Here is a 288,358-nt window from a genome sequence, read left to right as displayed (position 1 = left end):
AAAATTAGAATTCAGTGATGCTCTAGCATGTGAGGAAGCTCCAGTGCAAATATTAGATAGAAAAGAACAGAAGTTTCGCTGCAAAAAGATACCACTAGTAAAAGTCCTGTGGAGAAATCATGCAACAAAAGAAGCTTTTCGGGATCTTGAAGAGGAAATCAGACAGAAATACCCGCACCTGTTTAGTGGAGTACGATAGGAATATGTAAGTTTAAATAATGACAGTTTTAATTTGGTTAGTACGGTGTAATTGTAATTTAGAATATAGGATAGGTAGTGTTTTTAATTTTGGGAGAATTTTTTTTTATGGTATAATTGTAATCTCTCAGTACTGCTTATGTAACCACGGTATTCCTCTCCCACAAGTGAGGGTAAGTAATAAAATAAGTAGCCTATTTTCTTTAAGGGATCGTGAATCGCTCAAATAGTAAATTTTGAGGACGAAATTTTTATAACGAGGGGAGAATGTAAAGACCTGAATATTTATGGTATTTAAATAATAAAAGAGGGGGGAAAGGGAATTATAAGAGGGTCACAGCAGGTTCTTGTCGACGGGGACACGTGTCTCGTCGATGAGGAGTTACAGATAGGGCTACTTCAAGGCCTAAAATTCGTCGACGAAGATTGTGAGTTCATCGACAAACTCCTTTCTTGACCTTGTCGATGAAGTGACGTGTCTCGTCGATGAAGGAAAGTGTATAAGTATGCTAAAATCGAATTTCAGCTCAGGAAATTTATAGATGGCTCTTTCTCTCTATAGATTTTCATTCCCTTCACTTTCTCTCCTCGATTCCGGCCCCGTTCTTTGCTGGATTGACAATCTGAAGCTGCCACGTCACTCCTAGGAAGATTCTCTTCAAATCTGCTGGAGTAATCCATTGGTTATGCCAACTTGGGAGCCATCCCAAAACCAGGGTGAGGGGATTATTTGAGCATTTTTAGTATTACCCAGTTCATTTGAAGTCAGATTCTGCATTATATGCAAAAAATACTGGGGTTTTTTGAAGTAAAATTAAGATATTATATTTTCAAAAACAGGGTTTTTTGGGATCTCATGGACAAGGGTTGAGGACCCCAGTGGGTGGTATTTCAAGAACCCAGGTAAAATCATATATGGATTATAGTTTAGGATTTGTACATATGTGGATTTGGGGAGTATGAATATGATAATTATTTAGGTTAATTCAGTTGTTTGATTTGGGAAACGTACATGTGTTATCTCAGGATGTTGAAATTATGAATGTCGCACACGTGGGATTGCAAATAATAGTTATTACTCAGATAGTCAGGTAAGGGAAATATGCTATGCTATGAATTTTAGTATGATAGTCAGCAAAAATTATATGTTTTACTAAATTATTATTATTCAGATTATAATATATATATATATATATATATATATATATATATGTGTGTGTGTGTGTGTGTGTGTGTGTGTGTGTGTGTGTGTATAACAGAAAATACAAATTTTAGAACAAGTGAATTCATTTATTTAAATTGTGTGGCATGAGTTTATAGTAAACTAGTATAGTATTTATACAGTTTACAAATACCATGTCTTACAGTGTATTAGGCAGAAAATATCATGGAATAAATATATGTTTTATAAAATGATGATTTTTAGTGAACATACAAATAAAAATTTTATAGAATATTCAGAATAGCATGATTTATCAATTTTCCATGATACCATGATTTACAGTATATGTATATAAACATATATTTACAGCATATTCATAATACCATGATTTCAGTCAGATAATCAGAAATACGAACATTAAATGTTCAACCAGTTATTCAGATTAGCATATCAGTTTTACACTGTTTTAGTTATTATAAAATCATGATAAAACAGTAATATAGATATATCAGTTACATATGTATATAGTATCAGACCCTAATGGACCAGATTCAGTCAGTAGAGCACGGTACTGTAGCTATATTCAGTTCAGAGTGCAACCACATTACTCAAATAGTATCTGGTATTCAGCTGTTGATCGTGCCTACATTGTGGACAAGTTCCACTATAGATAAGGGTTGAGGAGGCCGACCTGACTTTCGGAGTTCAGTTGACTTACCCTAGTTGGTCAGCCAGGCTAGGTCCCATGTTCGGGCCGCACAACCCTGTCATGAGGGGTTAAATCATGACTTTCAGTTATCCATTCAGGAAAATTTTCTCAGTTATTATATATTTATTCAAATTTAAAGAAACCATAGATATACCTATGGATATTAGAAGTATTATTTTTAGAAAATTCATAAAATCAGTTTATGTTAAGCAACATAGGTTTGAGCTATATTGTAATATTTACACATGTTTTTTCAGACTCAATTATTTATGGTATTTCTACATCTGATTTTACAAATATGCAAACTCACCTGCCGCATAATAGTAATAGCATATTTCATCTTACTGAGCGTTGTCTCATCCCAGTGATTTAATATTTTTCAGATGATCTAACTAGGCGAGCAAATCAAGCTCGCAGGTAGAGGGGACTACAGTACTGCCCTGATTGTAGGGTGAGTATTTTTGGGTAGTTATTTTGAGTAGTCCCTAGGTCCAAATGAAGGTATTTTGAATACTGCGGTGTATGTATACTTTGGGAAATATTCTGACACTCTGGTATTATGTGGTTATGGTTGTATGTATTCCACTTCTCGTTGCTTAGGTTGTTTATGGTGTCTCAAATTCCACGAGTCCTATCTGGTCCATGAAGTTGGTTTGATTTATATTAAAAGGTATTAGAGCAATGAAATCTCACAGTATGTACAAATAATAATAATAATAATAATAATAATAATAATAATAATAATAATAATAATAAATATATAGCAAGAAAAAGCAATTCGTTACATACTTGACCATGCATACATGACAACTATGCAGTGGAAGCCACGATTTATTCAACCTTATATACCATACCATAGTTTTACCATAACCAAAATACACATATTGTGACGCCCCGAACCCGCCAAGTGGGGCCTAGGGTGTTATGAGACCAATCATACGTCTCTAATACCATTCACGCAGCAAAACTAATTAGATAACCTCAAATAACATACCAGAGTTCTATATATATATTTACAAACCCATCAAAAAAGTTTAACCAAATTCTTCATATTACATAACCAAAAAAGAAATTAAACATGGAGCTTTATATATATCCATTTCCTTAACCACTTACAAAACTAACCCCACCCCGGAACTTTCTAAGCTCGATCACCTGAAGGACTTGAAAAGAATAATAAATCGTCAGGATGAGACAGCTCTCAGTAAGGAAGAAAAGGCTATAACAGTGTGTGGTAGAAAGTTTAATACATTCAAGATATAATCAATTATTATTCATCATCAGTAGAAGCTAACAAAATGCATCATTAATAACATTACTAACATCTAATTTCATACACACTTACATAATTATTTTTACTGATAATTCCCAAGAATAGGGAAGACTACCCGCCTATACAAGTAGCTTCCCTCTGCTCTAGTACTAATATTAGGGCACTCACCTTACTCAGTAAGCCCTCGGGTGGAGAATTTTACTTTACCATAAATACTTACGTAATTAAAGTTACATGCATCCAGTCCTAATCATTTCAAGGAGATCCTCATGTATACGCAAATCACAACCAATCCACACAAGATACACACATTATTCATTCACACCCACACAGGGTTCATATCCTCACAAGAAATATAGTCCACACAGGACTCTCATCCACACAAGAATACCGTCAACACAGAATATAACGTCCACACAAGACTCTCTACCACACAAGAATACCATCCACACAGGACTATCAACCACACAGGTTACTACACAATCTTCTCAACCACACAAGTTACAAATTCACACACACAACCTCATTCATAGTAAATCAGTAAAACAAACTCCTCATTCTACTATCAATGTTTTACCCCCTTAATATAAACCCCCATATAACGACCTCCTCATACCAGTGCCAACGTTATATGGCAATTATACCAGGTACGATATAACAACCTCCTCATACCGCTGTCAATATTATATTGCAATTTACATGAACCATAGAACAATACACATCCATTGCATAACCAATCATCTAGACACATCAACACATTTCCCACAGTATTCTCATTCAAACAATACTCACAGTTGAACAGTATTCACAACCAAATAGAATTTACAGCCCAAACAGTAGCCACAAGCAAACAACAATCGTAATCAGACAGTACTCGCAACCATTTAATTATTGAAGTTATTTTCATACCACAAGGTTTTTCCCAATTACGATATATATATATATATATATATATAATTAAAATCATTTTTGATCCAAAAGTCTAACCATTCAGAAGATTATACCTAAATATATAAAATTTTATACTCGAATTTAATCAGTTTAAAATTAATTAAAAAAAACTGCTATAACATTTTCCCCTTACCTGCTCCTCGAGATTCTGCCTAAAATCAAACAGGAAACAAGACCCTGCATTCTAAAATTCCTAACTTAATTAGTTTATCCCCAGGATATTTAACATTTACCATCTCCTAGGCCCACACACTCCCAAAACTTAATTTAATAAATAAAATACCCTACTTACCCTGATTTTGGAGTGCTGCTCAAGTACCCCCAAACTGAAAATTTGCTCTGCCTATGTTGCAAAGAATCTTCCCAAGAACCTCGTAGTAGTTTCAGGTCATCGATTTGGGCTAAATCCAGGCCGGATTCGAAGAAAATAGGTAGGGAAAATGAAACCAAGAGAGAGAAAGGAGAGAGGATAGAGAATTCGTGGAAAAGAAGATCCAAGGCCTATTTACAACTAGGCCTTCGTCGACGGGGCACATGGGTTCGTCGATAAAGCCAAGAAGAACATTCGTCAACGAGGTCAAAATGTTCGTTGACGAAGCGTTTAAAAACCTAAATTTTCCCTGTTTTCGGTAATTCCTCGTCGACGAGACACATGTACTCATCAACAAAACCCAAAAGGATGTTCGTTGATGAGGAGAACAAATTAATCGACAAGTCCCTACTTGCTACCCTTTTTAAATTACTTTTCCCCTTTCTTTTATTTTTCCCCTTTTATTTTTTATTTATTTTATTTTATTTTTCTAAGTTTACACATATACATCCCAAAAAGGATCATAAATACCCTAGGGTCATACCCCTAAAAATCCATTCTGATTTCAACTCAACTACTTACCCTTCAGCCAAGGTAGCATAACCAGCCTCCTCTATCTCAAAGCTCGATCCGCTCATCTATCTGGGTTTCCTGAAATGTTTGTATTGCTAGGGTGAGACACCTCTCAATAAGGGAGATATACTAATATCAGTGTGTGGCAACATGAGTATTATTATGTTATAAACATATATTGTTCGTGATAAACTATATCTGATAAGTAAGGAAAATCTGTACACAATTTAACTACATTTGACAAGTCAGGTAAAACTGTTTTGTATAAATCTAAATAAATCGTAAATCAACATAACATACTATATCATACTAAATTTCTGTATACATACAAATAATCTGCTATATCTGTCTATTACTGAAATTATACCATGGATGGATAACTATATATCATGAATTAACCCTACATGACTCAAGTTGTGTGGCTTGTAGGTTGTACTTAACTCTAGCTGGCCTACCAAGCTAAGTCAAGCATGACATAACTATGCACGATTGCCCACCTAACCTAGTCCGCCCATCCTGCTCTCCGCAACACTTCTCGGGTCGGCACACGGTGGCTATTCTGCTTTTTGCAACACATCGGGGCTAATCGGCCACCAACCCAACATTTTCTGAATAGTGTCGTTGCACTTTCGGCTATCACCAACCTAGTTCGCCCATCTTGCTCTCCGCAACACTTCTCGAGTTGGCACACAGGGGTTATACTATCTGATCTAGTTATCTAGCTATGGTACTGTGCTCTGTAATCTGTTATGGTCCATTAGATATCTGATACTATATAATACTATGCCTGTATATTACTATTTTACCATGATTCTGTATAGACTGAAATATCATGATTCTATAATATCTGTATTAACACTGTTCCATGATTCTGTGTAAAATCTATCATAATAATAATATTTCTGAATATCTGATAAATATATCTAGTCACGGCATCTACGCCGGCTAAGTATCACCGCATCTGCGCCAGCTGAATATCACGGCATCTGCACCTGTTGAATATCAGGGCATCTACGTCGGCTGAATATCACGGCATCTGTGTCGACTGAATATCACAATATACTGAAAATATAATTTCTATATTGTTTATAGTTTTTCTAAAAATTGTCGTCAATTCATGCTTGTACTGTGAATTCATGAAATATTCTGACATACCATTATTTACAATAAGATTTATACTCATGCCACACACAAGTGAGTACTATTGTGTAATATATTATCTAGCCTAGGAAAACATATTTGGCTGACAAAATAATATTAACTTTGTTTTCAAAGTTTCCTCAATTCAACATCAGTATTCCCAAAAACTATACTAATTCATACATATACCTTTCTGAATCAATTACTTTATATTCACTGATAAATTTACTAAAAATACCTGACTTCATCTATCCCCTTACCTGTTTCCTGATAAGCCTGCTGAAATCCTTAAACCACGCCCACGACGTTCAGAACTCCAAACTCTAAAATCATATTATCCTCAATTTAATCAACTCAACACCAATATATTTATCATCCAATACATTTCTTGGGTCTACATATTCCAAATAATCATTTAAACCCTAAAATAACTCACTTTCTCTGATTTTGGGGTGGTGCCTAAGGACCCCAAATCAATAATCCGCTCTAATCAACTTGCAGAGAATCACCCCTAGATCATCGTGGTGGTTCCAGATCATCAACTCGGGCTATAATCAGAGTGAAATTGTAGAGAGAAAAGAGAGGGTGTCACGATGTTCAGAGAGAGAGAGATTTTGGTTTTGTTTAACAAAAATGGCTTGTGGGTTCTTATTTAATTTCAGCACTGTAGACAAAACCGTCGACGGTTTTCTGCACCCCTCACAAAACCGTTGACGGTTTGGGTCTTTAACTTGCCCTTTTTATCATTTTACGTGTAGCCGGCCTACAGTAAATACAAAATCGTCGACGGTTTTTCTGGTCTCCCACCAATCCGTCGATGGTTTGGTTTATACCAAACCCAAAAACCTTCTATTCTTTCTCTTTTTCCTTATTATTTTTATAAATTAAATTTTTCGGGTCTCTACATTCTCCCCTCCTTATAAAATTTTGTCCTTGAAATTTGTTATTTTTCTCATGTATCAATCTTTAAGGAAAAACCCACTGTAATTTTATTAATTACCCTCACTTATGGTGGAGGAATACCATGGTTACATTTACAGTCCTGGGAGATTACAATAACTAAACAAAACTCGCCCAAAACCATTAAAATTGAAAACTATTACATACAACTGATTAACCTGCACAAAAATCTCTTTACTTACATAATTTATTACCTGAACCCTTACCTTTCTCTGGCTGATGCAAGACCCCACTAAAACAAATGTGGGTACTTCTAGCACATTTCCTCCTCTAACTCCCACGATGCTTCCTCCACTACATGGTTTCTCCAGAGTACTTTCACCAGTAGAATTTTCTTGGTACGTAATTCTTGCTTTTTATAATCTAAGACCTGAACTGGTATTTTTTCATAAGATAAGGTCTCACAAATTTCCAATGTCTCAAAAATTATTATGTGAGATGGATCTAGGATGTATTTTTTCAACATGGACGCGTGAAATACATCGTGAATTTTGGATAGCGTTAGGGGTAACACTAACCTATAGGCAACTAGGCTGACTCTCTTTCCAATATCTCAAACGACCCAATATACCTAGGACTAATCTTTCCTTTCTTTCTGAATCTCATTACTTCTTTCATCGGCGCAATTTTAAAAAACACATTATCACCCACATCAAATTCTAGCACTCATCGCCAGATATCTGCATAGCTTTTCTGTCGGCTCTGAGCTGTTTTAATCCTTTCCTAAATAAGCTTGATTTTCTCATAAGCCCGTTGTACCATCTCTGGCCCCAATAGCTGCTTCTCTTTAATTTCATCCCAATATAATGGAGATCAACATCTCCAACCATACAATGCCTCATACGGGGCCATCCTGATACTGTCATAGTAGCTATAGTTGTAAACAGACTCCACCAATGGAAGGTATTGAATCTAGCTGCCTCCAAAATCTAGCACACAAGCACGCAGCATATCCTCCAATACCTGAATAGTCCTCTTAGTCTGTCCATCGATCTAAGGATGAAAAGTCGTACTAAAGGCCAACTGGGACCCCAAACCTCTCTGTAAACTTCTCCAAAATTGAGACGTAAAATGTGGATCCCGGTCAGAAATGATGGACACGGGCAATCTAAGCAGTTTGACTATTTTTTGTACATACAGCTCTGCCAATCTACTCATGGGATAGTTAACTCTTATGGGAAGAAAATGAACGGTCCTCGTCAGTCCATCAACGACTACCCAAATGGCATCCTGTTCATGCTATTACGGTGGTAACTCAAATACAAAGTCCATAGAAATATACTCCCACTTCCATTCAAGGATTTGAAGTGGTTGCAATGGCCCTGCCAGTCTCTGATGCTCAACATTCACCTACTAGCATGTTAAACACTGCTCTACATATTCAGCAATTTCTCTCTTCATATTGCTCCACCAGAAGGATGACCTCAAATCCATGTACGTTTTCGTACTCCCTGTATGTACTATATACAGGGAATGGTGCGCCTCTTCCATAATGGTTCCTTTAATCTCAGTATTTGCAGGAAAGCAAAGTTTGGTATGGAACCTCAAAGTTTTGTCATCTAAAATATTGAACTCCACCTCCTGACCACTCTGCACCTTATCAATAATCTTCATCAACTTTGCATCTTTCATGTGAACAACTTTAATTCTTTCCTATAATGTGGGTTGTACAACCAAATTAGCAATAAAGGCCTGATGATTACCCTATATAAGCTCCACCCCGAGTCTTTCCAAATCCATTTTGATCTGATGTGCAGTTATTATTACTGATACAAATGCGCTCCCTAATTTACGACTCAACACATCAGCTACCATATTTGCTTTTCCTGGGTGGTAACTGATGGTGCAATCATAGTCTTTAATCAGCTTAAGCCACCTCCTCTGTCTCATATTCAATTCCCTCTCCATGAAGAAATATTTCACTCTTGTGATCTGTAAATATATCACACATTCCACCACACAGATAATGCCTCTAGATCTTTAATGCGTACACCACTGCAGCCAAGAATATCATATCACCGATCGAGAACTCTAGCTCTTAACAGCAAGTATCTACATAACTCTTCTTCTGACTTTGCACTGCTTTAATCCTCTTCCTGATAAGCTTGACCTTTTCAGAGGTTTTCTGAACTAATTCTGGCCCAAAAATTTGCTGCTCGCCTACCTCATCCTTATACAAAGGAGATCGGCACCTGTGACCATATAGTGCCTCATATGGCACTATCTCGATAATGGCCTGATAACTATTATTATATGCGAACTCAACTAAAGAAAAATATCTAATCCAACTACCCCTAAAATCCAGTACACACGCCTGCAACATATCTTCTAAAATCAGAATGGTCCTCTTAGACTACCCATCTGTCTGCAGGTGAAACGCGGTACTGAAAGTGAGTTGAGATCCCAAGGCATCTTGCAAACTCTTCTAGAACAAAGAAGTGAACCATGGATCTCAATATGAAACAATGGAAACCGGGACACCATGAAGTCGTATAATTTCCTGCACATAAAGTTTCGCTAGCCTATTCATAGAATAGCTGACTCTGATTGGAATGAATTTCACAATCTTCGTCTACCAATCCACAATAACCCAGATAGCATTTTGCCCATGCACCGCCAAAGGCAACCCTGATACAAAGTCCATCAAGATATCCTCCCACTTCCACTTAGGAATGAGAAGTGGTTGCAATGGCCCCGCTGGCCTCTGGCACTTGGCCTTCACCTGTTGACACGTCAAGCACTACTCAACAAAACAGGCAATCTCTCTTTTCATGTTAGACCACCAGAAAGATTTTCGCAGATCCCTATACATCTTTGTGCTCCCTCGATGCACTATATATAGAGAGCGATGTGCCTTTTCCAGGATGGTTCGTTTAATCTCAGCATCATTTGGTACGCATATCCGGGCATGAAATCTCAACACCCCGTTGTCCGAGACATTGAAATCTGCATTTAACCCATCATGTATTTCACTCACAATCTTTGTCATCTTCGCATCTTTTATCTGACCTGCTTTGATCCTTTCCCCTAAGGTCAGTTGCACTTCTAAGCTGGCAATGAACACTTGGTGATTTCCTTCCACTAATTCCACACCCAACATTTCCAAGTTCATCCCAATATCATGGTGAACTCCAATTGCTAAAACTAACGCAGGCACTCACTTCCGACTCAAAGCATCAGCTACCACATTAGCTTTTCTTGGGTGGTAACTAATGGTACATTCGTAGTCCTTTATCAACTTAAGCCATCTCTGCTACCTCATGTTCAACTCCTTCTGAATGGAAAAGTACTTAAGACTCTTATGGTTAATAAAGATTTCGCACTTTTCACCATATAGGTAGTACTGCCAAGTCTTTAATGCAAACACCACTGTTGCCAGTTCCAAGTCATGCGTATGGTAGTTCTTCTCGTACTCCTTGAGCTGGTAAGAAGCGTACGCAATAACCTTTCCCTGTTGCATCAAGACACACCCGAGTCCTTTTAGAGATCAGTCACTATAAATCACAAAACCACCATCCCCTGATGGAATGGTCAATATTAGGGCTATGAGTAGTCGCTGCTTCAATTCTTGGAAGCTCTGCTCACACTCCCTAGTCCACACAAACTTACTATTCTTTCTTGTAAACTGTGTCAAAGGACCTCACAGCCTAGAGAAACCTTCGACGAACTGGCAATAGTACCCTGCCAAACCCAAGAAACTTCTAATCTCATGCATGTTCTTCAGTCTCACCCAATCAACTACCACCTCTACTTTGCTCAGGTCCACTGAGATTCCTTCCGTGGACACTACATGTCCCAGAAAAGTCACTTGTTCATGCCAGAACTAGCACTTTTTGAATTAAGCAAATAACTTCTTCTCTCTGAGTACCTGAAGTACCAGCCTCAAATGAGTTTCATGCTCTACCAAATTCCTTGAATAAAACAAGATGTCATCAATGAACACCACCACGAACCGATCTAAGTACTCATGGAACACCCTGTTCATCATATTCATGAATGATGCAGGTGCGTTTGTCAAACCGAACAGCATAAGAAAATTCGTAATGGCCATACTGGGTTCGGAATGCTATCTTTGATAATCTTCTGATTTCACTTCAACTGATGATACTTGGATAGCAGATCATTCTTAGAGAAAACGTGTGTGTCCTTTAGCTAGTCAAACAGATCGTCAATACGAGGTAACGCGTACTTATTTTTCACTATCACCTTATTAATCTCACTGTAGTCGATGCACATCCTCATCGACCGATCCATCTTCTTCGTGAACAACACTGGGGGTCCTCAGGGTGATACACTTGATTAGATAAACCCCTTGTCAATATGTTCTTATAACTACTCCTTTAGCTCCTTTAGTTCAGCCAGAGCCATTTGATATGGAGCCTTGGAAATTTGCACCATCCCTAGAGTTAACTCAATGGCGAATTACATCTCACAGTCCAGAGGCAATCCCGGTAAGTCTTCAGGAAACACGTCTGAGAACTTCCTTATCATTGGGATATCCTCCAGCTTCAGTCCTTCCTTTGGTGCTGTTGGAATTTGGTGTGATCCTAAGAGGGGGGGGGGGAGGTGAATTGGGTTTTAAAACATTTTTCGCTAATTTAAACCATTACGCCGATTAACCACAGTTCATATCCCATTCAATATTGCAAACGTGTACGTACAATGATTAAGTTATCAATGTGTTCATACATACACGTATGCTGCATATCTCATTTAAATTAGTTCTGTGTGCATGCAAGATGGTTATAACAAAACATGAACAAGCATACATATACTAAAATTTAAGTGCAAGAATTTAAATAAGATAGAGAAAGCGACACTAGATTTGTTATCAAGATTCGGCCAAACTAGCCTATGTCCCCGCCTTGGGCATACCCCCCCCCCCCCCAAAAGGATTCCACTATACTTGCTCACTTAACCAAGTGGAGCGGAAGCCTTTTTCATCCTCTCCTTACGAGGTGAGGAAAACCTCAGTTCAATTTCCAGGCTAAACCAAAATGATCTCATTTACGAGGCTGAGACTCCCCAGTTCAATTGACGAGCTGAACCCAACCAGTACATGGAAAAAACATTTTTGTACATGAAAATGCTTTTGAAAATACAAACTAAGATGTACATGTTTAAGCCCAAATAAATGCACTCTAATATGATATGAAATAATGCTCATTAGAGTAAGGGTGCTTATCAAAATAATATTTGCAAAAATGAAATGCATATGAAAAATAAGTATTATTGTTCTCCTATAAATATTTTTGCAAATAAATAATATTTGGAGCATATGGGAATTTAAGCTCAAAAGTATTTGTGCAATATATAATTTTTCTCCCAAAAATATTTACCAAAGAAATAACTGGGAGAAAACCTAAGCAATACTCTCAAAAATATTCAAAGATAAAAGCTACGTGAGAGTAAAAGCAATTAAAATGCCCTAAATAAATTACTCTACTCAAAAGAACGATTCTGAAATAAATGCATGAAAGAGAGTTGGAGAGACTTGTATAAAATATTTGGCCCCGAAAGAATGATTTAAACAATAAAAATCATTTTGAGGAACTTTGATTAACAATGGATTAGAGAAAAAAAATTGGGTTAATCAAAGTTGCTAATGTGGAGTTGTGAGGTATTTATAGATTTTCTGAAAATTTTGACCGTTAGGGATAGGCTCGATATTTTGGAAAAGATTAATTTAATTTTAATGATGTTTTAACGCTTTTAAAAAATTTCAACCCAAGAGCTTCAATCGACCACTTTTGTGGTTTGGTCGACCGTGAAGCCAAGTTTGTTCGACCAGGGAAAAATTGAACTGAAAGTATGGTCGACCATTTTGAGGGTTTCAAAGGCGATTTTCCAAATTTGCGCGGTTCCGTCGACTGTTTGGTCCTGCACACAAACTCATCAACCATTAAATACCAAAGTATTTGTCATAATCAAAATGGGATATGACCTATGAGGTCAACAATCTTTCCCTTTTTTAATGATGACAAATACTTGCCTACTTCTCCCCTTTTAGGCAACAACAAAAAAGATTTAAATAAACATTTAAGTATATAGGCAAATAATCATCTGAATATAGGAAATGTTTGAGAAAACGTTTTTAGAAAATTAGGCAACATGCCATTTGAAAAATAGAACATTTCCCAAAAATCTCTGTAAACTAGTGACTTGATTGAGTAATATATTTATAGGATATCCACAACTACTTACTCAACCAGTTTAGTATTCTTAAAACATAGATATAACTATCAATCATGCAAGAGATGTGATATTCATGCATTTTATAGCACAAACAAATTCATAGAGTATAAAGCAATGACAGGTTTAGCAATTAAGCACACAAACTATATAACTAGTTATTAAAATATTCAAATGACATGAAAAACGTAGTTAAACCAAAAATATCCTCAAACCATTGTGATTTAAGCATTTCATGAGATTCGTAGAAAATTCGAATTTAAAGACATGAGGTATATAAAGAATATGTTTAAACATAAACACAATCTAACTAGTTCGCATGCATTTTTATGTGTAGTTATTGAACTAGTTAGCGACTTTAAAACTATATATGTATATAATAATAATTATAAGGCAAGAGAGCAAAAATTTAGTTTTGAAATTAGTTTTGCCATAAAGTATTAAAATAAATACATATGTATATAAATATAAATATATATCCCCTAATGATGTTTTCAAGAGTGCTAGGGGGGTTGCTTGCCAAAGAATATTTTAATTTAAAGCAAGCAAGCAACAGTCATTTTGGTTTAGCATTTAAGCCCAATTTCATGATATAACCAGAATAGGAAAACCATATAGATCTTTAAAAAAAATTAACACTCACATGCAAGATCATATGGCAAATCAAATGACTGTGGCAAATCAACACGTTTCAAATTATGATTTTCAATAAAACATTTCATTCAATCACATGTCACACTTGATTCAATAACAGATCTAGCTAAAACTTTTGTGAGCATAACATGATAGACATTTTAATCTTAAATGCTCCTCCTATCAATTTGAATTCTAGCTTAGATGCAACAAACTACTTATATCAGATAAAAAATTATTTCATTATGCCTAGTAGTATAAGCCATCATTTTGAATCCTTTTTTTTTTTTTACCAACCATACTGATGATTTATTAACAGTATACTGATTAGTATGGTTATCCCTATATGCCACAGATGTATCTTAGAAAATATATTAAGGCATGAACTAATATTCATAACCTAGAACAATGCATGTCTATACATAGACCTTTAACCACTGGATATGATGTTCAGGATTCTTTGAAGAGCCTCAATATTCAAGAATGTGAATTGATACATATGAATCCTTTAAGTTCTTTCTGTAAGGATCGAGCTGGGCTCCTCTAATTATTTGATGATTATGTTATGATGAAATTTAATATTCAATTATTTTCACTCATCCTTTCAAAAATATTTTACTATTAATTTTATCATAATCATCTATGTACAAGGTTTTATTTTTGGAAAAATTCCTGTCGAAATTTTGGCAGCATGCCATTTGTAAATTAGACATTTTCCCATAAAACATGTACCTAATAGATTCACGCAAACAATATATAGTTCAATTTAAGCATGCAAGAACCTATAATCACTACCAGCATGCAATTCACATCACTGCATCCGCCATGCGGAGGCATTCAATACAGGCATACATTCAGTAGTTCAATCAATATATAAAAAAAAAAAAAAACAAAAACATAAACTATCCATACAAAGATATAATCATTAGGCAACTGAAGGACAATGGCATTCAGCTCAAAGCAGATCAAATTTTAAAAAAAATATTCTTAAATCAGAAAATATATCCATTTAGCTTAAATAGATATTTGCATTCAACTCAACAACAAATCATCCAAAAAGTATAAGCTCATTACAATCAAATGCATATTGGATGAATTTTCAGAAAAATTGCTGCTCCCCTCTCAATTATGTAGCCAAAGAGTTATATGTTCAATTAATATTATTTGGCATAACTGATGTTTTAATATGGGGATAGACTTATGAATTTCTTAAATTTATTTTATCATTTCAAAATAATTTATCATTTAAGCTCAGTAATGAGTTTAGGAAAATAAAATATATAGAATATTAATTTGCTAAACCCCCAAATCAGTGTGATGGACAAATCATGCTATATTCAAGATATTTATACATCAGCATATATATATATATAGCATTAAGAATCTTTTAACAATTAAAACCTTTTGTCCATTCGAAGAGGGTAGCCAATATCTTCACATGTTTACCAATCAAAATGTTATGTACATATAAAGCTAAGATTGGATATAATCACTAAAACTCAGTATTGGCTAGATTTCCTTAGGGTTCTCAGTATGATAATAGTGTTTACTAAGATTTAGAATATTAAGCACAAATACTATTTAAGCATTCAAAGCATAGTAACCCCTATTTACAACAATTTCTAAAAATCTTATGAGTATTAATAAAATTTTCTTCTTAAGAGCACCTCATAAGTTGGTATGCAATCATAAATAAATTTACATGATTCAAATAATATTTTACACAATATAAGCATCATGAATCATGGTGTGAAATGTACAATAAAGCAGAAGGACGATAAATATATACATTTCCAATTTACTCCTTAAACGTTTGAGTTTGGAGTGGTGACTTTTTCTCTCTCAATTTTTCAAGATCCTTATGATTTCCAAAATCCTTAGCACATAGAAAGATATGAACTCGCGAAAGCATTAGTGACAAAGGCACGGAAAAAGTATGCATGGCACATAGATGGTATTCATTAAAACAAATGTCATGCAATTTTAATTCATTTTCAAATTTTGGGAAATTATGCATTTTTAAAGTCATTTTTCAATGGGATATAAAAACATTCACAACTACTTTCCAAATTCTCCAATCAATTTATTTTATAAAATCATTTTCAAATTTCAAACCGTAAAATCTACATAGTAAAACTAGGAAAGGATTCACAAAGACTTGACCCTCAAAGCAGGGATACACCGAAATATGAGCTGTTGCAATCATTATGCAAATAAAGGTTAAGCTTATTGCAACAAGGCTCTAATACCAATTGTTGGAATTTGGTGTGATTCCAAGAGGGGATGAATTGGGTTTTAAAATATTTTTCGCTAATTTAAACCATTATGCCGATTCACCACAATTCATATCTCATTCAATATTGAAAACGTGTATGTATAATGATTAAATTATCAGTGTGTGGATGCATACACGTGTACTGTATATCTCATTTAAATTAGTTCTGTGTGCATGCAAGATGGTTATAACAAAACATGAACAAGCATACACATACGGAAATTTAAGTGCAGAAATTTAAATAAGATAGAGAGAGCGGCACCAGATTTGTTATCGAGATTCGGCCAAACCATCCTACGTCCCCACCTTGGGCATACCCCCCAAGGATTCCACTATACCTGCTCACTTAACCGAGTGGAGCAGAAGACTTTTACATCCTCTTCTTACGGGGCGAGGAAAACCCCAGTTCAATTTTTGGCCTGACCCGAATCAGTCTCACTTACGGGTCTAAGACTCCTCAGTTCAATTTTTGGCTGAATCGAATCGGTCTCATTTACGGGGCTGAAACTCCCCAATTCAATTGATGAGCTGAACCCAACCAGTACATGGAAAAAACCTTTTTGTACATGAAAATGCTTCTGAAAATACAAGCTAAGATGTACACGTTTAAACTCAAATAAAGGCACTCTAATATGATATGCAAAAATGCTCAGTAGAGAAAAGGTGTTTATCTAAATAATATTTGCACAAATGAAATGTATATGAAAAATGAGTATTATTGTTCTCCTGTAAATATTTTTGCAAATAAATAATATTTGGAGAATCTAGGAATTTAAGCTCAAAAGTATTTGTGCAATAAATAATTTTTCTCCTAAAAATATTTACCAAAGAAATAACCGAGAGAAAACCTAAGCAATACTCTTAAAAATATTTTTCAAAGATAGAAGCTATGTGACAGTAAAAGCAATTAAAATTCCCTAAATAAACTACTCTCCTCAAAAGAACGATTTTGAAATAAATGCATGAAAGAGAGTTGGAAAGACTTGTATAAAATATTTCACCCCAAAAGAATGATTTAAACAATGAAAAGCATTTTTGGGGAACTTTGATTAACAATGGATTAGCGAGAAAATTTAGGTTAATCAAAGTTGCTATTCTGGAGTTATGAGGGGGTATTTATAAATTTTCTGAAAATTTTGACCGTTGGGGACACGCTCGATATTTTGGAAAAGATTAATTTAATTTAAATGATGTTTTAATGCTTTTAAAAAATTTCAACACGAGAGCTTCGGTCGACCACTTTTGTGGTTCGATCGACCGTGGAGCCAAGTTTAGTCGACCAGGGAAAAATTGAACTGAAAGTATGGTCGACCATCTTGAGGGTTTCAAAGGCGATTTTCCAAATCAGCGCGGTTCGGTCGACCAGGTCATTTCGAACTACGAGGTTCAGTCAACCGGGCGGTTGGCATTTCCCACATGGGGGTTCGATCGACCAAGGCATTGCCTATATAATTCTAGTTAGTCGATCGATAGGTCAACTTGTTGGCCGAAGGAGGTTCAGTTGACCGAAGATCTCAGTGTAACTGAGTTCGATCGACCGAACATGCCAATTTCAGCATTTTTAGTCCTTTTCTCTTTGAAATGCTGCCCTTATTCATATGATGTTTATTTTCAAGATAGTGGGGGACATTTTTATGCAATATTCAGGGTCTTAAGGTCAGTATAAGGCCTTTGAGAAATAACCCTAAAAATTTGATGTCGGTTGAGTTTCCTGCGGTCATTTGGTTTCCCTATGGTCATTTGAGCTTATCTACCCTATGTAATGCATTAATTATTACATATCATTGAGCTTTAATTATTACAGACCCAAATAACAACTTAATTAAATTACAATGAATAAACATTCTGGGTGTTTGTCTTCTTTAAGCCCATGTGCGTGCACCATATGATACTTCCGATTGCTCTTGCACACAAATTCATCAACCATTAAATGCCATAGTATTTGTCATAATCAAAACGGGATATGACTTATGAGGTCAACAGGTGCATCTCTCACACATCCTAGGTACCCCCGGCAACCCTCGAGAAGTAACCTTCTTGCCTAAATCGCCGAAAGGATCTGTGGTGCAGAGCACACACACGACCTGACAAATTTAAACTCCTGCTCCCCTAAGGGTCTGAATACTACTTCCTTTCTATGGCAGTCAATGCTCGCATAGCTGGATGCTAGCCAATCCATCCCCAGAATAATGTTGAATCCATGCATATTAAAGATGATTAGACTAGCACGTAACCGTCTCCCCCGAATCTCTACTAGGTAGTCTCTAATCACCTTGTTACACACTACCACTGACCCTATCGGTGTGACTACTACTAACTCGACATCTAACGACTGTGTTTCTACCCTACACAGTTTAATAAATCCCTAAGACACAAAAAGAGTGTGTCGCACTTGAATCAAAAAGCACAATAGCTTTATTTGAAAGCACATAAATGTTACATGTAATTACATCTCTTGCGTCCTCGATGTCACCCGGAGTCATAGAATACATCTGCGCCAAGGCAGTGCGCCTATGGTGACCACCTCAGCATGCCTAGTTACCTCTCTGATACTGATGTTGTGGAGGTGCGTAATTCAATGTCGCGTGACAGTTCTGCGTCTGATGTCTTGCCCCACCGCACTAGTAACAGCCAGCTGATCCAACCCTACACTCGCCCCAATGCCTCTTATGGCACCTGGGACAAGTAGAATGTTGAAAATTCCCCTGAGGGGCTCTAGATCCCATCTCCTATTGCTGCCCCATAAAATTACCAGGCCGCCTCCATGAACTCTGGCTGGTGCTAGACTAAAAACCCTGAGGCAAGGGCCTCTTTTTCTGGTTTGCTGCTCTCTCCCCCTCCTGAATACTAGCCTCGACGACCATGGCTCTGTCCACCAGCTCAGAGAAACTCTGAGTAAATAACACCACCACCTGTGCACGTATACCCTACCTCAGACCTCTCTCAAACATCCGAGCCTTCTTTAGATCATTTAGAACCATGTATGGAGCGAAATGGGATAGCTCCACAAACCTGGCCGCATACTGCTGTACAGTCATGGGCCCATGGGTCAGATGCAGGAATCCCTGCTTTCAGGAATCCCTCCAGGTTTCCTTCCTATCCTGACGTGCTATACTACGCAACACTACCGAGGCATCAGCGTCATCTTCACTAAAGGTATCCACATGATTGTCTCCTCCAGCCATGTTCTCCTTTCCCCTAGAATCCATCATGAACATAGGATAGAAACTGACTTAGAAATTTCACATTTATCATAGTTGATGCAAGTATAGAATATCTAATAATAAAACATATGAGTTCAAAGAAATCATTTACACTATTTTGCTACAAAACCATCAAGGTACCGGCCTCTAACCATGACACTAACACTACGCACGTACTCGACCATCCTAGCATCCCAAACTACATTTTTGAGCACCAGTCTCTCATCCTATAAATGAAATTATCGATGGATTTACCATGGTTTTCTAGAAATCGTCATTCCAGAAAAACACAAAAGACCATCGAAGGATTCCACCTCTAAGCTTCCAAACCAAGACTCTCCTAATCTACCCATTCCTATCCTTAACCTATCTCAACCTATACTCTCATAATTATTAACTATCAAAGTCTGCAGAACCTAGCAAACCTAGGCTCTGATACCACCTATAACGCCCCAACCCGCCACGTGGGCCCAGGGTGCTACTTTAGTGACGTCTATATACCTAATACCATTATCGATCATATAAATGCAACAGGAATAAATAAAATATTCTCTACAAACCATTACCAGAGTTCTAAAGTACCTTTTACACTATAGTCTCCAATTATCCATATTACAGTCCATTAAAATAGTACAACAACAAAAACTTATTCCATACACCCATATTACATACTCAGGGCTTCAAACCCAACTTATATACAATAGAGTTCTTACTGAAACTCACAAAAACTAACTAGCTATCACCCCGCCTCGAAGTTTGCTAAACTCGACCTCGAGACGGTCCTGAAAAGATAATTTGTATATTGGGGTGAGACACTTATCAGTAAGAAAGACTAAGTTAATATCAGAGTGTGGTCAGCATGCATTTAGTGTTTATAGAAAACATCCATCCATCATTTAACCGAAAATAGCTATTATACATTGTACTCACTTTACACAGTTGAAAATATTCATCTCGTTTCCATGGTATACACAATTCAGTAAATAAATAACATCATTTACATAAATCTACAGATATGCATAAAAGACACTACCCGAGACTAAACACCATTTACTTCCCCTATGGTACGGGTTGTGCGGCCCGATGGCTGGACTTAGCCCTAGGGGATCAACCCAAACAAAGTCAAATCATTCATCTACCGCTAACTCCAACTGCAGGCATCCGCAGCCTGCTTGCGGGTCCGATTGCCTTACCACTTCCCGGTCTGGACTACTAGGGAAGGTACACCCTCTATTGAGGCTAATCGAAAAAAATCACCCTACACTTCTATCTAGAACAGTGTGGGCGCACATGGTCAAATACTGAATCTATAGCAATAGTGTAACGACCTGCTTATTAAATTGATTTTTTTTTTCATAATAGCAAATAACATACTCTGATACCATAGTATTAACCTAAGCAGCAGGAAGCAGAAATCATACAAACATAACCATAAACCATTATATACAATACCACATAATACCAGAGTACTACATGTTTCCAAAATATGTACATGTATTTGTTTCCCAAAAATACCCTCAGCTAGCTAGGGTTTAAAAAAATGTTCCCAAAAATGATACTCACTCTCTGAAAGGGCACTACAGACGCCCCTCTATTTGCTAGCCTGGTATGCTCGCCTACCTGGATCATCTGAAAATATTTCAACACTAGAATGAGCCAACGCTCAGTAAGAAGAAATATGCTATTACTAGTGTGTGGCAAATGAGCTACTATATATACATATCATGAAATCTGTTTCATATAAACATAAATAACTGAGTACAAAAGTACATTACAAATAATAAAGTACACCACCCCTTTTCCCTATTGCTTGACATATCAGTATTATGGTTATAATTCAAAATACTTCTAATGTATATAAGTAGGATCCCCTTTTCTGTAAATCAATACGTAAGTAATAGTAACTGAAACTGATCCTTGTGGCTATCTGTGTCATGACATGCCCCTCATGACGAGGTTGTGTGGCCCGTAGGCTGGATTTACCCTGGCTGGCCAACTAGGAATAAATCACTGAACTCTGTCAGTCGACCTGCCCACCTCAACCCATATCTGGTTAGGGAGCCTAATCTCTTCCAGGGCCTGGGTGGTCGACCGTATCACGTATTATCTGAATAGGTGGTTGCACTCATAAAGTAACATAGTATCTGTAGAACCGGTACCGTGCTCTGTAGCTACAAGTCCAACAGGGTCTGATATCATATAATACTTTTCTATACATACCTATCTGATTTACCAGGATTCTGAAGTAATCATATTAACCAAGATGCTGCATAACGTACTGAAATCTGAATAATCATAACATGGAACTGCATATTCGTAATACTGGAATTCGTATAATCATGGTACTGAAGTTCACATAATCATAGTACTTAAATCCGTAAAATCATGGTACTGAAATTCATAAAAATCATGAAACTACAATTCGTAAAACATATCCCCGTACTACATATATATTCACAAGCCACACCATACTTTAATACATAATTTTCGTAAATAAATACACTGTATAATATTTAGAAACTTCCTAGCATAGCATATTTCCCTTACCTTAACTTTGAAAAACCCGCACTGTACTCTAGCCCGATACCCACAGGGCCTCCTTTACAACACCTTGAAAACAATATTTTCCAGAACTAAACATCAGTATTTTTCTGCCTACATAATTTCCTATAACTACTAGGAAGTCAAAAACTGGATAAAAGTCCTTACCCTGAATTTGGGATGAAATCCAACTTCGCTTTCTTGACGATCCGCTTAGGCAGATTCGCAGAGAACTCCACCAGGAGTGTTGTGGTAGCTTTGAATCGTCGATCCGGAGACTGGTGGGGCCAGAACCGAAGAGAGAAGGGAGAGGGAGACATAGAGAGAGAGAGGGGAGAGAGCTCGGTGAAAAATGGTAAAAAATCCTAGGTTTCCATTATTTATAGGGCCAGGTTCGTCGATGAGACACGTCACCTCGTCGATGAGCTCTTCACAAAATTCGTCAACGAGACCCTGTGTTCGTCAACGAAATTCAGAGCAGCCCGAACCGTCTCTCGGTATTTTCTCGTCGACGAAGCCCTGTGTTCGTTGACGAAAGCATGAATTTATGATTATTTAATATTATCTCCAAAATGCAATGTGTTCGTTGATGAAGTCTACGGCCTCCTTCTGTTTCTGTATCTATTTTCTCTCCCTCTTATTATTAAAATGCTATTATTCTTCGGGTCATTACAAACAATACCGTGCTCATAACATAACTGGTTCTCAGGGTTCCTAAAGCATATTATGCAATTTAAGTAATAAAAATTGTATTTCAAAACCATTTCATATAAAAATCTGTCATATTATAAAACTTGGCCCTCACCTGTCATATACAACTCGGCTCACGGCAACTACATCAAATCCCGGACCTCAACTGCCATATAAAAACTCGGCTCCCAGCCGCTATATCAAATCCTAGCCCTTGGCCATCATATAAAACTCGGCTCACAAATGCTATATCAAATCCCAGCCCTCGGCCGTCATATAAAACTCGACTCACCGTCGCTATATCAAATCCTTGTATTTACACAAATAGTTCCAGTATTTCACAAACTTAGTTATACAATAACCCTCAAAATAATATTCATCTGCCACACGATTTCAGTATACAGTATATCCCATTTATGATGTTAAACCAAACTTTCCACCATTTATTTTTACTCAAAATACCATATCATATATCCTAGGTTTGAAAAGTTCATTTTGAACAGTTGGTTTTCGAAACAACAATTGAAAACATAAATATACATATATAGCATTTTATTCAATTCAAATTTAATAAAACTCCTAACTTAATTTAATCCCCTTACCTGTTTACTGAGAGAGAATTCCTACAACACTCCTATAGCCCACCCTACAGTGATACGAGCTCCAAAACCTTAAAAACACATTTTCCCAGAATATCAATCATTAACCATCCCTAGGCGCATACACCCCTTTTAATCACTTAAATGCTAAATAAATAACACATTTCTACCCTTACCTCAACTTTGGGGTGATGCTTGGAAAGACTCCGTTCAAGAATCCACTCCGCTAGACTTGCAGAGAATTTCCCCCAGATCCTCGTGGTGACTTCCGATCATCGATTCGGGTGACGAACGACGGAGAATCGTAGATAAAGAGTGAGGGGCACCGATTTAGAGGGGGAGAGAGAGAGAGAGAGAGAGAGAGAGAGAGAGAGAAATATGATTTCTTAATGAAAAAGAAATCAAAAATCCTATTAATAGATCGTTGACCCGGTCGCATTCGTCGACGAAATGGTGCCTTCGTTGACGAACTGCAGAATGATGGTCGTCAACAAAAGAAGGAGTTCGTCAATGAACCCTAAGCTTGAAATTCCTCTCGTAATTTCTTCGTCAACGATGCCTGAAATTCATCAATGAATTGCAGAAGGGACTTCGTCGATGAAAACTGGGAGTTTGTCATTGAATCCTGTTGTTTGCCCTAAAAAAAAAATTTCCTTACTTCTTTTCTTATTTATTTCTCTATTCTCTAGGTTCGGGTTTCTACAATTCCAACCAATCATTTCAACCAGTCAAATTATCTAGAGAATCCATTACTTAAATCTTGTAGCCTTTTTTCTTTATTTTAATCAGTTCATTTTCAAAAAAAAAATAGCTATTAACTCAACCCTAGGCTCAAAACCTCAATTTAAATGGTTGGCTTTCAAAACTTACATGATAATCATATACATACACATATAATTTCCATTTTAACCGGTAGAATTTACAAAGCAACTGGCTTAATCTATTCCCCTTATCTAGTTTCCTGAAGCTACACCTGCAGGGATCCCAAAACTGTGCCTACGGCTCTCATACGAACCCTAAATTCATAAATCCTAATGTAATCAACTCAACCCTAGGTAAAATAGTATTTTAATCTTTCCTAGGCCCACAAACTTCAAATAAATAATTAAACTACCAAAATCATCAAATTTGCTTAATTTCCTAAATCTTACCCTAGCCTTAGGGTGGTGCTTGGAAAGTCCAATTCAAAAATCCGCTCCGGTTAAATTTGCGAGGATCGATGCTAAGCCCTAGAAATGGCGTCTGATCATCAATTAGGCTAAAGATTTGAGAGAAATTGAGGAGAAAGAGTGGGTTTACCTTATCTCAGGAGTGGTGCCTACAACGCTCCTACGAAAAATCCACTCTAGTTAAATTGACAATGGCAAAGAAGGGAACCCAACAGTATTTTCCATTTTTTGATCAGCCGAGTATTTGCCGAGAAAAAAAAGGAGAGAGAGAGAGAGAGAGAGAGAGAGAGAGAGAGGGAAGATAGAGGAGAGAGATGGTAATGCGAGGAGAGAGAGATGAGAGACAATGTGTGAGATGGGAGCTTCTGTTTGCAATTGAAATTGGAATTGAATTTCCAATCCAATTTGGTTTCTTTTAGATTGCTTACAAAGGAAGCATCCAAATGCCCACTATCTATATAATATTATTATTATTATTATTATATACATACACACACACACACACACACACACACACACACACACACACACACATATATATATATACCCATCATATTATCTACTTAATTAATTCAATTAAATAACTTTTAATTAATTAATTAATTCGATTAAATAATGTTTAATTAATTAATTTTTTCCCAGGTTACTACATTATTCCCTTCTTAAAAGAATTTCGTCCTCGAAATTCGCTACCCGATCATTTTACATAACTCTGAAATTAACTAATCATCCTCATACCACTAATTTCAATATACTCTATAACTATAATTAACTACATTGATCAAAAACTAGAAATAACTATTGCTTATCTCATAACATAAACTTATTACCTACTTGTGCGCCATGGGCAATGTCTGCATCAGTCGGAATCATGGTGTACACACGTGCCGGACCGCCTCAGGGTACATGATTGTTTCCCAAGATCTAGTTAGGTGTAGGTGCATTAGCCAGCAGTTCTCAGCAATTTCTTGTAATGTGCCCTGGCTTACAACACCGATAGCAATTGGCACCCCTAATTCGGTAGTCACCCCTATGCCTCCTGTTACATCTGTAGCATACAAGGTAGGACGAATCATCCTGATAACCATGATATCTCGATCTCTTGTCTCCTTCCTCGGGCCCACATTGTTCCTTCCTCTCTTCCGTAAACCCTGACTAGCCTCAGCTTGAAAACTAGAAGGTGCAAGCCTCTTTCTCTACTTTGACTGCTCTGTACCATCCTGTAAGCTCTTCTCTAGTACTGAGACCTTATCCACCAAGTCTAAGAAGTTCTGGACCTGGAACCCCACCACTTGCTCAAAGATCCTCCGTCACAGGCCTTTCTCGAATGTTCTTGCCTTCCTCGCCTCATCAAGGATCATACACGATGCGAAGCGAGATAGCTCCACAAACTTCACTGAATACTCCCCGACAGTCACACTCCCCTAGGTTTGGTTAATAAATTCTTCTACCTTATCTTCTCAGGTAGAAGAATAAAAGTATCGATCAAAGAACAGCTCCTTAAATTTGGCCCATGTCAGTGGCACTGGTACTAGTCTCTATCCCTCAAGCAGCTTCACAGAAAGCCACCAGTGTTTCGCCTCCCCCATCATTTTAAACGAGGTGTAAAGAACCTTCAATTCATTAATGCAATAGAGTACTGTCATCATCTCCTTGATCTCCTGAACCCAATTCTCAGCAGCTATCGGGTTAGGTCCTCCCACAAATGTAGGAGGGTTCAGACGAGTAAATTTCTTAATACTTCAACCCTGATCTGCAGGTGGACGGTTCTGCTCTCTAGACTCCTGCCTCATCTCTCCCTTAACCTGGCGAGTTATACCTTGCAACACAGTAGAGGTATCAAGATCATCCTCGCTGGAAGCTCCCAGGTTGCTGCTTCCCCTTGCATCAACACCCTTATCTTTGGGATCCATACTAAAGATAAGACAGAAAAGACTTTTAGAATCTCATCGTCATAGCCTAATTGATACAAATATTAAATTGAAAAATCAATAAACGTCAAAAATCGGGGTCAATGCTCAGAAACATCATCGTTGATCGATTTACTGTGGTTTTCTGAAACTCACGACTGAATCAAAAAATCATAGAAGTCCGTCAAACAACTCAGAATTCCTAACAGTAACTTAATCTACCCATTCATATCCTCATCCTAAGTCGATCCTATACTCTGGTATTAATCCATCCTAGAGTCTACAGAACCTGAAAACCTAATGCTCTGATACCACTTTGTCACGTCCTGAACCCACCAAGTGGGGGCTGGGGTGTGATATGATCCAATCACCTGTATCTGATACCATAATCTCAATCACGCAATGGAAAAATGAAGAAACATCCTCAATAATATACCAGAATTCTATATAAACATCCCAAAAAGGAACTTCCCAACATCCAGTATCCATATATATACATCTCAGAAAAAAATAAAAATAAATAAATAAATAAATAAACATAAACCCAAAAATACATCCAAGATATGTACCCTCTCACAAAAATGCTATGCCAACAAACCCAGCCCCGAGTTCCCTAAGCTCGATCACACGGAAGTCCTGGAAAAGATGAATTGTATAATGGGTGAAACACATCTCAGTAAGATGAAATAGATTAATACCTGTGTATGGCTATCATGAGTTTGGTGTATGCAAAATATCATCAGTTGTTAATTAACCACACTTATAAAATCATTCTTAGCCCATAATCACACACACACACACACAATTATTTATAAGTGAATGTTCCCGAGGATAGGGAATATTACATGCCCATACATATACCTTCCCTCTACTCTAATACAATCACAACTACTAAGGCACTCACCTTACTCACTAAGCCCTTGGGGTTATCTTTATAAACAAAGTCTCTGAGAATAGGGAATATTACACACCCATACATGTAACTTCCCTCTGCTTTGGTACCAGACTGTAATTACCAGGGCACTCACCTCAGCAAGCCCTCGGGCGGAGAGTTTACTTCACCCCAAATACATATAATACCACTATATTTAATACATTTAATACGTTACTGCTTTATTCTGTATGTTGTTATCTCTGTAAAACCCAACTCTTCATAATCTCTGTCTTTCATATATTACCCGGCTCTTCATATGCTATGTTTTCATATACTCTACTCTGTTCTCTTATCACATACTCTATTTTCACATTTCACATCTTCTATCTTCATATATTCTGTATTCGAATACACTATTTCGTATTTACATGCACTGTTCTATTATACTCGGGTTAAATCTACAATTATGAATTTATAATTCAATGTCATATGGATAAAAAATGACATGCTTCCCCCCATGACGAGTTATGTGGCCCGTAGGCTGGACTTAACCCTAGTCGACCCATTAGAGTTAAACCAATTCCCAACTCTTCAATCTGCTAGTCCGATTGGCTTTCCCATGCTATTCTAGACTCCATGGGGAATGCTATTCAATACCAACACTCTCTCTAAGACGTGTGGTTGCACTAAGCTCTCCATAACTCTCACAATGGTATCGTGCATACTATAGTCCACCAGAGTTGTCAAACCATATATTACAATTTAACATTAATATTCTGCTCTATATAAACAATTCGAATTACAATATAATCCCAACACATTTCAGTATTTCCACATGTTATACATATTTCATAACTCAACACAGTATTTTCATTTTTCCTCATGCCACACAATTTGAATAATATATATATTTATATAACTACTGAAATAATAAGTCAATCTATGTTCATTATCAGTTTTACTGAAAATAAAGGTTAAATTATCTCCACAATTTATCTAATACTCAAAATAAGCGTTAATAAGAAAAACTGAGATAATTAACCCTACTCACTTTGACCAATTTTTAGAAAATGTAAAACAATTCCAACCAATCATTTCAACTAGTTAAATTATCCAGAGAATCCATTACTTAAATCCTGTAGCCTTTTTTTATTTTAATCGGTTCATTTTCAAAAATATAGCTATTAACTCAACCCTAGGCTCAAAAACCTTAGTTTAGATGGTTAGCTTTCAAAAATTACATGATAATCATATAATTACACATATAATTTCCATTTTAACAGGTAGTATTTACAAAACAACTGGCTTAATATATTCCCCTTACCTGGCTTCCTGAAGCTACGCCTACAGGGATCCCAAAATCGTGCCTCCGGCGATCACATGAACCATGAATTCATAAATCCTAATTTAATCAACTCAACCCTAGGTAAAATACTATTTTAATATTTCCTGGACCTACAAACTTCAAATAAATAATTAAACTACCAAAATCATCAAATTTGCTTAATTTCCTAAATCTTACCCTAACCTTGGGGTGGTGCCCGGAAAACCCAGTTCAAAAATCTGCTCCGGTTAAATGGCATCTGATCGTCAATTAGGCTGAAAATTTGAGAGAAATTGAGGAGAAAGAGTGGTTTTACCTTACCCTAGGAGTGGTGCCTACAACGCTCCTACAAAAATCCACTCTAGTTAAATTAACGATGACACAGAATAGAACCCATCAGTATTTTCCGTTTTCCGATCGGCCAAGTATTTTCCTTGCAAAAAAGGAAAGATAGAGGGAAGGCGGAGGGGAGAGAGAGAGAGTAACGTGAGGAGAGAGAGATGAGAGAGAGTGCGTGAGATGGGGGCTTCTGTTTGCAATTGAAATTGGAATTGAATTTCCAATCCAATTTGGTTTTTTTTTTTGGATTGCTTACAAAGGAAGCATCCAAATACCCATCATATTATCTACTTAATTAATTCAATTAAATAACGTTTAATTAATTAATTAATTCAATTAAATAATGTACCCATCATATTATTTACTTAATTAATTTCATTAAATAATGTTTAATTAATTTATTTATTTAATTAAATAATGTTTAATTAATTAATTAATTATTTTTCCATGTTACTACATGTACTGTATCATGTGTGGATATGAATGAAGTGTACTGTATCCTATGTGGATGTGAATGAAATATATCGTATGTTGTGTGGATGTGAATGAAGTGTTTTGTATTCTGTGCGGATGTACTATGGTGTATGTGTATGTAGATTTGGTAGAATGATTGATGTGAATGCAGGTGAATACATGTATGTGAACTTAATTGCATAAATAATCAGGGTGAAGTAAAACTCTCCGCTCGAGGGCTTATTGGGTAAGGTGAGTGCCCTGATAGGTATCAATTGTAGTCTTACCCAATTAAAAAGGGCAAGGATACAAATGGTATCAGAGCAAAGAGGCATTGCATGCATAGGCGTGTAATCTCCCCAATTCTCAAGAACTTTCGCTTATAAATGTTTATGCATATGTCTTCTCAGTTCGTGTTGATTAACTAACGACTATATTTTATATTTACTAAAACTCATCTGCCACACACTTCTATAATTTATTCCATCCTTACTGAGAAGTGTCTTACCCCAGGGAATTATTAATTTTTCAGGTCCTTCAGGTGATAGAACTTAGCAAGCTCCCGGGGCAAGGTTAGTTTTTGTAACTACGAGTAGTCGTAGGAACTGAGATATGTAAAGTTATGTTTAAATTTATGGTTATGTAATATAAAGTGGATGGATATACATTTCAAGTTGAATAGTATGGAACTCTGGTATTCTATTGGAGGATGTTTAATTATTTTCTACTGCATGAATGGTATTTATGGTATCTAAGATAGGTGATTGGAACACATAACACCCTGGGCCCCACCTGGCAAGTTTGGGGCATTACACTCCTGTTCTTTTTAAAGAACTTGCTGAAATTTCTGGTCAACAAGGCCATATCCTCTACGGAGTCCTGATCACTTTCCCCACTAAAGCTACTCGCTGAAGCTTTGAGAGCTGTAATTTTCTTTTCTTTACTCTGCTCATTTAACCTCTCATTGATTGCCATTTCATATGTGATGAGGGATCCAATGAGCTCGTCCAATGTCATTGATTTCAAATCTCTCCCTTCAGCTATGGCTGTTGCTTTTGGCTCCCAAATTAGAGGCAATCCTCGAAGTACCTTCCTAATCATTTCATAAGTGGGATATGTTTTTCCAAGAGTATGTAAAGAGTTAGTAATGTGTGTGAATCTAGTGTACATGGATTATATAGATTCATTGGCAGTGATTTTGAAAGCTTCATATTCACTAGTAAGCATATCTATATGACTGTCCTTCACATCCTTGGTTCCCTCATATGTTATTTCAAGTTTACCCCAAATCTCCATAGCAGTTTTACATGCCTTGATTCTATTAAATTCATTTGCATCTTATGCACAATATAAAACATTCATGGCACTAGCATTTACTTGTACTAATTTCATATCATTATTAATAAAATCATCCTCAGCCTTAGGAACACTTTTACCTTCAACAGTTGACACATGTATATAATCTCCCTTAGCAACAACCCTCCACACTTTTCAATCTAAGTTTTGAAAAAAAAAATTCATTCTTTGTTTCCAAAATGTGTAGTTAACACCACAAAAGATTAGAGGGCATGTGGACAATTGTCCCTCGCCAAAAGGGGATACAGCAAGATAAGCCATGTGACCTTTAACAAAAATGTTTAAGTCTTTTGCAACAAGGCTCTGATACCAATTGTGAGTTATTGTGTAATCCCAAGAGGGGGGAGGTGAATTGGATATTTTAAAAATTTAGGTCACTTTTTGCCCTATTTTTAAAACACAACCAAACTATTTCAGGCTTAGGATATCTCAAGAAATCAGTATTTTTCAATCAATCTCAAGTGCAATAAATATTTAAAGCATTCACAATATTCATAAGAAAACAAATGTAAACATACAAGTGCGGAAAATAAATAGTGTAGGGAAAGAGAGAGCAAACACGGCGATTTTTACGAGGTTTGGCTACCCCGCCTATGTCCTCACCTCAAGACAACCCGCTTAAGGATTCCACTATCCGCTCCTTCAAACAAGGCGAAGCTACCTTTACAATTTTCTTCTTCACAAGGCGAAGCTATCTTTACAATTCACTTCTTCACAAGGCCAAGCTATCTTTACAATCCGCTTCTTCACAAATCGAAGCTACATTTAAAATCTGCTTCTTCACACAAAGCGAAGTTGCCCCTCCAAGTGATGTACCCTCGCTTGGCATGGTTCACAACCCGAACTGTAAATACAAATGATATAAAAATATTTGTGTACAATGAAATGCTTCTTGAACAAGCTAATTTGTATAATGAAAAACTTGATACACTCTCACAAGATATGATTTAAGCTTAATAGAGTTTAAGACCACCAAATGATTTCTCCAAAAATGATTTTCAAAAATTGAGTGTAGGAGAAGTTAGGGTTTTGCTCTCAAAATAATTTTTGCAATGAAGAGATTAAATGAGTTCTTGAATCTTACACTAAAATGCTCAAAGATTCGCTAGCAACAAATGGTTTTTCCAAAAATGTTTTCAAAGAAAGGAGTAAGAGAAACTATAAATATGCTCTCCAAAAGATTTTTCCAATAAAGAGTATATGAGAGTAAAAATGCTTCAAAAATTTGAGAAGATGAGAGAATAAATGCCCAACAAATGTAAGAATATGATATGAGATTAGAAAAAAGTCATTTAAAGAGTTTTGGGCTTGGTATTTAAAGGCAAAAAGCCCAAGTAGCCGTTATATGACTATTTGGCTATTAAAATAATAGTTTATTTTGAAAACTAGTTGCTTTTCGGCTATTGGGGCACTTTCTCGAGAGGTTTGGTCAACTGGGGCGAAGATCTGGTCAACTGGATCGTCAAATCCGCAAGTTTCGATTGACTAACCAATGATCTGATCATCCGGGTCTGGGTTTTCTACGCGGATACCATTCAGGTTTCTAGACATAACCTTTTCTATACAACTCCAAATTGGACGTTTTTGGCATCAAGAGAAAGATAAGAGAAAATCCCACAACTTTTATATTGAATACCTCTTAAGATAAGAAGTGATTTATTAAGAAAATCGCTTATCATTGAGGCGGCAGAAACATGAAGCGAATTTTCTACTTTGGACACCTTTCAGTATTTTGGACATTACGTTTTCTAGAAAACTTTAAATGGAACTTTATTGGTATCAAAAGAAATCTAAGAGTAAATCCCAAAAATTTTATTTTGAAAATTTGTTAAGATGAGAGCGGATTTATTGAGAAAAGTGCTTATAAATGTGACGTAAGAAACATGAAGGGGTTTTTGAAAAACTTGTTTTGGAGTTTTTTATTCCAAAAATGATTTTTACACTTGAAATAATTTTTACACATTTGTAAAATGATTTTCTATAAAATATAGAGTGCCTAAGGTCATTCTAAGGTAGTTATTGAGCTTTTCATCATATCAAGTAAGACATGCATATACAATTTAAACTAAAATCATTGCAACTCAAATAATAAATGTCTTCATTCTTTTGCTCTTTAGTTTCCATGTAATGAACCAGATGATATGTGCTTCAAGAACCTCATGGCTTCCAAATTGCAACGACCATTTGTGTCTTCCGAATCATAAATATGTTTATAGACTAAACGCACAAATGATATTCTTATGATTTGTCATTATCAAAATAGAGATCAAACTCAAAAAGTCAACAAGAATGTTGGTTTGCAAGATAACCGTCGATGGTTTTTCTAGGTGTAGAATAAACAGTCGACTATTTTTGTAACGACCTGCCTATTTTACCTTATAATTTTTTAAACATTTAATATAATAATCCTGATAAAACATAATCAACGTGAACCCATGGGTACCAGGAATATACCTAATATACAACACTGATACCTAAGCAGCGGGAAATGTAAAATCATATACACATCAAATCATCCAACCAACACAATACCAGAGTTTTACCAAAACTGTTATATACATATACATATCCCAAAAAGACCAAAAATACAAGTCTAGGATCATAATTCAAAAACTATCTAACCCTAGCTCAGTAACTCACCCTCCCATCGAGGTGGTATAAACTGCCTCTATTGAGTATTTTCGCGTTATACATATAGCAGTACATAAATCATATCTAGATAAAACATAATTTATCATAACATGGTATAACATACTGAGTTTGTATACATGATATTCTCATATGTAATCGTACATGAAATAACACCCTGAATGGATAGCTAGCTGATGTCATGTCTTACCCCCACATGACTAGGTTGTGCGGCCCGAAGGTGGGACCTAGTAATGGCTGGCCGACCACGCTAGATCAACATAAGTCTATAAGTACGATGGGTCTACCCTCCTGTTCCAGACACCAAAAGGATGCCTGCACTACCATAAAACCGCATCGACTGCTGATCTCCCATTGCCCCTTACAACAAGTGGTAACACTAACATATACATGACCGTGATCATATAGCTACGGTATCGTACTTCGTAAAAGCCTAAATCAAGTCATCCGGGTTATGATAACATATAATATATTTCAAAATCATGATACATGACTATTTCATAATAATATTTGTCATGTTAACATTTTTATAAAACCTTGCATAACATATCACATAAAAATTCACAACCCTTACGTCAGCATAACATATCATATAAAACCTTCGGCCCTTACACCGGTATATCATATAAAACTTTGGCCCCTTAAGCCAACATATCATAACATACTAAATCATGAATATCTATACTATTTAACATAATATTTAGAATATAGTTCATGTACTGTTATAAAGTTTTTCCTGAAAACTGGTAATACATGAATATTCTGGGAGAACATAATATTTCATCATCATAACTTCCATAGTAATTGTTACTCATGGCTCACAAAAGGGGTAATATTCGGAACATAAAATCTGTTCTAAAATCATATTTCTAATATTATACATGAAAATCATATTTCTGATCAACAACATTATTTCCAACATAATTGTACAATATACATATTTACTAGAAATTAAATGTTGTAAAATAATAAATATATTTTCATAAGAAAGCTGACTTAGTTTATCCCCTTACTTAACTTATGGAAAAGCCCCAAATTGTTCCAAAATTACACCCGTGTGTTCCCCAACTCAACACCCTGAAATTTGCCTTTCCCCCAACAAAACTTCAGTATAAACCCATCTAATACCTTCCTCAACCCAGAAATACTAAATTCCTTAATAAATATTAAAATAACTAACTTACCCCAAGTTTTGGGATGGTTCCCAAGTTAGCCTAACCAACGAATCACTCCATCAAATTTGTAGAGAATCTTACCAGGAGTAATGTGGCCACTTCGGATCGTTGAACCAACGAAGAACAAGGCCAAATTTCTGGAGAGAAGGGGGAGAGAGTCGTAGGAGAGAGAGAGAGAGAGAGAGAGAGAGAGAGAGAGAGAGAGAGAGAGAGAGAGAGAGAGAGAGAGAAAGAGATTCTGTAAGTTTTTTGCAACAAAAATGGGTTTTTGAGCTTATATAGAAAGCTTGTCCACATGGCCTCGTCGACGAGTCGCATCTCCTTGCCGACGAGTCAATGAAGAGATATTGTCAACGAACACCTTCTCCTCATCGACGAGTTTCAGAATCCAGAAACAGTCCTTTCGGTATCTTCTCGTCGACGAGCCCAAGAACCCTGCTCGTCGATGAGCACTTCTTCACTTGTCGATAAGAACCTGCTGAAAATCCTTAAGAAAATTCCTTTTACTCTCCTTCTTTTATTATTTAATTGTTATAATTCTTCATATCTCTACAATTTTTGTCATGTTACATCAACTATTTGGTCTCAGCTTTAAATTGTCGACGGTATTACTAAAATCGTCAACGGTTTTGCTCGATTACTCAGCGTTGGTTTTCAAATTTTGAATTGGGAAATTGAATAGGTTGGGTTTCGGGGGGAAAAACCTCCAAGAGGGTTATATATACATGCTGTATGATGTAACTCTATGTCTTTGGATAGAAGATAGTTAAAATTCACTATTGTTTGCTCCCATGAATGTAGGCATTGCCAAACCATGTAATTTTTCATGTCATTGTTTTGTTGCTTTCATGTAATCTACGTGATTGTGTTTTCTATATATTTCACTATTGGTTGTTGTGTTGTAATATCGTTTGTTTCTACTGCACACTAATTTTCACAACATATATGAATTCAAGGTGATTTAGTTTTGACATATGGAGAAGGTAAATTTTATTGGTTTGCTTAAAATGTAAGGAATTTTTGGGATCGACAATTTATTTCGCATATTTATTTAAAATTCAACATTTGAAATTCATATTTAAAAATTAAATTTCACATCCAAATCCATGAACTTGACATATACTAATATTTATCCCAACAAAATGCCGACGACAATAAAGCTTATGTTCTCTAAGCTACAGTCCTTAAATATGAGTCACTTTTAAGATTATTCTTGTTAATTGAGATTTGATCTCTGTAAATTGAATTTTTCAAAATGGCTATTTAAACTAATAGTAAACAAGTAGAAATTTCTGCCATATGTTGTCCTTTTTTTATAAGTAAAATGCTTCATATCACTAATATTTTAGTCGCAATTTTTTCACCAAACTAATAAAACAACTACTTGATGTTAGTTCTTTATTTTAATGAAAACTTCGAGTGGTTGTAAGATAATATGTTTCAAAAAATCAAACTAGCTAGGTATGATGATTAATTTTCTCTTGCTAATTCACAAGATTGCTTGTGCCAATAATCTTTGTACATAAGAGCAACCTTCATTTTTTGGGAAGTCAAATATTGACCTCCAAAGAGAATGTTTAGTTGTGAAAAATATTTTCATTTTATTTTTAAAAAAATATTAAAATGTCACATTGTTTTTAAAATTTTCAGCATTTATATAAAAACTCAACAAATAAAAAAAATAAAATAGAACAAAAAACATTAACTTCCCTCAAGGTTTGACAAAAAGACAAGAACTTTTCCAGAGATTTCAAAAATTCCATTGACTTCCTCTAAGGTTTTAAAAATTACATAGACATCCCCAGAGGTTCGCCAAAAAGACACAAATCTCTCTTCAAAAAACTTGTCTTTTTGTAAATTACAAGAGAAAGTTTGTGTCTTTTTGGCAAACCTCAAGAGAGGTCACTAAAATTCTTGAAACCTCAGGGGAAGTCTGTGAGATTTTTGAAATCTTAGGGTAAGTCATTGTTGTAATATGTGGCTTATATATTGAGCGGAATGCATGTACAAAGAAAACATGTTGGAAAAATAGAGAAGCTAGTGTGCAGAAGAAACAATCGACGGTTTTAGAGAGTTGCATTGACAATTTTCTCTCTAGAATAAACCGCTGATAGTTTGGCTAAAACCGTTGACAGTTTTACTCGATGGTTTAAGGTTCTGAAGGAAATGGTCGACGGCTTTGTAGAAGTCAATTTGATAGTTTGGTCTCGGTGTTAAACCATCGACATTGTTTCTGAAATTGTCGACGATTTTGCTCAATTACTTAGCGCTAATTTTTGAATTTTGAATTAGGAAGCTGTATAGGTTGGGTTTCAGGTGGAAAACCTCCATGAGGGTTATATATACATGTCGTATGTTGTAATTCTATGTCTTTGGACACAAGATAGTGAAAATTCACAGTCGTTTGCTCCCGTGAATGTAGGCATTAACGAACAACTTTGTTGCTTTCATATAATCTATGTGATTGTGTTTTTCTGTATATTTCATCGTTGGTTGCTGAATTGTGTGATTTGGTTATCTGTTGCGCAATTCATTTGCATAACAAATTAGCGTCAGAGCTATTGGTTACAATGGCTTCTAGAATTTCCTCTGCGAAATTTGATGTTATCAAGTTTGATGGATTGGGAAACATCGGACTATGGCAGAGAAGGGTTAAGGATCTATTTGTGTAGCAGGGTATAGTCAAGGCATTATATGGAAGTATGGAAGTCAACTAGAAGGAATGGATGAAATAAGTTGGAAGGAGTTGGAAGCAAAGGTTGTGATGACTATCAGGCTTTGTCTAGCTAATGACGTGTTGTATCATGTCATGGATGAGGAATCTCCAGCAGTGGTTTAGCTGAAACGGGAGAGTCAGTACATGTCCAAGTCATTGACAAACAAGTTGTATCTTAAGCAAAAACTATATTGGCTTAAGATGGCAGAGGGTTCAGATTTAAACCAACATATCAATGTATTCAATTAGATTAATTATAAGTGATTTAATGCGTGTTGATGTGAAGTTCGAGGAGGAAGACAAGGCATTGATGCTATTGAATTCCCTACATGTGTCTCATACGTATGAAAACTGATTACAACTCTAACATGAGGAAAAGAAACCCTGAATTTTGAAGAGGTTACGAGTGCTCTACTAGGCTTTCATCAAACAGCTAACAATGAAATTTTACAAAGTGAAGGGCTTGTGGTGAAATATAACTAGGAACGTGGGAGAAGCAAGTTTCGGGGCGAATCGAGTAGTAATAAGTCTCAGTTGCAGTCCAAGAAGAAGACATACAATTTTTAAGTGCGGGAAAAAGAGGATCATAAAATCAGAGTGTTTGGAAAGGAAGAAAGAGAAAGCATAAAATCAAAGGGTTCTTCAAAATTGGCAAATGTAGTGGAAGAAGGAGACTCAAAGAGCAGTGATGGTGATATGTTTTCTGTTTCATCGGGTTTAGATCGCCTCACGAATTCTTGGGTCCTAGATTTGGCGTGCTGTTATCATATGACACCAAATAAGATTGGTTTAGTACCTACAGGTTAGTTAATTCTGGTTTTGTTCTTATGGGAAATGATGTTTCATGCAAAATTGTTGAAATAGGAAAAATCAAAATTTAAATGTTTGATGGTGTTGTGAGAGCATTATGTGATGTTAGGCACATACCAGATCTATGAAAGAATTTAATTTCATTAGACACTTTAGATTATAATGGGTTTAGTTACAAGTCTAAAAGCGGGGTAATGAAGGTGTGTAAAGGCGTTTTAACGGTGATGAAGGAACAAAAATTAGCAGCTAATATCTATGCACTACTGGGTCCTTGGTAGGTTCGCCAAGGCTTAGGTCCTTAACTATCAAAGATAAAATTTATAAACCTAACTACTTCCAAGTTCGGTAGAACAATGAGTAAGTCAGGTGTTGATCCTTAGGGACTACAATGCAACAATTTACCAAATTAATCTAATTTACTATGCTGGAACAAGAAGAAAGATTGAATTTGTGGTTTTCTATTTAAACTAAAAAAGCAATGAAAATTAAATTGAATTACTTATGGAAAAGTAATTCCCTGGTTATGAATCCACCCTAAGTCGTTAATTCGCAATAACTAGGTTCGGTCAATTATCCATACAAGGGTTTCAACGGTCAAGTAATCCGCTTGAGTAGCATAGCATAGCTGGGTTTGCACCAATCGTCTGAAGCACGATTGGGAGAACAGGGTATACCCTATCTAGCTAACATGTAATCCTTTCTAGCAACCATACCCTATTGTGCACAATTGATTGAATCCTAGCTATGCTAGTCTAGCCTAGGGTTTCATCACAACTAGAGAAACGAATGATTTAGCTACTCATCGTGCATGAAATCAAACATATAGACAAGGTAATAAAGAATGCAATTGAAAGCATAACTTTTATTGAAATTCAGATTGAAACAAAGTATGAATGAAAATACAATTGAACTTGCAATTTGAAATTAAACGAAGCAATATAAATCTATGGCTAAAACTATCTAACGAACCCAAAGGACTCAAGAGAACTCAAGGGAGCCATGAAGGAACCTCCCATCATCTTTTCGAAGTTTAATTTTATACCCCTTAGGGTTTACACGCACAGAAATTCAAATCAGGAAACAATCGCCAAAAATATTCCACAACATATTTCTGAAATCAATCGAGGTCAACCTGGTCACACTGCCAAAATCTCCTCATAGTGCCCTAGTTGACACATTCTAGAAAATCTTTAATTGCTTCTTTGTTCAATTGATGGCATCATCAACCAGGTCGCACGTCCAAAGTTTCCTGGTTGCACCCTAGTCAAGGAATTCTGAAAAATTTTCAATTAGCTATCACTTTAGAGTCTTCTAGCTAGACTTGGTCGCACCACATGGTCGATCAGGGTCATGTTGTTGTAGTTTAATCTAGGCCTTGGATACCTAGTCGAGCACTTGGTCGAGCCTTGTGCTTCCACATTGTTGCAATGACTCCTTGCACTGCTTAACTCCTTAATTTAAGCTCCGATTTCTTGAAACATGAAACATACCGCGTGTAACTCCGAACAATAATAAGAAGTAATAATTAAGGAGTAAATAAAGAATCACATAGGTAAATGGGGGCCTAAATAAGCATATTTTAGGAACAAATCACAACCCCCAACTCACACTTTTCTAGTCCTTGGGCAAAGAAAAATTAAGAAAAAACCTACAAGAAAGAAATAAATTCCTAACTACCTCCCCTTTCGCGGGAAACACGATTGTATTTATCATATGCAATAAGGCTTTGAACCCCTAGGTGGCCTTAGTGAACGAGTTATAGTCTCTTGAGGGTTTCCAGGGCGATCCCCACAAACACCCATCCCAACGAATAACAATCAAAAGCTCAAACAAGTAACACAGTCATACCACTTCACAAACAGACATATAACATCATTACAAACATGCTCCTCTACCAATAACTCCATTATAAATACAACTTCAAAGAAAATCACCCACACACACCTCAACAAGATATAGCCATTTAGATATCATAACCCTCAGAGAATCAATCAACAATTCATTTTCAGAGTTAATATCATCGTATAAATATTAGCATAAACGAGCATAATCACAAGGCACGTGTAAAGTGAATAACTCATTTCACTCGAATAATCCTAGTACACCTACAGAATGGTTGTCTTGACTTAGCCTCGCTAGTATACTCTCGAAAACACTCATGGAAATGGGGTCACTCCCATTTGTGAAGAAAAACATGCATGGTCAAACATCCCACATACATCGAAGAACAAACGTAGAAAATGGAGCGAACTAGTCTCAGAAGATGGGGATGCAGCCTAATATTGAAGTGTCAGGTCCTTCACCCTAGTACCTTATCACCTACTCGCCACATCCTATCAAGGTCACCCTAGGTCAATAATTCACAAACCACTCTTAGATCCACCTATAAGCATTGGAACACCTGAAGAGACTTGATACTTGCCATAGTGTTATGTCCATAGCTTAGCCATTCTCTTTTCATCAACTTTCTATTTTTCATTTTGTATTTGGAGCAAGTATCTATGTATTTTTCATCATTTTCTTCTTTTCTTTTTCTCTGCTCATCAGTTTTCTTTTCTTTTTCTTCTTTTCTTTTTCCATGGCCAGCAGAAACAAATACTACACTTGATATTGTCTTCTTGCTATCGATAGAGAAGTAAACCCGGAAAGAGAGTTCATGAATTATGTTCATCTCTAGGGTTGGCTTAATATTCACATCTTGAGTAAGCTAAAAGACCTAGGTATATATCTCCCCTCTGGACGTCACCTTTAAGCTAGTAAATGCAAATACAAAAACTAGCATGAAAAGAGTATCCTAAGTAGAATGTTTGAGTTTTGTGAACTCAAAGTTCATGTAAATAACTCTCACAAAAAAACGAAAGGCTCAACAAGATCCTCACAAGGTGTGATAGTCGCCACAATTATTCTCTTAGTGCTCACAAAGAAATCTAAGTGAAACGAATTACGTGTATGCATGACTAAGCTTTGTAATATACCATGTAAATACCAAAACTTATATAACAGTATTAAAACTAATGAACTTCACAATTAATACTCATCAAGTTTCCAAAAAGGAATACTGACTACACCTCATGAAAGTATGCATAAACAACTCACTTTGTTGTTCATGATCATAGTAAATCCATTGAACAAATACAGCATGGAATTGTAACAAAAATGTTATATAAAACTATGTAAAGGGCATAGTGTTGACCTTATTGGTCACGTCCAGTTTTGATTATGACAAATACTCATTGTATCTAATGAGTAGTTGAGTTTTTGTGCAGGAATCAAGAATGATAAGATCAAGATGTGCACAAAGCAAGAAAGGCTTGAAGACAATTTCATAAACTCTTAATTATAATATTTTCCAGTGAAATTGTCTGTGATAGTAATTAGGGTTTTTCGGTTTGTAATAAGCTCACACACATCACATAAATGATTTACTTTGTAAGCTCAAACCGAACCATAGAAAGACCTTAGGGTGTACCTTCAGTCGACCGACACCGGACTTTTTCGGTGTCTTCAAAATTGGACCCCAAGTGACCTTAGGACACTCACCTTTGCACTTGTATGTAATAGGCACTTGAATAGGGTTTGAATGTTGCAAGAAGGGACCGAAATGCACACTTGGTGCACTTTCGGTCGACCAGCCAACTCAGTTCAATTTGGCCCAGTCGACCGAAACCGGTCCGGGTCAACTGTTTGACCCAGGCCCGGTCGACCGAGCACTTATAGGTCATTTGACCTCGGTCGACCGAACCTCCTGGGGGTCAACAGTTTGACCTCCCGGTCGACCGACCATTTTTGTTCTCCAACAACTTAGTCGACCGAAGGGTCTCGGGAAAATTCCCAACGGTCTGGTCGACCGAGCCATGCAGTTCAAAAAGGGGCCGATCGACCGAACCTCGGTGTTTTTGAAAATCGCCTTTGTCCAGTCGACCGACCACTCAGTTCAAAATGCTCCCGGTCGACCGAGCTACTTGAGTCCTGGTCGACCGAACCACTTTTGGTCGACCGGACCTCTCGGGTTGTTCCCATTTTTACCGTGGTTAATATTTTTCTAAACAGGGTTAAAATGCATTAAACTCCATTAAACTTTTCAAATAATACCCTATAGGTCCCCAACGGTCATATTTTCTCCCTTGCCTATATATATGTCTTCATTTGCAAAGATTAGGGGGATTAGCCACTTTGATTAGGGAAAATTCTTTGAAAATCCAAAACCCTATAATACTCATTCTTAAGCCTCCTACACTCATACTTATCTTCTCATACAAATTAAACCCTTTGTAAGTTGATTGAGTGCTAGTCTAAGTAGGTTTGCTCTCCCATTCATATTTGATTGTTTTATTATCCTTGAGAGCTAAACCTTGAGTATTCTTAGGGGACTTTGTTAATAAGTCTATCCTAAGAATACTTTGATAGATCTTCTAAGATTTGCACCTCCATTGCAACATCTTAAGAAGATTGTAATTGTATTTTGGTTGCAAAACATTTTCAAATATCTACTGTGTTATTAATCTTGAAAATATTTGATGAGATATTTGCTAGTGTGATAAAATCTTTGTTGCAATACTCGTTAACTCATATATCTCTTGTTGAATACAAAGATTGAATATCCTTTTGCAAACCAAACTTATACGTTGCTAGAGCTTCATATACATATGTGTATTGAGAAAACTTGTTGATTGAAATATATGAAGTCTGGATGATATCTTTGTTTGAGCACTTAGATTGAATATCCTGTGATACAAAGATCATTTAGGTTTGCACTCTCACGTACGCATTACACTGATAGTAAATCTATTTGAGAGTTGACATCTTAGACTACACTGAGCTTACATATTATTTCATATTTGTAGTGTATATTATTGCGCGAATTTGGGTACATATCTGCTTTACTCGAAAGCACAATCACTGTACCATTTCAGTATAATACACATTGGTTGTATTTCCAGGCACTGGCCTGAAGAGGGAGACTAGCCCTGGAATAGTCCCGGATTGGCTTAGACCCGGTTAGGAAAGCTAGGTGCGTCGTCCTGTTAAGGCGTGTAGGTTGAGGTCAGCCCCGCTAATTGACCTGGTTAAGGTTGAGGTCAGCCCTGTGTTAATTTGACCTGGTTGTAAACGGTGCTGCTCCACCCTTAAGTGAGCTCTTAATGGAATCCTCTAGCTTGCGAGCTTGAGGTGGGGACGTAGGCACAGTTGGCCGAACCCCGATAACATATCTTGTGCTCATTCACATTTCCGTACTTTATATTTACCGCACATGTATATTATGGGTGAATGATGCGTATAACTTAATTTCCATATTATATTTATCTACGCACTTGGAAATTGCATAGATAGGGCCTAGGTTGTGCATATACTGTCGCTGAATATATTAACCTAGGAGAAAAAGTTTAAAATTCCAATTCACCCCCCCCCCCTCTTGGGAATACACCGATTCTAACACATAGGTTGTGTTAACATGAATTACCACATATAGTGTTCACTGGAATTTCAAAAATATGTCATATTTGTGCTCTAAATGCAACGTGTAGTGCCTTCCTAACCTGACAACCCCCAACTTAAGATTTCAGTGTCCCCACTAAAGTAAAGAAAGAAAACACCTGGAAAGTAGGGGAGGGAAGCACTGCACGGTGATGAGAGAAAAAAAATGTACCTGCACAAGAACGCACCTAGCATAAAACTAGAATACAGGAAAGAAATATCAATACACAAGGCACACAGACAAAAAGAAAGTCACTTCATTGCTTGCATAGCCAGCGGACAGTACATCATGATAATAAATACAATGAAAAGCAACAGTACAACCAAAATAGGAGTAATGGTGACTACAAACAAGCAGGGACTCTCAAATATCATAGTACAATACAAAAAGTATAAATACAATGAATGATAAAACCAAAGGAGGCCATGGTGCGGAAATGTAGTGTGGAGTAACTATGGTGGCAACAGTAGGCATGGGGATGGATACTACTGCCAGGTTGCTCGCCATCCACTCAACCATATGCTAAATGGAATAGGAAGGTGGTGCTATTATCCGTGCTATGGCAAGAGGTACAGGAGGACGCTCTGCGACATCGTTCAAAAAAATAAGAGCAATCGTCAAAGGCAATGGCGTGGGAGGATCTAGGATGACATGCTCCACCTTCGGAGGCACAATGGCATCAACTAGGGACAATAAAAGAGAAATCGGCTCCGTGGGTGGCACAATAGTGGGGCAGGGGGACTCTGCCTCACCCTCAGAAGTAGTTGCTGTAGTGGTAGCCTCCTCATAATGCACGGCCATATCGTTCACGCTGGATGTGTCGAGATCAACCAGAACGACAGAGCTCGCCAGAGGGATGGGCCGTGGAATAGGAGACGAAGGGGCTAGAAAAAATAAAGCCTCAGGAGTAGTGGCAGCAACGAGAGATGACGGGGCTGGAAATGAAGAGGGCCCAAGGGTAGTGGTAACAGTTGGGGTGGCCACGGGTGGAGATGGCTGTTCCTCAAAACCTGAAAAAATAAAAGTCTCGGCCATGTGAGGGAAGCAGACACAGAGGAAGTCGAAGATAACCCGAAATCCCTACCTCATCTCAGCCCAAGATGCTGAAAGCTCGCACTGCACCTCCAAAGTGAAGCTCTAGAAGGCTGGACGGAGCTAACCCAAGCTATCCCCTGCCTGAGGCACAATAGTGGGGGAAACTGGAAGAGGTGTTGCCGTCTCTAGCGAGGCAGCAGTAGATGTGGAGGGTGTCAACCGCCCTCTTCTTCTTCTTCGGGACATAGGTTAACAGAGGAACCAAAGGATGTAGTCTCTCCTCATGCCTAGGATAAAACTACAGTGCTTCAAACTCTGACCTTAGAGCACCAGTTCACCCTCAACAACGTTCTAACCACTAGACTAAGACTAGCTCCAAGTCTTCTCATTAGTGGTCTCACCAATCGATATGTACGCATCGGGGTCACCCACATTAATCTTATTTGACATCAAGATGGCCATGATAAAATGGGCGTAGGGGATGAGGGGCCTCTTGGGCTCCTGGGCTAGCTGGCCTCTCACAGATCACAGCTACGGCTTCTTCCTCCTGGGATGCTTTGCGTTCTTTTTGTAGAATGTGAGCATGTCCTCCAATATCATCTTTGATACATCGATGTCCATATCCTGATGCACCGCATACAGAACCTAGAGATGAATGCCCCGTCGCTTTGAATGTCGCCCAAAAGCGCAAATGTTGCTCTACAGAATGTGATCCAACAATAGTAGATAATTTGGGATGCGGTTCAGGACTGTGCATGTCCCTCTCTTATAACCGGCACCATTTGAATACGATCCATGAAACATTTGGCAGATAATATGGTGTACGTCAGTGGAGTCGATAGGTGGCCATGGGACATCGATCTTGCCATACGATTAAGCTCTATCGATCACCTCAACCGTCAGCTCAAAATCGATCCCCTACACCTCAATGGTCAAAATACTAGTGAAGGGATCATGTTGAATGTTCGTGTAGAACTCCAACACCAATTGTGGATGACAGAAGATATTCGACAGGTTATGTAGTGGTCAAATTTTCATTTCTCCAAGACATTGATGGGCTCAGGTCTCATCAAGCCTATATGTGTATATTGGCTTGAAATCTTAGTCCTCCAAGGTCATGTGTTGAACCCTCTTGCCCTTTCCCTTCTGTTCTTGCTCTCTCTGCACCGCACAATCCTTTTTCTTGGGCCAAACTGGAGGATTTCGATTAGAATCAGATCCGGATTCGTCAATTGGCCATTCCTCAATTCACTTTCTCTTGGTCATGGCACTAGAATATGGGGGCTGCTTAAAAGTAGCCCAGGCATCGGTGCGGCGTATCATGATGACAAAAGTCCCCCGCAGTAAGAGATGATACACAATGGTGGTGGAAGATGAAAGGACAAAGCTTCACTGAAAGGGCACTCGTCGCATAGGTCGAGAAGACTCAGAGCAAGGATGGAAGAAAGTGGCCGGAGGTGGTCACTAGAGGTGGGAGACATGCCAGCGAGGATCACCAAAGGTGGAATAGGTGAAGGGATGCTTGGGTGACCAGGTCTGTGGGTGGTATGACAAAGGGAGTGTGAAGAAAGTAATAGAGAAAGAGTTAGAGCTTCACGGGTGAAAAGGAATTTAAATTGTTTTTTACAGTCTCGACCAAGTCACAGCAGCTTGGGGCTGGTCGCGCCCTTGGTTGACTCCAAACTAAATGTGGAAAATAGGCTTTCAACCAAGTGACGCCAAATTGGATTGATGGTCACGCGATGGTTAACCTATTCTGGAAATTGATGGTCAATAGGAATACACATACTTGACCAGATCGCACCAGGTAAGAGTGATGGTCGTGCGATGGTCGACCTATTCTAGAAAAGTTTGGAATTTTGAGGCTTCAAGGGCCAGAAAGGTCACACTAGTCACACTTGGTATTCCTAATGGTTGTGCCTTGGTCGACCTATTCTATGAAGAGATCCACCTTTCCCTAATTAAGGGCCAAGAGAGGGGGACCTAGTTGCACCTAGGGAAGCCCTAGTCACACCTAGGTCTACTGAGACACTAAACTAAAACCTAAGTTAAGACCTAAACTAAGGACCCTAGACTCTAACACACCCTACAATGTATATCCTAAAGACACAAAGAACAAGAAAAATAAGAAAAATAAGTGGGTTGCCTCCCATAAGCGTTAATTTTACCATCTTCAGCCAGATGCAATGAATGCTCATGTCAGACTCACTCAGGTTCCTTAATAAGAATCTCCTCCACTAGTCCCTCACTAACCCTCGTCACATATGTCCAAGGCCTTCTCTCTAGGCTAGAGGTCGAATCACAAACAGAAAAAATATGATCATACGGGTACTCTAGACCTAATATAGAGGGGTGATCAAGCTGAAATATAGCCTCAAGGGAATCCATCAAAAGAATCAAGGGGGCAACTTGCTCAACGCACTCGCTGACACGTCCTCACATTAAATGTCATAGGATGGGTACAGGGAGGCATGAAACACATTCAGCCGGAGCTTCATATTGCTGAAGGATACATCTATGACCCCAGTCCTACATTGAATACAGGCATTAGCTGTTGCTAAGAATGGTCAACCTAGAAGGACAAGGATTAGATTTTTGGTCAAGTCGATATGTTCCATGTCTAAGACAATGAAGTCGACTGGGTAATAGAACTTATCGACTGTCACTAGGACATCCTCAACAACACCCCAAGGCACTTTCACAAATCGATCAGCGAAGCTCAAAGTGACTGGGGTAGGCTTAAGCTGTAGGAACCTGAACCGTGATATATGGGTTTATTATGTAAAAGAGGGGTAAAAATGAAAATTCTGCAGACTTCGTCGACGAAGCCATAATTTGTCGACGAAGATTGAAGGCTTTTCGTCAATGAAATTCAGTGGCTCGTCGATAAAGAAAAGCCGAGAGGTGGAAATTGGAAATATCAGGATTCGTCGACGAAATCTCCGATTCAGCAACGAAATCCCTAACATTTCATCGACGAAGACACCATTTCGTCGACGAAATCCCCTCGGGTCAAAGGCCTATAAAGGGATATTTTGGGGTTGCTTAACTCCTAAGTTTGGAAACTCTCTCTCTCTCTCTCTCTCTCTCTCTCTCTCTCTCTCTAAAACTCTCCCCACACTCTCTCTCTCTCTCTCTCTCTCTAGTTTTGTTTGCTGATTGTTGCCCAGTTCGTAAATCCGAAGTTACTACGACAATCAGTGAAGGATTCTCTATGTTTCTAGCGGATCGGAATCTCGTTTCGGAGGATTTCGGGTTTCGGGCTAAAATCGAGGTAAGGCTCAGTTTCATTTCTGATTCAGTATATGAGTAGTAGTATGAATTGTAAGCCTGTACTGTAGTGTGGTTTGTAGGTTTCGGAGTCTCGGTTCGTAGTTTTGACGATCATAGAGTTCGTAGTTGGATTTCGGGTTAAGGTAAGGGGATTCTGTTTATATCAGTTCATTTTTTAAATTGGGATCGGTAAGCCTATATGCTACGATCATATGTACATTTTGGCTACTTATTTGGGGAAATCTATCGGATAAAAACACAAGATTTTCGGGTTACAGTTTTTGGGAAAATTGGAGATTTCGGGTATCATCTCTACTTTATTTGGAAAACTGTTGGTTGTATTAAAACTATATTATTGAGGTGACCTTAATCCATATTTGCATAAACTGTATACTTGAATTTGTAAATGATATGATTTTCCGTAAACCAAATAAGTGTGGTATGTTTGTATGTATGTATTTTGTTCCAGATATTTGTAAAACAGTTATGTGGGCTAATTACCATATGCTGAAATGTATAGGAACGTGAGTTCAAAAATGATTCCAGGGATTTGTAAAACAGCCAGGTATCGGGTAGTTACCGCGACGAGAGTGGCCGGCTCTATATCCGGGGTGTGAAATATCACCAGTATGTTCCGGCTGGTCAACGATGGGTGTGATCTACACCATATGTAGCAATGGATTCACAGTGGGCCTAGGTCATCGCAGCGTAGTTGTACGTGTGGCAATGTAATCACTGTGAGACTAGGTGACCTTGTGTAGTTACGTATGAAGCAATGGATTCACTATTGGGCCTTGATCGTCGTAGCGTAGTTGCATATGTAGTAATGTAATCGCTGTGAGACTAGGTGACCTTGTGTAGTTGCGAACTAGTGTGACAACACTGACCGTATGTATGTATGTATGTATGTATGTTTTGGGTATCGTATGAACTGGAATGGTTTTTGTGAAAATACTGGAACTATATGGAACTATTTTGAAACTATACGAATTGTTTCAACTGTATTGTATGCATAGTGTTATGAAGTATGTAAAATGACACTGGTATGTCACACATTGATATAACATGTTTTCTCCCTCACTGAGAGGTGTCTCACCCCGAATATATACAAATGTTTTTCAGGTCCTTCGGATAGCCGAAACTAGCATCCTAACATCCGGAAGCGAGGGGTGTTGTTTAGCTACTACTAGTGCCTGATAGGTAAGAGTTTTTATAATCGGGTTGTCGTGATGGATTTTGTAGACGCCCGTAGTATGTATGGTATTCGTAGGGATGTAAATCCTTATATGGTATAGACTCTGGTATGGTACAGTTTATGTATAGAAAGACCATATTTCGCTGCGTATATTGATGAGTATGGACGATTATATGTGTGTATGTAGGGCATCCGTTCACCTTACGGGATCGGACCCTCTTTTTATGTTGTATCATGTATATTTTAATTGATACAGAGACAGGTTAGGTTACTAAACTCACCCTTGGGTCCCATTTCCGGGGTCGAGGCGTGACAGCTTGGTATCAGAGCTAACTAGGTTGTTAGGTCTTGTAGACTTGGTTAGGAGTATTGATGTGTACATACCAGAGTATAAGATGTAGGAAATGGGTAGTATTGGTCGAGGGTTGTGCTGTTGCTAGATCAGAATATGTTGGCGGTATTCCATGTTTTTCCTGGAATGACGATTCCAATAAAGGCAATGCAGACCATTGATGGATTCGTGTCGGTGTGACGGGACAGGCTTAAACCTGTGAGAGTAATAGTGGACATGATTAGGTCTATGATTGTCTAAACTACGTACAATATAGGAATTCTAATCGATTCCTATTCTATTTTCATAATGGAGCCCAAGGATAATAAGTCTCCTTCTGTGTCTCGTGGTTTGGCGAGATAGGTGATCCAAGAGATTGGGCGAAGTGTTAGGAGACGTGAGAGTTCTCCTACTAATGTAGGATGTACCATTGAGAGGTTCACACACATGCACCCTCCGGCATTTACGGGAGGGCCTGATCTGATAGTGGCGGAGGATTAGATTGAGAAGACCGAGAGGATTTTGGGAGTCCTCCACTGCACTAAGAAGCAGAAGGTCTTGTACGCTAGCTTCTAGTTGACTGGGGAGGCAGGGCGAGGGTAGACAGCGGTGAGTCTACTTGAGAGGCAAAGAGTTGGTCCATATGATATGACGTGGAGCCGCTTGAAGGAGGTATTCTTCGAGAGATACTTTCGGTCTCCACCCGGGATGCAAAAGCTGAGGAGTTTTCAGGCCTAACGCAGGGAAATTTGACGGTGTAGAGGTATGCTTCCAGATATATCGAGTTATCTCGATTTGCACCGTATTTGGTTCCGAATGAGCATGAGAAGGCGTAGAGGTTTGAGAAGGGTCTGAGGAAAGACATCCGCCGTCTTGTGGGGATGCTGCAGATCCGTGAGTTCTCTATTCTGGTGGATAAAGCCACCATAGTTGAGACCGACCTTCAGGGAGATGAGGTAGTGCAGGTTCAGGGAAAGAGGCCAGTGTCTTCTCATCCTCAGAGTGGCCCTCGACAGGGTCAGTGGAAGAAGGAGAAGAACTACAGCTCTGGTTATTGGCAGAACACCGAGCGGCTGAATGCTCAGGGGGATCCATCCTCCGCACCATAAGCTAAGTTCCATAAATGGCACGATGGCGAGTGTCGACCATTTAAGGGTGTATGCTACAACTGTGGCAAGTTGAGTCACATGGCAAAGAGCTGTTAGGAACAGAGTATGAATATATCTGCAAAGAACCAGAACTATGGGAGTAATCAGGTGCCTCGGGGGAATTACCAGGCAACCATGGCTCCAACGAGAGTATATTCACTTACTTCAGCAGATGCGGAAAACGCTGAGAACGTGGTGAAAAGTACCATGTTATTGCTTTCGAATAGAGCTGTTATTTTATTTGATTCGGGGGCAACCCATTCGTTCATATCTTCTAGTTTCGTGAAGTTGTGTGGGGTTAAGACCCAACTTTTGGATGAATGTTTGGCTGTGACTACGCCAACCAGGAGTGTAAAGATTTGTGGTAAGATGTTAGGAAACTGCCCAATTATGATTCAGCAGAGACTGCTACTAGCAAATCTTATAGTATACGACATGTCGGGTTTCGACGTCATACTGGGGATGGATTGGTTGTTCTCCAGCTATGCAGGGATTGATTGTCGTAAGAAGGTACTGTGTTAGAAAAGGTGTATTCCCAAGAGGGGAGTGAATTGGAATTTTAAACTTTCTTCCTAGGTTCAACTAATCCTACAATTAGTATTACACAAACCTAGGGTCTTTTTATGCAATTCCAAATGCGTAGATGAAAATGATGTGGAAATTAAATCAAACGCATCATTCACACTAAAAAACATACATGTGTGGTAAATATAAAGTGTTGAAATGTAAATAGGCATACGATATGTTATCAGGGTTCAACCAACTGTGCCTACGTCCTCGCCTCTAGCTCGCAAGCCCGAGGATTCCACTAATAGCTCACTTAAGGGTGGAGCAGCACCGTTTACAATTAGGTCAAATTAATACAAGGCTGACCTCAACCTTAACCAGGTCAATTAGCGGGGCTGACCTCAACCTACACGCCTTAACAGGACAACGCACCTAGCTTTCCTAACCGGGTCTAAGCCAATCCAGGACTATTCCAGGGCTAGTCTCCCTCTTCAGGCCCATGCCTGGAAATACAGCAAATGTGTATATAATCAGATGGTACAGTGATTGTGCTTTCGTGTAAAGCATATATGTACCCAGATGCGCGCAATAACATACACCACAATATGATTCAATATGTAAGCTCAATGTGGTCTAGATGGTTCAACTCTCAAAAGTATTTTCTATCAGTGTAATGCGTACGTGAGAGTGACAAACAAGCAATCTTTGTATCACAAGATATTCAGCAAATAAGTTCACACAAAGATGTCAAGTCTCAAGTATTTCAATCAGCAAGATATCTCAAGCATGTAAGTATTAAATGATATATATGCTTGGTTTGCAAAAGATGTGTAATCTTTGTATTCAAAAAAATATATGAGTGAAAGAAAATTGTAACAAAGATCACTATCATACAAACAAATATCTCTTCAAATATTTTACAAAATAAAAGCGCAATAGATATTTGGAAGTGTTTGAAAAGTTTTTGCAACCAAAAACAAATACAATCTTCTCAAGATCTTGCAATGAAGGTGCAAGCTTGGAAGATCAAATCAAAGTCTTCTTAGGAGAGACCTATTAACAAAGTCCCCTAAGAATACTAGGGTTTAGCTCTCATAAAAATAAAATCAATCTTACATAAAATGGGAGAGCAAACCTTTCTTAATTAAGCACTCAATCAACTTACAGAGAGTTTGAGCAATCAAAGAAGGTAAGTATGAGTGTTTGGGGCTTATATATGAGTATTATAAGATTTGGAAATTTCAGAGAATTTCTCCTAATCAAAGTGGTTAATCCTTTATCATTTTAACAAATGATCTCATATATATAGGCATGAGAGAAAATATGACCGTTGGGGACCTATTGGGTATTATTAGGAAAGTTTAATAACGTTTAAAGCATTTTAACCCCGTTTAAAAATTATTTAACTGCGGTAAAAATCAAGGCAACCCGAGAGGTCCAATCGACTAGAACAAGTTCGGTCGACCAAGTCTCATATGCTTCGGTCAACCAAGGGACTTTTGAACTGAAGGCTCGGTCGACCAGGAGAGGGCGATTTCTTAATTTTTCGAGGTTCGGTCGACCAAGTCTCATATGCTTCGGTCGACCAGGGGACTTTTGAACTGAAGGCTTGGTCGACCAGGAGAGGGCGATTTCTCAATTTTTTGAGGTTCGGTCGACCAGGCCATTTTGAACTGGTTGGTTCGGTCGATCAGACCACTGGGATTTCTCCCAAGGACCCTCTAATCGACTAGGTAGTTGGAGAACAAAAGTGCTCGGTTAACCAGATGGTCAAAATGTTAACCCAGAGAGGTTTCGATCGACCAGGGCTTTTTGAACTACCTAATTCGGTCGACCAGATGGTCAAACTTTTGACCCAGGGAGGTTTCGGTCAACCAAGCCAAAATGAACTGATTGTGCTGGTCGACCGAAAGTGCACCATGTGTGCATTTCGGTCCAATCTTAAAACATACAATCCCTAATGAAGTGCCTAACAAATATATGTGTAAATGTGTGTGTCCTAGGGTCACTTGAGTCCAAAATTAAGATACCAAAAAAATCCAGTGTCGGTCGACCAAACCCTAAGGTCTTTCTAAGGTCCTTTCTCATTCACGATTTGTTTGAGCTTACGTAATAAATCATACATGTGATGTGTGTGAGCTTATTACAAACCAAATACCTACTTACTATTACAGACCAATTAAATATATTACAATGCTGAATTATAAATTGGTCTTCAGGCTTTGCTTGCTTTGTGCACATTTTGATCTTAACAGTCTTAGTTCCTGCACAAAATCTCAAACACTCATTAAATACAATGAGTATTTGTCATAATCAAAACCAGGCGTGACCAATAAGGTCAACATAATGGTGTTTAGACCTCCTAGGGAGCAGGAGTATGAGTTTGCGGGATCGTGTGTGCGCTCAACGCCACAGATTCTATCGGCACTACAGGCGAGGAGACTACTCTTGGACGGATGTCAGGGGTACCTAGCTTGTGTGCAGGAACCGCCGCGGGATGAGTTGAGACTCGAGGACATTCGAGTAGTCAGCGAGTTCCCGGATGTGTTTCCATATGATTTACCCGATTTACCTCTGGATCGTAAGGTGGAGTTTGCGATTGAGTTATTGCCTGGCAAGGCACCGATCTCTAAAGCTTCGTACCGAATGGCTCTAGTAGAACTTCGAGAGTTGAAGGAGAAGTTGCAAGAACTACTGGACCAGGGTTTTATTCGACCGAGTGTTTCACCCTGGGGAGCTCCAGTATTATTTGTGAAGAAGAAGGATGGATCGATGCATATGTGTATTGACTACCGTGAGATCAACAAAGTGACGGTGAAGAATCGTTACCCTTTGCCTCGTATAGATGACCTCTTTAACCAGCTGTAGGGAACGCATGTCTTTTCAAAGATCGACCTACGGTCAAGGTATCATCAGGTGAGGGTTAAGTCTGAGGATATAGCGAAGACTGCTATCCGAACCAGATACGGCCACTACGAGTTCTTAGTTATGCCGTTCGGGTTGACGAATGCACCGGCGGTGTTCATGGATCTAAGGAACAGGGTTTTCCATGAGTACCTAGATCAATTCCTAGTGGTATTCATAGATGAAATTTTGGTATACTCAAGGAGTATGGAAGAGCATGTAGAACATTTGAGGTTAGTGTTACAGGTTCTGCGGGGAAAGAAGTTGTATGCTAAGCTGAAGAAGTGTGAGTTCTGGTTGAAACAAGTCGTGTTCTTAGGCCATGTGGTGTCTGAGGGCAGTATCTCTGTTGATCCTAGCAAAATCGAAGTTGTGGTGGACTGGGCTAAACCGAAGAGCGTTCAAGAGGTTCGGAGCTTTCTTGGACTGGCAGGCTACTATCGTCGGTTCGTGGAGGAATTCTCTAAATTTTCTGGACCTCTGACACGATTGACTAAGAAGAGAGTGAAGTTTGACTGGACTAGTGATTGCAAACAGTGTTTTCTTGAGTTGAAACACCGGCTAGTTACTGCTCCAGTGTTGACCATTCCTTCGAGGGATGGGAGTTTTGTGATCTATAGTGACGCGTCCCTGAAAGGTTTGGGTTGTGTGCTTATGCAACAAGGTAAGGTGGTAGCTTATGCTTCTCAACAACTTAAGGAGTATGAAAAGAATTACCCTACACATGACCTAGAATTAGCTGTTGTTGTTTATGCCTTGAAGATCTGGCGACACTATTTGTACGGTGTTCAGTGTGACATTTTCACTAACCACAAAAGCCTCAGGTACTTTTTCACGTAGAAGGAGCTGAATATGAGGCAGAGGCGGTGGCTAGAGTTGATTAAGGACTACAATTGCACGATCAGTTATCACCCGGGAAAGGCTAATGTGGTAGCAGATGCATTGAGTTGGAAGTCAGAACGTGCAACAGTATCTGCAATTGTAGCTCAGTATCATGTCAAGATGGATCTGGAAAGCCTTGGCGTGGAAATGGTATCTGGTGGTCATCAGGCTTTCATTGCTAGCTTGGTGATCCAACCGACCTTGTTTGAGCGTATTAAAGCTGCACAGGCTAGTGATGCGGAGTTAGCTGAGATTGTGGAGAAAGTGCAGCAGGGGTTGGCTGCGGATTTTAACATCTCGGATAGAGGTGTGTTGAGATTTGGGACCAGACTATGTGTTCCAAATGACGATGAGATCAGAAGGAGGCGCATGGTTCATTGTATATGTTACGTCCGGGTAGTACGAAGATGTATCGGGATTTACGCGAGTCCTTCTGGTGGAGTGGTATGAAGAGGGATATTGTCCGATTTGTGGAGCAGTGTCTGACGTGTCAGCAGGTGAAAGCTGAACATTAGAGGCTGGCAGGGCCGTTGCAGCCTTTTCCTATTCCGGTGTGGAAGTGGGAGCACATTTCCATGGACTTTGTTACCAGAGTACCGATAGCGCTTTGTAGGCAGAATGCTATTTGGGTAATTGTGGACAGGTTGACGAAATCTGCTCACTTTGTACTGATGAAGGTTAACTACCCTTTAAGTAGGCTAGCTTATATGTACGTGCATGAGATTGTGAGAATGCACAGGATACCGGTGTCCATTGTTTCAGATCGGGATCCGAGGTTTACTTCTCGATTTTGGAAGAGCTTGCAGGAAGCATTGGGGATGAAGCTTACTTTTAGTACAGCGTTCCACCCCCAGACTGATGGACTGTTGGAGAGCACAATACAGATCTCGAAGGATATGTTACAGGCTTGTGTATTGGACATCAATGGTAGTTGGATTCAGTTTCTACCACTAATGGATTTTGCCTATAACAATAGCTTCTAGGCCATTATAGGGATGGCACCATTCGAGGCTTTGTATGGTCGATCTCCTTTGTATTAGGATGAGGTCAGTGAATGTCAAGTTTTAGGACCTGAACTCGTGCAGCAGGCGTCTAAGAAGGTAGGTTTGATCTGGGAGAGGATTAGATCAGCTCAGAGTCGGCAAAAGAGTTACACGGATGTTCACCGCCGTGAGTTAGAGTTCGAGGTAGGCGGTAAGGTATTTATGCGTATCGCTCCGATGAAAGGGGTGATGAGATTTGGGAGGAAGGGCAAGTTGAGCCCGAGGTATATTAGACCATTCGAGGTACTTGAGCGAGTGGGTTCGGTAGCCTACAGACTTGCATTACCTCCAGCACTTCCGAGGGTCCATGATGTGTTTCACATATCCATGTTGAGGAGGTACATGTTGGATCCATCTCATGTTCTTAGTTATGATGAGTTGGAAGTCGGGGATACTTTAACGTGTGAGGAGATACCTGTTCAGGTTCTGGACCGTAAAGTTCAGAAGCTCCGTACCAAAGAAATACTGTTAGTGAAGGTATTGTGGCGAAACCACGAGGTTGAGGAAGCTTTTTGGGAACTGGAAACAGAAATATGCCGAAGGTATCTGCAGTTGTTTTGAGTAGTATTTGGGCAATAGGGTGGTATGAGTATGTATGTATGTATGTAATCCTCTGTTATCGTATTGTATCTGGTGGTTAGTCTCTGGGAGGGTCCTGTTGTATTGTGAACTCCGAGACTGTGTATGTATGTGACCACGGTATTCCTCCGCCATAAGGAGGGAATGTATGTATGTATGTATGTATGTATCATAACGGGGCTGCGTATAAATGGCCGTTATATTCTCTAGAGGATGTCTGTATGTATTGTAATGGGGCTGCGTATAAATAGCCACCGTATTCTCTAGAGTGTGTATGTATGTATCATAGAGGGACTGCGTATAGATAGTCACCATTTCACCTCAGAGTATGTGTGTATGTAGTAGTATGAATGTGATGGTAAAGAGAGATTGTAAATTTCGAGGACGAAATTTTTGTAAGGAGGGGAGGTTGTAAGAACCCGAACCGTGATATATGGGTTTATTATGTAAAAGAGGGGTAAAAATGGAAATTCTACAAACTTCGTCGACGAAACCATAATTCGTCGACGAAGATTGAAGGCTTTTGGTCGATAAAATTCAGTGGTTCATCGACGAAGAAAAGCCGAGAGGCAGAAATTGGAAATATCAAGATTCGTCAGCGAAATCTCCGATTCAGCGACGAAATCCCTGACATTTCATCGACGAAGGCACCATTCCGTCGATAAAATCCCCTCAGGTCAAAGGCCTATAAAGGGATATTTTGGGGTTGCTTAGCTCCTAAGTTTGGAAACTCTCTCTCTCTCTCTCTCTCTTTCTCTCTCTCTCTCTCTCTCTCTCTCTCTAAAACTCTCCCCACACTCTCTCTCTCTCTCTCTAGTTTTGTTTGCTGATCGTTGCCCGGTTCGTAAATCTGAAGTTACTGCAAGGATCAGTGAAGGATTCTCTACGTTTCTAGCCAATCGGAATCTCCTTCAGGTAGCTGAAACTAGCATCCTAACATCCGGAAGCGAGGGGTGTTGTTTAGCTACTACTAGTGCCTGATAGGTACGAGTTTTTGTAACCGGGTTGTCGTGATGGATTTTGTAGACGCCTGTAGTATGTATGGTATTCGTAGGGATGTATATCCTTGTATGGTATAGACTCTGGTATGGTACAATTTATATATAGAAAAACTGTATTCCACTGCGTATTTTGATGAGTATGGACGATTGTATGTATGTATGTAGGACATCTGTTCACCTTACGAGGTCGGACCCTCTTTTTATGTTGTATCATGTATGTTTTAATTGATACAGAGATAGGTTAGGTTACTAAACTCACCCCTAGGTCCTATTTCCGGGTTCGGGGCGTGACATAAGCTCTCCTAAACCAAATTATTTGTAGACTGAGTAGGGAAGTAGGTTTACACTCACTCCAAAATCTAAAAGGGCCCTATCAATGGTGTAATCGTCGATTACGCATGAGATGGTGGCAGTGTCGGGGTCCTTAAGCTTTGGGGGAATGTGACCAAACAAAATGGAGCTCACACTGTCGGTCAACTTGACTCTTTTGTTCATGTGCACTCAAGTTTTGTGCTTTAGGGTGCATAGGTCCTTGAGGAATTTTACATAAGCAGGCACTTGCTTAATTGCATCTAAGAGAGGAAGGTTGACCTTAACTTGCTTAAATGTGTCCATTATAGACTTTACATTAATTTCCTTCTTAGATTTGGAGTTTAAGTGAAGAGTTGCAGGATATGGTACTGCAGGGATATAATGGGGCATTGTGCCTTCATCGGAGGATGCAGGCATCACGGGATTACTCACCGGATCGGAAGAAGAGGGGGTACATAGTTCAATAATGGGATCTACCCTCATTTTCTCCTTACCCTTACCTAAGTCTAGCTTCTCTCTAACTTTATTATCTTCCTCCTTGCCACTTTGAAGAGTGGTCACGACTTGGGCTTGCTCATGGTAAGTCAAATGAGTGGAAGCTGGATCACTCTCTACCCCATATTAGCCTTTTGGGTTGATGAGAGGCTAACTCGAAAACTTACCCTCATCTCGCCTACTCAAGGATGTAGCTAGTTGGCCCATGGTGGCGTCTAGTTTTGCTATGGACTAAGAGTGGGGATGAAGTAATTGCCGATTGACTTGATGATTTTCCTAGATACCTGATGAGTCCCTAAAATGCACTATTTTATGCCCTCATTTACCTTTGTTTTGTCTTATTTTATCATGTATATACCCCTTGTTAACATAATTCGGAATTATGCAAGGTTTGTTTGTGTTTCAGGAACAACAGGCTAAAACTGAAGAGATAAGCATCATGAGAAGCCAAAGGAGTATTTGGGATAATTAAAACTCAAATCAGATGCTCAACCAAACCCCTAGAACCTCAACACATCAAAGGAGAAAAGACCATGTTTGACAATGTGATGCGACCAGCAAACACAGGGGTGACCAAGTCATAAGCTGCAGACTGTAAGGTTCAGAATGAAGAAGAAATGCTTCAAGGTTCGACCAAGTGACCCTCAGGGGTGACCAAGTCGAGATATTGAAGATTACTGAGTCAGAAATACCGAGAGTCTCAACCAAATGCTCGACCAAGGAGACCTTGAGGGGCGACCAAGTCAAGTTCCCGAAGCTGAACTAAAGTTGAGGTCCTACAACTCTCGACCAGCAGCTTGACCAGAAAGATCCATTGGCGCAACTAAGTCGAAGATGCTAAAGTTTGAATTCCTGATTTCCAGTGAGCCTCGACCAGGGTGCGACCAGGGGAAAGCATGGGTGCGACTTGGTCAATAGCAATGATTTTCTACACTTGATTTGCTACAAACATTCCTATTTTGAAATTCAGACCTTGTAAACTCTAATGGGTATATATAATAGCTTTGAATATGTTCTCAGGGTTCCTCTTTGGCCTCTTTTGGGTTAGTGACAGACTTAAAACGTTATTGAGAGCCACAGTAGATTAGATCTACATACTTTTGATTTAAATTCCTATTTTGGTTCTCAATTGTATTCTTGATTGTTAGTGATAAACTATTAAGTTTGCAATTAATGCCACTTTTACTTGCTTTCTTTTACATGCTTTTATTTAAATAGCTTGCACTTTACTTGCTTTGATTTCAATACCCTGCTTTTACTTTCATGCACCTTTAATGCTTGGATTATGATGAAGTCTTAGGGGATAGGATAGCACTAGTATCGATTCAGTCAGTTATACGTAGTAGGCTATAGACACTAAAGAGGTTCTTGTGATCGTTGGATAGGGTATACTCTGATTCCTGATCGTGCTCTAAACGATTGATGCACTCTTGCTACTCTATGCCCTTGAATGACTCCTTTCACCATCTAGCCTAATACGGATAGCTGACCGAACATAGTTTATGCACATGACAATTTAAGTCGAATTCATAAACTGAGCACTGCTTTGTAGGAGTAGAGTTAATATAGAATTTACATGCTTTCAGTAGATTGTTAGAAAACCGCCATCAAAATTTCTCATTTTTACTTTCTTTTAGACAAAGCTTTAGTAAACTATATTAGAAGTGGTGAATAACTGCACCCAAGTCATTATGGATTGATACCCTACTTACTCACTATTCTACTGAACTTGGGACTAGTTAGGTTATAAATATTATTTTTGGTAGCTGAGGACCGAAGCCTTGGCGAGCCTACCAATACCTTTAAGAGCTTTCAACACTGCCTCTTGAAAAGAACGATCATATTGAGGTTGGTGAGGAGGTGGTTGATGAAAAGCATAATGATGGGGAGCAGGCATGGGAGGATTTTGCTTATTTGAATTGGCCAAGGAGGTGGGGCATTTGGTGCTTGTTGAGGTCTTTGGGCTGGAAAACCCAGAGCTTGTAGCCTTCAGGAGAAGTTAGGATGTCGACTCCACCCAGGATTGTACTTATTGGAGTATGGGTCATTGGTCGGTGTATCGTACCAATTGTTGGTGGACTTAACTTCCTCCTACACAAACTCAGGTGTGGGAGGTGCATGGGGGCAAGTATAGTAGGTATGAGATGGATTGGATCATATGGCATATAACTCTGCACACGCCACTGGTTGAGGTGGTTGTCCTAAGAAAATGACCTGATCAATTTTCTTAATGATTGTGTGCAGAGTAGGTATGAGGTCATAGCTCATGGCTAACTTGTAAACTCCCTTAGAATAAGAAGAAGAAGGTTAGGAAGGTTTGCGAACGGCAATGATATGTTACTGAGAATTCTCGATGAGGGTCTCAAAGAGAGTCCAAGCCTCATTCTCATGCTTTGTGAGGAAAGTACCTCCATAGGATGCGTCGACCATAGACCGATCACACTCAGCTTACCCCTCATAGAATTTTTGAACTAATTGCCATGTAGTGACTTAATGATGTGGGCATTTATGCAGAAGGTCTTTAAAATGCTCCCAAATCTCAAAAAATTTCTCACCATCTATTTGGGAGAAACTAGTAATGGCCTTCTTAAGCTGATTAGTCTTCCCAATGGGGAAGTACTTTTTTAAAAATTCATGCTGCGTGGTGGCCCAGGTGGTCACGTAGTTCAGCTCTAAAAAATTCAGTCAATACTTGGTATTATCCTTAAAAGAGAACGAAAATAACCTAAGACAAAGGATATCATCACCAAAATTGGATATACGGATGGTGGAGCAAATTTTAAGGAACTCATTAAGATCCTTATAAGGATTTTCAGTTGAATTCCCATAGAAGTTGGGAAGCATCGAGATGATTGAGGTCTTGATTTCAAATTGTGCAGTCTTGACATCTGGGAACCGGATGCAAAACGGCGAAGTGTATGCATTGGGGGTGAAATAGTCCCTCAAAAGCCAAAGAGGTTGCTCCTCCACCGCAAGTCGATGGAGAGCAAGAGGGTCCAAGTTTTGATTTTGATTATGGTAAGCCAGAACTGGTTGGCGTTTGACCATGACTTTAGAATCAGGGGACTCAGCTGACTCTGGACTTAAAGTGGACTTCCTAACCAACCTACGGGATTTCTCAATCTCAGGGTCTATAGGCACTAATTCGGATTCCAAAGATCTCAAACCCTGCATGCAACAATTTAGCACAGAATATCAAGACTTTAAATAACAAACAAAAATAAAAATCAGAATCATTCAGTAAACTACACTAATTTCCACTTACTAGCGTAATTGAGTCCCCGGCAACAGTGCCAAAATTTAGTAGGTTCGCTAAGGCATGGGTCCTTAACTACCAAAGATAAAATTTATAAACCTAACTACTCCCAAGTTTAGTAGAACAGTGATTAAGTCAGGTGTTGATCCTCAAGGACTACAATGCAGCGGTTTACTAAATTAATCTAATTACTATGCTAGAACAAGAAGAAAAGAGAAGAAAAGATTAAATTTGGGGTTTTCTATTTAAACTACAAAATCAATGAAAATTAAATTGAAATACTTATCGAAAAGCAATTCCCTGGTTATGAATCGACCCTAAGTCATTAATTCGCAATAACTAGGTTCGGTCAATTATCAATACTAGGATTTCATTGGTCAAGTAATCCACTCAAGTAGCATAGCGTAGCTGAGTTTGCACCAGTTGTCCAAAGTACTATCGGTAGAATGGGGTATACCCTATCTAGCGAATATGGATTCCTTTCTAACAATTGTACCCTATTATGCACAACTGACTGAATCCAAGCTATGATGTTCTAGCCTATGGTTTCATCTCAACTAGATAATCGAATGAATTAGCTACTCATTGTGCATGAAATCAAACATAAAGACAAGGTAATGAAGAACGCAAGTGAAAGCATAACTTTTATTGAAATTCATAATTGAAACAAAGCAGGAATGAAATTACAATTGAACTTGAAATTCGAAATTATACAAAGCAATATAAATCTACGGCTAAAGCTATCTAGTAGAACCCAAAGGACTCGAGAGAACTCAAGGGAGCCAAGAGGGAACCCCTCCATCATCTCTTTGAAGTTTAATTTTATACCCTTTAGGGTGTACACACACAGAAATTCAAATCAGGAAACAATCGCCAAAAATATCGCGCAGTAGATTTCTGAACTCGATGATGTGAATGGTGTATTCGAAAAAGGGTGGGTGAATTGGAGATTTAAAACTTCTTCCTAAGTTATGTGTGTTCAATTTGAAACTGCAGTCAGTATTACACAACCTATGGTCTTTTCTACACAATCTCAAATCTCAAAAATATATAAAGCATGTATGTAAAATAATCAACACAACAAATAATCATACATGTGCATAAATTAAATAGCGTAGGGAAAGAGAAAAACACAATATTTGTTATCGAGGTTCGGTCAATACTGTCTACATCTCCGCCTCAAGCCACAGCTCAAGGATTCCACAATTTGCTCACTTAACTGGGTAAAGCGACGTCGTGTACACTCTCCTTATAGGAAGGAGACTCCCCAGCTCAATTACAAGGCTAAGCCACAAACAATACTCCTTATGAGGCGGAGTCACCTCATCTCAATTATAGGGCTGAGCCACAACCAATTCTATTTACGAGGCGGAGACACCTCGGTTCACTTTCCGAGCAGAACCAAGTTGTACACACTTTAAATGATGGTGCACCTCCTAGCTCACCTAAAAGGGTTCGAGCCAAAACGGGACTCCTTATAGGGCGAGTCTCCCTCTTCAGACCAAGCCTAAAATACAACAGATAATAAATAAATTTCATACAAAGAACTGCTTCTAAAACAAGTTAGGATGTACACAATGAAACTCTAGATGCACTTTCTAATTATATGATTTATGCTCAATAAAGTAAGGATATATTTTTAAAAAAATATTTTGCAATCTTTGAATAAAATATATATGATAAGAGCTTCAAAGATTTAACCCTACTAAATATTTCTCCAAAAATATTTTTCAATAAAAATGTAGGAGAACCTAGGGTTTTTCTATCAAGGCCTTTTTGCAAACAATGACAATAATAATCTTTGAAAAAAAAATATATATATGAATAAGTGCTCAAAGATTTAAATAAAATTAATGATTTCTCCCACAAAAATTTTTGCCATAAATTATGCAAGGAGAAATTTTATATTTTTGCTCACAAGAATGTTTGCAACAAGAAGAGATTTAACATCTAGCAATGGAAGTGCTCAAAGATTCAAAAGTCAAAAGGTTTCTCCAAAAATATTTATCAAGAAAAATATGTGGAGAAACCACAAGCTTTACATTCTAAAGAATGATTTTCAAAATAAAGATCTAAGTAAAAGTAAAAGCTATGGATGAAGAAATAAGTGCCTTAAAAATAAATGTTCTCTTTCCAAAAAGATATTTCAAAATAGTGAGTGGTAGAGAGTAGGAAAGAGTGTAAAAAATTTTCCTCAACAAAAGATTTTTGCAATAAAATGAGTTTGGGTGAACTGTGATTTAAAAAATAGCCCAAAATATTTGAGAAAAGTTTTTGGCTAATCAAAGTTGCTAAACAACCTTATGCAAAGGGTATATATAAAGTTCCCGAGAAAAATGAACGTTAGGGACACAGAGGGTATTTTTAAAATTGTTTAATTAAAATTAAACATGTTTTAGCACTGGAAAAATTAGGCAACCCGAGAAGGTCGGTCGACTGAGCTAGGACAAATTTTGAATTTTCCACAAGGTTCGATTGACTAAGCAAGAGGCCAGTCGACTGAACTATGGCGATTTCCCAACCCTTTGTGGTTTGGTCGACTATCCTATTAACCGGTCGACTAAGCCAATGTAAACTAGCCAAAAGACTATGGTCAGTCAACTAAGAGAATTACAACGTGTGTGGATTGGTCGACCGAGCTTTGAAATGCTTTTGAATTTAAGGCATGGTCGGTCAACTGAGCTAGTTGGAACTAGCAAAGGTCAGTTGACCGAGGTCTTTGAACACTTAAGATTTTGTTCTAATTTTTTACCTTAAAGTTATTCCCAAAGCCCTTGTTTGATTTTAACTTTTATGAAAAGGGTTTTTTATTAAAGTTTAGGTGCCCTAAGGTCTATCTATAGTCCTGTTTGATTCCCTACGATCAATCTACGGTCTTTCTAAGCAACCATCTACACCATGCGTGAATTGAATTATTATAGAAAGTCCTAAATGCAATTACAAATAAAAACAATTGTCTTCTTCTTTTTGCACTTCACTTCTTCATGGAATATGCCACGTGTATAAGCTTTAAGTTCCTCCATGGTTTCTATTTTCTTTCCCTTATGTGTGTGCTCAAATGTAAACCTGCTCATGCACTAAATACACACATAAGATACAAGTGTTTTGTCTGCATCAAAATAGGAATCGGACTCAAAAAGTCAACACTTGATCAAATTTGACCTAGTCGCACTGCCAAGATGTCCTCGTCGCACCCTGGTCGACACATTCTGGAAAATCTTCAATTACTTCTTTATTCAGTTGATGGAATCATCGAGCAGGCCGCATGTCCAAAGTCTCCTGGTCGCACCATAGTCGAGGCATTCTAGAAAATCTTCAATTAGCCATCACTTTAAAGTCTTCTAGCTAGACCTAGTCGTCCCTTGTGACTGCTTGGTCACACCACATGGTTAGTCAGGATTATGCTACTGTAGTAGAATCTAGGCCTTGGAGACTTAGTCAAGCACTTGGTCGAACCTTGTGCTTCCACATTGTTGCATTGACTCCTTGCACTACTTAACTCCTTGATTTAAGCTCTAATTTCCTAAAACATGAAACATACCACCTGCAACTCCAAACAATGATAAGAAGTGATAATTACAAAGTAAATAAAGATATCACATAGGTAAATGGGGGCCTAAATAAGCATATTTTAGGAACACGTCAGTACTATAGTTGTAGGTGGAGCTGTAGCTGCAAATTCTAAGTTAGATAATACTGTTTTGTGGCATATGCGGTCAGGGCATATAGGTGAGTGTGGAATGATGGAGCTTTATAAGAGGAATCTTTTGAAGGGTGTCAAAACATGCAGGCTAAATTTTTTTAAGTATTGTGTTCTTGGAAAATAGAACAGGGTGCAGTTCAAAATACTCACACACAAGATGGAGAGGATTCTTGACTACATTCATTTGGATGTTTGAGGGCCGATGAGGGTGGCATCACGGGGTCGACATATGTACTTCATGAGTTTTATCAATAATTTCTCCCAAAAGGTCTGGGTGTACTTCATGCGACACAAGTCAGAGACGTTTGTCGGGTTTAAATTTTGGAAAGTTGAGGTGAAAAACCATACTAGGAGGAAAATTAAATGCCACAGGTCAAACAATGGAACCAAGTACGCTGATTTGAGGTTCTTGGAGTTGTGCGAGCAACATGGCATAAGAAGAAATTTCACAGTACGCAAGACACCACAACAGATGGTGTGGTGGAAAGAATGAACTAAACTCTAATTGAAAGGGCTCAGTCTCTCAGATTGAATGCAGGTCTTGTAAAGAACTTCTGGGTAGAGGCAGTGAATATGGCATGTTTCTTGGTTAACAGATCACCAAAGGCATCACTAGATGGGAAAGTTTTAGAGGAGGTATGGACAGGTAGTACAGTAGACAACTTCGATTTGAGAGTGTTTGGATGTCCAACCTATGTGCACATTTCTAGTGAAGAGAGATCAAAGCTTGATGCTAAGTCTAGACGGTGCATTTTTCTAGGGTAGCAAAAAAGGTGTGAAAGGGTTCAAGTTGTGGGATCCAATGGCAAACAAGGTAATGATTAGTAAAGGTATGGTTTTTGATGAAAAAGTCATGGTGCAACGTACTTAGGAGAAAGAAGAAGAGAAATAGGTGCCAGAAAACTGCAGTAGAAATGAGCATGTAGAGCATGTGGAGTTAGAGACTCGGGATAGAGATAACATCGTTCAACATGTAGGGTGTTCTAGCTCGATAAACCAAGCCTTTAAGGATGTTTCTAGCTCACACACAAAGCTTGAGTATCAGAATCTATGAGCTTAAAAAAATCCTTTATCAAGGTCTCAACCTATTAGGCAAAATACAACTTTAGGAACCTTTCAATCAAAATTACAAACACAATATACATTAAACACAAAAGAGTGGCTACGTCATAATCCTTAAGATGGTGCAATTCGATCCATTTTGTTCATCCTAGTCGTCCTCATATTTATAGTTATCATCAAGTTCATCTTTATGCAACACCTTTAACTCAACAAGTAATGTCCAAAGGTTATAAAAGATCTATGCACATAGGATGAGCTTGATTTTCAACTAAGTTGGAAACTTCTTGGACATTGACAAATTTTCCTAGAACCTTAAATTCAAACTTTGAGCATTGGGATTGCTTGTTAAGGAGTACCAACATCTATTTAATATTTCAATCAACATAGATAATAAGGGAAATAATTTAAATCTCAACATTTTAATGACATGATCGTTGCACATCTTAGAATGGACATTATTTTGTAGAACATTAGTTAATGCATCTGTAAAGTCATTTGTAAATTCATTTGTAAATGCATCTCTAATCTCGTCTATTAATATATGCATAATCTCGTTTGTAAATGCATATGTAAACTCTTCTGCAAATGTAGCTGTAAATGTTTATATAAATTCATCTACATTGCCACTAGGTTAAAGTACAATACATATATTAAATGTATTTAATTAATCATGATTATCAACCAGTTTTGTCACTCATCAAAACTTAATTCCAACATTTACCTCGGCCATGACCTCTTCTATTTGATCCTCAACATGTAAATTCATTTGTATATATGTTTTCTCGTACTTTGGAAATTTACCAACTTAAACAAATGATTATAGTGCAAGGAGTCTTGTTTTATTTTTTCATGGCTGTTGTGAAATAAAAATGTCGAAGACCTCCTACGAGCCTTCCGATCTCTGATCGCCTGAAAAGGATGAAAACAAAGGTGGCTTGGAGGACCCAGGGTGTACTCTAGGGGATCACTCCAATGCCTAAGTAAGGGACTGCTTTAGAAAGATTATATGCAACAGTAAAGTGTGGTTATGAATAAGATACCTTGGTCTCTCCATTTGAGTCCCTATTTATAGCGACGGAATTTTACCAGAGGATGTAATGCCATTTATTAGCGACTTATGGCGTAGGCGTGAATCGCTCTGACCTTTATGGAGTTGACACCAGTTGTTTATGGCGCAGGCATAAGTCACTCTGGCCTTTATGGCGTTTAACCCATTTTGAGTAGCCGTCTTTGAGTGTTGATGGCCTTGATTGTTGTTGTGTCTCAATTCTCCCATATGGCATATTGACCCATTGACCTTGGTATATTTAGGGTATATTAGTTTGTAAATGCATCTGTAAACTCTTCTGCAAATGTAGCTGTAAATGTTTATATAAATTCATCTACATTGCCACCAAGTTAAAGTACAATACATATATTAAATGTATTTAATTAATCATGATTATCAACCAGTTTGGTCACTCATCAAAACTTAATTCCAACATTTACCTCGGCCATGACCTCTTCTATTTGATCCTCAACATGTAAATTCATTTGTATATATGTTTTCTCGTACTTTGGAAATTTACCAACTTAAATGATTATAGTGCAAGGAGTCTTGTTTTATTTTTTCATGGCTGTTGTGAAATAAAAATGTCGAAGACCTCCTACGAGCCTTCCGATCTCTGATCGCCTGAAAAGGATGAAAACAAAGGTGGCTTGGGGGACCCAGGGTGTACTCTAGGGGATCACTCCAATGCCTAAGTAAGGGACTGCTTTAGAAAGATTATATGCAACAGTAAAGTGTGGTTATGAATGAGATACCTTGGTCTCTCCATCTGAGTCCCTATTTATAGCGGCGGAATTTTACCAGAGGATGTAATGCCATTTATTAGCGAGTTATGGCGTAGGCGTGAATCGCTCTGACCTTTATCGAGTTGACACCAGTTATTTATGGCGCAAGCATAAGTCACTCTGGCCTTTATGGCGTTTAACCCATTTTGAGTAGCCGTCTTTGAGTGTTGATGGCCTTGATTGTTGTTGTGTCTCAATTCTCCCATATGGCATATTGACCCATTGACCTTGGTATATTTAGGGTATATTAGTTGCCCCCCCCCCCCCCCACCCCTCTTAGTTTCGAATTGTGGAGTGTTGGAATTGGTGTGATCCCAATATGGGGCTAAATTGGGTTTTAAAATATTTTTCGCTAATTTAAACAATTACGCTGATTCACCACAGTTCATATCCTATTCAATATTGAAAACGTGTACGTACAACGATTAAGTTATCAGTGTGTCTATACATACACGTGTGCTGCATATCTTATTTAAATTAGTTTTGTGTGCATGCAAGATGGTTATAACAAAACATGTACAGGAATACACATACTGAAATTTAAGTGCAGGAATTTAAATAAGAGAGAGAGAGAGAGAGAGAGAGAGAGAGAGAGAGAGAGAGAGAGAGAAGATTTGTTATCGAGGTTCGGCACAAACCAGCCTACGTCCCCGCCTTGATTTTTCAAATGATTCTTGCAAGATAAATATTTTCTATGAAAGCATGAATGCAAAAAGTAAATGCCCAAAGAAAATGTATGCTCTCTTTGAAAAGATTTTCTAAGAAATAATAAAGAGAGATTTAGAGAGTAAAATATTTGCCCCAATGAAAGAGTTTTTGCAATAAAAATGTTTTTGGGGGAACTTTGATTAGGATAAAATTAGAGAGAAAAGTTGGTTAATCAAAGTTGCTAATCTTAGCTTATGAAGGGGTATATATAGACTTAGGGAAATTTTTTACCGTTGGGGACACGCTGGGTATTATGAAAAAGATTAATTAAAAAATTAATGACGTTTAAGCCCTTAAAAATTTCCAACCCGAGAAGTTTTAGGTGGCTGAACTTTAGTTCGGTCGCCTGAATAGACTCAGCTAAAAAATTCATTTTAAAGAGTTCGGCCGCTCGAGTCTAGGTTCGGTAGGCCAAACAAAAGTCTGAAACATTTAACGCGCGGTTCGAGTGCCCGGCTCAAAGTTTGGTTAACTGAACTGACCAATTCGATCACCCGAGCCCATTTTGAACGTAATCATCTAGGTGCCTGGGTTGTTGAAAAGGAACTTAACACAAGTTTGAGTGCTCGAGGGAGATACGCTCAAAAGTGGTTCAGGTGCCCGAACAACAAGTCAACATGTTGACTTATTCGGTCGCCCGAGCCATTTTACACGGCTTGGGTTCAGTCGCCCAAATCCTCTCAACATTTTCAATTAAGTTCAATTTTTAGCCAATTTAATTCCCCGAATATAATAAGTGATGTTGGGGACTTTTTAGTGCATATGACTTAGGACCTAAGGTCTTTTCAAGTACGCCAAAAAACCTGGCATCGGTCGACCTGCGCTAAGGTCATTCGGTCCCTACGGTCAATCTATAGCATTTCTGAGCATTCAAAACATATCATGTAGATGCATGCATTATTACAGACAAAGATATAAAAATTAAATACAATATAAATTTAAAATCAAAATGTCTTCTTCTCTTGCTCTTCATTTTCACTGGAATTCGTCAGAAGTGTGTGAGTTTTATGTCCCTACTGGCTTCCATTTTGCAGTATCTTATGTTCGTGCTAAAATGACAACCTGTTCAAACACTAAACGCACACATAAGATACTAGTGGTTTGTCAGCATCAAAACAGAGATCATACTCAAAAAACCAACATGAAGCTTGCTTCTAAAATTCGGAAGTAGTTTTTTTTTTTTTTCATGGGCAATTCTTGCCGAGTTGTTCTTCTGAGTCGTTTATACCGAACTGTTTTTTCTAAGCTATTTTTGCCAAGTTGTTTTTGCCGAGCTATTCTTGTCGAACTGTTTTTTGCCGAGCTGCTCTTCGTGGGCAATTTCTATCAAGCTGCTTTTCGTGACAATTCCAGCCGAGCTATTCTTGTCGAACTATTTTTGCCGAGCTATTTTTGTCAAGTTGTTCTTGCTAAGCTATTTTTTCAAGATATTTTTTCCGATTTGTTCTTGCCAAGTTGCCCTTCGTGGGCGATTTTTGCCGAGTTGTTCTTGCCGAGCTGTTTTTGTCGAGCTGCCCTTCATGGGCAATTTCTGCTGAGCTGTTCGTGCCGAACTACTTTTTTCCAAGCTGCTCTTCATGGACTGTTCTTTCCAAGCTACTATTCGTGGGCAATTTCTACCGAGCTGCTCTTCGTGACAATTCTTGTCGAGCTGTTCTTGCCAAGCTGCTCGTCGTGGGCAATTTCTGTCAAACTGCTTTTCATGACAATTCATGCCGAGTTGTTCTTGTCGAGCTGTTACTATTTTTGCCGAGCTATTCTTGTCGAATTGTTCTTGCCAAGCTATTTTTGCCGAACTGCCCTTCGTGGGCAATTTTTGAAGAGCTGTTCTGGTCGAGCTGTTTTTGTCGAGTTACTCTTCATGGACTGTTCTTGCCAAACTGCTCTTCATGGGCAATTTATGCCGAGCTGCTATTCGTGACAATTCCTGCCGAATTGTTCTTGCTAAACTGTTTTTGCTAAACTATTTTTGCCGAGTTGTTCTTGCCAAGTTATTTTTTTTCGAGTTATTTTTGCTGAGTTGTTCTTACTGAGTTGTCCTTCGTGGGCACTTTTTTCCAAACTGTTCTTGTTGAGCTGTTTTTACGAATTTCCGTTCGTGGGCAATTTTTGCTAAACTGCTCTCTATGGAATGTTCTTGCCAAGCTACTCTCCGTGGGCAATTTCTGTCAAGCTACTCTTTGTGGCAATTCTTGCCGAGCGGTTCTTACCAAGCTGCTCTTCGTGACAATTTTTGCCGAATTGTTCTTGCCGAACTGTTTTTGCCGAACTATTCTTGCCAAGCTGCCCTTCGTGGGCAATTTTTGCCAACTTGTTTTTTGCCAATCTACTCTTCATGGATTGTTCTTGCCGAGCTACTCTTCGTGGGCTATTTCTGTCGAGCTGCTCTTCGTGACAACTCTGTCTGAGTTGTGCTGCTCTTTGTGGGCAATTTTTGTCGAGCTGCTCTTCGTGACAATTCTTGCCGAACTATTCTTGCCGAACTATTTTTGTCGACCTATTTTTGCCGAACTGTTTTTTCCGAGCTGCTCTTCATGGACTGTTCTTGCCAAGCTGCTCTTCGTGGGCAATTTCTACCAAACTGCTTTTCATGACAGTTTTTGCCAAGCTGCCCTTCCAAGGAATTTTTTGCTGTATAAAAATGTTGTAGGGGCTTTTTTTTTCTTCCTAATTTCTAAGTGAGAAAAATGTGTAATTCAAATATTCAATGTAATGGATAAGATAGAGTCTAAAGAAATAGGGAGGAGGAATAGGGTGGATGGATGAGGATTGAATGCAAAGGTTGATAGCTAAATTAAAGAGGTCAATTTCATTTTCATTTAGTCAATTGCCCATCAGACCCCATGATTTAGGATTGAAAAAGGGATAAGATCCACGTGGCCAGTAAATTGAAATTTGTTAAAATGATTATCAAAAGATCATAATGTTTAATATCTTCTTTCTTAACATGATAAATGATGCTTTAATACATATCTCAATCAATCACTTAAAAAAAATAAAATACATATAATCTCTCGAGGCATCTTGTGGTAGATCAAGTTAAGATTGGAATGCAACATTATGTTTGCTTTATTATTTTTCTTCTTGGTAACTTTTTTTTTTAATAAAGCAACACAAATTAAGAAAGATTTTAATGAATTTATACTGAAGCAAATATCTAATTATTGAAAATAGAATTAACGAGAACATCTAGTGGATCTCATGCATTTGGAGTTCGAGTGTATTTCCATTATGGTTTTGCTTAAATATCACAATTCTTCGTGGGCAAATATCTAATTTTCAAAGTTTTGTGACAATTCTAACATAAAATTTTTTGGGTTGTATGTTGGTTTGTGCTTTATTCTTCGTATGTTCGTGGTGTTCTTCGCATGTTCTTAATGTTCTTAATGATCTTATAGAAAATTAGTACTGTTGATCCAAATAATCAAGTAGTGAAAGTTGTTTGTTGTGTTTACCTTTGATCATCATGAGGTCGTCAGAGGCTTAGTCCAAGCCTCTAATTACCGTGAGGATTGCCCAATGTAACCTTTCCCCATTAGATTTACGCAATATACGTCGCTTATTCGTTGTTCCTGATAATATCAATATTAGGTTGCTGACCAGTTCCGAGTTTGCTCTAGAACCAAGGCGTAATGAGATCTATATATACTCCGATTTTCTTGACCTAGGTCTTAGGTTACCCTTTGGCCATTTCTTCGCCAACATGTTCCGTTTTTATAATATAGCCTCCTCACAGCTAGTGCCCAACTCTTACTTATCATTGGTGTCTTTTGTCGCCGTCCTCCTAAAACGTGGTCATCAGCCTACTGTACCTCTTTTTCGGAGTTGCTTTCAAATGAGAATGCACTCCGTAGGAAAGGAACTATATTACTTTTAACTCTCTTCCTAAATATAAATTGTTTACTCTTGGTAGCTCTTTCATTTACAATTGGAAGTTTTGATTTTTTTTTTTTGCTTTCGATGAGCTAAACTATCACGGCCCCCACGTCTGGTCTACTCCTCTTAATGGTGATGTTCCTTCCTCTCTCTTTTATTTTATTTTGTGCGTGTATGGATTATTAGTGTTTGCATATGTATTTTGCTTGTAACTCTACTCTCTTCTTCAGTGCGTCATCTGGCATCTAGGTTTTATCTACTCCTTCTTGTGTTGATATATACACCAGATTGTTTTAACGTAGCACAAACTATTCTCTTTACAACTCGATCGCATTGTGATGTTTAAAATTATTTTCTCAAACCTAATGTCATGATCCTTGCAACTACTAAATTTTCGGCATTCATAGTACAGACACTAATCTAAATTAAATCTAAAATATATGATCATTTAAAGGAATGAGATTTTTAAAACGTAAATAGATGTTGTTTACCTGCTAAACAATACAAGCAAGTCTTTAGGGGAATATTTGGCATGCTCTCATAAAGAGTTGCTTTTCGTGGAGGATGTTAGTTCACTTCATACTCCAAGCCACTTGTACTATAATTCGATGAAGGAATCTTCAACTACTTCACCTTTTCTTTTCATCATGGTCTTAAATACCAGATAAGTGATTGACCCTGGGAAACGGGTGATATCAACGCGATAAAAAAATATGTATATTGATACATTATTTAATATGTATAAATACTACACATAATAATATTGTTACAAAAATAATATACATTGATTCCATCTAAATTATACAGAATGTTTGATTAAAATCACATATATTCGCGAGTTAAATTTATGAAGTAAAAAAAAAAAAAAACACACGCGAAACTGCCACATGTCTAAAGATTAAACAATTTATGAAAAAAAAAAAAACATTGCTCTTATTTTTTGAGTTCAAATCCAAAACAGTGACACAGAGGGCTTCAAATTCCCAAAATTATAAAACTTCAAATGTCAAATAACAACTTCTCAAAGATCTTCATGTGATCCGTCTGCAGAGAAATGGCCAAGGACAAGCTCCCATCGTTCGTGGGGCTGGGCAGCACAAAGGCCAGCCCCTCGTACGCAATCCCGCCCGGACCCATAAATATGGGTCTGCCCCACCCGAAATCCGCATCGTGAATGGGCAGCCTGCTCCAGCTCGTTATCCCTATGTTCGGGCACCTGAAGGTGTGGGCCCCGCGCACCAGCGCCGACAGATCCGGCTGCAGCTCCAAGTAATCCAGGGCGGATCTCAAGTACTCGTTGTCCATCCGGACCAGAACCTCGTGGATCCGACCCGCGGCGAACCAGGGGGGTTTCGACAGCAGGTCGCCCGCCGCCGCCATCGGGGTGGCCGTGAAGATCACGTTGCCGAAGTATCCCGGCGGGAGCGGCGGCTGGATCCGGGCCCGGCCGTCGGTGGCGATGTACATCTTGGAGTCTTGGTCGTCTGCGAGGCCACGCGCACGGCACGTGCAGCGCCAGACGTGACCGGCGAGCATCTCGTAGGAGGTGTAGGTGACGGTGCTGCCGTCTTCCTTGGACTTGGCCTTGAGGAGGTTGAGCTGGTCGCGGGAGATTTTGAAGATGGATACGGCGGCGGGGGCGGGGGCGGGGGCGGGAGCTGAGGGGGAATTTGTGGATTGTGGAGGGGTTTTCATGGGAGGAGGGGGCTGGTATTCGACGTGGCGGAAGGCAGGGCTCGGTGGGTCGCGGGCGCGGAGGAGGGTGCGGTCGATGAAGGGTGGGAGGGAGAGGTCGAGGCCGCGAGCCATATCGGACCAGGTGTTGACGAAGTGGAGCCCAGAGGCACCGTCGGCCACGTGGTGCTGCATACCTACGCCGAGTGACACTCCACCGCACTTGAAGTAGGTGAGCTGTACAGTAGAGAAACCATCCAACGGTGATGACCCAGAAATGACGCTTGAGCGGAAATAAATAAAATCAAGGGGCGGTGGTTTTTGGGAATGAGTTTTATTTTTATAGTACTTATTTATTTTAAAATATTAGAAGAATTAATATTAAAGTTTTAATAGTAAAGTTTCAAATCTGAATTTATGGTTTTGAAAGTGAAATTAAATAAATGATTGAGGAATAAATGGCATCGACAAAATTGAATTGAATGAATATATTCCACATCCTATCCTTGACCTTTTCAATTGGGCCCTTATTTATTAATAGTGGTATTAATTTCTATTCTAAAAACACAGGAATCCGTGACATGACATTAGGATGCAAGGACTTGGTCCACATAAACCCGTGAAGAAAATTTTCAAAATAAATAAATAAACAGTAAATCTGAGAATATCATATAGGGTCAGGGTTAGCCCGCCATTTCCTTCAACAAGGGCCGCTCAACTTTTTAAAATAAATTTTCTTTCTAACAAAACTAAACATTAAATAATTAATTTTCATTTATAACTATGATAAATTATTTCGAGGTTAAAAAGACATTTGGTTCTCTGAATAAAAAATATATTTTTTTTATTAAAATTAAAAATTCATCATAAACATTTGGAAAAAGGATATAAATCTTCTATAAGAAAAAATTTCTTTTTTTTTTTATAAAAATAAGATTGTATTTTTGAGACATCCTAAAAGGATTACTGTATTTTTATCAATTCATCAAGATTAATTTATTTTTATTTTTATTTTTATTTTTATTTTTATTTTATAAATAATTTTAAAATTTTTAAATGTTCCAAAATTATCTATCTTAACACTCAGATATTTGCAGCTTAATTTTTTTTTGTCATAGACACGTACACTGGCAAATGAATTTTCTTTTTTTTCTTTTTTTAAGGAAAAGAAAAGGTGAAAAAAAAATTTCAAAAGAGAGTTGAGGGAAAAGGGAAAGTTGAGGGAAAAGGGAAAATAGGAAATACCTGCAAGATGAGGAGAGGGTAAGCGGAGAGGCCCTTGGAGTAATCGACGGCGGGAATGAGCTGCCGGAGCTCCAAGGTAGGGGCGAAGTCACCGAAATCGTCGACGGCGGAGTCCGTCTCCGCCTCCACGAACAGCACTCCTTCGCCGTTGCAGTCGATCTCGATCCGGCCGTCGTCGTCCCTCTTCAGCCGCCCAGCCATGGGGTAGAACGGCACCAGAGCCCTGCTCAGCGCCTCCTTCAGCACCCTCGCCTCGAAGAACCCCGCCGCCCCGTTCGGCCTGTAGAAGTACACGCTTGGCGTGTGCATGCTCGGGACCACCAAGTCCACGTTCGAGTTCCACAGGTTCCGCTTCGGCGTTTCCTTCGCCGGCCTCACCATCGTCGACTCCCTCACCCTTATTACCACCATTTTGCCCCCACTCTCTACTCGGCGCAGCCGCCGCTAAAGTGCGCCCGTCTAGATCGCTATCGTGCGCCGGGGGAGTGTTGCGCGCAACTCACAATGGGTTTTGTTCCGTTGGAATTAGATTCCGGGATGAAATATTTAAAGGGCGGGAATTAAGGGGTTGTTCCTGAGGCAATTAATTACGTTCCCTCTTTGCAACTGAAATGGAAATGGAAGCGAGCAGTGAAATTGAAAAGAGAAGGGAGAGATTTTAATGATTATCGGTGAATGTGAGAAGATCTGATGGAGGGGGGACGCGGAAGGCGTATGCTAGCAGAATCTCTGAGAAAGAGAGCGGCCGGGTGGTGGGGCTGCAGTAATTTTGGGAGGAAGAGAAGGTAGGTGGGGGGTTGGCAGCAGAGAGAGAGAGAGAGAGAGAGAGAGAGAGAGAGAGAGAGGTGGTGGTGGCCGATGGGTTACTGGAGTTCTGACTTCTGCGGTGGCGTGGGGATTTATATCCTTGGAGATGTTAAAAGCTGAAGTACAAGTTTCGTCATTCACCTACCCCGCCTACTGAAGTTGACCGGCAACCGAACCACCCAGTGCCTTCCCCTTTCCCCCGGCCTTTGTTATACTAGCTTCCAAATTGGTACCATCCGTGAAACAGGTTAGTTGTGTTCGAGTCTTCTGTCTTCGACCTGCGTATACAATGTGGACAGAGCTCCGCCTCTTTCTTCCCTTATCTTTATCTTTTTGCCATATTAAATACAAATTAATATGTTTTTCATTTTTGTTTCACTTTCTCAAGAGCTTGGGATTTCTTTTTGTTGCTCCCAAAAATTGACTGATTACAAATCTCTTAGTATAACCACATGCAAGAAATTAAACAAGAGAAGCTTAGAGGCCTCAGGTTGTGCTCCGAGTGATCGCTTTGATGTTTAAGTCAGAAACTGTAGGAGGATAAATATAATGCCTCGACTCGTCACGTGAGCCCGGGGTGCTACTTAAGTAACATCTGTATACCTGATATCTTATTTCTCATATATGAAACACATATACGTAGCAAAAATAAAATACAAAATTCTCAAATTATATTATCGGAGTTCTAATTATCTTTATACACAAATATCTCTATTTTCACATAATTACATCCCATAAAACTATACAAAAATAAAATCTCTGTTCATACATACCACCTACATAAATTTAAACTACTAGTCCGGCTCCTCTAGCCTGCTAGACCCGATTCCTAAGATTTCCTAAAAATATAGTTTGTAAAGTAGGGATGAGACACAGTTCAGTAAGGGAAATACTAAGTTAATATCAGTATGTGACCAGCATGTATTTAGTGTACAGAAAATAATCAGTTCACTAAGTAGATAAATACATTTGTAAAATCATTTTTATTTTACACTCACACACACAATTAGTCGAGGATAGGGAAAATTACTCGCTCATACAAGTAACTTCCCTCTGCTCTAATATCATTACTGCTATTAGGGCACTCACCTTTTTCAGCAAGCCTTCGAAATTATCTTATTAATTATTCGTATTCACATAAATTAAAAGATATGCATATAAGACACTCCTTATGACAAACAGTCATTAACTTCCCCTATGACATGAGTTGTGCGGCCCGAAGGCTGGACTAATGTCCTGGGGGATTCACCCAGACAATAGTCATTTGTACTCTCTACTAACATACTCCACAAGTATATGTAGTTCCAGCTGCTGGTCCGATTGCCCTTACCCAGGGGATACATTCACCTCACGTAGGCAAATCGGATAAGGTCACCCTATACCTCTCGGCACAAGTGTGGGCGCACACAGCCATATAACAAATCACTAGCAACGGTACCGTGCTCACAATATACTGGTCCCCAGGGTTCTTAAAGCATGTCATGCAATTTAGATAATAAAAATCACCATTTAAAACATTAATTCACATACATTTCCTGTTATTCCAAAAACTTGGCCCTCGGCCACAAAATATAATCCGATGTGTAGCCGTCAATTAAAACTCGACTCTCGGCCGTCAAATAATAATTATGACACTTGGTCAATCAAACAATACCTGGTCATTAGCCGTTATTTCAAACTCCTGCATTTCATAAACAGTTCTAGTATTTTCGCAAACATTTCCAGTATTTCTCAGACAATTCAATATTTTATAATTTCCAACCCATTCAGATCATCTGCTACACAATTTCACATTTAAACGCACTCATATATATATATATATATATATATTCAACTATCCACCATTCATTTTATACAAAATTACATATCATATATCCTAATTTTGTAAAATGAATAAATCCGAACAGGGTTTTCAAAACTAAACTCCAAATTCTCAAATCAAGTTATATATATAAACATAACAATTAAATTGATTCAAATTTTATAAAATTACTGATTTAACTTAATCCCCTTACTTGGTTTCCTGAAACTACGACAGTAAGGACCCCAAAACAATGTCTGTGACGCTCACCCGAACCCTGATTCAATAACCCTAATTCAATCAATTTAACCTCAAATAATATATTATTTTAACATTTCCTAGACCCATAAATTTCAGATAACAATTAAACCCCCGAAAACAACAAATTTCCTTAATTCCCTAAATCTCACTCTCGCTTTGGAGTGGTACCTAGGACCCCCAAATTAAAAATTTGCTCCTACCAAAATGACGACGGTCGAGACTAAGACCCCGTGGTGGTGCCCGATCGTCGATTTAGCTGAAGATTAAAGGAGAAGTTAAGGAAAGAAAGAGAGTTTACTTTTCTCAAGGAGTGGGGCCTACATCACTCCCACGATAAATCCGCTTCGATAAAAATGTCGGTGGCGAAGATAGGAACCTAACCGTTTCTTTGGTTTTCCGATCGACCGAATATTGGTCGAGAAAATGAGGAGAGTGAGAGAGAGAGAGAGAACGAAGGAAACGAGAAGTTGGGAGAGAGATGTGAGGTTGGTGTTCTCAGCTTCTAAAATTTCAATTTGAAATTTCCAGGAATCTACTATGTATATGTTATAATATTAAATTATTATTATTATTATTATTATTATTATATCATGATACTTTATTTATTTGATTAATCAATTAACTAATGAACCAATTAATTAATTAATTTATTTATTTATTTATTTATTTACTTTAATTTAATTTAATTAAATTAATTTTAATTTATGTTTTTTATTTTTATTTTTTTTTACATTTACTACATCCTCCTGTAATAATTATTTTTGGGGCGTTACAATAAGAATGCAATAGTAAAAAAGAGTGGATAAAATTGAGATGCTTACCTTCTCTCCAGATGTTCCTTTTATAGTTGGGTATGACATGTCCCTATTAAATTTGCCATTAATAAACTAGTTATTTTGATGGTGGGGGATTACATCTTGATTTAATGGTAATATTTGGAAGTTAACTGCAAAACCTTGATTTTCATCTTTCATTAATTTGTTTTTTCAATCTTATTTTTATGTCATATAGTTGTCTCCCACATTTACTCTTGAATTAAAAAAATTTAGTTTAAAAACTTGAAAGTCTACTTTGTGCCGATGGCTTTGGTTCAATATAATTGCTTGTGTGTGTTACCTAAGCAACTCTTTTATCTGTTGAGTAGTTTTCTTATCTGCTAAGTAATTCTTTTATTTTCTAAGCAGATTATATATGCTAAACAACTCTTTTATTTGCTGAACAGTACTTTGGAAGGTTGTGTTCATTTAACATAGTCCTAACCATTTCTTGTAAAGATATATTTTTTCTTTCAACTACTCCATTCTGTTAAAAAGTTCTAGGTACTGAGAAATTATATGATATGCCATGGATATCACAAAAGTTCTCCATTTCTCCATTCTTAAATTCTCCTCCTCTATCACTACTGATGTGTGTGATTGTGTAGCCTTTATCATTTTAGATTTTTCTACACAATCTGGCAAACCTATCGCATACTTCATCCTCAGATGCCAGAAATAGAACCCATATGAACCTAGAGTAGTCATCTACAAGGACAAAAACATAAGATTTTCCTCTTAGACTCTGTACTTGATTTGGACTGAATAAATCTAAGTGAAGCATTTGAAGTGGCCTACTAGTGGAGATGAATTTCTTCTTTTTAAACTTAGACTTGGTTTGTTTACCAAGTTGACAAGCATCACAAATTTTATCTTTTACAAATTCGATTTTTGGCAGGCCTTTAACTAATTCTCCTTTGACTAGTTTTGAAAGTAAGTCCATGCTAGCGTGACCTAGCAGTCTCCTATGTCATAACCAACTAGCCTCATTTATTGCTGAAAATCATTTTACATCTTGTGAGGCTAAATTGTCAAAGTTAATAGTGTATACATTTTCACAACGATTTGCAACAAAGAGTACTTCATGTTCAGATGATTTTTCAATAATGCACCTATCTTGTTTAAAGGTAACATCATATCCTTTATCGCATAATTGACTAATACTCAACAAGTTATGTTTTAAACCTTCAACAAGTAGAACATTATCAATGATAAGAGAAGGTTCCTTACCGACCTTCCCGATTCCGATAATTTTACCTTTGGCATTATCTCCAAAGGTGATGTATTCTCCATCTTTTGGCGTAATGGATGCAAATTTTGATTTGTATCCCATCATTTGCAGCATCCACTATCCATGTACCATTTATCCCTTGAGGAGGATGTCCTGAAGCATACCTACAAAATAAACTTAGGTAACTACTTTTGGTACCCAAATTTTCTTGGGTCCTTTAGGGTTAGCATTTGATTCTCCTTATACTTTCCATACCATCTTTGATTTTGCATCCTTATTTTTGAATGAGCAATCAAATTTGATGTGGCCTTTCTTCTTACACAAATAGCATGTAGTATACATATAAGAGACTTTTAAGCGAGTATATGATTTTGATTCTTTAACAAAAAAGCTCATATACGAATCTTTCTTTTTCTTGTTTTCTTTTCCATTAAAACCAATTCCTTCCTTTTCTAAAGATTTTCTTTGAGCACCCAACAATTTTTCGAAAGAAAATTTGTAAATGATTTTGGAATCATCTTCCAGTTTTCTTTCTAAACTTGCAATTTTTAAATCCTTTTCTTTTATCAAGGTGGAATGAGACTCCTTTAAGTTTTCTAAAACCTTAGATAATTCTTTATTTTTCTTTTTCAAAACAATGTTCTTTTTAGTTACTTTCACAAGAATTTCATAAGCGTGAAGTAATTCTTTTTGCAACTCTTTATAAGAAGGCATGCTATCATTTACAAAATCATCACTAGAACCATAATATGAGGTGAAGGAAGAAGAAAATTGTACCTCGTGATCGCTATGTGTCATTAGACATAGATTTGCAACTTCATTGTCGCTTGAGTCACTACAGTCAGAACTACTGGAACTTGGTTTGTCCAAGTGACGACTTTCCTTGCCTTCTTTTTCCTTTTGGAGTCCTTCTTGAGCAACGGACACTCAGGCTTGATGTGGCCAACCTTTTTGAAGTTGTAACAAATTGAAGGATCTGAATTTTGCTCTCTCTTTCTAGATTCTCCTCTTTCTGTTCTTGAGCCTTGAAATTTTCTAGCAAATCTCCTGTTCTTTTTAAAGAACTTACCGAACTTTTTGGTCAACAAGGCCATTTCCTCATTAATGTCCTCATCCACTTCGTCACTAGAGCTCTTTGCAAAAGCCTTGAGAGCAGTGCCCTTCTTTTTTTTAATTTGCTTGTTTATCCTCATGTTGATAGCCATTTCGTAGGTAATGAGAGACCCAATGAGCTCATCCAGGGTCATAGCCTTCAAGTCTCTTCCTTCTGCAATAGCCGTTGCTTTTGCCTCCCATATGGATGGTAATCCTCTAAGCACCTTCGTGATCATCTCATAAGTCTGGTAAGTTTTTCCAAGTGCATCAAAAGAATTAGTGGTGTGAGTGAATCTAGTGTACATTGATGATATGGATTCATTCTGAGTCATTCTAAAAGATTAATATTCATTAGTGAACATGTCAATATGACTATCCTTAACATCTTTAGTATCTTCATAAGTAATTTCTAATTTATCCCAAATCTCCTTAGTAGTTTTGCAAGCTATGATTCTATTAAACTCGTTTGTATCTAAAGCACGATATAAAGCATTCATAGTGCTAGAATTAATCTGCAAAAGTTTCATATCAGTATTATCATATTCATCTTCAGTTTTTGGAACTACCTTTCCATCAACATTTTTTGTAGCTACATAGTCTCCTTGGACAATCACTCTCCATGCTTTCTAATCCATGGTTTAAATGAAGATTCTCATTCTTTGTTTCCAAAATGTATAGTTAACACCACAGAAGATTGGAGGGCATGAAGATGATTTTCTCTCACCAAAAAGAGATACACCAAGTTGAGTCATGTGATATTTATACAAATACGTTTAAGCTTTTTGTAACAAGGCTCTAATACCAATTTTTAGTTTTGGTGAAAGCCCAAGAGGGAGGGTGAATCGGATATTTAAAAAATTAGGTCAACTATTTAACCTATTTATCAATCTAAATCAATCTCAAGTTTGGAGTTAATAAAACAATCACAAATGCTACAAATATATAAACATACAAGTGTGGAAATTTAAGGAGTGTAAGGATAGAGAAAACAACACCGCGATTTACAAGGTTCGACTATACCCACCTACGACTTGTCTTAAGACAACCACTTGAGGATTTCCACTATCGACTCCTTCAACCAAGGCAGAGTTACCTCTTACAACCTTCCTTCACTCAAGCGGAGATACCCATTACAACCCTCCTTATAGGAGGAGATACCTCTCTGAGCGATATACCCTCGCTTGGCACGATTCAAACTCGAACCACAAAAATAGAATGAGAAAAAGGGTTTGTGTACAACAAATGCTCCTTTAAGAGCTAATAAGTACAATGAAAAACCTTTCTAATGCACTTTCAAATGATATAAATGAAGCTCAATAGAGTTGGAAATGATTTTCTCAAATGGACTTTTGAAATAACAAGAGCAAAAGATCTTTGATGTGAAAAAAAATGAGTATTAAAGATGCTCAAGGATTCGAGAGAGTTTCAAGATAGTTCCAAAAGTTTTCTCCAAATGTGTTTTCAAAAACAAGAGTAGGAGAACTTGAAAATAATGTAAAAATGTGTTTCAATAATGCTCAAGAATCAAAAGATGTTCAATGATGCTCTTAAGATGATCAAAAGTATTTAATGATTGATCAAAAGTGTTCTCCAAGTGTTTAAGCTTGGTATTTATTGCCAAAAGTGAGATATGACCATTATGTGACCATTGGGACTTTAAAATAATATTTTATTTCAAAAAACATGGCTATTTTCTAGCCATTCTTGGCCTTACCCAAGAGTTCTGGTCGACCGAATGGAGGTTCGATCGATTGACCCAAAGGCGATTTCAATTTTTGCTATGTTCAGTTGACTAGCCAATGATCGAGTCAACCGGATCACAATAAGATGAACTTCAGTCAATCGAGCTATACATCCGATTGACTGAATCCCTTATAAACTTAAGTTTTTCAGTCGTTTTCAAGTTCAAACTCATTTCAAATCTTTTGAATTAGTTTATCATTTTTAATAAAAAGATTTTCCATGAAAACTTGAGTTCCTAAGGTCAATCTAAGGTCATGAGTGAGCTTCACATCAAATCAATTAAGACATGCAAATACAATTGAAACCTAAATATATGCATTATAACTAAAAAATACACGTCTTCAAGCTTTGCTCTTCAATTTACCATGGAATGTGCCAAGTGATGTGCTAATTTGAGTGTTTCATGGCTTCCATTTTGCATCAATCATTTGTGCTTTCTGAAACTTAATCATGTTCATATACTTAACATACAAATGAGATGCTATGATTTATCATTATTAAAATGGGATATGACTCAAAAAGTCGACACTGTGCTCACTCTTGAGTTGCCTCATTAGTTGTGCTCTTCAAGTGGGCATGTCTTTGGGCCTCATAAGTAGTGCTTATTAGATGGGTCATTCCTGGATGAGTTGTGCTCATTTCTGGGTTGCCTCATAAGTTGTGTTCATCAAGTGAGCATGTCTTCGAAAATTGGCAATGAAGTCTAAGACTTGCGCCTTGATTGTGGGGCTTTGGCTTGCAATGGATATCGAATCCCCCCTGACCACTTCATCATCCTTTTTAATAACTCCGAGCGTTGAAGAGTTTGTCTTTGAGGCATGTTTGTCAACATGGTAAATCTGTGCGCTTGGAAGTAGGATCTCAATTTCTAAGCTGTGGACAGGATCGCGAAGGCAACTTTCTCTATTGGTGAGTAATTGATCTCTACTCCCTATTAAATTATTTTTTTTTTATTTTTATAAGTAGAAGAATTAATATGACATCTTATAATTTGCAAGTTATGAAAAAAAAAAAAAAAAAAAAAAGAACCCATCCCTTATAATTATTACTGCTCTTGAGATAGTATTAGAAAATAATTTGTGTTAAAATTTTATTACGTAATAAATAAAAATATTTTATTTATTTAAAATAATTTCACATTGCTTTATTCATACAGCCATACAAATGTATCGTTATTATGCATCAAATATTCGAACATTAAATGAGAGTGGGAATGGAATCAAAATAAGATTGGAATCAACATCAAAATTCCATTACTGCATTTGAACACTCACCTAAACTGGAAATAAAAAGGGAATAAAAAATAAGATGTTTACCAAAAATATCATTTTAAGTTTAAAATAAAATTTTTGATTATGGTTTTGTTTCAAAATTTTTAACATAGGAATCTTCCTTTGACATGATTTTTTCTTAAATCAAGCACATTCAAGGACCCAAACTAGAATTCTGATTATGTTTGTCGATTTCAATTGCTTGAAATGCTGCCAATTTCACTTAACGACCATGGCTGTTGAATCTGATTAGCCATGATTTCCAACCATGGCTATTGATTGAAGGTTTAGAATAGAGGAAGGGGATGAGAGGCCAAATGGGTGAATGTATTTGGGAAACAATTTTTCTAGAGATGTGTTATTATTTTAGTTACTCATAAGAAAAAAAAAATGAAGGTAATCAAAGAAGAAGTTGGTTGTATAGCCTTTCCGACCACCATGATATCTGAACACCACGGTATCCAACCACAATCTGCAATACTAGATTCTATTTTGGTTACTCACTATTGTAGAGCTATTATTTTGATGTTAATGGTGAAGGATGGCTTACGATGGCAAGAGATTTCATGGTAGGCAATGGTTCATGACAGTGGTGAGGGCTCACTATAGTGTTGATGTTGAGTAAGAAAGATAAAGAGTGAAGGAGTAGTGTCACGCCTTGAACCTGGAAATGGGACCCAGGGGTGAAAGTGTAATCTAACATGTCCCTGTATCCAATAAAACATCCAAAGATATGGTACAAAGGATGAGGGTTCGACCCCATGGGGTTCCCAGGCACCCTAAACACATCCAAACCCAACAGAATATACGCAACGGAAAATGTCATTCTATATATATATGCAGTACCATACCAGAGTCTATACAAGAGTAGAAACAAGGCTCTATCAAAAACGTACAAACGGGTGCCCAAATACATCTCAAAATGGCAACTCACCAAAATACAGTCTTAGCACTTACCTAAGCGCTAACGGTAGTATACCGGCCACTACGCTCCCTACACCAGGACGTTAGTTCCGGTTACTCGAAGGACCTGTAAAAATATACGTACAGTAGGGGTGAGACACCTTTCAGTAAGGAAGAACATAGGTTATATCAGTGTGTGGCATTAGAATGTTATCATGATATAACATACACGCAGTTAAATGCAGTCTAGTACTAATTTTACACAGTGCATACACGCACACATACACTTGATCAGCAATCCCAATGTTGTCACACCCATCGGCTCAAAGCCAGCCCGCGACATACGGTGTTGGCCCGTAGCCAACCTGCGAACACGGCGCCACCAACACATGGCTAGTCTCGGACTCCCATGGCATCGTACCGATGCTAACTGGTGGATCCACACCCTTCAGCCTGATCTGCCAGATTATACTCACGCCCTCAGATATAGAGCCAGACACTCTGTCAATCTATGGCCTAGCGATTTCATACGCCTACGGATACAGAACCGGACACTCTCAGTACCTGGAACAAATTTGGAACCGCATTCCTACTAGCATTTAAACCAATCACACACACATGCATGCTCATATAACCAAACAAACCACACCCATTTGGTAATCTAAATCATGGTTTTCCAAACATATACATTTTAAAACAAGTCAAGGCATGACCATCCCTATAACACAGTATAAATCAACATATACTCTCCATTTTCAACAAAACAAGGGATGCAGCCCGTCGCTCCCTTTTCCCAAAACTATAATCATGAAAAACTCATAGTTTTCCCCATTAGATCCCCTAAAATGAATAGCCAAAACACACACAGGACCGTGGACCACAGTTCCACTGAGTCCGATTTCAAAAATAACCGATATAAACACAATTCCCTTTACCTTTCCCCCAAGAGAGATTCCCGAACTCTAAGGCCCCTAAACAGCGAACCAAGTTTCAAAACCTACAATCAACAGTATAGAATATACTCACAAGACTATTCCTTACAAAACTATCGGATCAGAATTGAAAACCGAGCCTTACCTCAATTTTTCGCCAAAACCCAAAAATCTTCGAAACGGAATTCCGATCCGTAGAACTTGTAGAGAATCCTTCCATGATCCTCGTGGTAACTTCAGATCTACAATCCTCGCGATGAACAGCGAAGAAATCTAGAGAGATACAGAGTAGTGAGTCCTAGAGAGGGAGAGAGAGATAGGATTGAGTTTTCTTAGTTGAGAAGTAAAGAAACTTCTATTTATAGCCCTTTGACCCGACCACATCTCGTCGACGAATTGGGTCCTCGTCGACGAGGCTCTATTGTCTTCTCGTCAACGAGACCAAGACCTCGTCGACGAGTCTGGGATCTTCCGTTTTTCTGAAACTCCTCGGCTTCTCCTCGTCAACAAGCCTTTGAACTTCATCGACGAGAGATACAAGGCCTTCGTCGACGAGGCTCTAGTGTCTTCTCGTCAACGAGACCAAGACCTCGCCGACGAGTTTGGGATCTCCAGTTTTTCCGAAACTCCTCGGCTGCTCCTCGTCAACGAGCCTTTGAACTTCGTCGAGGAGAGATATAAGGCCTTCGTCGATGAACTCTGGCTTCGTTGACGAAACCTGTTCAAATTCCAATTTTACCCCTCTCTTATTTATTTAAACCTATATATCACGGTTTGGGTTCTTACAAGGAGGAAAAGAAGAAGAAGAAGAAGAAAAGCCTAGTTAAAGCCTTGGTCAGCGTCACATCTTCAATCACTTATTAGTTGAAAATTGCTTAAAATTTAATAATTCTGTTGATTTTTTAAATCATAATTACACAATCCAAGCTAATTATTTTTCTTTATGTAGAAAATATATTTCCCTTGTCATGTGCCAAAAAGTAAAAGTAATGAAATATTATTATTATCTTACACCCGTACAATCTACTTTTCTTAAAATATTTTTAGGTGATAAATTTCAAGAAGAATGGTTTTTGGCCTAAGATTTAGAATCAACTCTTCGTATAAGATATTATTTTAATATTTGGAGCCACTAAAATTGTGTATGACCCGTATCATTGAAACTTACATCAAACTATATTTCTCACTTCTGTAGGTCTAAGGGCTAACATGACATCTCATAATTTATTAGTTTTAAATCTTATGTACTGAAACCACGCCTTATAAATAAAATATTTCCTTTTTTGGTAATATTTAATTAACAATTATTGATTTAAATCAAATTGTTTTTAAAAATCACTTGGTCTCTTTTAGGTTACAAGAGCGTTAGACTTAAATGGATAATTATTAATTAAAATTTAATCATAATTTAAGAATTTAATATTATTTAAAATGTGATATGATTAAACAGATCAACCCAATCAATTTTCTTAAAAGTAAGTACTGATTGGACATGATTTGGTTAGCTAAACCATACCCCTCAAAACCTTTAATTGAACAAAAGTTTTCAGTTGGTAGAAAAAAAGACAAATTGAAATTTTGGTCAATTGATTTTTAGTCCAATATTCAATAGTCAACTAAATCAAACGGTTGAATTTAATTTAAAATTTATAAAAACTATAAATATTTTTTTTTGTAATAATCAATATATAAATTTTAATATGTTTATTAAAAATTTGAGCATCAATATTAGAACAATTACATTATTTTTTAAATAAAAAGTTATTAAAATTGTATGCAATGTTTTACATAATATGCATTTTCATATGTTTGTAAAATGAACTGAAATTAAAAATTAAAAAATTGGGAAAAAGTACTGAATTAAAAAATAATTAATTAATTTTTAATTTAATTTAATTTAATTCAAATTTTATAATTCGATTCAATTTATCAATTTTTCTTTTCGATTCTCGGTTCCTTTTGGCTTTTTTCCCCATTTTGGGTTGTGGAGAATGAAAAATGAGGGGTTGGTGAGATGGTGACCTGCTACGGCCTGCCCAGGTGAACCCTACCAACTCTCAACTCTTATCCTGTGAATTGGTGGCCCGCACTTGACAAATACTTGTTCAGTTGTTCTGCCTGCGCGTGGGCCCACCCGGCCACCCTTAGGTCAGTGCGTACGAGTTTTTTAAAACATTAAATTTAAAATATAATAAACACTTTGGTTGGTGAAATAAATGGGAAAATGTATCAAACCTACTTTCATTAGTCAATTCTCTAATAAAATGGATTAATGGAAAGTTTGATCTGAGTTTAAATTATTTTTGTGGTCAGTGTCATGTCTTATCGTGATAGGCAAAAATTAACTTTTCAAAAGTCGAATCTCGTTCAAAATTTTAAAATGATCAAAGCCAATTCTTCGTCTCATTGCGTCAATTTCAATGTCGTCGTATTATTGGTAGGTGAATTGACTTTTCATAAGTTGGTTCTATGTATTGAAACCGACTTATGAAAAGTCGATCATTACGTTCCCTTCTTCTGCCACCTCCTTTCTCCTTCCTTTATCCAATTTCTCCTCCCTCCCTCCTCCAGCCTCCCTCCTCCGGCCTCCCTCCTCTCTGCCCTCTTTGGCAGCTACGTCCTCCCTTCCCCTTTTACTCCTCCAACGGCTCTTCTCAAACAATTGTCTTCGAGCGGTCATTGAGCACACTATCAATAAACATTTTCACTGAAAGGAAAAAAGGATTACTAGTATAAATACACATTCATCTTCAAATCAAGTAATTTAAAAAAAAAAAAAAATTCTTTCCCCGCTAAATTTGAAGTTGAAATTTTCTCTACTTTTATGTTTATTGTTATAGTAGAACTGAGCATTTGGAGTTTGAGTTATGATTTCTTCCATTGGTTTTATTGTGATTGAGGTATTTTTATGATTATGGTATATTTGTGTTAATGTATTTTTTTGAGATTAGGGTTTATGTATGTGAAATAAGATTTACTTGATATTATTGTGTTTTAATCATAATATTTATTATTGTGCTGTAATTTTACATTATTTGATTACACACGAAATTATTATTTTTTTAAACCTTGATAATATTGTATTGCGAAAATAATAGTTTTAAATAACTTCAAAATAATTTTTTGTTAAAATTTTGTTAGAAAGAATGTTGATTTGAAGCAAATAGAACTTAATATTTATTGAGAATTTTTTATTGAGATATTTGTTTTGTTAAAAATTAATTTTTATTAAAAAAATATTTTTTTAAGATAAAACTAATAATTTTAGACAAATTTTTTTTTTCAAGTTGCAGTTAAAATCTATTTTTGTAAGAAAATAATAATTACATTAGTTTAGTTGAAATTTGGAATAATAGTAATTTGGTTTGAAATTAGTTATTTAGTAAAATATAATTAGTTGAAAAATTAATTGTTATGTTGGAAACAATATTTTATTGTTAAATTGAAATAATATGCAAGTTGTCCTTAATTTTTAGTTTTTTTAAGAAAAAATATTTTCATTAGTTGAGTTGAAAATTTAAATATCTAAATTTGTTTTCAATGTACAGAGTTAAAATCGTTGAATTGACTTACGTAAAACATAGTTAATATTATTAGTAGTATATTAAATAGTAACTTCATGACTTAATAATTATTGATTATCATTTTGTTTTAGCGATAACTATTTAGTGTTTATAATTTCAGAATGGTGTTAGTGAGCAATATTTATGTTTGGATAGATTAAATATTAGGTGATTTGAATAAATAAGAAGTAAAACTAGTGATTTTGGCATTTAGTAATTAATGATTATAACTTAGTTATAGTAGTAGTTATTTAGTGTTTAAAAATTAAAAATTGTATTAAATTTTGAAAATTAGTGTAGGAATATATTTGTCATTAGGATAATAATCAATAAATAAGGATTTCAAATAAAAGATTCTGTTATGTAGAATTGAAAACCGACTCAGATTTGGTGTTGAAAATTTAGAATTGCATCAAGTTCGTTAGCTAACAAAATTATGGTTTTATTATACATTGATGGAGAGATTATACATGGGTCGACAGGTATTAAGTACAATACTAGGCCAACAAAAGTGATTCAAGTTAGAAGGAGGATGAAATTAGAAAGGCTCAAAGGAAAAAATATAGGAAGGATTATGCATCTATCATATGACTACAAACTAGAATTGATTATGAGATATCCGCAACAAGAGGGTGGTGGAAGTCTAGTATATGTCGATGTGTTGATAAAAGATGATTTAAATGTTCTAATTGCATTGGACTTGTAGACACTCTAATTTTTACTAGGTCATCTTAACTATGGATCAAGTCACCTGTTGTGAACAAGCGAAGGTCCTAAGTCAAAATCAGTTCAATTCATAACCTAAAGGTGGGGTTGTTCATCCTTTGTTCTTTATTGACTGTTCCTAAGTTGGTAGGGCTATAGTTGATTTAATCATCTAGTTATGTTCATAAGTGCTTATCAAGCCATTGTTAATTCCTTAACCAGTTATTTCAAAAACCATGTCATGGGAATTTAATCGGTGTTAAGGATTTTTGTAAAGTCATTTTTTGTCAAACTGTGGATTAATTGAAATTTTTTAAAGTGAACTCTCAGTTTTTAACTCCTATTTGTGTTCATATGTGAATAAAGTCCTAGACATGCCTAACAAAATAAAATCTTCATTAAGGGGCATGTGTGTAATACCCTAAACCTCGAAGGATCTGGGATGTTTACTTTTTACCATTAATTTACAGCAGAAGTAAATAAACTCGATTATTATTAAAGCAGAGCGCTAATTAACCGTATTATAATCATTCATTCCAAAGAAGAAAAATTACACAAACATAATCATCTAGCATCATACTAATATTACTAATCAAGTTTTTTTTTTCCATTCCCACCCGCATGCTTGCTATGTCTGATTTTCGATATGTCCTTCAGAGTTATCTGAAATGTAAAATATGATTGGGGTGAGACGACATTCAATAAGTAAATAAGATTATTATTAGTGTGTGGACAAAATGAGTTTTTATAATTTCGTAAAATAATATTTAATACTATAACTTCAAAACTGCTTCTAAAATAAATGTAAATTTAAAATTTTCTGCATAAACTTTTACCATCAACTATAACAGTAAAATTTAATAACCATATATTATGACTGTTAAATTAAACTTTTAATTTTAAAACTGTGACAAAAATATTTAATTATATACATATATCTACTTTTCTTTATACTTTCATTTAGATTATCATTTAGGCATAAGAATGATCATATTCATGTAAATATATACTTTTCCTTCAAAGTATCAATAACTCTATATATGTAATTAAAATATGTATAAACATATATTGTAAAAATCACTCTTAGGCCTGTTACACGTAAGTCATGTTTACCCCCCATTACTAGGTTGTGCGGTTTGAAAACTGGATTTAACTGGTTGACCGGTCAAACTAAATCAACGTACATAATCGTTGAGTGAGATTTTTCCCTATTAAGTCCTAGCCCAAAACCATGTGTGCACTCAGGAGAAATCCACTACTCTATATAAGCACTCTGTAAATAGTGTGGACGCACTCTAATCCGTTTAAACTTTAAGTTACGGTATCGAACATTCGTAATTTTCTATACCATCCAAACCATAAGGAGTTTTGAAAACATTTTATTATACAATTTGTACAATTAAAATAATATCATGAAAATCTCATTTTTACTCCAATTTTCGTGAAATACGCAACGTAAAAAAAAATAAACTCATACCATACAATTTTTGTGTTAATTTTTTTTTAAATAGAAATTAATGATATAAAATACCCGAGGGGTTTATAACATTTCTTAACTCAAAAATAAATGCAAGTATATTAAAGATAAAACTAGTATAATTAAATATGCATAAAAATAAACTCAGGAGAATTTTATGAAACTAACTATCATAATCGAAATTTATTTAAAAATAAATTTGAGAATAAATTTTAAATAAAAATCTAACATAATCAAATTTACTTTCCTCTTACTTAACTTTTTGATATGATCACAATGAATATCTCAAAAAATGAGATCAGAAAGAGTGGGTGAGTGAGAATTTTAATTATAACAAAAATTCTCCCTCTACCACTAAGATGAGAACTCCCCCAATTGGACTTAAAATTTGGGCATAGTGAATAGTCTTGTAGCGACCTGCCTATTTTTTCATATAAATATTTTCATTTCCTTTTCCACATATAATAATCCTACTAAACTGTCATAGTCGTGATCAACCTGGACCCATGGGTACCAGGGATATACCTGTCATACAACTCTAATACTTAAGCAGTGAAAAATATAAACTTACATACATGCCATAAAACACCAAAAACCATACCAGAGTTCTACTGAATTTGTCATATATATATATATACATACAATCATCCACAAAAGACTCAAAAAGTATCCTAGGGTCATAATCACCAAAACCCATCTAACCCTATCTCACCTACTTACCCTCCCGACAGGGTAGTTCGGTTAACTCCTACCGTTGCGGAGCTTTATTTGCCATTCTACCTGAATTTCCTGAAATATTTGTATGACTAGGGTGAGACACCTCTCAGTAAGGGAGATAAACTAATATCAGTGTGTGACAACATGAGTATTTTTCGTAATATACATATAAACAGTAAATAATTCATAACTGGTATAATAGTTTTATCATATTTGAATAAAACACGGTTTATCATAACATACTAAATTTCTATACTTGGAAAATCATCTTATATAACCATAGCATACTTACTTTATTACTCAGGATAGATAGTTAGCTATTGTCATGTCTTACCCCCCACATGACAGGGTTGTGCAGCACGAAGGCGAGACCTAACAATGGTTGGTCGACCATGCTAAGTCAAATATAGGTGTGTAAGTACGATGGGTTTGCTCCACCTGTGCCGAACTACCAGGGGAACTACGAAACTCTCATAAAGCCACATCGACTGCCATCTCTCACACTCTACCTAAGATGTGTGGTAGCACTAACATATTTATAATCGTAAACTGTTAATTCAAGTGTAATCCCAAGAGGGGGGGGGGGGTGAATTGAATATTTTAAAAATCTTTAAGTTTATTTTACCACTTAATCCCTATTTCAATATTTAACAAATTAATTGTAGGGGCATGAAATTAATTCAAATTATTATCTCAATAAATTCTATTTTACCCAATTAATTATCAAGTGAGTATAATATAAATCAACATACAAACATGCACAAGCTGATAATGAAATGCAAGCAAAAATTAAAAAGATAAGGGAAGAGAGAAGGCAAACACGATTTTACGAGGTTTAGCCAACTCGGCCTAAATCCTCGCCTTGAGCAACCCACTGAAAGATTCCACTAAATCCCTACTCCTTTAACCAGGATGGAGCTTCCCTTACAATCCGCAGCTTACAAGAGGCACAACTTCCTCCTCACTCGGTTCACAACTCGAACCGTTATTACAATATAAACTTTCAAATCTGCAAAAACTCAATATTGCTTCTAACAAAGCTAGTAAGTACAATGGAAAACCTAACACATATTCATATGATAAAACTTGAAGCTCAGTATGTATGTAACATGGTCAATAAACTCTCTGAACAATCTTTGGTTTAAAAGAATATGACTATTCCGATTCAAATATTGAATCCAATCAAATGATCTTAATACAAATATGTAATTCAGTTTTGCTCCAAAAATCTAGATTGATCAATTTTGTTCCAAATATCCAAAACACAATATGATCTTTGTATATGAATATGTATATATATAATATGTGTTCCAAAGATCAAAAACCTAATATAATATTTTTCAGAAAATATCCCTCAATAATATATCTATTTATGAGCTCTTAGGATATTTAATCAAGTGATTTTGTAATATAAAAAATATCGAGTCTTTAAATGAATAAACACTTGAATAAAAAATATTCAACCATTGGCAAAACTTTTCTCAAATAATATTCAATGATAAATTTTTTAGATGAAAAACTCTTTGAAAATAAGTAGTAACAAATAGATCAATTTACCAAACCTCAATACCAAGTTGAATGCACAGCAATCGCTAAAATGTCTTTTGAAAATCAATGTAGCCTTAGCTCAGATTTGATGTATATGCTTTGAAATCCCAAGTAAGAATTCAGCAGTGTGTTCAATACTCTCCCAAGTTGTGCTAAACGTTCAAGACACTCAATCTCATGCCAAAGGTTAAGGCACTAGGGTTTAAAGGTTGATTATATAGGTAATCTTGGCCTTAGGATAAGTCGTGACTGTTGGATCAATTTGATGAAGTGTATAACCCGCGTGTTCTCTCGCTAAAGATCATATTTTTAAAACTTCTCGTAGGTTCAGATGACTGAAGATTCGAGTTTAGATGTCTGATGTTCCTTAAAGCTTTGAAAAATTGAACTGGACACAGGGTTAGATGACTGAACTTAAGGTTCATACTTCTAAAGTCCCTGCTTCAGACGACTGAACTCAAGATTCAGTCTTCTAAAGTCATTCTGCCTGTTCTTTGTTTCATTAGTTAAATCTTCAGTTGACTGAACTAAATCTTCAGTCTTCTGAGAAAATTCTTTAGACGTCTAAAGTTGCCTCTTCAGACATCTGAGGATAATCCTCAGTCGACTGGGCAGTTCAACTTCAGTTTTTTTATTTTGTTTTCAAAAACCATTTTTGCTTTCTTACTTTGCTTCTTCATAAAACATTTTTCGGGGTTTTAAATAGAGTTTATAAATCCATATTTAACCCTAGAAGGTGTTCATAAGATGCATGTGTATATATTTTGAGCTTCTAGTTATATCATATAAAATATGCACATACATCAATTCTAAATACCCATTCCAATGACGATTCTTGAACTTAACACTTGCATAAGGTGCTTGCATCTTCATTCTTTTACTCTTCTTAGTTTCATAGCTTGTGTCAGGTTATATATATATATACTTTAATCCTCGTGGCTTCCATGACTTCATCATCTTCTGTGCATGCTAAGTAATGTTCCTGCTCACATTCTCAATACACAAATCAAATACCAAGTGATTTATCATTATTAGAAAAGGATTGGACTCATAGAGTCAACAATCTCCCCTTTTTTGATGATAACAAATACACGAGCAAAAATATAAAATGGGTTACACCTAACAAGGCTCCCCCTCAAATAATGCAAAATCAAATATTCAACAACATGAATTATGCTCATACACAATCAAAAATAGGCAATAGTTTTGCACGTATAACTCATGTACATATGTACTTTTGCCAACTATTTTTGTTATAGCCTTATATTCTTCTCCCCCTTTTGACATCAACAAAAAGGTATATAACATAAAATATTCTAACATAATTATAAATCATCTTTGCACAAAAATTGCAAATTGTATATTTCAAAATTGTACTATGAAATATGTCTTTCTGTGTTATTCAATGTACTTCTCCCCCTTGCAAACCAAACTATTTTTGCTATTTTTTCTGTAGTCCTCTATTCTTCTCCCCCTTTTTATTCATTTAAACTCATACACATTGTAGATTATGCAATTAAAAAAAATATCTCTCCCCCTTTTTATCTCAAAAAAAATTTCTCTCTTCCTTTAGTTCTCATCAAAAATTTACTCTAGTATATATCTCTCACCTTTTGGATCTTCAAAACAAATTGTGCTCTAGATTTTTGCTTTAAGTATATTTCAAAAAGAATTATAACCAAAAAGACTAACCATACAGATCCTAATTATATCAATACATTTCAAAACAAGATCACATGGTTAACTCAAGGAATTTGTGACAAAGCAATATATTTTTCATTTAGAGTATTCAATAGGATCATCATAATTGAGTACATGCCATAGAAAGTTCACTGCACATCTAAGCAAAATAAATATTGGTAAGCATAATAAGATAGGAAATAATTTCCAAATGCTCCCCCTATGAATTTGAATACTTGCGTATATGAAATGAAATGCTTATACTTATCAAGGATTAATTTCACTGCTAGTTCAAAGTCATATAAGCAATCATTGTAAAATATTTTAGACTAGCTATAGCGATACTATGATCCACATGAGTTCTTTATGCTCTTTCTCTAGGAATGGAGCTTAGCTTCCCTAAATATTTTCAAGCACGCAAAAAGTTTAGTTCAGTGTAGTTTTAAAAAAAAAATTCATGTGGTTAACATGTTGCATCAAATATGCACAAAAGATTTTACATATACCATTCATGATTTGATACCAGATATAAATACAACATATGATACTCAATGTGATTATGTTTATTTTTCAGAGCCATAGTATTTTCAAGTTAATTTGCTCCCCTTCATTTATGCACTTATCATATTCTTATGTATTTTTTTTAATCATTCTTCACCAGTTTAGCCGAGTGTTCTAAGATTTTCAATGATTTATACTTGGTTTTACCTGCTTTAACTTAGAGGACCAAAAAGTTATAAACAATTCTACTACAGGGTCATAAGCCTATATTGCTTCTTTTCTTATGGATCTCAATGCATAGGTTTCCTAGTCATTTGCATTATCATATAGAATGAAAACTATAACATATAACTTAGCCATTTGACATATTCAAAATTTTCTAATAGATTTGACTTGAAGTTTGAGAGCTTGTGAAGTGAGATTTTGAAATACTTTTAACAATTTAATTATCATTAAGTTCAGAAGAATATTCACTGTGTGTGAACAATATTTAAAATATTTTTGTGAAAGTGAATATATCCAACTACTTAGACAACAAACAATTTGGGAGAATATTCATTTTTGAATATTGCTCTTTAGGTATTTCTAATTATCCAATCATTGGGCGGTACCTTATAAGTATGTCTTCAATTTTAAGCAAGGGTACGAGCCTATAATAGATGAATCTTTACCGGATATGATCATGGTATGGTAAAAATTTCTCGTCGAGGACATTGCTTAATCACAAATCCAAATTAGGGATTTTAACATTTTAAGCACAAAAGGAATATTTATTAAAAATGTCTTGGTAAACAATTTGATCCCTTAGAGAATTCCACTGATTTGATTATAATGAGATATCTTTTAATGAGCACTTGAAAGATATAGAGTTTATGATTTATTAGTGCTTGTGGCTAGAATGATGACTGATTTATCAGAAGCCTTGATAATGTTGAGAATCCCTCTACAAACTGTTAGTAATAATCTGTCAGTCCTAAGAAACTTTTGACTTCCTGTATGTTCCTCGACCTGACCCATTTTACCACTGCCTCTATCTTACTGGGATCTACAGAAATTCCATCCCCTGATATAACATGCCCCAAAAACGCAACTTTCTCCCACTAGAATTCACATTTGCTAAACTTGACATACAATTTCTTTTCCCTGAGCATCTGAAGTACTAGCCTTAAATGCGTCTCATGCTCCTCAAAACTCCTCGAGTAGACCAGTATGTCATCAATGAAAACCACAACGAATTGGTCTAAATACCGATGAAAGATTCTATTCATCAAATCTATGAATATAGCAGGAGCATTCGTCAGACCAAATGACATAATTAGAAATTCATAATGCCCATACCTGGTCCTAAAAATTGTCTTTGAAATATCTTCAGTTTTAACTTTCACCTGGCGATCTTGGAATAGACCTGTGTACCCTGAAGCTGATCAAATATGTCGTCTATACAGGGTAGAGGATACCCGTTCTTAATTGTTACTTTGTTTATTTCTCTGTAATCTATGCACATCCTAATAGACTCGTCCTTCTTCCTCACAAATAACACTGGAGCTCCCCAGGGCGGTACACTAGGTTTGATAAACCCTTTATTCAATAAATCCTGCAACTGATCCTTTAATTCTCCTAATTCTTTGGAGCCATTCGGTAAGGAGTTTTAGAAATCGGCGCGGTTCCTTGAAGTAAGTTGATAGCAAAATCTATTTCATGGTCGGGAGGCAACCCAAGTAATTCATCTGGAAAAACATCTGGAAACTCCTTAACCACTGATGTACTGACAAGCTTCAATTTATTTTCTGTCACCTCCTTTACATAAGTCATAAATCCTTAACATCCATCCATAAGTAATCTTCTCGTCCGCATGGCTAACACTAACTGAGGTGGGGAATGCACCCGCAACCCCACAAATCTGAATTCTTTCTTTCCTGTTGGGCTAAAAATCACCTCTTTCAAATAAAATTCGATACGAGCATGGTTAGTAGTCTGCCAGTCCATACCCAATATTATATCGAATCCATGCAAATCTAGCACAATTAGATCAGCCGATAATACTCTCCCTTGAATTTCTATTGGGTAATCCTTGAACACCCTATGACACCTCACCACTAACCCTATCAGTGTTGCTACTAACAGTTCAACATCTAATAACTGTGTCTCAACACCAGGCAATTTAACATATCCCGCAGACACAAAAGAGTGGGTGGCATCTATATCAAATAAAACAATAGTTTGATATGATAAAGCAGTAAGGGTACCTATCACGATGTCGTCTGCGGCCTCCTCGTCTCCCGGCATCAAAACATAAACCCTCGCCAGGGCTACATTCCTCTGCTAGCCTCCACAAGGCACCTAATAACCTCTTTGGTGCGGCCTGGGAGCAGGTGCAATACCGGGTGGTGTAGGGCAATCTCGTACTAAATGTCCCAGTACACCGCAGTAATAGCAGACGCCTATTCCCGCTTGACACTCTCCCAAGTGCCTCGTTCCATATGTTTGACAAGCTGAGTAGATCTGCATACCCTGAGTCTCATGACCTCTCGTCTCCTGCCTATGTCCCCTACCATAGTTACCTCTCCTCCACTGGCTCCAACTAGATCCCTACTGATAGCCTGAAGGCGTGGGCCTCTTCTTTTGTCCCTACTCCTCTGCACCCGTCCGCTCACCGACCTCGGCCACAGTTACTCTGTCTACCAACTTGGTAAAGTCTTGCACTTTCAATACTGCCACCTCAGACCTCTTTCAAACTTTCTTACCTTCTTTGCCTCATCAGGTATGATATACGGGGCGAAGCGGGACAATTCTATAAACCTCACCACGTACTGCTAGACTGACTGTTGTCCCTGCTTCAGATTTAGGAACTCCTCCACTTTTGCCTCCCTGATAGTGGCTGAAAAATATCTATCAAAGAACAAATCTTTAAACCGGAACCAAGTCATAGCTATAGGCACTGCCCTCTGTTCCTCCAATAATTTTACTGCAGTCCACCATCTTTCAGCCTCTCCTGTCAGTTTATAGGTGGCAAATAAAACCCTTTGCTCCTCTGTGCACTGTAGCACTGCCAAAACTTTCTCTATCTCCTGCATCTAGTTTTCAGCAACTGCAGGATCAGCTCCTCCTAAAAATGCAGAAGGGTTCATCTTAGTAAATTTCTCTATCGTGCACCTGTGGCCTATAGACGGGCCTCCCTGCTCTATGGAGTTTTGTGTGATCTCAGCCATGGGCTACTGAGCCACACTGCGTAATACTGCATCTGAATCAGCTCTACCTGCCACTGAGGGCCCTGCATCGTCATTACCACTGGCATAAGCACTGCCACTACCCGGGTCCATCCTGAAAGATAATAAATATAGCTTACGGACCCCATCCTTATAATTTTCATATCTAACCAAAACTCTTAGTATCCCTTCTATCTTGACATCCTTATCTTAATTCAAGATTCAATTCTACACTTCAGAAACACAACCCGGCAATAGTTTACTATGACTTTCCTAAAATCGTCACCCTAGGAAAGACACAAAAACCACCAAGGAAGTCCTGCCTCTAAACTACAGAAAAAAACCTCAAATCCTTTTTCCTATACTCTGGTATTATTTCCGCTGCACTCTAAAGTTTACAGAACCTAGCAACCTAAGCTCTGATACCAAACTGTAACGACCTGCCTATTTTTCCATATAAATATTTTCATTTCCTTTTCCACATAATAATATACATAATAATCCTACTAAACTATCATAGTCGTGATCAACCTAGACCCATGGGTACCAGGGATATACTTTTCATACAACTTTAATACCTAAGCAGCGGAAAACGTATAATTACATACGTGTCATAAAACACCATAAACCTTACCAGAGTTCTACTGAATCTGTCATATATATATATATACAGTCATCCACAAAAACACCCAAAAAGTATCTTAGGGTCATAATCACAAAAACCCATCTGACCCTATCTAACCTTCTTACCCTCCTGACAATGTAGTTCAGTCAACTCCTACTGTTGCAGAGCTTTATTCGCCCTTCTACTTGGATTTCCTGAAATATTTGTATAGCTGGGGTGAGACGCTTCTCAGTAAGGGAGATAAACTAATATCAGTGTGTGACAACATGAGTATTTTTCGTAATATACATACAAACAGTACATAATTCATAATTGGTATAATAGTTGTGTCATATATGAATAAAACATGGTTTATCATAACATAGCTTAACATACTAAATTTCTATACTTGTAAAATCATCTTATATAACTATATCATACTTGTTTTATTACCCATGATAGATAGTTAGTTAGCTATTGTTATGTCTTACCCCCAACATGACAGGGTTGTGCGGCCCGAAGGAAGGACCGAGCAATGGCTGGCCGACCATGCTAAGTCAAACATAGGTGTGTAAGTATGATGGGTCTGTTCCACCTGTACCGGACTACCGGGAGAACTACGACACTCCCATAAAGCCACATCGACTGCCATCTCCCACACTTTACATAAAATGTGTGTAGTACTAACATATTCATAATCGTAAACATATAGCTATGGTACCGTGCTTCATAAAACAAAACTAAGCTATCCGGGTTCTGATAATATATAATACATTCCATATTTAAACATATTTGTTTCGTAATTCGGAGTAATATCTTACATAAACATATTTCATGATTTCTTACATATCATACATAATCACGGCATCAACGTTGGCATAATTCTTAATGTAAAAATCATGGCATCTATGCCGACATAATTCATAACGTAAAAATCATGGCATCTACACTGGCATAATTCATAACGTAAAAATCACGGCATTTACGTCGGCATAATTCATAACATAAAAATCACAGCATTTACGTCGGCATAATTTATAACATAATAAACATAAATTCTTGCACTGTTTATCATAATTTCAAAACCATAGTTCGTGTACTGATTTTAGGGTTTTCCTGAAATTGTCATACCATGCTTGTCTTGGAAAAATCATAATATTTCAATATAACATATTTTTCATGGAAATGTTATACTCATGTCACACAAATGTATATAGCCTTATAAACTCATACTTTACTCTGAAATCATATTTTCATATAAAATGTGTTAAAATAATTTTCCTCTTCAATAACAGTATTCTCAAACATAATTTTATATCATACATATTTCCTGAAAATAAATGTTATTTAATTCATAATAATTTCATGAAAAATACTGACTTAATTTATCCCCTTACTTGACTTAATGAGAAGCCCACAATTTAAACCAAACCTACACCCATGTGTTCCCTAGTACAATACCCTAAAATTACATTTTCCTCAACAAAACTTCAGTATTATTCTACCTAAAGCATTTTTCTCAGTCCAGAAATACTAAATACCCTATAACACTCAAAATATCCAACTTACCCAGATGTTGGGATGGTGCCCAAGTTGGCCTAACCAACGAACTACTCTAGCAGATTTAAAGAGAATCTTCCTAGGAGTAGCGTGGCGGCTTCTGATTGTCTAACCGGTGAATGATGAAGCTAGAAACTTAGAGAGAATGGAGGGGGAGATGTTTTAGAGAGAGAGAGAGAGAGAGAGAGAGAGAGAAAGGGTTTCCTGAAAAATTCTCACGTTGAAATCCCAATTTGGCATACTAATACAGGCTTCTTCATCTACGAGACACGTCACCTCGTCGACGAGTCCAGGAAGGAATTTTTTTGACGAACTCCTAACCTTCATCGACGAATTTCAGGCTCTGCTATAACTTCTCTCAGTATTTCCCTGTCGACGAGACATGTGACTTCGTCGACGAAATAAAGAAGGTGGTTCGTCGACGAAGGGGACAAATTCGTCGACGAACCCTACTTAATCTCCTTTTAAATTTATCCTTCTTCTCAATTATTTAATTATTAAAATTTTTGGGTCTTTAAAAGTCTTGTACCTATTTTTAAAAAAAACATATGGCATTTTTGCACACAAAATAGTATTAAGTATAATTGGTCATTTTAAGATGAACATAACATGATAAACATGGACATACTAGAAATGTCCTCAACTCATTGCAATTTAAACGCTAAAGTCCCTTTAAAAAAATTAACTTTCATGACAACAACAAGTATAAATTTGTAAAAATTAGCACAGGTCATGAAAACATTTAAGTACATAAGCAAGAGATAAGATATATCTTTTGTGAAAACATTTCTTGTTATAGAAAGAAAAAGAAAAGAGAAAGAAATCCCCCTTTTAATATCATCAAAAGAGTATTGGGGATGATGCTTGCTGAAAAAGGGAACTTTACTACAAAGCTCAAGCAAGCATTATTTTTCTGATTTTGCAGTTAAGCACAATTCATAATATAACCAAAAAAAAATTGACCACATAGATCCCAAAGATATCAAAGAGTTTAAAACATGGATCGTATGGCTAACAAGAATAATTGTGGCTAAGCAATATCCTCATTTAAAATATTCAATAAAATCATCAAAATTAAGCATATGCCACAATACAACTTAATATAGATCTAAACATAAGAATAGGTGAGCGCAAGCAGATAAAGATTTCAAGTTTGAAAGTTCCCCCTTTGGATTTGAATACAATTTAAATGAAAACAACTACTTATACTAATCAAAGATTAATTTCATTAAACACACCAAGCAGTATAAGCAAACATTTTAATTTTCTTAAACCAACTATACTAAATATTTATCAACCATTGATTAGTATAGTTGTCCCTATAAGCCACAAATGCATTGGAGATAGATTTCAAAGCATGATATAATGCTCATGAACCAAGAACAAACCACATCTATTCATAGAGCTTTAAGAGCTGGATATGATGTTCTGGATTTTAAGAAGAGCATCAATATTCAAAAAGTGAAACATGATGCAAGTGAGTCCTTTATGCTCTTTTTCTAGGGATGGAACTACGCTCCCCTATATGTGTTCTCATGTATGCATTATCAATTTAGGATGAAGATCAGATTTTCATTTAACATTCAGTCATCCTTTAAAATAAAGTCTAGTATGCAACATATTATAACTGTTCTGCACAAGGTCACTATATATTGCATTCTATTTAACACTAGATAGCCAAGAAGGCTATACTCATATAATTATGCAATAATCATGCAGTTTACACAAGCATGCACCAAATCATAATCGTTTAAGCACATGATATATGAATTTTGATTACTTTGGAAAAATTCTAACGAAATTTCGGTAGCATGCCGTCTATAAATAGAACATTTTCCTATCAAAACCTGGTTGTTTTCAGCAAGTAATTCACTTAAAGCATGCAACAACCTAAATTCACTAACAGCATACAATTCACATCACTGCATTAGCCATGCAGGTGGCATTCAGTTCAATTAGTAGGCAATCTAGTAGATAATCAATTTAATTGATTCAAAATATAAACTATCCAAAAAAAATATAATCATTCAGTATATTATGGATAGTAATCAGCAGTCTTGTTCACATAAAGGCATATGGGCATGGAATATGATCATGAGAGCATTTAATTTAGAATTATGAAATTACAAAGAGAAATGCTCCCCCTCAGTTATGCACTTTACTTATCATTATCTTATGCCTTTTACTTTTATTCATTCTTCACTATCTTAGCCAAATGTTCTAAGATTTTCAATAATTCAAGCTTGGCTTTTTATGCTTTGGCTTAGAGGACCAAAAAGTCACAAACAATATTTCTTCAGGGTCATACACCTATTTCTGCCTCTTTTCTTATAAATCTCAACACGTGAGAGGCTCAAGTTTGAATGGCTTTGGATTTTTACACTTCATGCATACGTTTCTTTGAAGTTTGTTCCATCATCTAGATTGAAACCTATTGCAATCATTTTAGCCATTTAGCTTATTTCAAGGAGATGAAGCTCTAAATGATTTGACGTTAATTTGAGAACTTATAAAGTGAATAAGAATAAATACTCTTAAAAGTTTAAACACCATTAAGTTCAAAAGAGTATTTAGAGGAAGTAGAACATTATACAAAATAAGCAAGCTAGAGAATATGTCCTAACTTATTTGGGCAAAGAGCATTATGGAGTATATGAATTTTCTTGAATACTGCTCTTTGGTCATTTTGATTTGCCACAGTTGGAAGGTATCCTCTAAAAATGATTAATTTTGAGCAAGTATATGAACCAAGGGATAGGTAGAGTCTTTGTCGAATGTGATCATATAATGGCAAAGTTTTCCTATGGAGGAGACAGCTATTTCATGGACCAAAATTAGAGAGTTTTTACATTTAAAACTCAAAAGGAATATTGTGATTTGACAATAAAACTTGAATCCCTTAGTGGATGTCTCTAATTTTGATTGTGGAATGATGTCTTTAAACAAGCACCAGCAGAATAGGAAGTTATGATCAATAGTAGTGCTTATGACCTCAGTGATGACTAAATTTTGATTTAGGTTTTTATATTCAAAAATTGAGTTTAGGGTATAACAATATGTAGTGAGATGGATTCCCTAAAGCTCTATTATGGGCAATGGACACAAGATGCATAACTTTAAGATATGTATATTTACACATGAATTAAGCATTGATAATTATTTACAAATTAAAGTATAGTTGTCCATTTGGAAGTGGATTTTACCCAATCTCATATTTTGACCAATCATAAAGATATATATATTTATTAAGGTTTGGATTGGATATATCACTAGAATTTTCGTATTTGCTTGATTTTCTTATGATCTTAGTATACAAAAATTGTGTATAGTGGATGCATATGCTAAGATTTAACATTTTGAGCACACACCACTTCCTGAGCCTTTAGTCATCACAACCCCTAAACCTATGAACTAAGATAGGATTAAATAATTATATAATTCTAATCGGAATCTGATCTTCCTTTGGTCATAAGGGGTTTGCCTTTATGATTACTCACATCATTTCTTTATCCAAGCCTCTGGCACTTCTAAATAGATAATTAAACTAGATGTTCTCTTTCCTTTTACAATATAAGCATACTTTATGTGCATGTGAAAGAATTTGCTTATTTGTTCCATTTTTACTTGACGAGGCGTGACTATGTGTTTGATAAACTAAATATGAACCCTTCTTGAAAATATTTTTCTTTTTAACTTTTAAAGGTTTATAGGAGTTATCTTTTTCACTGGTGGATTTGAAAATCATTCCTTAGTAATTTTCAATTTTTCTTTGTAAGCAAATGATTTTCAAAACTTTCACAATCTTTTTCTTTTCTAATGTGGCATGATATTCTCTTAAATTTTCTAATTGTATTGCCCACCTTTAATTCTCATTCTTCAAGATTTCTTTCATCTTAGACATCCTAACTAGAAACTTGTGCGTTTTCAATAAAACATTTTCTAGTTTTTCACTAGAGGCCACGCCATCATCATTGAATTTATTGCATGATTCAACATAAAATTTATCACTATAATTGTCACATGAATTAATGTATGCATTATTAACAGTATTATAACCGAATTCAATAGATGATTCAACACATGATGTATAGTAGTTTTCAACACAAGAATTATCAATAGATGTAGAGGGAGAACCATATACCTCTTTCTCTGCTAATGTTACTTGCCCATGATTTGTCACTACCTGATCATTTGAGCATGGAACTTCTAAAGTGGCGGTCTCTTTCTCCTGGGTCTCTTCATATTTCTTTTCGAACTCTTCCCATATTTCCTTAGCGCTAGAACAAACCATGATCTCATGAAAAGTATTAGAATCTAAAGCGCGGTATAATATATCAATGGCATTATGATTAATCAAATTAAAATCATTTTCATTTATTTGCGCACAGCTTCTTTTAGTAATCATTTACCAAGTTCTCCAATCCATAGATTTTATAAATATGCTCATCCTTAGTTTTCAAGTGATGAAATCCATATAAAAAAATACAGGAGACCTAGAAAGTGACTGTCCCTCACCGAATGGGGATACACCAACAAGAGCCATTGCGATCTTTAACATAAGCGGTTAAACTTTTTGCAACTTGATTCTGATACCAAATGTTATTTTTGGTGTAATCCTAAGAAAGAGGGTGAATTGAAGATTTTAAAATTTCTAGGTCAAACTAGGATCAAGATCAGTATTTCCTAACCTAGAGTCTCTCTAAGCAATTACCAATTCAAATATAGATATACGGTAATATTTAAATCATGCACAACATTCACAATAAATCAAATATAAACATACATGTGCAGGAAAGATAAATAGAAAGGAGAGAGAGGAATTCTAGTACATACTCATATGATAAAACATGAAGCTCAATATGTATGTAACGATAAGATCGTTATATGAGTAATGTGATGCTTCCCAAATTTATTTTTAATCAATATCTCCCAAAAATAATTTCTTAAAAATAAAAACTTTGGAGATCTAAGGGTTGATTTCAACTAAATTTATGCAAGAATAACAAATAAGATCTTTAAAAAAAACAGTCTTGAATAATATGCAGATCTAAGTTCTAGCTATCAAACAACTTGTAGATTAAACCTTTAAATAAAGATATGTTTTTGGATATTACAAAGATTTAAAAACAATAGTTTTTCAAGTAGTTTTTGCACCAATAATGTAAAACTCTTTGTATAAAGATGTAACTTTGAATATCACAAGGATTCAACTCTTTGTATAAAGATGTAACTTTGAATATCACAAGGATTCAATCTTTAGAGTGTTGTTCCCAAAATATTTTTTTTTAAATAAATAACTATGGGAAAATAGGTGTCTTGCTCCCAAGAATATTTTTATATAAACAACTAATGGTGAAGAATACCGCTTAATAACTGTTGGAATTGGTGTGATCCCAAGAGGGGGGTGAATTGGGTTTTAAAAACTTTTCGACTAATTTAAACGTTTTGTTGATTCACCACATATCATATCTCATTTTCACATGTGTATGTAAATTAATAAAACAATAAATGTAGATATACACGTGCAACATATCTCATTTAAATAAAAGTGTGCATGCAAGTAGTTAGAACTATGAATAAACAAACATACACATTCTGAATTTAAAGTGCATAAATTAAATGAAATAAGGAGAGAGCGACACACGATATTTGTTATCGAGGTTTGGCCAAACCAGCCTACATCCCCGCCTTGGGCATACCCCCAAGGATTACACTATCCCTGCTCACTTAAATGGGCAGAGTAGAAGCCATTTACATCCTCTCCTTACTGGGTGAGGAAAACACCAGTTCAATTTTCGAGCTGAATCGAACCGACCTCACTTATAGGACTAAGACTCCCCAGTTCAATTCCGAGTTGAACCCAATTGATCTAATGAAAACATTTTTGTACACATAATATGCTTCTGAAAATACAAGCAACTATGTATATATTTAAGCTCTAGTAAATGTACACTCTAATGATATGAAATATGCTCAGTAAAGTAAGGGTGCTTTTCTAAATAATATTTTTGAAATCTTTGAACAAAATATATATAATGAATATTTCAAAGATTTATCCTAAAATGAATATTTCTCCCAAAAATATTTTTCAATGAAATAATTGGAGAAAACTTCAAGCTTACTCTCAAAAATTGTTTTTGAGAAATCAAAGTATATGTGAGAGTAAGTGATCTAAAAATAAATGCCCAAAACAAATATGCTCTCTTTCAAAATAATTTTTGAAATGAATTAAAGGAAAGAGACTTTTGGAGAGTAAAAGATTTGCCCCAATAAAAGAGTTTTGCAATAAAAATGTGTTTTGGGGGAACATTGATTAGGATAAAATTAGAGAGAAAAGTTGTGTAATCAAAGTTGTTAATTTTGACAAATGAAGGGGTATATATAGTTCTTACGAAAAATATGACTGTTGGGACACGCTGGGTATTATTAAAAATGTTTAATTAATTTTTAACCCCAATTACCCTTAATTACTTATGGTAAATTTGGCCAACCCAAGAGTTTCAGGTGCCTAACCCTTGGGTTCGGTCGCCCGAAAAAAACACATGAAGAAAAGTGATTTTTTCATGTTCGGGTGCCCAAGGATAGGTTTAGGTGACTGAACTAGGCGATTTTCCAACCTGCTCAAGCTTCGGTCACCTGATTAGAAGTTCGGTCTACCGAACTTCAACATTCGATCACCTGAGGAGAATTTAAATGTGAAGTTCGGGTGCCCGAGGCAAGTGGAAAAGTTAGCATTAAAAGTTTAGTCAACCGTGAACACTCAGTTCATTTTGGTTCGGTTGCCCGAAGATAGGTCAACAATTTGAATTTCCACACGTTCGGTCGACCAAGGCGTTTTCAATGCACAAGGTTCAGTTGCTCGAAACCCTTTAAAACTTAAGCCTAAGTCCTGTTTTTGAGTAAAAGTTATGTGCAGGGACCTAGGGTCTATCTAAGGCCTAGGCTTTTTAATATAGCCCAAAAACCTGGCGTCTGTCTACGGTTTTGTCTGAGCATTCAAAACATATTATGCAGGCTATATGCATTTATTACAAACCAAAATATAAAAACCTAAATGCATATACAAATAAAATCAAAATGTCTTCTTCTTGATCTTCTTTGCTCTTTAATCTTCATGGAAAACCCCTGATCATATAAGCTTTATACGTCTTTGGCTTCCATTCTTAAACCCCTAATGTGTGTATTGAATTATAACATGTTCAATAACAAGATACACACATAAGTAACTTGCGGTTTATCATTATCAAAACTAGGGATCGGACTCAAAAAGCCAACAATAACAGATAGAATACTCAATGAAATATTTTTCCAAACATCAAGATCAAAACTAGATTAGCAGAAGTTGTGCGTGTATTCGCTTGAGTCTTGATGATGAGAATGCCCAGACAAATGTGTATTCTTTGGAATGCAAGCAAAGATTCTTAGCAATAGGATTCATGTAACATCCTCAAAAATTCATACTTTTATATATATATATATATATATATATATATATATATATCTCTGTGCATTTACATCCATACCTAAGCAACGGGAACATGAATCATACAATCATTCAAATATATACTATACAATACCAGAATCTAGTGTATACATACCATAGCCATACAAAAATACCCTTCCAGCATCATCTACTCAAAAATATACACAACTCTGTCAAAAACTCACCCTATAACCAGGGTGATCAAACACTCTCTATCTGCGAGCCTGATCTGCTCGCCTAACTGACTCGCCTGAAAAATGTTAAAGTAATGGGGTGAGTCGACACTCAATAAGCGGAAATATGCTATTACTAGTATGTGGTAACTAAGTTAAGGATACTTTTAAATAGTAACTGAACTATAATGCAATAAATAATCTGTAAAGCATATCTTTCTTTCACAATTTAAAATATACTGTATCGTCTGTATTTTCTACTTTTCATACTGATAATATCATACTATACTCATCATATACTGTAAGACTGTATACATATACATAACTGTGTTTTATCCCTAGAACTCTGTACGTCATGATTTGACCCTTCATGACAGGGTTGTGCAGCCCGTAGGTGGGACTTCATCTGGTCGGCCCTCTAGATAAGTTAATATACTCTACACTACCTCAGCCCAGTCAAACTGCATCCACTCCTAGGCTCGGGACTGACTACTACCTCGTCAAAATCGGCCCCCTCCACCTAGTTAACTGGGGAGCTGCATCCTTTCGGAGCATGGCTGACGATACCCACACACTATCTAAAATATATGGTTGCACTCTATCTGTATATAGCAATGGTACTGTGTTCTATAATCTATATCTATACTGTATCTGTCTGTAATCTTTCCACAGGGATCAGATACTATATATATATATATATATATACACACATATATATATTCTTTTACTATTTTTATCATGTTTCCAAAATTACCATAACTCTATCTTTCTGTATTATAAATACTGTAATCTTTGTATACTGTATCTGTAGCATCTTGATGCTATCTCTGTATATCTGTCTGTATAGTCTGTTTATATACTTTGTCTGTATACTCTATATGTTATGGTAATAGGAAAAATGGCATACTATAACTCTGTACATACTGTTCTGTATAAAGTTGTGATATATATACTGATCTGAATAAAACTGTATACATGTATATGTATATATATACTGTTTCATGAAACTATTCATATAAAAACTGTATATGCATGTAAATTTCTCTGTATCATCTCTGTGAATATATATCTATATCTGTATATTTTGTATAACTCCATATACTGGGAAAAACTATATAAACTGTATATACTATCTATATCTGTGTATTCAGTATAATATGATACATTATAAAAGCCGTATAAATTTTTCATCACATGAAAATCTACTCAGGCCACACAAGCATTTAAACTCATATTCTGTAAAAACTATATAATAAACTAGCATGAATATATGTCTATGAAATCTCTGTTAACTTTATTAAAACTCCTAGCATAGCATATTTCCCTTACCTTAACTTTGGAAAGCCCCCTATAAAACTCTAGCTCTATACCCGCAGGGTTCCTAACTCAACATCCTGAAACAAAATCCCCCAGAACAAAACATTAGTATTTTCTTACGTACAACATTTCTCATAACTGAGGGAAGGTCAAATACTGAATAAAATGCCTTACCCTGAGATTGGAACGAAATCCAACCCAACTTTTCCAACGATCAGCTCTAGCAGACTTGCAAAGAACTTTACTAGGAGCGTCGTGGTAGCCTCAGATATTTGATCTGGTGAGAAATAGGCCCAAAAATGAAGAAAGAAGTGAGAGAGACCGTATGAGAGAGAGAAGAGAGAGAGAGGGGGGCTGAAATTGGATAAAAATATGATTTTTCACTATTTATAGAGCCAAATTCGTCGATGAGACACGTTACCTCGTTGACGATTCCTTCATTAATTTCGTCGATGAATTCCCTTATACACTCGTTGACGAACTCCCTGTGTTCATCGACGAGGCCCTGTGAAAATTTCTTGAGTTATTCTATCCAAAATGCAATGTCGTCGACGAACACAAAGCCTTCGTCGATGAAGCCTGCTGCCTCCTTCTGTTTCTGTTTCCATTTCCCTCTCTCTTAATGTTTAAATATCATTATTTTTTGGGTCGTTACATTCTCCCCTCCTTATAAAATTTCCTCCTCGAAATTTACTATCTGTATCTGCATCATTTCGTAAAGGAAAAAGGGTTTACTTATTTTATTACTTGCCCTCACTTATGGCGGAGGAATACCGTGGTTACATACTATGTTCTGGGAAATTACACATATAGAACTAAAAACTATCTACTAACTAAAATCAATACATGTACCTGCAAAAGAAACACTCTCTAGATACTATACTTTACCTGATTACCTCTATACCTCTTGGAACAACTGCGGATATCTCTATCTGATCTGCTCCTTGAGTTCCCAAGAAGCTTCCTCTATAGCGTGATTCTTCCACAAAACTTTTACTAATTGAATTTCTTTGGTGTGCATTACTTGTGTCTTTCGATCTAAAATCTACACCAGTGTTTCTTCATATGCCAATGAATCCTTAAGCTCTATCTCTGCATAGCTGATGATGTGGGATGGATCTGGGACGTATTTCCTTAACATGGCAACATGAAACACGTCATGAATTCTAGCCAACGATGGTGGCAATGCTAGCCTATAGGCAACTGGCCATATTCTCTCAAGTATCCCAAAAGGGCCAATCTACCTAGGGCTCAACTTGCCCTTCTTTCCAAACCTCATAACTCCTTTCGGAGGAGCTATCTTAAAAAATACTTGATCTCCCACATCAAATTCTAATTCTCGGTGGCGAGTATCTGCGTAACTTTTCTGCTGACTCTGTGCTGTACTAATTCTTTCTTTAATTAGTCGGACCTTGTCACAAGCCTGTTGTACTATCTTTGGACCTAAAACTCGCTTTCGCCTACTTCATCCCAGAAAAGAGGAGAACAACATCTCCTACCATAATATGCCTCGTATGGAGCCATGCCGATACTAGCCTGGTAGCTATTATTATAAGCAAATTCAACTAACAGCATAAACTGAATCCAACTGCCTCCAAAATCAAGCACACAAGCACGCAGCATATCCTCTAGTGTCTGAATTGTTCTCTCAGTCTGACCATCTGTCTAGGGATGAAAGACAGTGCTAAAAGCTAACTGTGTACCCATAGCCTCCTAAAAACTTTTCCATAATCGTGAAGTAAATCGAGGATCTCGGTCGGAGACTATGGATATCGGCATGCCATGGACGCGAACTATCTCCTGAACATATATATCTGCCAATATTTCCATGGAATAACCGATTTTAATAGGGATGAAATGAGTGGTTTTTGTCAGACGATCAACAACCACCCAAATCACATTTAGTCCCTGTCGCACTGGTGGTAACCCCGTAACGAAGTCCATCATAACGTGGTCCGATTTCCATTCTGGAATGAACAATAGCTACAACTGTCCTGCCGGTCTCTAGTGCTCAGCTTTAACCTGCTGACACATCAAGTATTGCTGAACAAATTTGGTTATCTCCCTCTTCATTCCACATCGCCATAAATACTCTTGTAGGGTCCCTGCACATTTTCGTACTTCCGAGATGGACCATGTATAGGGATCTGTGAGCCTCCTCCAGTATAGTTCTCCTGATCTCAGTATCTGCAGGAACACATAGTCTAGTACGGAATCGTAGAGCTCCATTATCTGATATGCTAAACTCCTCACCCTGACCATCACGTACTCTAGACATCACCGCTGCCAACTCTGCATCATCACCCTGAGCTGCTTTAATCCTCTTGTATAGTGTAGGCTAAACCACTAGACTGGCAATAACTACCTGAGGACTCTTCTCCACCAATTCTATACTGAGCCTCTCCAAATCCACTAGAATCGAGTGCTGAATCTCCATAGCTGCCAGTACGGATCCCCCTGATTTCTTGCTCAGCGCATCTGCCACTACATTCGCTTTTCCTGGGTGGTAGCTAATCGTGCAATCATAATCTTTAATCAGTTCTAGCCACCTTCTTTGCCTCATATTCAATTCTTTCTGAGTAAAGAAATATTTCAAACTCTTATGATCCGTGAAAATCTCGCACTTTCCACCATATAAATAATGCCTCCAGATCTTGAGAGCATACACCACTGCAGCAAGCTCTAAATCATGGATAGGATAATTCTTCTCATATTCTTTAAATTGTCTGGACGCATATACAATGACCCTGCTGTACTGCATCAACACGCATACAAGACCTTTCAAAAGGCGTCACTGTATATTACGAAACCATCCTCCCCTGATGGAATAGCCAGTACTGGAGCTGAAACCAACCGCTGCTTTAACTCTTGAAAACTCTACTCACAGTCATCAGTCCATTCAAATTTTACATTTTTCCTTGTAAGTCGTGTTAATAGACCTGATAGCCTGGAGAAACCATCCACAAGGCGCCGGTAATAACCTGTTAATCCCAGAAAACTCCTGACTTCCTGAACATTTCTCGGCCTTTCCCAACTCACCACTGCTTCTATTTTACTCGGATCAACTGATACTCCTGCTTCTGAGATCACATGCCCGAGAAAAGTAACCTGCCTTAACCAAAACTCACATTTCTTGAATTTTGCATATAATTTCCTTTCCCTTAATTCCTGCAATACTAGCCTCAAATGATGCTCGTGCTCCTCATAACTCCTCAAGTAGACTAGTATATCATCAATAAACACAACCAAAAACTGGTTCAAATACTGGTGGAACACCCAATTCATTAAATCCATGAAAACCACTGGTGCATTAGTCAACCCAAATGGCATCACTAAGAACTCGTAATGCCCATATCTGGTACGGAAAGCGGTCTTTGAAATGTCCTCTGCTTTAACTTTCACCTGATGGTATCCTGACCGCAGATTAATCTTTGAAATAAACCTGGGTCCCCTGAAGCTGATCAAATAAATCATCGATCCTAGGGAGAGGATATTTATTCTTGACTGTCAGTTTGTTTATCTCCTTATAATCAATGCATAATCTCATGGTTCCATCTTTCTTTTTCACAAATAGAACTGGAGCACACTAGGGCGACACATTGGGCCTGATGAAACCTTTATCCAGCAATTCCTGTAGCTGATCTTTCAGTTCTTTCATCTCGACTGGAGCCATACGATATGGTGCTTTAGATATTGGTGCAGATCTCGGCAACAAATCTATCGTAAACGTAACCTCATAATCTGGTGGCAAGCCAGGCAATTCTTCTGGAAATACATTTGGGAATTCCCTCACTACTAGTATGTCATCTTGTCTCAATACTTCTTTTGGCAATTCTTTTATGTATACGACATATGTAAGAACCCAGAAAATATAAAAAATGAAATCTTGCAGATTTCGTCAACGAAGCCAGAATTCGTCGACGAAGCTAGAAGGCTTCTCGTTGACGAAATTCAAAGCTTCGTCAACGAGGAAAAGTTGAGAGGCGAAAATTGTAAATATCAGATTTCGTCGACGAGGCTACCGACATCCTCGACGAAATCCTTGAATTTTTGTCAACGAAGGCACATTTCGTCGATGAAAACCGACTGGGTCAAAGGGCTATAAAAGGAATTTTCTTTTCTTCTTCATTAAGAAATCTCTTATCTCTCTCTCTCTCTCTCTCTCTCTCTCTAAATTCTCTCTTCTCTCTCTCTCTCTAGATTTCCTTGCTGGTCATTGATAGAATCAAAAATCTGAGGTTACCACAAGGATCGTGGAAGGATTTTCTACAACTTCTACAGATCGGAATTTCGTTTCAGAGATTTTCAGGTTTCGGCGAAAAATCGAGGTAAGGCTCGGTTTTCAATTCTGATTCAGTAGTTCTGTAGGTATCAGTCTTGTGAGTATTTTTTGTACTATGATTTATAGGTTTTGGAACTCCGTTAGCTGTTTAGGAGCTTTGGAGTTCGGGATTTGCTTATAGGGTTAAGGTAAGGGGAAACTGTGTTATATTGGTTATTTTTGAAATTGGACTTAGTGGAATTGTGGTCTATGGTCCTACGTGTGTTTTGGCTACTCATTTGGGGGGGATCTAACTGGGGAAAACTATGGGTTTTTGTTACTACAGTTTTGGGAAAAAGGGGGCAACGGGCTAAATCTAGGGTTTTGTTGAAAACCGAGTATATGTGTGATTTATACTATGATATTGGGATGGTTGTGCTTTGACTTTGTTTTAAACTGTATTTTTTTGGAAAACCATGATTTAGATTACCAAATAGGTATGGTTTGTTTGGTTATATGAGCATGCATATGTGTGTGATATGCTGAAATGCTAGTAGGAACACGGTTTCGAAATTATTCCAGGTATTGAGAGTGTCCGACTCTATATCCGAGGGCGTATGAAATCGCTGGCCATAGATTGGCAAGAGTGTTAGGCTCTATATCCGAGGGCGTGAGCCTTATCCAAAAAATCAGGCCGTAGGGTGTGGATCCACCAGTGAGCGCCTGTACGATGCCATGGGAGTCGAGGACTAGCCATGTGCTAGTGGCGCCGTGCTTTGCGGTTTGGCTACGGGCCAACGCCGGAGTACCGGATCGGCTTCATGTCGACAAGTGTGACGACACTGTGTACTGATCCTGTGTGTGTATTCTGACGGGGCTGCATATAAATGGCTGTCGTATATGTACGTGTTTGCACTGTGTGAATTAGTACTGGATTGCATTCAACTGCGTGTATGTTGTGTCATGATAACACTCAAATGCCACGCACTGATATAACCTGTGTTCTTCTTTATTGAGAGGTGTCTCACCCCTAATGTACGTACATTTTTACAGGTCCTTCGAGTAACCGGAACTAGCGTCCTAGTGTAGGGAGCATGGTGGCCGGTGTACTGAGTTAGCGCTTGGGTAAGTGCTAGGATTGTATTGTGTTGGGTTGCCATTTTGAGTTGTATTTGGGCAACCAGTTTGTACATTTTGATAGGGCCATGTTTTGCTCTTGTATAGACTCTGGTATGGTACTGCATAGGTTGATATTGTATGACTTTTTTCGCTGCGTATATGATTGTGTTTGGATGTGTTTAGGGTTCTTGGAACCCCACAGGGTCGGACCCTCATCCTTTGTACTGTATCTTTTGATGATTTGTATGATACAGGGACATGTTAGGTTACATTCTCACCCATGGGTCCCACTTTGGGGTTCGGGGCGTGACAGCTTGGTATTAGAACCAACCAGGTTACTAGATCTTGTAGACTTGGTTAGGCTTAGTTATGAGTACATACCAGAGTATAAGATGTGGATATGGGTAGAGTTGGTTGAGGGTTGTTCAGTTGCCAGACTGAGATTTGTCGACGGTATTCCGTGTTTTTCCTGGGATGACGATTCGAGTAAAAGCAGGGCAGATCATTGATGACTTTCATGTTGGTGTGATAGGACAGACCTAGACCTAGCTGGGAGTAGTTAACACGATTAGTGTAGATCATTGTGTTAACTGTATATGTTGTAGGGATACTGATAGATTCCTATTATGCTACAGCATGGAGCCCAAGGATAATAACTTGGGAAGTGGCTCCGAGGAGACTACGAGTGATGAGTCTCCTTTTGTGCCTCGAGGTTTGACGAGGCAGGTACTGCGGGAGATCGGGCGGAGTGTGAGGAGACGCGAGCACTCTCCTACTGCTGCGGGGTGCACCATTGAGAGGTTCACACGTATGCATCCTCCGATGTTCTCTGGAGGATCTGACCCGACGGTAGCAGAGGATTGGGTGGAAAAGACTGAGAGGATCTTGGAGGTCCTGCACTGCACGGATAGGCAGCTAGTTCTTTATGCCACATTCCATCTATCTAGGGAAGCGGGTCGATGGTGGACTGATGTGAATCTGCTGGAGAAGCAAAGAGCCGGTTCTGAGGAGATGACATTGAGTCGATTCAAGGAGGTGTCCTTTGACAAATACTTTCCGGCTTCAATATGCGATGTAAAGGCAGATGAGTTTTCTGCTCTGACGTAGGGGAGTTTGACGGTGTAGGGGTATGCGGCTCGGTACATAGAGCTGTCCCGTTTTGCACCATGTATGATCTCAAGCGAGTACGAGAAGACTCAGAGGTTCGAGAAGGGTCTGAGGAAGGATATCCACAAACTGGTGGGTATGCTTCAGATCCGTGAGTTCTCTGTGTTGGTGAATAAGGCCACGGTGATCGAGACTGGTATTCGAGAGGATGAGGCGGATCAGGAATCGAGGAAAAGGACATTACCTTCTGGTTCTTAGACAGGATCTCGTTAGGAATCATGGAAGAAAAGGAACAAGGGCTCGGGTTATCGTCAAAATACCGAGCATCAGGATTCTCAGGGGAGCCAAACTCGTGGGCGTTGTGATAGATGCCACAAATGGCACGAGGGTGAGTGCCAGTCATTTGGAGGTAACTGCTATAACTGTGGCTAGCCAGGCCATAAGTCTCATGATTATCAAGCGCCGAGGCGAGACGTACTTGCAATTAGCAGGGACCGAGGGAGCAATCAGATACCTCGGGGAACTGCTCAGACGAATACAGTTCCGACCAGAGTATACTCTCTTACTCCAGCGGATGCTGAGCATGCAGGTAATGTGGTGACAGGTACCTTATTATTGCTTTCTAATAAAGCTTCTGTTTTGTTTAATTCGGGTGCAACCCATTCCTTTGTATCTGTGGATTTTGTGGGATGGTGTGGGGTTGAGACCGAAGATATGAATGAGGTGTTATCTGTTACTACGCCATATGGGAGTGTATCTTTCTATAGGAAAATGTTGATAGACTGCCCAGTGGAAATTCAGGAGAAGTTGCTACCGGCGAATCTTGTGGTATACGACATGTCGGGGTTCGATATCATTCTGGGGATGGATTGGTTGTTCTCCAGTTATGCTGTGATTGACCGTCGTAGGAAGCTAGTAGTTTTCAGACCTCCTAGAGAGCAGGAGTACGAATTCTTGGGATCGTGTGTGCTTTCAGCGCCACAGATTCTGTCGGCATTACAGGCGAGGAGGCTCCTCTTGGACGGATGTCAGGGGTACTTAGCTTGTGTGGAGGAACCGCCTCGGGATGAGTTGAGACTCGAAGACATTCGGGTAGTCAGTGAATTCCCGAATGTGTTTAAAGATGATTTACCTAGTTTACCTCCAGACCGTGAGGTGGAGTTTGCGATAGAATTGTTGCCCAGTAAGGCACCGATCTCTAAAGCTCTGTACTGGATGGCTCCATCAGAACTTCGGGAGTTGAAGGAGTAGTTACAGGAATTACTGGACAGGGGATTCATTCGACCTAGTGTTTCTCCCTAGGGAACTCCAGTATTGTTTGTGAAGAATAAGGACGGGTCGATGCGGATGTGCATTGATTACTATGCGATTAACATGGTAACTGTGAAAAATAACTATCCTTTACCCCGTATAGATGATCTCTTTGACCAGTTGCAAGGGACACGGGTCTTTTCGAAGATCAATTTGCGGTCAGGATATTATCAAGTGAGGGTTAGAGTGGAGGATGTAGCAGAGACTGCTTTTTGAACCAGATATGGCCATTACGAGTTCTTAGCCATGCTATTTGGATTGACGAATGCTCCGGCAGTGTTCATGGATCTGATGAACAGGGTTTTTCATGAGTACCTGGATCGGTTCGTGGTGGTGTTCATTGATGACATTTTGGTATACCCGAGGAGTACGAAAGAGCACGTGGAACATTTGAGGTTAGTATTACAGATTCTGCAGGAGAAGAATTTGTATGCTAAGTTGAAGAAGTGTGAATTCTAGTTGAGTCAGATCGCGGCCATGTGGTTACTACGGATGGTATATCAGTTGATTTTAGTAAGATTGAAGCAGTGGTTGATTGGGTAAGGCCGAAGAATGTGCAGGAGGTTCAGAGTTTTCTGGGACTGGCGGGTTACTATCGTCGGTTCGTAGAGGGTTTCTCTAAATTGTCTAGTCCTCTGACACGATTGACCAGGAAGGGAGTACAGTTTGACTGGACTAGTGATTGCGAGCAGTGCTTTCAGGAGTTGAAGCACCGGTTGGTTACTGCTCCAGTGTTGACCATTCCTTCGGGGGATGGAGGATTTGTGATTTATAGTGACGCGTCTCTAAAGGGCTTAGGATGTGTGCTTATGCAGCAGGGTAGGGTTGTGGTGTATGCTTCTCGGCAACTGAAGGAGTATGAGAAGAATTACCCTACGCATGATCTGGAATTGGCTGTTGTTGTATATGCACTGAAAATCTGGCAACACTATTTGTACGGGGTACAGTGTGAGATCTTCACTGACCATAAAAGCCTCAGGTATTTCTTCACACAGAAGGAGTTGAATATGAAGCAGAGATGGTGGCTAGAGTTGATTAAGGACTACGATTGCACGATCAGTTATCACCCGGGGAAAGCTAATGTGGTGGCTAATGCGTTGAGTCGGAAGTCAGGGCCTACCGCTGTATCTGCGGTTGTAACTCAGTGTCACATTAGATGGGATTTGGAAAGCTCAGGTTTAGAGTTGGTGGTTGGTGATCATTAGGCTTATCTTGCTGGTTTGGTGGTCCAACCGACCTTGTTTGAGCGTATAAAAGCCACGCAGGCTAGTGATGCAGAGTTGGCAGAGGTCAAGGAAAAGGTACAACAGGGTTTGGCTACAAAGTTTAACATCTCTGAGGGAGGTGTGTTGAGATTTGGGACCAAATTGTGTGTTCCGAACAATGATGAGATCAGGAGGATGATTTTATGTGAACCCGTAAATCTAAATTCTAGCTCACCCGGGGGTCTGAAAATTACTTCTTTCTGATGGCAATATATACTAGCATGATAAATGGCTAACCAATACATACCTAGTATCACATCAAACCCCTGCATATCCAGGATCACAATATCGGCTAAAAGTACTCTCTCCTGAATACTTACTAGGAAATTTCGAAGTACCCTCATGCATCTAATCACAAATCCCATTGGCATACCCACAAACAATTCTATATCTAATGGTTGTGCCTCTATTCTAGCTATTTTCACATATCCCACTGATATAAAGGAGTGGGTGGCACCTGTATCAAACAAAACAATCATTCTATATGGTAAAGCAGTAAGAGTACCTGTGACCACGTCTCCAGCAGTTTCAGCGTCTGCTAGTGTCAACGCATAAACCCTCATCGGCGCAGTCTTCCTCTACTGACCACCGCAGGGCGTCTGGTATCCACCTCGAAATGGTCTGGGAGCCTGTGCATAATTCGATGTCATCTAACATGATCGAACCATATAACCAGGCCTCCTGCATCGATAACACACATTTTCCCCCAGTCGGCACTCACCAGGATGTCTCCGTCCGCATCTAGGACAAATGGCAGGAAGCTGTCCGCCCTGAAATCTACCATGCTCGAGGGCGCAGTCCTCTTCTTCTAACTCTACGTCTCTGTCTCTCTAAATAGACTCTCCTCCGCTATAGTGGCCCTGTTAACCAATTCTGTAAAATCCTGGATCCTCATTACTGCCACCTGCCGGTAAATATCACACATTAAGTTTCTCTCAAACATTCTAGCCTTCTTTGCTTCATCGGGGACAACATAGGGACATAAATGAGAGAGCTCAATAAATCCCGCCGCATACTGTGGGACAGACTCAGGAACTCCTATACTCGAGAATCTCTAATTGAAGTAGGATAATATCTATCAAAGAACATGCCCCTAAATCGGGCCCACATCATCTACACTGGTATAACCCTCTGCTCCTCCAACAACCTGGTGGCTGCCCACCATCTCTCGGCCTCCCCCGCCAGCCTATTTGTAGCATATAAAACTCTCTACTCGTCAGTGCAATGGAGTACTGTCAGAATCTTCTCTACCTCCAGCACCCAGTTCTCCGCAACTGCAAAATCAATCGCTCCAGAAAAAGCTGGTAGATTCATCTTCATATATTTTTCTATGGTACATCCCTGAGCTGAGGATGGACCTCCCTGCTCTTTAGAACTTCGTGCTATCTCAGCCATGACTTGCTGAGTCACACTGCGTAGCACAGCATCTAAATCCCCAGTTGCTGCGCTAGAAGGACCCGCTCCATCATCCCCACTGGCGTGAACGCTATTGCCTCCTAGGTCCATCCTGCAAACACATAGAACACCGTTTCAAAATTCTATCTTCCTACAGACCCAACTTATTAAACTAAAACTCCAAGTCCTCTATTAACTATCCCTCCTGCTCTTAGCCCCAAAATCCACTCCTGCAACCAAAACACATGACTCGTCGACAGTTTACTATGGTTTTCCTAGAATCGTCACCCCTGGAAAAACACAGAAACTACCATGAAATCCCGTATCTGGATCACAGAACAAAACCTCAAATCTTTTCCCTATATTCTAGTATTGTTTTCCACTGCACTCTAGAGTCTACAGAACCTAACAACCTAGGCTCTGATACCAAAGTGTAACATCCTAAAAAATTCATACTTTATATATATATATATATATATATATGTGTGTGTGTGTGTGTGTGTGTGTGTGTGTGTGTATCTACATCCATACCTAAGTAGCGGGAACATAAATCATACAATCATTCAAATATATACTATACAATACCAGAATCTAGTGTATACAGACCATAGCCATACAAAAATACCCTTCCAGCATCATCTACTCAAAAATATACACAACTTTGTCAAAAACTCACCCTAAAACCAAGGTGAACAAACACTCTCTATCCGCGAGCCTGATCTGCTCGCCTAACTGGCTCACTTGAAAAATGTTAAAGTAATGGGGTGAATCAACGCTCAGTAAATGGAAATATGTTCTTACTAGTGTGTGGCAACTAAGTTAAGGATACTTTTAAATAGTAACTGAACTGTAATGCAATAAATAATTTGTAAAGCATATCTTTCTCTCACAATTTAAAATATACTGTATCATCTGTATTTTCTACTTTTCATTTTAATAATATCATACTATACTCATCATATACTGTAAGATTGTATACATATACATAATTGTGCTTTATCCCTGGAACTTTATACGTCATGATTTGACCCCTCATGACAGGGTTGTGCAGCCCGTAGGCGGCACTTCTTCTGATCGGCCCTCCAAATAAGTCAATATACTCTACACTACCTCAGCCCGGCCAAACTGCATCCACTCCAAGGCTCAGGACTAGCTACTACCTCGTCAAAATCACCCCCCTCCACCCAGTGAACTGGTGAGCTGCATCCTCTTCGAGCACAGCTGATGGTACCCAGACACTATCTGAGATATGTGGTTGCACTATATCTGTATATAGCAAGGATACCGTGCTCTGTAATCTATATCTATACTATATCTGTCGGTAATCTTTCCACAGGGATCTGATACTATATATATATATATATATATATACATATATATTCTTTTACTGTTTTCATCATGTTTCCAAAATTACCATAACGCTATCTTTCTGTACTGCAAATACTGTAATCTCTGTATACTGTATCTATAGCATCTTGATGCTACCTCTGTATATCTGTGTGTATACTCTGTCTATATACTTTGTCTGTATACTCTGTATGTTATGGTAATAGGAAACATGGCATACTATAACTCTGTATATACTATTCTATATAAAGTTGTGATATATATACTCATCTAAATAAAACTGTATACATGTATATGTGTGTGTGTGTGTATATATATACTTCATGAAACTATTCATATAAAAACTGTATATGCATGTAAATTTCTTTGTATCATCTCTATGAATATATATATCTATATTTGTATATTTTGTATAACTCCATATACTGGGAAAAACTATATAAACTGTATATACTATCTATATTTGTGTATTCAGTATAGTATGATACATTATAAAAGTTGTATAAATTTTTCATCACATGAAAATCTACTCAGGCCACACAAGCATTTAAACTCATATTCTATAAAAACTATATAATAAACTGGTATGAATATATGTCTATGAAATCTCTATTAACTTTATTAAAAATCCTAGCATAGCATATTTCCCTTACCTTAACTTTGGAAAGCCCCCTATAAAACTCTAGCTCTATACCTGCAGGGTTCCTAGCTCAACATCCTGAAACAAAATCCCCTAGAACAAAACATTAGTATTTTCTTACCTACAACATTTCTTATAACTGAGGGAAGGGTAAATATTGAATAAAATGTCTTACCCTGAGACTGAGACGAAATCCAACCCAACTTTTCCAATGATCGGCTCTGGCAGACTTGCTAAGAACTTTGCCAGGAGCGTCGCGATAGCCTCAGATCTTCTATCCGGCGAGAAACAAGCCCAGAAACGAAGAGAGAAGTGAGAGAGACCGTATAAGAGAGAGAGAGAGAGAGAGAGAGAGAGAGAGAGAGAGAGGGGCGCTAAAATTAGATAAAAATATGATTTTTCACTATTTATAGGGCCAGATTCGTTGACGAGACAAGTCACCTCGTTGACAAGTCCTTTATTAATTTCATCGACAAACTCCCTCCCTCATCGACGAATTTTAGTCTGTCTCAAAAACCCTTCTTGGTATCTTCTCGTTGACAAGGCGTAGCGTCGTCAACGAAGCCTACTGCCTCCTTCTGTTTCTGTTTCTGTTTCCATTTCCCTCTCTCTTAATATTTAAATATCATTATTTTTCGAGTTGTTACAATTCAAGGCTCTTAAAATGAAGGCAAAAAGTTCAAGGCTCTCAATAATATGCAAAAAAAAAAATATTCTTCTAGGGTTTTGAGCTTATTTTTATAAGTGTTCTCGGCCCTAGATTAAGTTCTAGTCGTTGGATCATTTAGATTAAGTAAATTCCGTGTGTATCCTTGTTGAGACGCCGTTTAGTGCCTAGACCTTCGTTGACGAATGGGTACGTTCGTCAACGAGTGTACAACACTCGTTCATCAACAAGGTCATATGTTCGTCGATGAGAGCACTGTCTGAACTTTTTGGGCTCTCAGTATTTTTTTGTCGATGAGAGAAAATTGTTCATTGCTGAGTGACCTTCATGCATTCATCGACGAGGCCATGGGGTTCATTGACAAGGCCTTTAAAATTTTGCCTCTAAAAATTTATTCAACCTAGAACTTATTTAAATGTATCTTTCATGAAATGCATGAGTCCTAAGGTCTGTTTAGGGTATATTAGAGTTTCAAATGATGTCATATGACATATGTAAATACATTCAATTCTAAATACCCATTCCCATTGAAGATATTGAACTTGAAACTTGCTTCTTCATCCTTTTATTCTTCTAGTTCCATGGATTGAGTTAAGTGATATGTACTTTAGATTCCTCATGGCTTCCATATCAAACTTACCATTCGTGCATTCTAAATCATAATCTTGTTCACAAACTCAATTGTATAGGTCAAATACCAAGTGATTTGTCATTACTAAAACAAGATTGGACTCATAGAGTCAACAATCTCCCCTTTTCTGATGATGACAAATACACGAGCAAAAATGGGTTACACCTAACAAGGCTCCCCTTAAGATAATGCATAATTTAGAATTCAGCAATATAGTAATATAGTTTAAACACAATGAAGTTCATACACATTGTAGAATATGCAATATTTTTTCCAGTATATACTTCTCCCCCCTTTATTTTAAAAAAAACATTTTTGCTTACTAACTTCTCTCCCTTTTTGACATCAATAAAAAGGTATAAAAAAAATTGTTCTAACATAAATATATCACATATTTGCAATCAAAATACAATGCAACCTTTACATTTCAAAATTGTACTGCAGAATATAGCTTCATGTGTTACTTAATTTACTTCTCCCCCAATCTAATGTATAGTTGTGTTGTTGAATCAAATTTTAATGTGAACATACATAGTATTTCAATTTATATAGACCTGGATAAGCAAATCAGTCCATTAAAGTCCAAAAGTTCTTATTCATTGAAGTCCAAAATCCAAATGTTTATGGGAGCATCAACATGTGTCACATATCCATAAAAAATTTAATATGCAATAACCATTCTTTAAGTTTAATACCAAATGTAAAAAAAAAAATTCCAAATGTGAAAATTTTGACCAAATGTTAATTTTAATATAAGTTGCTCCCCCTCTATTATGTAGTCTAATGTAACTCTAGCCAACTTCTTAACTATGCATCAGACCTAATTCACGTCTAATTTGGATAAACCTATCCTCCAAAAGTGGTTTCATGAATATGTCTACCCATTGTTCATCTGTGCATACAAACTCAAGTGTCACATCTCATTTTTGCACATGGTCACGAAGAAAGTGATGTCTAATTTCTATATGTTTAGTTCATAAATGTGATATACGATTCTTTGAAATGTTTATTGCACTCGTATTGTCGCATCTTATAAGAACTATGCCATAATGTAATCCAGAATTCATAAGTTGTTGTTTCATGTAAAGCGTTTGAGCACAACAACTTCCAGCCGCTATATATTCTGCCTTGGCTGTGGAAAGAGCAACTAAATTTTGCTTCTTTGAAAACCAAGATACTAAAGAATGTCCTAAGAAATGACATGTGCCACTCATACTTTTTTTATCCACTTTACTACCAGAAAAATCAGCATCCGAATAGCTAATAATCTCAAAGGAGGTATACTTAGGATACCATAATCCAAATTCAATGGTTCCAATCAGGTATCTAAGTATTTTTTTGACAGCTAATAAATGGGACTCTTTAGGTGTAGCCTAAAATCTTGCGCATAAACATACGCTAAACATTATGTCAGGCCTGCTGGCCGTCAGATATAGTAAGCTGTCAGTCATCCCACGATAGAGCTTAACATCTACTGGTATACCTTGTTCGTTTTTGTCTAATTTTAAAGAAGGGCTCATAGGTGTTCCTAGAATTTTACCATCTTCCATATTAAATCTTTTGAGCAAGTCTCTAATATACTTCGATTGATTTATAAAGATTCCATGTTTTGCTTGTTTGATCTAAAGTCCTAGGAAAAAAGTTAAGTTCTCCCGTTATACTCATCTCAAACTCGTTTTGCATACACCTTGCAAACTCATTGCACAACTCTTCATTTTTTGCTTCAAATATGATATCATCTATGTATATTTGAACTAGGAGCAAATTTTCATTTTTAGCTTTTATAAAGAGTGTCGTGTCAATCTTTCCTCTGGTAAATCCATTTTCTAGTAGAAAATCGCTTAGCCTTTCATACCAAGCTCTAGGAGCTTGCTTTAAACCATACAAGGCTTTAGTTAGTCTATAAACGGGATTTGGATGCTTATGGTTTTCAAAACTTGGGGGTTGTTCTACATATACTTCTTCACTTACGTAACCATTTAAAAATGCGCTTTTGACATCCATTTGATACAGTTTGAAATTCTTAAAAGCAGTATAAGCTAACAACATTCGAATGGCTTCCATTCTAGCTACAGGTGTGAAGGTTTCCTCAAAATCTATTCCTTCCTCCTGGTTATATCCCTGAGCTACTAGTCTTGCCTTATTTCTAACAATTGTTCCATGTTCATCTTTTTTGTTCTTATATATCCATTTTGTTCCAATAACTGTCATATCCTCAGGTTTAGGAACTAATGTCCAGACTTTATTTCTCTCAAACCAGTTTAATTCTTCTTGTATAGATATTACCCATGATTCATCCTCAATAGCTTCACTCACATTCTTAGGTTCTTCTTGTGATAAGAAAGCAAAATGACTAATCATATTTCTAAGTGAGGATTATGTAGTTACTCCACGTGATGGTTCTCCTATAATTTGATCTATAGGATGATTCTTTATGTACTTCCATTCTCTAGGTATTTCATTAACCTCTTTTTCTACTTGATTATTCAGAATATATTTCCTTAACTTCATTTCTCTTATCTGAATTATCTTCAATAGATAATTTTTCAAATTCCTTATTAATCTTAATTTCATCCTCATCAGTCTTTTAAGCAAATGGATTGGACTCATCAAATACTATGTGAATGGATTCTACAACGGTTAATGTTTGTTTTTTATATGCCCTGTAGGCTAAACTATCTAAGGCATATCTTATAAAAATGCCTTCATCAGATTTCACATCAAATTTTGCTAAATGTTCATTGTTTGTAAGTACAAAGCATTTGTAGCCAAAAACATGGAAATATGAGATGTTTGGTCTATGGCCATTCCATAATTCATATGGAGTCTTATTTAGAGATGGTCTAATCAGGACTCTATTTAGAACATAACAGGTAGTGTTTACTGCCTCAGCCCAGAAGTATTTAGGTAGTTTATGTTTGTTAAGCATAGTTTTGGTTATTTCTTGTATATACCTATTCTTTCTTTCAACTACACCATTCTGTTGTGGTGTTCTAGGAGCTGAAAAGTTATGATATACTCCTAATGAATCACAATATTCTTCCGTACCTTGATTTTTAAATTCTCTACCTTTATCACTTCGTATTTTTGTGATAGTATATCCCTTTTCATTTTGAATTTTCTTGCATAATTTAATAAATTGTTCACACATTTCATCTTTGTGACCAAAAAATAGTACTCATGTAAATATAAAATAATCATCAACAATAACAAATAAGTATGATTTTCCTCCTAAACTCTGAATTAGGTTTGGACCAAATAAATCTAAGTGTAACATTTGAAGTGGCCTAGTAGTAAAGATTACTTTCTTCTTCTTAAAACTAGATCTTGCTTGTTTTCCTAATTAACATGCATCATAGATTTTATCTTTTAGGAATTTTGTCTTAGGCAATCCCTTAACTAAGTCTCCCTTAACTAGTTTAGATATTAAGTCCATGTTTGCATGTCCTAGACTCCTATGCCAAATCCACCTAATTTCATTCATAGCAGAGAAACATGTCATTCGTTGAGAAGTTAAGTTATCAAAATTGGTGGTATATACATTATCATGACACTCAGCAGTGAATATAATTTTGTTATCAGTTTTATATTCAACAATGCACTTGTCATGTTCAAAAGATACTTTATAACCTTTATCACACAATTGACTTATACTTAATAACTTATCTTTTAAATGCTCAACCAGTAAAACATCATCTATAGTAAGTGATGGATCGTTGCCAACTTTACCTACTCCTATGATATTCCCTTTTGCATTGTCCCCAAAAGTGACAAATCCTTTGTCCTTTGGTGTGATGGATGCGAATTTAGTTTTATCGTCAGTCATATGACGTGAACATCCGCTGTCCATATACCATCTATCTTTTGAGGAGGATGATCTCAAGCATACCTCAAGGTCATCATGTGCCATTAGACACAGATTGGCTACCAAATCATTACTGGACTCAGTGTCTGAACTGCTTGTGTTGTGTGTGTCCCAACTGACTTTTAGGGCCTTCTTCTTTTTCTTTGAGATTTTCATTAGTTTAGGACATTTAGGCTTGATGTGTCCAACCTCTCTACAATTGTAGCAAGTTGGCGGATCTTCCTTCTATTTCCTCTTGCTTGACTCTCCTCTTTCTGATATCGAGTTTCAAAATTTTTTGTTAAACTTCTTATTCTTCTTCAAGAACTTTCTGAACTTCTTTGTTAGCAAAACCATGTCATCTTCTGATTCTGAATCACTTCCTTCACTAAAGTTGCTAGACGATGCCTTAAGAGCTGTAACTCTCTTTGCTTTATTCTACTCATTTTTCCTCTCATTTATTGCTAGTTCATACGTGATAAGTGAACCGATCAGTTCATCAACCAACATCTCTTTCAGATTCCTTCCTTCAGCTATAGCAGTAGCTTTAGCTTCCCAAACTAGCGGTAGTCCCTTAAGGATTTTCCTAATCAACTCATAAGTAGGGTAAGATTAACCAAGAGCATTTAATGAGTTCGTGATGTGTGTGAATTTGGTGTATATAGATTGAATAAACTCATCAGCAGTCATTTTAAATGTCTCATATTCACTGGTAAGCATATCTATCCTACTATATTTTACTTCCTTAGTGCCTTCATATGTTACTTCTAATTTTTTTTCATATCTCTTTAGCAGTCTTACAGGCCATCACCCTATTAAAATTATTAATGTCTAGTGCATAGTATAGAAGGTTTATAGCAGTAGCATTTATTTGAACAAATTTCCAATCATCATTAGTATACTCATTTTCAATCTTAGGTACAATTACTTTATCAACTACTTTCATAGGAACATGATTTCCTTTAGAAACTATTCTCCACACTTTCCAATTAACATTTAAAGATATATACTCATCCTTCATTTCCAGTAGGTGTAATTTACACCGCAAAAAATTGGTGGTTTAGTGGACGAGTGTCCCTCATCGAATGAGGTTACACTGATGTGTGTCATTGTGATCTTTTACAAAAATAATGGTTAAGTCTATGTGACCTCGCTCTACTACCAAATGTGAATTCCGGTGTTATCCCAAGAGGGGGGTCAATTGGGTATTTTAAAAACTTAAGTCCTTCAAGTTCTAATTTTGAAAAATATCAATTACAAACTTGCAAGCTACTTACAACTACCTCAATGTTTTTCAATTAATCAACCTAATGAATGATTTTATCAATCAACCTAATTTACCGAATTACTTTGATAACTTACTATATATTTAAAATATTCACAATATTCACACAAATAAGATTATGCGGAAATTAAATAGAGGTAGTAAGGGTGAGAGATATGCAAACTCAATTTTTACGAGGTTTGGCCTACCCCAGCCTATGTCCTCACCTTGAGCAACCCACTCAAGGATTCCACTAAAAATCCACTCCTTTAATTGGGACGGAAATTCCCTTACAATCTGCTACTTACAAGAGGCGTAGCTTCCTCCTCAACCCTGGTTCATAGCCTGAACCGTGAATACAATATAAAAATTACAATTTCTGCAAAACTCAAAATGTTTCTAACCAAGCTAGAGAGTATAATAGAAATTCTAGTACATACTCATATGATAAAACATGAAACTCAATATGTATGTAATGACATGATCGTTATATGAGTAATGCGATGCTTCCAAAATATATTTTTAATCAATATCTCCCAATAATAATTTCTTAAAAATAAAAAAATTTGGAGATCTTAGGGTTTGATTTCAACTAACTTTATACAAGAATAACAAATAAGATCTTTTAAAAAAAATAGTCTCGAATAATATGCAGATCTAAGTTCTTGCTATCAAATAACTTGTAGATTAAACTTTTGAATAAAGATATGTTTTTGGATATTACAAAGATTTAAAAACAATAGTTTTTCAAGTAATTTTTGCACCAATAATTTGAAACCCTTTGTATAAAGATGTAACTTTGTATATCACAAAAATTCAATCTTTAGAGTGCTATTCCCAAAAGATTTTTTTAAATAAATAACTATGGAAAAATAGGTGTCTTGCTCCCAAGAATATTTTTATATAAACAACTAATGGAGAAGAATACCGTTTAATAACAAATTGAATACTCAATGAAATATTTTTTCCAAACCTCAAGATCAAACCTAGATTAGCAGAAAATGGGGGAGTATGAGAGACAATCGGAAGAAAATGGAGAGATACTAGCGAACATTTTGTGTTCCCAAAACTGAACATGCCGAGAGACTCGATGACGCTTGGCTATGGGGTCATAGCACCAATAACCCTTGTGTTCAATTCCATAACCAAGAAAGCAACAGAGATGAGAGCGAGGTTCAAGTTTTGTATGTTCATGAGGTGGAAGCAAAACAAAGCAAGCACAACCAAAGACTTTGAGAAAAGAATAATTAGGTACCTTTCCATAGAGAGCCTCATATGGAGATTTATTGGAAAGAGTTGGGGTTAGAACTCGATTAATAGTGTAAACAGCGGTAAGAGCAGCTTCACCCCAAAAGGATTCTAGGAGGGATGCAAAGAAGAGTTGAGAGCGAACAGTGTTAAGAATATGACGGTGCTTATGTTTGGCACGACCATTCTATTGGGAGGTGGGTGGACAGGATCGATGGGATAAGGTGACAGCATCTCAAAGTTCTTCAATGAAAGGGGTAGAAGTATATTCTAGGGCATTATTGGACCGAAAGACTTTAATGGTGTGAGCAAACTGAGTTTTAATCATTTGCTTAAAGTCACGAAAAGCATTAAGTAACCTAGTGCGATCATGCAAAAGATAAATCCATGTATACTGAGAGTAATCATCAATAAAAATGACAAAGTAACGAGACCCGCCCTTAGTAAGGATAGGAGCAGGGCCCCAAATATCAGAATGAACAAAATCAAAAGGTGTAGAAGACAAAGAATTACTTTCATTAAAAGGTAAAGCTTTTTGTTTCCCAAGTTGACAAGGCATACAATTAAAATGTTCAAATTTAACATTTCCTAAGCAACCACTTGAAGCTAAAGACTAAACATGAGACAACGAGGCATGACCGAGACGAGAATGCCAAACACTGGAAGAACTGCAGCAGAAAGAGACGGAAGAGAACACGAACGAGGCAAATGTAAAGATGTGAGCTCGAAAAGGCGACCAATTTTACGCCTGGTCCCAACAAGTTGGCCCATCTTCGGATCCTGCACATCACAACCTTTGTGAGAAAAGGTTAAGATCAAACCACATTCAACAAGTTGACCAACAGAAAGGAGATTGAGAGACAAGTTAGGCACAACATATGTATCAGGTACATAAAAAGTAGGAGTAAAAAGATGACCAAGATGACTAACAGACATATGTGAACCATTAGCAATATAAATTAAGGGAACAGAAGTTAAGGACTGCTTATGTGTCACTAAAGAGGAATCAGAGGTCATATGATTGCAACAGGCAGAATCAATAAACCAAGGTGTAGAGGTACCTGTGGAGATTAATAAGGCAGTAGAAGTGCGGGATAGAACCTGGGTGATAATTGCCTCAAGGTTAGCTACAGAAAAAGACAACAAAGGAGGTGCAGAAGATGGAGCAGAAATTGAGGAGCTGGTGGAGACAGTAGCAACAGGTTTGGAAGAGTAAGAGGCCTTAGCCTTGAGAGCATCCCGCGCATCCTTGGCTTTCTTCTTAGGATAATTGAAAATACGGTGATCGTCTTCCTTACAATAGTGGCACTAGCCATAGAAACAACATGGTTTAGAAGATGCAACAACTGCAGCAAGAGGAGCCAGAGTAAAGGAACGAGACGGAGAAGTAGCTAAAACCATATTGGTAGAATGAACCCAACGAGTTTGTTGGCATGTCTCCTTAGAAATGAGATCCATAATAGCAACCTCAAGTGTAGGAAGAGGACATCGATGTAACAAAGAAGCTCAAGTATTCTCAAATTCATCTCGGATATGCATCATAAAGTATATAAACTGATGACGATCCCAATATGCAACAAAAAGTTTAATCGACTGCTCATCAGAAAAAGCAAGGTCAACTTAAGAAAGTTGATCTCAGATGCCACTAACTTGAGCATGAAACTCAACAATAGATTGTCCAGATTCCTGACACTGGGAAAGCCTAGTTTCCAACTAAAACTCGAGAGTAGCATCACTACCACAGTTGTATCATTTGGCCAAAAAATCTCAAGCAAGTTTGGCATTACAAAATTTAGGAAGTAGACTCTGAATAGTAGGAACAAACGTATTAATAAACTAGGAAAGGATCTTACAGTGAGTACTTTCCCATTCATCAAGAGCCTCATCAAACTCTTCTGTTGATTGCGTGTTAGTTTTCGTGGGTTTTTGTTTTGTTCCAGTGACAAAACGCCATAATCTCCGACCAATAAAAAAAACTAACATTTGTTGGGCCCATGCATTATAGTTGGAGTCATTCAGAACAATCTCTATAAGGCGAGCAACATCAGTTAAAGACGCCATGTAGACAAAAAAGGATGCAAGGACAATAGCAAAAATTGAAGCACAAAAATAAAATTAATCAAGTCTCAGTATGATGCAAGAATAATAGCAAAAATTGAAGCACAATAATAAAAATAAACAAGCCTCAGGGCCTCGGTTGTGCCCTTGTAGCCTGGCTTCAGGTAGCTTGGCAGTGCTTAGGGACGCGCAAGTTGGCATGATGGTGACCCGCTTGGCATGGAGTGCATCGTGCTCTTTTGGTTCTACTTTGTCTTCAGCATAGCTCAGAGAAAGCTTCAAATTCACGGACCTTGTTTAGCAATCCACACCGCTTCTAGTACAAGAAATTGTGCGGAAGAAGGATGTGAATGGACCGCAAATAAATGAAAAGATCAAGGCATACATTTTGAAAGGCAAGGTTGCCCTATTGACGGGAGGTGGCTCTGGAATCGGGTTTGAGATTTCAACCCATTTTGGTAAACATGGAGCTTCTGTTGCTATTATGGGTAGACACAAGTCCGTGCTTGATTCTGTTATCGATGACGTCGATCGAGGTAGTGATTGTGGCTTCGCGGCCCTACCCTTCTTCTGCTCTGGGCTTTGTACTCTCTCTTGCTCTTACACAGGGGGAATATAATGGGTTCCTCTTCTCCGTTGGCCAAAGAGTCCTCCCTAGTGGAGCCTGTGGTGGAGGCGACGGAATCTCAAACGCAGGTTACGGCTTCTGTGGCAGATGTAGCGTCATTTATAGAGGGAGAGGGATTGTTCAATTGTTGCTGCTATAGAGAATCGTCCGGAGATTGACGGTGACTGAGGAGCTCTAGACGATCGAGCAACGATGGAGAGTCTAAAGCAGATCCTCTAATGGCGATGGTGGAGAAACCGGTGATGATGGTGGTCGTGGACGACAGCAAGCAGGAAACGACGCCGGAGGCGATAACCACGACGTCATCAGAGACGGTGGCCGAGCGGGGGAAGGAGGTTTTAAGAAAAAAGGAAATTAGGTTAACTTGGCTTTGATACCATGTTAAAATTAATAAAAAAAACTTTATTAATCTTTCTGTACAAATACAATTGTACAAGGCCATCCTTTTATAGGAGAAAGAGGCATACAAGGGTACAAGGGTATTTTAGGGAGATATACTAACAGAGGGAATGAATTCAGAAGGTTTCTTGGGACCTATGTGGGTAAATTAATCCCACGGGGGTCCCATTACTTCTTAGAAGATAGGAATTTTAAGAAAAATGTACTCATTTTTTCCAATTTCAAAATCAAGGGAATGAATTTGGAGGGTTTCGTGGGACCTAGGTGGAGAAATTAATCCCACAGGGTCCCATTACTTCCTCGACGATGGGAAATTTAAAAAACGATACCCATTTTTCTAATTTTAAAATAGGGGGAGGAGTTCAAATGATTTCATGGAACCCATGCATGGAAATTAATCCCATAGGGGTCTCATTACTTTCTCAAGGTCAAGTTTTTTTTTTTAAAAAAAAAAAAAGTTAAATCAACCATCCTGATTTATAAATGCTTAAAGCAACAAGAAAAGTGATTTTATTTTGCATGGGAAGGGAGTCTTGATTTTCAGAATATATATATATATATAAATTTCGTTAAAGAAAATTAGTCCATTTATGAAAAATAATTAATCTAAAAAGGAATGTAAAACTACATATGAAGATCATGACACTACATGAATTTTACGTAAATGAAGAGCATACAAGACCACACGTGCATATCCATGTGAAACCCTAACTAAAAAAAAAAAAAAAATTCTCCCCAAAAAAACGCAAATCATACATTTGGTTTTTTTTTTTTTTATAAAAAATGGTAAAAAATTTCATGCAAATGATACATTGTTTTTTTTTTATTTTTTTTCTTTCAAAACACACCCACACATACAAGATGACATGAAAAAATGTTTTTTTTTTTCTCTTGAGAAAAAAAATATATTTTATATGCAAGATATACACATAACTAGGGGTGGCAAAATGGGTTCACAGGTCGGGTTCGGGCGAGTCTTGAATGGGCTAGGTCGTAAACGGGTAACAATCATGTAAACTTTAACCCCCTCGTTTAATAAAAAGGCAGATCGTAGGTTACCCATTTAAAAAAATATTTTAATTATTTTATAATTTTAAAGCCAAATTAAGAACAGAGATCGTCTCTCAGACCTCTCGGTTGATGCCTGGCGGGTTGAGGAAGAAGAAGAAGGGGTTTAAATCAAAATCAAAATCAAAGCGATTAGTACATGTATTGTTTAGTTTAATGTTTTTTTGTTTCCTTGAATAAACCTGGGTTTGCCCAGTTTTAACAAAGACACCAAAAAATTTATTCCAAACATCCAAAGTGAAGGGGCAGTAAAGAAAAAAATCTGAGCAAGTCTCCTTGCTCCTCAAATAAAGGACACAAACATCAGGCGACAAGAGTACGAGATATTAGTAGGTCTCCTTTTATGTGTTATTAGTTCTGATTTTTTATCAAAATCAAAATCAGTTTGAAGAAGAAGAATAAGAGTTGCAGTCTCGAAAAACTGCGACCGCCATACGGGCAAGGGAGTGAAGCCATGAAGGGACCTCGGCGACCGTGGCGAGAAGAAGAAGAAGAAGAACTACTGTCTTGAAGACCTGGGACTGCTAGATGGGCAAAGGAGTGAAGGGACCTCACCGACCATGGTGTACTGATTGCTGGGCATATGGCTAGACGAAGATGGCCGAGGGCCAAGGCGCACGGCGCCGACGACAGTGGAATGCAGGTGAATGGTAGATGTAGTGGTCCTGGATTTGGACTCTGGAGGCGGCGAGATACGCTTACGCAGATTGGGAATTTAGGGATAAGGTTTTAATGTTTTATGTGTAAGGTAAGGTGGAACAAACAGGTCAGGCAAATAAACGGGTCACCCGACGAGTGACCCGACCCAAATTCGGGTTGACCCGTTTATAAATAGGCGGGTCACAGGTTGACCCGTTTATAAATGGGTTGACTTTCATAAACTCGAACTCGTGTTATGATGTAGGATGGGAATGGTTGACCTAGTCCTACAATTCAACCCTCACACAAGCACATACACTCAAAACACTTTGGATTAAGAATTTAATTAACTAACATAAACATCATAAATTAGACTATATTTCACATGTTGTTGGATTTTGAAAGGGTGTATGATGTTGTCTAGAAAATAAGTCTGAAATGGTCTTTCATAAAGGAATCAAGTTATATGAAGAAAAGATGTGATTTCAAAAATTCAAGAATATAAGTTCTAAGTTAACAAATCAATATTCATACAATTGATATTAGCTAGCAAGTGTCAATATTGCAATCTATGGATTCAAATGGCTTATTCAAGTATGAAATTTTAGGCTACTAGCAGTGGCTTACAAAATACAGTAAGGATTCAAGCAAGGACTGAATTTAGCAAAAGATTTTCATTGGATTACTTGATGTTGTTCAATACGAGTTAGACCATGCCGTGAGTCCCTCGTACAAGCTTTAGGTCACCAAATATACGTAGCAATGGAGTGTAGATGTAATAATCATGTGAGTGTATGAAGGTGCTGTCCGTGTGGGTGTATTTTTGGGTAGTGGTCGTGTGGGTAAGAGGGAGGAGATGGAGATGGAGTTGCTGGATAGATAGTGGTCTCTCACCACTTGATCTCTATAGAGAACGTCGTAGCCTCACACTATACAGTCGAAAGATTGGACAAAGCTTTCAAGCTTTAGCAAAGAAAATTCTTCTCAATATTCATGTCAATTCTGCAGAATTCTTACAATGATGCTAAATATAAAGACTTAGCATGGGGGACAATACATTAACATACTTACACTTCCTATACAAGCATAGGAGACAAGATAATTAAATACTCACTAACTACTAACATCATAAACACTCACAACTTACTAAGCTCACAACTTACTAAACATACACATGCTTCTTAGTTGACTTAGACTTATTACAATTTAAATATGGAACATATGGCAAGGGAGGCCCAATCCATGTGAGGCCCATGGAGCCGTGTGGGGCCTACATGGGTCTTGGACTTGAACTTGTTTCAAAATATGGATTGGGGTCTTCTCGCACTGAAAGTCTTCAAGTAGTCTTCAAATAACTCCACGTATACCTACAAACAACTATGAACAAAAGTGGACATCGGCAGGTCGTACACGTGTCACCATATCTGCAAAAGAGATAGACAAGGCATGTTGATCCCTATCATCTTAATTGGGCGGGTCACGGGTGGCCCGTCGGGTCATGACCCGTTTTTCCAGGTCAACACATAACAAAAATGGTACATTTTTTTTTCTGTGAAAAAAACTTAAATCTTCATGCTAATAGAAAGTACACAAGAGTGGAGAAAGACACACTTATCGGGATGTGTCAGTTCACCAAGAGAGCCTAAAGGAGGAAAAGAAGGAACTTGAGCGAGGATGGGGGGGAGAGTGGGAGAGAGAGTTAGTGAGGGAGCGAGAGTTGGTGAGGGAGAGATAAGAAGAGAGAGAAAAAGATAAAGGATAGATAATGAGAGGGAGACAAGACTAAGAGAAAGATAATGAGCGGGAGAAATGGGAGTTTTAGGATCAAAATTTGGGAGAGAAGCCCCCAATCCCGTAGCCCCTAAGAAGATTTTATAAAGCATGGAAGATTGGGAAGAGTGTGAGAGAAAAGAAGGAAAAAAATGGGGGAAGTAGGAAGTTAAGATGTTTTTTGATTTTTTTTAGAGGATTTTTTTGGATTTTAGGAAAGTGGGGGTTAGTGGGGAAGTTAAAATAGGAAATGGGGGGTTGGGAGCTTGAATTTTTTTTTTTTCAAAATTTTCAATGAAAAAAATGGAGAAAATCCAACCAAATCTAGCCAAAACAGGCTTGAGAGGTTATAGACAACCCTCTAGGTAATATGATGCTATTTTAGAGATTTTTCAACATTTTTAATAAATTTTTTTTCAATAAATGACGTTATTTTAATTAAAAGGCTCGAGCGCGCATGCAGCCACACACTATCCCCCCCCCTTTTTTTTTAAAAAAAATGCATAGAAAAAATAGCGTTGTTTTGAGCGTCTGCCGCGTGTCCCCAGTGTGCACATGGTCCGCCATGCGTGTGTGCGTGCGGCCACACACCACGCCCCCTTTTTTTAAAAAATTCCTTTATTGTCATTTTGTTTTCCCTTCTTTTTTCCTTTTTCTTTAATTAAATAATAATAAACAAATAAAAAAATAAAAAAATAAAAATAAAATACCAAAAGTACTAACAAAGCCTAGAAAAATAAATAAATAAATAAATAATAAAAAATAAATTTAAAAAATTCAAAAAAGGCAATTTTCTTTATTTTCATGTTGAAAATCCAAAATTTGTCTGAGTTGCTCATAATTCTTTTGAATTATTTCAATTCACCTAGGATGGTCAAAATTGGTTAAAGAGGAGTGGAAATGTCTGAAACAAGTTGGGCGATTTATTTATTTTTTCGTTAATATTCATATCGAAAATCCAAAATTTGCGTAGGTTGCTTCTAACCCTTTTGGATTGCTTTGGATCACTTAGAACGGTTAAAATTAATCAAAAAGGAGTGGAAGTGCCCGCAACGGGCTTGACAGTTTTCTCAATTTTTGTGTCGAAAATCCAAAATTTGTTTGGATTGCCTTTAATCCTTTTAGAAAGCCTCGGGTCACCGGGAAAGTCAAAAGTGGTCAAAGAGGATCGGAAGTGCCCGCAACAAGCCGAGTAATTTTTTTGGTTCTTGTGTTGAAAACTCGAGATTTTTTCGAATTGCTTGTAAGGACTTGAACCCAAGTGAGTTCCTACATATAAATTTTTCAGCGGACGCACATAAATCTAAATTATTTTTATTACCAGAGCACTAATTAACTTTATTACAAATATATGTCTAAACTATTAAAATGAAAATTTCTAAAATTTTAAAATACACAAACATAATTCTAAATTGTATTACACTAAATTTTTTATTCTACTCTACTCTTTCTACTCTCGTTCATGCACTTGCTACGTCATATTTCAAGTACCCTCTTTAAAATTATCTGAAATGTGAAATAATGATTGGAGTGAGACGACGCTCAGTAAGTAAATAAGATTATTATTAGTGTGTGACCAAATTGAACTTTTATAATTTTGTAAAATAATATTTAATACTATAATTTTAAAATGCTTTTAAAATAAATATAAATTTAAAAATTTATGCATACAACTTTTACCATCAACTAGTAAAATTTTATAACCATATATTGTAACTGTTAAATTAAACTTTTAACTTTAAAACTGTAACTATAATATTTAATTATATACATATATATACTTTTCCTTATATGTTTCCTTTAAATCATCATTTAGGCACAAGAATGACCCTATTCATATAAACATACAATTTTCCTTCAAATCATCAATAACTCTGTACATGTAATTAAATATGTATATACAGATATTGTAAAAATCACTCTTAGGCCTGTTAGCCGTAAGTCATGTTTACCCCTATGACTAGGTTGTGCGGTCCGAAAATAGGACTTAGTTGGTTGGTTGGTAAAACTAAATCAACGTACATAATCATTAAATAAGATTTTCCTTATTAAGTCTAGGTCCGGAACCAAGTGTATACTCAGGAGATATCCACTACTATACATAACCACTTTGTAAATAGTGTGGGTACACTCTAATCCATTTAAACTTTAAATTATGGTACCGAACATTCGTAATTTCTATATCGTCTAAACCATGAGGGGTTTTGAAAACATTTTATTATATAATTTATACAATTAAAATAATATCATGAAAGTCTTATTTTTATTCATATTTTCGTGAAATACGCAATGTAAAGATAAACTCATGTCATCTTTACTCATATTTTCATAAAATATGTAACGTAAAACTAAACTCATGTCACACGATTTTCGTGTTAAAAATATTTTCTTCAATACAAATTAATACTGTAAAATACTCGAGAGGTTTAGAACATTTCTTAACTCAAAAATAAGTGCAAGTATATTAAAGATAAAACTGATATAATTAAATATACGTAAAAATAAACTGAAGAGAATTTTATGAAACAATTAACATAATTGAAATTTACTTACAAATAAACTCAGGTATAAATTTTAAATAAAAATCTAACATAATCAAATTTACTTACCTCTTCCTTAACCTTATTCTACGAACACAACAAATATCTCTAAAAAATGAGATCGGAAAGAGTGAGCGAGTGATAATTTAATTATAACAAAATTTATCCATCCATCACTAATTCTTTCACTCACTAATAATTCTTTTCCTTTGAAAATTTTTGTGAAAAATGAAGGTTGAGAGCTTTTTATTTATAAGAAAATTTTGGAGAAGAAAATAGAATTTGTAAAAGTGTGGGAAGAGGGGTGAAATTATAATTTTTTTAAAATTAAGGAATGGACATGTGGATGAAAATCATGTGGAGAAAATGAGAGTATTTGCTGACACTCCCATTTAATTAATTAATTAATTATTTTTATATTTTTAAAAATCATTATTATTGTTTTTAAGCTATGTTCTAGTATTTTTTTTTATGAAAAATAATTAAGTTTGAATTTCGAGAACTCATGTAGGTCCTATACAACTTCGAGACCCAAGTGAGTCATACGTAACTCCAATAGTCCTCATACGATTTTATGAGCCCTACATAGTTTCGGAACTCATGTGGACCCCACACGACTTCGAGACTCATGTGGGCCTGCATAGGATACCTATATTATTATTATTATTATTATTATTATTATTATTATTATTATTATCATTATTATTATGTATTTTTACAAATTATGTCAGTCAAAACATTATTTTATGTATATATACTTATTTACGTATACAAATAGTGTCTACCTTGTTTATCTTATGAAATTCTATTTGACCAAACCGACCTCTAGGGAGTGACTGAACCGCAATGGTCTCTAAGCACTCGCTAAGATAAAGTCTTTTTTAAGCATCAAACATGACATCAAAGATTTTACAGAAAAATACTTTTGTATTGATATTAACTTAATGACAATTATTATTATTATGTTTTAATCGTATATATATATTTTTGGGGTTATTATATTGCTTCTAACCCTTTTGGAATGTTTTAGATCACCTAAGATGGTCAAAATTAGATTAAAGAAGAAGGAAAGCACTTGAAATGGGCGGGGCAATTTTCTCAATTTTTTCGTAAAAATTTTTGAAATTTTTTCAGATTTGTTTCTAACCCTTTCAGACTGCCCTAAATCATCCGGGATCATCAAAATTGGTTAGAGAGAATTGGAAGTGCCTGAAATGGGCTGAGCAATTTTCTCAATTTTTGCACCAAAAGCCCAAAACTTGCTTGGGTTGCTTCTAACCCTTCGGACTATCCAAATCGGCGGAATAGTCAAAATTGGTCCAAGAAGAATAGAAACACCCGCAACAGGTCAGATGATTAAGGTTAAGCTCTAGTGAGGTATCTAGTTGCTTGGTTTTGATAGTCTGTTAAAAAAATGACTATCAACATAACTACCTATTAAAATTTCAAAACAATCCCTATACTACACATGCATATTTTAAAAATATTCCTATAAGTATCCATAAATATTTGAAAAATACCCCTAATTATCCATAATTTTCCTAAAATAATGTTTTTTACAATATTAGAAAGGGAATTCTCCTTGATTTGGTTTTTTATACCCCCAAAATGTCCCTATAACTACCCATAAAAATTTTTAAAAGACCCCTATAACAACTCATGTATATTTAAAAAAAAAAAAAAAAAAAACCCTAAGCACCCATACTTTCTTAAAATAATATATTTTTTTAAAAAATATATCTACTATTAAAAAGGAGATTCTCATTTCTTGGTATGATTTCTAACATTCCAAAATGTCCCTATAACTACTTATAAAAATTTCAAAGAAATCTCTAGAACTACTTGTATATATTTAAAAATTTTCAAAATGTCCTTATAACTACCATAAAATTTCCCAAAAAAAAAAAAACATCCTTATAATTACCCATGTATAGTTTAAAAATATTACTACAACTACCCATAAATATTTGAAAAAATACCCCTAATTATCCATAATTTTCCTAACATATTTTTTTTTACAATATTAGAAAAGGGATTCTCCTTTTTTTATATGGTTTTTAAATTCCCAAAATGTCCTTATAATCACCTATAAATTTTTTTAAAAAACCTCAATTACTACTCATGTATATTCCAATTTTTTTTTAAAAAACTTCTATTACTACTTATGTATATTCCAAAAAATACTCTAATCATCCATAACTTTCTTAAAATAATATGTATATTTTAAATATCTCTACTGTCCCCTTTCTTGTTCTAGTTTTTAACATCCCAAAAATGTCCCATAACTACCTATACAAATTTAAAAAAAAAAAAAATCTCTGCAACTATCTTTAAAAATATTTTTTTTAACTACACATAAATATTTGAAAAAATACTTCTAATTATCCATAATTTTTCTAAAAAATAATATTCTTTTGGAGATTCTACTTTTTGGGTCTGATTTTTAATATCCTTACAATGTCCTATAACTATCCATAATTTTTTTTAAAAAAAGACCCCTATAACTACTCTTGTAGATTTAAAAAAATATCTTAATTATTATTTAAAAAATTATTTTATTATAATTATCACTTAATAATTGTAGCGCATAAATGTAGTGGGACGAAAAATTGTTAAATTTAACTATAACTATAATTAATTTTTTAAGATAAAAATTTTAATGAAAAGGTTTGATTTTGCTGTGTCTTTTGTTAGAGTGTTGCAGTTTTGATTTCATTTAACCCAAACAAAAAAAAAGAATTTGAATTTTTAGGAGAGGCAAAATCTTTTTCTTTTTTGAAATTTTAAATTTCCAACATATTTTTATTTTAAAATTCAATTTTATCCTTAGCATTCCGTGATCAGGCTTGATCCTTGGCTTCGCCCTGCCTCGTCGTCCGTACTATCACAGCAGTTCAGACTACAGAGAGCCACTGAAGGTTCCTACGATCTCTCTCTCTCTCTCTCTCTCTCTCTCTCTCTCAGGAAGCCAAGCATCCAAGTATCTACAGAATCCTGTAAATGCTTATTTTCCTTGTAATTCGATGCCAACTTAGGTTCAATAATGCCTTTCAATTGCGTCTTCTTTTGTATTTTATTTATATCAAGTGAGGTTTCTCGGTGTGATTTGCGTTCTTCGATTGGAATTTGTGGTTTAGTGATTGGTTGTTTTGGTTGTGGCAGTTTGGATGCTTATTTGTGGAAGAATTATTTTTCTTTGATGTTATAAGTTTGGCATGGGAGCGTTGCGTACTGGGATTCTTTCTTCCTTTTTTAAATTTAAAAGTGGATTGAGTTGTGGGAATTTTTTATTTGTTTTGTATTTGATTTGCCAATGGCTCGTTTTCGTCTTCGATTCTAAGCATTTTTGAGTATATTGTATCATATATGGACGTCCTTTAAAAAAGGAATCACTAGTGAAATGATCCGGTAGCATCAGATGTGCTTGGAGTTGGGTATCCCTGATGGCCACATTCCAGAATTGAGAAGTTTACTTCAAGTACAATAACAGTCACAGAAATCAAAATTTTTGCTATGTTTTAACAGTCCTGGTGAGTGATAAAAAATTGTGCTGAGAGAATCACTTTTGCATGTACTCAATTCTGGTGTTCCCACTGTTTATTTTTAACTGCTAGTTGTTTGTTCTTCTTCATGTCTGTTTTCAAATTATTAATGTTGTTGATGCTTTTCTTTTTGTTTTAATATAGTGACGATGCATTGAACATCCCAGAGTATGTGTGCATGTGCATGTCACGGCCATTACCTAGTGTTAATCCCACTAAGCGAGATCTTCGGAGTCAAGGCTCTGAATATAGTCCTAAGTTTCACATTAATTTCCATTAGGTGGTAACTTTTAGGACTTGAGTCGTTGTACTCGCGCTTGAAATCCTGGGAGTTTGCCCTTACGGCTGCAATTGAGTCAAACTTTTGTTGACTAGCTTGAGCGTGAATTTGGTTGGGCTTAATTCAGGTTTGGTATTGATTGATTCAACCTCGATTTCAAATGTAGGGCTAGGACTGGTTAGCTATTTGAGTTCGAAGTCTGTGAAGGGAGTATAATATACATATAGGGGAGCATACTCTTTTCTTCTACTTCCAGTATTTGCACCGCTAATGGCCCCTGTGCATGCAAATGCTGTAACTAAATATAATATTTTCTTATAAAGGAATCGTTGTTCAATTATTTGCATTGTTGGTGATTCTGTTTTATTTCCAGGTACAAATGGGAATATATCTCAGCAGTCCCAAAACTGAGAAGTTCTCGGAAGATGGGGAGAATGAAAAACTTAAATATGGTTTGTCATCCATGCAAGGGTGGCGCACAACTATGGAAGATGCTGTGAGTATTTTAATTGGCATTGTTATTTTGTTTAAAATCATTTCCTATTGTATTTTCTCCTAACTAGGAATGGGTTTAAAATTTGATTGATAGTTTATACTTTTTTTAACGTAAGCGTTGCATTTTGTAACTAATTAATTGACTAATGGAGAGTAAACTTCTAAGCACATTTTGGTACCTTGTATCTATTATGTGAGTTGAAGAAATTGAAGATGTAATTCACTAATACATAGAAGTAAAAGTAGGTTGGATAAAATGAAGAAGTGGTGCCGGTGTACTGTATGATATTACAATGCCACTAGAAGAAAAAGAAAGTTCTAGGATGGATATAATGTTGGTATTCTGTATGGATTAGGATGTAGGACAAGTAAGAAACACTCAAAGTAGAGATTTTTTTTTTGGTCTGGTTTGAGAGTCATTTAAGGCCTCCCTCTCTCAGCCATGGACCACTTTTGTGGGTGTTGTGTGGCTCATGGTAGTCGCTCATGTAAAGACAGCACCCTACTATTTCTTGCAGATTTCTGCTGCAGCTCTGATGTTTTCTCTGGCTGCTGTTCCAGTGATGATACTGTTATGATGTTCTAGCTGCTGTCTTTGTTTCTGCCTATGCTTTTAGCTGCTGCCAGGTTGGTTTTGCGAAAGTGCTTGTGGAACTTTGTTGTGGTCTGCCCTGTTCTGTGTGGTCAAAAGTGTGGTCTTCTCTGCTCTGTTTGCTCAAAGCCAGCTTAGACAAGATTAGTGAGAGACTATTTATGCCTGTGATTCCTCCTAGGATATTGTAACTTCAGTCTTGTGGTCGTAGCTTCCTGCCCAGTTTCTGTCATTTTTAAGATTTGTAGCGCTGTTTTGTGCCTGTGTGTGAGTGCTGTTCTGTGCCTATGTGTGCTGCCTGATTTTGCAGAGTTGCTGTGTTGTTCATTCCCTATACTGGTGTGTGCTGATTGAAGTGGATAGGAGGTGTTTTTGGTGGTCTTTACAGAGAGAGCTTCAGCTGATACTGTTAATGTACAGATCACAGCCATCAAACTGGCTAGGTCCTCCAACTACCTGTAGTGGTCTCAGGCAGTCTGTTTGTATATTAACGCGAAAGAGAAGTCCAAGTATTTGTTGCATTCTCCTCCATCTCCGGTCATCAAGGATTATGAAGATTGGATGAAAGAGAATGACATAAATTGACTCACCACCCCCACTGCAAAAGATATGTCAGGTCTAGTGATAGTAAAGTAGATCAACTTACCAACCACTTGCCTATATCGCTGTTTGTCTTCAAATTCCTGTTTGACATCCCTAGACAACTTCATTTTAGGATCCATAGGAGTATCAACTGGTTAGCTCCCAACAAACCAGTCTCACTTAGTAAGTCCAAGTTAAGTTTTTGCTGGGATGGATTCAACCCTTTTCTATACTGTACAATCTCAATACCAACAAAGTTAGAAATTTAGTTTGAAGCCACCGCTTTAACATCTGCAATCCTGCTCTGATCGCTACCAGTAATGAAGATATCATCAACATAAACCGCAGGAAGTACCACTCTAATCTCCTTTTTGCAGACAAAGAATGAATGATCAGAGTAGCAGTGAATAAAGCCAAATATAGAGAGCACCACACTGAATTTGTCAAACTAGGCATGAGGAGACTGCTTAAGACCATAAATGGCCTTATGCAACATACATGCACTACCATCCTCCCCCTGAGCAACATACTCTGGAGGTTGTTTCATGTATACCAATGTCTGCAAATCTCCATATAAAAAGCATTCTCCAGAATCTCCACATCCAATTGGTATAAAGGCCAATCAAATATTAACTGCTACTGAGATCAATACATGGACAAAATTCAGTCGAGCAACAGGAGAGAAGATCTCAAAATAATCAACACCTTATGTTTGGGTGTACCCCTTGGCAACCAATTGAGCCTTATCCTTTCTTTTGCCTTGTTTATTTCTTCTGTTTCTATCCCTTCCTCACATGTTGAAGCCCTTGCTAACCCTGGGTGGAAGCATGCAATGGATGTAGAAATGGATGCCTTGACCACTTGAGGGATTGTCGTTACTCTGGCTGTTCTGTAGCACAAACTTTTGTGGCTTCTGTTTGTCTTGTCGTGGCTAGAGTTAGTAAATCTATTTGTTTTCTTCTATCTTTTGCTGAATAATTGTGGAGTCTCTTTGGAAGCTGACTGTCATTCTTGGTCCTTAGATTCCTCAGGGTTTTATTCCTGCAAATCCTTTTGTTAGTTTTTTAATAGCTCTGGTTTTCCTTTCCCTCTCTATGAAACTATCTGGAAGGCCAAAGTTCCCTCTAAAATCCAAGCTTTTATTTGACTAGTTGGGCTTAATAGGATTAACACCAATAGGTTGCTACAGATTAGAAGATTTCTAAATGCTCCATCTCCAGACATATGTGTGCTTTGTTTTAATTACTCTGAAACTGCTTCACATCTTTTTTTGCATTGTGATTTTTCCTAGAGGATTTGGAACAAGCTATTTAATCATTTATCGATGTGCTCTTAGTAAGGAACCTAGAATGGTAATTTTGTTCAAGAAAGGGTTGAGGGATGAATCAAAAGGTTCATGATTATGCGAATTCAAAAATATCCCACTACTCTATCAGAGGCTTACCACATCATGGCTTTGGAAGCTGAGAGATTTTTCCAGCCACCAACCTATAACACCACTTCCTATGTTGAAGGATTTCATCATTCTAGATCAATTTCTCCTTGGTCATGTACTATTCCTAGATCCTCACAAGATGTTCAAGAGAAAACTCAAATTGTTGAGGAGAAACAATCAAATATCGAAAGTGCCAATGCAAATTCTTTTGTAATTGAGTATCATGACTATATAATGATTTGCATAGTACTAGTGCACAATTTTTTGATTCTTCAGTCGACGTGGCTCATGAATCTTCTCAATGTTCAGAAGGTAGTCTTAGGCCCACCGAAGATGTTCAAGAGGAAACTCAACCTGTTGCGGATATATAAAAAATGCCCATCCAAATTGTTGCATAATAGAATATCATGACCACATAAATGACATGCATATAACTAGTGCACAATTTTTTTATTCTTCTGTTGATGTGAGTCATGAATCTTCTCAAAATGAGATCATAGACATGTCTTTATTGACCCTAAGCACTGTTGGGATCTCTAGGCCAGAGATGGACCTTGATTTGTCATCACACTTGGTTGTTGAAACTTGCAATGAACAGAAAGATGAGTTGCCAAGGACAGATATGCCTGTCAATGACCTTGCTATTCAACCTCAATTTTCCATTTCTAACCTAAAGAGTGAGGAACAGTTGTCTGCTGTAGAGTTTGTTGAAAATTCTTCAATCATGGAACCTATTGTTGAAATTCCTCTTGATATTATTTCTCCTCAATCCCATAAATTTGTGCTTCCATCCTTTTCATCTTCTCCTTCTACATTTTCCTTAACCAAATGTAGTGAAACGTTGTACATCATCTAAATTATGGACCAAATGCATATTTGCTTGAGCTGCCAATAGATTTGGATATTAAATTGATTTCTTGTTTGGAGGACTTGTTATTTTATCAGAGGACATTGCAGCCTTCCATGCTACTTGCAGTTGGACAATCTACTTCATATTCTCCAATGTTGTTTGACAATGCAATGCAGATCGTGCCTCTCTTGATTTGCCAGCATGTTTGACTTTGTTCCCACACATGCAGCTAAAACTATTATGCCGTTACAAAACTTGAGGTCGAATTTTCTCTAACAAGTGGAGTTTGATGGAGAACCACCAATGGAGGATTTTAAATGTTACCACCAATGGAGGATTTTAAATGTTCATATTGTATCTAGTTTTTTTTATTTTAGTTTGGGAAAATCTTGTTATTTTAGAAGTTTAGTCAATTTAGGTTTATTTTTTGTATTTAAGTACTTTAGGGTTATTTTGTAATTTCTTGTTCTATTGGGGCCTTTATGTAAATATGTGTTCTGGGTACAAATGCTGGACATGTAAGTTATTGTACAGTTATTGTTTTGAATCAAATTGTAGTTTCTCTCTCTGTTTCTTTCTCTCTCTCTCTCCCACAGGTTCTGCTGTTCTTCTTTTCCTCCTCTCTTCTCCTTCTTCCTTCTCTTATCTCTCTTCTAATTTTGTCTCTCACCTTCGCTCTGTTCTGTTCTTCCCCTTCTCTGTTCTTCTCTTTTTGTTCTGTCCCCTTACTGCTTCTGCTGCTTGTTTTCTTCTTCTTATCATCTTCTTCTACTCCTTCTTCTTCTAATTCTCTCAATTCTATCTATATATGTAAATTCTAATATCTGTCCTACAACAAGGAGTTTTAGGCAATTCAGTTTGTTGGTTTTGGCAGGAAAAATGAGGGTAAGGAGTTATGGAATTGTGCCTTATTTGCTGTCCATTTGGGTTTGTGGATGGAACAAAACACGTACATTGTTTTGCTGGGAAGAAGTTGTCTCTTTTACTAGTTTGGGAGAAGATTCAACATTTGGCTTCTCTTTGGTGTGTGGGTAATGGTAACTTCAGGGGGATGTGTATTTTGGATGTTAAGCGTAATTGGCTTTCCTTGTTGAATTGATAGGGACTGCTGTTTTGTCTTTTGGGTTGTTTCTAACGTTCCTTTGTTGTTTCTTTCTTTATTTTCCTGGGGTCACCCAGGATTTTGAAAGGAGATGCTTTGCTCTTTCCTTCTTGTACATTCCTATTCTATCAATGATACTATTTTGTTATCAAAAAAAAAAAAAGAAAAAAGAAAAAAGATTGATTCTTGGCAGGGTCTTTACGATTTGAATAAACCATATATGATTGTAATTGGTTATTTTTTCATCATTCTCACTTAATGGAATAACTTATGAACCAGGAAGGTATTACATTCTTTTCATGGCTGACGAATTATAGCAGATGAGTAACCCATAGCTGCGTTGTTCTATTTTGCTCATTTTATCCATTCTTTTTTCATCCTCACTTAACACTGAAATTTCTCTTCATCGATTTAAACGATCAATTTCTCATCAATGATAACATTTATCTGTTAAAAATGGGTTTAGAAAGCTGAAAGTGAGATTTTAGTGATTCTTAAGAGGATTTGTTATGTATGTGCTAATTAAAGAAAAACTTCTAATTTGCTATTATGGCAGATAGGTATATTTTTGGCAGTTGAAATAAGCATGAGGAGTTTGGGCTGGGATTGCTTTTTTAGTGCTGCATTTTGATAGATTGTGATTGTACTTTGACCTTTAAGTTTATAATTATATTGAGATGAGATAGAAAGTGGAGAGAACATCAGAATCACGTGGAATTATGAAAGAAACACAAGGAGATTAGTCTTTCACCATGAGTAGTTACGTACTATTGGTTCCGAAGTTGCTAATGGTTAGACTTTGAAAATAAGGAGGAAACCACATAGTGTGGGGTTGTGAAAGTGGATTAGAAAATATTGGAATGATTTCTTATTCAATATGCAATTTTTTCTGAGAAATAAGGAAATTGTATTTGCTTGTAGCAGCAGTTAGTATAGGGTTTTAATCTCTTATTTGCCCATGGGTACTTTTTTCATCTACTTTTCATATTTAATATAAGTTGGCTGGTCTTTGGCAGACATGTTGCCAGGCAGAACCTAATTCTCTCCTCTTTTCCTGCTCCAGCCACAATTCTTCTATGGAAAATCTTATATGAATTTCTCTGATTAATAGCATGGCATCACAGCTCTGGTTCAAGGAAATCCAGGGTTCAAGTCATCTTATCTAGTTATGTCCATTATTATTCACTTTGTACGTTTGTGTTTTGTGCACCTGTTCAAGTTTGCTCAATGCTCGGAGGACCGCTTCACATGCAAGATGGGTCCATGTGAGGGGAAGTGTTAGATAGCTTGATATACATCGTTGGCCCACCACTAACAACTTAAGCTTTTATATAACGTGGAGACAAGGACATAGTATCACAGCCTTGATCTCCTCTAAATCCGATTTATCTGAGTTGATTTTAGACACTCCTTTTTTTTTTTTTATCATTACCTAATTGATTCTTAAATCTGATTTTCTGTTTTTGATTTGAGAGTTGATTAGGAACACTCATGCTCTCGGTTAGGATGCCCAGCATCCTTGGTTGGATGCCATGTGTTTGTGGTGGTTTGCTGATGTGACAGCAGTTGCACAATGTTGTGGTATGTTGCTGATGTTCTTCTGATGTTCCGATGGCTGGTTGTGGCATGATGATGATGTTTTGATGCTGTGTGTGTTCATGCTTGATTCCTTGCAATCTTGTATCAGTTGCTGATTGGTCTACAATTGGTGTTTGATGACTATTTCCAGTTCTTGTCTGCGCCTACTTCTAGGTGCTTCCAGGTTGTGTGTTTATTGTCTGCACTAATGTTTGAGTGCCTGGGACTATTGGTTGTGGTGTGCTTTTTCTGTGTGGTTGTGGATGGCTTTGGCAAGATTTGTAAGAATATTTACATCTGCAGTTCCTCCTAGGGTACTGTAACCACAGTTCTGTGGTTGTGTTTGTTCTTGAAGTTCTGAAGCGTTGTGTGCTCATGTGAGCTGCATCATTTCTGTTTAATTGCTAGGTGGTGCTAGTTTGTGTCTTTTCTAATTTGTGCTCTTCTTTGCTTCTGTGTCGTGGTTTCTCTCGACTGGCCAGCATGTTTTGTGTCTCCTTGATGTAGGACAGCTACAGAAATAGAGAGAATTATGGGGATAGGATTAGAATAATACGACAAGAAGAGGGATGGATGGAAGGTGCCTTAGGATATCAATGAGAATTAAAAAAGAAAGTTAGAGAGAGAGAGACAGAGAATAGAGAAAATATGAACAGAACAGAGGTGGGAGGAAGACGAAGAAGAAGAGGGAAGAAGAAGAAGAAGAAGGAACCTGCAAGAGGGAGAGGGAGAGAGGGGAACTTCAATTGCAGTCTGATTCCACACGTTAACTGTCCCATACATTACAAACAGAGTACTTGTAAATCTAACATTACAATTTACAACTACAACAAGTATTTACAAAGCAACCCCAACTACAACAAGAAATTATAAAATAACTCAGAAGTACTTAAAATACACAAAAAAAAAAAAAAAAAAAACCAAAGTAAACTTCTCAATAACCAGAGTTTTCCTAAATTAAAATAAAAAAAATTTAGCTATAATACAAATATCTAAAGTTCTCCATGTGCGGTTCTGCATCAAATTCCCCTTGCTAGAGAAAAACTCAATCCCAAGTTTTACAATGATGCAACAAGAGTAGGGAATGTGTATCCATGAACCATTCAACTTGTAATTTCACATTGTCCATTTTCATCTGACTTGCAAACATCAACAGCAAATTATTGCAATTCTCCTCCAGATTCCCAATGAATTTGATAGGAGAAGTATCACCCTTTAGAAGATGATTCAAGGCTTGATGTCTGTGTTTCACAAGCTTCTCACAAGATTCAACAATTTCATCCTTGTTGGATTACTACTTCACCTAAAATCTTAAGTTGTCAGGTTGCCAAAAATGCATATCAAGCTTTAACACTCTGTCGCACGTGCAGCCTTGTAGCATGTGGAGCGATAAACAAATGAAAAGAACACCAATTACAGGGAGTACAATAATTTTTAAACACTAGAAAATAAATGCAAGCGACAAGACTAGAACTTAGGACCTCTTGGAAACCTTGTGTTAGATTACCACTTCATCTAAAAGCTTAAGCTATTAGGTTGTGGGCCAACAATGTATATCAACTTTACAGTCCTTTAAAAAGTACTTGTGCTGAATTGAATTCCCAATTTTAACATATTTTGTCGCCTGCTCCTGGGACTCTTCTACATCTTGAACATGTTGCTCCATTGCATTTGCTTGCCCTTCAAGGATCATCATGTGATCTATGTTGGACTTTGTGGAGCCTAGTTTCGTTTGTTCCAGATGATGACCCGACCTGAATTAATGCTGCGTGGTTTCTTTAATAAGAGATTTCTATCCTATCAGCCCAAGCCTCCGCTCCATGGACTAAGCGGCCCAAGTTGTACTCGTGGGGGGGAGGGGGGGGAGTCGTCTTTTGGGTGATTAGGTTAGGCTATCATAGTTAGAGAGAGAGAGCGAGAGAAATCATTGTACGGTGCACTCTCTGTATTTTTCTTCCTGAGTATAGTGAAATCCTTGTTGCTCCGTGGACGTAGGCAAAATTGTCGAACCATGTAAATATTGTCTTGTGCGTGTGATTATTCTCTTTGGCATGGATTGTTTCTCAATTTTTGTTTCTCACAGGATTAGGGAATTTCGTGTTGATTCCCAACAATCTACCATTTGCATAATCAATGGAGCTTTCATTTTCACGTTGATAATTCGTCCATGAATTCAGGGCCACTTGCAATTTCTTCATTTTTGTGATCATAGATGTAGTCCACAACAACAACGTTTTCGTCTTTGACAGGCTGTTTTGTGAATTCATGTTCACTGCAAGTGATCATGTGTAATCCATGACAACAAGAAGTTCTGTTTCATCCTTCATAGGCCTTGTTGAGATTGGAAGATCATATTGTCCAAAATAAGAACTCTTCCTTTTCTTAATATGGAAAATGATCTCATCATAACAGTTGAGGAATAATTTAGATACTAACAAATTTTTCTTTCTAAAAGAAAGGAAGGTTTGAGCTTTTACCTTGTTTTCTTCGGTAGTGTTGTATTCTATCCCACCACTCAATTGCATAACCAACGATCTTACAAGATGCAAATCTCGCCCTTATTGTTTTTGGTGTCTCATTGTATTCAAAATAAATATCAAGACAAGCAGCTAGTCTGTGAATTCTCTTTTGGAGAAGTTATCATTGAACAAGGAATATCCACAGGACAAAACATAGAAGCCCATGTAACATTTGTCAAACTTATATCTTACAAGATACTAAAAATGATGGCTTACTGGCTATAGGTTCTCCAATTTATCAACAATAACATGTCTCTCGAACAAAGTCCAAATATTCTGAATTAAACATGACTTTTGGGTGGTGGTGTCAATTGTAACCTATACCCATTAACCCATCCATCCCCACCAAAATTAAATGGGTTAGTGTACACGCATATAATTATGTGGATCATAAAAGGGTGACTCATTTATATCGAAAAATTAAATGGATGAAAGTGGGTGTACTTGCTTAACCCGTCAATCCATTTAAATTTCAGCCTGGTCAACTTGTAATAGTAATTTTTCTCATGCACATCATTTGAAAGTATACTACAATTCTGTAATTAATATTATAGTTTTAATATTTATGTAATTAATTACATAATTATGGTTAGTTTGGTTCCAATACTTGCGTAATTATGTAATAATTTACGTACATACTTGATTTGTTTCGGTTATCCGAACCAATTAATATGTGTGTAAGTAATTGCACTATTGGTTCAATTCAGGTATGTATGTAATTATGGATGTACTATCATTTGGAAATATGCGTACGTAATTATGTAATTATGTTCAATTCATTTCAAATATGTATGTAATTACGTGTAATTATGGATGTACTATCATTTGGAATTATGTGTAGTTTGTTTGAGTTATTCGAACCAATTAATAAGTATGCATGTAATTATATAATTCATTAGGTATTTAGGTTTATATAATTATGTATGTAATTTTGGTGCATAGTATGGTACTCATTGCGCTTATCATTTGAAACTAAACTACGTAATCATGTAACTAGTTTACGTAGTTAATAGTTAGGATATCTATGTTCGTAATAACGTAAATATGAATAGTTTGGTTTGAATATGTACATAATTATGTAATTACATATGCATGCAAATGGTTTGGTTATCCAAACCAATTAATATGCATGTACACAATTACATAATTTGTTCAATTTAGATGCATAACAAATTTTATAGGTACGTAATTATAGTATTGATTACACCTGTAATTTGAAATTAAACTACAGAATTATGTATTGCGTAATTAATACTCTAATTTGGATATCTATGTACGTAATTTTGTAAGTACATAAAATTTGCTTTGAATATATATGTAATTATTTAATTATGTATGTACATTATTGGTTTGGTTTGGTTACCCAGACCAATTAATATGCATGTAGGTAACTACGTAATTGGTTTGGTTCAGATAAGTAGCAATTTTATAGGTATGTAATTAGAGTATGGACTATGCATATCATTTGAAATTAAACTACATAATTACGTAAACTATAATTTGGATATCCGAGTACATAATTTTGTAATTGTGAATAACTGAGTTTGAATATGTATGTGATTACGAAAATATGTATGTAGTTAGTTTGGTTCATTTTTTCAAATTAATCAATATGCATGTGCTCAATTACTAATTGGTTCGATTTAGATATGTTCGTAATTATGTAGGTATGCAATTATAGCATGGACTAATTCTGTCATTTGAATTTAAACTACACAAATACGTAAACTATAATTTGGACATCTATGTACATAATTTTTTAATTATGGATAATTTGGTTTGAATAAGTATGTAATTACATAATTATATATATAATTGGTTTGGTTCGGGTATTCAAATTAAGTAATATGCATATACTTAATTATGTGATTGGTTCAATTTAGATATGTATGTAATTATATATTTAAGTAATTATAGTATTGATTACATCTATCATTTGAAATTAAACTACATAGTTTTGTAATTACGTAAATAATACTATAATTCATATATCTATGTACTTAATTTTGTGATTTTAGACACTTTGGTTTGTATATGTAAGTATGTAATTATGCATGTATGTAATTGGTTTGGTTCAGTTATCCAAACCAATTAGAACCAAACCAATTACTATGCATGTACATAATTACGTAAGTGTTTTTGCTTAGCTATATAGGTAATTTTGTAGGCATGTAATTATGATATGGACTGCACCTATTATTTGAAATTAAACTATGTAATTATGTGATTACTATATAATTTGGATATTTTCAACCGAGCAACAAATTAACCCTCAAGGATGGTGGAAGATCTGGCAACAATAATGTCTAAGATTACAAGTTTCACCCAGTATCTAGCAATGGGTTTCACATGCTTTGTAATTAAATGGGTAAATGGGTTCATCCATGTTTAAATGGGTAGGGTCATAAATGGGTCAAATTGTTTTGTGTAAATGGGTCATAAATGGGTAAATGGGTCCATTATGACCCACTTATTTTTGTTTATTTTAGGGGTTGACAATGCTGAATTTATCCTTCAATTTTAAGTAACAGACAATTGAAGTTGGATTTATTCATACCAACATTAAAATCTCATGAAGGAAAACTAATTTGTGGCAGTAAATCTCAAAATACTGCAGCTAGGTCTCAATCTGAATGCTGTCAGACCTTCAAAACTCTGAGATTTGCATTATCTCAAGCTAACTTCCTAACTTCTCAAGTCTACCACAAAATAAAAGCTTACAAAATGCAGCAAATGAAGTCTGAATCCAGTGTTAGTGCTGAAATTTTCCCCTAAACATGTAACTTGCACTAGCACTTGAATTTTCCTCAATTTCAGCTTCAAAGTCTCAGGTAAAAATCCAAAATATTGTGGTTAGAAACAATTTCTTGCGAACCAGGAAGCAGGAGAAGACTCTGGCAGTTCCTCACTCGCAGGTCACTGGCACGTGGGGCGCGTGTGCCTCAGGTGAGGTGTCTCTGGCTGGTGGCAGATCGGGGGCTGGGGAGTTGAGTAGTGGTGGTGTTGCGTCAAGGGAACACTGGCAGATCTGAGATTTCAGAAGGCGTTCACCTGCAGCACCCTCAGGTGGTGCATGGACCCACATCCCTTGTTGGGTGAAGGTGAAATTGCAGGGGAGGTGCTTTTGGTGGTGTCTATCTATGATGGTGTAGCTAGGTTTCTTTATTTTAGCATGGGAAAACTGTGGTTATTTAAGAAGTTTAGTTACTTTAAGTTATTTTGTATAATCTATGTACTTTGGGGTTATTTTGTAGTTTGTTGTTGTAGTTGGGGTTGCTTTGTAAATATTTGTTGTAGTTGTAATGTTAGATGTATAAGTACTCTGTTTATAAAGTACAGGACAGTTAATGTTTTGAATCAGATTGCAATTGCAGTTTCCCTCCTTCCTTCTTTCCCTTCCTCTTTCTCCCCGACTCTCCCTCCCTCTCTATCTCTCTCTCTCTCTCTCTTGCAGGGTCCTTCTCCTTCTTCCCTTCTCTTCTGTTCTGTCTCTAATTCTCTCTGTCTCTTTCCCCTGTACTGTATTGAGTGGTGTTGTTATGCCTTCAACATATTATGGTGTAGCTATTAGTGTCAGTATGCAGATTACAGCCATGAAATTGGATAGTTCTGCCAATTCTCTCCTATGTCATAGGCTGTGTAGGTGCATTAATGCAAAAGGCAAGAGTAAATATTTGGTTCAGGATTCCCCTTCTCATAACTCAAAAGGTTACTAGGAGTGCATAAAGGAAAAAATTATACTATTCCTGTGTGGTTGTGGAATGGTATGGAACAGGCTGCAGCAAATGTGATGTTTCAACAGACTGCCACTATTTGGAATGATCTCTATGAAAGTTTCTCCTAAGATTTTTCGCCCTTGTCTGTCTTGTATGAGAATTTCTTCATGTTTGACAAAAGAGTAGATCTATCGTCAGTATTGCTGTTTTTTAATGTACACTGCAAGTGGTTTATTTTGATTCAGTTTCTAGGCGAACCAAATTTTGTATTGTGCAGAACTATAGGTGATGTTGGGAACACAAACCCTAAATAGAATTTAATTGTAAAGGTATTAAGAGAATCAAAAGAGAGCGTAGAGATCAAATCTCAGCTAAGGGGTTGTCTTCAAGATTCTAGAACCAAGGCAAAGAACAATTTGTTCTGGAAAATTACTTCTTTAAAACTAGACAGACTCTTGACATCAATTAGAATATCTTATATATAGCATAAAACTCTTATGGACTATAAACCGTAACTCTTACAATTGGTTTAATCTCCACCATCCAAGATAACTTAAGGAAAGAGTTAAAATGGACAGAGAATCCCCTAAAAATAAGATTCTTGTGATAAACATGAACAGCATGGTGTGAGCATTGTCTTGCTACAGTAATTGCTATAGTGCCATGAATATTAACTTTGAAAAATATCACACTTCTGCTTCTGCATCAATTCCTTCAGGGTGGATGGAAAAACTTGCCCTCAGATTTAGTTCAAGCTTGCTGTGATAAATTGGAATGCCGAACAGTCCTCTTCACTCTCTCTCTCATTTTCCCCTCGAAGTAATTGGTACACATATAAGGCTTAATTCCGTCATGATAAGTCTTGCACTTCAAATGGGAACTCTTGATCTTCTCTTCAATTGGCAACAACAGAAACTAGTTGCTGAATACACATTAGTATCTGTAACAAGAAACTTAAGCTATTAGGTTGTCGACTAAATACATATATCAAGCCTCAACTCTCCCTACAATGTGCTGGCCGATTGTACAAGGAGAGGTGAGGAAACAATAAATTGTTCCAAGATAGCTTATGGGAATAAGACAAGTTTTAACAAATAGATGATAAATGCCGGTAACCCAAGACCTCTGGGCGACCATTGTTTTGATACCATGTTAGGTCACCGCTTCACCTAAAATCTTAAAACAGTTAAGCTGCTATGTTGTTGGCCAACAATGTATATTAAAACTAACACTTTTCCACACATGCAGGCATGCAGCCTGATAATATGTGGAGAGATTTAATGATAACTAACCCCCGTTACGGGGAATCCCTTATTATTGGTTATTGGTTATTTAGTATTATTACCTACATTAATAATCATGAGTGAATAAGGGTATTATGGGCATTGTGATGTACTTGACATATACTATAAATAGAGAAGGAGACATATAGCTGTGTTTAGGTTTTCCAATTTTCATAAAAATTATTAACATGGTATCAGAGCATGGTCCTGGGACCTGAAACCCTTACTTCCACAGTCACCGCCCGACCGAGCCTTAAAAGCCACAATCCTCTGCTTGTCTACCACTGCAGGAGAGCTGCTAGTGCCACTGAAAGCCTGAAAACCAGCCCAGAAGTTGCGGGAAGACACAGCAGTCCCCCAGAAATTTTTTGGACGATGCTGCATGTTCAGAAACACAGAAACCCCTTGATCTTGCAAAACAACACCATAGTCACCTACAGGCACTGCCAATCTTCCAAGCCCTGAAATCCCATTGCCAGAGTCTCCCTCACATGCCATCATGTGCCGCTAGAAGGATGATAGCAGCAACTCTGCACTTGCCTGCGAGGCTTCATACAAATACAACCATGTTTTTGGTCTCAACCAGTCTTGCATTGTTTGCAACCCTCTATATCATATTACCAAGTTTCTGATGGAATTTGGTCCAAAGATCTTACCTTTTAATTGTTTATGGACACAATGATGATTGTATGGCACTGTTGGAGGTTGTTTGTCTGTGGTAGCTGAACTCATCATGGCCTGAAAGAGTGTTATGTTGCTGTGTTTGCAATTTGTTCTGGTTGTTTATCTTGTTGGTGGTCTCGGTTGTGTGTATGTCATCCATGGATACCATAATTATGTTCGATCTGTCCAGCCATGTAATCCCATCGCTGGAGCCTCTCTTATGTGCCAGTAGAAGGCTGGCTGCACAGACTCCACATGCCAGGGTGTGATGCTTCATACATCCATGTTTATTTATCCGTATTGCGTGTGCCTGAATTTCCATTGAATTTGCTATCTGTGAGTCATTTGACAAAGCCTTTTAACCTTTATCATTCTCATTCTGCTCATTCCTCATTTTATCTTTTTGTTACAGCACCCGTCCAGTTTTAACACTATCATTTCTACTACATTTATTTTCTGGATATGCTGTTTGTTACTTGTCCAACGTTTTGATCCATATCAGATGGCTGGCTGGTGTGTAGTTGTCATATAAAATTTCCATTCTAATTTTAGGGGCATTAGGTGCACTTTCTCCACTCTACAAACCTTCTTTAATTCTACACATTACATCTTGAATTTCTCCTACTATTTGCATAGTAGATCCATGGTAACGAAATCTACTACTCTTAAGACCATCAAGTTTAATATTTTCTTCATTATTCCTTCTAGAATCTCTAAAATTGCATTTTATGTGTTGTGGCTTGTATATATTTATCTTGAAACATGTAGAGCCTGCTTAGTCGTGGAAATCATTTTCATCTTCCAATTCTAGATTTCAAATCTCGTGAAAAGGACACATGGTTTTCTATTTTTCCAACATTTCTGTAGAAAATTCAGAAAACACCTTTTTTTTTTTTTTTTATTGTTTGTCATATCAATTTTTGAAAATTGAAAGACATGGTGACCTTTTTGTAATTCCATGCAAAATTAGAAAAATAGAAAATGAGAACTATTTCCCACAGGCCCCTAGCATATTGCTACATAGATTCTACATTTCTACTCCTTGTATATTTGGCTGTGTCCTTTGTTCATCAATTAATTGTAGGAATAGATAAGTTGGATCCTCATGCCATCAAATGTATTTTTCTGGGCTATTCCTATACTCAAAAGGGATATCAATGTTATAGTTCTACACTCCTACTTTATATGGATTCTTTGTCTCTGCTGATGTCACCTTTTTTGAGTCCACACCATACTACTCTGATTCCTTGAGTTCTGTTGACCTTGATGAGTCCCTTCCTCTGTCTTACCTTTCAGATCCCAACCTATTATTTGTTCCCAATCCTCTTACATATTGTTCTAGTTTGAGTCCTTCTCATCATTTGGATGATCCCAATTTGTAGGTATACACACGGAAACTCAAGGGAGGAGAGCCTCCTTGAGCTTACACTACTGCACCTCTTGTTCCCTCATTAGATGATCTTATTTCCCATGATGTTGATCTTCCTATAGCTGTTTGGAAAGGTAAACATACTTGTACTCAACATCCAATCTCTAATTTTGTTTGTTATGATTTATTGTCACCCTCGTATTACTGTTTCGTTAGTACTTTGTCTTTTGTTGCTTTTCCAAAATCTATTTTTGAAGTCTATCCCATTTTGGGTGGAGGACTGCAATGGTTGAAGAGATGTATGTGCTACATGATAATGATACTTAGGATTTGGTACCTCGTCCTCCTAATAAGTCTGTGGTTGGTTGGTTGTTGTATGTACAATGTGAAAGTCAATCCTAATGGTTTTGTGGCTCGTCTGAAGTCCTACCTTGTTGCTAAGTGATAATGTGATATATTAAGGTGCATGGGTTGGATTATTCAAACACATTCTCTCTGATCGCTAAACTTGCCTCAGTACACTTGTTCATTTCTTTAGCCATTACTTGTCGTTGGCATTTACACCAGTTAGATGTGAAGAATGCTTTCTTACTTGAGGATCTTCATGATGAGGTTTATATGGAGCAATCACCTGGGTTTGGTGCTCAGGGGGAGTTTGGTTTAGTTTTTCGGCTTAAGAATTTGTTAGATGGATTGAAACTATCTTCTAGAGCATGGTTTGGTTGATTTAGTGTTGTAATACTTTAGTTTGGCCTCCAATGGTATGCAGTAGATCGCTCTGTATTTTATCGTCATGCTTCGTCTAGCAGGATATTGCTTATTGTTTACGTGGTTATCATTGTGATCACTGGTGATGATGATCAAGGCATCCAAGACCTAAAGCTTTTCCTACAAAGTAAGTTTCAGACTAAGGATTTGGGACCATTGAAGTACTTCTTGGGTATAAAAGTATCGATATCTTATATGGGACATGTCTTGTCACAGAGGAAGTATGTTCTTGATCTTTTAGATGAGACAAGGCTATTGGGATCTAGACATGACCCATGGATCCCAATAGTAATTTAGTGCCAGATATGGGTGATTTGTTGCCTAACCCATGATGGTATCGAAGACTTGTTGGAGAGTTGAATTATCTAACAGTCACTCGACTAGATATATCCTTCGCAACAAGTGTTGTGAGTCAGTTTCTCGATTCCTTGAGAACAAGTCATTGAGATGCAGTAATTCGCATATTAAGATATCTCAAAGGTGCACCAAGGAGAGGATCCTTATCTCTTATATAAGGATTTGGGTCACACTCATATTCAAGGATATACAAATGCAGATTGGGGCTGGTTTACCTTCCAATTGAAGATTCACAACAGGGTATTGTATATTTGTCGGTGGTAATTCAATGTCTTGGAAAAGGAAGAAACAAATTGTGGTTGCTAGGTCAAGTGTTGAGTCAGAGTGGTGCACACTTTGTGATAATCAAGCTGCAATTCATATTGCCTCCAACCCATTCTTCCATGAGTGGACAAAACACATTGAAGTTGATTGCCACTTTCTTCAGGAGAAACTTGTACAAAAGCTCATTACCACCACTTATGTGAAGTCTGAGTTTCAGCTTGCTGAATTGTTCACTAAAGCCTTTGGAGGTGGTCGTGTGAAATTCATTTGTAACAAGCTAGGAGAATATGATATATATGCTCCAGCTTTAGGGGGAGTGTCAATGCTTATTTAGTCATTTACCATTATCATTATATGATAGAGTTATGTTAGTAATAATGTGAGTTAGTGAGAGTATTATGGTCATTGATATTGTACTTGGCATATTTATAAATAGAGCGAGAGACCTATCATTGAAGTGAGGTCTTCCATTTTGCCCAATTATTCAACAATGACAATGCCCATTGAATTTTGTTGTCCGAATAAAAATTGTTAGATTACTACTTTACCTAAAATCTTAAGCTATTAGGTTGTAGGCCAACAATGTATATCAAGCTTTGACACTCCCTCACAGGAGTAGCCAATTAACTTGGTAATAGTGTTCATAAGGTTTGGACCATAGTGTTATCAAGAGATTGGATGCAGTACTAGAGGATATTGTTTCTTCTGGACAAAGCGCCTTTATAGGTGATAAATAGATTTTAAATGCAATCTTGATGGCTAATGTGGTGGTTGAAGATGTTGTTCGAAGGAAGAAGAGAAGTCTATTGTCGAAATTGGACTTTAAGAAAGCTATGATAGGGTGAGTTAGAGTTTCTTGGACAAGGTGATGGATAGAGAAGGTTTTGGTTTGAGATAGAGAAAATGGATTTAGGGGTGTTCATCTCCTAAGATTTTTCAATCAACGACGAGGCTAAGTCTTGGTTTGGTAGGGGTCTAAGACAGAGAGCTCTTGTTTCTACTTTTATTTTTATTATTGTGGTTTGATACTATGAGTAGGATGATTGATAGAGGAGTTAATAGAGGTTTGGTGGACGGTCTTGAGGTAGACTATGAGGATTTGACCATATTGCATCTTCAATTCATAGATAATACTATCCGTTCTATTTTGAAGAATTTGGGTTGCTTCTCTAGTTTGATGACCATCTTGCAGGTGTTTGAGAACATGTCAAGGTTGAACATTAAATTTTATTAGAGTGGTATGGTGGGTCTAGGTATTGATACAAATCCTTTTGCTAGGCTAGCAGGTTGTGCCATTTTGGCTTGGCCTATTACCTATTTGGGCGTCCCCTTAGGACGTAAGCCCACTACTAACATTCTAGAATCTAGTTTTTGAGAGAGTGGGTGGGAGCTTGGATGGATGGAAAGGAGTATGTTGGAATTGGTGTATTCCCAAGAGGGGGGGTGAATTGGGTATTTAAAATTTTGTCCTAGGTTCAATTAATCTAACAATCAGTATTACACAAACCTAGGGTCTGTCTATACAATTATAAACCCAATCATTCACAATAATAAATCACGAACATTCAAGTGCTGAAATTTAAATTGCGGAAATTAAAAGCAGGCACAAGAAATGTTATCGGGGTTCGGCCAATATTGCCTACGTCCCTGCCTCAAGCTAACAAGTAAGAGGATTCCACTAAATTGCTCACTTCACGGGTGAAGCGACACCGTTTACAACACTTTACCAGGATGGTGCACCTAGTTCTCTTAACCGGGTCTGAACCAGTCCGGGACTATTCACAGGGCTAGTCTCCCTCTTCTGACCATACATCGGGAATACAACAGATAATCAAAGAAAATATTTTGTACAACAAAATATGCTTCTAATACAAGCAGATGTGTACAACACTACAGCTCAAAATACACTCACGTATGATATGAAAATAAGCTCAATGTGAGAATGTGATTTTCACAAAAATAATCTTTGAATAAAAATGTGTATAATGAGTACTCAAAGATTTTATGCCCAAATAAAACTTTTTCTTCAAGAATATTTTTCCAAATGAAGTGCTGGAGAGTCTAGGGTTATGGTTCAAAATATTTTTGCAAACACAAGCACGTGAGCCTTTAAATCTTGCAATGGATGTGCAAGATTCACTAGCCAAGAATGATTTACTCCCAAGGATATTTATCAAATAAAATATGTGGGAGAAACTATGGATTTACTCTCAAAAGATATGATTTGAAAAATGAATGCAAGATGAGAGTAAAACAAAATGCTAAAGATAAATAAAACACACTCTTTGAAAATGATTTTCCAAGTAAACAACTAAGAGAGGATGAAAAAATGAGTATAAAAATTTGAGAGGATTTTTCTTAATGATTTTGCTAATCTCACCCTACTTAAGACAAATGAAGGGGTATTTATAAACTTGAGGAAAAATATAACCGTTGGGGACACGATGGGTATTTTGGAAAAAGATTAAGTGAGTTTAATTAAAAATAACCCAGTTTAACCTCGGTAAAAATTGACCAACCCAAGAGGTTCGGTCGACCAGGGCATTTTTGAACTGAGGTTTTGGTTCTTCCATTCTTGAGGCGATTTTGAACCTCCGAGGTTCGGTCGACCAGGTCAAGTTCGGTTGACCAGATTCATAGGTTCAGTCGACCAAGTCATTTTATAACTTGAGGTTCGGTTGACCAGGGCGTTGGGAAATCCCCACGTGCCAGTTCGGTCGACCAGAGCGTTGAAGTTCATTTTAGGATTGGTCGACCAAATGGTTAACTGTTGATCCTAGGGTGGTTCGGTTGACCGAAGGTTTATGTGTGTTCTGGTTCGGTCGACCAAACACACAAGGATTGTGCATTTAAGTCCTAATTCCCTTTTGAAGTCGCCCCTATTCACATGGTTATTACTTCTAAGATATGGGGACTTTTTCATGCGATATTTTGGGACCTATGGTCAATCTATGGTCATCACTAAGCTTTTATCCATATCATGCATGCCATGCAATTATTATAGACCAAATTAAAAAATGAAATGCAATACAATGAAATTCAAATGTCTTCTTCTTGATCTTTTGCTCCTCTTCATGGAGTACGCCAGGTATATGTGCATTAAGTTCCGTCTTGGCCTCCATTTCACTTAAACCTTATGTGTGTGCTAAAATATGAACTTGTTCACAAACTAAGAACACACATAAGATACAGATGCTTTGTCAGCATCAAAACAGGGATTAGACTCAAAAAGTGAATAGAGCATTCTTCACTTTAGGGGGTCACATTATTGTAATCCTCTCTCTTCCGCCCTTGATCCCTTTATATTATCTTTCCCTCCTTAGAATTCCTGTGAATGGTGCAGTGGCTAGAGAAGTTGATGAGGGATTTTTTGTGGTCGAGTGGTGGTGAGCAAGGTAGAGACCATCTCGTAGGTTGGGAAATTATGAATAAATCTAAAAGGGAGGGAGACTCGGGCCTATGCAATTTGGTGGGGAAATGGTTATGGTGTTTTCCTTTAGAACCTAATTCTCTTGGTATATTGTAATTTGTTGTAAATTTGGTTTGCTACAAAATAAGTGGGATTTAAAATCCACTTATTCTGATCCTTGGAAGTTTGTGTTTCAAATTTACCATCATTTTTTTTTTCTCAAATGTCCTGTATAACATGGGTAATGGGGAGAGAGTTTGTTTTTGGAAGGACCTTTAAGTGGCGTGGTGCCTTTGCACTTGCATATCCTCGTCGCTTTCGGTTATCAAATCTCCATGATACACTGAGTTTTGCTTTCCTCCTTTTGCAATAGGATGGGCATTCTTGGGATTTTGTTTTTGTGAGAAATTTTAATGAGATAGAGATTAATGAGTTGGCTCTCTTGACCAACTTTCTCTACTCTTTTCATGTTCATTTGCTTAGATCCTTCTAGGGATTTCTCTTGTAATTCCTTTTTCTTTTATGTGACTTGTGAATCGTGATTCTATTGTGGATCCTTTTGATTTGTACTCTTTGATTTGGAAAGCTAAGGGCCCATTTAATTGTGGGAAACATTTTCCATTTTCCATTTTCCATTTATAGTTTTCCAAATAATTATACAGAATTTCAACTTATTTTTTAGTTTTTCAAGATCTATATTTAAAAGTTAGAAAATAAAGAGGTTGTTTAGTTGTGCAAAACAATTTTCATTTTTTTATTTCTAGATTTCAAAATAATTACAGAAAAGTCAACTTGTTTTTCAATTTTCCAAAGATTATATGTTTGATTATCACTTCGCCTAAAAGCTTAAGCTGTTAGGTTGTAGGCCAACAAGGTATATCAAGCCTTAACACTCCCCTGCATGTGGGAAGATAAGCACATGATAAATAACACCCATTATAGGAAATATGATAATTTTTTTTAAACACCACACAATAAACACGGGCAACGATACTAGAACCCACAACCTCTTGGTAACTTGGCTTTGATACCATGGATCCTTAAATGACTGTCAAACCAACCAGAAAATTTTGAAGGCTGATTAGGGCAGTATAAGGGAAAAAAACAAAGAACACTGTATCAAAACTAATTCAGATAAATCAGATTTGAAGGAGGTCAATGCTCTGGTACCATGTTGTAAAGTTTAGAGATGGAGGGGAGGAGAAGAGGAGAGAAGAGAGAGGAGAAAAAGAGAAAGGGAAGAAAGAACTGAGCGGCAGTTTCCTGGTGTCTATGTACAGCTCCAGGGCTGCCCTCTTATGTATTATTAATATAATATTAAAGTGTCTTAAGGACAAAAATACGCCCATTGACACAACCTAATTATTAAAATAACTTATTCTCTTCTAACATTATATAAGGTAGCGTTCGAGAGCATGGATTTTGGGGCTTGGATTTGGAATTTTGTAGATTTAGAAGAAAATACAATTTTGTACAATATTTTGTGTAAATAGATACAACTCCAAATCCAAGATCCGAATTCCATGCACGTAAACATAGGTTAAGAAATAAAAAATATAGAAAGCAATAAAAGAAAATTTCCAACTTTCCTATATAAATTTAGCAGATCGGAAAAGAAGATAGCTTTTTTGTTGCTATTTGAAAAATTAGAAATGGAAAATAAAACTGTTTCCACAAGCAAATAGTGCCAACAACCTTTTTTTTTTTTTTAATACAAATTTTGTAAAACTGAAAAATTGGCTGACTTTATGAAATTTTTTGGAAAACTTAAATGGAAGATAAAAACTATTTTCTACAACTAAAGAGGCCCTAAAAGTCCCTAAAAAATAGAAGCTTTTATTTGGACTGCGATACTTGAAAAAATCAATACCAATGACTTGCTTCATGAGAGAAGAACTACTAAAGGTTCTTTCCCTTGATGTTTGTGTCTTTTGTTTAAGGAGTGGGGAGACTTGCGCACATTTGTTTCTTCATTGCCCTTCACTTTGGCCATTTGGAATGAATTATTTGGTATTTTGGGGAAAACTGGGTTTGTCCGTCCACATTGAAGGCTCTTTGTATTATTATGTTTGGGGGTTTGGCAAGGGAAAGGATAGTAAAGCTTAGTTGTGGGGAACTGGTATGGCTATTTTCTGGTGTGTTTGGCTGGAGAAATGCTAGAATCTTCAAAAATATGGGTACTACTAACAATTTGCTTTGGAGTAGAGTGGTTTATCTTGTGATGTCGCCAAGTGGTTTCTTTTGTCATGTTTCTCAGGAAGACTTATGTCTGGAATGGTTGGCTCTGCTTCATTGAGTTATTATTATTATTATTTTTTTCTGTGATCTTGTAGCTGGTATTTTTTTTTTAAAAGGAGAATTACTCATTCTCCTTGTTTTAGTTTCCTTTATTTGTTGTATATTCTTTTCCTAATACAATTCTTTGATTATAAAAAAAAAAAACAAAAAGAAATCTCAAATGCTGGGACTCCATCAATGTTTGGTGTCTACCTTGATACTCTAGTATTCATTCAAACACAGGTGCATGCACCAAGTATTTCATGAAACTTCCTGCCATATTGGTGGAAATCAGTCTATTTGATTTGTTGAAATGCCACGTCTTCAATAAAAGTCTGCAAAGAGGAGACTGCACAGTAGCAAATTTCTACCCATACATGTAGATGATTCTGTGGAGGATTTTTCACATGATAAGGCATTCAATGATGCACCTCGTTGAAAGAACAAGCATATGTTCAAATTTGGAAAGAAGGAAGATGTTGTAGCATGTCAATTGCTGCCAAAAAAATCATAAGAAAGCAACGTTAGTGCAGAGTCTGCTGACCTAACTCTTAGAAGACGGCCATATGAAGTTTGTAGATGAGTGTTAATTTTTCAATAAGAAAACTCGTATGTGTTAGAGTTCTTAAGAAAGCATCTAGGCAAAGGAGTAAAACATTTAGAAAGAATGGTAGGAAGCACCATTTGAGATTTGAATAGATCATTTGAGGCAGAAGCAAAACTCAAGGATGACTTGCTTCTCTTGCAACCAGGGGAGAATTTATGTAGGAGTAGAAGTCCAACAAAAGGTCATGTAACTGTTTGCACTACCTTCATGTGAGTACTTTTCAAAAAACTGTAGCACACACTGTTTACTTGACTGTAACATAATTTTTAAAGGGATTTTATGTAATTTTCGGTTCTTTTCTATAAGTTATGAGATGCTTGAGATTTTGTTGTTTTTAAGGGTGACGATTTGATTTTAACCAGGATTTTAATGATATGAAAGGGTAGATAAGGGCTCTAATTGAATCACTACTTGGTTTTTATGGTATAAAAGGAAATCTAAGTACCATAACTGAATTGCTATTTAGATTTAGATTATTTAATAAGAAATCTATCCACTTTCTTTCCCTTGTGTGATTTTCCTATGTCAAATGGGCTGTGCTAGTATCCATGACACTGGCATTAGTCCTTCCATGCATTCGTATTTATACCAAAATGTTTACCAATTTCCTCTTTTTCTGAAAAATGCAAAAAAAAATCACTACAGTATGCAGCTTTACCTCCTTATTTGGAGAGGCTGTTTCAAGGACTTGAGCATGTGACCTTTAGATTTGGGTTTAACACCGGGTAGATAATAACTGAATCACTACTTGGTTTTTATCGTATAAAAGGAAGTCTAAGTGCGATAACTGAATTGCCATTCAGATTTTGATGGTTATTCAATAAGAAAGCTATCCTCTCTTTCCCTTGTGTGATTTTCCTAAGTCAAATGAGCTTGTGCTAGTATCCATGACGCTGGCATTAGTCCTTTAATGCATTTGTATTTATACCAAAATTTTTTCCAATTTCCTCTATCTGAAAAAAGCAAAACTCACTACAGTATGCAACTTTACCTCCATATTTGGGGACTTTTTCAAGGACTTCGGCATTTGACCTTTAGATTTGGCGTAACACCTGTGAATAGGTCAAAGATCACCCTCTTCCTCTGCATGCAAATCTATCTTAGTTAATGACATGGGGAATTTTTGTAGTATGTTTGTAGCCTTCGGTATTTAACTATAAGCCTACCATATGTTAAACTTACTTGAGGTGTTCTATAGCATGCAGCTTATCCAGATTTGGACTGTTCCACATCTTTTTTCGGCGTTTATGATGGCCATGGAGGTAGTATGCTTTTTATGATTTTCTGATTTTATTGTAATCTTTTACATTTTCCTCGTTATTTAGCTAGTTGTGCTCATACTTTTAGTTTTGTGCTTCTTTTGCATTTTGCAAAATCTAAATCCTTTTACTAGTTAATTATGAGGTTCTTTTAGTTGACTAATCTTTCTGCATACCCTTTTCTTTGGCTGATTCACATATTGTTCAACATGCACTTCTTTACCATTCCAAAAGTCATTGCCCTATTGGTTGTGTGGTTGGCTTGGTCTTACCACTTGGTGACATGGAAGGGCAGTTAGCTTTCATGGGTTATCAAGCCCCTGGGTTCGCTTGTTTGAATGACTATTTTTATTTTACACTTAACTACTTTTTCATGGTTGACCATCACCTAAAATTATCATCATAAAAGTTCCAAAATTTTTTTTTTGGTTAATGATTTTCAAAATACCACAGCTGACAAGGTTATATAACGTGCTATTGCAGAAATAAATAGCTATTAATTTTGTTTGTTCAATTTGTACTCTCCTGTAGCCTGGAGGTTCCATGCATAGTGTTTATATAATACATTTTAGATTTACAGGGTATACTTCCTTGGTGGTACAGTTTTTTTTTGGATAGTATCCCTCAGTGATACAGTTGGCATGAGGAACTAATCTTATTTTCGTTTTTATTTATTTAGGATATTTTTGTTGGGATCATATCATTAAGATTTTAGGATATTTTTATGTAGGAAATTTGTATTTTAGTTCATTCAGGCTTTTAAATGTAATTTTCTCATTTGCAAAGCATTGGAAGCCTATAAAAGGCCCCCTATGTGCTAGTTTTGTGAAGAGCTGAATTACAATTATTTTGTGCTAGTTGTTGGTCTTGCTTCAAGTGGTATTAGACTCAAGTTTGATCTAACTGTCTTTTTATTTGGTAAAATTTGTAATTTTATCTCAATTGCAATGCTGTATTTGATAGGGTTGTCATAAGTTTCGACTTCAAAAATCATAGGATTTGTGTTTGAACTTAACTCACCTTGTGCCACGACCACTGCTGCCACCATCTCCGATTGATTTTTGTTTCACTACTGTTATGTTTGCCCCTCACAAAAATTGAAACCAGACCCTTAGATCAGCCTAGCACCAAAATCTTGCTTCCATCCTATCATCACAGCGCCTTTGCGCACTGCCTGAAATTCTCACTGCTGCCGTCATCTTTGATGCTGCATTTACATTGTTATTTTCAATTATCCCAATCCATTATTCTTGTTTTTTACACAAAACAAGCCCCTCACTTTACCCAGACTGAATTTCGTTACTTGAAAAACTGGGCTCATCTTGCCCAACCAAATCCAATCTTCCCCAATCCTACCAACATACTGGCCTGTTAAAAGTAAATGGTGACAATGGTCTAGTTTGATCTAGTTGCTCATAAAGTAGCTAAGACGTACTAGGTTTAACATAATAGATATTTCAACATGAACACGCTTTAGTTTCAAAAATTTGCTCCTTGTTCTTTTGCTGAAGATGAACAACCTATTTTTCAGTATATTAGGGAACTTTGTCATGGATTATGCATTGTGTTGAAATCCCTCAACATTAACCCAATTGATCAAGCCATTTCCTTTGTTGGGACTGTTGAGAAAAAAGCATGATAACATTGGAATGATTAAGCTTGTTGAAATGTGCATGAGATGGACAGCAGCCAAGAATGCCTTGTGTGACAGGCCTTAAGTTCTCAATGCACACCTTGACACTGTGATGGCACCAAGTCTGACTTGGTTAAGCCAATGACATACAATCTAAATTTTTTGGTTAATCCTGCTAGTTTGTGTAAAGAAGTATGACATACACGAGCAACAAATGACATACACAAGGCAACAATTTACAGGAGCAACACCTCCCAACAGACCCAACCTTATTTTTTTATTCAAAGTCGAGGATCACACAATCATTACCTGTGTAGGAACACCATGCAAGAATTCCCTTGAGTGTCCCATGCCACCTACATGTCATATTAATACAGTTGACACCATGGTCTTAAATTTCTAAAAAATTGTCGAAATTTCGGTCAAAATTTTTCGGGTTCTGTGACCCTTGAAATCAAAATGGCAGTTGATTTCTGTCTTACATAATTTCCATCAAAATCTCAACGAATCATCCAAAAGTTATCGAAATCTTGAAATTTTAGCGAAACTTGTAAAAATTTGAACCATGCAATGAAATTTCCTCAAAATTCAATGAGAGATTAAGGAGTGAAGTGAAATTTCTCTCTTAAATTAGTTTATTTATTTTTATTGAAACTAAAGATTATTACAAGTGCTTTTGAAATTACTTGAAAAAATAAACCTGCAACAACATTTTATTTGACCATTCATGTCTAAATTATCATTATTTCTATAATAAATAATATTTAAATGCTTTTTTAATTTCATTTGTATTAATTGATTCACTAAATATGCTTACAAATATGTTTGATGCACATATTATATTACTACTTCTCCACCTCATACACGGCATAGATGTATTTACTTGTAATATATTAGCCCTAAAACTTACATTATTATGTTTATTAATCATTTCTAAGGCTCCATAAAAGAATTCCATGCTTTACTACTGATTTCCATTATTTTTCGAAATCGAAATTGACATTGCAATCAAAATTCCTGTCTAAATTTCCGTACTTTTAATTTGAGTTGAAGTAGAAATTTAAGACCTTGGTTGGCACTCTCGAGTGTCTAGGGTATGTAGTTGACAACCTCAAATCCTCTACTGCTTAGGTCATGCTAGACAACCAATATTTGCAAACAAGGCATAACTAACTATGACTACAAATATGTGGCTAAACATTGCCATATGTTAACCCACAAGTTATCCTTTCAGACAATCCTTCATGTCAGCCCCTACGAGGAAAACTGCCAAGTAACCACCTAGCCTAGTCAACATGTCAATACTACAGCCTTTGAATTGACAATACACACAGCCTACGGGTCAACACCTTGTGTCATGCATGGTTTTCCATTAACTATGACTTATCCCACAACAAGCATGCACCATATGTCAATGAGGCACTTGACTTATATCAAGTTAACCGTCCGACTATGTCAACTAAGACTGGCCACTATAGCGACCTTGTCAAAGACCATGGTCCCCACCATGTCCATCTTTGACCATGTCTTGTAGGCAACTTAGCATCCCCCTTAGCAACATAGATTTTCAATTCACGGAATGTCAAGATAACCTATCATAGGCCATCTCATGCTATTGCCTTGGCACATGAGTTGACAACATTGTGTGCCTTGGCAATGTCAAGGTAATCATGGGTCTAACACCTTGCCAAACATGAACATAATCTGGTAATCAAAATTAATGGATTTGTCAAGTAAGGAGAACCTAATGGAAAAAAGAGGAGATTACAATGTTGTTGAAGACATAGGGTATTATTGGTTACTTGGCACTTTTAATTGAGGTTTGGCCTAAGTTTTAGCCAAAAATGCTCTTTGTTGAAGATTATAAGAGAGAAGAAAGCAAAGAGACAAGTGTTTCTTGTAATTGTATAACTGACTAATGATAAAGCATTTAAGCCTCTCACTGCATGAATAATATACTATATACCTCATGTACATAAAAAAGATCACAATGCCCTCACACAATATCCCTGCAACATTCCCTGGAAGCTAAGGCACATATAATATGCTTCCAGCTGCTTACAAATGAATTTAGCCCCAACTTTCCCCTAATGAACTAGTAAACAAAATCAGCTAGTTGATAATTAGACTTCATATGTTTCTTCCTCTGCACTTGGCCATGCAGCTAGAGTTTGCTTCTTACTCTCCCAAGACACTAAGTTGTCATGAACAAAAACACAATATCGATCTTTGGTCAAAACCTAACCCATTGTATCCTTCAACAAAAGTATGACCCTCATCTTAATACAAAAGGCCTCATCTGGGTGCACCTTTGAGATATCTCAAGGACATCCCTAACTAGTTTGGTGAGAATTTGGGAATATACTGACAACAATAGTTGTAAATGAAATATTCGGCCTAAAAGAGCTGATTAAACAAGAATAAAATGAGTTAATTTTTGTTTCTCTCACAGTTATCTCTCGAGATGGTTCTCTCTTATGCAATCGTCTTTTCATCACTTTTCTCTCTTTTGTATGATATCATCTTACTAGTTATGTGTAATGGTGGGGGTATGCTTTATCCAAATCAAAGGGAAGTCCTTCGCTCTGAGGTTGGATGATGTAGGGAAGGTTGGAGTTTTGTTTGTTTTTGAGAAGAATTGTAAGTGCAATCGATGGGTACAAATTTCTTGAGGAGCAGCTTCATGGTTTTCTTAGGGGTTCTTGGCTCTTGCTAGTAGGTTGGGCAACGGATTTCATGGATTCCTAGTGGCTTATATTGATTATCATATGGGAATTCAAGCGACCAGGGTTGGGAAATTTTGGAATAAGGACATGGATGGAGGAGGGTAAGAAGTATTCTATTTTTGTTCCTAAAGGGTTGAAAGGGAGGGGTGATCTTGATTTTTGGATGCCTTCATTGCTCTCAAGAGTTCTTGTCAGTCAAGCGTGAATGGAGCAGATAGCAAGATATATGGAAATCACTCATGGAGACAATTTGTTCCTAGAAGCATAGGCGATAGTTGAGGTTGATTGATGTCTAAGAATATGCGGGCGATGGTTTGTGCTTGTTGTGGGGAAGGCCAAAAGAGGAGTTCATTTAGTTAACTACTCAACAACAATTGACAGCATTGAAGACAACATTGTCGGCTGAGCAGTTGAAATCAGAGGTAGCTAGGGTTTCTTGTGTGGAAGATGGGATGATGAAACTATAGTGGGTTGGGACTAGCTTATTGTCAATTAACATTGATTTGGGCTGATTGTTTGAAAATAATGAGAGTCTTTTAAACTCTTTGATGGGCTTATTGGTTAAGGAGGACCAAAAGCAGTTTTTGATTTAAAAATGGGCTTGAGTGGTGAGGAAGCTTCTACAGAAGCATAAAATAGGCCACTTAAATGGGATGACCCAAAAGTCTCTACAGCCCCCCTGAACGTAGGGGAGCCTCTTCGCCCACGATTTGGGAGAATACGGGGGTTCATCGCCCTTCAGAGTAGCAACAAGTTGAGCAACGTCCATCTTTTAATGACATTCAAGTGCTCCTATATTGTGATCTTCTTTGAAAAACATCTTTGATGGTCGTAATGAGGGATGCTCCTATAAAAGTAAAATGCAGGTGCCAGAAGGAGGAAGGCTTGATAGTTATGATGCTTCTCTTTAGCTGGAGGATAATAACATTAGGGGGAGCTCCAAGAATGTAAGGGGGTAGTCTACTTCTTGTGAGTTTGAAATTGAGGATTTCGTTTTTGGTTTAGTGGGAAATCGAGATGGAAAGGGACTTTATTAGGATATTTCGAGGAGTGATAAGGTGTACGCTTGTCGTAAGGAAATGCAGATGGGTTTAAGGGGGGAAACTTTATATGAAGATACGCGTGAATTATCTAGTGAGAAGGCACATATAATTATGTAGAGGGATTCCAAAGGTGTTTTAAGTACAGTGGAAGAGCCAATTAGTTAGAGGGCAAAATTAAGTAAAGTAAGAGATGGGCGATGTTTTGGATGAGGACAGCATGGTTGTAAGTGATTTTGGATGCGAAAAAGGTGTATTTTTGGAACATATTCAGGAACAGTGTGGATATTGATTTTTCTATTGATCATCTCAGGGATCTATCTTACATGTGGCCTCCTCCTTTAGAAGGTTTAGAACGTTAATATGTTTGAAGATGGGGTCACCAAAGATAATAAAAAGGTTAAGGATGGAATTTTGCCTACTCTTGTTCAAGACAAAATTCTTAGGAAGGACATTAAAACTCAGTGGTTATGGGATGACTTGGGCCTCATGTTGTTTGATCAAGGAGGTAATGAAGTTAGGCTTGATAGTGGCAAATCCAAGTTGAAGAAGGGTTCGAGGGAGTTTGCTAATTTGAAGTGTTTGGTTAACTATGATGGGAAGGGTTTAAAGAGGGGAGTTCTTGGCTGAATCGTAGCAGTTTTTATTTTGTTTTTTGTTCTACTTTAATTTTAATTTTTAATTTTTTTTTTATTTTAATTTTTGAGAATTTATTATGCTCGATTTGATTGTACATTCTTTACCTTAATACATCTTCTCTTATTATTTTAAAAAAAATTTATTACAAAAAAATGGCTTGGTGATTGTTGGATAATTTAACTTCCCAACAAGTCTCTAGGATAATCTTGGAGCAGCCAAAAATTTATCCTTGTCCAGGATTGGTTTACTATTAGGATTCATGGGTGTGCAGCATGTTTGGATCCCAACAAACCTATATCATCCAATAATCGAGAGAACATTTCCTCTGTGACAAGACCCCCCAATGAGATATGTATACCTTTATTCCTCATCAAAAGTATTTCAATGGTCCTATATCTTTAGTTTGGAACTTCGTTTGTAGGAATCACTTTAAATGTTATATGCCTTGCGATATCATCCACATAAGCACTTACCCAAATTCCATCTACCTTAGTATGACAATAGAATACAAATTTTAGTCTACCTTACATCTCCAAAGTCCAAATATCAAAATCAATTACCATCACACTAAATCTACCAAACCATGCTCTGGGGAATTGCTTCAAGCCATCTAATGCCTTTTAGCTTTGATTTTGCCTTAGCAACAAACCAAAGGTTGCTCCATGTGAACCTCCTAAAAAGAACCATGTCAGAAAACATTATTAACATCCATCTTTGGGTAACAATGGATGAAAAAATGTTGGTAAACAACTTTGCTATAGGGTAGACATATTTAGATCATCCAAGCCATAGACCAGGTTAGGCTTTATGTGGTAATCTTGCTTCAATTGGCAATTGAACCATTTGGGTTTACTTTTAGGGTACATTTGTTTCACAAGACAAGTTTTATAGGATTGGACCAGACTGAAAAGAATTGGACCAAACTAGCTATGACAATTATCTTGTCATGTCTTTGGCCTACCTACCATATTTTAGGGATAGCATAAAGGTGCGAGTGAAATTAATATTATTATTGTTGTGCCTTTGATTTCGTTGGCCAGCTCTAGCCCTTGTGCATGGAATAATGATCGATTCTTGGCCTGTCCAATCTCTTACTTTGGTCTCATCATAGGTTATGAGAGTTTAGCCAAGTCTATGAGCATACCATACTTAGACAGTTAGACTACAAAACAAACGCACCATAACAATATACAGCCTATGACAATGGTGTACTTATCTTAAAAAGTTCCTTAAGCTCCCCAAACATCATTAGCCTGCATGGTGTGTATCTCTCCATCTAGACTGAAACAAGCTTTAGATGCAGACTAGTAATTAGAAGGAGGCAATGTGCAAAGAGGCAGATAGGATGTTGGGTTCATCTATTTTTATTTTTCGAATAGCAATAGAAAGATTTGTGCCATTAGAAATAGGATCAATAGACAAAAGAGCCAGCCATAGTACTTTGGGAGGAGTCTCAACTCCCAACTACCTTGTGGATATTGTGCATATGCAAATCAAGATCTTTGGAACTCAAAAGTAGTATTGAGTAGACTCAACAAAAGTCATGTCTATTGAGACATAGAAATGACACAAGGTAGAAGGTAGGACCATAAATGGGAATATCCCAAGAAAACACACTTGAGAGCACGAGGATCCATGTTATCAACACCAAGAGTTAATCAATATATGAAGGACATGTAACCAAATACATGAGAAGGTAATGAAAGAAAGATGGTTCTCTTTCTCTATCATGCACTAAGATATGGCTTCGAAAGAAGTAGATGATGAAAAATCGTTTGATTCAGATTAAAGGGAAGACCTTTTATCTGAGAATCGATATAGTGGGGAAAGCCCCTTGTTTGTTGTTGAGAACAACATTTCTTATAGTAGATGGGTACGATTCTCCAAAGAGGCTGTAAATTGGTTTACTGATGCCCTATCAATTTTTGGTTGGTTGGAAAAGGGTTTTTGACGGGTTTTTCTTGGAAACATACAATACTTCCTGTCAAGGGTTTTTCTTGGAAACATACAATACTTTCTGTCAATTCAATGGACTAAGGTGGGAAAATTCCTAGAGTTAGGACTGGGGTGGAAAGATGAGCAGTATTCCATATTCATCCTTGGCGGCGCTAAATGTGAAGGATGGCAAAGATTCTGCGAGATAGCTGGGGAATTCTGTCATGAATCTAAGGTGAAGGTGAAGCAAGCCCTTTAGCTCCTAGATTGTGGAGTCAAGTGCTGTCGGAAGGAAAGAGAGGCAAAGGCGATGGTTGTCGAAGTCGCGTCCAAACATGGAAGCAGAGTGTGGAGTATAGGAAAGACACAATTTGTTTGGAGTGTTGGGGTGAGTTGCAATTGAAGGAACTTGCAGTTTTGTTGCCAAAAATTCTGATCAATCGGAGAATGTCCACAGAGTCGGGGCATCTAAGGTTTTGGAAAAAGCTGCAAAGGTAGCAATGGTGGCTAGGGTTGTGCTTGGAGAAGATGAGGCAAAGAATTTTTTGTCGGGATGTTTGATTTTTGTTTTGGACCTAGGCCAGTTAATTGAAAAAGGCGGAGCTTCTTGTTTAACCAAGTTGGGCCAATTAATTGAATAGGCCCATAGTCTTGGTAAAAAGGATTCGGGCTATTTTTTGGAAACAAAGGAGGTTTCCATCTCGGACGGATCATTCTCAGTTGGGCCATTCTTTTAAACAGGCCCATTGTTTGAAAAATGCTGATAGAGCCCAACGAGCTGAAACAAACATTCTAGTTGTTCTGTTTTCAAATAAGAACCAAGAGGATCCTTTTGCTGGTATTTTTAAAGACCAAGACTCTGCGTTTGGGAGTAAAGGATTGAAAAGAGCACACTTATGAGAAGATGTAATAGAAGAAAATTCTCAGTTGGAGCAGTACCTAACAGAAGTTGGAGCGCAAATTGAGGGAGTTCGAGAGCAGTCTACATTTCAAACCCATTTTTCTCTCATTAATGGGTGTAGACAGCCAAAGGACTTAACAGATATGTTGTCTTGCAGAATCCAGGTACAAACCCTGTCCTGCAATGCTTATTTCCTAAGCAGAATTAGGCAAGATGGTTCTCATTCTTCATTAGTAAGAAGCAAGAGTACTGAAAGGATCGGAGGGAAAGTGGCGGTCAAGGAAGGTCTTGTTCCAAGAAATTCTGGAATTTTTGTTGATGATTCTATGCTTTTAGTAGGACGAAGGTCTTAAATTTCGATTTCGACTAAAATTTCGAAGCTCCAAAAGTACGGAAATTTCGACGGGAATTTTGATTTCAATGTCAATTTCGATTTGGAAAAATAATGGAAATGAGTAGTTTAGAAATGATTAATAGACATAAGAATGTAAGTTTTATGACTAATATATTACAAGTAAATACATCTATGTTGTGTATGAGGTGGAGAAGTTGTAATATAATATGTGCATCAAATATATTTGTAAGAAAATGTACATTAAACATATTTAGTGAATTAGTTAATACAAATGAAATTCATAAATAGTTTCTAGGACTTAAACCAGTGACCTTGAGGTTTGGCATAGCACCCTTCTGATGTTTCAAACACCATAATAAAAATACAGTTGTTTTATGCTCAAAAGTTGTGCCATGCTGCAATAATAACCATGGTCATGAGAGGAAATTGGCTGTTAATATTGGAAATTTGCAATATAATTTTAGGAATTGTTGAAAGGCATAGTGCTTAAACTTAGATTTGAAAAATGAGGAAAAGACTAAAAATATGAGATTTATTCGCAAAATTGGAGTTAACGAAGTTAAGTTTCCACTAAAGAAGATGAAAAATGGGAAAGCTATAGGACCAGATAACATCCCAATTGAAGTTTGGAAATGCTTAGGTGATAATGGAATTATATGGTACTAATTTATTTAATACAATTATAAAAATTGTAAAAATGCCAGATGAATGATGGGAAAGCACTTTAATGCCTATTTACAAAAATAAAGGAGATATTCAAAATTATAATAATTATCATGGAATTAAACTTATGAGTCATACGATGAAATTATGGGAAGGTGTAGTTGAACATAGATTAAGGTTAGAATCGAAGGTCTCAAAAAATCAATTTGGTTTTATACTTTTATGCTTGGGAGATCTACCACAGAAGTTATGTATCTTTTAAGAAGATTAATGGAAAAGTTTAGGAAAAAGAAGAGGGACCTGCATATGGTATTTATTGACCTATAGAAAGCATATGATAGGATACCTATGGAAGTTCTATACTTCTATGGTGGGTTTTAAAAAAAAAAAGGGTGTATGTAGTAGGTATACTGAAGTCATTAATGATATGTACGATGGAATAATGACTAGTGTAAGGACTATAGATGGATAGACTGAGAATTTCCAATCACCATAGGTGTACATCAAGGATCTGTTTTGAGCCCTTATCTTTTTGCTTTAGTAATGGACCAACTGACTAAGAGTATTCAAAATGAGGTTCCGTGGTGTATGTTGTTTGCAGATGATATTGTATTAATTGATGAAACTAGGGACAAAGTAGAGGCTGGGTTAGCATTATGGAGAGAAGCTTTGGAGTCTAGAGGCTTTAGGATAAGTAGAAATAAGACAGAATATATGAAATGTAATTTCAGTAATGGTAGGAGGAATATTATAGACAAAGTTAAATTTGATGATGAAGAAATAAATAACACTTGTAGATTTCGATACCTTGGATCTATTATGCAAGCTGAAGGAGAAGTTGAAGATGATGCAAGGCATAGACTTAAAGCAGGTTGGGTAAAATGGATAAGTGTTTCAAGTGTGCTTTATGATCGTAGAATACCCTTAAATTTAAAAGGGAAATATGACTAGCTATGCTATATGGATCAGAATGTTGGGCGACGAAGAAACAAAATATCCAAAAAGTAAAAGTTGCCGAGATGAGAATGCTTTGATGGATGAGTGGTATAACATTGAAAGATAAATTAAGGAATGAACATATTCTTGGTAAGTTAGGTGTAGCTCCTATAGAAGATAAGATAAGGGAGGGACGACTCAAATGGTATTGCACTTGCAACGTAGGCCACATAATGGGATAGTGAGGAAGATTGAGTTAGTTATTGGGGGGGGGGGGTTAGTAAAATGAGTAGGGGTAAACCTAAAATAACTTGGAAAAAGATAGTGAGTAAGGATTTAATAGCCCTGAATCTGTCAAAAGAAATGGTCCATGATCACATAAATTAACGGAAAATGATTCATATAACCGACCCCACCTAGTGGGACTTAAGGCTTGGTTTTGTTGTTGTTGTTGTTTGTTGTAATTGTTGAAAGGCAGACAAAACTTTTGAAGATAACCGATGGAGCACAGAATTGGGACTACCTATATGTCCTATTGTGTCATCGTCTAAAGCTAAGCGATTGTGAGATTCAACGATTGAGATAGAACAGGCAGTATCTCCCAAGGTTTGGAAGACATGCTGTTTTTCTTTTGTTGTATTTTCTCTCCTCTTCTAATACAATTCTTTGTATATATATATATGAACATATTTCTAGCTTTATACCTATACTATGTCTTTATTCACAATTCCAACACTGGTGGCAGATAGCTTAGAGAAGATCTAGAGGGATTTTCCATGAGTAGGCTTGATGACGAGTTGATTGATTAGATGTTGGTGTGTACTTTGAGGAAGAAGGTGGGACCGGGCTTTAGAAGATTTAGAGACGCTAACAAAGTTATGGTTTAGAAGATTTAGAGACGCTAACAAAGTTTTAGTTGGAATATTATATTAGTGATTTTCTGTGGAGAGACGGAGTCATTTTTTGTGTTTGTGTGTGTGTGTGTGTGTGTGCGCGTCATGCCCGTGGATGGGGGGGAGGGGGTGTTGTAAATTTGGAGGGAGAAGTCGTGAATCTATCCAGAAGATTAGGGATCCCTTTGAAAGGAATAGTAGATCTGAGGATATTGGAAAGCTTATTTCATGAAAACATTCTGTATGCTGCTTTTGAAACTTCTTTGTCATTCTTGCTGTGTAGCTGCTTCAACCTGCAACACTAGCTCATATGAGATGTATTCTTCTTGTATAGGTTACTAGTTGCTATGACTATAATCCTTGTAGCTCCATGGTTTGTCCTTTTAAGTCCTTTGTTTTTCAGGTAAAGCAGTTTCTAGGTTCTGTGCAAAGTATCTTCACCAACAAATGCTCGAGCATGAAGCATATTTAGCTGGAGATTTAGTCACTTCAGTTCAGAAAGCTTTCCTCAGGTTACTTTATTCATCTTATTTTCATTTGTTCATTTAGCATTTTTCAGAGGATGCCACAATGTAATCATAGTCCAGGCACATGCAAGGTAGCAGGAAAGGTTTCTTTCACCTGTAAGTTAATTGTTCTAATTGGCTTGAGAATGTCTAAGGAGGCCATGAATTTTACAAACCACAATGCCCTCCTAAAATTTGGGTTAATGCCCATGAATGAAACATTTTAGTAAATTTTATTTTCCATTCTTATACATAGTGCTGTTATAATATTTACGTTTTATTTTAACAATTATATGCTACATATATATGTGTAAAAAATGCAGCCTAGAAAAATAAATTTGGTGTTGGAAATTTCTAAATAATAAAATGAGTGCATGCTAATAACTGACATAATGGTTATAGTTGTTAATTTTGGCCATAGTTACTTGCATGACGCTTGTCTCCTTTCATTTTTTTGGTTCTCATTACTTAAAGCCTTTCTATTGGAGAGCAGCAACTCAGATAAAATTCTCAGAACTAGTCAAAAAACTGAATTATATTGGCATACTGCATGATCCCAAATATTTCCATCTTGTTTTGTGCCCCTAGGTAGTGTTATATTTTATTTTCCAGAATGGATGAGATAATGTGTGGACAAAAGGGCTGGAGAGAATTGGCTATATTGGGCGATAAATGGGACATGCTTGCTGAAGAGGGTGAAACATGTTCTCCAAGGAGCAGTCAAGTTAACGGCCAAATCGATGATTGGTCTTATGAGGAGGTATAAACCATGTTCTTTTCTTTTTTATTTATGTAGCTGCAGGAAAATGTTTTAGCTTTCTTACTTTGATCCTTATAACAGATGCATGGTGGTTGTATGAATTGCACAATCTTTGCAATGACAGAGATTCTGCAATTAGTATGACAATTTTTTTCACTCGACTTAGTGTGTTTTTCACACTCCCAACTATAATTTTTGTATTGTTATATATTTATGTTAGCATCAGCTTAACCGTCGGTATGCATTTGATTATTTGAATGTATTTGTGTACCAGTATAGGGAATGCTTTTGATAATTTCATGATTCTGTATTAGGGTTCTGGAGATTTGGTGTGATTGAGTTTCTAACAGAAATGACAGATTATGTGGACAAGATCGGATAAAATAGAAATTTTTTTTTTCAGAGTCCCCTTGAAATGAAAAGATGCAAGACTTAACTTATTAGATCCACCACTATAGATGATCATTAAAAGGTATTTAGGGTGTGAAGCTCTTACTGAAGATGTATATACTGTTTTCCCCATTATTATGAGCACAATAACATCTATTGATTTGTCTCAATTATTTGAACTATTTTTTATTTTATTAATTTGGTGCTGTTTGGGCCTCTGCAACATAGTCCAAATAGTGAACCGGTGATGAGGAGTGAGCTAGTTACTGGCAGTGGCAGTAGAAGGGGTAAGGGTAGACCTAAAATAACATGGAATGAGGTAGAAAGTAAGGACCTCAAGTTGTCGGAGGAAATTGCCTACGATTGTGTAAAATGGCGGAAAAGGATTTATGTAGCCGACCCCACATAATGGGACTTAGGGCTTGATTTGTTGTTGTTAAAGCATTTTTGACTCCTTATGGCCCAGGAAAGCAGAGAGAAATAGGAAGACGAAGCTAGCTCTATAAATGAAGAGAAAATACATTAATTTGTAGTTAATAAGAGATAAAGGCTTCTTAGATTTTCAAGAGACCAAAAAGAGCTCATACCTACTGTTATACTAGCAAAAACTTAGTAGGCTTCTGTTACAAATGGATATGATAGTTTGTATGTGAAACTAATGTTGGCATGCCACCCTAATTTGATAAAGACAACTTAGAGTGGCTCATGTGACAGCCACATGATTATACTTGATGATGAACACATGACTAACACATGATCCCTAAAATAAAAGTAAGGAATTCTACTCCAGCACGGTCCTTGACAAAATTGAAGTTACTATAAAACTAAGATTAAAGGACCTTAGCTGTCCTGGCCAGCTTTATTAGGCCTCTCAGATGCTCCTGCATCACCTTACAACTTAGTTCTTCAAAATACCAACAATTTCCATCTCCCATCCTTTACCTTATCTAGACACTTGACTCCAACCATTTATCTAGACTGAATTTCCATAGAAATTTTAAAATTGTTTTGAGTTTCGAAAAGATTGTCTATGCCCTTAGTGGTTGTATACCCAATAAAAAGAGTGCTAAAGAAGAAAGTTCCACTTTGGGGAAGTGAAAAATTGATGACCTAGGGGCGAGATTCCATATCATAGCATCACACACCAATGAGCGCAAAAAGCAACATGATATCGTGGAGAGCTCATTTGTTGATCTACAAGAGTTGTATGATGAACAAAGTCGCACAACTAGGTTTGATGCATCTAAGAACCTTTTAAGGCTAGGATACCACATGGATCATATTTCCATGAGCATAGGTTAAACATGAGAACTATATAGAGCAGTTGAGATGCACTAGAATGATGGGTTATCTGGCTATTTGAACTTGCAATCATTGTGTAAATCATTCTTTGTAGGAGAGACTTGGATTGCACCTTTTCGAAACTTTTGACCCCAATAGAGGGAAGTATGAAGAAAGGAAAAAGATTTTCCCTAGTAATTAATGGCTGTCTACCTTTAAGGCCTAGTGGCATAGTCTCACATTGGATGTGTACTAGGGAGATCTTGAGCTTGTAAGGTTGATTTAGTTTCCAACTATGTGAGGTATCTTTTAAAGGAAAAAGCTATGAGCCAATGGGCCAAAGTGGAGAAAACCTCACTGGTGTTTGGCCAAGACCGCCATGTGGGTGGATCCTACACAAAGGTATGTGCACTCTAATGAAGCCGCCAGACATTGAATAAGAGAGCATGTCAGGGTCCCACATCAGATGTGTAGGGAGATCATGGGCTTATAAGGGAAACACTTTCATTGTGGTAACGATGGATGCTAGGAAAGGAACTATAAAAAAGCACTTGCAACTTTAAAGGAAAGTCTTTCAAGTATATCTTATACTCCTAGTTCATGATTGAGACTTACCTTTTGATTATTTCTGCTTTTGCTTGAGTACTGGATTGAGGTGCTAGTTCTTACATGTGTAATTCATTATGTGAACTAAGGGAAGTAAAGGTTGGGAAAAGGAGAGGTCAGCTTTGGAATGGGAAATTTGAGACTTATTTTATGCTACCATTTGTATTTGTTTTATAACTAAAAGATTGTTTATTTATTCCAAAAACATTCTTTCTTTTTCAAGTGTATCTAAAAATGGTTTTAGATTTATCTTTGTAAAAAATATTGGTTCCTAACTTCCTATTACTCAATTGAAGTTCATGTTGGTACCCATATATTTTTAAATGGTATTTATTTCATAAGCATAGGTGGCAAGTCCAAGGTCTTAAATTTCGATTTCGACTCAAATTTTGAAGCTCCAAAAGTACGGAAATTTTGATTTCAATTTGAAAAAATAATGAAAATTAGTATTAATTAGTAAAGCATGGAATTCTTTGTGAAACTTTAGAAATGGTTAACAAACATAATAATATAAGTTTTAGGACTAATATATTACAAATTAAATACATCTATGTTTTGTATGAGGTGAAAAAGTTGTAAAATAGTATGTGTATCAAACATATTTGTAAGATAATGTACAATAAACATTTAGTTAATACAAATGAAATTCATAAATCATTTAAATATTATTTATTATACAAATAATGATAATTTAGACATGAATGGTTAAATAAAATGTTACTGTAAGTTTATTTTTTCATATAATTTCAAAAGCACTTGCAATAATCTTTTGTTTTGATAAAATAAATAAAGATAGAAATTTCACTTCACTCCTAAATTTCTCATTTGAATTCTGACAAAATTTCATCGTATAGTTAAAATTTCGACAAGTTTCGCAAAAATTTCAAGATTTCAATAAATTTCAGATGATTCGTTGAGATTTTGATGCAAATTATGCAAGACGGAAATCGACTCCCATTTCGATTTCGAGGGCAATGGAAATCAAAAATTTTCGACGGGAGTTTCGACAATTTTGTGGAAATTTAAGACCATGGTGGCAACATAGCTTGTTCAAAAAAAGTGGAGAATACCCGTAAGTGTAATTGATGAGGAATGTCAAGAGATCATGTATGAGCAAGATTAAGGCATTTGGAGAGGTTTGTTGCAAAGTTAAAGATGGAGTAGAGAAGAAGAGAAAAACAGAAGAAAAGAAGAAGAAAGCAAGAGAAAATAAATGAGGCGGTGGTTTCCTAGAGCCTTATGTAAAGCTCCAAGTCTGCCTTCTGAATATTATTAATAATAAAAATAGACATACCGAGAAAAACACCCCACTCAAACAACCTAATTACCAAAATAACATATTCTCTTCTAACAGCCACCCCCCCCCCCCTCTTCAAGTTGGAGGTGAAAACGTCGCCTAACTGATCCGCAAATTTTACGAAGGGAGTCCTCACGACCTTTGTCAAGACAGCATCTCTCACAAAATGACAATCAACTTTAATGTGCTTTGCCCTCTCATGAAATACTGGATTGCTAGCAATATAAATTGCATCTTGATTAAAAACATATTGATGTAGGACAAGAAAGCAAGACCTTGGGTAGATCCTTGTTGGAGAATAATTAAGGGGATTAAGGATAAGGAATTTTTGGGTTCAGTTAGTAGTTTATTATGTGTGTTCAGTATTAATGAGAATAGGATTATGTGTTTTTTCTGGGGGGCTGTGGAAGTTTTTTTCTTGGAGGCTGTTTTCTGGTTTCTTGGAGCACTGTGTGTAAGTTCTTTTTTGGGGGGCTGTGGAAACCTTATGCTGGTTTAGTTGTGACTTGTACATGGTGGGTCACCTTGTTTGTGGTTTCTGTGATTGTTCCAATGCTGTATGTTGGTTTCTTGGGGCTGTGTCTAAGTTTCTTGGTGCTGTTGCAGCATTGTGCTGATTTATTTGTGACCTGTTCATGTTGTGCTGATCTCTTGGTTTAGTTATGACTCCTTCGATTGTTCCGGAAATTAATCTTGTCATCATTGGTCCAAGTTTTTGAGTGTTGGGATGGAGTTTGCAAATCCCAAAAGTATGGTTCCCTCATCAGTCGCCTGTTTAAGTGAGTGGCATACTGTAATATATCAGAGAAGGAGTATTCAAGGTTTCTACAAGATCAATCGTCCCAACAAGCATCTTATCACATTGCATTTTTGCCTAGAAAGGTAATCCTACAATTTGTATGTCATCTGGTATCTCTCGCGCTAGTCCTTGGGTTATTAATTCTGCTGCCACTAACCATATGACAGGTGAAACCAACTTCTTTTCTACCCTCTAGTATCCTAAAAACCTACCTCAAGTTGCCCTTGCTAATGGACCCACCAGTGTTTTAAAAGGCGTTCTCAAGGCACGCCTTAATGTGTATTTAGGCAAAAATGCCCCAAGGCGTATTTTAAAATGTGTAACTCCCCAAATGAGTACGCCTTCTGCAGCTAGGCGTACACCTCAGCCAAAAAATTGCGCCTTTCACGCCTCAGAGTTCAAGGCGTACGCATATTGAATTCCCCCCATCAACCTGTTTTTTTAAATATAAGAAAAGTTTTAAAGAATAATGAAAAGACAGATTAGGGCACAAACACCCTTCATTCGTGCAAGATCTAGTCCCTCTTGGGCCTCCTCGATAATGGAAGCCACTCGACAAAGCATCCCCCTTGATGAAGCAACACCCTCAACGAAGTTGTGTCTAATCTTTCTCCCACAATACTCCTCCAACACCATCATCTCTCTTGCCAGATCTTCTCTCTCTCTGACGGGCCAATTGGTGTCTTCGAGTCAATGTCTCGTCTCGCGTCTCAACAGTTTCTCTCTCTTATGTAAACTCGAGTCTTCATCTCTCGTCGAGTGGTCTCCCTCTTAGTGTAGTAGTCTACAAAGTATAGATGACCTGATCCCCACCCTTATTTGTGTCCTTGTTTTATTTCTACTTGGTGTGAATGCCACATGGCTCTTTGATTATAGCCATGCCCTGGGCATATGGCTAGTTAATGTATTTTAGATTTAATAATTTTTTTTCTTATACCATTCTTTAGTTTTAAAATTCAGACAATAAAATTTATCACCTATTTTAATAAACTTCATATTAATTTTGATATTATAATAAAAAATTATATTCCCAAAAGGCTTATGCCTTAACACCTCAAGGCTTACGCCTCACCTCGTCAGGTGTAAAATGCTTCGCCTTATGCCTTTGCCTTTTATAACGCTAGGATCCACTATTAGTTAAGGGGATAGGAACTATAAATCCTACTCCTTCCATCTCCCTTTCTTTTGTTTTATACACTCCTAAAGCCCTTTCAACCTCATGTCAATTAGTAATCAATCTTACAAAGTCACTAAATTGTTTTGTAACCTTCTTTCCCAATTTTGTCGTTATTCGGGATCTGAAGCTGAGGAAGATAATTGGCACAGTACATGAGGGTCATGGGTTTTAATACTTTGAGTTGCTCTATCCTCCCATTGGCTGCACAGCCACACTACACGACTTCAAATCCATTGTCTCCTTGGTCATCCGTCCTTGGACAAGATAAAATAGCTAGTTCCTTCCTTGAGTTTTGTGTCTAATCTTGAGTGTGAGTCTTGTCAATTGGGAAGACATCATCGTGTTCACTTTATTTCTTGGGTCAACAAATGGGCAGTTAGTCCTTCATGCTTATCCATTCTAATGTTTGGTGTCCCAGTCATTTCAAGTCAAAGTTTGGGTTTCATTACGTTGTTACATTTGTCAATGACTACTCTAGGATTACTTGGTTGTATTTAATGAAATATCGTCCTAAATTGTTTAATATCTTCTGTGCCTTTTGTTCTCAAATATAGACTTAGTTTGATATGCCATCGGGATGCTTCGTAGTGATAATGTTGTGGAGAACTTCAATGCCCAATTTACTAACTATATGACTAATTCTATTATGATCCATTAGTCCTTTTGTACCCACACTCCATAACAAAATGGAGTTGCAAAGTGGGAAAAACAAACATATTTTTTATGTCACTCGTACCTTATTGTAATTGAATGTCTTTAAAGTTTTTGGGAGTGATGTCATGCTCACAACTTGCTCCCTCATTAACAAAATGCCATCCTCTATCCTTGGTGGTAAAATCCCATATTTAGTTTCCCCGATGCTCTTTGTTCTCCCTACCTTCTTGTATATTTGACTGTGCATCCTTTTTACATTAGTTAACTCAAGGAACGAATAAGTTGGATCCTTGTGCTATCAAATGCATTTTTCTGGGCTATTCCTTTACTCAAAAGGGATATCAATGTTATAGCCCCACTTTAATCGGCTCTATCTTTGCCAATGTCACCTTTTTTGAGTGTTCACCGTACTACTCTAATTCATTGAGTTTTCTTGACCTTGATGAGTCCCTTCCTTTGCCTTGCCTTCCAAATCCCGACCTAGTCAATCCTCCTACATCTTCATCCAGTTTGAGTCTTTCTTTTCGCTTGGATCATCCCAGTTTGAAGGTATACAAATGGTGACTCAAGGGAGGAGAGCCTCCTCCAACTTCTACTTCTGCACCTCTATTTCCTTTATAAGATCATATTTCATGTAATGTTGATCATCCTATTGCTGTTTAGAAAGGTAAATGCACTTGTATCCAACATCCAATCTTTAATTTTGTTTGTTATGATTTCTTGTCACCCTCATATTATTGCTTTGCTAGTACTATATCTTCTTTTGCCCTCCCAAAATCTATTATTGAAGCCCTATCCCATTCTGGGTGGAAGACTACAATGGTTGAAGAGATGCATGCGCTACATGATAATGATACTTGAGATTTGGTACCTTTTTCTCTTGGTAAGTCTATTGCCAGTCGTCGTTGGGTGTACAATGTGAAAGCTAATTCGGCTGGTTCCATGGCTCATTTGAAGGCTCACCTTGTTGCTAAGGGATATACTTAGGTGTACGGTTTGGCTTATTCAGACACATTCGCTCCGGTCGCCAAACTTGCCTCAGTACATTTGTTCGTCTCCTTAGCCATTATTAGTCATTGGCCTCTAGATGTAAAAAATGCTTTCCAATTGCTACATGGTGATCTTTAGGAGGTCTATATGGAGCAACCACTTGGGTTTTTTGCTCTGGGGGACTTAGTCTCAATGTGTTGGCTAAAGAAATCATTATATGGATTAAAACAACCTTTTAGAGTATGGTTTTGCTAAATTGTAGTTCTTGAGTTCGGCCTTCAACAGCGTGCAATAGATTCTGTATTTTACCATCATACTCTTATTTGAAAAGATTTTGCTTATTGTGTATGTAGATAACATTGTGATAACTAGTGATAATGATCAAGGTATCCAAGACCTAAAGCTTTTCATGCAAAGCTTTAGACCAAGGGCTTGGGACCATTGACATACTTCGTGGTTATAGAAGTATCGAGATCTCGTATAGGAACCATCTTGTCATAGAGGAAGTATGTTATTGGTCTTTTAGATTAGATTGGGCTATTGGGATCCAAACCTATTGATACACTCATGGATCCTAATAGTAAGTTTCAGATATGGGTGATTTGTTGCCTAACTCAGGATGGTACTAGAGACTTGTTGGAAAGTTGAATTATCTCATAGTCACTTGACTAGATATATCTTTCACAACAAGTGTTGTGAATCAATTTCTTGATTCTCCCATGAACAAGTATTGGGATGCAGTAATTCGCTTTTTGAGATATCTCAAAGGTGCACCAAGGAGAGGTCTCTGATATTAGGATCGGTGTCACACTCATTTCAAAGATATATAGATGTAGATTGGACCTAGTCACCTTTTGACCAAAGATCCACATTTGGGTATTGTATCTTTATTGGTGGTAATTTGATTTCTTGGAAAAGAAACAAATAGTAGTGGTTGGCTCAAGTGCTGAGTCTTGGTATAGGGCTATGGCTTACACTACACGTAAACTTGTTTGGTTGATTAAAGAGCATATTGAAAGAACTAGGTTCCGCATTTTCAATCTATGGAGTTGATGCGTGATAATTGAGTTTCTATTCATATTGCCTCCAACCTTGTTTTCCATGAGTGGACAAAGCTTATTGAAGTTGATTACCAATTTTCTTGGGAAAAACTTGTATAGAAGCTCATTACAACCACTCATGTGAAGTTTGCTTTTTAGCTTGCTGATTTGTTCACTAAAGCCTTGGGAGGTGCTTGTGCAAATTCATTTGTAACAAGCTAGGAGCATATGATATGTATGCTTCAACTTGTGGGGGAGTGTTAATGGTTATTTGGTCATTTAGAATTATTGGTATGTGTTAAGAGTTATGTTAGTCAGTGTGGTTTAGTGATGGTATTATGGTCATTAGCATTGTACTTGACATATATTATAAATATAGGGAGAAAACTATCATTGATGTAGGTCATCCATTTTACCTATAAAAAAAATATTGTTTCCTATAATAGGTGTTATTATTGTGTGTTTCTCTCTCCATGTGCAATTAGGCTGCTTGTGTGGGGGTGTGTTAAAGCTTGATATGCATTGTTAGCCCACAACCTAACTGCTTAAGCTTTTAAATAGAGTTGTAGTAACCTAACAACTACCTGCCACAAATATATAGTAATACACCTTTGGTCATCAATAGAGCTAGCGCAATCCACATTTATATATCAAGTCGGGAGAGCCCTTGAGATATTGCAAAATCTTACAAATAGCATAATTATGTGGTTATATGGGATTTTCAATAAACTGACTCACCACCCCCATTAGAAAAGATATGCAAGTTTAGTGATATAGTAGATCAACTTGCCAACTAGCTGTCTATATCGACGTTTGTCTTAAGAGTTTGGTCTAATATCCCCAGACAACTTCTTGTTAGGGTCCATAGGAGTATGACTGGTTTAGCTCCCAACAAGCAGGTCTCGCTTAGCAAGTTCAAGGTATATTTTCATTAAGATAGATTCGACCCTTCCCAACATTGTAGAGTCTTAATACCAAGAAAGTAACGCAAAGTACCCAAGTTATTGATTTGAAATTTAGCTTAAAGCAACTGCTTAACATCTGCACTCTCGTATTGGTCACTCCCAGTGATGATGATATCATCAACATAAACCTATAGAAGTACCAGACCTGTCTCCTTTTTGCAAACGAAGACCAACCCAAAATAAATAGAATCGTAAACATAGTCTATTTCAAAATGCATTTTTTTTTTTCAATTGAAATTCCTAATAAGAATGATACTTAATAGAATTAGGTACCAAGTCTCGTGTTAACTTCAAAATTCCTCAATTGTTGCATCTCTTTCTAAAAAAGGGTTCCATTGGACTAGGAGCAGGTATAGTTTGTGCGCTAATTCTTCATCCTCAAATTTGTTTAGAGAAGCATCGAATAAGTCCAAATGTAGAGACTACCATACTATATTTGTCAAGCCAGGATGAAGGAGACGGCTTGAGACCATATATGGCCTTAATGCAACCTACAAACTTTATCATCCTCCCTCTAAGCAAGTTGCTCCATATGTAATTCTTTTTGCAAATCTCCATATAAGAAGGCTTTCTTCACATTTGGTTGAAGAGCCTATCAAAATTAACTAGATCAATACATGAAAATAATTTAGTCGAGCAACGAGAGAAAAGGTCTTAAAAAATAATCAATACCATATGTTTGGGTGTATCCCTTGGCAACCATTTGAGCCTTAAGTCATTCAATAAAGTTTTCAGGAAGATATTTCATGGTGTAGGCCCTACAACACCTAACAATTCCTTCCTAGGAGGAAGATCTACCAAATCCTTTGTCCCCTTGAGTGGTCAAGGCATCCATTTCTACATCTATTGCATGCTTTCACCAGGTTTAGCATGTGCTTCAACATAGAGGAGAGAAAGAAGGCAAAATAATATAGGACTAGGAAGGTAAGAACTAAAACATAAAGATAAGCAGCTAAGGACTGTTGAGTAGGTGTTCGAGTACCTTTCCGGTGAGCAATGTACAAATCCAAGTCACACTGGGATTGATCTTCAAAAACCAAGGTCAAAATAATGGTGGATAGAAGAGGTAGTTGCATGGTGGTAGAGATGTTCGTGCTCGATTTTTGTTATTTATAAACCCTCAATTGTTTCTTTGGGCTTGTAATTGCTAGATTTGGAAGAGGAACACAAGATTTTGGAGAGGGATAATGGTTAAAATAGGAGGATCAACACATAAGAGGGGACCATAAATCATTGATGGACTCAATTAATTCATCAAAGGAGGACCTTGCAATAGAGAAACAAGGTGCTCCCTCAAAAAAGGTGACATCTACACTAACATATTTATTGCGAGTATGGGACAATAACATCTATAACCTCTCTGAATTCTCAAATACCTGACAAAGACACATATAACAACATGAGGAGGAAACTTGCCCTGACAAGTATATGGAACATGAATAAAGCATGTGCACCCAAAGGCACAAGGCACAAGTATATGGATGTTTCTAGCATGATGGAGAAAAGAATTTGTCCCTGTAGAAGAAAACATGCTGGAAGAACATTTGTCCAAAACATTTTTATTATATCAAGGAGTAGAGACGTGCTATGTCAAGTAAATTTCTATTTTCTCTTTTTTGCTACTCCATTATGATGTATGTATCTGCAGTGTTCGATGAATAATCTCTTTGACCAAGCAAAAAGACTAGAGCTCATTTTGAACATATTTAAGTGCATTATCAAATCGAAAATTTTGAATACTAATGCCGACTGAGTTTTTAATTCCTAGAAGAATGGAGTAAATACATTAAAAAATTCTAACCTGTGTTTTGACAAACAAATCCAGATCATATGCGAAAAATCATTTGGGAAACAACATATTGATTACAAGTCAAATTCTTAACTCTACACAGTCCCAAAATATATGAATGAATAAGAAAAAAAATGATTTACTTCAAGACTCAATTGTAGACAGAACTATGTTGTTTTTGAAGGGATAAATCTAGATTTAATTCTTAGCATGCTTTCCCAACTAACATGCGGAACACTCAAAACAAGAAACAGATTTGATCGTGGGAAAAACATCTTGCAGTTTTTGATGAAATGGAAATAAGCGTGCCACCGATCATGAGAAACAGTATGAGCAGAAATTGAGGAAGCAGTATGACAAGAACTAGATCTATCATCACCACTGCCATCGAAATAGTACAAGCTGCTGTTCTCATGCTCTACACCAATCCTCCTCTTCATCTGGAGATCTTCAATAACACAATGAGAAAGGAAAGAAGGTCACAAAAAAAAAGTTATGAGATTCAGTTGATTTACTGAAATATACCAAGATCAACAAAAATTTAGACATATAAGATGGAGGAAAGGGGCATAGAAGGAAATGAGAGAATATTGCAACCAAAAATCAGTGTAACTGAACCATCAGGGAGAGTAACCTCAGAGTGTAAAGTAGTGGGCACAAGGATTGAAATAAATTAGGACTACAAATACATGTCATATAGGAGGCACCATAATCAAGAACCCACAATGAAGTGGATAAAGAGGCAAAGCTATACCTATATGGGCCATAGTAGAATTAGATGTACAAGACTTGAGTTTGGAGTTGTTAAACCATGTGGAGAAGATTGTTATACTCCTAGTGGGACATGGTAGATGATATACTTAACTCTTCAATGGTGTGGACAGTTTCAACTTCAACAAAGGAATCAGTCTCAAAAAGTGACTTAGGCCAAGTTGGTTTTCCCGTGGAGATTTTAATTGCAATCAACAGTATGGCTTTCTTTGCCACAATGTGTGCCACAGCGAACTCCTCATCCTTATTCACTACCTCTCCCATGACCACTTTCCAAACCCAGTCCTCATCCTCCAACACTTCCCTTTTCACGACTGGAGGCAGCGTTAACCGTGGCTGAAGTATCATAGGAAGAAGCTTGAGAAGAAGATTGAGAGCTAGCTTTGGTGATGATTCTAGCTTATGCTTCATTCGTGGATGGTATGGATTCACTAGCAAGAATCTGATCACAGATGGGTTAAAGCTTAGGATACCCAGACACAAAAGCTGGCAGCCAAGAAGTCTACCCTTTGCCTCTTTATCATCTCAATGTTAGGAATTAACTGAATGATAGATGCCGAATCCTCCCACATACGCATCAAAGTGCTATAAAACTCACTAATGGACCTACTTTCTTGCTTATATTTGAAAAAATTTTATATAGGTCAAAAACACGAGTTTAATTTTTATCTTGTCAGAAGCTTTCACAAAATCATCCCATACAGCCTTGGTTGTTCTATTAAACATCATGTTTGCTACAATTCATGGCTCCATGTAATACCCCAAACCACACAAGTAATATTTCATTCTCTTTCATTCAATCTTCATAATTATTGGAGTCCGGAGAAAGAGGAGAATGCAGCAAATACTTGGACATCCCTTTCACATTAATACACGCACTACCGGAGACCACGAGTAATTGTTGGCATGGTCTTAAATTTCCACGAAATTGTCAAAATTTTCGGTTTCCATCACCCTCGAAATTGAAATGGCAGTCGATTTCCATCTTGCATAATTTCCATTAAAGTCTCAACGAATCATCCAAAATTTATTGAAATCTCAAAATTTTAGCGAAACTTGTCAAAATTTGAACTATGCAATGAAATTTCATCAAAATTCAAATGAGAGATTTAGGAGTGAAATGAAATTTCTCTCTTAAATTATTTTATTTATTTTTATTGAAACAAAAGATTATTACAAGTGCATTTGAAATTACTTGAAAAAAAATAAACCTACTACAACATTTTATTTGACCATTCATGTCTAAATTATCATTGTTTGTATAATAAATAATATTTAAATAATTTATGAATTTCATTTGTATTGACTTGGGAACGGCCTCTCCAAAAATGGGGGTAAGGCTTGCCAACGTCCACCTCTCCTAGACCCCACTCAAAGTGGGAGCCTTGTGCACTGGGTACGGCCTTTTTATTTTATTTGTATTGACTGATTCACTAAATATGTTTAACATACATTATCTTACAAATATGTTTGATGCACATATTATATTACGACTTCTCCACCTCATACACAGCATAGATGTATTTACTTGTAATATATTAGTCCTAAAACTTACATTATTAGGTCTATTAACCATTTCTAAAGCTCCATAAAAGAATAATTTCATGCTTTACTACTGATTTCCATTATTTTTCCAAATCAAAATCAAAATTCCCTTCGAAATTTCTGTACTTTTGGAGCTTCGAAATTTGAGTCGAAAGCAAAATTTAAGACCTTGGTTGTTGGATCCAACCAATTTGATGGCTTTGATATGTATGTTAAAAGTATCAGCCAAAGCTGTCTCTATATAACCGTCAAAAATCACCTCCTATACACTCAATCAGTGCATCCCAGTATCATGAATGAATAACACAGCAACTATGCAGAATCGGGCAGTACTCAGAGGCACAAAGCATCCGTACAGGACTTAAAGAGGCAGCTCTGAACACAGAACTGAATTTACAATCCTATGAGCGATTACTTGACTACACAGAAGAAGGCCCTAGGGCACCTAAACAACATGCCAGCGAGCAGCTGAAGGCATTATTGCTGTCAGCAACTAGAAGCAAGGGCAGAAAGAGCAGGAAATGGAGTCATTGAACACCAATTGAAACCACCGGCAAATGATACAAGATTGCAACCAAGCAAGAAAACACAAGTGCACAGCATTTAGAGCCGGCATCATCATGCCACAACCAGCCAGTGAATACCCGAAACAGAGTATAACTGCTTCACATCAGCAAATCACCACAAACAGACACAGCATCCTACAAAGGATGCTGCACAGACAAACCAGGATGAAAAGTGTGCCTAAACAACTCTCAAAGCAACCAGAAAATAAAATTTGAGAACTAATTAGGGGAGTATTGGGGGGGGGGGGGGGAACAAAAAAACGGAGTGTCTGAAAAACGACTAAGAAGATTTAGGGGGGATTAATGCTATGATACTATGTTGCAAAATTAGAGATGGAATAGAGAAGAGGCAAGGAGAAGAAAAAAAGAAGAAAGCAAGAGACAAAAAGAGACGGCAACTTCCTGGAGCCTCTATAGTCTTACGTACAGCTCCAAATCTGCACTCATATATATCAATAATAATAAAAAGATTTAAGGACAAAAATACCCCCACTCACACAACCTAAATACCAAAATAACATATTCTCTTCTCTTCTAACAAGGTTCGTCTTGACATATGTGCAGGCATAATTTAGGATATGTGGATTTAATTTTGTAATTTTCAGCATTTATTGCCATTATGTTTCATTGATTTGGGATTTGTTATTATTTCCCAAATTATTTCTCCTTATTTTGGGATTTGCTATTATTTCCTAGAGATTGTTTCCGTATGGGTTTTGATATTATTTCCTAGAGGTTCCCATATTTAGTATTAGGAGAAAGCCTATATAAAAGCTTGGCGTTTAAGCATGAGAGTTAGATTTATCATTTGCTTGTTGATTCTATGTTGTCAACCAATCTGTCAAGATTCCCAAATGAATAGGGATTCTTATCAATTGGGATGTCTACTTAATTTTATGATTCCTAAATCAATTGCTATTTTTATTTGATGTGTTGGGATTCCCAAATCAATTAGGATTGAATCCATTAAGGACCTGGATTAGGATATTTTACATTCCCAATAGGAGTAGGGTTACCTACCCTACATATATGTGACTTTATGGGCCTTTTTCATTCATGTAATAACATAATTTAGAGCCTGTAATTAATTTGATGGCAGATCCCCTCGAAGTGATCAACCCTATTTGTTCTTTCTATTTTCCATCCTTTCAATTTCCACAATTTCTCTATCATAAAACCCTAGGGTCTTACAATTTGTTATCAAAGCCGACATTCTTGTGGATGCCATTAGCCCATCGGCGAAAGCAAGATCTGGGATTTCTTGATCTTCACTCATATGCAATGGCCTCAATAAATTTAGCAACGTCCAAATGGAGGCTAGGCTAAAGGTTGAACATAGCAATATGTTTAAGCCTCAATTTGAAGCAATTTGAAGATATCCAGGCATCCCTCTCTAAACTACTGAGCACATTTTCCCATAAAGAGAGAGAAGATGATGCCTCTATCAGGTAATCGTAGGAAGTAACCATACGTGCTTGAAGGAGGTTACTAAGGAGAGCATGATCATGGTCCTTGTATGAAGGTGGAATTTCCTCAGTGGGACAGTTTTGCTTTCTTTGCACTTTAAAAACATCCAAAGTTGAGATTGCAACTATTAGTCTGGATGGAGATGCTATTCAAGCATAACTAGTTTGAAGCTCGTTATGGAATGCCTTTATGGGCAGAATTTGTTTCTGGACTACTTGTCCGATTTGGGCCCATTGGATATAAGAATATTGATGGAGAGCTTGCCAAAATACACCAAACTATCACTATCTTGAAGTACGAGACACAATTTGAGCGATTATTAATCAGAACTAAAGAATGGGATGAAAACCAACTCATTGGTACTTTTATTGAAGGTCCTCTACTTGAAATTCTGCTTGAGGTCAAAGTGCGTCGGCCATTGACTATGACCGCTGCAATTTCCTTTGCATGGTTAGAATAAGAGAAGTTGGGAAAACAATGACGTCACTCGAGCAAGACCATTAGCAAACAAAATGTCAATAGCACTATCACACCACCTACTCCTCATAATCCTACTACTAAAAAATTGACTCAAAAGGAACTTAAAAAGCGAATGACAAAGGGTTTGTGCTACCGTTGTCATGAGAAGGTGCATAGGGGACACTATTGCAAAAAGGGACGATTCTTGATTATTGAACTAGTAAAGGAGCCAAAAGAGGTTGTGGATGATTGTGCCGATTCAATGACAAAGGGTTTGTGCCGCCATTGTCATGAGAAGGCGCATAGGGGACACTGTTGCAAAAAGGGACGCTTCTTGATTATTGAACCAGTAAAGGAGCCAAAAGAGGTTGTGGATGATTGTGCTGATTCAGATCAGGAAGGTATGGAATCTAATGATAATTAATTAATTAATTATGAATCCATCACTTTTTCAATTCATGCTTTAGCTAGGTTTGCTAATCCTCAAACCATGAAAATTAATGGCTTCTTAAAATGCCAACCTGTCACTATTTTAATGAGATGGGTAGCACCAATAATTTCATGGATACTAAAATCGCTAAACGACTAGCCTATCTTGGGGACAACATGACATATTTGTTGTGAATATTGCAGATGGAAGGAACTTGACATGTCAAAGGAAGTGTCCGAAGGTTAAACTTATTATGCAAAATCATAAGTTGTATCTTGTATGCTGATTTCTTTTCACTGCCACTAGAAGACTATGAAGTGGTTTTGAGTATTAAATGGTTACGGACTTTAGGTGGTGTAACATCAAAATTTTTCTAAACTAGTTATGAAGTTCTCTATGAATGGCCACAGAGTGACTCTTAAAGGCAAACATTGTGGTAATGTCACTACGATTTCAAGCCATCATATGGAGAAGCTCCTTGAAAACGAGTGGCATGCTTGTTTAGTACAACTTTGAGCACCAAAGGAGTTGCAACATCAAACTGGCCAAGATGAAGGGGTAGAATCTCTTATTTTAGAAATTGTCTTGACTTGTTTGTGCAGCCCCAAGGATTGCCACCTCAACAAACACAAAATCACCATATTCCTCTATTGCTAGGTTGTGTCCCTACTAATGTTCATCCATATTGCCATCCTTATTTTCAAAAAGTAGAAATAGGAAAGATAGTGAAAGAAATGTTTGATGTTGGCATAATTCAACCAAGTGTCTGTTTATATTCTTTTCTTGCCTTATTGGTGAAGAAGGATGGGTCTTGGAGGATGTGTGTTGATTATCAAGCACTGATCAAGAACACTATGAAGGATAAATATCCTATCCTTGTTGTAGATGAGTTGTTAGATTAGTTGAGAGGTTCCCAACAGTTACAGCAAACTCGACTTGAGATTAGGCCATCACCAGATTCGAGTACATGAAGATGACATTCAAAAGACTGTGTTTAGAACTCATGATGACCATTATGACTTCTTGGTTATGCCTTTTGGGTTAACTAATGCGCCTTACACTGTCCAAATTCTCATGAATGACATTTTCCGACCTTACCAATGTAAGTTTGTTCTCATATTTTTTGATGATATCTTGATATATAGCTCATCTCTCAAAAATCATTTATGTCATTTGCAAACTGTACTTGCCACTTCTCGTAAGCATCATCTATTTGTCAAGAAATCTAGATGTAGCTTTGCTTAACTGCATGTGGAATACCTTGGGCATATTGTTTCCTAAGAAGGTGTTTTAGTTGATCCTTCTAAAGTAAAATAGATGACAAACTGGCCTACTCCACAAACATTCAAAATGCTGCAAGGGGATTTTTTTTGGGGTTGACTGTTTACTATTGCAAGTTTGTCAAGTATTATAGAAATATTAGCACTCTTCTAACTGCTCTACTGAAAATGGATGCATTCAAATGGAGTGAGGAAGCTAAACAAGCATTTGTCAAGCTTAAGCACGCAATATCTACCACACTAGTTCTTACCTTGCTAGATTTCAACAAGGCATTGAGTTTGATACATCAAGAATTGGCATTGACGCAATATTAATGCAAGATGGATTCCCCATTGCTTTTACTAGTTAGGCTCTTTCTCCATCCCACATCAATATGTCTATTTATGAAAAAGAGGTACTTGCCATTTTGCATGCAGTTATAAAGTTAATTGGATGGAATTTCCAAATCTGAATTGATCAGAAGAGCCTAAAATTTTTTTTTGGAGCAACAAATCCCTTCCATGGAACAATAGAAGTGGGTCACTAAGTTGTTGAGCTATGATTGAGATTATTTACAAGAAAAAGGGCCGAGAAATGTGGTGGCAAATGCACTCTCTCAACTCCTAAACAAGTTGAACATGTAGCTATTTTTATACCTAGATGTACTATTCTTGACCAAATTAGGAAGGAATGGTGGAAAAATCCAAAAACGAGGTATTTTCCAGAAGCTACAAGAGTGAATTTTTGCCCCTCCTACTTTTGGGACTCTTTATACTTACTGTATGAGGAGAGGATTTTCTTAGTAACTAATTCAGCTCACAAGAAAACCATACTGCAAGAATTACTCACATCACCAATTGCAGGTTACTCTAGATTTCTTAGAACTTGCAAGCGCATTTCTCAGAAATCTTACTAGAAGGGAATGAAGGGCAAAATAAAAATGTTTGTCTTAGAATGTGATGTTTTTCAATGATAGAAAAGGGAAATAGTGGCGAGTCCAGGCCTTCTACAACCTCTTCTTATTCGAGAAGAAGCTTGGACTGATATCTGCATGGATTCCAGTGAAGGACTACCATCTTCTCATGGTATATCTACTGCTTTTGTTGTTGTGGGCCGTCTAAAAAAATATGCTAATTTTTGTGCTGTAACTCACCCCTATATTGCTACAAGTTTTGCTCATACTTTTGTTGAGAAATATTGTCAAGTTTCATGGAATTCCCCAATCTATTGTCAATGATCATGACAGAGTCTTTACCAGAAAATTTTGGAAGAAGGTTTTCCGTTTGCAAGGAACACAATTGAATATGAGCATTGCATTTCATCCACAATCAAGTGAGCAAACTGGAGTTGTTAACAAGTGCTTGGAGACTTATCTTCATTGCCTTTCTAGTGACAAATTGAAGGATTGGCTGTGATGGCTTCCATGGGCCAAATGGTGGTACAACACTTATCATTCCTTCATCAAGTTGACTCCATTCGAGGTTGTTTATGGTTGAGCTCCTCTTGTTCTTTCTAGATATTCAATTGGATCTTCTAGAATTGATCAAGTTGACAAGGAGTTACATGATCGAGACAATGTGCTTCAGCTCCTTAACGAAAATGTTGTTGTAGCTCAAGCTCATATGAAACAGTAAGCTGATAAGCATTGTAGTGAAAGGGAATTCTTAGTGGGAGATTGTGTTTTTCTCAAGCTATACCCCTATAGGAAAATATTTGTTTTTGTTCGTTCTTCAATGAATTTGTCTCCTTGGTTCTATGGGCATTATAAGATCCTAGAAAGTGTAGGCCTTGTTTCTTATCTTGGCTTACCAACAAGTTCCATCCAAATTTTCATGTCTCTTGCTTCAAAACGAAGTTAGGGGAGCGAGTTACAATGCAACGACACTTGCATGATATGGCATCTACTGGGGAAGTTCAAGTGCAGCCACAAGCAATTCTAGATCACCGAGTGGTCAAATGTAGAAATTGAGACATTGCAAAAGTTTGAGTTCACTCGTCTCACTTACTGGCTTAAGATGCAACTTGGGAAACTTATCAATCCTTGGAGGAGAGAATCCCAAAGTTTATTGCTGCTTAACCTTGAGAACACGGTTGATTTGAAGGAGAAAACATTTATCCACCAAAGTTGGAATAGCAAAGAGCAACATGAGAAAGGTTGAGAGATTGGAAAGAGTACTCTTGATTAAGCATCCCTTGTTTGAAGCTTTTCCAACCATTTATCCACCAAAGCTAAAATGGTGAAGAGCGACATGAAATAGATTGGGAGATTGGAAAGAGTGCTCCCAATTAAGCATACCTGGCTTTGATAATTATTGTTTTCTCCACCCAGAATTTGGAATCTAGGAGGACATACCTTGGATCAATGGTAAGGTTGCTCCTTTGTGACCAGTTGGACATAGGTTTAAGTCCAAGGAAACAGTCTCTATGCATACAAGCAAGGGTGAGGCTTTGTACATTGGGACCACTCTTCCCCTATGCTCGCAAAACAAGGAGCCTTGTGACCTGGGGACGCCCTTTCTTTGGAATCATTCTACCATGATATCCCAAAGAGAGGAACCTCTAAGAGGAAGCCTAAAATAAGTGGTAGGACACTTGCTTGTCCTATACTTAAGATTGAGTACAAGTTGCTTGGAGTTTCTCACTCTCCACTTGTAATCTTATCATGTCTTGTGATGATTTTATATTGCCTTCACATTTGTGACTAGTTTGTATAGGTTTTCACGGGTTCAAGTCCAAAGAAACAGCCTCTCTGCATAGAAAGTAGGGGTAAGGCTACATACACTATAACGAATCTTCCTTACCCTCGCAAAGCGGGGAACCTTGTGGCCCGAGGGGATGGGTCTCTGTTATGGATTTTGAAGAATATATGTCTTATTAGCTTCAAATAGGAAGACATTATAGGAGATTTCATGGCCATTTTTATGTCTGTTTTAAGTTAAGAAGGTTTATATGATGGATTTTAAAGCATATATTGCCTAGATGCTTCAAAGAGGAAGAGATTTCATGGTCTCTTTTATGTTTGCCTGAAACTTTGGAAGATGGAATTTTGTAGTATTTTTATTATGTACTAGTACTTTATTTTTGAAAACCTTCCTTGAGAAAGAAACCAAAATGAATAAATAGAACAACAGCCAAGTCTTTCTAGTAAATGTATATGAATCTTTTTTCACAATTTCACAGGATCTAGGGAGTTATCCTTCAAATCTTTACTCACAATCATGATCCAAGTTATTATGCCCGCCCCCACCCCCTGGTGCGCTTCTAGCAATGGGCTGAATCACCTTCCTCACTTGAGTGTTATTTGATCTATGTTGCAAGTGCTCAAACCACCTTAGCCGCCATTCCCATCTTAGCCACCATTCCTTTATCTTCTGCTAGTATTACATATAACTTACCGCTAATATGGTCATTTCTCGCTTTTACCTTAAGAATTATACTGCTCATACATCTTCGGAAACTAAACTAAATTAAATAAATAAATAAAATTTACATATTTTATTTTCATGCTAGAGTTGAATCTGCAGCAGAAGGGATGCTTTAGCGTGCTTCTAATTTTCTATTGCAATTGCTGTTGACATTTTGCAATTAAGGCTCATTCATCATAACCATGTCCTAGGGGGCTCATTCAGATTATGATGGACCAAATGCTGGAAGCACTGCTTGTGTTGCAATTATTCAAAACAACAAGCTTCTTGTTGCAAATGCTGGTGATTCTCGTTGCGTAATATCTAGGAAGGGGCAGGTATTTTCTTTTTCTTTGATAGGGACTCGATGCATTTCCATCAGATTTATGTAAAAAGAAATGCTTCCTTGTATGCCACTGTGTTCTTTTTCTTTTTCTTTTTTGTGACAAATGATTTATATTAATCTGGATAGATTAATCTATCAGCTATATATATTTTTTAATGGACAACACCTAATATTTTTAACTAGCTATTGTAGTAGTAATTTATTTATTTAGCCCTTTATCTATTATGCTTTTTAATTTACATTTTTCTCCTCTCAACTGGACAGTCAGGATAATTTGTGATTTAAAATTTTTGTGCCACAGATCCTTTAAGATGGCACACATCTGTATCACCTAAATAGTATATATGTGAGTGAATGGTCTAATGCTGGTGATGACTACAGGCATATAATTTGTCCAGAGATCACAAGCCTGACCTTGAGGTTGAAAAGGAAAGGATTGTAAAAGCTGGTGGTTATGTTCAAGTAGGACGGGTCAATGGAAATTTAAACTTGGCAAGAGCAATTGGTACTTTTTGTGATTATTTTATAAAGAAGGCAACATAGAGAAACTTTTTATTTTCCGTCTTCTTTGTTGTGCCAATTGTAAATCAAATTGATTGTAGGAGATGTTGAGTACAAGAAGAACAAACTCTTGCCTGTGGAAAAGCAAATTGTGACGGCCAATCCAGACATAAGCACTGTATGTTGCACCCCTCGTTTTTTATTGCATATCATGTGTCCAGGTCAAGATCTGTGAAAAAAACCAGTATGAACTAAAATTTTATTTTAGATATTTGCTTGATTCTTCTTTTCTTGTTCACCAACCACTTTTCTTTCTCTTTCCTCTTTGTGCTAGGTTGAGCTTTGCAACGATGACGACTTTCTCATTTTAGCATGCGACGGAATATGGTCAGCCTCCTTTTGTGTGTGTGTGTGTGTGTGTGTTCTTTTTTTTTTCCATATTGATGTCATGAATTTTAGCTCTTTTTTTCAGTATTGTTGAAATTCGGAATTTTTTTTTTTTGTTGAAATTATTTTGTTTGTGTTAACCGCTGAACTCAACCCCACATCACACAAAGCCAAAATGCCAATTACTGAGGGTGGACTCTTCTCTCTCTCTCTCTCTCCCCACTTTCCTTGTCCCAATTGGGAAGTCCAAGTATGGTTTTGGAGCAAATACACTATAAACTAGAGGAGAGAAAAACGAAATATTTACTAGCCTTCATGCCCATTGAATCTAGTGAAGGAATGAAATATTGATCATATATGTGTATTAGAAGACATTATTCCAAACTTTTATGTTTTTGTGGTGGAGACGAGACTCGAAAGTTTAATATTTTTACAATTTTATTTTTAAATTTGCCTAAAAATTGATAAATAACTTACGAGAAATGGAGAAATTTGTAATTTTTGTCCACATTCTTGCCTATAATGTCCTTCAATCTTTATATTTTAAATATTGTGATAACTGTAATCCATTTAAAGATCTTGATACAATATGAGAACATAAAATCATGGTACGAAGAATATGCAAACACGAGGAATGGGCAGGGAGGGATTAAATTTAATTGAACAACCAGAATTCAAGAAATGCAAGAGTATCCCTCATGATTGCAACAGTAACAAAGCCTTTCCCTTGTTATGACAGCAAGTATAATATAAAACAAAGTATCTTTTGTTAATATTAAAGAAAACTGGCATTGTATTGTAAATATTATTTTAATAGGGGTATTTTTGTAGTTTTGGATAATGTCAGGTTTTGCTAAAGCTGTACATTTAGGTTCAGGTCTGTAGCTGTACATTCCTGGTATTATTTTTGCTTCTATTCTGGATTGACTGAGAATATGCAGAAGATGTTGAGCAAATTGACATGGTATCAGAGCCCTTCTTCTCCTCCATTGAAGATTCAATAGCTCTCTCTCTCTCTCTCTCTCTCTCTCTCTCTCTCTCTCTCTCTCTCTCTCTCTCGCATCACAGCATTATTACTACTATGTTTTGGAAATTACAGTATAATAGCACATATTGGTCATGATTTCTTTCCCATCTCCGGCCCTTATTTTAAGCAATAGTTGAATCACAACTCTCTTGCTTCATCATGGCAGTCCTTATGTCACCTGCACTTGCAAGGTTTTCTTGTTGTTTTCTCTTCTCTGATATCTTTCAGATTGCAACCTGAATCTATAGATGGACTGCTAGATTTCTCTGCGATGCCAATTTGTTGCAGCAGTGCTATATCTCAGTGGTCCTATGTACTTTTCTTCTGATTTCCTCCATCATTCTTAATTCTTTTGCAATTGCAGCTGTATTCTTTTTCAGATTTTTCATTGCTAATGATGTCATCCTCAGAGGAAAACAGTTAGTGTTCATTCGAATCGAGGTAATTATTCCATCAAGTGTAACAAATAATTTTCTTCTTGGTAGAAAAAGTTGGGGTATGTTGTTGGCTCTGAAGTTAACTTACATATTTCTCTTTTAAGTATCCTGATTTTTCCAAATGGGAAATGGATAATGCTCAAGTCCTAACTTGGTAGTGTAGTTCTGTGGAGCCATTTTTGTGAATGTTCCTATATTTAGCATGCCAATGTAAGTATGGATTTATTTGCAAGGAATGTATGTTGAGTCCAGATATGTCAAAAAAACAAAAAATGCCGTACCCAGTGCACAAGGCTCCCACTTTGAGTGGGGTCTTGGAGAGGTGGATGTCAGCAAGCCTTACCCCCATTTTTGGAGAGGCTGCTCCCAAGTCTCGAACCCGAGACCACCCGTACTGAAGTGGAGGCACTTGCCATTGCACCGAGGCACAGCCTCATATGTCAAAAAAACAAAAAAAAACAAAAAAAGTCAATTAAACATGGAATTTTGGGTACTAAATGAGAAGATAAGTCTATTTAGGAATTCTATCACCAAATGACTGCTTACAGGATCAGCTTGCCCTCTTGGATCCTCAAGATCTCTGGCAAGTGAATGGTTATGTGACTTGCAGGGAGCAAAAAAGATTGGTCTGGTTTCTTATGGCTCCTGAGGCGTGTATGTTTTGCAAACTGGATTGGAATGAATAGAATTGGACTAGACTGGCTATGACAGTTACCTTGTTCTGTGTTTGTCCTGTGGCTCCTGCTATCTAGAATTATGTAAGTATGAATGGGATTTTTTTTAAAGTTTTTATGTCCACAATAACATAGCCACAATGCCATATGTACCTTACCCTTTGCTGGCCAGTGTTGGGGTTGACTGCCCATCTCTGTACTGCATGCATATAATAAGGACACCCCTGCCCCCCAAGCATGTTCAGTCACTCACTTTGGCCACACCAAACATAGGCCATGGGAGCTTAGCTACACATATCCTGTCTCGGCCTTCGAACGAAAGTGTACTGTAAAGTCCAAGTTGAACCTCTTTGTGGTGCTATTCATCATCATACTCCTCTACTCATTGTTGATGGTGATGTACATGAACTGAATGCTGAAGGAGCCATGTTTTAAAGGCCCGGCATTCTTTGCCTCCTCAATCAATATTCCCCACTTCTATTCTCTAACCTTTATTATTGCCTACCCCTTCTAGAAAGCAAGTTGGTATTAAAGAACATAGTTTTTGTTCTCAAAAGGGACTTTAGAATGTTTCTTATCCTAAGCTGAAATCTCAGAAAGGGCATACTTCCTCTATATATAGCCAGCAACCTCTTCCTAAAAAAAGTATCCATAACTCCATACAACACCCTCACCCTTCTGCAGCATTAGTCACTTCTGCATGCAGCACCTCCAATGTCTTTCTTGCTGCTGATGATTGAGCTGCTTCATTCTATGCTTGATTCTCATGATAAGGATCAGTCTCATGCTTTTGCCTTGTCCACAATTAGTTTAGGTTTGACTGGTTCTTCTGCTTCCAGTATGACTTCTATTACTTAGATTTATTGTTCTGGTTTTCTCACCATACGATTCCTCTCTTTTGCTAAGCAATCAGCTCTCACCTTCTTTATCCATCATTTTTTTTTTTAAATGAAAGAAAAGGAAGCTTTATTAAACCAAGCAAGAAACAGATACAAGAGCAGAGAACAAGAAGTCCTCACACAAGAACACATGAAAATTACATAATAAAGCCACCCAATCTCGGATGACATTCTGAAAGTAACTGCCCTTAAGAGAGCTGGCTCTATAAGCCCAAAGTGAGGCCAAATATCTTACTGTCCCATAGAATCCCCAATGATAATCTCTTCGCAAAAAAATTTCTAGCATTCCTCTCCAGCCAAATTCCAAAGCAAAGCACATATAGCACACCACCACAGCCTCCCAGAATCCTTACCCTTTCCAAAACCACTAAAAGAAATAAGCAAGAACTCCTCCACCAACTTTGGACAAACACACTCTTCAGCAATAACTCCAAAAAGTCAATTCAACAAGCCCCAAGAAAAACTGCGAATAAACAAAAGACACACATGTTCAAAGCTTTTCTCACTCATAAAACACATATTGGGAGACAATGCTTCCTACTCTGCAGCAGATTGTTGGTGTTAATATATCAAGTGCCACCATCCAAACAACGGTCTTTATCTTTGAAGGAACTTTAGCCTCCCATATACCTCAATAGAGAGAAAATACCACATGGGCCTTAATAAGGTGAGAAAAGAAGGATTTACAAGAAAATACCCTAAAGAATCAATAGACCTGACCCTACCACCACTACTACGGGAGATATGACAACCCTCCAGCACAATAAACAGACCATTGACCCACCTATTTATCATTTAATCCCTTCTGAAGTGAAAACCCCAAGAAAAGGAATCCCTTTAAAAAATGAGAAACAAGGAAATCATGTCATTGTGGCAAGAAAAAAGACAATATAAAAGAGAAAAGGAGCAGGATAGTGGAGCTCCTGCCTTTCCAAAGATCTTCCGAAAACCTAATACAATTGCCTCTACATAATCAAAACTTTGTTAGGGGAAGAAACAAACAAAAAACCTGCAAAATGAACCTCCAAAGACTCTCAGAGGAACTCCTAGAGCCCAACTTAGCATCCGAACAATTTTCCTGAATGCCCATCACAATTTTCACTGCTATCAATTATCATATGCAAGTAGTATTTGTTCGCTCTGTTATTCCCTCATCAGCATGCCCCTTATCTTTTACTAGTTTCTTTTATCTTCCCCAATTATCTTTGAGTGTGTGGTCAATTGGTCAACTCCCTGTTTTAGGATTTAATGTTGTTTTTCCTTCCTCATTGTGTTGTCTAGGGTCGAATACCTGGCAGGGAGATTGGGACTAGGCATAGAATTGATGATTTTTACATCTTGGAAAGTTTACAAATTTCAGTGCAGTCTATGTCCTCAGCATTATTGTTGTATCACTTGAACCATAATTCCTCCTAATTTTATTTATGGCATCCTAGGATAAGTCATTTGTCTAGGTGTCTGATGGGTTTGGTTTCTTTTGGTGTTTTGGGAAACTTTTAAGTGACTACAATCTCTTATTACATTGATCATAAACTTGCTAAAATGGCTCTTTGCCCTTTAATAGAAGTACTTATGTTTCTACTACTCCCTATTTTTCACGTTGATATGTAAGGGCTCTATGAGACGTTCCGTTAATGATTATTGTAACTGTTATTGGGCATATCTAATGATTCATATATCTAATTTCTTCAATGTTTTCCATACCTTTCACTCTATTTTTTACACCCAATTTTCAGCTAGAATAAAATTCCTTTGGGAAAGTTCACAAACATATTGAGTTAAAACTTTGAACAAAAAAGTATTCAAAGTTGAAGGTTTATTTTACTACGGATGATTAGATGTCTTAAATCAGGAGCAGCATGTTTGTCTCTATCTCAATTTCACCCTTCCATCACAGTTTCTTGATCAATTGTTTTCATGTTTCTAGTTAGACGTAATGGTGGGGATTCACTCCATCCAAATCGATGGGAAATCATTCAATTTAAGGTTGGATAAGGTAGGGAAGATCAAAGCTTTGTCTTGTGCATAATCAAAAGTGCAATCGGTTGGTTTGTTACTCTTCAGGAGCTGCCTCATTGGTTTTCTCTTGGATTCTTGACTCTCGCTGGTAAGTTAAGCAATGGATTTCGAAGGTTTAGGTCTGGTTATGTCGATTAATTGATGGGGGATTCACGTAACTAGGGCAGGGAATTTCATGGAATTAGGACATGGATGGTGGGGTAAGAAGTGCGCCATTTTTGTTCTTGAAGGGCTGAAAAGGGAAGGGTGGTCTCAGTTTAGGGAAGCTTTCGCTACTTTGGCAAGTTCATGTCAGTCAGGCCCAAATGGAGAAGTTAGTAAGAAGTCATACAAAAATCATTCTTGGAATCAAGTCATTGCTGGAAGCGTAGGCAACGACTAAGGTCATTCGGTCCATATGAATTTGTAGGAAAAGGTTTGTGCTTACTGTGGGGGAAAATCATAAGAGGTAGAATCTCAAGCCCAGTTGGAATCGAAGGTGATGGTGTCGGCTGAGTAGTCCAAACTAGAGGCGGCTGTGGTTTCTAGCTTGGAAGATGGACTGATGAAATGAGAGTGGGTTGGGCCCAGTTTATGTCTATTACAATTAATTTGGGCTGGCTTCTTGAAAATAATACAAGCTTATTATACTCTTTATTGTGATTTTTGGTTAAGGAGGCCTAAAAGTAGGCCTTTGATTAAAAAATGGGCTTGGGTAGTGGAGATGCTTATACAGGAGAGCAGATGGGCTGCTCATTTGGGAAAGCCCAAGAAGAGCAAATGGGGCATTTATCTGGGAAAGTCCAAGAGTCTATACAGCCCCCTAAACATAAAGGAATCTCTTTGCCTATGTTTTGGAATGATACGGGGGTTCATCATGCTTTTGAGCAAGAACATGACGAACAACATCCTTCCTCGAATGAAGTACAATGTGTTTCGGCGTTGTGCGCTTCTTCAAATAAAAGCTTAGATGGTCATGATGAGGGATGTTCTGATACAAGTAAAGCTTTGAAGTCGGAAGGAGGAGAAAGATCCAATAGGTTTGATGTTTATCCTCAGCTGGAGGAAAATGGCATTAGGGGGAGCTTAAGGAATGTTAGGGGGATTTTGTCTCAAAGAATTTTGTTTCCTCTGAGTTGGGAAATCATGATTTCATCAGGTTCTATAGGAATTCAAGCAGGAAAGGGAATTTTTTCAGAAAATTCGAGGAGTGGTAAGGTGTATGCTCGTCAAAAGAATATGCAAATGGGCCTTGAAGGGAGGAAATCTGTTGAAGAAAAGCGAGAATTATCTAGTCAGAAAACACATAAAATTACAAAAAGGGATTCGAAAGGTGTTTTAAGTATAGTAGAAGATCCAATTATTGAGATGGCTAAGTTGAGTAAGGGAAGTAAGAGATGGGGAGATGTGTTGGATGAGGACAGCATAGGAAGTAGTGACTTTGAATGTGAAAAAGGTCTACTTTTGGACCATATTCGGGAACGGTGTCGATATTCTTCTGAGTCCCATATTGATTGTCTCAGGGATCTATTTTACATGCCGCCTCCTCTTTTAGATGGTTTAGAAGGTATTAAATTGTTTGAAGATAAGGATCACAGAGATAATAAAAAGGTTGAGGATGGAATTCTGCCTACCCCTAATCAAGATGAAATTCATGGGAAGGATATTGACACTCAAAAGTTTGTTGGATGACTTGGGCCTTAGGTTATCTAATCAAGGAGGTAATGAAGTCAGGCTTGATGGTGGCAAATCCAAGGTGAAGAAGGGTCAGAGGGAATTACCTAACTTGATGTGTTCGGTGAACTATGGTGGGAAGGGTTTAAGGACGAGATTTCTTGTCTGATTAGTGCAATTTAAAAAAAAAAAAAAAAAATCTCTTTTTGAGTTTTTTGTTTTTTTGTTTTTTTGGGTGAGGATCTCTGCGATTGTACATCCTCATCCTTAATATATTTTCTTTTATTACAAAAAAATAAAACAAAATTCCTTTAGTTTGTTTTTGGGCAGTAAATGTCTTCTATATGATTTCAGCACTTCTCTTGATGTGCTTGGCACCATCCATCAATCTTCCTATTTGGATACGGTAGAACAAAATGGTGTAGCAGAGCAAAAGCATAGGCATGTTGTTGATAACTGCTTGTGCTCTTTTGCTTACTCCTCTACTCCCTTTGCCTTTTGGGGCTAGGTGGTTCTTACTGCACTTTATCTAAACTGTATGCCCACACTTCTTTCTTGGATTTCTCCTTGTTAAAAGTTATTTGGTTATGTTGTAGTGGATGGAGGAGAGGAAAAGAGATGAAGAGAAGAAGATAAGAAGAGAAAAAATAGGTGAAGGTTTTCCTAGAGCACACATATAGCTCCTAGTCTCTCTTTTTAGTAATAAAAAAAGATTAAAGACTTGAGGACAAAAATACCCCCACTCAAACAATCTAATTACTAAAATAACATATTTTCTTCTAACAATTCCCCTCAAGCTGCAAGTGTATAAATATCACCTAACTCCATCTTGTTACAATCACTAGACAAGGAGACTCAAATAAAGGCTTTGTAAAAACATTGTCTAATTGATCCACAAATTTCACAGAGGGATTCCTCATGATCTTCTTCAACATAGCATTCCTCATGAAATGACAATCAACTTCAGTATGCTTTGTCCTCTCATGAAACACTAAATTGCTAGCAATGTAAATAGCAGCTTGATTATCACAAAACATATTTATTGGCTTCATTACCAAGAATCCCATTGTAGAAATCCCAAAGATTATTAGAGGATTCCAAGAATAAAGGGTCAATAATACGAGAGATTGTATAGGGAGTTATTGGGCAGAATTTATGTATTTATTTTATGAATTCTTTCCTTGTTAATATGCGATTGTATTATATATAGAGAGATGTGGTTGTACAAAAATTAATTCAAGAAATACATGAATTCAATTTTTTTTTCATGGTATCAGAGCTAGGTTTTCTAAACCTTAGTTAACAATGGCAGACGGTGTCGTCAACAGCAGAGGGTCGAGCTCCTCTGAAACTCTCGACGGCGACTCCAAAGCCATCTCCATCGGAGGCTCAACATGACTTGACAACTCATCCTTCCAGCTAACGGTGAGAAGATGAATGGAAAAAACTACTGAGAATTGGCACAATTGATCAAACTTGTGATCGATGGCAAGGGAAAGTTGGGGTTTCTTACCGGCGAGACACGAAGACCTACCCCAACAGAAGCTGCCGCCCTTTGGAAATGGAAATCAGAGAACTCCATGGTCACGGCGTGGCTAATAAACTCCATGAAGCCGTCGATCAGGAGGACCTATCTCTTCCTGCCTTCGGCGAAGGACGTCTGGGACACCGTTCGTGAGACCTACTTCGACGCCGAGAACTCGTCTAAGATCTTTGAGCTTAAGACGAGACTGTGGCAAATGAAATAGGGAGTATAGGACGTTACGAAGTATTATATGGAGATGTTGGCTCTTTGGAAGGAACTCAATCTGAGTTTCGAAGAATAGTGGGAATGCCCAAGAGATAGTGTTTGATATAAAAAAACGCATAAAAAATGAACGAGTGTTTGAGTTTCTTACTGGTTTAAATCGGACCCTTGATGATGTCCGTGGAAGAATTTTGGGTCGTCGTCCCTTACCATCAACACACGAAGTGTTCTCGGAAGTGAGACGAGAAGAAAGTAGGCGTAAGGTGATGCTGAAGGAGACAATCTCTACTGATCATACTGGGCCAGAAATGTCTGCGTTGGTATCTCGAGGGACTATTCGAGGATCTAGTTCAAGACAACAGAAAGGACGTTCCTGGTGTGAACACTGTCGAAAAACTAGCCACACTCAGGAGACGTGTTGGGAGATACATGGGAAACTAGCTAACTAGAAGCCACAGCAAGGAAACAAAAATCGTGGCTACCAAGCCACGATTGACAAACAAGCCGAAAGACCTCAAGGGGAGAAAAGCAATAATAATTCCAATTCAAGTGGTACATTTAACTCTGAGTAGTTGGAACAACTCTACAAAATGTTCTCTACCTTTCAGACTTTGGGTCAATATTCCACAAATATTTCTTCAGGTTCTTTAGCCCAAAGAGGTAACTTTTTTCAAGCCTTGAGTATAAATTCTCAAAATTCATTGGATTATTGATTCTGGTGCTTCTGACCACATGACCGATGCCTATCATCTTTTTTCATCATATTCACCCTGTGCTAGAAATTTGAAAGTTAAAATTGCAGATGGATCACTCTCGTCTGTCGCAGGCAAAGGGAATATCCAACTCTCTGACTCCATCACATTGGAGTCTGTTCTTCATGTTCCTAATTTATCCTACAACTTACTATCCATTAGCCAGTTAACAAAAAATTCCAATTGTTCTGCTAAATTTTTTCCCTATCATTGTGTTTTTCAGGACCTATCATCGGGGAAGACGATTGGCAGTGCTAAGGAATATGATAAACTCTACTACTTTGAGGAGGCTACTGTGAGTGAACAATGTCAAATTGCTAGCTATGATTCTGCATTTGTACCTAAGGATAGTAATATTTTGTTATGGCAATTTGGAATGGGTCATCCCAATTTCCAGTATTTGAGACAGTTATTTCCTTCCATTTGTTTGAATAAAACATCAATTGACTTTCAATGTGAAATTTGTGAAATTGCAAAACATCATCGTACTTCTTTCCCAAAGTCCAAATACAAACCAACCTCATCGTTTACTATGATTCACAGTGATGTATGGGGCCCATCTAACACTCTCAATCGTACCCACACAAAATGGTTTGTTACTTTTATTGATGATCACACTCGTGTTTGTTGGGTATACTTGTTGAAGTAAAACTGAAGTGTGTTCTGTGTTTATCAATTTTCATTCCATGATTCAAATAAAATTTCACATTAAAATTCAAATTATACATACAGATAATGGCACTGAGTATTTTAATCGTATTCTGGGAAACTATTTACAAGAACATGGAATAATACATCAAAGTTCATGCGTCGACACACCCCAAAAAAATGGGGTTGCCAAACGGAAAAACAAACATATCCTTGAAGTAGCTTGTGCATTGTTGTTTACTACTAATATGCCAAAATTGTTTTGAGGGGATTCCATTCTCATGGCTACATATCTCATGAACATAATGCCTAGTTGAGTTCTCTCATTTGCTTCACCTCTTCAAAAATTCCAGGCATTTTTTCCAAACTCCCATCTCAGCTCAAATCTCTCTCTAAAAGTGTTTGGTTGTACTACTTTTGTCCATATATATCATCGATAGAAACTGGATCCATGTGCTCTCAAATGTGTCTTTCTTGGCTATTCTCCTACCCAAAAAGGGTACAAATGTTATGATCCTACAACAAAACCCTCGCTTCAGGAGGAGATTGTGGGTAGTAAAGAAGCTCAAGTTTTGGATTTCAATACCTTTATTACTGCAACTGAACCTGTCCCAAGCACTGAACTTGTTACTACACCTGTCCCAAACACTGAGCTTGTCTTAAAAAGCCCTCCTAACCTGCCAAATACAGAAGAAAGCTTGAATTCAGGGGGAGATGCAGGAAAACAATATAAAAAGGAGATACTTGTCTACTCAAGAAAGACAAAATTAAAGGACACGGAGAATCTCATACCCGAAGCACCAAAAGAGTCAGAACTAGTGATAAATCCAAGCAACCACGAGTCTTAATCTACTCCTGATCAGGTAATGTCTTCAAGTAACCTTGAGTCCTTCTTTGATAAACCTGCACAGGATGATCTCAATTTACCTGTTGCAGTCAGAAAACAAACTAGGTCATGTACTAAATATCCCTGGTCAAAATACATGTCTTATAAAAGCCTGTCTACAAAATATCGTGCTTTTACTTCTAACCTTGATAGGATAAAAATTCCAAAGAATATCCAGGAAGCCTTGAAGATTCCTAAATGGAGGGAAGCTGTAATGGAGGAAATATGGGCTCTGGAAAAGAATGGAACTTGGGACGTTATGAATTTGCCGAGAGGAAAGAAGCCAGTTGGTTGTAAATGAGTCTTCACAGTGAAATATAGAGCTGATGGGACAGTTGAATGCTATAAACCCAGACTTGTTGCAAAAGGATTTACACAGACCTTTGGCATTGACTACACGGAGACATTTGCACCAGTGGTAAAATTGAATATAGTTTGGGTCCTCCTGTCCTTGGCAGCCAACTTGGATTGGCCACTGCAGCAACTCGACATTAAGAATGCATTTCTAAATGGTGAGTTAGAAGAGGCGATACCTCCAGGTTTCAGTAAAAGAGGTGAAGAAAACAGGGTATGTAAACTCAAGAAGTCCTTGTATGGACTCGAGCAATCTCCTAGAGCATGGTTCGACAGGTTTGCAAAGGTGATAAAAAACCAAGGATACCGACAAGGGCAATCAGATCACATTATGTTTTTCCATCAGTCTGAAAGTGGTTAGAAAACATTTTGATTGTGTATGTTGATGATAAAATCCTAACTAGAGATGATACAGTGGAGATGGAAAGATTGAAGAAAGTCCTAGCTGCTGAGTTTGAAGTTAAAGACCTAGGACAAATGCAATACTTCTTAGGAATGGAAGTTGCCATATCAAAAAAGGGTATCAGTGTCTCTCAGCAAAAGCATATCCTTGATCTCCTAATCGAAACTGACATACTTGGATGCAAACCTAGTGAAACCCCCATTGAAGCAGTAAAGAGAGTTGAAGACTGCGGAATATCGGTTGAAAAGGAGAGGTATCAGAGATTGGTTGGGAAACTCATATATCTATCATATACCAGACCTGACATTGCATTTGCAGTTAGTGTGGTAAGCCAACACATGCATTCACCCAAAAAGACTCACCTAGATGTCGTGTACAAGATCCTTAGGTATCTCAAGGGCTCTCCAGGCAAAGGACTCTTCTTCAAGAAGTGTGAAAGCAAGGAAGTAGAAGTTTTCACAGTGTGAAAGCAAGGAGGTAGAAGTTTTCACAGATGCAGATTGGGCAGGATCAATAGAAGATAAAAGGTCTACCACCGGATATTGCACCTTTGTATGGGGAAATTTGGTAACTTGGAAAAGTAAAAAACAGAATGCAGTGGCACAAAGTAGTGCTGAGGCTGAATTCGGAGCAGCTGCACAAGGGATATGTGAAGGACTGTGGTTACGGAAACTCTTGGACGAGTTACATGTCACAGTAAAGTTCCCTATCAAACTCTACTGTGATAACAAAGCAGCCATTAACATCTCTCTCAATCCAGTCATGCATGATAGAACCAAACATGTAGAGGTGGACAGACACTTTATTAAGGAAAAGGTGGAAGAAGGAACCATTTGCATGACCTATGTTCCTACCAAAGGACAAACAGCCGACATTTTCACCAAAGGACTACCTCGACAAAGTTTTGATGATTTCATATACAAGTTGGATATGATCAACATTTATGATCCAACTTGAGGGGGAGTGTAGAAATCCCGAAGATTATTAGAGGATTCCGAGAATAAAGGGTCAATAATATGAGGATTGTATAGGGAGTTATTGGCCAAATTTTATGCATTTATTTTAGGAATTCTTTCCTTGTTAATATGCGATTGTATTATATATAAAGAGATGTGGTTGTACAAAAATTAATTCAAGAAATACAGAAATTCAATTCTGTTTTCACCCATCTTTGAGCAACATCCTCCCCCTGAGCAACATGCCTAAGAGGTTACTCAATGCATTCGTCTTTTTGCGAATCTCAGGTTAAAGAGCGTGGTCATTGAACTTGTCACTTAAATCCAATTTTGTCACCATACTTTAATTCTTGCAATTGAAGTCATCTAACTTTTAGAATTGGTTCAATGTCATCCAAAATTCAGCATGCCTTAAATATGGTGGATGGAATGCAATGTTGGTGTCCCCATCAGCCTTCTACAATGCCTACTCATTAGTCAAATTTGACCAATTTTAAAGTTCCTTTTTTTATTAACACCCAAATCCTAAAAGATATTACTCTCTTCTTCCCACACGAGCCATGGCTTATTGTTCTTCCTCATTCCTCTATACTCTCCATCCCCAACGTACCTATCACGATCGCAAGCGACCAAGTAAAGGAACTGAGCATACTTGGCCAGGAGAAGATGGTTGTTGGGATGTAGGCCAACTCGACTTGATACAGAAGCTCCGTTTTGAATTAGTCCAAGTAGTTGTTGGGTTCAATCTTTGCCAACAACGGCAAAACGAATCATACCTTCCACCATAGCATTACTTTCCTCCTCATTTGATTGCTCTTCATGATACTCGACTTGATACAGAAGCTCCGTTTTGAATTAGTCCAAGTAGTTGTTGGGTTCAATCTTTGCCGACAACGGCAAAACGAATCATACCTTCCACCATAGCATTACTTTCCTCCTCATTTGATTGCTCTTCATGATGCCCATGTTGGGATGGTGCAACAACATAAAATCTTCCTTGCATCTTATTCCCTAATTCCTTCCCCTTTCCTTTACATGAAGCTTCAACCTTAGATGGATTTGCAAGAGCATCTAATTGGGTTGGTTGCTGAGGAAAACTTAAATCTAGGGAAAGTTATGAATGATAAGGTCGAGGACGAGAGAACTGAGTTGCTGGTTGTTGTTGTCTTTGTGGTATCACAGGAGATTGAGAGGTAGGAAACTCCCTCCTTATATGCTCTTCTTGTCCACACCTATCACAATTTATATCCCTACAGAATGGGCTACTGATTTGAGCAGTTTGCTGTGGTGTTGGAGAGACTTTTGGCTTCTTTCTAGCTGACTCGGATTGGCTAAATGAAGACCTCTTCTTCTGGTCATAAATTTTTTGAGTGTCTTCAATGTTTTGCTCTACCAAGGCAGCTTTTTCCACTATTTCTCCAAAACTCTCAATCCTTAGGGCCACCATTTTAGACCTAATAGTAGGTCTCAGTCCCCTTTCTGACTTTCGAATCTTCAATTCCTCAGTGCTGACAAATTCTGGTCCAAACCATGATAATTCAGCCAATTTTCTTTTATATATTGGCTTACAGACAGGTTCCTTTGAGTCAACTGCATAAATTCCTGTAATTTGGCTTCTCAGAATGCTTTTCGGAAATACTTCTCATTGAAAATTGCTTCAAAGTCAGCCCAACTCATAGCCTCAACATCTCTTACCCGTTGCACGGATTTCCACCAATTGTTAGCCTCGCCCTCAAATAAGGAACTTGCAATGATGATTCTATCCTCATTTGGCATTCTAAGCAAATCAAAAAGTTTCCGGACTTTCCGCAGCCAATCTTTAGCTCCAAGGGTTCTAAGTTCCCTGCAAAGCTAGGAGGGTTTAATTTCTTAAACTCCTTCAGCATGTGCATTCGTTTTTTGGCAATTGTTTCTTCTACTTGCTCCACCATTGGCTGTTGATTTAGCTGACTTTCATGGTTATTTTGCTGAGTTGGCGGATTATTTTGATTCATTGTAGCTAAACTTGATTAATACTCTATAAGGCTACATAAATTCCTTCTAAACCCTCAGATTCTCTTGGAACATTTCGCGCCAAATTGACACCCTGCTGTGGTGGGGTTGAAAAAGTTGGACCACTCCTTTGTCTCATTCTCCTTGAAGGAAAAGAAATATATCAAGTTTTTCATGCACTCATGAGATATTTACATGGACATGCTATCATTGACTAAGCTACACAACTAGCTGTATTCATTATACTTATGCATATGCCTCAATCTACTTAACTTAATCTAGAAATGACCTAACCAATGTCAAAGTATTGTGTGAATGGTCGAAAATTGTCTAGCCTTGAGTTCTGTATAATATATATAGAGTTTACAAGAATGCTATACATGGAAAGCAAATAAGTTCCCACATGATTCTAGCCCTATACATGTAAACTATAATCCGTTAAATAATGTATGCTAACTGTACAGAATAATGAATGGAGAAATAAGGAAATAATTGTGGGTTGAAATAAGGAAAAAAGTGTGGACAACAAAGCTTTTGCTGTCCGTTGACAGCCCCCTCCAAATTGATGCGGGTTGATAACCAAGCATCAATTTGCTACTTAGGAAGCAATGTCGATGATGAGTGAGAGCCTTGGTGAAGATATCAGCAATTTGTAATTCAATGGAAATATGTGAAAGAGTGATAACACGAGCTTCAAATGCTTTACGGATAGAGTGACAATCGACTTCAATATGCTTCGTGCTCTAATGATCGACAAGATTGGCCGTGATCTGAATAGCACTCGTAATATCGGCATGTAGAGGTGTAGGATCGGTCTCAAAAAAATATAGCTCAAGTAGCAAACCTCGAAACCAAATAATTTCAGAACAAGCAAGACACATCGCCCGGTATTCAGATTCCATAGATGACTTAGAAACTTTTTGTTGCTTCTTACTCTTCCAAGAGATCAATGCATCACCTAAGAACACAAACGAACCAGTGATGGAGCGACATGTATCTGCACAACCAGCCCAATCAGCATCGCTAGCAGCAAGGCAAGTAGAATTGCCTGTAGGGAAGAATAAACCACGGACAGAAGTGCCCTAAGCATAGCGTATGATCCTACGGATAGCAGCCAAATGAAGATGACGAGGAGTCTGAATAAATTGACTGACTTGCTGTACAGCAAAAGAAATGTCCAGTCTAGTAATGGTGAGATAAACAAGGCTACCAACCAACTTCCGGTATAAACTGGGATCAGCAAGTAAGTCACCCTCTTTGCGAAGCTTGACATTTAATTCCATGGGAGTATCAACAGAAGTAGCCTCCTCAAGGCCAGCTGTAGGCACCAAGTTATTAGCATACTTATGTTGATTGAGTGAAATGCCAGAGGGACTACAATGCACTTCAAGACCAAGAAAATATATGAGAGACCCAAGATCTTTCATATGAAAGGACTCTGAGAGATGAGTCTTGAGCAGACCAAGTAAAGCAGAATCAGAACTAGTGATCACAATATCATCAACATAAACCAAAAGAACAACAATACCCATCTCTGATTTCCGAAGAAATAATGAATTGTCATACTTGCTCTGCTTGAATGAAAATTGTAATAAAGTGGTGCGAAATTTATCAAACGGGGCCCTCAGAGCTTGTTTGAGACCATAAAGAGAGCGACGAAGCTTACATATATGTTAAGTCAGATAGGGAAACAAACCCATGGGTGGCTTCATATAAATACACTCTTTAAGATCCTAATGAAGAAGAGCATTCTTGACATCCATCTAATGTAGTGGCCAATCAATAGAAGCAGCAAGAGCTAGAATTGTATGAACAATAGTCATCTTAGCCATAGAAGCAAAGGTCTCTTCATAATTGACACCATATTCCTGATTATTCCCAAGTGCAACAAGGCGAGCTTTGTAACAATCCAGACTTCCATTAGATTGGAACTTGACTGAGTAAACTCATTTGCAACCCAAAGGAACGATGGTGGGAGGACAAGGCTTAATGTCCCAGGTGTGATTGGCCTCTAGAGCGGCAATTTCTTCTTGCATAGCTTGTCGCCAACAATCATGCTTGGCAATGTGTGAGTCAGATGTGGGAATATCAAAATTAGACAATGCAGCAGTAAGAGCTGAAATAGAATTGCCAGAACTGGAAGAGGGAAACCCATACCTATTCGGGGGTACAGACACTCGAGGAGAGCGACGTACCAAAGGCTTTGGAGGTGCTGCAACTGACTGAAACTGGAGCGTGGTAGGATTAGATATCGGGTGAGCCACAAGAAGAGGTTGTGGGCTGGAGCGTCTCGTATACACAATACCTGGTTTAAAGCGAGAACTGACTTGATGAAGATCCGAGAACTACTGCTCAAAGGAGGGGAAAACCACAGTAGAAGAGGAGGGTATAGAGGACACAGGAAAGAAATGTTGATTTTCAAAGAAATTAACATTCCTAGAAATGTGTGTACGATGTAATGTAGGATCATAGCAAACAAATCCGTTTTGACACACATTATATCCCAAGAATGCACATCGAACAAATTGAGCTGATAATTTGTCGCTGATAAGGAGGTAAATGAACAAAACATACACAACCAAAGTTACGGAGGTTATCGTAACTATATTGCTTAGCAAATAAGCGGAAATAGGGAGACTCCATGAGTAGGACTTGAGAAGGTAAACAATTAATCAAGTAGCAGTTTTCAAAGCCTCAACCCAAAACATGGATGGAAAATAGGATTCTAGCAAGAGAGTACGTACCACATCTAGGAGATGATTTTTGCATTCGGCTATTCCATTCTATTGGGGAGTAGCGGGACATGAACGTTGATGAATAATACCTTTAGAAGCCAAAAATGCCTAAAACTCAGTAGACAAATATTCACCACCAAAATATGTGCGTAATGTCTTAATAGAAGCAAAAAATTGATTGTCAACATACGCTAAAAACTCAGTGAAAGTATGAAAAACCTCAGATTTAGAGCGAAGAAAGTAGACCCAAGTAAATATGCTATGATCATCAATGAAAGTCACATAGTATTTAAATTTTTCATGTGAACTAATCGAGGAAGGTCCCCAAACATCATTATGGATAAGATCAAAGCACTGAGAGACTCTACTAGCATGCAAAGGGAAGGGAAGAGTTTTGCTTTTTCCAAGTTTGCAAGAAGCACACTCAAGAGATAAAGAAGAGTCTTCTTTATTACCAAGTAAACCACAATTTAATACATGAGATAAGATATGAGTATTGGGATGGCCTAAACGATGATGCCAGACCATACTAGGATCTAAAACATTATTGTAAGAAAAATACTTGATAGAATAAACTGAAGAAAGTGCCGGAACAAGCAAAAGTAGTGGAAACAAGCACCCCACTTTAGGTCCCTTCGCGATTGGCTCCTTCGTTACCTAGCCCTACACAGCACAACCATCCCCAGAAAAATTAACAGCACAATTGTTATCAACTAATTGACCAACAGAAATATGATTCGTGGAAAGTTGAGGAGCAAGAAACACATTGGTGAACTTAGAAGAGGCATCTTTGACAGCAGCTATTGGCAAAGAACTGCCATTGGCAGTCTGAATAGTAGATTGGCCAGCGTAGGGCCGAAAATGACATAGAGCAGTGAGATTATTCGTCATGTGAGTAGAGGCACCCGAGTCCACGTACTAGAGGTTAGTATAATTGTTACCTTGGAACCCCATTGTTGACAATGCCGAAATTAGCATCTGTTGCACCATTTTGTGTGTAGAGTAACTCGCTGCAGGAGGTGCAGGAATAGAGGAGTCACCTGAAGAAGGGCTAGGGGCCACAGAAGTCACTGTGGTGGGTACAATAATAGAAGTATGAAATGCTTGGGCCTAACGATTCTGAGGGCGGATACGACAATCTTTGATAATGTGACCCTTCTTCTTGCAATAAAAGCAGTATTTCTTGGAACGATTAGCAGCAATATGTCCAAATTCCTTGCAGCAAAAACACTGCAAGGTGCTAGAATGCACAGGCGGTCCTCGCCGTTGAGCAGCATAAGCCATAGGGACGGACCCTAAACTACCATAAGATTGCTCCAAAGTAACTTGAGTACTAAGTCGTTGTTCTTCACGAAGTAACTCACCAAAACAAACATCAAGAGAAGGAACAGAAGAGCGATTCAGCAGAGAATAGAGAAAAGATTCATACTCGGGGTGGAGTTTCATAGGAAACTAATCACAACGACTAGTCTCGTGAAGACGTTGAGTAATGGAAAGAGAGGCAACAAGAACATCTGCGGTAACCAGATCAGAATATTTGTTCCAAAGAGTCATAAATGTCAAATAACAGTCTTTGATGGAACGATTGTCATGTTGAAACATGGCAATCGCATGCTCTAATTGAAAACGATGGGCACCGTTATCTTGATGATATACTTTCTTTAAGTAAGTCCACATGGATTGAGCGGTGCGATGAGGCCACAAGTTGGGGACAATATGTGGCTCAACCGAGCCAAGAAGCCAAGACATAATCCGAGCATCAAGCACAACCCATGAAGGAGAAGACACTAAATCCTTGGATTTATCAGGATTGGGTACCCAATTCGTGCCTTCAATATGACCCCAAAGATCTTTTCCCTTGAGGAAAAGTTCAAATTGAAAAGCCCACGTAGAATAATTGTTGCCCGTAAACTTCGCACACACACTTGCGGAGTCCATGCTAATTAAAGGAAAAAAAAAAAAAAAAAGGTCGAGACAGAAACAAAATAACCAAAAAAAAAAATTGTGCCAAAAGACAAACAGTACCAAAAAATCGAGAACCCCAAAAATAAATCAACACAGGTGCAAAGAAAATCGAGATCGACATGCCTGCACTAAAAAAAAAACATTCGTGAACCAAGAAAATTGCAGAGGGACGTTGCACAACACCTACAATACCCTCAGACTACTGTTCCGAGAATTATAAGGACAGAGAGTCACTGGAAACAACAACAGAAGGTTGTTTCGATAGCCACTTAGTCACAAAAATACTGAAAACCAGAGAACCAAAAAAAATCCCAAAAGAGAACAAACCCACGACAGCCACAGAAATACCAAAAAAAAGTGTTGGGTGCAGAACTGGTCAACACAGACCTAACCAAAAGGCATGAGAGACCCTTCCGAAACTAAGAAGAAAAAAAATTTGAAGGAAAAGAAAAATTAGCTGTCAGCTCTGATACCATGTCAAAGTATTGTGTGAATGGCCGAAAATTGTCTGGCCTTGAGTTCTGTATATTATATATAGACTTTACAAGAATGCTATACATGGAAAGTAAATAAGTTCCCACATGATTCTAGTCCTGTACATGTGAACTATAATCTGTCAAATAATGTATGCTAACTGTACAGAATAATGAGTGGAGAAATAAGGAAATAATTGTGGGCTGAAATAAGGAAAGAAGTGTGGACACAAAGCTTTTGCTGTCTGTTGACAAGCAAATGCAAGTCAAAGGACCCACCCACATGCTACTCAAGTTAATATTATCTTGCCCTCTCTCTCTAAGTAAGGCCCAGTGTAACCAAAGCTCTGTTACCACTTTGTCACGTCCCTAGTTTTTGGCATGTGACCAATTGTGACTTTATCTAAAATCCAATGGGGTCACTAGGCTTAGGCAAGAACTTTTTTTTACAAATCATCATTTGGAACCAACTTAAAAGCTAATCAAGAGTGAACATTTGTTGAAAACGTAGGACACACACGACACACACACACACACGTGTATATATATATATATATTTCATGAGGAACTAAAAACGTTTTTCATTCAGTAACAAGCTCTTTACATTGGGTTTTACTTTTCATACAACATATTTTCTCACTCACTAGTCTACATGCATAACCGCCCCAAACTAAACACACACTTAGTATCTGTTAGAGGTTATATATGTTTTTAGTATTATTATTATTAAGTGTGTTAGTATGTTAATTAGTGAGAGTTAGTATGGGTATTATTTTCATTGGAATGTATTTAAATTTGTATTATAAATAGAGGGAGAGACCTATCTTCAAGTTAGTTCATTCATTTTTAATCAAATCTTAACATTGTATTAGAGCATGATCTTATCTAAACCCTATTTCCCTTAGGCATTGCCAGAAAACACTATTCCTGCGGCTGTTTTTCCCTAATCTACCTCCATCTCATACTAAATCACAAAACCAACCACATACCCATAATCAGACACCCCCCCCCCCCCAACGACCCACCCCACAAAACCCCATCGCCGGAGAGCCCCCCACGCGCTGATGTGTGAGAGTTCTAGTCCCCTTTTTTCTTTTTTCTTTTCTTCGTCCATGCTCCGATTCCTTCTTTAGACTATATTATCAAGCTGTTAGGCCAATTTTTTGCTAAAAAATGCAATCTGTTTTTACCATGCCCTCGCAGTATTCCATTAATTTCTGTTCAGGGTTTGTGAAGGCTTCCTTATGAGTTTTTTGGATCCATGGCTGCATTTGTATGTTTAGTTGTGAGGCTATGGTAGTGCTATATCCATCAATGAGTTGTTCACCTTGTCCGTGGTTGTGTCAGTGTTTCACATGGTTTGTGATTGTTCTGATTATTGATTGTTTTTCTTGTTTTTGGTGTGATTGCTGTTTGTGAGTCTAGAAGTGGAGAAGAATTGAAATAGTATTTCTTATTGTTGTAAAATTAGGTACAATCTGAATGTCTTATAGACTACAAGGATAATCTAAAAGGAAAGAATATAAAAAAAGGAAGGAATAACTCCTAGAATATCTCCTAAGAATATATCCTAGAATATCTCTTACGAATTGTTCACATAATTACAGAAATATCTCCTATAATCAAGGAGAGTAGATTTACATAATTACAAAAATTTCTCCTATAATCAAGGAGAGTTGACTGGGTAAATTTTGAAACTTCCAACACTCCCCCTCAAGCTGGTTTGAAGATGTCTTTTATAGCCAGCTTGTTGATCAAAATTTCAAATTGCTTCTTAGGTAGTCCTTTTGTAAGTATATGTGCAACATGTTCAGTAGTAGAGATATAGGGTAAACAAATCAGTCCACTGCCCAACTTCTCCTTTATAAAATTCTTGTTGACCTCAACATGTTTTGTTCTATCATGAAGCATTGTATTGTGAGCAAAGGCTATGGCAGATTTTTTATCGCAATACAGTCTCATAGGTAGCGGATTAGTGAATTTCAATTCTTCCAATAATTTTTTAATCCACAACACTTCACAGACTCCCTGAGCAACTGCTCTAAATTCTGCCTCTACACTACTCCTAGCTACCATATTTTGTTTTTTGCTTCGCCACATAACCAAATTTCCACCAATAAATGCACAATAACCAGATGTTGATCTTCGATCGGTTATACTCCTAGCCCAATCTGCATCAGTGTATACCTCAACTTGTAGATGTTCATGGTCTTCAAACAATAGACCTTTTCCTGGAGTTCCCTTTAAATATCTCAGGATTCTATAAACTGCATCAAAGTGGTCAGGCATTGGTGAGTGCATAAATTGGCTTACCATACTGACAACAGAGGCTATGTCAGGACTTGTATGTGATAGATAAAGTAGCCTTCCTACCAATCTTTGGTACTGTTCTCTATTGGTTACTTCCTCAAGCTTGGCAGGTTGTAGTTTAAGATTAGGCTCTATAGGTGTCTCAGCTGCTTTACACCCTAGTAAACCTGTTTCTCCAAGCAAGTCAAGCACATATTTTCTTTGTGAAACAAAAATACCTTTTCTTGACCTTGCAAATTCCGTACCGAGAAAATACTTCAAGTCACACAAGTCTTAATCTCAAATTTATTAGCAAGCATCTGTTTTAATTTCTCAAGTTCCTTGTTGTCATCATAGTAGTCAGAGGCGCAAGGCGAGCCGAGGCGCAAAGGGTCTTTGAAGCCGAGGCACGAGGCGAAGGCGCGCGCCTCACGAAGGTAAGGCGCGCGCCTCACGAAGGTGAGGCGCACAATTATTAAAATGCAGTAAAATGTCTATTTGGGGTAATTTATATATGAACATATGAATATCTAGTAATATTAGAATTTAAAATGCCAAAACATTCAATAACAAAATTGGAAATTTAATAAAATTGCCAAGACGAAGCCCAAAAGCATCAACAATTCAACATAGTTCAACATCAAAAGAAAAGAGTACAATAAAAGATTTCAAAGTATAAAATCTAAAAATCCTCCTCAATCATCACTCATCACTCATCATCAACTAAGTCGGCGAAGATATCATCTTCCTCTTCATCATCAGAACTGTTTTCTCCAACATCTTTTTCCTCTTCTGTCTCCTCTGCACTATCCACTTGGATTTCATCCTCATCTACAAGTTCCAACATTGTGGTCGACCCTAGCACTGGTTGCACTACTAGATGAAGCTCTTCCTCTTCCTCTAGACGATGATGGCATATTTGTACTTATTCTTGATCTAGTGTGATGCGGGGGGTTATTTAGTCCAGCAGCTCTAGCAACAGAATCCCAAGTCAAATTATCATCTTCAAACACAAGTTCATCATCCTCATCAGAATCGCCATCCATCCTACCAATCAACCACTCATTACTATCATCAACGTCCTTTAGGAGGACGGGATCAATGGTGTCACGTTTGTCGTATCGACGCCTCAGAGTTCGATTATATTTCACAAATACCAAATCATTCAAGCGTTGCTAGGATAGCCTATTTCTCCTTTTGCTATGAAGTTGCAAAAAGTTTAAAGTAATATGGTTAATAATGATTCTAAAAAGCAATAGATTGGTAGTTCTTGTTCTTTAATAATTAATCCATGATATACTAATGACTTACATGTTGGAATATGCTCCAATTTCTTTCGCAGCCGGTAGCACTACACATGAGGCTAAGAATTTTCATAGCAAACTTTTGCAAGTTTGGAGTTGTTGATCCATATGCCATCCACCATTGCGCTGTTATAAAATAAATTTTAAATGAATACCTACTAGGTAAATAGCAAAAATAATTTTCAAAAAGAAAGAGGTAGTACAAATGCCACTTTACCTGGTGCTCTTGTCTTCCTTTGTCTCACTGCCAAACTAATTCCAAAGATGCCACTAGTGGCATTGTATTTTTCCAACTCATTTGAAACTTTATCTTGCATTTCAATAGTTGACAATAACCTTGCAATACATTTGTACAAACCCATCATAATTTCTTCATCTTGCAAAATGTTGGGGTTTGAATAGAAAAATTCTGGATTCAAGTAGTGTGCAGCTGCATGCAACGGTTGATGGAGTTGGCATCCCCACCTCGTATCAATAATTTCAAATGCCTCCTTGAATTTATCCTCTCTCTCACCAAAAGCCTTAGCTATGGCTTCCTTAGCCCTATCCATTGCTTCATAAATGTATCCCATTGCAGGTTTCTTTTCCCCATCAACCAAACGAAGTACACGAACAAGTGGACCTGTTAACTTAAGAGCATAGACGATGGTACTCCAAAAAGTAGGCATCAAAACAATAGTAGCTGCTCTTTTGCCAGCTGCCCCCTTTGCCCATTTAGTAGTATTCCAATCTTCAGAAGTAAACATCTTCCTCAAGTTGTTCTTTTGAAGGTGGATTGAACGAAGGATGATGAAGGTAGTTGCAAATCTTGTAACTGTAGGTCTTAATAACTCCTTTCCTCTAGTGAATTGTCTCATCAAGTTCACAACGCCAACATGGTTATAGATATAGCCATTCAAAAAAATTGCCCTTTTCAAAGTTGCATGAATTGAAGGCATCTTCCCAATATCCTCCAAAATTAAATCAATGCAATGAGCAGCACATGGTGTCCAATATAAATGTGGCCTCTTTGCTTCCAACAATCTCCCTATTCAAAAATCAAGGAATGAAGCCATTAAAATATTAAAATAAACAATATATACACTATAGAAAGTAGTTCTAAAAATAAGTTCTTACCTACTGCAACATAGTTTGACGCATTGTCAGTTATCACTTGAATCACATTTGATTCTCCAATTTCCTCTACCATCTCATCAAGTAATCTGTACATTCTATCTGCATTCTTGATAAGATTAGAAGCATCAATAGACTTGATGAATACTGATCCCCTTGGAGAGTTCACTAAGAAGTTTATTATGTCCTTATTAGCAACCGAATCTCTCCAACCATTGGACATAATTGAGCAATCATATTTTGTCCATTCCTCCTTATGGACCTTCAACAACTCTTTCATTCGACTAACTTCCTCCTTTAGGTAAGGAACTCTCACTTCATGATAGTTAAATGGCTTTATTCCAAGACCATATTGTCCAATCGATTCAAGTGCCACTGCAAAGCTACTCAGACGTACAACATTAAATGGTATTCCAGCATCATACATCCACCTAGCAAAATCTCCCATTGCCTTTTTTCTTAGTTCTTTCTTGCACGCCTCATTTATTGATGTTTGCTTCATCTTCCCTTCTTTCCTAGCTTGAACCGCATTTTTCGGATTGGGAGTAAAAAACAAGTCTATAGACCCCTTCTGGTTTGGTTTCTTCAAGTTGGATTGGTATGATCTTTTACTTCCATCACCAGTAAGCACTCTCTTGCCACAAATGTCAATTTCTTGAACTTCATGTTCTTCATCTTCACCGTAATGATCTATATCATCAAAGTCGGGCAATAACTCATTTTCCTCCTTTTCCATATCTTTCTTCAACATATACTCTTTAATCTCCTCACATACATGAGCAGGGCACTTAGAGCATTCTTTCACATTTCGAAATCCTCTTGACAATGTGTTGTTTTGCCGAAATATTCCTCCCCTTGTGACTTTAACACAAAAATTGCAAGTCAAATTATTTCTATTTTTCTGATCCTCCAAATGTGCATACTTCCATACAAGATCTTTCTTTGCCAAGGCCCCACATCCAGAACTAGAATCCATTTAAGATTTTAGACTTGGTATCCCGAATCCTAACTGAAAAAACAATGCATCATATATTTCAGGCAAATTAGGCAATAACTCATTTTGTATTATTAGCTAATAGCCTAATCCAGACAATAACCCATTTAAAATTTAAGACTTATATAATGCACTTCCAAACAAATTAAAAAACGATAGCTAAATTTCAATAAAAAGAATAAATATTATGTATTAGTTATAATTTATAAACTTACATTAATTAACTGAATATTATAAATTAAAAAACAGTAGCTAAATTTCTGTAAAAAGAATAAATATTATGTATTAGTTATAATTTATAAGCTTACATTAATTAACCAAATATTTAATTTATAAGCTTACATATAAAGAAGAAGAAGAAGAAAAAGAGCAGGCAGCAGTCAGCAGCACGCAGCAAGCAGGCAGCAGGAAGAAGAAGAAGAAGAAGAGAAGCAGCAGCAGCAGCAGCAGAAGAAGAAGAAGAGAAGCAGCAGGCAGCAGGACGCAAGCAGCGGAAGAAGAAGAAGAAGAAGACTTACAAAGGTTCAAAGGCTTAAAGACTATCTCGCAACTGGTTCGAAATGTCGAAGACGACGTGACGAACTCACGTTGTGTTCGAAGGCAGTCAGACGAACTCACGACTGCTTCGAAGGCAGGCAGACGAACTCGCGAGGGCTCCGGCTGGTTCGAAACGAAGTCGCGCAGGGTCGTGCTTCTTCAAAATGTCGAAGATGAACTCACGATTCTGAGCTCGAAGACGAAGTCGCGAAGGCTTCCGGCTGGTTCAAAGGCTCACAAACGAACTCACAAAGGGCTTCGAAGGGTCGAAAGGGGCTAGGGCTCTATTCACTTGAGTCGAATGAGGGATACGGGTCTGGCTTGGGCTATTTCTCTCCTTTAAATGACTTAAAAATTCACAAGGCGCGCCTCACTGTGCCTCGCGCCCCACTGCGCCTCGTCTTGCCTAGGGTTGCCTCTTGCAGGTCACCTCGCCCCACCTGGTATGAGGCGCAAGCATCTTCGCCTCACTGCGCCTTGCGCCTAAGGCGCGCTTTTAACTACTATGGTTGTCATTACCTGTCAAAATAATATCGTCAACATACAGAATTAGAATAGCAACCTTCCCTTCACTTGAGTGCTTATAGAACATGGTGTGATCAACTTGACCTTGGCTGTAACCATGACCCTTTACAGCCTTCCCAAAGCGTTCAAACCAAGCTCTCAGAGATTGCGTGAGCCCAAACAATGATTTTTCCAATTTATACACCTTATCTCTGCCAAGATTACCTCCAAACCCTGGTGGTAATTCCATAAACACTTTGTCCTCTAGATCTCCATTTAAAAAGGCATTCTTTACATCCAACTGGTGTAAGGGCCTGTTAGAATGTACATCTAAGGAGAGTAACACTCGGATTGAGTTTATCTTGGCCACTAGAGCAAAAGTTTCTTGATAGTCAATTCCGTATGTTTTTGTAAACCCTTTTGCAACAAGTCTTGCCTTATATCTCTCTATATTGTTGTCAGCCTTGCATTTAACTGTAAACACCCATTTGCAACCTACAGTTTTCTTTTCCTTTGGCAAATCAACAATTTCCCAAATAATGTTGTTCTGTAGTGCATTCATCTCTTCAAGAACTGCTAACTTCCAATCCAGATGATCCATAGCTTCCTGAATGGTCCTTGGAACAAATAGATGAGAAATATTGGATGTAAAGGCCTTATAATTATGAGAGAGTCAGTGGTATGATAAATATTTGGCAATGGGGTGTGTGGTACAGGTTCTAACTCCTTTCCTAATTACTATGGGTATATCAAGGTCAGTAGATTGATCAACTGGAAGTGTTGTAGAAGGATTACCTGGGATTTCCAAATGACCAGTTTTTGGAGGTGATGATTGATTCTGCTCTGAAATTGTGGGATGATCCTTCGTATTAGAACGATAGCTGCCTCTAGTATAAACACGAAACTCAGAAGAGGGATTATTTTGTAGCAATTCTCCCCCTGTAGCAATTTTGGAGATATTCTAGTCATATGGTCGGATGCACCTGAATCAATAATCCATGGTGCAAAGGCTAAAGAGCTGGAATAGGCACTCGACATATTACCTGTTTGGGCCAAGGAACCAATAGAAGTATCGGATATCAGATTGGATTTCAGCAGTTGATCCATCTACCCTGAACTTAGAACATTGGTCTGGGCTTCATTTGCTCTAGGAATCACTTGGTTGTTTCCAGGTCCAGGTTTGTTGCTTTTCCAATTTGCTGGTTTTTCATGTAGTTTCCTGTAAGTTTCTCGGGTATGGCGTGGCTTATTACAATAGTCACGCCATACTCGAGATTTTTGATTGGGATATGACCGCTGTACAGAGGCATTAGCAACAGCCAAAACAGTAGGATTAGTAGCAACCAAAGTCGAGTTCTCAACTATTCCATCAACCCCTTTTTTCTTTAGCCTAACATTCCGGCAACAATTTTCACGTCTCACTTTAGAAAATACCTCTCTGATTGGAGGCAGAGGCTATCTACCAAGAATCCCCCCCCCCCCTGACCTCATCAAACTCATCATTAAGTCCAGGAATTTAAAAATTCTTGCATTTTCCACCGTCTTCTTGTTGTAGTTGCAATCATCAAGGCTGTACCATTCATAATCATTAAATAGATCCAAGTCCTGCCATAGTCTCTTAAGGACATTGAAATACTTAGTCACACTATCTTCCCCTTGTTGGGTCTTAACAATTTTTTGCTGCAATTTATAAATCTAGGAATAATTTCCAAGGTCAGAATACATTTGACTAACATTATCCCAGAGTTCTTTTGCAATAGGATAGCACATGTAATTAGCACTAATATCTTCATCCATTGCATTCACAAGCAAAGCCATAATCATGGAATTTTCAGCATCCCATATGGTATATGATGGGTCTGCTCTGTCAGGGGCCTTGGTTTCACCAATAAGGTACCCAATCTTACCTCTCCCACGAATATACATTCGAACTGATTGAGACCATCTCAAGAAGTTGGCTTCATTGATACAGATATTTGTGATATGGACTAACGGGGTTCAGTATGGGCTACCTTGGTTTCAATTTTGGTGTTGACCACAGGTTTAGGTCTGGCCATGGTGGAAGTTTTAGAAATTTCAGACATAATGGAGGCTGAAAGAGTTAAGGCAATGAGGCCTAGGTTTTAGAGGCTATGATTGCCAAAAGGAAAAGAAAACCAGGCTCTAATACCATCTAGAAGTGAAGAAGAATTGAAATAATATTTCTTATTGTTGTAAAATTAGGTACAATCTGAATGTCTTATAGACTACAAGGATAATCTAAAAGGAAAGAATATAAAAAAAGGAAGAAATGACAATTGCTAACAAATCTCCCAGAATATCTCCTAAGAAATATCCTAGAATATCTCCTAAGATTATTTACATAATCACATAAATTTCTCCTATAATCAAGGAGAGTAAATTTACATAATTACAAAAATTTCTCCTATAATCAAGGAGAGTTGACTGGATAAATTTTGAAACTTTCCAACAGTGAGTGTTGTGGCGACGCTATATCCATTGATGAATTGTTCATCTTGTCTGTTGGTGTGTCAGTGCTTCACATAGTTTGTGATTGTCCTTATTAGTTTTGATTGTTCTTCTTGTTTTTGGTGTGATTGCTGATTTGCGAGTGTTGGGATGGAATCTATGAATCCAAAAAATTTGTTTCCTACATCGCTGTCGCAAATTACGATTTAAAAGTTGGATAAAAAGAAGTATGTTCAATAGTCTAAAGCTGTTCGGATTTATTTAGCAGGATTAGGGAAATCTGACCACTTGCTCCAATCTGAGTCTTCTTATGAGAAGAGAAAAGATGTGTGGGTTCAGGAAGATGCCTTGATTGTTTCCCTTTTATTGAATTCAATGGAGTCACATATTGCACGATTGTGTATGCATCTAAATACGTGCAAGGAGATTTGGGATTATGTTAAACTTCTTTACTCCAGTAATATTACACAAACATGATTTATCCCAAGTGTACTTTCAGTTACAACATGGAGATTGGAGCATTGCAGATTATTTTGGAGAGATGAAGCTTATTCTTGAGAAGCTTAACATCGTCCAACCTATAATTCCCGGTGTTCGTGAGATGCAGAAGCAGAGGAAGCAAATAACAGTTCTTCGTGTTTTAGCGGGCTTGAGACCTGAGTTTGAGGCAGTTCGGTCCCAGATACTCATTAGTGCTGAGCTGCCGTCATTTGCTGATGTTTATTCTTGTGTCCTTCGTGCTTCCTTTAGCCGCATTCTCCTGTTCTTGCATCTAGCACTGAAAGGACAGGCTTTGCTACACAAAGTGGTTCTAGTTCTCTACCAAACAACCACAAAAGTTATTGCGATGGTTCAAGTAGTCATGGTGCTAGACACGGACGAGGCAGAGTTACTCCTTAGTCCTCACAAGTACACTCATTGTGAATAGAATAATCATGGTATTGAGCAGTGTTGGGATCTTCACGACAACCGTTCACGTGTTGCCAATGCAGCCACCACTGAAGGGGTCAAGTGGGGGGCAACATACTGTCTCTATGTCAGTGGAAGAGTATTTCAAGTTCCAGTAGTATCAAGCATCACAACAAGCTACTCTTCCCATTGCCTCTTTTGCTCCATCCGGTAAGCACATAGTATGTCTGTCATCCAGTACGTCTCGTCCTAGTCCTTGGGTCATAGACTCTGCTACCACTGATCATACCACAGGTATACCTAACTTTTTCTCCACTCTTCAATATCTTGCAAATTTACCTTGTATTAGTCTTGCTAATGGATCCATTACTACAGTCAAGGGAATTGGGACTGTAAATCCCACTTCTTCTATTTCCCTTCCTTCGTTTTTATATATTCCCAAATTTCCTTTCAATCTTATGTCTGTTAGCAAAATTACTAAATCCATGAATTGTTCAATGACATTTTTTCTTGATTCCGTGGTTAATCAAGATTTGAAGACAAAGGGAGACGATTGGTGAAGGGCGTGAAGCTGGTGGACTCTATCACTTTGAGCCACTATCTCCTTCTACCGCCTGCACTACTGCTGCCACACCTTTCCAAATTCATTGTCGCTTGGGTCATCCTTCATTGGAAAAGTTAAAATGTCTTGTTTGTAGTTTGAGTTTTGTGTATGAGTCTTGTTAGCTAGGAAAGCCCCATCGTGTTTCTTTCGCTTCCCGGGTCAATAAACGAGCTACAAGCCCTTTTATGGTTCACTCAAATGTATGAGGTCCCAGTAGGGACGTGTCCAAGTTGGGTTTCCGGTACTTTGTAACCTTTGTTGATGATTATTCAAGAATGACTTGGTTATATTTAATAAAAGATCATTTTGAGTTATTTCATGTAATTTGTGCCTTTTGTTATGAAATAAAGACTTAATTTGGTTTGCCAATTCAAATACTTCGAAGTGATAATGCTAAAGAGTTTTTCGGTGCACAATTCACTATTTATATGACTCAATTTGGTATTCTTCATCAATTGTCTTGTGCCTACACTTCTCAACAAAATGGGGCTTAGAGCAAAAAAATAAACATCTTCTTGAAATCAGTTGCACTTTACTTTATCAAATGCATGTACCTAAAGTGTTTTGGAGTGATGTTGTACTTGCTACGTGTTATCTGAACAACAAAATGCCATCCTATGTTCTTAGTGGTAAAATTCCCTACTCAATTCTCTTTACTAATTCACCTTTATTTTCTCTTCCCCATATATTTGGGTATGTGTCTGTTTTTCATCAACTAACTCCTGGGGTGTATAAGTTGGATCCTCGTGGTGTAAAATGTGTCTTCTGGGCTTCTCGTATACTCAAAAGGGATATCGTTGTTATAGTCTTGTTCTGCATCACTTCTTTTTTTCTGCCGATGTTACATTCCTTGAGTCTACACCTTACTACACCTAGTCACTGAGCACTTCTGAACTCAATGAGTCTCTTCCTTTGCCTAATATTCTAGATTCTACGTTGTTGTCCTTGCCCAACCAACCATCTGAGTTTCCATATTGTTCGAGTCCTTCTCATCGCCTTGATCATCCTAATTTGCAGGAACATTCATGACGGCGGCTCCAAGGAAGAGTCCCCGTCGGCTTCTACTACCACGCTTTTAGTTTCCTTGTCTAATGATCATACTTCTCATGATGTTAATCCTCCTATTGTTGTTCGAAAAGGTAAACGCACATGTACTCAACACTCCATTTCCAACTATGTTTCTTGTGACTACTTATCACCCTCCTATTATTGTGTTGTCACTGATCTATTATCTACTACCCTTCCTAAATATGTTTTGGAAGCCTTAGCCAATTTAGGTTGGAGGGATGCTATAGTTGACGAGATGAATGCTTTACATGACAATGGTACTTAGGACTTGGTACCTCTATGGTTGGTTGTCGCTAGGTTTACATTATGAAATTCAACTCGATGATTATGTGGCTCGTCTAAAGGCTCGTCTTGTTGCTAAGGGATACACTCAGGTGTATAGTCTAGATTATTCTGATTCTTTTTCTCTGGTTGCCAAACTTACATCAGTACGTCTGCTCATTGCCTTGGCTTCTACTTGCCACTGGCTTTTGCATCAGTTAGATGTAAAAAATGCATTCTTGCATGGTGACCTTGAGGAGGAGGTTTATATGGAGCAACCACCTGGTTTGTTGCTCAAGGGGAGTCAGGCTTAGTGTGTCGAGTCAAAACAGTCTCCTAGAGGTCATTTCAGTGTTGTAGTACTTGAGTTTGGTCTTCGACAGTGTGTTGTGGATCATTTCATGTTTTATTGTCATACTTCATCAGGTAGGATCCTTCTTGTTTATGTGGATGATATTGTTATTACAGGATGATGATGATGAAGGTATTCAAATTTTTTTCTACAAACTAAGTTTTAATCCAAAGATTTGGGACCGTTGAAATACTTCTTGGATATAAAAGTATTGTGATCTCGTATTGGAACTATTGTGTCACAAAGGAATTATGTTCTTGATCCGTTAGATTAAACTAGTTTGTTGGGATTTAAACCGGTTGATACACCCATGGATCCTAATAGCAAGTTAATGTCGGATATAGGTGATTTGCTACCTAATCCTGAACAATACCAGAGACTTGTTGGAAAGTTGAATTTTGAATTATCTCACAGTTACTCGGCCGGATATATCTTTTGCAACAAGTGTTGTAAGTCAATTTCTAGATTCTCCAAGGACAAGTCATTGGACGCAGTAATTCGTATCTTGAGATATCTTAAAGGTGCATCTGGGAGAGGTCTTTTATATTATGATCAGGGTCACACTTATATCCATGGATATACAAATGCAGATTGGGCTAGATTGCCTTCCAATCAGAGATCCGCCCCTGGGTACTATATCTTCGTTGGTGGTAATTTGGTTTCTTGGAAAAATAGAAATAAACTGTGGTGGCAAGGTCAAGTGCTGAATCAGAATATAGAGCTATGGCTCACACTACTTGTGAACTGGTTTGGTTGAAGAACATGTGGAAGAATTGGGTTTTCTGCATTCTCATCCTATGAAGTTGATGTGTGATAGTCAAGCTGCTCTTCATATTGCTTCCAATCCAGTCTTTCATGAGCAGACAAAGCACATTGAAATTGATTGCCACTTTGTTCGGGAGAAACTTGTGTAGAAGCTCATTACAATCACTTATGTGAAGTCGGACATGTAACTTGCTGATTTGTTTACCAAAGCGTTGGGGGGTGCTCGTGTTGGATTCATTTGTAACAAGCTAGGACCTTATGACATTTATGCTCCAACTTAAGGGGGGAGTGTTAGAGGTTATATATGTCTTTTAGTATTATTATTATTGAGTGTCTTAGTATGTTAATTAGTGAGAGTTAGTAACGGTATTATTGTCATTATAATGTATTTTAAATTTGTATTATAAATAGAGGGAGAGACCTATCTTCAAGTTAGGTCATTCATTTTTAATCAAATCTTAACAGTATCCTTATTGTCTTCCTACCAAGCTGTAATCCATGTCAAAATGGTAGTATCTTGGAAGGTCTAACAAATGGAGCTGTCCTTTCCTTCAATTGAACCTAAAATTATTAAGGAATAGGGTGAGCAACCACAAGCTTAGTAGACATTCCTAACTCCCCCTTATTCAAATATGGATTTCAATGCTTAACACAAAATTTCTTATATATATGCATGATCAAAAGGTGCACGAACACACTCTTTATTCAAGGCAATATGCATGAACACACTCTTTATTCTAGGCAATCTATTCAAAAGTGACCATCACAAAACATCCAAATAGCATGCATTTACACATATTTTTTCCCCAACATAGTAGTGCTATCCCAACTAAGTGCACATTTTATGTCAAACAAGTGCCAAATTCCAGCTTGGCCGACCACCACTTAGCGGAAATACTAACAAGTGCCAAACTCTAACTTGGCCAACCATCGCTTAATGTGGAAATACCCTCCGGAGGTTTAGGGCCTTTCACCCGAGGCTCAAATTCCACAATATCACAGCCACAACAACACATGGTGCCATCTATTTTACACACAACAATTCAACATATGCATATACAAGCTTTGCCATATCAAGTGATTAGAGATAACAAACTTAAATCTTCCTTATTAGGATTCAACTTTATATAAGTTTCTACCCTTTTTTCCTTTAAATACCCAAAATCCCTGAGTGAATAAATGAAAATTAAGAACACCTAGCTTGATTTTCAGCTTCTTCAACTAAGTCTAAGTTTCCCTCTGAATTGCAAAGTTCTCTCCCTCTCTCTCTCTATCTCTCTCTCTCTCTCTACAGAACTAGGGTTTTCAGCAAGAGTTTGTGGTATTCTTTTCTATGTTCAGGCTGCTCTGCAGGGTTGGAAAAATCAAGACAGCTGCTGGACACATGGCAGGATCGTAGCAGCTGGTGGCAACAGGGTAGCAGTGCTGACATCTGTGTGCTAGGTGTCTGCTGTTGGTTTTTCAGGACTGCCAGGTGGCTGCTGCTGGTTTGTAGTGCTGCCAGGTGTCACACCTGGTTTCAGCATGCCCCATCTTTTTTCTTTTTTTTTTTATTCTCTCGCTCTGCCCCAGCTCATATGCTATTTATGTTTTAGCTTGACCCTCATAATTTGCTTTCATCTAAGCCCCTCCTACCCACTAATAAGTCAAATGGAATTTCCAATATTAGTTAACACAACTCGATAAATGAATAACATGGCTAGTATGAACTTGTTTATTGCAAAACAAAGCAAGTCATGCTAATTTATCAAAGAATTTTAAATTTAACATGACCTAAAGGGCATGGTTAACTCAAAAAATACCCCCACTCATGCAACCTAATTACCAAAATAATATATTTTCTTCTAATAGGTGATTCACCTAGTTATTCCCTTCTCCATATATTTGGTTCAGCTTGTTTTCTTTTTCTTCCAAGCAGAAAGCAATAAGCTTACCGCTTCTTCTATTTTTTGCTTGCTCTTGGCCTTTAGTGAAAAAGGCCACTTACTGCTTTTAGTTTGCAAACAATTGATCTGGTGAATTTGACCACTGATTGGGGGCAGCTCTTCTGAAACTGCACCTTTTTCTATCCTGACCATTAAATAGGCACAATGAAATTCATACTTTTGAGTTCAGGGACTAGAATGGCCTTGCACATTCTGAAGAGGACATAATTCTCTGTAACCTCCTTTTAGTCCAAGCCCGTATACTGCAATCCTAAACTTAATTTCCACTTGTTGCATGCTGCCAAGATGCCAAAATCTGAGAGGTTCTAGTTTTAGAGCATCTGTCATATGTTTTATTGATAGATGAAAGGATAGCAGATACAACTAAAGGGCTCCAATAAATATTTCTCTTATTTAGCTGTATTATATTTCTATATCTAATTTTTGGAGCTGTCTCAATCGCAACTTCCATAAATTCCAACTAACAGTTTTTGGTGCTGGGTGCTAGGGATTGCATGTCAAGCCAACAGCTAGTTGACTATGTCGATGAACAGCTAAAATCAGTGAGTTTTGCAGACCTTTTAGAACATTATAGATTGTGGTGCATATAGGTGAAAAAATGGCTCACAAATCATGCAGGAAACCAAGCTTTCGACAGTGTGCGAGAGAGTGTTTGACCGGTGTTTGGCGCCTTCAGCTGGCGGCGAGGGATGCGACAACATGACCATGATCCTAGTGCAGTTTAGGAAGCCCATTTGTTCTAGTGCTCCTGCTGAGCAGCGCGCATCCGATCAAGAGCAAGCAGATACCTAATCAAAATGTTGCTGACCCTTTGCACGTGACACTGTTTCTGTTTCATTTGCAGCATAGTGTGCATGTAAGCAGTCTTCAATTACAAAATTGTGGATGCGTTTATTTTGTGGGTAGGGTCTGCCATGAATGGGAATGTATTTCCTTTTGGTATTGAGAAAAATTTATTGCCAAAAGAAAGAAGGAACAAATTATTATGCAATTCCTGGCCTCTGTTTTTCGGACACATGCAGATTCAAATCTTTGGAATTTGGAAAAGTACCTGCAGGAATTAGGACAATTAATTTTGATACTACTGAAAAAGGAAAAAAACTAAAAGGAAAAATGTCGATGACAACAATCGTTGTGCTGTAGAAGTGATATCCTATTCAATTGTATGTGGTCGAAAGGTACTTGGTACATTTTCCTGAAGAGGATTCCTGCTCTACCCATTCATGTCATTGGCATGTGGAAACCTCTTTTTGGTTGAAAATAGTTTTGTTATTTTTTTATTTTTAGTTTTTAAAGAATTGTTAAAAATTCATTTTTATTTTCTCAGTTTTGTGGTATTTGTGTGAAAAACAAGAAACTAATTAAAAAAAAAATGTTGAAACTGTTCACTTGTGGAAACTTGTGTTATTTTTATTTTTAAAAATAATAATTAAAAGGGTTACCTTGTTTTAAAATTTTCTAATTTTTGGTATAGAAAAGTTTTAAAATATTATTTGTTGTTTTGTAAAATTTAATATTCTTATATGACATTTGAAAAATTATAAAATAAGGTGTGATTTTATAATTAATTGAAAAATGTAGACATGAAAAATAAAAGTTGTTTTTTGCAACTGAAAAAATCTTTTGTGTTCTATCTTTTTAAGACAAATATTGAAAAATTAAAAAAAAAAAAAAAAACTTAACATTTTCTAAAAGATTAAAAATAAATTTTAATTTTTTACAACAGGTATTTTTTTCCCATAAGATTTTTAGTACTCAATTTCCCAATTGTAAAAACATCATTTATAATTTTTAAAATTGTATGTGAGGTTGTGATTGAGGACATAAATTTAAGTTCTATATTTGAATTTTTTGTTTGTGGATTTCGACGGATGAAATATCAGACATAAAGCTAGGAGTTGGAAAAAAAAATAGAGCCTAAATTATTAATGTGTAATGTTGTACTTAATGTCATATGCATCTTTTAAGGAAAGCGTGGTAGCAATCAAGGGTCTTCCCAGCCCCACTAAAAGTTTTAGATCTATTTTAAATCTCCTCTCTCTCTCTCTCTCTCTCTCTCTCTCTCTCTCTCTCTCTCTCTGAAATAGGGTTGCAAACAAACTAAGCCGCTCATTTCGGCTCCTGAGCAGTTCGGTCACAGACTCAATTGAGCTCTTTTATTTGGCTCGTCACTCTCTGTAGGGACCCAACGACAGCACAGGCGCAATGCAGCTCCACAATCCACTCTCTGTGACTGCATACACGGCCCACAGGTAAGGTAACTTGCAGCCTCTCTCTCTCTCTCTCTCTCTCTCTCTCTCGATTTTACTTTCTGCAAATCTGTAACAAATCATTTCTAAGTTTGCTATTTTTGTGGAAGATCATCAATTTTGAAGATCTGCTCTCTGGATTTTGTGTACGCAGCCAGCAAGTAAGGTCTCTTCTCTCTTTCTCCTTCTCTCTCTCCATTTTGCTCTATGCAAATCTATCATAAACATGTAGGGGTGGCAAAAGGGGTTGAATACGGGTCGGGTCATAAACGAACTGATATTAAAAATGTCACAATGTAAATCCTAATCAGCCCATTTAATAAGCTAGCGGATCACGAGTTATCTGTTTAAGAAATAAATTTATTTTTTAAAAAATACTTATTTTATTTATTAAATTTTTAAAAAATGTAAAATGTAAATAATAATAATAATAATAATAATAGTGCAGATCGACGCCGATCGGACTGAGTCTGAGAGAGCCGAGAGAGGGAGATTGACGCTGCATTGAGAGTGAGCCGAGACGAGAGGGAGAGTCGAAGACTGAGGGAGACTAAGAGTGAGAGGGAGGGGACGGCGTGCGGCGACACTACTAATGGAGAGTCGAGATCGTGAGAACCGAGAGAGTGAGAGTGAGAGTGAGAGTGAGAGTGAGGGGGACGGCGTGCGGCTGCGGCGACGACGACCTGCGGGCTGGGCTGCATGGGGTGCGGCGTGCGGGCGGCGTGCAGTGCTGGGAGCCTGGGCAGAGAGCAGTGGGCGTGTGGCCGTGACCGTGTGGCGTGGGTAAGATAGACGGCAAGAGATTAGGGTTTGGTTAAATGGGTATACATAGGTAAATAAACAGGTCACCCAGGTGACCCGAACCCAGGTGACCCATTTATAAAGGGGCGAATCATGGCTTGACCTGTTCATAAACGGCTTGAATTTCAAAGACCCAAATTTGTCTTAATGGGTCATGACCTGTTTTGTGAGGACTATAAAAATGGCAGGCTGGGTATAGCTCCAAAGAAGGAGAAAATTATATGGGGAAAGTAGCCCCAATATAATGTGTTTAATGTGTTTCTTTTGGTTCTTCTTCTGATTCTCTCTTTTATATCTTATGAAGCTTTCTTTTTTTCATTGGTCATTGTTACAGTTCGTTTGATCTGATTTAATTGCTTTTTATCCATTGCTCAATCAAATTCCTGGAAATTAGTTTTACTCTGTTAAGACAGTAGATCTGTATATCTAAGGGAATCCAAAATAGGGCTACAAACGAGCTTGAGCCCGAGCCCGAGCCAATAATTTTAATCCCGAGCTCAAGCCCGAGCCAATAATTTTTGTCCCTAGCCAATCTCAAGCCTGACTTCTCGCTTGAATAATGTTGAGCCTTAGCCCGTGCCGAGCCGAGACTGAACATGTTGAAGCTCGACTCAGTGCATTTGTAGGCCTACTTTAAAATAGGAGATTGAGTTTTTTCTCCGCATCCAAGTTTTGTTTTCTTTTTGTCCTCTCTCTCCTGTATACCCGACGAAGCGGACCAGGTCAGATAATCCGTGGTGGATTAAGCAGATTATTAGGTGAAAAAATCATAATCTATATTCGACTTATTTAAGTGATGGATTAATGATGGTTTGGGTCAGATAATTCATGGCGGATAGCCCACTATTATCAAACATAATTTTTTTATTATTTTATTAATAATTTATTTTGTGTCATAATAATTGAAGTTGTATACAATAATTTGCGATTAACTTGTATATTAACTTTTCTAATAACTATATCAACCGTTTCTACTAATTAACAACTTCTGATTCCTATAAGTAAAATTGTCGACATTAAAATATAAGAAATTAGTCTCAATCCAAATCAAAATAGAAACTCAAATCGTGTGTCTCTCTAAAATCTAAATGTCATTACTATTCTTAAGCCATGTGAGTTTCTTTAAACATAACTATTTTCAAAGCGTGTGAATCTCAAAATAAAACTGTTCTCAACAAACTAAGCAATCTCAATAAATCTCTTAACAACTTCAAAATCATATGAATGTAAATCTCTCTAATCAATTGTAATGTTTTCATTTATTACATCAAAGTCTTCTTCTCGTGTGCCTATCATGAAAGAATTCAAAACATAATTTATGGATCAAATAATATAAATAAAACTTATTAATTAGCATCTTGAAAGTGATAAGCTATCAAAGTGGGAAAAATATTTGCAAATAATTTATTCAACAATTTATTAACTACATAATTTTCAAAGATAAATAGAAGCACTGGTGTAGTAGTGTTTAAATAAAGTCGAACAAAGCAAGCCACACTAGATAAGCTACAACCTACTCTTTCACCTTAAGCAATATCTTCGTCAAGTTTTCCTTATCTATAAAATCTTCAACTGCATTCAAAAGTTAAAAGATAAATAAATGAATATTGCATAATACATAATAATTATAATAATGTAGAAATATAGTTAAATAAGCATACCCCCTCGACCATATAGCCAATCACGACTTAAAATGATAGTTTCAGCATTATCAGGCATAAGAGAATTATGTGACATATTTATCACTTTTCCTCCAATACTAAATGTCGATTCCAATGCAATGGTTGATATTAGAATTGATAAGATATCTCTTGCCATTCTAGAAAGAATTGGATACTTATATTCATGATTCTTCCACAAGTTCAAAATATTCAATTCTTTATCATAATCTACCATTAAAAAAACATTTCTAATTCTGATATTGAAGTTTCTTCTTTTTCTTTAGCAAATTATTTAAAATCCTAAAAACAAGTATATAAGAATGAAAATATTTAAAAAATTACAAATGTATAATAAAAGTAAAATGAAACTTGTACTTAAAAAGCATCTTTCTTTAGTGTCACATCAATGCATATTGTAATGTGTCATATGATCGGGATCATGACTAGTAGTTGCTTCAAAGGAAGGAATTTTCTTAGAAGTCGAAAGGGAGTGGTGCTTCACATATTCATCAAAAAGAGATTGCATCTCATGCTTGATATTGTTTACTTACTCTTTCCAAGACATTGGTTGGACTTCTTTTAAATAATAAGATACAAATTGCATCTTGAAACGAGGATCTAGAATAACAGACATTGCCAAAATTCTACTATAATGTGACCAATATTTGTCGAATTTCCCTTGCATTTCACTAGCCAAATCCCTTAAAAAAACATCATTACCAAATGTCGTATCAAGTAAAGTTACTTGTACCTTCCATATTCCTTGAAAATATAAATTTGTAATTGAATACGATGTCTTAGAAAAAGGATTTGTCGTATCATAGAAAACCTTCAAGAAACTAACAATTTTCTCAATTTCCTTCCATTCATTATCATTTGAGCAAAACTTGAAATTATTCTTACTAAACTTGAATTGGCAAATAGCATCGCTATAGTACAAAATACTTTCAAGCATAATATGAGTAGAATTACACTTAGTAGGATAATCTTGGCGAAATCCTCTCACACATGGCACCCTCACCTTTTGACAATGTTCATGAAATTTAAACTTTCGATGTTGTGAATGCTTCACATATTTGACATAATCTTGTACTTTGTCCACAACTAAATGAAATAATTTTATGTCATCTTGGACAATGAGATTTAATATATGAGTGTAACAACGAACATGAAAAAACTTTCCCTCCTCTATAAGCATTTTTCAACTTAAAATTAGACTTCAAAAACTTTATAAAGCAGTCATTGGATGTAACATTATCTAATAAAATGGAAAATATTTTTTTGTCTATACCCCAATTCACCAATAAGTCCATCACCTTGTTACTAGGTGTTAGACCAGTGTGTGGAGGAGGCATGTTTGAAAAACTCAACACTTTCTTTTGAAACTTCTAATTTTTATCCACAAAGTGTGCAATTAAACATAAATAGTCATCAATGTTTAATGAAGTCCATAAGCCTACGGTCAAAGAGATTTTACTAGAATTATTCAACAAAAGTCCATGGATATAGTCTTTTCTTTTGGAAAAAATCCTCATAACATCAGCTTTTGCAATATTTCTCGAAACAAATTTTGTATTTGGATTTAATTCTAAAACTCATTCATGAATTCCTTCATACTCAATAAGAGTAAATGGAAAATTTTGTCTCACAATTGTCATTGCCAACTTCCTACATTGTACAGTTTGATCAAGTTTTCTTGCATGCAAAGACAATTGCCCATCACCTTCATTAGCATTTGTTTCATATCATTATTTTTCTTACCCATGCATTTTTTTTTTTATATGACAATGTAAGTTTGAGGTCTCAGAGTTCTTACTATGGTAGAGATATTTCTAAAGACAATACTTACATTGAGCATATTGCTCATCTCCACCTTCAATCAACTCAAAATCTGTCCAAATATTAGATGTATTTTTCCTAACTCTTATAACCTATGGAATTATTTCCTTTGTGGGCTCTACGTTTAATAAATTTGGCATCTGAATTTCTTTTTCACTCATTTCATCATTTTGATCAACTACATTCGCTGAGACATTTTTTTCTAATCCTTCTAATGAATTGCAAAAAATAGAGAAATGAAACAAATAAAGGAAGAATGAACAAATAAGATTATACTTCAATCCATTCCACTACTATCTCAAGTTGTAAATATCATAAGAGTTGGTAGAGAGATCACATTAATTAACTCTAACTTTGTACAACCATGTTATGAACTGAAAATTTGAACTTTATTTAAAATAACTAAGCAATACCAGCTACAAAATGACAGAAAATTTGAACTTTATTTTGAGTTTGTGTAAAATTTAAAGACCAACATCATAAAAAAAGCAAAAGAACCAGAAATATCTCGCCCAAATAAATGGATAAAAAGGATCAAGCAAAACAAGGCATGCACACAAACCAATTATCCAAGAAAAGCAACTTTTGCACAAATTAAATAACCAACACAGAAAAGATTTTGCAAAATTAAACCAAAATATTTTGGTTTGCTCAATTCACCAGCCCAGCAGTGAGTTGTTGAACCTGTTCGATGATTTGCTCCTACTTTCTGGTGGGGAAGCTGTTTATTTTGGAGAACTCGAATGAGTCTAACTCCAATTAAAGTTTCAGAGTGAATTTTAAGTCTTGAATTTAAGATTGTGAAACAAATTTACGTCGCATTCCTTTTTTCAAATTCATACAATTTTAAATTTAATGATAAATTTTCATCCTTTTAATATGGAAAAGGTTTAAACAGATAAAAATCTAATTTTTCTTTGTGCTGACACAGTTCTTCGCTGATGCGGGATTCCCTTGCCCCATAAGAAAAAACCCTGTTGATCACTTACTGCGCTACATTTCTTTTGATTTTGACGCCATAAATGCAGCTCCAATGCAATCTCAAAAAGCTTGTGTATGTCAATGTCCAGTAACTGCTTAAATTAATTCCACACATTCTATGCATCTCTCATCAGTTTCAAATGAGTCGTCTTTTAAATTTTGTTAAAGGGTATTGGAGCATCATCAGATCCACAGTTCAGAGAGATGCTTGTTCAGAAGTATAAATGCTCTGAATATTCGATGAATGCAAGAATGATAACGCAATTCAAAAAACTCAAGCAAGGCAGATTGGGGCATGGAGTTAATCATGTTTGAGAGCTCCACAAACTTCATTCTAAAAAGTTCATCATTTTGCAAGAAAACATTTGAGGAGTTGGGGAAGGACGCACATGATATCATGATTGATCTACTATTGCAATGGAGAAGATTCATCAAGGCGAGGGTTTCACCTTCAAGGGGACTGCTGACTCGCGAGGCTGTGAAGGCGTGAAGCAGGCACCGGCGCAGCGGGCCAGCGGCGTAGTCACGGCCCGTCAAATTGAACGAAGAAAAATTTATGAACACTGAATCAATTGAATTTGAAATTGTAAAATTGAAAGCGTGCTGGGTCGGGAGGGCCTGGGCTAAGTGCTGAGTTGCCGCTTGGGTCTAGGTGGCTGGGTCAAGGTGGGTCACTGGGTGGGCTTTTTTTAAGCAGATTGGCTCGGATAAACTCGATCCCACCCGTTTAGGGGCAGATATGAAATTTAAAATTATATTCGACTTATTTAACAAGCGATTTGATTATAAGTCAGTTAAAGCAGGTCGGATTCAGTTCATATTAACATATTTGTATCCATTTTGCTAGGTCTACTCTCCCACTTCACTCTCACCTCTAATATTTATTTTTAAACCCCTCTCACTCTAATTCTAGGCTCAGTAAATTTTAAATTTTTTTTTTTTGAACTCCTCCCTTGCTTAATTTTTAGCCCCATTATATGTTTTTATTTATTTTTAAGACTCCTTAAAAATTTTTAAAAATACCCCCACTATGAATGGGTGCAACTAGAATAATCTTTTTTAAAAAATAAAAATAAATTGGTTCCAATTTAACCACTTTCCTTTCCAGTATTTTTATATTATAAAATTGATCTAAATCATTAGTGGCTGCTTTCTCTATCTTTTGTTTATATTTACATATACACAAAATTATATAATTAATTTAAATTTTATATTATTCAAAAATATAGAAATATATGCATTATAATACATTTCAATTTACATACATTAATAATTATAAAATTAATTTAAATTATCTTTAAAATTATAAAATTAATTCAAATTCAAATTATTAAAAGTAGGCATGGGGAAGCGCTATTTGTGTGTTCTTTTAAAAAATTTTATATTTATTTTGAGAAAACTATTGTAAAAGAAAATAATTAGGAGTTAAACAATATTTAAATTTATTTAAAGGAGTAGATATTAGGAATTATAAGAGCATTTTAGCATAGTTATGGATGGGCTTTAGGCAAAGACTTGAAATTTGAATTGTGTCATGCTTTTAAGAGTGTAGTTTTTTTTTTACATTAATATCCTTAATTATTAATTATTTAAAAAAATTATTTAAATAATAGTAAATTTGGCATTTGTGAAAAATGACACGGAAGAGGAAAAAACCTTTATAATATTAGAGAAACTATAAAATTATGTACACCATCTTACAACTACGTTTATATACATTAAAATTATAAGTGATTGAAATTATTTTCTGTTGAGAATTTCACTTGTGAGTTTGTCCCACATTGCAAAATTAGAGTGGATGATGGGTGCTTATATACATTTATAGACCCAAGACCCAATAAACTTAAGCTTTTGGGTCAAATTGGAGTTCACCCATGTGTATCAAGCCCACTCATGAGCTCCTCCGGGCCTAGCAAGTGGTATCAAAGCCGACAGTTTGTAACTCGAGGTGAGTAACATTGTAAAAGTCGAGACGTGAAGTTAATTCTTTGTTAACAGTTGAAGAGCTAAGTGTGTGACTAAGGCCAATAAGGATCATCTAGGTTGGGGATGTATCTGAATAGGGTCAAGATGTGAGGGGTAAGATTGGTTCAGAGACACGTGAAATGTAATTCGACGCACGTAAGGCGCTGGTGCTAAGGCCCACTTGAACAACTGTTGGGGAATTAGGCTTACTCCCATAAGAGAGATGATTTTTGTTCAAGGGGAAGCCAGTTGGAACTCACAAGTGAAGAGGAGATTGTTGAGAATTTGACTTGTGAGCTTGTCCCACATTACAAAATTAAAGTGGATGGTGGGCGCTTATATACATGGATAGACTCAAGACTCAATAAGCTTAAGCTTTTGGGTCAAATTGTTATTCACCCATGTGTATCAAGCCCACTCATGAGCTCCTCCGGTCTTAACATATTCAATATATACAATTCAATACAATATAGTTATTTTTACACTCTCCACCAAAAGTTTTTGATAACTGCTGTATATAAAAATTTTATATATATATATATATATATATAATTTTATGTATAAAAATATATAAACGTATATAAATTTAATAAGTGTTTCAACCACGCATGTGTCATAAAACAAGGTATTAAATTTTATTCTAATCTTAAAATTTTAAATTCTCGTTCAATATTAGTGCGGTCTATATCTGTCTTTTATTTTTCCAAATTAATTTCACTTAAAAAGAAAATTTATACCACCTTTATGTACATGTCTACAACATTTTTAAAATTCGATGTATTGTATATAAATATTATATTTTTCATATAAATTATTAATATTTGATAACATCTTTAAGGTTGTTGTTGTGTAATTAGGAGGTCATGAGTTCGAGTTGTGGAAACAGTTTCGTATAAAAATATAAGATAATATTGCATACTATAGATCCATTATGGTACGCTCATTTTTCGGATTCAACAGACGGGAGAACTTTACGCATCGGGCTGTTTTTTATTTTATTAGTGTGGGGCCGGGCGAGCCAATTTTTTTAGTACCTACTATTTCTGAATGATTGAAGGCGAGAAAGAGAGCAGAGGGGCCTACGGCCCTACACCTACCTTTTATAAAAAGAAGATTGAAATTGGGCAAGTTGGAGGAATGGAGGAACGTGAATGCTTGTCAGAGAAAACACTATCTAAAGAGATTGCTTTATCACAACGTACAATCATTCAGAAAAAAAACAATTAACTACTGAAAAAAGAAAAAGAATAATCTATTAATTTAAATTAATATTAAAAATTAAAAATATTAATTTAATTAATTATTTTATTTTAACATAAATTAATATGATAATCATATGGTGTAAATATCCAATAAGAATGTGATTATTTTAATTACTTTATCATTTTTACTTCTTAATTAATAATAATATTTTGATATTAATAAAAATAACAATTAACATAATTATAATAAAAATTTAATGAAATATTTTATTTTTAAATAATTATATTTAGAAAATAAACATATATTATTTTTCCATGTATTATAGCATATTAATTGATAATAAAAAATAATTCAATTTTTGAATGAGTGGAAAATCATCTATAAATTCAAGTTCACGTTAAATTAATTAAATTTTATACTTTGATTACTACTACTATTTTTAACATAAATTAATATGATGCCCATATATTGTAAATATACATAACTAAGAAGATTATTTTTAATTAAAACATAGTAATATTATAGTACTTTAATTAAAATATTTAATTTGTTAATTATAAAAATTAGTATGAATATCAATTAAATTTTTAATTACATGACGATTATTTTTTAAAACAAAAAAATTAGCATATATTATTTTATTCACAATATTAGTTATTAATGAAATGTAATTCAATTCAAGCGGGGGCAAGAGTGGAATAATAATACAAGGCTGGAAGTGGGACGGAGGGTGGTCCAGGTCAAGAAGTGGGGGTTGGTGTTTCCCAAAAATATTAATTTTTTAATCATGAGAAGCTCAGATGGGCAAAAAGATTTCCACAAATTTAATTTTTTAAAGTTAGGCATAAATTGGCTTTTCGAGAATTAGTTACACTTTGTCTATCGACATTTTATTTACAAGTGGCCCAATATTGTATGGACCGACCTATAATCTTTTGCTCTTCATGAGCAAGATAAAGTTTTCGTGTGTCTATCGACAGCTAAAAACAGACGAGGACGAACCCTATACCTGATCCACCTTGGTAAACGGTCCCATCGAAATAGTGTTTCCACTTAAATTAGCATAATTTTGTATGTATTTTATTGCCTGTCGTATTTTTTGTATACTTTTAAATAAAAATAATAGAATTAGTCTCACCTTTTTTGAAAAGAAAAAAACATGATTTAGAAATTGGACATGGAGAAGAGGACAACAACTTGGGAGATGCTTCTCTCCCCTCTCCTTTTGCATAAAAAAGTGTTTTTTTTTTTTCCTCCTTCTCCCTCCACTCGATATAAAATTCTATCTCTCTCTCTCTAGAAAAGTACTTTAACTTTCTTAAAAAGTACTCATAGACTTCCTTTTTCTTTTTCCTCAGCTCTCTTTATTTATAAAAAAATTAGGGTGTTCCTGAGCTTTCTCCTTCTAAAAATACTCCCAAGACTTGCCACCTTGTCTTGTAGGGTATTTAGTACCTACTAAATCCTATTTTAATTATGATATTTTTTATGATATTATAAGAAATTTTTATTTTTAGTGGTGTTTATGAGAGAGAAAATTAAACTATTCCTAAAATACTAAAAGGAAACAATTGATAGTCCTCGAAGTCACAATTTCGTAATATCTATGTTACCCTTTGAGTATTATTCGTTTAAAATCCCTTGATACATCTCAATTTGTAATATAATGCCCTTTTATTATTCTTTTTTTTTTTATTCCATACGATACCCTTTTCAACCATTTATTTTTCGATACTTTGCCGCCCAATTTTCTTCACCTTCCCATACTTTTCGTCTTCCCCATTTTGTCATATAAAAAACTCGTTCTTTTTCTCTTACCTTCCCAATACATGATCATCAGCTCATCTTCTCGCATACGTATGGATTTATGTGAGGATTTTGTACCTTTGGAGAAAATTTTGTCATATAAATTTTTATTCTACCAACCAACTTCAAGACAGCGCTATGCAATAACATTATGTGAGGATTTTGTCATATAAATTTTTATTCTACCAACCAACTTCAAGACAACGCTATGCAATAACATTATGTGAGGATTTTGTACCTCTGCGGAAAATTTCTACCTTGCATACAAAAAATAATGAAATGTGCAAACCAAGAATGAGATATAATACAAATGGACTTTTTTTTTTCTTCTTTTTACTATGTTAATTATATTTTTTTTCCTAAGACTATTTTGTAATAATAATATTGCTTTTTGAATATTAAGCGCGTAGTAGCAGCTAATAATTTATCTAAAAAATTAATATAGTCTTGCATAAACCAACTCTAATTCAGGGAATTTTTGATAACCTTAAAAAAATCCGAATAATAATAATAATAATAATAATATTAATAATTAATCACACAAATTGTAGGATTTCATTTTATAGCTTAAATTATTATTAATCAATAGTTGAAATTTATAGTTTATTGTGCTAACTGTAATATTAGATAACTCACAAAAATTTTAATTTTTTTTACTCAGAAAAAATATTAATTATTATTTGTAACTTATAAATATGTCATGTCAATAAAAATTGGTTGAAGATTTTCTTCCTAGTATGATATTTTTTAGTTTTTATGATTGTCCTATTGTTTGAAGATTGTATCCTTAGTATAATCATTGAAGTTTTTTTTTTTTTAATTTTTTTTATTTTTAAAAATTACTTTGAACTCATAGTTTTCATTTATTTTTCTTTTTTATTATATTGTTTAAATTTTGCAATAAAAAAACTTTTATTCATTTTTGCAAGCTTAAAATTCAAACTTTAAATATTGATTTGTGTGAATTTCAATAAAATATAATACAAACTTATACTAAATTTTATTTGAATCCATAAATATCTAAATTTGATAATTAATATCTATTTTTCCAAACACCCTTCCCTCACTTTATAAATTTCATAATTGACGTGATGTGAAATATATAATATATACAAAAATTACACCTTGTTTATTTGCTTGTGAAACTATTTTTATTTTTTATTTCCGATTTTAGATAATTGCAAAAAACACCTTATTTTTTAATTTTTAAATTTATAAATAAAATTTAGAAAATAGTTTTTTTTTATTATTTTCTATATTTCTAGTTAACTCGTACTTTACATATGAGAGCACTGAATTCAAATATTGAATTTTTAATTTATGTAGATTATGTATATGTTTTTTTATAAATTCAAAAAATCTATATTCAAATTAGAAAATTCATGATCTCAAATATTACCTATATAATTTTAGAAAATTTAAAACAAGTTTTTTTTGTAGTTATTTTGAAATCTAAAAATTAAAAACAAATTATTTTGCATATTTAAACAAAATTTTTATTTTTTTAAACTAAAATAAAAAATAAAATATGTTACACAATTAAATGGAAGTACTTTCGGCCCAGCTCAAGCATTTTTCCATTAAACTAAAGTAGAATTTGTAGTTTTTCAATCTAATAAAATCATTCCAAACAGTAGATTCCAAGTAAGTCTTACTTGATCAAGAACATATATAGTTTGATAGAATTTATTATTTGAAAATGATTTCATTGAACAAGAGGACTAACTAGAGAACAGTCATGATTCGATTAACTGAATCATACCTTCAATGAATCAAAATTTCAATTTGTTAAAATGTATGAACTAAAATTGAAACATTAAGAATAGTTAATCGAAAACTAGCTTTTAGATTAGTAGTTTGTGATTAATCGAGCCAAATTGTTAAGTATAATTTAACAAGTTTAAAATCATTACAAATAAATTTTTATTTTTCAGAATAATCAACATATAAATTTAAAATATTTATCATTAGAACTTAAATATTAATTTTACTACAATATAAATTTTAAAATTAAAATTATTAAATTATTATTTAATATTATATGTAATATATGTTTTTATATATTATAATAAATTGATTCAGATCCAATAATTAAATTATTGAATGCACCGAATCAAATCAAATCAATAACCCCAAAAAATAAAAATAAAAAAAATCGAAGCTAAATAAGCGATTCCAATTGTTTCTTGAAAAAACCTGGCGCGCTCTTTCTCTCTGACACAGAAGGTGGGCCAGCGGGTCAAGGCTCATCCGCCCGCCGGCCCTTTACTTCGGCGCGCTCTTTCTGCTCTCTCTGTCTCCTTTGTCTCCCTCTCTCCCAGTCTCTCTGAAACCCTAGCCCTCTTCATTTTCCTTCCTCTCCGTGGCCAGTTTCCTTGCCATGGAATTCAACTTCCGCTCAAACTATCAAGGCCGTACGAGGCCTCTCCCAGCACCTTCATCAATTAGCAGCAAGACCCCCCATGATCCCCCCCAATACTCCGCAGGTACCAACAATTTCTACTCCACTTTTGTTCTTCAATATTCTCCGTTAAGAAGCTACCGTTCTTCATATATTTATTTTGTTTTGTTTTGTTGTGTATTTTTTGAAAGATACTTTGCGCTAACTGTAATATTTTTTAAAAAATTATTTTGTTTCCTATTATGGATGCTTTCAGACTAGACGTGTGGGGAAAAGCTTGATATACATTGTTGGTAAAGTGGTAATCTAACACTTCCTCTTTTGTATGTGATGATTGTAGGTGGAGAATGTAGTAGATATGATTTCTTGAGACAATATATTGACATTGAGAGATCATCAGTGGTGCTTGAACGGGAGCTTGAGAAAACCCGCTTAAGAGAACAGATTATTGCAGAAGAGCTTGCACGAAATCGCATGCTAGAAGCAGAACTTCGAAAAGAAGTTTCAATCGATAGATTTTCGCTGAGAATGCCATCCTCATCGTCCGTCTGTGGTGTGAGAGTTTGCGAAGGAGGGTCTAATTCGTCTTTTTTTGAGCCAGTTTTTGGACGGCGTCCGAAATCTGTGATGCGTGAAGTACTTGAATCTCAACCTGTGGAGAGTATAACCATTCAAAGGAATCCAAAAACTTTGGCGTGGGAGGTTGAGTCACGCCATGAAGGTATGCCGTTCCAACGCCGTCCAAAGGCTGTGATGCAGGAACCTGAGTGGCAGCACCGGCATGAAGCTATACCGCTCCAATGCCATCCTAATGCTTTGCTGCGCAGGGTGGAATCACAGCCTGATGAAGATGTGGTGTTTCGACGGAGTCTGGAAATTGTAGCCCTGGTGAGCACTGGTTCTATTATTATGAGTGAATTGCTCTTTTAATTTCTCGATAATTAATTTCTATGAATGGCCATTACTAGATTCTTGTGTGCTTTTCTTGGCATTGTTGAGATTTTGAATCTGCATCATGTAGTTTAAACAGTTTCTTTTAAGATTATTCATTGAAGAGTTTGTAGCAATTGAAACTTAAAATTGGCAATGATGAGCAAAGGGATTGAAGAGCAGCTATGATGTAATTGTCTTTTATGGTTTGGAAGACTTCTGGTTCTCCTTTTCTCTAGTCCTCTGGTTCTTAATATATACTTCATTGTTGATTGGTATTTTACTGCAAACCTATGAAAACAATCATTGGAGGAAACCACTACTTCAAATTTTTATTGATACAACTGTATGTTCTGCATGATATCCATATAGCTCATATGCAATTTGTTTTTTGGCTCATCCAGATATTAGTCAAGTAGTATTTTCTTGTTCATTTGCATAAGAATTTAATGGCTTTTGGTCTGAATAGCTACAGTCTTCAATTTTTTGTGCCTCTTTAATATCTTGCATCCATAGTAGCTGCGAGTGTGTCTACACAGCCCTAAATTCAGGGTTTTTAGGGAGATAATGGGGGAGTTATAACGACACTGGGAAGTTGTGGACATAAGGCTGGGTATATCATGCCCTCCCTATATGGTTGGACATTTAATAAGGCTTGAGAGCTTTGTCCACAGGGTCTTGCAAGGAAAAATGCAATGATAAGCTAGGACTCATGGTATACAAGATGGGGATCTTCATAAAAGCGGCCACAAACACTTCTCCGTTGATTTTCATGAAATTTCGAGTAGTTCATGTTTATTTTTTCCCTTTGAGAAGCCTATAGCATCCATAAGCCTTACCTATTTGACGAGGGGAATGACTGATTTGAGTTGGCATGTCTCACTAGCAATGGTTTGATGGTCCTCCTTTGACATGAAGTATACGAAAAATAACTATTTGATTGATTTGATTTTTTATGTTTAAAATCAATTTCGACAAATTTAGAGAGAGAGAGAGAGAGAGAGAGAAGGTAAGTCAGATTTTGGGATCTTTGGCAGTGTCTAATCATGTTCAAGATTGAGTGAGTGAGAGAGAGAGATCTTGATGATTTAATATTGTCAAGGGGTCTTGATGGAGCATAAGTTAGTGTTTGGGGGACTTTATTTGGGCAGTGACTCATCATGTATAAATTATTTAGTTATATTTGAACAACCTCACACATGAAGGGAAAATTTTTCAAAAGAAAATTTTTGCAGAGCTGAATTGTTATCATTATCGCATTCATAAATGGTGCTAGGGCTGCAGACGAGCCAAGCCAAGCCTTACCATGCTTAAGCTTAAAAAAAATAAAAATAAAAAGGGCAGCCTGGTGCACAAAGCTCTCGCATATGCAGGGTACGGGGAAGGGGTGGACCACAATGGGTCTATGGTACACAACCTTACCTTGCATTTTTGCAAGATGCTGTTTTCACGCCTCGAACCTATGACCTCCAGGTCACATGGCGACAACCTGACCTATGCCATGCTTAAGCTTGTTTCTTAAAATTTTAAACTGTGCTTGAGCTCGAGATGATCTTAGACCAAGCTTTATTATACTTGCTAAAGCTTGTTTATTATGCAAAATGAACAAGTTCATGAACCCTTACCAAGCCAACCTACCAATATGCTAACAAAAAATTTGGTTCTTTTGAATCTCCACTTTGAGAGGCAAGAGGCTTTTAGGGTTTTGTTAGGAAAAAAGGTGAAAAGGGACTATCAATAATATTGCCTTAAGAGTTTTTTTACCACCACTGAGCTAGCCACATTGGCCTTGGTTATTGGCTATATCACTAAATTTAGGTTATGGAGTTTGAGCTAAACAAGTCAATGCCCAAATAGCACTACTTTTTCAGCGCACTACAATATTTCAAGCCAAATTTGGCCTTAAAAAACTAGCCCATGATAAGCCTAATCCAAGACTATTAAACGAATCCAAAAACAGAGCCTATAATCGAGTTGCTGGCAAGTCAAAACGAGTCTAGCTTATTCATGTTTCAGTTTAGCTTGTTTATTAAACAAGCTGCAAAATAGGGCTTGAGAATTGCTTGTTTATACAATGAATGAGCCTAAACAAGCTCTTACCAAGCCAAATTGATAATTTTAAGGAATATGAATTTACTGTAGGAACAATGAGGAATTTACTTTAGGAACAATGATGGAATATGAATTTAATTTACCCATTGGTTGATGATTTATTTTAATTTTCAACGTGTAGAATTAGTGAATTTTTGGACCGCCTCGACACGGGTCGTCTCGGGTTCGAGACTTGAGAGTGGCCTCTCCAAAAATGGGGTTAAGGCTTGCCGACATCCACCTCTCCCAGACCCCACTCAAAGTGGGAGCCTTGTGCATTGGGTACGACCTTTTTTTATGGATATTTGAATCAATTCACTATCAAAAGAGATGTATTATGCAATTAGAATTTTTGTAGTTTTATTTCTTTATTAAAGATGAAATTCATTAGAAAAGAAAAGAGACACACAAAAAAGGAGGATGAGTCATCATTTGGGGGAATAACTAGAGCCTAGATTGGTGTGGAGAGCTCCCTATCTTAAGCTAGGGTGACTTTTCATGTGCAAGACTGACATTAATGGAAATCATTGGCAATGATAGAGGCAAGCCTTGACCCAATGGTAAGGGTGTCACACTCAACTAGGACACAGGCTCAAGTTGGAGAAACATTCTCTCTAGTCATGGACATAAGGTTGCATACATCATGCCCGTCCTATATGGCCAGACCTTTAATAAGGCTTTGAGAATTTTGTGCACTGGGTGTTGTAAGGAAAAATGCAATAATATGTACTTTGGCTATGACTCATGATATACAATATAAGGATCTTCATGTAAGTAGCCACAATCACTTCCCTGTTGATTTCATGAAATCTCATAGTAGTTCAAAGGTTATTTTTTTCCTTTGAAAAACCTATAGTGCCTTACCTATTTGATGAGGAGTCTGACTGATTGAGCCAGTTCACATCACCTGAAATGTTTTGATGGTTCTCCTCTCGCATGAAGTATACACATTAACTATTTGATTGATTGGAGTTATGTTTGAAATCAAATTTGATAAATTTTGCATAGATAGATAGATCATGCCATCCCTACATCGTTGGACCCTTACTAAGGCTTGAGAGCTTTGTCCACTAGTTGTTTGAAGGAAAAATGCAATATATACTTTGTCTATTGCTCATGATATACAAGATGGGGGTCTTCATGTATGAAGCCCTAAACACTTTCCTACTAATTTTCATAAAATATCAGAGCAATTTATGGTTAATTTTTCCCTTTGAAAAACCTTTAGAATCCATAAGCCTGACCTTTTTTACCAAGAGGTTAATTGATTGAGTTAGCGTGCATCACTAGCAAGTTCGATGGTTCTTCTCTGACATGAAGTATATATAGATTAACTATTTGATTAATTTGATTTATGTTTAAAATCAAAATGAAAAATTTAGCATAGATAGATAGATCTTGATGAATTAAAATTGTAAAGGGGTCTTGATGGGGAAGGGAAGTTGGCAATGTCTCATCATGTACGAGATAGAGAGAGAGTGTGAAAGAGAGATCTTGATGATTTAGCCAAGGGGTCTTGATGGGGAGTACAAGTTAGTTTGGGACTTTCTTTTGGTAGTGACATATCATGTAAAAAATAGTTAGTTATATGTAAACGACCTCATACACAAGGGGAAAATTTTTCAAAAGAAAATTTTGTAGAGCTAAATTGTATCATTGTAACATTCGTTAATGGTGCATAGGGCTGCAAACAAATCAAAATGAGTCGAGCCAAGCCTTGCCATGCTCAAGCTTGATCTGAGCTTGAATTGAGCTTTAATATACTAGCTCAAGCTTGTTTATTATGCAAATGAACAAGCTCATGAGCTCTTCTCAACCCAAGCTAATGAGGTGCTCACGAACTGTTTGATTCTTTTGAAACTCCATTCTAAGAGGCGAGAAGCACTTAGGGTTTGTTAGGCAAAAAGGTGAAAAGTGATTCTCATTAACATAGTGCTGCAAACGAATCAAAATGAGTCGAGCCAGACCTTGCCATGCTCAAGCTTGATCTGAGCTTGAACCGAGCTTTAATATACTAGCTCAAGCTTGTTTATTATGCAAATGAACAAGCTCATGAGCCCTTTTCAACCCAAGCTAATAAGGTGCTCACAAACAATTTGATTCGTTTTAAACTCCATTCTAAAAGGCAAGAAGCTCTAAAGAGTTTGTTAGGCAAAAAGGTGAAAAGGGATTCTCATTAACACTATCTTAAAATTTTTTATGCCACCACCAAGCTAGCCTATTGGCCTTAGGCATTAGCCATATCACTAAATTTAAGTCATGGTGTATAAGCTAAATAACCCCATGCCCAAACAATCCTTGCTTTTAATGCCACTATAGTCTATTAAGCCTAATCAACCTTAATAAACTAGCCTATAAGTAAGCCTAATCCAGGCCTATAACGAACCCAAACTGAGCTTGTAATAAAGCCGCTCATGAGTTGAGCCCATTCATTGTTTAGCTTTGGCTAGTTTACTAAACGAGCCGCAAAATTGGGTTTGGGTATCGCTCATTTATATAATGAACAATCCTAAATGAGATCTTACCGACTTGAGTTCCCAAACTACTCGTGAGTGGGTTGGTTCGTTTGCGGCCCTAATGGTGCATTTTGCATAAACTCTAGAATGGCATTGACTGATACTTCTTATTTAAGCCTCAATGCATTTGGATTTGGAGGTCAGATAAATCTAACATCCTTAGTCATTTATTCAATACTAGGTACCTAAAGTAGAACTTATTTATCATCCTAAAAGTCCTTCTAATCTTCTCTAACAATTACGATTTGAAAATTGATTTAAAAACAGCACACATACACTTTCGCAAACTATATACTGATGAGGGAAACTGTATGATTTTGCAAGAGGCTTCACAAGTGCAGATAACCATGTAGGCACATGCTTAGATGCTCAAAAGCTTTGAAGATCGAGCTTAATTACTCGTGAAGTGGATCTATAAGGAGCTAGACAGCAAAAAGGATCAAACAAGCAAAAGTTGCAACTAAGATGGTGCTTTGAGCGACTGCTAACAATTACTTATTTGACATTTAACTCAAGTAAATTATTTTCCTTTTTCTGAACCATTAAGAGTCATTTGAGCACGTCACTTAAAACACCCTCTAATTTTGAAACAAGGTTGTGAACTTGTCATTATAGAGAATTTCGTAGCTCTCTTTTTATGTTCTTGACCACAAACATTATTTGTAACATTTTCTTGGAATATAAGCAAAGCAAGAGGAATTTTGCTGTAAGCATATGGTTACATTCTTGTTCTTCAGCCAAGCTGAGTGCACTTTTGAGAATAATTACTTGCACAATTCTGTTCTTGGAAGCTGTGGGTGCTCTATCACATCATCTGGTAGGTCAAACACAAACTTTCAAAGAAGCCCCTCTGCCAACAAACAAATGAAGTTAAGATTCATCCCTTGCTATTCTAGGATAATTAGACTTGGAAGAAGACATTCACTCAAACAAATAAACTAAGAGTTCATATTTGAAGTAAAGGCTGCTTGAGTGCACGTGGAGAGAGAAACAAACAATAAATGACACCCATTACAGGAAATAATATTTTTATCAACCAAATTATAAATGCAGCCACCACCAACTCTGCACCTTTGGGGGCAGCCAATGCATCCACCACTGACTCTACACCTTTGGGGTCAAGTGGGGGGCAATGTGCTGTATCTATGTTAGAGGAAGAGTATTTCCAATTCCAGCAGTCTCAAGCGTCACAACAAGCTTCTCTTCCCATTGCATCTTTTGCCTAAATAGGTAATCCCTTAGCATGCCTGTCATCTGGTACTTCTCGTTCTAGTTCTTAGGTTATAGACTCTGCTACCCCCGACCATATCACAAGTTTACCTAATTTCTTCTCTACTCTTCAGTATCCTGAAAACTTACCTTATGTTAATCTTGTTGATAGATCCAGCATTGCCATTTAGGGAATTGGGACTATAAATCCCACTTCTTCTATTTCTCTTCCTTCGACTTTGTATATATCCAAGTTCCCTTGCAATCGTATGTCCATTAGCGAGATTACCAAATCTTTGAATTGTTTAGTAACATTCTTCCTTAATTATGTGGTTATTTAGGATTTGAAGATGAGGAAGACGATTGGAGGAGGGCGTGAAGCTGGTGGACTTTATCATTTTGGGCCGCTATCTTCTTCTACTGCCTTCACTACTTAATGCTATTTTTGTTTTATAAAATGTGTCTTTGTGGGCTGCCCATATACTCAAAAGGGATATCGTTGTTATAGTCCTATGCTTCATCATTTTTTGTATCTTCAGATGTTACCTTCTTTGAGTCTACACCTTACTATACTCTGTCCCTGAGTGCTTCTGGTCTCAATGAATTTCTCCCTCTACCTAATATTTAAGATTCTAGTTTGCTATCATTACCTAATCAACCGCTTGTATCTACATGTAGTTTGAGTCCTTCTCATTGTATCGATCATCCTAATTTGCAGGTGCATTGATGACGGCAGCTCCAAGGAAGAGAGTCCCCTCTAGTTTTTGCTACCATGCTTTTGGTTTCCTCGTCTAATGATCACATTTCCCACAATGTTGATCCTCCCATTGTTGTTCGGAAAGGTAAACGCACATGTATGCAACATCCAATCTCCAACTAAGTTTCCTAGGAGAGTTCTTTTATATCGAGATCAGTGTTACACTTATATTCAAGGATATACCGATGCAAATTGAGCTGGGTTGCCTTCCAATTGAAGATCTGCAACCGGGTATTTTATCTTAGTTGGTGGTAACTTGGTTTCTTGGAAGAGTAAGAAACAAATTGTGGTGGCCAGGTCAAGTGCTGAATCAGAGTATAGAGCTATGATTCACAGTACTTGTGAACTTATTTGGTTGAAGGACATATTAGAAGAATTGATTTTTTCACTTTTTCAGTCTATGGAGTTGGTGTGTGATAATTAAGTTGTTTTTCATATTGCCTCCAGCTCGGTCTTTCATAAGCGAACGAAACACATTGAAGTTGATTGTCATTTTGTTTGGAGAAACTTGTGTAGAAGCTCATTACTACAACTTATGTGAAGTCTGATATGCAGCTTGCTCATTTGTTGACCAAAGGTTTGGGGGGTGCTTGTGTTAAATTTATTTGCAACAAGCTAGGAGCATATGATATCAATGCTCTAATTTGAGGGGGAGTGTTAATGGTTATTTTAGTCTTTTAGTAATATTATTAAGTGCAGCATGTTAGTGAGAGTCAATAAGTGTATTATGGTCATTAGAATGTATTTGATTTGTATTATAAATAGATTAGGTCATTCGTTTTAATATCTAAACATATACCATCTTAACTTAGTTCTTTATCTAAAAGCTTAAGCCGTTATCAAGCCTTTTAACAAGAAAAGTGATAACTAGAATTATATTGAAGCCTGGCTACTTGGAAATCCTCATACTAAATTTTATTTTTTGTTGATAGAAGTTACCCCCTACTTAAATGTCTCGAATTAATATATTTCTGTAAGAAATTAGCAGCACCCTTCTTTAAATAGTAGTGCACTCTGACAGATCTTAAAGACACAGGATACATTCTTTTCCATTTATACAACATATAAAGTTCACTTATTTACATTTATACACCCTTCCAAGCATGTTGAATTTCTATTTTAATTGATAAATAATTATATATATATATAAAGTTCACTTATTTATAGTTGGATGAAATTCATCTATAAGCTTGTCTCTGGCAGTTTAATTCAAACTATCTATTCTAGTGCAAATTATCCTAAACTTTTTCTGTTTTGTTGCTTGAACATGGGAATCTGGGATGGACTCTTCATGCAGCTGACAGAGAACTGTCAGATTTGTCTTGTAAATCGTCAGACTCAGGAACAGGCTTCCTAATAGAGCATGCAGTTTTTCGTATCCTATATTTATGTTAACTTGAAGTACACACACAATGCAACTCACCCAAACATTGACTATTTAAATGTGCATGCACAAAACAAGAAAATTTAAGTGTGCGTACACAAGACATTAACTTGCCGTTGTTCACCTGTATATGTCTATTATGCCTCTCGTTGTAAGGGTGCTCAAGCCCATGTTGTTATTTCCCTCCCCTGTAAATGTAGGTGATTCTAGTTAAAAGTGAAATCTGGGTAACGTGCAATACGATATACACATTTTGCGGCTGGGGTGGGTAATTCAGGCGGTATGAATTAAATTGTTGCTTTCCCTAGAAGTGATTTTTTAGTGTATTAATGTTCTTATCATGTATTGTTTCATTTTTATTTTGTTGCAGCCTAAGCCCAAAACCTCAACTCTTTCTGGCTCTAAGAGAACGGCAGAAACATTCGCAGGAGGAGCTTGTGAGCTTCCTGAAGTCGGTGCCGGGAAGAAACCCCAGAAGTGGACTTGCAGTGTGTGTGGAGTGAGCGCTAACAGTGAGAAGGGACTGGAGGCTCATTTGGCAGGCAAGAAGCACAAGTCTAACGAGTCTGAACAGAAGACCCTGCAGAAAGGAATAAAGTCCAAGGGAAAGGCCAAAGAGTGTCGGAAGAAAAAGAGCTTTTGCTGCAAATTATGCAATGTAACAGTTGAGAATAAACGCGTTATGGCCCGTCATTTGAAAGGTAAGAAACACCTTTCAAAGCTTGAACGCAAATCGAAGCCTTGAGGCAGTGAAAATGTCATTACTGCCATTTTGAGAGGCTCCCTGGATTCATCAGCGTTGCTTTGTTTGTAAATGAAGGTTTATGAAAGTGATTGCATTAGATTGTCCAACAAGCAAAATTGCTATTCATTCGTTCATTCATTTATTTATTTATTACTAAAGAAGGGGAAGGGAGAACTACCGCGAGTCCTGTCGGTTGGTCAAGAATTTGAATCTCGCATTAAGTTCAAAGATGAGGGGTTCTCTTTGGCCTCGAATTAATCAGGTATTAAAAGAGACCTAACCTAAATACCGGAGTGAATAATGTCTTGAGGGGAACAGAGAAAGATCTTTAATGTACTAGGGATTTTCTGGCAATTTTTTCTGTATTGTAGTTTGTTTAAAATATCCAACAAATCAGAATTTTTCAATCAAATTCGGTAAACCAAACGCTTTGGACAGGTTGGGTTGGATTTTTAAATTGATAGTTTTGTTACAATTGTCAAATTTGATTTGAATTGTAGTTTGGCACATGAAAAGTGGCCAATGGTTTTGGATTATTTCTAAGTATTTTATGAATAGTATAACTAGGTGATAATATTTTATTTTGAATGTTTAACTTCAGAGACTCTTGGAGCTATGAATTTAAGCATTTGGACCTTTCAGTAACTTTTTAAAAAATCGAAGAGTCTAATTTTATTTATAAATTACTGATTGAAATTTAAGTTATTCGTTCTATGGCATAAATTGTAGACGGTCAATTTAAATTGTGTTTGAATATTTCAATTTTGAGCTTGAATTTATAAAAATTAATATTATTTAATAATACATTTTGTCTGAATTTATAAATTCAAAATTCAAACCCCGGATTCATCTTGTATCCACAATTACAATCCATCTTTTATTTATAGTCCCTTTGAAGCTTATAAGATGTGAGGTGGCTGATCTCTTGCCTTATGTCCTTTCTAAAATCAAATCCAACATAAAACTCCCTAATTTTACTTATCAAACCTTTTCCTTTCATTTATTTAGTTTATATTAAATGTCAATTATGTTAGAGCTAAGAAAAAAAGTCATGAGTTTAGTATTACTTTGCCTCCCTTTGGGCCAAAGATTCTGACTTTGCTCTTCATTGCACACTAAATTTTGTTAGTCCTTTTGCTCTTCATTGCACACCAAGTATAATGAATATCATTAGGGAACATGGTTTAACACAGGCTATCCTTTTTTCTTTATATATATATATATATATATATATATATATATATATTGGACAAATTATAGGTCAATATTTTGGGTAATTTGCTCTAAAATATGTTTTCAAGTAGCAGTAAGCTAGAACCATTTTGGCCCGAAAATAATAATAATAATTATTAATTAAATAATATAATATAATATAATCATATATTAATATTATATATACACACACATATATATTAATCATTAGGAAACTTCTAGATGATTCAATTTGAATTGAATTGAATTCCAAACCCCCCTACAATCTCTCTCTCTCTCTCTCTCTCTCTCTCTCTCTCTCTCTCAATTTCTCTATGAAATTGAAGAAGGTTCATCATTCCTAGGTTCTAATTCTGCTCTTCAAAGATTTGACCGAGAAAATTTCATCTTTTGCACGCCGTAGGTACCACTCCAAAGTTAGGGTAAGTGGACTAGATTATGTCAAGTTCTTATTTTTTTAAAAAATTTATCCGATTAAATTTGAGTATATGAATATGGTGATATTTGTTTTATTTACATGCCTGAGCAAATTAAAATACGTAGGTTTGATCACGTCCGTTTTTATTTAAATATATTTAAGTTAAATTAAACCGTGAAGATTTGATCATATCGGTTTTATTTAAATATATTGGAGTTAAATTAAATATGTGGGATTGATCATACTCGCGTTTTTATTTAAATTTACCGAATATATATTTATAAGGATTTCTCAGTAAATTTATATAATTATAATTATTAAACAAATTACGTGACATGAGTTTATTTTGTTTTATAGTATAAATAAGCAAGTTTGGGGATTTTACGATGTTATAATTATTATGTGTTATATTGTGAATTTTATGGTGTTATATGTATACGTGGTTGATTGGGAATAATTATGAGATTTATTACAAATTTTGTCTTGGAAAAATGATTAGATGATTATACTGTTTAATTGTATAAATTGTGGTTATATGTTCTAAGAACCCTGATGGGCCAGATGTGGTGAATTCTTGGTACCATAGCTACAGAGGAATATTAGTGCAGCCATACTGTTATGGAAGTGTTGGTGGTGAATAGTCGATTTGGCCTAAGTAGGGGTGTACACACCTATTTTTGGATCAAGATGTGATAGGCAAATTGATCTCACAAACGTAATGTTTTGATTTAGTTTTGGTCGACTAACCAAACTAAGTCCAATCTTTGGACCTGCACAACCCGTCATGGGGGTTAAACATGACATGCATCGATCAAAAAGGAGTCTTTTATACATATTTGGGTATTTATGTGATTATGACCTTTAGTCGACCTAAATGATATTTTGAAATATAGTACAGGTACGCATTTATATATGTGATTGACAGATTAAAAATGAAATTTTTATTAAAGCAAAATGAAGATTAAATTATTTTTTCACCAAAACTCATTTTAGTTACACATTGATAATAATCTAGTTCTTACTTACTAAGACGTGTCTCACCAAATTATTATTAAACATTTCAGATGCCTTGAAAAGTATAGCCGAAATCAGAGTAACGTAGTGGAAGCATGGATGGGATTAGAAAGAGCGGTGTAGATTAAATTTTAAATTTTTTTATTTTTTTATATTTTAAAATTTCTAAAGATATATTAAATTTGATATTAGAGATATTGTTATAATGAGGTTATTTAGTACTCCAGTATAATGAATTCGAGGTCTTCCACTGTATAGAAAGAGCGGTGTAGATTAAATATTAAATTTTTTTATTTTTTAAAATTTCTAAAGATATATTAAATTTGATATTAGAGATATTGTTATAATAAGGTTATTTAATACTCCAGTATAATGAATTCGAGGTCTTCCACTGTATAGAATTATTTGTAGGTTCGGGTTACTATAGTTGGTATCAGAGCCTAAGAAATAGATTCTGTAGACTTCAGGAATGATTTTTACCAGCGTATAGATTTGAATTATGATAAGGGTAGGATTAGGTAGGTTAGGATAGGTTAAAACTTATTGTTACGATAGATTTTAATTAGAGTGATATTTAGCAAAATTTCAAGGACAAAATTTTAATAAGGAGGAGAGAATGTAACGACCTCAAAAATAATATACATGTAAATGTAAATAATAATAATAATAATAATAATAAATTAAATAATAATTATTAATTAAATAATACAATATAATATAATAATATATTAATATAATATAATATAATATAATATATATATATATATATATATATATATATACATGAATCATTAGGAAACTTCCTGATGATTCAATTTGAATTAAATTCCAAACCCCCTTGCAATCTCTCTCTCTTTCTCTCTCAACTTCTCTTCCATTTTTCCACGAAATTGAAGAACAAACATAATTCTCGGGTCCAATTTCGCTCTTCAAAGATTTGACTAGGAAAATTTCATCTTCTGCATGCCGTAGGCACCAATCAAGAGTTGGGGGTAAGTGGATTAAATTATGTCAGGTTTCTATTTTTTTTAAAAAATTATCCGATTAAATTTGAGTATATGAATATGGTAATATTTGTTTTATTTAAATACATGCCTGAGCAAATTGATATACGTAGGTTTGATCATGTCCGTTTTTTATTTAAATAAATTTGAGTTAAATTAAACCGTGGGAATTTGATCATATTGGTTTTATTTAAATATATTGGAGTTAAATTAAATATATGAGATTCATCATACCCACATTTTTATTTAAATGTAGAGACCTGAATCAGGAAAATAAGGAAATTAAATAAGAAAAAAAGGGATTTTCAGTAGGCTTCGTCGACGAACTCCATGTTCACGTCGACGAAGGCCCTTCTAAGCTTCATCGCCGAAATTTAGAACTTCATCGACAAAGAAATCCAGAACATCCAGAAAATATCAGGCTTAGGGTTCGTCGACGAGGTCCTTCCTTCATCGACGAATGAACTTGTGTGGCTCATCGATAAAGGTGTCATTTCGTTGACGAATTTGACTGGGTCAAGGAGTCTATAAATAGATTTTCATTTGTTTCATGGTTAAGAAATCAAAATATCTCTCCCTTTCTCTCTCTAGAACCTATGCCCACACTCTCTTTCTCTTCTATCCTTTGTCGTTCGTTGCTTGTATCAACAATCGAAGGTTACCACGAGAATTAGGAAGTGAATATCTACAGCTCTAGCGGAGTGGATTCTTGATTTCAGGGAAAAGCTAGGATTCGGTTTTCGAGCATCCCACGTGTTTTTCTATAAATAGGTAAGGGGATTATAATATGTCAGTTATGTTTATGATTTCTAACGGATTGAAATGTTAAAACGGTTTTTAGATAAACAGTTACGACTTTTCTAGGGTTTCTAGGCCTAGGGTTTGGTTAACCTACTTTATTTTCAATACCAACCATTTAAATTTAAGTATGATATTTTTAAAGTATAGTATGGATCTTTATGAACGTTTTCACCGATTGAAAAGTTGTTATTTCAAACCATAGACTTGTTTTAAAATCAACCAAAGACGGTAGAGTTGATTATCTCCATTTTCCCCATATTCATCTATATATCTATATTTAGTAAAATAACAACTTGGAGATATTCATACCCTCATTTTAGAAGCAGTATGTATGTTCTCAAGCAGTTGAGTTATGTATGAATTACCAGAATAAAATTGTGTGGCATGAGTATATTTTTAATTGACATTAAATGAGTAGGTTTTGTGTAATATTGAACTGTAACGGCAAAAAGCCGAGATGAGAAATATGATGGCTATATGCCAAGAGAAGAGATAAGATGTGACGACTATATGTCGAGTTTATGATACGCCGGTTTTTACTGAGTCGGTATCTGATAGATATATTTTACAGAAATTTGTACAGAGTATGTTATATTACGTTTTTATGAAATGAATGATGATCACAGGTTTATACAATGTAAATTGCCATATATGATAGTAGATTTCTGTTATGATGATCTTATGTTTAGAGCACGGTACTGTAGCTATATGTATGTATAGGTGCAACCACACTGCTTAGTTAGAGTGTGGATGGGAAAGACGACTAGTGGCCTGGGTAAAGTACGCCTTGAAGGAGTGATTCCGGGACCCCATCTAACGAAGTATTCTAGACAACTCAACCTTCGAGCAGCCTTTGGGCACATAGAGAGAGAGAGAGTAGGCACCATCATATTACTTTATGTTTGACTTAGCATTAGTCAGCCGACTATTTCCTAGGTCTAGCCTTTAGGCCGGACAACACGTCATGGGGGGAAGCATGTCGCACGTGTATGTGATGGCGTGACAACGCTAGTCTTACAAATCGAACTGTATCTTTTAGGCATATATGAGCATATTTACCATAGAAAGGGCTATATTGAGCCAAAGTATATATTTTCAGATTTACAGAGTAGTTCAATTTTAAGATGTCAATTAAATGTATTTAATTGTTAGCAGTATTTGTACACACGAAATCTCATGCTAGTCACACACTGATAATAATATAATCCATCTTATTGAGAGGTGTCTCACCCTAGCATACAAATGTTGTTTTAGGTCTTCTAAGGGATCGAGCTTAGCGTGTTGCCAGGTAGAGTTAGATAGTAGACGGTCCTTGTCAGAGCTGGTGAGATTTTATGTAGTGTATGTCTTTTGGGGATTGTATATATATAGCAGATTATGTTCTCAATTATGTATGGATTTATATGAGAACATTTAGAAACTCTGGTAAGTTTTATTAGAAGATGTATGATTTCCGCTATGTATGTTTATGAAGTTTAGTATGGAACACCCGTTTTTCCCTTGTTTGGGCGGGTTGTATATGTATGGTATCAGAGAGATGTATGTATGTATGTATGTATGTTTAGTGGCACTCCGGGCCCACCGACAGGGTCAGGGCGCTACATTAAATCTACTGAATATATATTTATAAGGATTTTTCAGGAAATTTATATAATTATAATTATTAAAAAAATTATGTGGCATGAGTTTATTTTATTTTATAGTATAAATGAACAAGTTTGGGGATTTTACGGTGTTATAATTATTACGTATTATATCGTGAATTTTAAGGTATTATATTTATTATGTGGTTGATTAAGAATCATGATGAGATTTATTACAAAATTTGTCTTGGGAAAATGATCAGATGATTGTACTATTTAATTGCATAAATTTTGGTTATATGTTTTAAGAACCCAAATGGGCCGGATGTGGTGAATGCTCGGTACTGTAGTAACAGAGGAATATTAGTGCAACCACGCTGTTGTGAAAGTGTTGGTAGTGGATAGTCAATTTGCTTGAGTAAGGGTGCACACACCTATTTTCGGATCAGGATGTGATAGGAAAATCGATCTTACATATATAATGTTTTGATTTAGCTTTGGTCGGTTATGTCACGCCCCGAACCCCGAAATGGGACCCAAGGGTGAGAATGTAATCTAACATGTCCCTATATCTGATAAAATATCCAAAGATATAGTACAATGGATGAGGGTCCGACCCCGTGGGGTTCCCAGGCACCCTAAACACATCCAATCACAATCATATACATAGCGGAAAAAGGTCATTATATATCAACATATACAGTACCATACCAGAGTCTATACAATAGCAGAACATGGCTCTATCAAAACGTACAAACGGGTGCCAAAATACATCTCAAAATGGCAACCCACCAAAAATACAGTCCTAGCACTTACCCAAGTGCTAAACGCAGTACACCGACCACTACGCTCCCTACACCAAGACGCTAGTTCCGGTTACTCGAAGGACCTGTAAAAATGTACGTACAACAAGGATGAGACACCTCTCAGTAAGGAAGAACACATGTTATATCGGTGTGTGTCATTTGAGTGTTATCATGATACACAATACACACAGTTAAATGCATTCCAGTACTAATTTTCCACAGTGCATACACGCACACATACACATACACATACACATGATTAGTAATCCTTGGTGTCGTCACACCCTTCGGCCCGAAGCCGGCCCGCGACATACGACGTTGGCCCATAGCCAACCCGCGAACACCGAGCCATCGGCACATGGCTAGTCCCCGACTCCCATGGCATCGTACCGACGCATAACTGGTGGATCCACACTCTTCGGCCTGATCTGCCGGTATAGGCTCACGCCCTCGGATATAGAGCTAGACACTCTTGCCTATGTGGCAGGCGATAAACACACGCCCTCGGATATAGAGCCAGACACTCTCAGTATCTGGAACAATTCGGAACTCAGTTCCTACTAGCATTTCAACATATCACACACACATGCATCCTCATATAACCAAAAAAACCACACCCATTTGGTAATCTAAATCATGGTTTTTCAAACAAATACAGTTTAAACAAGTCAAGACACGAGCATCCTAATATCACAGTATAAATTAACATATACCCACGGTTTTCAACAAAACTAGGGATGCAGCCCGTCGCCCCCTTTTCCCAAAATTGTAATAATGAAAAACTCATAGTTTTCCCTATTAGATCCTTCCAAATGAGTAGCCAAAACACATACAGGACCGTGGACCACAGTTTCACCGAGTTCGATTTCAAAAATAACCAATTTAAACATAGTTCCCCTTACCTTTTTTCTCGAAAAGCAAATCCTGAACTCCAAGGTCCCTAAACAGCGAACCAAGTTCCAAAACCTACAAATCACAGTACAGAATATACTCACAAAACTGTTATCTACAAAACTACCATATCAGAAATGAAAACAGAGCCTTACCTTGATTTTTTTCCAAAACCCGAAAATCTCCGAAACAAGATTTCGATCCATAGAAATTATAGAGAATCCTTCCACGATCCTCGTGGTAACTTCAGATTTTCAATTCCATCAACGATCGGTGAAGAATCTAGAGAGAGAGTGTAGGGAGAGTTCTAGAGAGAGAGAGAGAGAGAGATAGGATTGAGTTTTCTTAGTGAGGAAGTAATGAAAAATCCTATTTATAGCCCTTTGACTCGGCCTAACTCGTCAATGAAATGGTGCCTTCGTCGATGAATCTTACACTACCTTCGTCAACGAATCGGTGGCCTTATCAATGAATCTGGGATCTCCGATTTTTCTAAGACTCCTCGGCTTCTCCTCGTCGACGAGTCTCTGAATTTCGTTGACGAGAAGAACAAAGGCTTCGTCGACGAAATCTGGCTTCGTCGACGAATCTTGCTCTTTACCAAAATGTCCCTCTCTTTAAATATTTAAACCCATTTATCACAGTTCGGGTTCTTACAGGTTAACCAAACTAAGTCTAGTTTTCGAACCGCACAACCCGTCATAAGAGTTAAACATGACATGCATCGGCCAAAAAGGAGTCTTTTATACATATTTGGGTATCTATGTGATTATGACCTTTAATAGACCTAAATGATGTTTTGGAATAAAGTACGGGTACGTATTTATATATGTGATTGACATGTTACAAATGAAATTTTTATTAAAGCAAAATGATGATTAAATTATTTTTTTACCCAAGCTCATTTTAGTCACACTGATAATAATTTAGTCCTTACTTACTGACAGGTGTCTCACCAAATTATTATTAAACATTTCAGATACCTTGAGGAGCATAACTGAAATTAGAGTAGTGTAACCGAAGCGTAGGTGATATTAGAAGAAGCAATTTAGATTAAAGTTTAAATTTGCTATTTTTGTATATTTTAGAATTTTTAAGGATGTATTAAATTTGATATGAGAAATATTGTTATAATGAGATTATTTAGCACTCTAGTATAATGAATTTGAGGTCTTCTGCTGTCTAGAATTATTTGTAGGTTCGGGTTACTACACTTGCTACGTGAAGGCACATCTCTTCATCTGCTGAAAGAAGTGATACGTGTTCTATATAGGTGACCAAAGATTCACCCCCTTATTTCTTCAGCTGGCTACTGCTTTGACCTTGATCTCTTTGAAATTTGCGGCAATTCCTTTTAACATGTCATGCAAGGCTACAATAAAAATAAACATATTTACCTTGTTGATTTTTTCTATCATGTGTCTAAGACCGTTCTCTACTTTTGCCTCTGCCGTGCCTCTACTTCTACCTCTTGCATTTTCTCGAGGTCTTCCTCTATTTTCGGTGACAAGGGCATGCGTTTGATCCATGTCTGCTTCCTTTCGTCTGGCTCTTTCACTGAGTAAAGCATCCTTGACCAATGACATGGTAAGTTTGCCTCCAGGAGCTAAATTTCCTAGGGATACAACCAACGTCTCCCAATTGTCTAGCAGAGAACTAAGCAGTAATAAGGCTTGAACTTCATCATCAAGCTTCAACTCTACGTTGACGAGCTGGTTCACTAGGTTTTGAAATTCATTGGTGTGCTTGGCTATGGAGGTTTTGCTTTTCAGTTTCATGTTTGTTAATCGTCTCATAAAGAGGGCTTTATTTCTAGCCGTCTTAGCCTGATACATATCCTCCAATTTTTTCCAGAGGGTATAGGCTTCGGCCTCTTGGGCAACATGATGGAATACCCTGTGGTTTATCCATTGTCTAATAAAACCAACAATTTTCCTATACATTTTACTCCAATCTTGAAAGAAATTGAGCTGTGTTTCTTACCTTCATTTTTCTAATGTATCTACCAGATCCTTGCAATTCAAGAAAGCATCCATCCTCGATTTCTATAGAGTATAATTTGATGTCGTCAATTTGAGCATGATGCCTGAATCCTCTATAGAATGGTTGAGTTTTTCGTTCTCACTTACTCAAACAAGATATAATCGGAACAAAATCACACAAGACCGACTGCAGGGTTGTGTTTGAAACAGCTCAAAACCTTAGAAACAAGGGTGACCTTGTCAAAAATAGACCTGGAATGGGCTAACTTGGTCCAAAAACCCGTTCTCGAGCGAGTTAACTCAGTAATGGAATATACCTTGACTTATAGAATATTTCCTGGTCATTATGATGTCGTTTATAGAGGTGGCGCTGATGACGTGGTAGTGGGACCCAATGATGAATGTGCTAAATTACGCCAAGTAAATTTCCAGGGAAGTCTGGGGTCACAATGGACCACTTAAGTCCCACTTTCCTAGACAAAATTTTTCTTTAGACATGTAACTAGCACAATATATCACTATAAAAGCGATGACGCAGCAGTAGGGCCCATGATGATGTGGTACTAGGGCCCACGATGATGTGGTGGTGGGACCTGCAATGACGTGGCAGTGGGCCTCTGTGGTGACGTGGCTGATGATGTGGTGGGGGTGATGTGGCACCTTCTTTAACCCTCAACCAAAATAGAGTTGTAGGAATACGTTCAAACTAAAAAAACTAAGTAAGAACTTGAATCTTACGACGGCCGGTGTAACTTCATTCGGAATCCATTTTTTACGTCGTTTTCACTATCGCAATTGTCTTGTCATGAACTACACAACGATACGATTGAATCGAGATTTCAAAAAAACTTGTTAGACACCTTCCAATATGGCTCTGATATTACTTGTTGGGAAACTTGAACAAAATAAAGATAAAATACACACAAAAGCAACACCATGATATACGTGATTCAACCAAATTCTGCCTACGTCCACGAGAGAGATAGCTAGTATTTTTTGAAAAATATAGAGGAGGAGGAGGAGGAGGAGGAAATAGAATACTCACTCAAAACTCTCAACTCTCACAACTTTCTCCTGTTAAGGATTTATACTAAAAGACATGCTCTATGTAATCGATTTTAATATTTATTAATAACTTCAGTTATTTCATTTTAATGAGAATCTTTGTGAGTAATGTTTGCCTAACATTATTTATTTAATGATTATGCATGTGTGTCTTTTATTCTATATAGTAGGTGATCTAGTGGGTAGAGTACGACTTATACACAAAAGATTAGATCATCAATTCTTATAGAATATAAATTTAGTGTTCACAGTCTTAAATGAAACTAAGCACACCATTGGTAGGACTGTAGTACAAGGTTTTAATAGGTCTGTCTTGAATATTGGGAATGGTACAGTTCCAACTCCTTGTGCTAGTACATTTTGTGTGCATTGAATAGGATCATCTTTGGGTAATTGTTTTTATACTAACTATATAAAACAATTCATAGAAAAGTGAGATTCTTTATGGGTCAAAAAATTCAGTGAGTTGGGTGATGACATTATTTGTATGGTGAACATTAATTATTGATGGAATCCATGTCCTGGTATTAGGATTGATGATACCCCCTTGAGGAAGCTTATAAGTTTTGATTATGTCAAACCTTGCAGGTGGATTTTGAATCTGATACATCAAAAATAAGTTAAGTGGAAAGTCTCAAGGAATTAATATGTCAATTAATTAAATTGTCATAATTTAATTTAATAGATGAGTATCTGTAATCTTTACGTGGGAAGACAAATAAGCATTTAATAATAGGAACTCAAAATTTAATTTAGAATATGACAGGGAGTGCAATTATAATTCTTTAGTGGTATGAATTATAACTAACGTAATTAAGGATGAATTTGGGTCGAATTATGAATTCTTAATTATGTGGGAAGCCCTAGTCATATTTGCCTAGAGCTCCCTACTGTAGCCTTTATACACGCACTCTATTCAGCAACTAGGGTGAGATGAGCGAATTCTCACAGAGGTAGACATTTTCGTGAGAGAATAAAACCCTAGGAGCCACTTACGAGCCCACTCTCTTAGGAGCAAGGCATGCTCAAGGAATATAGTAGAATATTTTTAGTCGTCTTCAAGAGTTCGTTTTTGTACTTGCAAATTTGGGATCAAATCAAACAGATCTTGCAGGTATAATCCTAATCACGTAAGTAGGGTTTGCATGATTAGATTAATATTTTTTCTGTTATCTGTATGCACTATAGCTGGATCCTAGCGCTATTCCGCAAGTCCCTTCATCTCCGACTTCCCACTCTCTTCTCTCAACTCTATTGTTCTGATGTACATTACATTCACAACACACGCACCTATTTATACACCAAGGAGTATTAACTATTGATTAAGGTATAATCCCAAGAGGGGGGGTGAATTGGGTCTTTTTTAAAAAAAATTTGAAACTCATTTACCAATCAATCCCTATTTCTACGTTTAACTAATTAATAGCTGGAATTTGATGTTGATTTGAATTACTAAATCAATGAATTCCCTTTTACCCAATTAAATGCATGTAAAGTTTTTCAACATACACAAGCAAACAGGAAATTGAAATACGATGCGAAAAATAAAAAGGATAAGGGAAGAGAGAATGCAACCACGATTTTATGAGGTTCAGCCAACTCGGCCTATGTCCTCGCCTTGAGCAACCCACTCAAGGATTCCACTAAAATCCCTACTCCTTAAATTGGGACGGAACTTCCCTTACAATCCGCTGCTTATAAGAGGTACAGCTCCCTCCTACTCCACTGCTTACAAGAGGTGCAACTTCCTCCTAATCTGCTGCTTACAAGAGGTACAACTTCCTCCTCACACTGGTTCACAACCCGAACCGTGTACACAATGATAATCTGTAAAACACTCAAAAATGCTTCCAACAAAAGCTAGTGAGTACAATTCAAAGTCCTAGTACAAAATCATATGACGAAACTTGAAGCTCAGTATGAATGAAACGATAACATAGTTTTATGAATGAAATACTTCAATACACAATTTCCCTCTTTAACCAAAACTCCCAAGTAATGATATATTTAACATGCTTTGGAGTATTTTAGGGTTCTTAGTTCACTTTACAAAAATGCAGAAATATATTTGATGTCAACTTATTAATAAAAACTTTGTCTTGAATATTAATTCAATCAAAATCACAAAGCTTTCTTTCAAATATTCAATCACAACACGACCTTTGCATTATGCAAATATATATATATATATATATATATATATATATATATATGAATATGATATGTAATTCAAAGATCAAATTACTGAGTATAAGGTTTTCCAAACAAAATATCCCTTAATAAAATAAATATTTATGAATACCAAAGATATATATTCAAGTGTTTTAATATATCTAAATTATGAATCCTTTAATTGAAAACACACTTGAATTAAACCATTCAATTAATAACAAAACCTTAATCAAGTAATGATCTTGTTAAAAAATAAGTATATGTATATGCACATTCAAGATCAACCTTTTAATACTTAATCAAAAATAGATTTTTCAATAATAAGCTCTATGAACAATATATATATATACTCTTGAATCAAAAACCAATCAACCAAAAGCTAAAAAAACTTTCTCAAGTAATGATATTTTCAAAAACAATTTTTATATGTATGTGCACACTCAAGATCAAACTTTTCTAATGATGTTCAATAACAAGTAATGAGATGAGAGGTTCTTGAAAATAATAACTTGAATGATCAAATCTCAATACTAGAATGAGAATTCAGATGAGTAAACAAGTTCCCTTTGAGATTCTGAGTTGATTTGCCCAAGCTCGATGATTAGAAATTGAAGTGTAGGCAATCGTATAGCAATAGGAGCAAGTTTTCCAATATTCTTTCAACAAGGTGTGTTCTTTTCTTTCTTGTATGTCTTAGATCTATTCTAGGGTTTAGATATTCAGTATATATAGTGTCTTACCCTTAGGATTGATCTCAACCGTTGGATCAAAGAAATAGCTCGCGAGTTCGTTTAATAAAAATCAAAATTTTAAGTTTCTCGCAGGTTCAGGCGCCTGAGGGTGAAGCCCAAGCGACCGAAGTTCCTTAACCCTTTGAAAAAATTAGCTTGGAATGGAGGGTCAGGCATCTAAAGAGAGGAGTTCTGGCTCCTGAAGCCAGGTCAAGCGTCTGAGGTACCAAGGTCAAGCGACCGAAGTGCCTCGGCCAACTTGCTGTGTTTCCCATTAATTCTTTAGGCTACCGAACTTAATCTTCAAGTTTCTGAAGAAATTCTTTAGGCAAGTGAGGTTGAGTTTAGGCTACCGAAGTCCCCTTTTTCTCAATTTTTCTTTTCTAATTTAAAAATCTACTTTGCTCTCTTTCTTGGGTCTTTTATAAAACTTATTTTCTATGATTTTAAAAGTATTTCTAAGTCCATGAAAATCCCTTAATGATATACATGAAATGCATGAATCCTAAAATCATTCTAAGTTATGTTGAGCCTCAAATTAAGTCATATGAAAATGTAAGCACATGAGTTCTAAATACCCATTCCCAAGATGTTCTTGAACTTTGCCACTTGCATCTTGATTCTCGTACTTTTTGAGTTCCATGGATCTTGCCAAGATTTGTAAGCTTTACTTGAAGGCTTCCATGACTCGTTATCTTTCTATACATGCTTAATATAATTCCTATTCATAAACTCAATGCACAAATCAAATACCTAGTGATTTGTCATTATCAAAACCGGATTGGACTCATAGAGTCAATAATCTCCTCCTTTTTGATGATGACAAATACACGAGCAAAACAATATATAATGGGTTACGCCTAACAAGACTCCCCCTTAATTAATGCATCAAATATTCAATGAATGACAATATGCTCATGTTCTTAAGCAAAGTGTTTAGCCTGAATCCAAATGAAGTATGAAATATGCTCATAATGAATATGCTCATGATGTTTTAATCTATGACATCAACAACAGTTTCTCCCCCTTTGCATATCTCCCTCTTTGCATAACATCAATAATAGTTTTTGCTCATTCTTCTTTGCTTTTGATTTGTTTTTATTATTATTTTTCCCGATTTTTCTCCCCCTTTTGACATCAGCAAAAAGGTGTATAATAATAAGACATGAATGGACATACCTTTATGTTCTTCTCCCATTTGAAATCTTAAAGTTTTAATCTTGTTCAACCATTAGATTTTTAACAGACTTTACTTCTCCCTTTTTTTTTTTACATCAACCATCCCCTTTGTTAATGCATAAGTTTCAACGATTATGTGAGGATACTAAATATTGCTTGATATGATATCAAATGTGGACTAATGTTGTATCAATTGTAAACCAAATGTTGATACCAATTGTTGATTAATGTGATACCAAAAGTTGATTGATTTGATACCAAGTGATTACATCTTAAGTGAAGTTGCTCCCCCTGAATTATGTTATCTAATATAATTCTAGGTAACCATGTTTATTTTAGCTCAGAAAAGCTCTCCCATGTTTTACTTCCTTAAGCTCAAACACATTTTGGATTATGCAATTTAAAAAAATCTCTCCTACTTTAGTTCTCATTAGAAATTTACTCTGGTATATATCTCTCACCTTTTCGGATCTTCAAAATAAGTTTTTCTATAGATATTTGCTTTAAGTACATTCCGAAAAGAATTGTAACCAGAGAGACTAACCATACAGATCCTCCTTATATCAATGCATTTCAAAACAAGATCATATGGTTAATTCATGGAGTTTTTGGCAAAATAATATACTTTTCAATTAGAGTATTCAACAGAATCATCATAATTGAAAGCATGCTACAGAAAGTTCACTGCATATCTAAGCACAAGAAATATGAGTAAGCATAATAGGATAAGCAATAATTTCCAGATGCTCCCCCTATGAATTTGAATACTTGCATAGATGAAATGAAATGCCTATACTTATCAAGGTTTAATTTCACTACTAGGTCAAAGCCATATAAGCAATCATTATGAAATCTTTTAGACCAACTAGAGTGATACTATGATGCACATGAGTTCTTTAAACTCTTTCTCTAGAAATGGAGCTCAGCTCCCCTAAGTATTTTCAAGCATGTAACAAGATTAGTTTAGTATAGTTTTAAACAGAAATCATGTGGTTTACATATTGTATCAAATATGTGCACAAGAAACATACCATTCATGATTTGATGCCAGATGTACATACAAAATATGATACTAAATGTGATTATGCTTATGTTTTAGGGCCATAAAATTTCAAGCTAATTTGCTCCCCTTTAGTTATGCACTTATCATATTCTTATGTGTTTTCCTTATAATCATTCTTCACCAATTTAGTCGAATTTTCTAAGATTTTGAATGATTTTTATTTGACTTTACCAACTTTAGCTTAGAGGATCAACAAGTCATAAACAATTCTACGACAGGGTCATATGCCTATATTGCCTCTTTTCTTATGGATTTCAATGCATAGGTCTCCTAGTCATTTGCATTATCATATAGATTGAATCTATAGCATATAACTTAGCCATTTGACACATTCAAACTCTTCTAATGGATTTGACTTGAAGTTTGAGAGATTGTGAGGTAAGATTTTGCAAATACTCTTAACAATTTGATTATCATTGTGTGTGGATACTATTCAAAATATTTTCATGGAAGCCAATATATCGAACTACATAGACCAAAGAGCAATTTTGAATAATATTAATTTTGGAGTACTGATCTTTAGGTATTTCTGATTATCCAATTATTGGATGGTACTTTATAAGTATGTCTTCAATATTAAGCAAGGGTACTACCCTATAATGGATGAATCTTTACTGGATATGACCATGGTATGGTAAAGATTTCTTGTGAAGGATACTGCTTAATCATATATCAAACTTAGGGGTTTTTACGTTTTAAGCACAACGGGAATATTTATTAAAAATGTCTTGGTAAACGATTTGATTCCCTTAGAGAATGCCCTAGATTTGATTACAATAGGATGCCTATTAATAAGCACTTGATAGATATGAAATTTATGATTATTGTGCTTGTGACTAGAATTATTACTGATTCAACCCTTTGAGGCTCCAAGAGTGAGTTTAGGATTAGATGATTTTTGATATATGATTTATCCCTAAAGGCTCAATTTTATGCAATGGACATGATTTGCTTAACTTAGGATTTTAATATTTAAGCATGTGCTAAGCACTAAGAATTATTCGTTAAATAGCAATGCTTTAATCCATTTGGAAGTGGATTTATTCTTCAATGTTATAAGTTATGTTATTCATTGGAAGGATAATTGGTTCCTGATATTTTAACAATTAATCTCTTAACCTTCACTTTGAATACATCAGGATTTGCATGCTATTCAATATTTTAACATTTTACCCAATCATTACGATATAAAAATATTAGATAGTTAGATTGGATATATTGCTTAAAGGAATCATATTGACGTAAACTTTCTCGTAGGATTCTTAGTATAATAATAGTGCAGTAGATACACATACTAAGATTTACATATTAAGCATCTACTATTCCCAAGCTTATTAGTTATCACATCCCCCTTTTGTTTATGTGGCTGACTTCACTAAATTCTCAATCCTAAAGTCTAAAGGGGAGTGTTTGGGGTTTGTTCAGTACTCATTTTTGTTTGACTCGCCAAACCTATTTAAGCCTCACACCTTCCCTTTTAAATGGACAATCAAATTTAATGTGTCCTTTATTTTTACATAATACGCAGGTGGTGTGAGCATACGGACCGTAGGAGGTACTAGTATAGAATTTTGAAGCTTTAACAAAATACCCCATGTATAGGTTCTTTCTTCTCCTATTTTTAATTCCATTGTAACCTATACCTTCTTTGTCTAAGGTCATCTTTTGGGAACCTAAGAGTTTGTCAAAATTTTCTTTTCCCTTAGTAAATGTGTGGATGATCTTAGCTTGATCCTCTATCTTTCTTTCTAGGTCTTGAATTTTCGGATTCTTTAAGCCTTTGCAAACAGTTCGTAATTTTACCAATTCATCGGTCACTTTGTTTGCTTTGCATTCAAGTTCAAAGATTTTAAGATCTTTTGCATTATCACTCAAAATCTTAGATCTTAACTCTTTCAGCTCTTTTGCCGTCATATCATTCTTGTTTTCTAATTTCAAGATATTCAAGTCCCTTTTCTTTTTCAACACAACTTTTTGATTCTAAATCCTTCAGTAATGCCTCATTTTCGGTTACTAAACTCTTAATTTCTAAATTTTTTCAGTCTTTTCTTTTTCCCAAGAAGTATGAGACTCTCGAAAATCCTCTAACTATTTTGCTAAGTCTTTATTTTCACTTTCCAACATTATTTTCTTTTTGGTCATCTTTGTTAACATTTTATAAGCCTTAACAAATTCCTTTTGTAATTCCTCATAAGACGGTATGTTATCATTATCAGATTCATCATAATATTCACTGCCAGAACTATCACAAGATGTATCACAGTCATTGCATGAATCATTTTGAGAATTTGAATGAGAAGTAGAGTGTACCTCTTCATCAACCAATGCAATTAGGCCATAGTTTTCTACTACCTTATCACTTGAGTATGGATCTTCCCAAGTAGAGAACTTCTTTCCTTTGGTCTCTCCAAATCTCCTATCGAGTTCTTCCCATATCTCCTTAGCACTTTGACATGACTTGATTTCATTAAAAACATTAGTATCTAAACCAAGCAATAGAATGTTCATAGCACCGAAATTTATTTGCATTAATTTCATATCATTCTTATTTAGCTCATATTCAGATTTAGGGATTTCAACATTATCAATAATTTTCATAGGAACTAGGTTTACTTGATCAATTATTTTCCAAGTTCTCTAATCCATGGATTTGATAAAAATAGTCATTCTCATTTTCCATTCGGTGAAATTTTCACCATAAAACATTGGAGATCTTGCAGAGATTTGCTCCATACCAATTGGGGATACACCAAAATAATCCGTGTGATCTTTTTACAAATTAACAATTACGTCTATATACACCCGCTCTGATACCAATTGTTGATTAAGGTGTAATCCTAAGAGGGGAGGGGGTGAATTGGGTATTTTTAAAAAAAATTTGAAACTTATTTACCAATCAATCCCTATTTCTATGTGTAACTAATTAATGGCTGGAATTTGATGTTGATTTGAAATACTAAATCAATGAATTCCCTTTTACCCAATTAAATGCATGTAAAGTTATTCAACATACACAAGCAAACAGGAAATTGATATATGATGCAGAAAATAAAAAGGATAAAGGAAGAGAGAATGCAACCACAATTGTACGAGGTTCAGCCAACTTGGCCTACGTCCTCGCCTTGAGCAACCCACTCAAGGATTCCACTAAAATCCCTGCTCCTTAAATTGGGACGGAGCTTCCTTTACAATCTGCTGCTTAAAAGAGGTACAACTCCCTCCTACTCCGCTGCTTACAAGAGGCACAACTTCCTCCTAACCTGCTGCTTACAAGAGGTACAACTTCCTCCCGACACTCGGTTCACAACCCGAACCGTGTATACAATAATAATCTGTAAAACACTAAAAAATGCTTCCAACAAAAGCTAGTGAGTACAATTCAAAATCCTAGTACATAATCATATGATGAAACTTGAAACTCAAGATGAATGAAACGATAACATCGTTTTATGAATGAAATGCTTCAATACACAATTTCCCTCTTTAACCAAAACTCCCAAGTAATGATATATTTAAAACGCCTTGGAGAATTTTAGGGTTCTTAGTTCACTTTGCAAAAATGCACAAATATATTTGATGTAAACTTATTAATAAAAACTTTGTCTTGAATATTAAATCAATCAAAATCACAAAGCTTTCTTTCAAATAATCAATCACAACACGACCTTTGCAATATGCAAATATATATATGATATGTAATTCAAAGATCAAAATACTGAGTATAAGGTTTTCCAAACAAAATATCCCTTAATAAAATAAATATTTATGAATACCAAGGATATATATTCAAGTGTTTTAATATATCTAAATTATGAATCCTTTAACTGAAAACACACTTGAATCAAACCATTCAATCAATAACAAAAACTTAATCAAGTAATTATCTTGTTAAAAAATAGGTATATGTATATGCACATTCAAGATCAACCTTTTAATATTTAATCAAAAATAGATTTTTCAATAATAAGCTCTATGAACAATATATATATATATATATATATATATATATATATATATATACTCTTGAATCAAAAACCAATCAACCAAAAGCTAAAAAAACTTTCTCAAGTAATAATCTTTTCAAAAACAATTTTTATATGTATGTGTACACTCAAGATCAAACTTTTCTAATGATGTTCAATAACAAGTAATGAGATGAGAGGTTTTTGAAAATAATAACTTGAATGATCAAACCTCAATACTAGAATGAGAATTCAAATGAGTAAACAAGTTCCCTTTGAGATTCTGAGTTGATTTGCCCAAGCTCGATGATTAGAAATTGAAGTGTAGGCAATCGTATAGCAATATGAGCAAGTTTTCCAATATTCTTTCAACAATATGTGTTCTTCTCTTTCTTGTGTGTCTTAGCTCTGTTCTAGGATTTAGATATTCAGTATATATAGTGTCTTACCCTTAGGATTGATCTCAACCGTTGGATCAAAGAAATAGCTCGCGAGTTCGTTTAATAAAAATCAAAATTTTAAGTTTCTCGCAGGTTCAGGTGCCTGAGGGTGAAGCCCAGACGACTGAAGTTCCTTAACCCTTTGAAAAAATTAGCTTGGAATGAAGGGTCAGGCACCTAAAGAGAGGAGTTTAGGCTCCAGAAGCCAGGTCAGGCGCCTGAGGTACCAAGGTCAGGCGACCAAAGTGCCTCGACCAACTTGCTGTGTTTCCCATTAATTCTTCAGGCTACCGAACTTAATCTTCAAGCTTCTGAAAAAATTCTTCAGGCGACTGAGGTTGAGTTCAGGCTACCGAAGTCCCCTTTTTCTCAATTTTTCTTTTCTAATTTAAAAGTCTTCTTTGCTTTCTTTCTTGGGTCTTTTATAAAACATATTTTCTATGATTTTAAAAGTATTTTTAAGTCCATGAAAGTCCCCTAATGATATACATGAAATGCATGAATCCTAAAATCATTCTCTAAGTTATGTTGAGCCTCAAATTAAATCAAATGAAAATGTAAGTACATGAGTTCTAAATACCCATTCCCAAGATGTTCTTGAACTTTCCGCTTGCATATCTTGATTCTCATACTCTTTGAGTTCCATGGATGTTGCCAAGATTTGTAAGTTTTACTTGAAGGCTTCCATGACTCGTTATCTTTCCATGCATGCTTAATATAATTCATGTTTCTAAACTCAATGCATAGACCAAATACCAAGTGATTTGTCATTATCAAAACCGGATTGGACTCATAGAGTCAACATTAACTACTCAAGAAAACTCCCACAATCACAATTGAATATTTCCACAATCACATTTCAATTTATCTCCTGATTTTGTGGAGAACCACCCGCAGCTAAGTAACTGAAGAGAAACTATAACTCTTGAATAATGTTCACCTTAATTCCTGCATTAATCCGGGTATGGATCTATCAACTTCTTGGTTACGAGTTACTACGTAGCTAACTTGACCCGTCTCTTTTGAGAGAGATCCTCCTAGTCACATGGTGTAATGCCCTACAAATTAATATGTATGGAAGTGTAAAAAAAAAAAAAAAAGAATTAAAAATTAAAAAAAAAAAGAATTTAAAATTTTTAATTAATTAATAATGATTAATTAAATAATATAATATATTAATATAATATTACATATATATATATATATATATATAAAGGTATATATAAAGAATCCTGAAGCTAGGAAGCTTCAGGATTAAATTTCAATTGAAACAAAACCCCCCCAAGGCATGAATTTCCTCTCTCTCTCTCTCTCTCTCTCTCTCTCTCTCTCTCTCTCTCTCTCTCTCTCTCTCTCTCTCTCTCTCTCTCTCTCTCTCTCCCCTCAAACACTCACTCCCTCTCTCTAAAATTTTTCTCCATTCGTAAGCCAAATTGAAAAACGAACACCACCACGGGATCCTAATTTCAATCCTTATCATTTTAACCAGAGTGGAATCATCATTTAGGGATCTTAGGCACCACTACAAGGTTAAGGTACGGGGAATAAATTATTTTAGGAATTTTTATAAATTAACTGATCAAATTTTAATATGTGATTACATAAATTGATATATATGTTTTCTGGGTATTCGGACATATGGAAATTGGATTTTAGATTATTATTATTATTATTATTATTATTATTATTATTATTATTATTATTATTATTATTATTATGAGTTGATTAAACTAGCGTTTGTGAGCTTAGGGATTTTATAGTAATTGTTATTTTAAAGATTAACTGATTAAATTGAGAATTTGGATACTGAAATACTATATATGATTTTTTCAAAATTATTTAGGCATATGGAAATGATGATGTTTGGTTATTATATTATGGTTTAATGCTTAAATCGTATGGCATGAGATTAATATTTTTTAAAATAAACTAGTTGTGATTGTTATGATGCATTTAACTGATATGTTATGGTGTTGTATTGTTATTCATGTAAATTGCAATATAACGTTGGCAAGAGTGAGGAGTTCGTTATATTGTACCTGTTATAAATCGCAATATAATGTTGGCAAGATTTGAGGAGGTCGTTATATTGTCATTTATATAGATGGGGTAAGGCATTGGGAGGCATGAGGAGGTCGACTTACTGTTTTACTATGAATAGGTTTGTGTATGTTTTGATTGTGGACGTGTGTGAAGTAAGAACGTGGGGGAAACAATGGGGAGGGATGCTCTGAGAACCACGGGTTGTGAAGTAAATGTGCATTTTCAATTATGCGTGTGAGTGCATGAATGTGGATTGAATGTATGGTAAATGTGGATCTACTGTGGTGTATGTGTATGCAGATTCTGTGATATGATTGATGTTGAATGTGTGTGAGTATAGTTATAAGTGTCTTACTATTGCTGTTAGTTAATAAATGAGTATATTTTGTATACACTAAAACTCATGTTGCCACACACTGATAATAATTTATTCCATCCTTACTAAGAAGTGTCTCACCCCAATATACAAGTCATTTTTCAAGACCTTCGCATGATTGACCTTAACGAGCTCAAGGCAGGGTTGGTTAGCATAGTGTAGTGTGAGTGTTTGTAAGAACTTTAAAGTCTTTAAGTTTATGTTTTTTTAAAATTCTGGTTATGTAATATGGACAGATAGAAATTCCTTTTTGGTCATGTAATATAGTACTCTGATATTTTATTTGAGGATGTTTAATTATATTCCGCTACTTGGATGATATTATGATATCAGAGATAGGTGAATGGAACACATAACACCCCGGGCCCCACTTGGCGGGTTTAGGGCATTACAATTGGCATTAGAGCCTTGCGGTTTTGCAGACTTTAACAAATGATTTTACCAGAGTATAGGTTCGAGTTAGGATGAGGATAGGAATGGGTAGATTAGGATATTGATAAGAATTTTGAGTTTTGTTTCGTAGCTTGGAGGTAGCAATTCCTTGACGGACTTTTGTGATTTTCAGAATCAATCAACAGGCTTAGAAAACCATAGTAAATCCATCGACGGTGATATTTCCAAGCAAAGAGACTCGAACTTGAAATTAGAACTCGAAAGTTAGGTTGGTTGATTTATGGGGATAAGCCTCTGAAAGAGAATTTTGGTAATTTAGGTGTTGTGATTTGACGATTTGAGGTCAAGTTGGATGTTTGATGTTTAAATTGAGGATTTAAATGTTAAATTGGTTTCTTTTCTTTATAATTGTACTAGTTATGTTAAGATATGGAAATTCTAAACTCACCTATGTCCTATCTTCAGGATGGATCCCAGAGCCAAGAATGTAGATGCTGAAGTGAGTAATAACTTGGGGGCTTCTAGCGAAGATGATATCGATACCTCCACAATGCTGCGAGGTTTAGCTTGGTAAGTCAAGGAAGAGATTAGGTAGGACTCTGGGGGGCAGAACTGCCCACTTGCAGATTAGGGCTGTTCGATCGAGCAATTTACTCGCCTAAAACCCTCTACTTTTGTGGGAGGTGCTAACCCAATCATGGCTGAGAATTGAGTGTAGGAGATGGAGAAAATACTGACAGTGCTGCGTTGCAACAACGAACAAAAAATTCTTTATGCCACGTTCAAGCTGTCGGAAGAGGCCGAGCGGTGGTGGCTAGCAGTGAAATTACCGGAGGAGTAGAGGCCAGTACTTGCTCCGTTGACCTGGAACCACTTTAGAGAGCTATTCTTTGTCGATACTTTCCCGCCACCACCCGAGATGCAAAGGCCAAAGAATTCCTAAACCTGACCCCAGGGCACCTCACTGTGCAGCAGTAAGCTACCAAGTTCGTGGAGCTATCTCACTTCACGCCATACATGGTCCTAGATGAATTCAAAAAGCAAAAAGGTGAGGAAGTTTGAGAGGGGCTTGGTACAGAGGATCTTTGAATAGGTGGTAGTCCTATAGGTGCAGAGTTTCTCAGAGCCGGTGGATAAAGCCACTGTAGCAAAGATGAGCCTGCAGAGAGGTGTAGAGATGTTAAATCAGACGAAAAGATTCATACCTGTAACGACCCCAAAAATAATATGTAAGCGTGATCCCAAAAAAAATTAAATTAAAGTAAATTAAAATTTAAAATTAAAATTAATCAATCAATTAATTAATTAATAATTATTAATTAAATAATATAATATAATATAATAATATATTATTATTATATATATATCTTTATAAGTATCCTAAAGCTTCTTAAGCTTCAAGATTTCATTGAGATTGGAAATCCAGAGAGAGGCGCCCCCTGTGTAAATTTACTCTCTCTCTCTCTCTCTCTCTCTCTCTCTCTCTCTCTCTCTCTCTCCTTTCTTTCTCCTCAACCCCTCTCCCACTCTCCTCAATTTCCTTAACCAAATGTGGGCTGATCAAAGAATGGAAAAT

At 36.6% G+C, this 288,358-nt stretch overlaps 3 protein-coding genes, 1 long non-coding RNA gene and 1 other non-coding gene across 7 annotated transcripts; 4 read left to right on the top strand and 1 right to left on the bottom strand.

Annotated features, from left to right (window-relative positions):
* Positions 1-60,853: 60,853 nt before the first annotated feature.
* On the top strand, positions 60,854-60,959 carry LOC131158957 (small nucleolar RNA R71). The gene has a single exon (XR_009137574.1). It is a non-coding gene; the product is annotated as a small nucleolar RNA R71 (small nucleolar RNA).
* A 12,607-nt stretch (positions 60,960-73,566) lies between these two features.
* Positions 73,567-76,901, bottom strand: LOC131157481 (shikimate O-hydroxycinnamoyltransferase). The gene is made up of 2 exons (XM_058111670.1): positions 75,723-76,901; positions 73,567-74,714 (listed from the first exon to the last, which is right to left on the bottom strand). The coding sequence occupies exons 1-2, from the start codon at positions 76,131-76,133 to the stop codon at positions 73,803-73,805; spliced, it is 1,323 nt and encodes a 440-aa protein (XP_057967653.1). The 5' UTR covers positions 76,134-76,901; the 3' UTR covers positions 73,567-73,802.
* A 66,255-nt stretch (positions 76,902-143,156) lies between these two features.
* Positions 143,157-240,100, top strand: LOC131157817 (probable protein phosphatase 2C 60). Of its 3 annotated transcripts, none has more exons than XM_058112216.1 (11): positions 143,157-143,234; positions 144,512-144,634; positions 169,203-169,266; positions 181,388-181,496; positions 182,103-182,250; positions 203,353-203,478; positions 203,868-203,991; positions 204,089-204,165; positions 204,322-204,374; positions 239,597-239,651; positions 239,728-240,100. In XM_058112216.1, the coding sequence occupies exons 2-11, from the start codon at positions 144,518-144,520 to the stop codon at positions 239,899-239,901; spliced, it is 1,047 nt and encodes a 348-aa protein (XP_057968199.1). In that variant the 5' UTR covers positions 143,157-143,234; positions 144,512-144,517; the 3' UTR covers positions 239,902-240,100. The 3 variants fall into 3 exon arrangements, with proteins under 3 accessions (XP_057968199.1, XP_057968200.1, XP_057968198.1); XM_058112217.1 differs by having other exon boundaries at positions 143,161-143,312; XM_058112215.1 differs by having other exon boundaries at positions 143,172-143,331.
* Positions 240,101-241,127: 1,027 nt separating this feature from the next.
* LOC131158288 (uncharacterized) lies at positions 241,128-242,419 on the top strand. Its single transcript, XR_009137441.1, has 3 exons — positions 241,128-241,366; positions 241,469-241,524; positions 241,807-242,419. It is a non-coding gene; the product is annotated as an uncharacterized LOC131158288 (long non-coding RNA).
* An 11,385-nt stretch (positions 242,420-253,804) lies between these two features.
* On the top strand, positions 253,805-263,763 carry LOC131158287 (uncharacterized). The gene is made up of 3 exons (XM_058113049.1): positions 253,805-254,100; positions 254,356-254,903; positions 263,273-263,763. The coding sequence occupies exons 1-3, from the start codon at positions 253,995-253,997 to the stop codon at positions 263,645-263,647; spliced, it is 1,029 nt and encodes a 342-aa protein (XP_057969032.1). The 5' UTR covers positions 253,805-253,994; the 3' UTR covers positions 263,648-263,763.
* Positions 263,764-288,358: the final 24,595 nt, after the last annotated feature.

The sequence above is a fragment of the Malania oleifera genome, chromosome 6 (genome assembly GCF_029873635.1).
Source record: "Malania oleifera isolate guangnan ecotype guangnan chromosome 6, ASM2987363v1, whole genome shotgun sequence".
Taxonomy (NCBI): domain Eukaryota; kingdom Viridiplantae; phylum Streptophyta; class Magnoliopsida; order Santalales; family Ximeniaceae; genus Malania; species Malania oleifera.
Note: the sequence above shows the minus strand (reverse complement) of the source record. Positions and strands in the feature narration are given on the sequence as shown.

Excerpts from the sequence above, each read along its gene's own strand:
- LOC131157481 (XM_058111670.1), bottom strand. The coding sequence starts at position 76,133 with ATGGTGGTAATAAGGGTGAGGGAGTCGACGATGGTGAGGCCGGCGAAG. Across the intron at positions 74,715-75,722 it reads ACCCTCTCCTCATCTTGCAG|CTCACCTACTTCAAGTGCGG; the intron begins GTATTTCCTATT and ends TCTACTGTACAG.
- LOC131157817 (XM_058112215.1), top strand. Across the intron at positions 181,497-182,102 it reads GTTCAGAAAGCTTTCCTCAG|AATGGATGAGATAATGTGTG; the intron begins GTTACTTTATTC and ends TTTATTTTCCAG. Across the intron at positions 239,652-239,727 it reads TCGATGAACAGCTAAAATCA|GAAACCAAGCTTTCGACAGT; the intron begins GTGAGTTTTGCA and ends CAAATCATGCAG.
- LOC131158287 (XM_058113049.1), top strand. The coding sequence starts at position 253,995 with ATGGAATTCAACTTCCGCTCAAACTATCAAGGCCGTACGAGGCCTCTC. Across the intron at positions 254,101-254,355 it reads TCCCCCCCAATACTCCGCAG|GTGGAGAATGTAGTAGATAT; the intron begins GTACCAACAATT and ends TGATGATTGTAG. Across the intron at positions 254,904-263,272 it reads GTCTGGAAATTGTAGCCCTG|CCTAAGCCCAAAACCTCAAC; the intron begins GTGAGCACTGGT and ends ATTTTGTTGCAG.